Raw genomic sequence first — 288,358 nt, 5'->3', positions numbered from 1 at the left:
GTATTGAGATTCTCTGCCAGATCTCAATACCGGAATCAACAACGCAATTGTGAAAGAAGCCTAAGCTGTGTGGTACTGTGCAGTCTAAGGCCTCTTTCACATGACCGTGTGTCCCCCGTGGCCATATTGCGGCGGGTCCGCAATACAAGGGGCACCGGCCATGTGCATTCCGCATCACGGATGCAGACCCATTAACTTGAATGGGTCCGCAAATCCGGTGCTGCAGTGCGGAACGGAACCACGGAACGGAAGCACTACGGAGTGCTTCTGTGGGGTTCTGTTCCGTAAAAAGATAGATCTTGTTCTACCTTTTTTCGGAACAGACAGATAACGGAACCCATTCAAGTGAATGGGGTCGCGATCCGCATGCTGCTGGCCCACGGTCGGTGCCCGTGCATTGCGGACCGGGGGACACACGGTCGTGTAAAAGAGGTCTAAGGAAGATACCTAAAAACTACAAGCTGACTTGAATACTAAGTGATTGGCCATCAACTTGGCAAATGAGGTTTAATGTGGATAAAGTTATGCATCAGGGAAGTAATAATCTCCATGCATCATATGTCCAAAGGCAGGCATGCCCAACCTGTGGCCCTTCAGCTGTTGCAAAACTACAACTCCCAGCATGCCAGGACAGCTTACAGTTATCAGCCTACAGCAGGGCATGGTGGGAGTTGTAGTTTTACAACAGCTGAAGGACCACAGGTTGAGCATTCCTGTCCTAGGGGAGAGTCACTTGTAGAGAAGGATTTGTGTGTCCTTGTAGATCATAGAATAACAACAGTCAATCTGCTGCTTCTAAGGCTACCAGAATATTGTCATGTATTAACCCCTTAAGGACCGGGCTCATTTTCACCTTAAGGACCAGGCCATTTTTTGGAAATCTGACCAGTGTCACTTTAAGTGCTCATAACTTTAAAACGCTTTGACTTACCCAGGCCGTTCTGAGATTGTTTTTTCGTCACATATTGTACTTCATGTCACTGCTAAAATTGGGTCAAAAAATTTAATTTTTTTGCATAAAAAAATACAATTTTTACCAAAATTTTTGAAAAATTAGCAAATTTCAAACTTTCAGTTTCTCTACTTCTGTAATACATAGTAATACCCCCAAAAATTGTGATGATTTTACATTCCCCATATGTCTACTTCATGTTTGTAGCATTTTGGGAATGATATTTTATTTTTTGGGGATGTTACAAGGCTTAGAAGTTTAGAAGCAAATTTTGAAATTTTCAGAAATCTTCAAAATCCCACTTTTTATGGACCAGTTCAGGTTTGAAGTCACTTTGTGAGGCTTAGATAATAGAAACCTCCCAAAAATGACCCCATTCTAGAAACTACACCCCTCAAGGTATTCAAAACTGTTTTTTCAAACTTTATTAACCCTTTAGGTCTTCCACAAGAGTTAATGGCAGATGGAGAAACAATTTTGAAATTTCTATTTTTTGGAAAATTTTCCAATATAATCAATTTTTTCCAGGAGTAAAACAAGGGTTAACTGCCAAACAACACTCAAAATGGGTTGCCCTGATTCTGTAGTTTGCAAAAACACCCTATATGTGGTCGTAAACTACTGTTTGGCCGAACGGTAGCACATAGAAGGAGGGGAACACCATATGGGTTTTGGAAGGCAGATTTGGCAGGACTGGTTTTGTTTATACCATGTCCCATTTGAAGCCCCCTGTTGCACCCCTAGAATAGAAATTTCAAAAAAGTGACTCCATCTAAGAAAGTACACCCCTCAAGGTATTCAAAACTGGGTTTACAAACTTTGTTAACCCTTTAGGTGTTCCACAAGAGTTAATGGCAGATGGAGAAACAATTTTGAAATTTCTATTTTTTGGAAAAGTTTCCAATATAATACATTTTTTCCAGGAGTAAAACAAGGGTTAACTGCCAAACAACACTCAAAATGGGTTGCCCTGATTCTGTAGTTTGCAAAAACACCCCATATGTGGTCGTAAACTACTGTTTGGCCGAACGGTAGCACATAGAAGGAGGGGAACGCCATATGGGTTTTGGAAGGCAGATTTGGCAGGACTGGTTTTGTTTATACCATGTCCCATTTGAAGCCCCCTGTTGCACCCCTAGAATAGAAATTTCAAAAAAGTGACTCCATCTAAGAAAGTACACCCCTCAAGGTATTCAAAACTGGGTTTACAAACTTTGTTAACCCTTTAGGTGTTCCACAAGAGTTAATGGCAGATGGAGAAACAATTTTGAAATTTCTATTTTTTGGAAAAGTTTCCAATATAATACATTTTTTCCAGGAGTAAAACAAGGGTTAACTGCCAAACAACACTCAAAATGGGTTGCCCTGATTCTGTAGTTTGCAAAAACACCCCATATGTGGTCGTAAACTACTGTTTGGCCGAACGGTAGCACATAGAAGGAGGGGAACGCCATATGGGTTTTGGAAGGCAGATTTGGCAGGACTGGTTTTGTTTATACCATGTCCCATTTGAAGCCCCCTGTTGCACCCCTAGAATAGAAATTTCAAAAAAGTGACTCCATCTAAGAAAGTACACCCCTCAAGGTATTCAAAACTGGGTTTACAAACTTTGTTAACCCTTTAGGTGTTCCACAAGAGTTAATGGCAGATGGAGAAACAATTTTGAAATTTCTATTTTTTGGAAAAGTTTCCAATATAATCAATTTTTTCCAGGAGTAAAACAAGGGTTAACTGCCAAACAACACTCAAAATGGGTTGCCCTGATTCTGTAGTTTGCAAAAACACCCCATATGTGGTCGTAAACTACTGTTTGGCTAAACGGCAGGACATAGAAGAAGGGGAATGTCATATGGTTTTTGGAAGGCAGATTTTGCTGGACTGGTTTATTGACACCATGTACCCTTTCAAGCCCCCTGATGCACCCCTAGAGTAGAAACTCCATAAAAGTGACCCCATCTAGGAAACTACGGGATAAGGTGGTTGTTGTTTTGGGACTATTTTAGGGGTAAATTAGATTTTTGGTTGCTCTATTTTACTCTTTTTGAGGCAATGTAACAAAAAAATTAAATTCTAAAATTGTTTCTACATTCGCTATTTAGTTTTGTGGAACACCTAAAGGGTTAACATAGTTTGTAAAGTAACTTTTGAATACCTTGAGGGGTGTAGTTTCTTAGATGGGGTCACTTTTTTGGAGTTTCTAGTCTAGGCTACATCAGGGGGGGCTTCTAATGGGACATGGTGTCAAAAAAAAAACTGTCCATCAAAATCTGCCTTCCAGAAACCATATGGAGTTCCCTTCGTTCTATGCCCTGCCGTGCGGCTATATAGCCATTTACGACCACATATGGGGTGTTTCTGCAAACTACAGAATCAGGGCCATAAATATTGAGTTTTGTTTGGCTGTTAACCCTAGCTTTATTACCGGCAAAAAGGATTCAAATGGAAATTTTGCCCAAAAATGGGTGTTTTGGCACCGTTTTTATTTTATATTTTTAACACCGTTCATCCGAGGCGTTTGGGCAAAAGTTATTTTTATAGCGACGACTTTTACGCACGCGACGATGCCCAATATGTATGGCCCTCAGACTTTGGAGACACTAAGCAGGCATCCTAAAAACTGCGGCCCTCCAGATGTTGTAAAACTACAATTCCCACCATGCCCTGCTGATGGCTGTAGGTTGTCTGGGCATGCTGGGAGTTATAGTTTTACAACATCTGGAGGGCCGCAGTTTGAGGATGCCTGCACTAAAACTAATATTTTTTGGGGAAAAAAAAAATGTTTCCGTGTCTCCAAAGTCTGAGAGCCATAGTTTTTTATGTTCTCTAGTGGACTGTTGGGGATTATAAAAATTTAGTACTCTATGGAAGTGTGATACTCCCTGAAGCAATCGATAATGCAGAGGCCCGGATGATCGGGGCACGTGTCACACTGAGTGGTGGTGTCCTTCCGTATCCCCCTCTTGTGACACACTCTGCACTTTTTTTGGGTTCGTCCCTTCTTTCCAGTATGGGGGACCACACCTGGAAAGTGTTGGCCAGGGACGATCCGGGCGCCTCCAATTCCCGAGGTACTCCGGCCTGCTCTTTCCCGGTCCGAAAAGATCAGGGCCTTGAGGACTGCCTCATAGAATTGGAGGAATGTCCCTGTGCTGCCAGCGCTTCGGGATAGTACAAAAGAGTTGTACATGGCAACCTGCACCAAGTAGACCGCAACTTTTTTGTACCATGCCCGGGTTTTGCGCATGGCGTTATATGGCTTGAGGACTTGATCAGAGAGATCAACTCCTCCCATATACCGATTGTAGTCGACGATACAATCGGGCTTGAGGACCGTTGCCGCGGTACCTCGCACAGGGACTGGGGTGGTGCTGTTACTGTGGATTGTGGACAGCATAAGGACATCCCTCTTGTCCTTATACCTGACCAGCAACAGGTTTCCACTGGTAAGGGCACAGGTCTCACCCCTGGGGATAGGTACCTGGAGGGGGTAGGCAGGGAGGCCGCGTTGATTTTTCCGCACGGTCCCACAAGCGAACGTGGATCTGGCGGCAAGGGACCTGAACAAGGGGATACTGGTATAAAAGTTGTCCACGTACAAGTGGTAACCGTTATCCAGCAGTGGGTACATAAGGTCCCACACGAGTTTCCCGGTAACACCCAGAGTGGGGGGACATTCTGGGGGTTGAATACGGGAATCTCGCCCCTCGTACACACGAAATTTGTAAGTGTACCCTGAGGTACTCTCACAAATTTTGTATAGCTTCACGCCATACCTCGCCCGCTTTGTGGGAATGTATTGGCGGAAACTGAGTCTCCCCTTGAACGCAACGAGAGACTCATCAACCGCGACCTCCCTTCCAGGTACGTAGGCCTCCATGAATTTGGCCCCAAAGTGATCGATGACCGGCCGTATCTTATACAGCCGGTCATAGGCAGGATCACCTCGGGGTGGACATGCTGCATTATCGGAATAATGCAGACATTTCCGGACGGCCTCAAACCGGGAGCGTGTCATGACCATACTGTACAGTGGGGTCTGGTATAGGACGTCCCCACTCCAGTATTGCCTGACACTGGGTTTTTGGACTAGACCCATATGCAGCACGAGGCCCCAAAATGTCCTCATCTCGGCTGCACTGACCGGCGTCCAGCCACCGGGTCTAGCCAAAAATGAGCCTGGGTTTTGAGCGACGAACTGTTGGGCATACAGATTCGTCTGCTCCACCATCAGATTCACCAGTGGGTTACTGAAAAAAAAACTAAAATAGTCAATTTCAGTAAACCCCACTGTGGGAATCTGGATTCCAGGATTGCCAGCAAAATCCGGAATCTCAGGCTCAAAGTCCACTGGGGGACACCAACTAAGTTCATCGGCAGGGGGCTCCGGTGGACTTATTTGGTGGGCCGGGAAACCAGTACGAACCCCAGGGCGGCTCGTACTAGGGTGGGCCACAGGATCCCTAGCATGTGGGGCCCCTGGCTCCGCCTGGCGGCGTCTCCGCCGCCTTGGTGGCTCATCGTCATCCGATGATGATGAGGAGGATGCGGATGACAAAAGGAACGTGGGGTCATCCTCATCCTCACTGGGGCTCTCAGAGTCGGAGGCAATCTGGGCGTATGCCTCCTCGGCCGAGAACATCCGGCGGGCCATGGGTGTGTGTGCGTGTATGTGTGCGTGTGTGGAAACCTTTATTATATGTGCGTGTGTGTGGGGGCAACGGGTGTTCACGTACTAAAAAAGGCAAAAAAAGAAAGGGCAAGTGTTAGGAAAAAAAAAGTTCAAATTTGCTGATCAGCGGTACAACGCTGATCAGCGGTCGGTGGGGTGGTGCGGTGGTGGGGTGGGCGATGCGCTAACAGTGGACGGACGCTAAAAAGTGCCGGCCAGTCAGCGCACGCAGAAAAAAAAAAAAGAAAAAAGTGGTGGTGAGGGGAAGGGGGGCTGGTGGGGGGTGGGGGGAAGGGGGGCTGGTGGGGGAAGGGGGGCTGGTGGGGGGTGGGGCTGGTGGGGGTGGGGGGGGTGCGGGGCTGGTGGGGGGGCACAAGTGGCAGGGGGGGGGTCTGGGGTCTGATGGATCAAAAAAAGTTTTGAAATAAAAGAACTTTTTTTTTTTTCTAACTTTTCCCTTCTTTCCCTGCCTAACGGTGCCTCTCCCTCACTGACCCTAACCTACCTGGGTGGCGATGGGTGCAGGAGGGTGATGGATGGCGATTAGGGGGACGCAGGAGCTGGTGCCGAACGGTGCTGCACGGTCAGGGTGCTGGACAGGAAGAGGAGGGGAGAGAGGAGCGCAGGAAGTTTGAATCTCGCGCCTCTCTCCCCTGCTCCAATCAGCACCCTGGACAGCGGCGTTCAGCACCAGGGCCAGCAACGCCTCTCCAAATCCTCGGACTGCGATAGGTGGTGTATAATTACGCCACCGATCGCAGTCTTTTTCCGGTTCATCGGGTCACAGGACACCCGAATGGACCGGAAACGCAGAAAACCGCAGGTCTGAATTGACCTGCGGTTTTCTGCGATCGTCGATACGGGGGGGTCAAATGACCCCCCCCTGCATTGTTACGGGATGCCGGCTGAATGATTTCAGCCGGCATCCCGTTCCGATTAACCCCCGCGGCGCCAGAATGCTGATTTTAAGTCAGGACGTACCGGTACGTCCTGTGTCCTTAAGGACTCGGGAAATAGGGCGTACCGGTACGTCCTATGTCCTTAAGGGGTTAAGCGAGGCATGGACTCACAGGACATGGATTTAATATTACCACTCTACAAAGCTTTGGTGCAGCCTCATCTGGAAAGGATGCTCTGGAGCTGGAAAGAGTACAAAGAAGAGCGACTCAACTGATAAGCGGCATGGAGGGTCTTAGTTATGAGGAAAGATTAAAAGAAATACATTTATTTAGTCTTGAGAAGAGACATCTAATAGGGGACATGATTAACCTATATAAATGGGCCATACAAAAAATACAGTGAAAAACAGTTTCATGTAAAATACTCTGAAAAGACAAAGGCGCACTGCCTCCAACTGGAGAAGAAAAAGTTTAGTCTCCAGAAGCGTCAAAGCTTCTTTACTGAAAGAACTGTGAATCTGTGGAATAGACTTCCTCAGGACGTGGTCACAGCAGGAACAGTGGACAGTTTTAAAAAGGGTTTAGATGAATTCTTAAAAGTAAACAACATTAATGCTTATGAAAATGTGTAGAAATCTGAGTCTCACTTCCTTCTGGGATTCACGTCCCCACCTATCCCTTTGTTGAACTTGATGGACTTATGTATTTTTTCAACCGTATTAACTATGTAACTACGTAACTAATAGGGTCGAGAACTATTAGGGTGAATGGCATTCTGACACGCTCCCTAAACGCGGCATCTGAGAGTTGAATGATAGGGTTTTGCAGCCAGGTGCCTACTATGTTATACAGCCAGCAACCGCTGTATGGAGCGGGCTCACAGAGGCAGCCCGTTCTATTCAATTCCTGGCATATACAGTTGCAAGAAAAAGTATATGAACCCTTTGGAATGATATGGAATTCTGCACAAATTGGTCATAAAATGTGATCTGATCTTCATCTAAGTCACAACAATAGACAATCACAGTCTGCTTAAACTAATAACACACAAAGAATTAAATGTTACCATGTTTTTATTGAACACATCATGTAAACATTCACAGTGCAGGTGGAAAATGTATGTGAACCCTTGGATTTACTAACTGGTTGAACCTCCTTTGGCAGCAATAACTTCAACCAAACGTTTCCTGTAGTTGCAGATCAGACGTGCACAACGGTCAGGAGTAATTCTTGACCATTCTTCTTTACAGAACTGTTTCAGTTCAGCAATATTCTTGGGATGTCTGGTGTGAATCGCTTTCTTGAGGTCATGCCACAGCATCTCAATCGGGTTGAGGTCAGGACTCTGACTGGGCCACTCAGAAGGTGTATTTTCTTCTGTTTAAGCCATTCTGTTGTTGATTTACTTCTATGCTTTGGGTCGTTGTCCTGATGCAACACCCATCTTCTGTTGAGCTTCAGCTGGTGGACAGATGGCCTTAAGTTCTCCTGCAAAATGTGTTTATAAACTTGGGAATTCATTTTTCCCTCGATGATAGCAATCCGTCCAGGCCCTGACGCAGCAAAGCAGCCCCAAACCATGATGCCCCCACCACCACACTTCACAGTTGGGATGAAGTTTTGATGTTGGTGTGCTGTGCCTGTTTTTCTCCACACATAGTGTTGTGTGTTTCTTCCAAACAACTCAACTTTGGTTTCATCTGTCCACAGAATATTTTGCCAGTACTGCTGTGGAACATCCAGGTGCTCTTGTGCAAACTGTAAACATGCAGCAATGTTTTTTTGGGACAACAGTGGCTTCCTCTGTGGTATCCTCCAATGAAATCCATTCTTGTTTAGTGTTTTACGTATCGTAGATTCGCTAACAGGGATGTTAGCATATGCCAGAGACTTTTGTAAGTCTTTAGCTGACACTCTAGGATTCTTCTTCACCTCATTGAGCAGTCTGCACTGTGCTCTTGCAGTTATCTTTACAGGACGGCCACTCCTAGGTAGAGTAGCAGCAGTACAGAACTTTCTCCATTTATAGACAATTTGTCTTACCTTGGATTGATGAACAGCAAGGCGTTTGGAGATACTTTTATAACCCTTTCCAGCTTTATGCAAGTCAACAATTCTTAATTGTAGGTCTTCTGAGAGCTCTTTTGTGCGAGGCATCATTCACATCAGGCAATTCTTTTTGTGAAAAGCAAACCCAGAAGTGGTGTGTGTTTTTTATAGTGCAGGGCAGCTGTAACCAACACCTCCAATCTTATCTCATTGATTGGACTCCAGTTGGCTGATACCTCACTCCAATTAGCTCTTGGAGATGTCATTAGTCTAAGGGTTCACATACTTTTTCCACCTGCACTGTGAATGTTTACATGGTGTGTTCAATAAAAACATGGTAACATTTAATTATTTGTGTGTTATTAGTTTAAGCAGACTGTGATTGTCCATTGTTGTGACTTAGATGAAGATCAGATCACATTTTATGACCAATTTGTGCAGAAATCCATATCATTCCAAAGGGTTCATATACTTTTTCGTGCAACTGTAATGCCATACAAGTACGCCATTATACATTAAGGGGCATGTAATTTGTTGCACAATTTCTTCTGAGTACTGAAAAACTCCACAGAAGGGAAGGAGTACCAAATATATTTTAGAACATAGAATTTGCTGAAATATTTGTAAGAGCTAAAACTTTTTTATGTTTTGTTGACTGAGCTGTGTGAGCTTTTTTTTTTTAGCAGGATTAGCTGTAGTTTTTATTGGTACCATTTTGGGGTACCTTTTGCAGGATCTGATAGCCTTCCTTACAGAGCAGACCAGGAGCATACCATAGCAACTATCGGGACCCTGAAATCGGATTCGCCTTGTGGGGGGCGGATGGGGTACAGAGTGAGTCAGCTCTCTATAAACTCCTGATGCTGTGGTCACTACTGACTGTGGCATCTAAGAGGCTAAAAGGCCAGGATCAGCTCCTAAGCAGGTGGAATCTCTATACATACATTATTAAACAAGGTAAGGACAATACAGGCCCTCTGCGCAAACCTCTTATGGAGATAGCAAAATTCTGATGACCAGCTAGGCGGACAGGACTGGCCTGGCCAGCTAGTCAGATGTCCCTTTTCTCTATTACAGATAGTGAAGCTCCATGTCTCCAGACACATCAAGCATGGCGCTGCAAACGGCCTTGTGCCCGTCTGTTATGGAAACTTCTATGGACTCTTTTTGTCTATGTCATAGACTTAGGTACCTATGACATCAGGACAGTTGCCATAGTTACTACAGGGCTTTACTACAGATGCATTCCTCATTCATTTTCACTGTGAAGTCATCTACAGTGTTCCCAAGTATTAACCCTTTAATGACTGGCATTGTGTTTTTCTACGGAAGCCGCTAAAATGCATTTCTCACTAGACAGGCCCTTTATCATTATGTTATTTAAAAGATGCCCTAACAAAAGGAAGTTAGTCTATCTACAGATTTGAGGTGTAAGATTAATGTTCTCAAGCCTTATTTAAAGGGAGTCTGTCATCAACATTTCACCTTTGTAACCCTTCCCATAGGTTTCTAGCATCCTTACAGTTAATAAAAACGTTACCTTTAGCATCAATCCTGGACTTATAAAACTGGCAAAAAACATCTTTGTAGCATATGCAAATGAGGGCTTGCAAGTGCCCAGGGGCGGCGTTACCCTCGTAGGTGCCCTGCTAGCTCAGCCTTTTCTTCGCTTCCCCCCGCCCCTTCCATCCCTCCGCCCATCCTTTCCCTCTGACCGCCTATCAACTAACTTGTTTCGTCGAGATCCCGCGCCTGCGCACTCAGTCCGTCGGCCGGCGCATGCGCACTGCGATGCCTATTCCTTGTACGGCATCACAGTAATTAATGCGCATGCGCCGGCTTCGCGCCGTTAGCCGGCGCATGCATTACTGTGATGCCGTACAAGGAATGTGTGAGAGTTAAAGAGAGAAACGGATGGGATAAAGAATAGATTTGGGGCGATAGAAACTGAAAAGAATCTATTGCAGGCAAGAGTTACTGAAATGGAGGATAGACCTCGTAGAGCGAATATACGCCTGGTTGGGTTCCCTGAAGGGTCCAAAAAAAAGACCCGACAGGGTTTATCCAGCAATGGTTATTAGAAATGTTTGGAGAAAGGCTGTCTGTGGGGTTTCTGGTGGAGAGGGCTTATCGGATACCAACTAAACAGCTACCCGTAGGGAGCCCTCCAAGGCCAATTCTGGCTAAAATGATAAATACCCGGGTCAGGGACATCATTATGAAAAATAAAAGATTGTTACCTCCCCTGGAGTATAACGGGAGGGAAATAGAAATATACTTGGATTATTCGAGGGCTACACAGGTAAAAAGGCGTGAATTTAGAGAGGTTAAAAAGAGAATAGCGGCAGCGAAGAATAAATATTCCCTTTTCTATCCTACGAAAATGCGAGTGATATATCAGGATCAAGCTCATTTCTTTAACCAACCAGACGAAGTATGGGACTGGTTGGACGGTAGGGGGATAGGCTCTTGATTTTTTATTTTTTTTCTCGACACTTAATGGAGACAGGATGGGGGGGTCGGACAGGTGGGGGGAGGGCTGTAGTGTAAGAGGTTAGCAAACCGTTTGGTTTGTCTGACCAAGTGGGGGGGGGGTGGAATGGGGTTGGGGGAGGAAAATGGGTGTTGGTTGGGTGGGCAGATGGGGTCCCGGTGGTCGCCACAGTGTGCTCTCTCTCTTTTCCCCTCCCTTTACCCGCCTCCGTGGGGGGTCCTGAAGGCGACATCATTATATAAGAAAGATCATGAATAGAATATTGACATGGAACATACGTGGAATGGCCGAGAGGGCTAAGCGGGTGGTCATGTTTGATGTAGTCGCGAGACATCTTCCCGCAATAGTATGTCTTCTAGAAACACATCTTACAGAACATCAACTATGCGAAAAGGAAATGGGCAAAATATTAATACCACGCTTGCTGCTTGGCGTATTCCCGGGGTGTTAGTGTTTATGTCCATAGAAATATGGATTATACTCCAATCACCCAAAGAATTGATAGAGAGGGTAGATTTGTTTTCCTTCATTGTTATTTAAATGGCACCACCTGTATATTGCCATTTGTTTATGTCCCTCCTCCCTATTCTATGTCATACCTGGCGGACTTTATTAGCTCGATTGCAAGATGTCCGGTTTTGGTAATTGGAGATTTTAACGATGTTATGGATTTAAGGATCATCCCTATAAATTATATGGGGATCAATTAACATCATTAAGAAGGGTCTTCCGGGAAATGGCATTGACAGACATCTGGCGATACCTATATGGGGAAAAAAAAGTATTCTCTTGTCTTAGTCGGGCGAACACCATTAAGTCCAGAATAGATTTAGCTTTGGCTAACCCCGACCTCTTAGACTGCGTAACTAAAATAAAGTATGAAATACATACGATATCTGACCACTCCCCAATGGTAGTCACGATAAAAATGGGGAATGTCAAAAAGAAAACAAGGAGCTTCAAACTAAATCCCCACTGGATTAAGTTAGTTAACGATCAGGAAAATATAACAAGGGAGATCCGGGAATTCTGGCTACTGAACGTTCCGTCTGCCTCTATGCACATAGTATGGAATTCCTTTAAAGCGTTCTTACGCGGAGTGTACATAGTCAAAATAAACTGGAAAAAGAAAGAATATGCAGCAAAAGAACTGGCTCTTAAAAAAAGGGTGCAGGATTTACAGGGACAGTTAGTTAATAATAATACTACTGTACTATCACAGTTTGAGGAAGCTAGACTGGAGTATAAAAAAAAATATTTGAAAATGCTCAGCATAGGGTCTTTTTTACAGGAGCTAAATATTTCTCTTAAGCAGGGAAACCGGGAAACCTCTTGTCACTTTTGATCCAAAACCAAAAGAATATTAACAGAATAAAAAATATTAGATTGGGAAATGGAGAGATATCCACGCGTCCGGAGGAGATTGAGCGAGAATTTGTTAAGTACTATAACACCTTATATACAAGCAATAAAAACCAGCAGGACAGAGACGTCAAAAAGTTCCTGGAGAACATTAATCTCCCTAAATTAACAGAGCAGGAGTGTAAAATATTAAATCGACCTATAGAACTAAAGGAATTATATGAGGCTGTTAGGACCATTTGAAATCTATCGCCAACATGGGGACGAAATCCTGCCAATGCTATTACAGGTGCTAAATAATACCTATCAGACAGGTCAGCTGCCTGCATCTCTATCTGAAGCAGTGATCACACTTATTTAATAAAAGGGTAAGGATGAGAGAGAGATCGGTGAATACCGCCCGATTTCTCTCCTAAATACAGACTATAAAATCTGTGCAAAAATATTTGCTAACAGATTAAAGGAAGTTATCGATAGGTTAATCCACCCTGACCAGACCGGATTTACAGGGAGTGCAGAATTATTAGGCAAGTTGTATTTTTGAGGATTAATTTTATTATTGAACAACAACCATGTTCTCAATGAACCCAAAAAACTCATTAATATCAAAGCTGAATATTTTTGGAAGTAGTTTTTAGTTTGTTTTTAGTTTTAGCTATTTTAGGGGGATATCTGTGTGTGCAGGTGACTATTACTGTGCATAATTATTAGGCAACTTAACAAAAAACAAATATATACCCATTTCATTTATTTATTTTTACCAGTGAAACCAATATAACATCTCAACATTCACAAATATACATTTCTGACATTCAAAAACAAAACAAAAACAAATCAGTGACCAATATAGCCACCTTTCTTTGCAAGGACACTCAAAAGCCTGCCATCCATGGATTCTGTCAGTGTTTTGATCTGTTCACCATCAACATTGCGTGCAGCAGCAACCACAGCCTCCCAGACACTGTTCAGAGACGTGTACTGTTTTCCCTCCTTGTAAATCTCACATTTGATGATGGACCACAGGTTCTCAATGGGGTTCAGATCAGGTGAACAAGGAGGCCATGTCATTAGATTTTCTTCTTTTATACCTTTTCTTGCCAGCCACGCTGTGGAGTACTTGGACGCGTGTGATGGAGCATTGTCCTGCATGAAAATCATGTTTTTCTTGAAGGATGCAGACTTCCTGTACCACTGCTTGAAGAAGGTGTCTTCCAGAAACTGGCAGTAGGATTGGGAGTTGAGCTTGACTCCATCCTCAACCCGAAAAGGCCCCACAAGCTCATCTTTGATGATACCAGCCCAAACCAGTACTCCACCTCCACCTTGCTGGCGTCTGAGTCGGACTGGAGCTCTCTGCCCTTTACCAATCCAGCCACGGGCCCATCCATCTGGCCCATCAAGACTCACTCTCATTTCATCAGTCCATAAAACCTTAGAAAAATCAGTCTTGAGATATTTCTTGGCCCAGTCTTGACGTTTCAGCTTGTGTGTCTTGTTCAGTGGTGGTCGTCTTTCAGCCTTTCTTACCTTGGCCATGTCTCTGAGTATTGCACAGCTTGTGCTTTTGGGCACTCCAGTGATGTTGCAGCTCTGAAATATGGCCAAACTGGTGGCAAGTGGCATCTTGGCAGCTGCACGCTTGACTTTTCTCAGTTCATGGGCAGTTATTTTGCGCCTTGGTTTTTCCACACGCTTCTTGCGACCCTGTTGACTATTTTGAATGAAACGCTTAATTTTTCGATGATCACGCTTCAGAAGCTTTGCAATTTTAAGAGTGCTGCATCCCTCCTTTACTTTTCTGAGCCTGTCAAGTCCTTCTTTTGACCCATTTTTCCAAAGGAAAGGAAGTTGCCTAATAATTATGCACACCTAATATAGGGTATTGATGTCATTAGACCACACCCCTTCTCATTACAGAGATGCACATCACCTAATATACTTAATTGGTAGTAGGCTTTCGAGCCTATACAGCTTGGAGTAAGACAACATGCATAAAGAGGATGATGTGGTCAAAATACTCATTTGCCTAATAATTCTGCACGCAGTGTATGCCCAAAAGATTGGCACAAACTAGTATACGAAGAACTTTTCTAAATATGCAGGTTGAGCAGGGGGGTGGTTCCCGCTCCATCCTGTCATTAGACGCCGAGAAGGCGTTTGACAGGGTGGAGTGGGAATATCTCTGGAAAGTAATGTATAAGATGAATATGGGCAAATATTTTATTAAATGGGTTCAGATCCTATACAATCATCCCAAGGCTAAAATTAACATTAACGGAGTATGGTCGGAGCAAATGGAGCTGCACAAAGGAACTAGACAGGGATGTCCCCTCTCTCCCTTGTTGTTTGCTTTATTTAGAGAACCACTGGCAGCTAAAATAAGAGCGGATGAGGGGATTTCTGGTTTTGGTATGAAGGGGACCTCTGATAAGATAAGTATGCATGCAGACAACAGTCTGATCTTCTTGGAGAACCTAATACTGCAGCTGCCATATCTCATGAAACGAATAAATAAGTTTAGCGATATTTCGGGATATAAAGTCAACTGGACAAAATCAGTATTGTTACCACTCGATCAGGAAAACCCACCGAATTCCCTAGGAATTAGGGTATTAAAAACTCCGGAATCAATGGAATATCTGGGTATAAAGTTAAGTGCAAGCATATTAGATTTCCTGAGATTGAATGTCACCCCCCCTGTTGACTAGATGTAAAAGCAAAATTGGGGTTTGGCAGAAGTTACCTCATAGACAGGCGGACAGAATCGCATTAATAAAAATGATTTAGCTTCCCCAGATTCTGTAGATATTGGCGGCCTGTCCAGTTTAGATAGAGGATTGTTTCTTCAACCATTTGGAACGACTGCTGAATGACTTAATCTGGGGGAGAAAAAGGGTAAAACTTAAGCAAAAATATCTCTGGTTAGCGGAGGAAGACGGAGGACTATCGGTCCCTTTTTTTCAGGGATATTATCTGGCCTCTCAAGTCCAGTGGATAAATTCAGGGGGAATAATATAAAATAATTTTTGGAACAGGGTTTTAACGGCCCAAAATACGATATATTCAGCATATTGGAGACGGGATTTATTAAAAACAAAGGGAAAAAATGCCCAATATTTTGAATGGTGGACTTGTCTTGGGGAAAGATAAAAAAAAAAAAGGGAATTTTGAACACTTCAAATTTCTCACCTTTGTGGGGTAAAAGTAATATTGCAGAATTTCAGTTAATTATTGATTATAAATATTGGGTAAATTATGGTATTATTTATGTATCACAGTTAGTAAAGAATGGGAGACTAAGAGCACTAAAAGAACTATGTCCTGGAATAAATATAGATTTAATGAGCCACTACCGGTATCACCAATTGAAACATGCATTTGAAGCCATTTAAATAGGGAATATTTTACTACAACAAAACACGAATTTATAGATTTTTGTCACAATCACATGACATCAAGGGTGACCATTTCTCAGGTGTATAGGATAATAAGGAAGAGAATGGGGAAAATACTAAAGTTCAACAGCGAGGAAAAATGGGCAAGGGATATAGGATCAAATACAATTGAATGGGGTAACATATATAAAAATATAAAAAAGACAACGATATCTAGCAATTTTAGGATCATATATTTTAATATTATCCATAGAATATATCTGACTCCAATGTTGCTTAGCAAGATCTATAAAGAACGAGAAAAAAAATGTTGGAAATGTAGAGAAGAGTCCGCTGACTACATCCATATGATATGGACCTGCCCAAGAATGCAATCTTATTGGCGAGAGGTCTTTGATTTCCTAAGTGTAGAGTCCCTAATATCCCTTCCATATAAATTGGAAGTGGCCGTGTTAGGCTGTTTTCATCACTAATTAGGTAAAATGAGAAAAAAAAGGGTCTGGACAAGAGGTCTTAGGCCCCTTTCACACGAGCGAGTTTTCCGTGCGGGTGCAATGCGTGACGTGAACGCATAGCACCCGCACTGAATCCTGACCCATTCATTTCAATGGGTCTGTGTACATGAGCGTTTTTTTTTCACGCATCAGTTCTGCATTGCGTGAAAATCGCAGCATGTTCTATATTCTGCGTTTTTCCCTCAGCCCTGGCCCCATAGAAGTGAATGGGGCTGCGTGAAAAACGCATTGCATCCGCAAGCAAGTGCGGGTGCGATGCGTTTTTCACTGATGGTTGCTATGAGATATTGTTTGTAAAACTTCAGTTTTTTTATCACGCGCGTGAAAAACGCATCAAAACGCATTGCACCCGCGCGGAAAAAACTGAACAACTGAACGCAATCGCAGACAAAACTGACTGTACTTGCTTGCAAAATAGTGCGAGTTTCACTGAACGCATCCGGACCTAATCTGTCACGCTCGTGTGAAAGGGGCCTTAAGGCCTCTTTCACACAGGCGTTGCGGGAAAATGTGCGGGTGCGTTGCGGGAACACCCGCGATTTTTCCGCGCGAGTGCAAAACATTGTAATGCGTTTTGCACTCGCGTGAGAAAAATCGCACATGTTTGGTACCCAAACCCGAACTTCTTCACAGAAGTTCGGGCTTGGGATCGGTGTTATGTAGATTGTATTATTTTCCCTTATAACATGGTTATAAGGGAAAATAATAGCATTCTGAATACAGAATGCATAGTAAAACAGCGCTGGAGGGGTTAAAAAAAAATTCAAAATCATTTAACTCACCTTAATCCACTTGATCGCGTAGCCCGGCATCTCCGTCTGTCTCTTTTACTGAATAGGACCTGAGGTGAGCATTAATTATAGTTCAAGGACCTGTGATGACGTCACTCCGGTCATCACATGGTACGTCACATGATCTTTTACCATGGTGAATCACCATGGTAAAAGATCATGTGACGTACCATGTGATGACCGGAGTGACGTCATCACAGGTCCTTGAACTATAATTAATGCTCACCACAGGTCCTATTCAGTAAAAGAGACAGACGGAGATGCCGGGCTACGCGATCAAGTGGATTAAGGTGAGTTAAATGATTTTTTTTTTTTTTAACCCCTCCAGCGCTGTTTTACTATGCATTCTGTATTCAGAATGCTATTATTTTCCCTTATAACCATGTTATAAGGGAAAATAATAATGATCGGGTCTCCATCCCGATCGTCTCTAGCAACCTTGCGTGAAAATCGCACCGCATCCGCACTTGCTTGCGGATGCTTGCGATTTTCACGCAACCCCATTCATTTCTATGGGGCCTGCGTTACGTGAAAAACGCACAAAGAGGAGCATGCTGCGATTTTCACGCAACGCAAAAGTGATGCGTGAAAATCACCGCTCGTGTGCACAGCCCCATAGAAATGAATGGGTCGGTATTCAGTGCGGGTGCAATGCATTCACCTCCCGCATCACATCCGCGCGGAATACTCGCTCGTGTGAAAGGGGCCTAAGGGCTGTTTCACACGAGCGGATGCCGTGCGTGACATCCGCTCCGTGAATGACAGCCAAGACCCGATGCAGACTGCAGAAGCACGGAGCATTAACATGATTGATAATGCTCCGTGCCTCTCTGTGATCTCTTTACTACGAAATCACAGTGAGATAAAGTTGTCACTGTGATTTCGTAGTAAAGAGATCACAGAGAGGCACGGAGCATTATCAATCATGTTAATGCTCCGTGCTTCTGCAGTCTGCATCGGGTCTTGGCTGTCAATAACGGAGCGGATGTCACGCACGGCATCCGTTCGTGTGAAACAGCCCTATGGCGGCAAAAGTTATTATCGCAAGAGAGTGGGGAGCAAAAAGAGCACCTAGCATTAGGGAATGGAAAAACCTTCTGGCAAGGATTGAGAGATAGGAAAGCATTTGCGGCGGGCGCTAAATGAGTGCCGTTGCTGCCTGGATCGGGGGCGGGGCGAGGGGGGGAGAGAGATTGGAGCGACCATTGGCAACGTCCACTGGGATGACCATCAAGGGGGGGCTATGGGGGACCATCAAGGGGGGGGCTACGGGGGGGCTACTGTGGGAGATCTGAGTTTAATGTAATATGGAATGTATGAACTTTCTACAGCTTATGATTATGTATTAGATCTACATTTTACTTTCTGTTCAATGTGATATATAAATTATTATGTCTGCAATGTTGCCAGAACTTGTATAGATGCACTCAGATTCAGTACTGCCAAATTGTTTTTTTTAACTCTGTGTTATAAAGGAAAAAATTGAATAAATAAACTTAGAAAAAAAAATAATAATAAAAGAACATGGCTTTTGTTAGCCATTCAATCTACAAAAATACAGGACCTGCAGTGGCCATGAAATCTGGCCTGTGCGCAGAGCTCCACTCAAATTTCAGTGAAATGTTCAGCCACGGGGAGGAAAATTAAGCAGTGAAATGTTCAGCCATGGGGAGGAAGATTAAGCAGTCTGCCCAGCATAGCTGGCCTCTACTGAATTGGAACTACCGCCTTCTCTGCCCTTTCACAACCTCCAGACCATGAGATCCAGGCACAGAGTAAATGTCCCATTGGTACCTAGGCCATGGAACTGGTATGGCACCAGAGGAGGTAGTATTTAGTGTAGGTTTCTGTCCTAAAGAGATCGCATTGTTGTTGGCGGACAGGCACAAATAATTTTGTACAAAATGTATTTGGCAAGAATTTTTACATTTACTTTATAACACAGCATTAGCATTAGTACATTTTCTATAGTGAGTATGGCACTATTGTATTTACTTTATTATTTGCAGTGCTGTTGCATTGTGTTTGTCTTTGCTTCTGTGCTTTCAGCCATGGTGACGTGCACCTGCGCATTGGGATGTGCAGACTAACCCCCATTTTCTTCTTTACTGTAGCTTCCATATCCTTACCACTTACTGTTTTTTTGGACTATAACACGCACTAGACTACGCACCTAGGACTTGGAGGAGAAAAATAAGAAAAATATATATTTTCCATCAGATCTCAGAGCAGACCTCCAAATCAGACCGTCATTATTCATCAGACCGTATATCAGATCCTCAATCCTCATTAGACCCCCGCCAAATCAGACCTCAGATCAGACCCCAAAATCAGGCCCCCAATCTCCATCAGCCTCAGATCAGACCCCACCAAGCTCCATCAGCGTCCCATCAGACCCCCCAGCCTCTGTCAGCCTCAGATCAGACCCCCCAGCCTCAGATCAGCCTCCCATCAGACCCCCCCAGCCTCATATCAGACCCTCTAGCCTCCATCAGCCTCAGATAAGACCCCCCAGCCTCCATCAGCCTCAGATCAGATCCCCAGCCTCTATCAGCCTCAGATGAGACCCCCCAGTCTCCATCAGCCTCAAATCAGACCCTCCAGCCTCCATCAGCCTCAGATCAAACCCCCCAGCCTCCATCAGCCTCAGATCAGACCGCCCAGCCTTCATCAGCCTCAGATCAGACTCCCTAGTCTCCATCAGCCTCAGATGAGACCCCCATCACACCCCCCAGCCCCCATCAGCCTCAGATCGGACCTCATCAGACAAAAAAAATAAACTTACCTTGTGGAAATGTTGAAAAATGTTCTTGACAATTGTGAAGCCTCACAGAAGACAGCTCTACATACTATAAAGTAGTTTTATCAAGACTGGTGCAAAAGAAAAACTGACTTAGTTGCCCATAGCAACCAGATTCTACCTTTTATCTTTCAGAGCTCCTTTGGAAATTGAAAGGATCAATTTTGATTGGTCGTTATTGGAAACTAAGCCAGTTCTCCTTTGGACTAGTTTTGATAAATCTCCCCCTATGTATATATTCAGTATCTGTAAATATCTGTACATTTACTTAAATGAATTTTACATATCCAATCTCCTTTTTATGCTGCTTTCAATACCATCTCCTAATAGAAGCACACTGTAAAATGCAAACACCTACGTGGTACTTTATATATGTTAGTGCTGCCTCTGCACTGAAAGTGAAATAAAGATTTAGCGATGTGGTAAGTGTATATGATCATGTCGTCTATGTAAGCGCTCATTTCCAGGAAGAATAGCATTAAATCAATCAGTAGTTTGGCTATAAAGCCTCAATCAGTAGATGACTCTGAAGTTTTCTGTGGACATTTTTATCGAAGCCCTGATTAAAAGTAACACTAAATGTCATTGCCTGGAGTTAACCTTTTTCTGCATAATGTTCTGGAGAATAGGATGTGATATAATCTATCTGTGCCAGCACTCGGGCTTTATTACTGCTCAAGGAATATGCTGGCCTATCAAACTAAATAAGTAACCAGGTAACAAATAAGAACAATGGATCAGAATAAGCAAACAATGGTATGTGTGTATGTGATATTAATGAGCACCTGTCAGCAGGTGCATCGAAGGGTAGACCCCGCTGATTAAAATAATACATGTCTTGTGGAAATTGGTTTTACTGTTCACAAGAAAAAAACACTTTTATTTTTCTCGGGAACACTGCAACCAATTTTCCCAGACAGGTACTATTTCAATTATCAGGATTAGATTTCATATTTTGAAATTCGTTTGAGGTTCGTTTTGTGGTATTTAGTGAATTGCGTTATGGATTCCGTTACCATAACGCAATGCCATGATGGAATGCATAACAGAATTACTTTAGAGGCATTCCGTTATTTGCAACGCACCCACAGGGCCGCGTCTGGGGTATCCCTCGCCCCTTAGGAGGTTTCTACGAAATATGTTCCTCTTATAGAGCAAGTAAACATGATGCCAGCTGCGGTTAAGCAGCGGAAGCTCAAGTCTCCCTTTGTAGATGGTAATGTTGGTACCCAAAAGTAGGATTGCCAGAGTGGTTCAGGGTGGCCTACAGTCTCTGTAGATGTTATATACACGTGCCACGGTGTTCCTACCTGGATATCCGTGGATCCCAGACGTGATGTGGTATGAAGCAGTGCAAAAGGAGTAGTTGAACTTGGATGATGAACAAGTGAAATAAATAGAGTCCAAACTTGTAGTAATGTTGAACAGTTGCTTTTACTTGGCATAAATTGGTAATCCAAACAATATATTGGTCATCAGCAGGTATTGGCTTAACTTTGGCAGGCAAATACTTCTCTGCAACACTTTCAGCTCTGCTATGTGGTAGCTCTCTCAGCTCTGCTATGCTTGGCTGGATAAGTAGAAAACTCTTCCTCTTCTGCTGGAACTTAAGTTAGCTGTAGTCGGTCTCTTACTTATAATCCTAGGAACTTCTTGTACTGGCTTTAGAGTACCTCAAGCTTTGGCTCAGCTTGGAAGGAGGCAATGCAAGCCCAGGAGGGGACAAGCAACCATGTAGACTTCACAGTCAGGGCCTCTGGGCCTAGCAGAGCAGGTAGTGCCCTGCTAAACCAGCACACAACCTCTCCCTAAGGAGGGTGGACTCTACAGGCTCGTCCAGGAGGGACAAGAGCCTGCTGTTTCCCTTTACAGGGGCTAAGCTAGACTGACTCACTCACCAACTAAACTCCTCCCTCTAGCTACAGAGGGCTGGAAGGAAGCAAAAGGTTCCTGTCCAGGGAAGCTAATACTGCCAATGTTGCCGCCATCTGCTGGTGGACCAGGTTATTACACGTGAACATAACAGCTTTAAGAATAAATATGCACATTATTAAGCAATGACATAAAATACATTATATATTATATATTAGCACATAGGAAATGGTAGCAAAGTGTCAAAAGAAGTGGTAATGGCACTCCGGGTCATTACATTCCCCCTTACTTAAAAGGCTTGTGCCCTCGACTTGTGCTCCTGGTAGAGGTAAACATATATATACAGTGGATATAAAAAGTCTACACACCCCTGTTAAAATGTCATGTTTCTGTGATGTAAAAAAATGAGACAAAGATAAATAATTTCAGAACTTTTTCCACTTTTAATGTGACCTATAAACTGTACAACTCAATTGAAAAACAAACTAAAATCTTTTAGGTAGAGGGAATAAAAAATATAATAATAAAATAATATGGTTGCATAAGTGTGCACACCCTTAAACTAATACTTTGTTGAAGCACCTTTTGATTTTATTACAGCACTCAGTCTTTTTGGGTATGAGTCTATCAGCATGGCATATTTTGACTTGGCAAGATTTGCCCACTCTTCTTTGCAAAAACACTCCAAATCTGCCAGATTGCGAGGGCATCTCCTGTGCACAGCCCTCTTCAGATCAACCCACAGATTTTCAATCGGATTCAGGTCTGGGCTCTGGCTAGGCTTCTTCTGGTGAAGCCATTCCTTTGTTGATTTGAATTTATGCTTTGGGTCGTTGTCATGTTGAAAGATGAAGTTCCTCCTCATGTTCAGCTTTCTAGCAGAAGCCTGAAGGTTTTGTGCCAATATTGACTGGTATATGGAACTGTTCATAATTCCCTCTAGCTTAACTAAGGCCCCAGTTCCAGCTGAAGAAAAACAGCCCCAAAGCATGATGCTGCCACCACCATGCTTCACTGTGGGTATGGTGTTCTTTTGGTGATGTGCAGTGTTGTTTTTGGGCCAAACATATCTTTTGGAATTATGGCCAAAAAGTTCAACCTTGGTTTCATCAGACCATAACACCTTTTCCCACATGCTTTTGGGAGACTTCAGATGTGTTTTTGCAAAATATAGCCTGACTTGGATGTTTTTCTTCGTAAGAAAAGGCTTTCGTCTTGCCACTCTACACCATAGCCCAGACATATGAAGAATACAGGAGATTGTTGTCACATGTACCACACAGCCAGTACTTGCCAGATATTCCTGCAGCTCCTTTAATGTTGCTGTAGGCCTCCTGGTAGCCTCCCAGACCAGTTTTCTTCTAGTCTTTTCATCCATTTTGGAGGGGCGTCCAGTTCTTGGTAATATCACTGTTGTGCCACATTTTCTCTACTTGATGATGACTGTCTTCACTGTGTTCCATGGTATATCTAATGCCTTGGAAATTCTTTTGTACCCTTCTCCTGACTGATACCTTTTAACAATGAGATCCCTCTGATGCTTTGGAAGCTCTCTGTGGACCATGGCTTTTGCTGTGGGATGCGACTTAGGCCTCCTGCACACGAACGTATTTTTTTGCGGTCCGCAAAAAAGGGTCCCGTTTTTCCGTGATCCGTGACCGTTTTTTCGTCCGTGGGTCTTCCTTGATTTTTGGAGGATCCACGGACATGAAAAAAAAGTCGTTTTGGTGTCCGCCTGGCCGTGCGGAGCCAAACGGATCCGTCCTGAATTACAATGCAAGTCAATGGGGACAGATCTGTTTGACGTTGACACAATATGGTGCCATTTCAAACGGATCCGTCCCCATTGACTTTCAATGTAAAGTCTGGAGTCCCTTTTATACCATCGGATCGGAGTTTTCTCCAATCCGATGGTATATTTTAACTTGAAGCGTCCCCATCACCATAGGAACGCCTCTATGTTAGAATATACTGTCGGATATGAGTTAGATCGTGAAACCTCATTTCCGACAGTATATTCTAACACAGAGGCGTTCCCATGGTGATGGGGACGCTTCTAGTTAGAATATACTACAAACTGTGTACATGACTGCCCCCTGCTTCCTAGCAGCATCCGATCTCTTACAGGGGGCTGTGATCAGCACAATTAACCCCTCAGGTGCCGCACCTGAAGGGGTTAATTGTACTATCATATCCCCCTGTAAGAGATCAGGGCTGCCAGGCAGCAGGGGGCAGACCCCCCCCCCCCTCCCCAGTTTGAATATCATTGGTGGCCAGTGTGTCTCCCCCCCCCCCTTCTCCCTCTATTGTAATAATTCGGTGGTGGCACAGTGTGCGCCCCCCATTGGCCCCCCCTCCCTCTATAGCATTAACAACATTGGTGGCCAGTGTGCGGCCTCTCATCTCCCCCCCCCTCTCCCCCCCCCCCCGATCATTGGTGGCAGCGGGTTACTAGCAATAGTACAATAGTAAAAGATTCATACTTACCTGGGAGCTGCGATGTTAGTGTCCGGCCGGGAGCTCCTCCTACTGGGAAGTGACAGTTCATTTAGCAATGCGCCGCATAGACCTGTCACTTACCAGTAGGTGGAGCTCCCGGCCGGACACGAACAGCGCAGCAGCCGGTAAGTATGAATCTTCTACTATTGTACTATTGCTAAGTAACCATGGCAACCAGGACTGTAGTAGCGTCCTCGTTGCCATGGTTACCGATCGGAGCCCCAGCGATTAAACTGGGACTCCGATCGGAACTCCGCTGCCACCAATGATGGGGGGGGGGAGATGGGAGGCCGCACACTGACCACCAATGTTGTTAATGCTATAGAGGGAGGGGGGGCCGATGGGGGGCGCACACTGTGCCACCAACGAATTATTACAATAGAGGGAGGGAGTGGGGGGGGGGCGCACACTGTGCCACCAACGAATTTTTACAATAGAGGGAGGGGGGAGGGCGCACTGGCCACCAACCTATTATTACAATAGAGGGGGGGGGCGCACTGGCCACCAATGATATTCAAACTGGGGAGGGGGGGGGGAGGGTCTGCCCCCTGCTGCCTGGCAGCCCTGATCTCTTACAGGGGGCCGTGATCAGCACAATTAACCCCTTCAGGTGCCGCACCTAAAGGGGTTAATTGTGCTGATCACGGCCCCCTGTAAGAGATCAGAGCTGCCAGGCAGCAGGGGGCAGTCTTGTACACAGTTTGTAGTGTATTCTAACTAGAAGCGTCCCCATCACCATGGGAACGCTTCTGTGTTAGAATATACTGTCGGTTCTGAGTTTTCACGAAGTGAAAACTCAGCTTTGAAAAAGCTTTTATGCAGACGGATCTTCGGATCCGTCTGTATAAAAACTAACCTACGGCCAGGGATCACGGACACGGATGCCAATCTTGTGTGCATCCGTGTTCTTTCACGGACCCATTGACTTGAATGGGTCCGTGAACCGTTGGCCGTGAAAAAAATAGGACAGGTCATATTTTTTTCACGGCCAGGAAACACGGATCACGGATGCGGCTGCAAAACGGTGCATTTTCAGTTTTTTCCACGGACCCATTGAAAGTCAATGGGTCCGCGAAAAAAAACGGAAAACGGCACAACGGCCACGGGTGCACACAACGGTCGTGTGCAGGAGGCCTAAGGAAATTTCAGGAAAGACCAACTAGAGCAGCTGAACTTTATTTGGGGTTAATCAGAGGCACTTTAAATGATGGCAGGTGTATGCTTAGTCCTATTTAACATGATTTTGAATGTGATTGCTTAATTATGAACACAGCTACCGTACATCCCCAGTAATAAGAGGGTGTGCACATTTATGCAACCACATTATTTTAGTTTTGTGTTTTTTTCTTCCCTCCACCTAAAAGATTTCAGTTTGCTTTTCAATTGAGTGGTACAGTTTATAGGTCACATTAAACGTGGAAAAAGTTCTGAAATGATTTATCTTTGTCTCATTTTTTTTACATCACAGAAACCTGACATTTTAACAGGGGTGTGTAGATTTTTTAGATCCACTGTATGCTCTAAGGATATCAATAACATGCTGCATAGAAATGACATACAGTTTAGCAACAGTTACCAACAAGTCTCTCTGCCTGAATGAGTAGGGTGTCCGGTAACAGTTTCCCTCTCAGGTATAACCAGTGCACTAAGCGAACATTACAGACTAAGGCCTCATGCACACGGCCCTTGTTTGGGTCCGCATCCGAGCCGCCGTTTTGGCGGCTCGGATGCCGACCCATTCACTTCAATGGGGCCGCAAAAGATGCGGACAGCACTCCGTGTGCTGTCCGCATCCGTTGCTCCGTTCCGCGGCCCTGCAAAAAAAATATAACATGTCCTATTCTTGTCCGCAAAACGGACAAGAATAGGCAGTTATATCAATGGCCGCCCATTCCGTTCCGCAAATTGTGGAAGGCACACGGGCGGCTTCCGTTTTTTGCAGACCGCAAAAACGGCACGGTCGTGTGCATGTAGCCTAACTTTGTAACATTCTGGCCATGAATACCAAAGGAAGCACAGGGGTGACTTCACTCAATCAACCCACCACTATGCAATGAAAACGCCTGCAGATAGAAGGGTGGCATTATCCCGGGTCCCTTCTGGCAACAAGGTCTAATTATGCTTTATGCTATGTCACCTTAATGATTAAAACAGGTACAAATTTTATTTTTCCTAAGCCTAGTGCACTAGGCCTTAGGACTAGGAGGATGAGGCAACGCACTCCAATCTCTCCAATGAAGACTTTTTTTTAGGAGGAGGAACATTTTCTCCTACAACTCCAGAGATAATAGCAGCTGATCACCCATAATGGTGTTAAGTTTGCTTGGTCTAAAACCATTAGTTCTACATGTACTAGCTTAACCCCTTCACGACTGCAATCCGTTTATATACGTGCTATTTGCACATGCTCCGTGCAGCTAGCACGTGTATAAACGTCAAGCCAGCTCTTTAATCCAAGCGCTGCAAAACGCTTGGATTAAAGCTTCTGCCCTGCACTGGGGCTGTCACGGACAGCATACAGTGCAGTAATGCCGGCAAGGGACCAATCTGTGCAGACTAACCAATCGGATCGCGGCAGTGTTAAAATGCCGGTTTCAGGCTCTGATCTGCACTCTGATCAGAGCCTGAAATCAGGTAGTGTCCTGAAGCCCCCCAATCTGTGCCCCCTTCCTGTGCGCCTACAACCCCCCACTACCACCGTGAGCCCTGTCGCTGCCTGCCCCTGATGCGGTCTCCGCCCCCCCCCCCATCCATGTATGGTGCCCCTGATGCGGTCCACCCCCTCCCCACCCAATACATTCATCCTGCCCCCATCTGTACCCCCTCCATGCTGGCCGTACCCCCCGTTTCCAGCCCTGCCCCATTTGTGCCCCCTGCCCCCGATGCGGTCCCCCTGCTGTGTTTGATGGCAGCGGCTCCATTCCTGAGCCGCCACCATCAGCAGCGAGTGTCAGCTCTATGCTGACACTCTGCTGTAATCCCTTAGATGCCGCGGCAGCGGCATCAATAGGGTTAATAGAGGGAGAGGGCTCCCTCTCTCCACCATCGGGGCTGCTGCGCTGTGATTGCAGCGCTCGATGGTTGCCATGGCAACCGGACGCTTTACAAAGGCGTCCTGTGTTGCCACCTACAGGAAATCTGGTAGTATTATACTTTGCAATGCAAGAGCATTTCAAAGTATAGTACAGCCATCAGCCCCACTGGATCTTCAAGACTTGATAAAAAAAATGTGAAAATAATAAAAGTATAAATAAATAAAAATGCAAATTAAAAATAATTTTGCCTTTTCTTATAAATACAAACTGAAAAGAATGGTGTGGCATTAAACAAGCCGGAAGTGCTCAAACCCACATGCAGCTGTGCATATATATAGGGGAGCAAATCCTGCACTATAAAAAATAATAATAATAAAACACACATATTAGGTATCACCGCATCCGTAACGACCGTCTCTATAAATATATCACATGATCGACCCCGTCCAATGAACACCATAAAATATTTTTAAAACTGTGTAAAAAAAAGCCATTTTTGTCATCTTACATCACAAAAAGTGCAACACCAAGCGATCAAAAAGGCGTATACACCCCAAAATAGTACCAATCAAACCTTCACCTCATCCCGCAAAAAGTGATACCCTATTTAAGACAATCGCCCAAAAAATATAAAAGCTATGGCTCTTAGACTATGGAGACACTAAAACATAATTTTATTGAATTCAGAAATGCTATTATTGTGTAAAATTTAAATAAATAAGAAAAAGTATACATATTGGGTATTGCCATGTCCGTAACGATCTGCTCTATAAAACTGTCACATGACCTAACCCCTCAGATGAACACTGTAAAAATAAATAAATAAAAACATCATATGTACCCAAAAATGGTACCAATAAAAACCTCAACTCTTTCTGCAAAAAACGAGCCCCTGCACAAGACGATCGTCAGAAAAATAAAAAAACATATGGCGTTCAGAAAATGGACACACAAAAACATAATTTATTTTTCAAAAATGCTTTATTATGTAAAACTGAAACAAACAAACAAAGTAGACATATTTTATATCACTGCGTCCGTAACAACCTGCTCTATAAAAATAGCACATGATCTACCCTGTCAGATGAATGTTGTAAAAAATTAAAATTAATAAAACGGTGCCAAAACAGCCATTTATTTGTTACCTTGCCTCACAAAAAACGTAATATAGAGCAATTAAAAATCATATGTACCCCAAAATAGTACCAATAAAACTGACACCTTATCCCCTAGTTTTCAAAAGGGGGTCACTTTTTGGGAGTTTCTACTGTAAGGGTGCATCAGGGGGGCTTTAAATGAGACATGGCATCTAAAAACCAGTCCAGCAAAATCTGCCTTCCAAAAACCATGCTGCAGTCCTTTTCTTCCGTCGCCCTGCCGTGTGCCATTACATCAGTTTACGACCAGATGTGGGGTGTTTATGTAAACCGCAAAATCAGGGTAATAAATATTGAGTTTTGTTTGGCTGTTTACCCTCAATGTGTAAAGAAAAAAATTGATTAAAATGGAAAATCTGCCAAAAAAATGAAATTCTGAAATTGAATTTCCATTTTCCTTTAATTCTTGTGAAACACCTAAAGGGTTAACAAAGTTTGTAAAATCAGTTTTGAGTAACTTGAGGGGTGTAGTTTCTACAATGGGGTCATTTATGAAGGGGGGGTATCCACTATGTAAGCCCCACAAAGTGACTTCAGACCTGAACTGGTCCTTAAAAAGTGGGTTTTGGAAATTTCCTTTAAAATTTTAAGAATTGCTTCAAAACTTCTAAGTCTTGTAACGTTCTAAAAAAAATAAAATGACATTTCCAAAATGATGCAAACATAAAGTAGATTTATGGGGAATGTTAAGTAATAAATATTTTATGAGGTATCACTTTCTGTTTTAGAAGCAGAGAAATTGAAATGTAGAAAATTGGGGTAAATTTGGGATTTTTTCATACATAAAGGTGAAATATATTGACTCAAATTTATGACTGTCATGAAGGACAATGTGTCACAAGAAAACAATCTCAGAATGGCTTTGATAAATGTTGAGGAAGGGTTGAGACGTATGCATATATACCCATACATGCATGCAATCACGTGCGGCCATGTATGGTATATATGCATACATGTACTACCGCATCCTGGGATGATGTGCACAGATGTGCCCAGCATCTGTGCGCGTTTGCCCATTGGTGCCCACAGGGACTCATGGTGGCCCCTGTGGGAAATATATGCCCCCTTAGCATATATACTGTGGCCCCTTTTCTATATATATGTATATGTATTTCTATAATCCCCCTTTATAATATGTATAGGGCAGTGGCCCCTTGTATACATGTGTATACATATTAGGATATGTATACATGTATATAACTGGGCCCCTTATGCCCCCTGATGTGTGTGTATTTGTCCCCTATGTTGGTGTATACATGTGTATGGATGTGCCCCATGCATCCATACACATATATAGATATATATTATATGATATTCCCCCCCCCCCCCCTCCATACATCTGAAACCAGATGCATCGGTGTGAATGTCCCCCAAGCATTCACACAGATGCAATCTGGTTGATTGTATCAGAATGACCAGACTAAAATCCGGTCATCCTGATAACTTCAAAGGACTCAGATTCCACAGAATCTGAGCCCTTTGATATAATTGTCACCAGCGCCGCTGGAGACAATTATTCATGATAGAAGGAGAGGAGGCTTCTCCCCTTCTTCTATTATGCGCATTCCGGCAGCGAAATTAACATCTCGCTGGCCGGAATGCTGAATGCCACAGGCGGGAGATCAAAGGCTTCCCCCGCCTGTTGGCATGAAAGCGCGGCCCCGATGCGCTCGTTCAGTAGACGCACGGGCTGGCGCAGTGACATCATCTCACTGCGCCAGCCCACGTGTCTCCAATGGTGGTGTGCGCGCGTGCGCGCGCGCGCGCCACCCTGTGGGCGGTGCGGCAGTGCGGGCCGTGGGATATAAATATCCCACGGACCCAGCACTGGGGAAGAAGAGCCGTGCCGCCCCCCCGCCGCTGAAGGAGATCCCCCTTAGACGAACGAGCGACCCCTGGACAATGAGCATTAATCCTAAGTATCATTATATCTATATACCCTCCGGACCCCCCCTGCATTATCTGTATACCCTCCGGACCCCCCTGCAATATACCCCACTACTCTCTCTCCCTATATACCCCCTACCACTCTCACCACTCACTATATACCCCACTACTATATACGCCACTACTATATACGCCACTACTATATACCCCACTACTATATACCCCACTACTATATACCCCACTACTATATACCCCACTACTATATACCCCACTACTATATACCCCACTCTGATATACTCCCCTGGTAACCCTATACTCTCCTGGTAACCCTATACTCTCCTGGTAACCCTATACTCCCCTGGTAACCCTATACTCCCCTGGTAACCCTATACACCCCTAATAACCCTTTAATGCTTTGAGGTCGGCTTACACCCTTGTAAGACCACCGTCAACCTTCGTCTACCCCATAGGGATAATTTATAGTACTAGGTGGGTGGGCTGTTAATATTGAATGTGTGTATCGTATAGTTAGTTTATGGGTGGAATTGGGAACGTGTAGTGTAGTTGAGTACTGTATAATTAGTGCTGTATTGTTAGTGTATTGCGCAGTGTATTGTTAATAAATACTGTTATATTTGTCTATCTGTGTAACGTGTAGTTATTGGCGATGGTTAGTAAGGCGCATGCAGCTAGTGTAGCGATCAGTGTAAGGCATAGTGAAAATATTGTTATTGTTATATAAAGGCATAAATAGGCGGAGTTATCAATAGTTGACTCCTCCTATTTATGAATATTAATTACCAATATTTGCATAAATAAATTAATAAATTCCCCCTTTACAATAAATAAAAGTGTTCCAAAGCTATTATCACATAAAGTGACGCATGGGGCATCAATGACCTTTGGTCATGAAAGGGTTAACTTACCACAATATCACTTGGTTTAGAACCATTAGCTCAAATTGTACTCAGAGGCAAACATTATTGAGCAATAATAGATATAGGACGTGCTTGGAATGTACCAGACCCACTCAGAGGCAGTCCATTGTGAGCAATGAAGTAAGGTGCTGACCACATGGCTAATGATGGTAAGATGCATAAAGTTGTGTAATAAGCGCATAATAAAACATATTGCGGCACCTGTAAAGAATGCATACAATAGGCACATTTCTTAAACGTTGCTGAAAAGGTAAAACGGTTAGTGCAAATTATAAAAGACACATTTTTAATAATGCAATAAGGCAATAAAGGAATAGTGCAAATAAATCACTTTAAAGTCTCTTTCTTCTGTTCTTGAAGACAAAGTGCATTACACTGTCATTTTAAGTGCAATAAAAAGTCTTTGTAATCCAAGGGAAATAATTGTAATCCATGGGAACAATGTCATTAGTTGGAATCCACAAGGTACATACACTGCGTGCAGAATTATTAGGCAAATGAGTATTTTGACCACATCATCCTCTTTATGCATGTTGTCTTACTCCAAGCTGTATAGGCTCGAAAGCCTACTACCAATTAAGCATATTAGGTGATGTGCATCTCTGTAATGAGAAGGGGTGTGGTCTAATGACATCAACACCCTATATTAGGTGTGCATAATTATTAGGCAACTTCCTTTCCTTTGGCAAAATGGGTCAAAAGAAGGACTTGACAGGCTCAGAAAAGTCTAAAATAGTGAGATATCTTGCAGAGGGATGCAGCACTCTTAAAATTGCAAAGCTTCTGAAGCGTGATCATCGAACAATCAAGCGTTTCATTCAAAATAGTCAACAGGGTCGCAAGAAGCGTGTGGAAAAACCAAGGCGCAAAATAACTGCCCATGAACTGAGAAAAGTCAAGCAAGCAGCTGCCAAGATGCCACTTGCCACCAGTTTAGCCATATTTCAGAGCTGCAACATCACTGGAGTGCCCAAAAGCACAAGGTGTGCAATACTCAGAGACATGGCCAAGGTAAGAAAGGCTGAAAAACGACCACCACTGAACAAGACACACAAGCTGAAACGTCAAGACTGATTTTTCTAAGGTTTTTTGGACCGATGAAATGAGAGTGAGTCTTGATGGGCCAGATGGATGGGCCCGTGGCTGGATGGGTAAAGGGCAGAGAGCTCCAGTCCGACTCAGACGCCAGCAAGGTGGAGGTGGAGTACTGGTTTGGGCTGGTATCATCAAAGATGAGCTTGTGGGGCCTTTTCGGGTTGAGGATGGAGTCAAGCTCAACTCCCAGTCCTACTGCCAGTTTCTGGAAGACACCTTCTTCAAGCAGTGGTACAGGAAGAAGTCTGTATCCTTCAAGAAAAACATGATTTTCATGCAGGACAATGCTCCATCACACGCGTCCAAGTACTCCACAGCGTGGCTGGCAAGAAAGGGTATAAAAGAAGAAAATCTAATGACATGGCCTCCTTGTTCACCTGATCTGAACCCCATTGAGAACCTGTGGTCCATCATCAAATGTGAGATTTACAAGGAGGGAAAACAGTACACCTCTCTGAACAGTGTCTGGGAGGCTGTGGTTGCTGCTGAACGCAATGTTGATGGTGAACAGATCAAAACACTGACAGAATCCATGGATGGCAGGCTTTTGAGTGTCCTTGCAAAGAAAGGTGGCTATATTGGTCACTGATTTGTTTTTGTTTTGTTTTTGAATGTCAGAAATGTATATTTGTGAATGTTGAGATGTTATATTGGTTTCACTGGTAAAAATAAATAATTGAAATGGGTATATATTTGTTTTTTGTTAAGTTGCCTAATAATTATGCACAGTAATAGTCACCTGCACACACAGATATCCCCCTAAAATAGCTAAAACTAAAAACAAACTAAAAACTACTTCCAAAAATATTCAGCTTTGATATTAATGAGTTTTTTGGGTTCATTGAGAAGATGGTTGTTGTTCAATAATAAAATTAATCCTCAAAAATACAACTTGCCTAATAATTCTGCACTCCCTGTAGTCATTTGTAATCCACATGGGTAGTAGAGTCATTTGTAATCCACATGGGTAGTAGAGTCATTTGTAATCCTCATGGGTAGTAACGTCACTTGTAATCCACATGGCTAGTAATGTAGCAGCACAGGTCATGAGAACCACTAGCAACAGGCTCCCAAATAACCTGAAATGGGGGGGGAAAAGGAAATAAAGGTAGGTGGCGCTATTGATCGCAACTTGGAGGTATTTGTAGCTAGGGGGACTCCTTACTGCATGTGGTCAGATGATGAGGGCGAAACAGGGCAACCTGAGAGATAAAAACACATAAAACATGCCAACTGGCCCTCACCTCTCAAATGCAGTCCACACCGTGGCTCCCAAAGTCAGTTTTCTTTTGAATTGATGAGATGGTCCAGCTCTTTAATTATAGGGATCGGGCAATAATTGTACGTCCGTATCCAGGGGCTTCCCGACTCCCACTTGTCGGAAGACACCGACAAGCCAGCTGGTCTTCCTATCACCGTGACCGGTTTCTGAGTGCTGGGTTCCTCTTTACCAGTGGAGATCTTTAATTTCTCCAGCTGTCTTTGGACAGCCTTGCAGCCCTATACCTCCATTTTGGCCTCCCAGGCCTTGAATCCTGGCGTTAGGGTCAGCCACTTCATCCACGGGCATGACCCGTCCTGAGGCAATACCCCGCTAGAGACCATAGTGGGCTGCCAGACAACCACAGGTTCCTGGAAATGGGTGGTGGACTGGTGTTCTACCTGCAACACGGGGGCCGACAGTCTGTGGTCACCTCTTCTCCAAGCCGGAGGTCTGGTAGGAGTAGCTCTTCCAGCCTTGAGCTTCGGGACCTGCTCTCGGCTCTCTGAGGGCGGTGCCACACAGTTGGTAAAGTGGTGTGCAACAACAGTGCCAATCTGCTGAGCACGCTGAAACAGGGCAAAATTACACACGTGCTTAACTTAGTCGTGCAGCGATTCGTTGCCAAATACCCCAGGGTCCAGGATGTCTTGCGATAGGCCATGGCTGGCCATTTTAGAAGATCTTACAAGGCCATGGCTTGCCTTGCTGACGTTCAGTGGCGACACCACTTGCCCATGAGACTTCTGATTTGTGACTGCCCGACGTGCTGGAACTCCACCTTGTGCCATAAACGACTACCTGTACGAACCCTGTGGCAGGACAGGTTCTGGGGACCTTGGTTTATTTTCACCGCACCAGTGGATGCTCATGTGCGATGCATGCAGACTTCTGTGGCCATTTGATGAGATCACCAAACTGGTCAGTCGCAGCCAGGGCGTCATCAGTGACATCGTACCTTATGCTTTCTTTCTAGGGGCGTGCATTGCGTTGTGTCATTGATCAAGCCGTCGAGGAGCAGGAGCTGGAAGAAGGAAGTCTCAATGCTAAATGAATTCCCAGGGGGGGCTACTCCATCTGAGAGAAGTTAGCAGGAGTCTGAAGAGGAGTCAGAGGAGGATGGTGGCTGGGGGGAGGAGGTGGAGGTGCAAGAAGAACAGGCTTTAAACTTTTCGGGGATCCCTGGTGTTGTCCGGGGCTGGGGGGAGGAGGCCGAGGATGACATTCTCCTGGGCGATGAGCAGGAGCCAGGGCGCTCCACCGCTTCCAATTTAGTGAAAATGGGGGCCTTCATGCTCCAGTGTTTGAAGAAGGACCTCGTATAAAAAGCATAAAGGTCAAGGACCTGTGCTGGGTGGCAACGTACTTAGACCCCCGGTATAAACACAAAATGGTGGACATGTTACCAGCATCACAGAGGGATGTCAGAATGCAGAATTTCCAGGCCTTGTTGCGAGAGATGCTGCATTCTGCTGTTGCGGGCACTGGCAGAGAAATTTCCACCCACAGTGAAACAGGTGCGGGTACCAATCCTACCGGGCCTGCAAAAAGAGGGCGGTTTGAAGATGTGTTGGTCACTTCGGATATGAGATCATTCTTGCAGCCAACCCATCGACATCCACCCTCAAAATCCAGCCTCAGGGAACGTCTAGACCGACAGGTGTCCGACTACATCGGGTTACCGGTCGATGTGGACGCTCTGAGAAGCGAGGAAACCCTTGACTACTTGGTGTGCAGGCTTGACCTGTGGCCAGAGCTAGCACAATTTGCCCTGGAACTCTTGGCTTGCCCCTCATCGAGTGTCCTGTTCGAAAGGACGTTCAGCTCAGCAGGGGGATTGTGACCGATAAGCGCACTCGCCTAGCTCACGACAGTGTGGACTACCTCACATTTTTAAAAATGAATGAGGCATGGATCTTGGAGGAATTCAACACCTGTGATGATCACATGTAATTGAATTTCCTCATGCCAGCCCACACATATCCACCACCACCCAGAACAAAGAATGGTCCATGCCTTATGTATATACAGCAGAATAAAAGGCCTTTTCTGTCAGTTACATTTTTATCCTGTGACCGCCTAATATACCTCCAGCCACAGAATCCAAAGTTCTTTGCTGTCAGGTGAATGCCTATTTGCTGATTTTTGGGGCCTGTACTGGCCGGTAGTTACATATTTATCCTGTGATCGCCTAATGTACCTCCAGCCACAGAATCCAAAGTTCTTTGCTGTCAGGTGAATGCCTATAGCCTAATTTCTGTGGCCTTTACTGGCCGACAGTTACATATTTATCCTGTGACCGCCTAATGTACCTCCAGCCACAGAATCCAAAGTTTTCTTTGCTGTCAGGTGAATGCCTATTGCCTAATTTTTGGGGCCTCTACTGGCCGACAGTTACATTTTTTATCTCTAGCCACATAATCACCCCCTGTCTCACTCCTCTGCCTCTCATTATGGTGGTGTATGAACCGCATTCACCATAAGGACCTTCTAATGTCACAGTCATGTGACTGTGTCCCCCATCCCTTACTGTGTCCCCTTATACCATGCATTGTGCCCTCTTACCACACCCTGTGCAGTTCCCCTAGTCATTCCCTGTACTGTGCCCTCTTATACCCTTTTATCCGGTCACGGTATGGCGGTGTTATCCGGTCAATGTATGGTGGTGGTATCCAATAACTGGATGGCCATAACTGTATCCCTTTCCCTGCCCACGCCATCCTTTTTTAGACCTGGCATGAGCGGGAAAAATATGCAGATTGCAGTGCTAAGGACCTTTGCGCCACAATCTGTGTCAGAAATACGCCTAACCTAGATGTATTTCTATATAATAAATGACTGCCTAATTGTATTATTATTCGGGGGTAGGGCTAATATCTTTATATTATACTGTGCCCTGTATTTCCCAGTAGAAAATGATCCTTGGAAAACACAGTCCTCATCCCTGACCACTAGGACCAGGTAGCACTCTGTCAGTACATGGCGGCCTCCCCTCTCAGCCACGCTGCTCCGCTGTGTACTAGTGCCTATTCTGACACTAGAGCTGGGTTCACATCCTATTTTTGCCATCCATTTAATGCATACCAAAAATGTATGAGTTAACAGATGCCTCAGACTGATGCCGTACAGTGGCCGACCGTTCACCATACAGTTTCATGGTAGAAAACTCTGCAGGATATAAAAACGTGGAGTACTGCACATTTGTATACATCAAACTGATAGGAAATAATAGTTTTCTAGGCTCCAGCAGGGCACATTTTTGAGAGTTTCCCTTTAAGACACATAAAAATGGCCCCTGATTAAAATACATATTTTTTTGTGGGAATTTTTGCCAATGATCCCCCTCTGGTTTATCACTGTCCATGTTGTGGGACTATTTGTGTACTTTTAGTAAGAGTTTGCTGGCTGCAAATATGACCTGAAGGTTTTTCAGGTTCACTTGCCATTAAAGTGAATGGGAACCGCCGCGAACCAGCGGTTCGCGAACATTTGAGACTACATGCACAGGACTGTATGTGTTTTGCGGTCCGCAAGTTGCAGATCCTGAAAAAAAAAAACGGGTGACGTCCGTATGGCATCCTTTTTTTTTGCGGATCCATTGTATATGCCTATGCTTGTCCGCAAAACGGGCAAGAATAGGACATGCTCTATTTTTTTTGCTGAATGGAACCACGGACAACAAATGCGGAAAACAAACGGTTGACTATCCGCATTTTTTAACAACTCCATACAAATTAATGGGTCCGCATCCTATCCGCAAAAAAAACTGAACGGACGCGGAAACAAAATACATTCGTGTGCATGTAGCCTTAAAGGGCCACAATGCTAGGAAGAGTGCTGAGACATTTGCATAATTTCCCTGACTTAAGCCTCATGCACACAGCCGTTGTTTTGGTCTGCATCCGAATCGCAGTTTTGGCGGCTCGGATGCGGACCCATTCACCTCCATAGGGCCGCGAAAGATGCGGCCAGCACTCCGTGTGCTGTCAGCATCCGTTGCTCCGTTCCGTGGTCCGCGCTTTGCGGACAAGAATAGGCAGTTATATTAAAGGCTGTCCGTGCCGTTCCGCAAATTGTGGAACGCACACGGACGCCATCCGTGTTTTGCGGACCGCAAAACAGACAACGGTCGTGTGCATAAGGCCTTAGAGACAAACATGGTGTTTGACCTTTATAGTAAGAATCAAGAATACTTCAAATTGCACTTGGAGCAATTTAATTCTCAGACCGAATTAATCTTCTCAGAACAAGGCTACATTCAAACAAATATTTTCAGTCCTATTTTGGTGGATTACACTCGGACCCATTCGTTTCTAAGGGGCATAAAAAATGTGGACATTACACAGATGTCATCCATGTACAGTCTCTATCCGTGTGGCTATTTTATGGACAAGAATTGGCATTTCTTTAATAGGGTCCGAGGAAAGTGCGGCTTGCAGACATCCCACAAAACAGATACGGTCGTGTGAGTATAAGGCTGCATTGACACGACCGTATGCGTTTTGTGGTGCGCAAATTGCAGATCCACAAAAAAAAGAATGACATCCATATGGCATCCATTTTTTTTGCGGATCCAGTGAAACAATGCCTATCCTTTTCCACAGAACAGACTAGAATAGGACATGTTCTATTTTTTTGTGGGGCTACGGAACGGACATACAGGTGCAGATAGCACATGGTGTGCTGTCCGCATTCTTTGCAGACCAATTGGAATGAATGGGTTCTCATCCAATCCGCAAAAAAAAATGAATGGACATGGAAACAAAATACGTTCGTGTGAATGTAGCCTAAATGCTATAACTCCACCACTTTAAGGCCTCTTTCACACGGGCGTTGCGGGAAAAGGTGCAGGTGCATTGCGGGAACATGCACGATTTTTTCGCGCGAGTGCAAAAAATTGTAATGCGTTTTGCACTCGCGTGAGAAAAATCGCGCATGTTTGATACCCAAACCCGAACTTCTTCACAGAAGTTCGGGCTTGGGATCGGTGTTCTGTAGATTGTATTATTTTCCCTTATAACAAGGTTATAAGGGAAAATAATAGCATTCTTAATAAAGAATGCATAGTACAATAGGGGTGGAGGGGTTAAAAAAAAAATAAAAAATATTAAACTCACCTTAATCCACTTGCTCGCGCAGCCCGGCATCTCTTCTGTCTTCTTTTTTGCTATGTGCAGGAAAAGGACCTGTGGTGACGTCACTCCGGTCATCACATGGTCCATCACCATGGTAAAAGATCATGTGACGGACCATGTGATGACCGGAGTGACGTCACCACAGGTCCTTTTACTGCACACACCAAAAAAGAAGACAGAAGAAACATAGAAACATAGAATGTGTCGGCAGATAAGAACCATTTGGCCCATCTAGTCTGCCCAATATACTGAATACTATGGATAGCCCCTGGCCCTATCTTATATGAAGGATGGCCTTATGCCTATCCCATGCATGCTTAAACTCCTTCACTGTATTTTCAGCTACCACTTCTGCAGGAAGGCTATTCCATGCATCCACTACTCTCTCAGTAAAGTAATACTTCCTGATATTACTTTTAAACCTTTGCCCCTCTAATTTAAAACTATGTCCTCTTGTAGAAGTTTTTCTTCTTTTAAATATTCTCTCCTCTTTTACCTTGTTGATTCCGTTTATGTATTTAAAAGTTTCTATCATATTCCCTCTGTCTCGTCTTTCTTCCAAGCTATACATGTTAAGGTCCTTTAATCTTTCCTGGTAAGTTTTATCCTGCAATCCATGTACCAGTTTTGTAGCTCTTCTCTGAACTCTCTCCAAAGTATCAATATCCTTCTGGAGATATGGTCTCCAGTACTGCGCACAATACTCCAAATGAGGTCTCACTAGTGCTCTGTAGAGCGGCATGAGCACCTCCCTCTTTCTACTGGTAATGCCTCTCCCTATACACCCAAGCATTCTGCTAGCATTTCCTGCTGCTCTATGACATTGTCTGCCTACCTTTAAGTCTTCTGAAATAATGATCCCTAAATCACTTTCCTCAGATACTGAGGTTAGGACTGTATCACTGATTTTATATTCTGCTCTTGGGTTTTTACGCCCCAGGTGCATTATCTTGCACTTATCAGATTTGCCAGATTTTTGACCATTCCTCTAGTTTTCCTAAATCCTTTTCCATTTGGTGTATCCCTCCAGGAACATCAACCCTGTTACAAATCTTTGTGTCATCAGCAAAAAGACACACCTTACCATCGAGGCCTTCTGCAATTTCGCTGATAAAGATATTAAACAATATGGGTCCCAGAAAAGATCCCTGAGGTACCCCACTGGTAACAAGACCTTGGTCTGAATATACTCCATTGACTACAACCCTCTGTTGCCTGTCCCTCAGGCACTGCCTAATCCATTCAACAATATAGGAGTCCAAGCCCAAATAGCCCTTACTTTCAAAGTTTTCCCAATTTTTCGGCTGACTGACTGACCTTAATTTCTTAAAGTAATGATGGCCACTCGTTTTTCTTTACTTAGCTGCTTTTTTCTTGCCATAATACAAATTCTAACAGTCTATTCAGTAGGACTATCAGCTGTGTATCCACCTGACTTCTCCTCAACGCCATTGATGGTCCCAACCCCATTTATAAGGCAAGAAATCCCACTTATTAAACCTGACAGGGCACACCTGTGAAGTGAAAACCATTTCAGGGGACTACCTCTTGAAGCTCATCAAGAGAATGCCAAGAGTGTGCCAAGCAGTAATCAAAGCAAAAGGTGGTTACTTTGAAGAACCTAGAATATGACATATTTTCAGTTGTTTCACACTTGTTTGTTATGTATATAATTCCACATGTGTTAATTCATAGTTTTGATGCCTTCAGTGTGAATCTACAATTTTCGTCATGAAAATAAAGAAAACTCTTTGAATGAGAAGCTGTGTCCAAACTTTTGGTCTGTACTGTAAACCCATGCTGTTTTTCATCTTTCAATCCATGGGATTTTAGATTTTCCACAAGCCTCTCCTTAAGTATGGTTTCAATTAATTTCCCCACTATTGATGTCAGGCTTACTGGCCTATAGTTGCCCGATTCCTCCCTACTACCTTTCTTGTGAATGGGCACAACATTTGCTAATTTCCAATCTTCTGGGACGACTCCTGTTGCCAGTGATTGGTTAAATAAATTTGTTAATGGTTTTGCTAGTTCACCGCTGAGCTCTTTTAATAGCTTTGGGTGTATCCCATCAGGCCCCTGTGACTTATTTGTATTAATTTTAGACAGCTGACTTAGGACCTCTTCCTCTGTAAAGACACATGCATCAAAAGATTCATTAGTCTTCTTTCCTAACTGAGGTCCTTTTCCTTCATTTTCCTTTGTGAAAACTGAACAGAAGTATTCATTAAGGCAGTCAGCTAGTTCTTTATCTTCTTCCATATACCTTCCTTCTTTTGTTTTTAATTTGTTAATTCCTTGTTTTAGTTTCCTTTTTTCATTTATGTATCTGAAGAATGCCTGATTGCCTTTTTTTCCCTGACTGAGCTAATTTCTCTTCTGCCTGTGCTTTAGAAGCTCTTATAACTTGTTTGGCCTCTCTCTGCCTAATCTTATAAATTTGCCTGTCATCCTCGTTTTGTTTTTTTTTATAATTCCTAAATGCTATCTTTTTGTTTTTAATGATTTTGGCCACTTCTGCTGAGTACCACAGTGGTTTTTTCCTTTTTTTGCTTTTACTGACAAGCCTAATGCAATTTTCTGTGGCCTTAAATAGTGCCACTTTTAAGTAGTCCCATTTCTCCTGGACTCCAATGAAACTGTTCCAATCTGATAGGGACTTGTATACCACAAATCTAATTTTAGAAAAGTCAGTTTTTCTAAAATCTAAAACTTTTGTTTTTGTGTGGTGTGACTCAGTCACTGTACTTATAGTAAACCACACTGACTGGTGATCACTAGATCCCAAGCTTTCCCCTACAGTAATATCATATACCAAATTCCCATTTGTGAATACTAAATCTAAAATGGCCTCCTTCCGGGTTGGCTCCTCAACTACTTGCTGTAGAGATAATCCCAGTAGGGAATTTAGAATATCTGTACTCCTGGCAGAACTAGCTATTTTGGTTTTCCAGTTTACATCAGGAAGATTGAAGTCTCCCATAATGATAACTTCCCCCTTCAATGTCATTTTAGCTATTTCCTCAACTAGTAGATCATCTAATTCTTTGACTTGGCTAGGTGGTCTATATATCACACCTATACTAGTTACCTTATGATTATCAAGCTGAAAGGTAACCCAAACTGACTCTAAATTGTTCTTGCTAACTTGTATCAAATTAGATTTTATGCTATCTTTCACATACGGGGCCACCCCTCCCCCTTCTTGCCTTCTCTGTCTTTCCTGTATAGAGAGAACCCTGGTATTGATATATCCCACGTCTCAGTAACAGCCACTACATCTATATTCTCAGATGCCATTATAGCCTCAAGTTCATTGATCTTATTCCCTAAACTGCGAGCATTTGCAAATAAGAATCTGAGCTTGTCATTTCTTAACCTTTGTGCTACTGGCATCTTCTGGCATTGTTCCGGGGGGCAGTTGGACTGCTGGATTATCACTCTTTTGCCCCCCTTTCCTAGTTTAAATGCTCCTTAGCAAATACTTGGAACTGTTCACCGAGGACATTCGTTCCCTTGAGAGAAAAATGCAAACCATCTTTCTTGTACAGTTCTTTTCCATTCCAACAAGAGCTTACATGAGACACAAAGCCAAACCCTTGGTTCAAACACCATTCACCAAGCCATACATTGAATTCCTTAATGCGCATGTTCCTGTCATGCTGAAGGTTATGCACAGGCAAAACTGCAGAGAATGAAACAGTTGATGCAACCTCCCGTATATCCTTTCCAAGTGTGTGAAAAGCTTCTTTCACCTTTGAAACCTTATTGCAAGCCAGATCGTTTGTCCCAAGATGGACAATAACATCCACTTCCCTTTCCTGCTTTGCTTGCCTAACAATATTAAGGATCCATCGTCTATCCCTGCTAGCGGTAGCACCACTTATGATGGAATCGCCCACCAACAGCTGCTTACTATCAATCCTCACCTTCTCCTTTTTGTCTTTGGCTGCAGACTTACATACTTTAGGCATGGGAGATGATTGTTTCTTACCCACTGTGCTTGAGCCATCCTCCATGTTGCTCTTGCACTCTGAAAGTGCTGCAAATGAATTATGGAGAGCCACAGACCGTGGGACATGGTATCCACAACTCTCAGTCTACCAGAACCTACAGTAACCCATCTTCCATTTCTAGGGGGCCTCTGTGGCAGTGGCATTGCAATGTTCTCAGCCTGAGTTTGTTTAATGGTTAATTTACAAATCTCATATTTCAAAAAGGTAATTCCTGCTGCATTATGGAGAGCGGTCTACAGATCAGACAGTATCCAAACCTCTGAAGAGTGGAACCTGAAATAAAAGCACAACAATTCCTCCACAGAACTAGGTCTGCCATTGTAAAGAGGGGAAAGATTTTAAACAAACAAATCTTACTTGTTTAGATTGTATCCACCTCCAGATTACCTCCTGAGTATCTCCTGAATATTTCCAATGCACTTGTAGATCAGCAAGCTATAATTAGCAAGCTAATACTATGTTGCTATATATACACACTCCCACAAAGGCTCCTCCCCAACAGCAAATTAACACCTTACTCGCCTATGCTCATTTGCAATCAGACAATAGAGATACCGTGTCTAACAAATTCCCTACCTCTTTTGAAACAGTGTCTGAGTATCCACCAGAAACACCACTGAAGTTCTGCTACAGTGGAAAAACTCTGAGTTAGGCCTCATGCACACAACCGCTGTGTGGATCCGTGGCCTTTGTGCCATTTTCCGTTTTTTTCGCGGACCCATTGACTTTCAATGGGTCCGTGGAAAAATCGGAAAATGCACCGTTTTGCAGCCGCATCCATGCTCAGTGTTTCCTGTCCATCAAAAAAATAAGACCTGTCCTATTTTTTTGACGGACAACGGTTCACGGACCCATTCAAGTCAATGGGTCCGTGAAAGAACACGGATGCACACAAGATTGGCATCCGCGTCCGTGATCCGTGGCCGTAGGTTACTTTCATACAGACGGATCCGAAGATCCGTCTGCATAAAAGCTTTTTCAGAGATGAGTTTTCACTTCGTGAAAACTCACATCCGACAGTATATTCTAACATAGAGGCGTTCCCATAGTGATGGGGACGCTTCTAGTTAGAATATACTACGAACTGTATACATGACTGCCCCCTGCTGCCTGGTAGCACCCGATCTCTTACAGGGGGCTGTGATCCGCACAATTAACCCCTCAGGTGCTGCACCTGAGGGGTTAATTGTGCATATCATAGCCCCCTATAAGAGATCAGGGGCTGCCAGGCAGCAGGGGGCAGACCCCCCTCCCTCCTCAGTTTGAATATCATTGGTGGCCAGTGTGCGCCCCACCCCTATTGTAATATCATTGGTGGCCAGTGTGCGGCCTCCCCCGGACCCCCCCTCCCTCTATTGTAATATCATTGGTGGCCAGTGTGCGGCCCCCCCGCCCCCCTATTGTAATATCATTGGTGGCCAGTGTGCGGCCTCCCCCTGCCACCCCCCCTCCCTCTATTGTAATATCATTGTTGGCCAGTGATGGGGACGCTTCAAGTTAAAATATACCATCGGATTGGAGAAAACTCTGATCCTATGGTATATTAACTCCTGACTTTACATTGAAAGTCAATGGGGGACGGATCCGTTTGAAATTGCACCATATTGTGTCAACGTCAAACGGATCCGTCCCTATTGACTTGCATTGTAAATCAGGACGGATCCGTTTGGCTCCGCACGGCCAGGCGGACACCAAAACGACTTTTTTTTCATGTCCGTGGATCCTCTAAAAATCAAGGAAGACCCACGGACGAAAAAACGGTCACGGACCACGGAAAAACGGAACCCGTTTTTGCGGACAGCAAAAAAAACGGTCGTGTGCATGAGGCCTTAGACTAAGTTAGTCTCCTGAATATCTCCAATGCACTTGTAGATCAGCACTTGGAATAGCAGCCTTGGAAAAGCAGCAAGCTATAATTGAGAAGCCGGGCTGCGTGAGCAAGTGGATTAAGGTGAGTTTAATTATTTTTTCTTTTTTTTGTAACCCCTCCAGCCCTATTTTACTATGCATTCTGTATTAAGAATGCTATTATTTTCCCTTATAACCATGTTATAAGGGAAAATAATAATGATCGGGTCCCCATCCCGATTGTCACCTAGCAACCGTGCGTGAAAATCGCACCGCATCCGCACTTGCTTGCGATTTTCACGCAACCCCATTCATTTCTATGGGGCCTGCGTTATGTGAAAAACGCACAAAGAGGAGCATGCTGTGATTTTCACTCAACGCACAAGTGATGCGTGAAAATCACCGCTCGTGTGCACAGCCCCATAGAAATGAATGGGTCAGGATTCAGTGCGGGTGCAATGCGTTCAACTCACGCATCGCATCCGCGCAGAATACTCGCCCGTGTGAAAGGGGCCTAACCATTACAGTTGTAAAAGGTAACATTTTGACCTTAATGGAGGGAGTGTGTGTGCAGCTAAATCTGGCCATGGGTCAGGTGGTCATCTTCACAAGGTCATGTTAGCTCCACAGACAAAGATACTTTGGAAATGTCTGAATCATTGAGGATGCGCAAAAAAAGCCCATCAAAGAACAAAGTAGATATCCTGCCAGGTATGGAAAATAAAAAAGGAGTAGAGAATTTTGGACAAATTCAGCATAAAATAAAGTTTACAAATGCAGTACCCCAGACCAGACCTGGGGTTAGAGTAAAGTTTGGTTTGTTATGTAATGTTTGCAATGCTAATTTAATTTAATGAACACTCAGTTGTTACAGCATAAGCCAGCTATGTCAAGAGATAACCATCCTGGGCCATCCCTCTCTAGAACTTAGGGCGTGGGCTGGCACCACCCCTACTTCAGAAGATTATAGTTCGTTTTTTTGTATTCTAGTTGGACTTTAGTTCTGCATTTAATACAGTTATTCCATCTAGACTTTCTGATAAACTTGGTGAGCTGGAGTTTGGGGCATCACTCTGTAATTGGATTCAGGATTTCTTAAGGGGTGATTAGGATAGGTAACTCTGTTTCAGCATCTATCACTATAAATGTTGGGTTCTGCAGGGTTTTCGTATTGAGTCCACTCCTGTACTCCCTGTATACCCATGATTGTGATGAGATGTGTGATCAGAATACTGTCATTAAGGGCTCATACACACGACCAAATATATATTTTGCTGTCTGCAAAACACAGACCTGCAAAAAATATGGATGATGTCTGCGTGCATTCCGCATTTTGCGGAACGGAACAGCTGGCCCCTAATAGAACAGTCCTATCCTTGTCCATTATGCAGACAAAAATAGGACATGTTCTATTTTTTTGCGGAACAGACATGCGGACATACCGAAATGGAATACCGGAATAACAGAGTAACGTCCGTTTTTTGCAGACCCATTGAAATGAATGGTTCCGCAAAAAAAAAAAAAACGGAGTGGACATGGAAAGAAAATATGTTCGTGTGCATGAGTCCTAAGTTTGCAAATGACACCACAGTAGTAGTATTGGGCTCCCTAGGATACAGTGAAGTCACGAACAAGGAAAACGACTGACACCAGCTCTTGTAGAACAGACTTTTTTTTACTGTTACGGGATATCAAACACACTCCCAAATGCAGTGAACATAAAATCAGATTACATACACTCAGCCCAGAGGCTGAGACCCCTGTGTCGCACAGCGCGGTGCCCTACGATGGTAGCCGGAAAACACTTGCGCAATTTACCTACTGCGAGCAGAGCTAACTCTGCCTCTCCATTCCTGGTATTACCCTGAAGAACAGGAACAATCGTGTGTGTGTGAGAGATACAAGCTAGCCCGCGGTGCGACATAGCAGCTTACAATCTTACCAGACTATAGAGTAGTATCCCCCTCTCTTTTCCCAAACTGTAATGTGGCACGTGCCTAATATATATCACTCCCGATAAACACGCTGGGGTAACTGGAGATTATGGTGAAGTCCTCTCTGTTCTCAGGAGCGAACCAGAACTTTAACTGATAAGTCCTTGTGATAAACAAGCAGCAATTCTTGATAGCCTGCCACTTAGCAACACTAACTAACTAACTACTGGCAGGTTTGATCTCAGTCTCTAGTATTTAGGCGCTAATCTTATATTGAGGTGTGTGCACGCTCTGTCTTACCGACCCGGGTCTGCTCGGTCTCCACCGATGACTGCGAACTGAAGAAAGGCTGATCCAACACACATGCGGTACTGCAGGGTCCATTGCTTTGCTCTTTAGCTTTCATCAGCGATACTGGCAGCTGTACTCCCTGGACAGGATCCGGGTCCTTGACACGATCAGCTTCACTTGGCTGCAGTCCTGGTCGCAAAAGGGTGATTCCACGCTTGGATGTTAATGGATTTCTTCTCTCACACACTTTTCCAATCTGCAACTAAGATGGACGCCAGCTTCCTTCCTCTAGACACACAGCTAAACCTCCTATGAATATTTAAATCTGAGCAGTATGTTTAGCTGTGTGGGGAAACAACGGCCTCTTGTGGCCAAACAGCAAAATAATCATGCAATAAGAGCTGTTTCACAATCTCACAAAAGGGTGTCCAGTTTTAAGTTTCTAGACATGCACATAGCAGAACATCTTAAGTGGCCGATTAATTGTTCGTCCATATTTAGGAAGGCACAGCAGAGGTTTTATTTTTTGAGATCTTTGAAGAATGTTTAATTATGTAGTGAATTGGTATTTGTAATTGGTACGGGAATTGTTCTGTGTCTGACTGCAAAGCCCTTAAGGTTGCTAAATCTGCACAGCAGATTATTGGCATGCAATTGCCTTCATATGAAAACATCTATTTCTCACGTTGTTTCAGCAGGGTGAGAAGAATCTTGGAAGATTATTCTCACCTGGGTCACGTTTTACTTCCTACTTCCATTGTGAAGACAATATAGGAATATGTGTTGCCGTACCACAAGGTTGAGGAAAAGTTTTTTCCAGAATCAGTGGTGATGAATTTTTTTTATGTAATTAGCATTTGTATTTATTTATATATTTATTTGCATACATAATATATTGTATGTTGGTGTAATTGACGCTGTGTTTCATTGGCATTGTACTTGCTCAATGACAAAAAAGTTGAATCTAATCTAAAGAGATGTTTGTATGCTGACTTCACCACTTTTCAAAATGGAGAAATGGTGAGGGTGGGGCCAAAGGGCCCACCATATTTATCTTCATTTACACTGAATTTCTGATGTAAAAGAAGACAGAAATATACAGCAGTTCCAAGCTGCCTTAGATTTCTGTCTAGGCACATGGACTGCCAAAGGATGTGCCTAATTTATGACAAGGCTTGTGTAAAATGCTGACCTTTGATAAATCCCCCTCCCCTTCACCCCCTTACCTCAACTTTGTTCCGCACAAAAGAGAACTGTTATGGAATTGAGGTGGAATCAGTCTGTAATCATAAGAATGACCAATAAAGACAGTAAAAGTGTGCTGTTACAGAGGTATATATGTAGTACAGTCGATATGAAGCACGTGAAGTTTCACCAAATATCCAGTCTGCAGGTTTGCAATAGGGTCATACCAATATACAGGAACTGCAGCAATGAGCATTTGTTAAATATAGTTCCATATATTCATAAGCTGTTAACAGAGAGTCAGGACATGCTAAATAAACCTCTTCAAATGTGCTATTAGATAACTGAGGAAAGTTTTAACAGACAGAGTCTTTACAGTGGACTCTTCCAGAAAGCCCCCTGTGTATTCTGCTACTTGGTTTGGTCTCCTCAGTGCAGACATTTACTGTGAAGGAGGTAGGATCTCTGTCTAAGTTCTCTAAAGCTAAAGTTCATTTATCTATTGTAAAAAGTTAGGATATATACCCATAATAGTTCTGTAGAATGTAAAGAGGTGACTGTATGTTTTTTTTAGCAGCCTTGAAGCCCCGCAGCACCTGCTAGGCTGAGTAGATGATGTAGAGTTAGAGAGCCATGTGCTCTTCCTAAAATGGCTGTAAGACATGCTGTATTCCAGGTCACCCTGCTGCAATATCTTTGTAAATGATTTTCTCTTGTTCATTTTTCTGTATGCTTTGTTATATCCTGTATGTGGGAATGTAATATAATGACTGCCTGTTATGATATAGGTGGGCTGGTGACCTGGCTGTATACCAAATAGTGGAAGTGTTTCCCTGTTGTATTACAGGTATGTTGCTGTTATCTTCATATACTTGTTCAATGTAAAATCCACTATACGATCACTGTTTCATAATATATTTAGAGTGCAGACATTTACTGTGAAGGAGGTGGGCTGGTGACCTGGCTGTATACCAAATAGTGGCAGTGTTTCCCTGTTGTATTACAGGCATTTACTGTGAAGGAGGCTCCAGCCAAGTGCACTCCACCTCAATAAAGCTTTAAACCAGAGAAGACCTGAGTGTCGTCCCTTAGAGTCCACTTAGAGTTTATGCCTGGAGGAGCTGGTGACCGAGTGAGTGTGAAAGCTGGAGGTGTTGCAGATGGTGCAAGGAAAAGAGGGTTACATTTATTTTACCCCTCCTGAATTTCACCAAATATATAACACTAAATAGTACAATATAACGTGATAGAGAACTCCAATGAGAACAAAATTGTATACTTCAGTTTGGACATTCTAAGGTATGTGAGCATATGTCTATACAGGATAACTGTTTCTTGGACTCTCTTTTGAAGGACCACTTAAGGACTACTTGGAGGGTTTGCGCTCCCCTCACGTAGTAAGTAGTACAAAGTGCCTCTCTACACAATGCTTAATGCAAGAAATATTACAGAATCCCCTTTGTTAAGACATACAACTTTGTGCTCCTCAACTCAGCACCTACATACTGCAAAACATGTTTTGTTTTTCTGTGATATCTACCTTAAATGTCTACATTTATATATTTAATTATAAGGAACTACAGTACTACTACTTCTAGTAACTCTCCTTCTTCTAGGCACCTAGATATCCTGGTATTCACTGAGCAGATCAGTCTGTTTACTGGTCTAACAGTTCTTCCAACTCTCGTTTGAGTTCCCCTGTTTGAATCAGACTGGCCTAGATTGGTCTGCCTCTTCTCAGATGATGGTTTAGAACTCCAAGTTTGAGCAGTTTGACCCTCTGACAAAGATAATGTCTTGAATAAGTCACCTTTATGACTGGTTTGTAAGTCTTGCTTATCATGGCAAGGATCAAAGTCTGATGGACCATCTCTTAGAATGTCCTCTGGTAGGGATATCCCAGTGTCTTTGGCATTTTGCAAAAGCTCTTCATCAGAACCAAATAATACTGAACTACATTCTTCGGTTCCTGATATCTGATCAAGAATTCTCTCTGTATTTCTATTGTGATTATAACTGAAGGAATCTACTTGTTCTTCATCAATCTGTTCTTCCACCTCATAATCCGATAAAGCGGAAGCCACCTCAGACAATTCTTCTTCTCCCAAATCAGCGGGTAAAAAGTTAACTGGTAAGATCAAGTTTCGATGAACTACTCAGACTTCTCCAGTCTTTAAGTTATGTATCTGGAAGATATGCTTCTTTGGGTTGGTGTTAACAACTCTGTAAACAGTTGACTCCCAAATATCAGCAAGTTTACGTTTTCCTCTCTTTCTTTCTTATTCACAAGAAGACCGTGGTCTCCAATACTGATTGGTAAACCCTTGATCCTTTGGTTATATCCTCTGGTCTGTTTGTTTTGCTCTTTGCTAGAATGTTTCTGTGCTATTTCAATTGCTTCCTTCAAGTCTTTTCCTAGAGCAGCAGCAAATTCATCATAGTCCTTGACCGTTTCATCTCTTAACACATTCCTGAACATTATGTCAACAGGCAGTCTAGGAGTTCTTCCAAACATGAGGAAAAAAGGTGGATAACCCGTGGTTTCATGTACAGTACAGTTATATGCAAAGGTTAGCATTTGAATCATCTGTGGCCACTTATTCTTTGATCTTGGCGGTAGAGATCGCAGCATGCTTCCTAGTGTACGGTTGAAACGCTCTACTTGACCATTTCCCATAGGATGGTATGGTGTTGTGTGAGATTTCTCAATACCAGCAATCTGTAAAAGTTCACTAATTAGTTCACTTTCAAAGTTAGCTCCTCTATCAGAATGCAATCTTTCTGGAAATCCATAGATGCAGAAGAAATTGTCCCAAAGTTTCCGTGCATCTTGCTTTGCAGTTTGGTTCTGACATTGGAATGCATGAGATAATTTTGCAAAGTGGTCTGTAACCACTAACACATCAACACTTTCATTTCTGCTGTTCTCTGCGGAACAAAAATCAATGCATACAAGTTCTAATGGATGATTTGTAACTATGGATTCAAGAGGGGCTCTTCCTTCTGGCTCTGGAGTCTTGCTCACTACGCATCTCTTGCACTGTCTCACATAGTTTTTGATGTCTGCTTCCATGTGAATCCCAAAAAATCGTTCTCGGGCCAAAGAGATCGTTCTGTCCTGACCTTGATGTCCAGCGTCATCATGAATACCCTTTAGAACATTACTCCTAAGTGAATGAGGGACAACAAATTGATAAATTTTGCTTCCTGATCTAGGTTTTGAAATCCTATAAAGAATTCCATTATTTAACTTCAATTTATCCCATGTCACAGTCGTTACCTCTGGCTGTGACCTTCCGTCCTTGCTCGTTCGGCGCTCCTCGCTGAAGGTTCGTTTCTGTGTTATTTGTGGTTCTGTATGGGTTAACTCCCCTGTGTTCCTATTAGGAGTTAATCCTCTCTGTCTGCTCCATGGGTGTGGCTTCTCTGCTGCACCCATGGAACCTGTATATAAGGCTGAGGTTTCCTCAGTTTTGTGTCAGCTCGCCTGGTGTGTGTTGTCTTGTCCTGCTCCTGTTTGTACTCACTCTCCCATGCTGTTGACCCATGGGATCCGTGTCTGTCTGTCTGTGCTCTGTGGGTTTCCTACTTGTTCATTCCCGTCCTCTTTCCCGTCCTCTTTGATGTCCTCTTTCCTGTCTTTCTGTTATCTGTTCTGCCAGTTATGTTTTAGTTACTTTGTGTTTATTCATATGTCTGTGTTCTGCAAGCCCTTGCTGCACCTTTCTTTGCAGCAGAGTGGCATGCGCAAGGCCACGCAGTATACCACTGGTGGAGCAAGTCTTTCTCTGCTCATTGTCACTCCTGTTTCCTTGCTATGTATTTCTGCTTGTGTTATTAGTTGCCCTGTTTTGTATTTGCCTGTCTGTTATGTTTGCCTATGTGCCGTCGGTACCTTCTGGTACCTGTTGTCCATTCGTTCCTGCTGTCACTGTCTAGTTCACGCTCCAGAGTGGACCCTGGCAACTTCCTGCGGCAAAGTCTAACCCTACCATCTAGGGCTCTAGTGAATACCAGGAGTTGCTTAGTCACGCCCCTCTGGAGTATTACTAGACAGTGGCGCAGTGGGGGTTTCCTCCCACTGTGCTGACGGTACATAGAGGTCTTGTTTTGTCTGTGCTGCCTTCACTGGTTTTGGTTTGTGCAATAAACTCTCGTGTGTCTGTACCTGATTTCTGTTTGTTTATTGCTTGACGACGCGGTGGTCTCTCCTGGGACCTCCAACTCGTGACATCCCAGTGCTTCAACAACCGCAAAGTGTTTTGAGATTCAAAACGGCGTTCTCTTCTGGATGGTCTTCTTCTCCTTTGAACAAAACATATGGCCCTTGCCAGTTCATCATCTTCATTTTGTTTCCTCTGAAGGTCTCCCAACGAAAATTTGGGGAGTGGGACAATTCCCTTCTGCAGCACAGCATTCACATGTTGTCCTAGCAGGACTGTATATGGTTTGGTATCATCTCCTGGTCGCAAATGATTTTCAAACATAGCTTTAACTTCATTGTTCGTAATTGAAACTCCCTGGTGGTTCACTGATAGCTTAAATGACTCCTGAATAGAGTCCTTCTCAACAGTTGTACACAACTTCAGTAAATCTTGGTATGTTTCGCTTCCTTTCTTGCTGTTGATACTTTGTCTGACAAATGGCTCTCGACTCAGAAGATCAGCTGGAATATTCTGTGTTCCTGGCACATATTTTAAATCAAAGTTGTAAGGTGCGAACTTGGCAACCCATCTTTGTTCACAAGCATCCAACTTTGGCTTGGTCATAATGTAGGTTAGAGGATTGTTGTCTGTCCATGCTGTGAATCTGTGTCCTTTTAACCAGTGGCTAAATTTGTCACAAACTGCCCATTTTAAAGCTAAAAATTCCAATCGATGAGCTGGATATCTTGACTGAGATTTTGTTAAAGTTTTACTGGCAAAAGAGATAGGCTGTACTTTCTTCCCACATTCAGATAGTTGACTGAGTACTGCTCCAAGTCCACCCATAGAGGCATCAGTAGCCAAAATAAAGGGCTTGTTAAAGTCTGGATGCTTCAATGTCACTGTCTTAAGAAAAACATCCTTCAAATTCTTAAACGCATTCTGACATTCTTCATTCCAACTTTCCGGACTCAGCCTTCTGGTCATTGCCTGCTTTCGCTTGAAACTTTTTGACTTCCCTTTTCCTTGTGTTAGATCTGATGTTAGGTTGTACAGTGGTTTTGCTATTCTTGAAAATCCTGGTATGAAGTGAGAATAATAATTTGCCAATCCCAGAAATGATCTGATCTTCTTTACCGATGGTGTTTTGCCATCTTCTTCCATCAGGTCATTTGCAGCAACGCTTGTTATCGCTGATACCTTATCTGGATCTGTGGCAATCCCTTCTGGTCTTATGATAGGGCCCAAAAACTTCACAGTGCTTCTTAAAAATTTGCATTTCTTTGGTGCTAACTTTAAATTGTATTCACGTAATCGGCTGAAGACCATCTGGATTCTCTCAAGAGCTTCTTGTTCATTTATGCCGAACACCAGCAAATCATCTAGATAGCATAACAATCCCAGATAGTTTTGGTCACCAAAAATTTACATCATCATTCGAGCAAAAGTTGCAGGACTGTTGCATAACCCTTGTGCCATACGGTTGTACTCAAATAGCCCAACAGGTGTGATACAAGCTGTGTTCTTTTTATCATCCTCATGGATTGGAATGTTGTAAAAAACCGATGTTAAATCCATTGTACTGAACCAACAGTTTCCACTAAGGGATGCCAGAGCATCAGCCTGATTTGGTAAAGGATAGGCATCCTTAATTGTTCTTGCATTCAGCCATCGTAAATCTGTACAGATTCTGGGTTCTCCTGATGGTTTCCATGCCAACACAAGTGGTGATGCCCATTCACTGCTAGACTTACGAATAATTTGCTTTTCTTCCATTTCATTCAAAACTTCACGCATTTTCTGAAAGTGTGCCGGAGGGACTCTTCTATAAGGGAGACGAAAGGGTCTGTCGCAAGTTAGACGTATTCGATGACAAAAGCCCTCGGCTTCTCCACAATCCAGCCTTCCTCTAGAAAAGATCTGTTCATTAGAAACAATCAGCTCCTAACTTTTGCTTCCAGTATTCTGACACTTCACATGAGTCTATATTCACTTCCTCTAATCCAAGATTTTTCAGCATTGTTCTTATATTTTTACATTCAGAATCATCTAATGTAGAACGCTTATCTTTCCTTTTAGTGCTATTAAGAGTATCTTCTTGTGATGAGCATTGCTGGGATAGCAGTACTTCTTCTTTGCCACCAAGATCAAGATCTTCTAAAGCTATACAAGGGTGTACATCAGCTATTTTTGCGTTTCTTCTAATTGTGATTTGCTTGTTGGTTGTATTAATCAATTTTACAGGGATCCATCTGTCGCCCCATAGTGGTGTGACTGTACGCCCTATCAGGACATTTCTTGGACATGTCTTGGATGTAGTGGGTTCCACAATAACTGTACTACCAACTGATAACGTTGCCTTCTTTTCAAGTTTTCCCCACACTAAATGCTCTTGAAATGGTTGCATAGTAATGCAGGAATTAAGCTTTACAGTGCCCACTTTCTCTGGGATCCTATCAGCTCTCCATCGGGTCACATTGGCTAGTAAATTCATGAAAGAGCTCGGCCTGGCTTCACTGCCCTCCTCAGGAGTAGCTAACATTGCCCAAAAACTCTCATCTTTCTTAAACTGGTGAGTAATATGCCTAATCACATTTGTTCTAATAATTATATCATCTACTTGTCCTGGTACTACTAGCATTGGAACAATCATTTTACAGTCAAACATTTCTAGGTGTATGTCATAAACGGACTTTGGCTTTACTTTAATACCACCACAACCCACAAGTACAATATCATTTAGTATGGCAAAGCATGGTTTCAGCAATTTGGACTGTATAAGTTGCTGCTCAGTTTGCTCACTGATGCTACACACCATTGAGCCACTGTCAATCATAGCAGTTAACTTACACTTTTCTTGAACCGTAACAGTAGTATGGAACAAGTTGTCATAGGGTGCAATTTTCTGCAAGTGTTGAAATATCACCTGTGTTCCTTTTGGCCTTTCCTGAACACACTGATTATATAACACTTCCATATCTCCAGATTCATCAGTAGATGGGGTCTGGGAACATGGGCCTACACCATACCCCTCTAAGTGCAGGCTTTTTAGTTTAACTGTTGCGACCTTTTCATTGGACATGCCTGCCTCTGGTGGCCAGGTTGCCAGCAGAGGAAGCACAGGTTGTTCATCATACAATGCGCCTTGGTAGAGTGGTTACTGTTTTTACAGATGTGACAAGCAGCAGGCCTTTTTCCAGGAACTGAAAAACCTGCTGCTGGTGCCCCAGGATGTTGGCAAGTATATTGAACTGGTACAACCTTTTCAAGCAATGCAATTAATTTGTTAATATTCAAATCTTCTTCCCCCTTACTGCATAAGGGGACTATGTTCTTTACCTTAGGTTCTGTAGGGGTTAAGTCTTCAGAAATTTCACATTTTTTTGTTACAAGACTCTGGGTCATCTTATTCTCACCCCTCAACCTTTTGTCTCTGTGGTAACTATCCATCATTTCCTGTACCTCACTGGCTGTCCATCTCTCAGCAGGTTTACACCTAAGCATGCTTTGCAATTCTGATTCTGGACAGTGTCGGATAAACATCATTGCTACCTCATGCCCTGGGTCCTCCACACACTTTCCCCGCCCTTTTAGACATTCATTAGCAAGATCAATGACACGGTTTAAATGAATCCAGTAATCTAGGCTACTCTCACCAGGTTTAGGCAGTGTGGAATAAAAGTCTGCCAAGGGAGTCACGGTGGAGATAACTTCCCCAAAATGTTGTTTCAGTATATTGTAAATAGCACTTGGGTCCTTCTTTATATCAATAGTTGGATTATTCCTCACCCCAATTTTCACTAGTTCTTTTGCACGGCCCATCAATTTATCCATTATCTCTTTACCACGTTTAACAGTTTGGTAACCTTTCTTATCAAGAAAAGACTGCATCATCTCCTCCCACTCATACACACTACACTTATCACTCTCATCTCCCCGGAATATTGGCGGTTCTTTTACATTTGCTTTTAGTACAAAATTTAATTTAGCCCAATCCTGAGTTTGCTGGTAACTCTCTGGTGTGAGGAATCCTGTTTGCTATTATGAGCTGACAGACCTTCTATTATAGAGTGGCTAATCTGCTGCCCAACCTCCCTTATTACATCTGACAGAACCTGCGAATTCTGAATTGCGTTCTGCATATCGCTGGATGTTCGTCTATCATGGGAGTCAGTAACATGGCTAATGTGTTCTGCATATGTCCTGTTCTGGTCTGACACTCCTGATACACCAGAATCATTAGATGCAAATAACTTAGACCTTGTAAATAAGCTCCCAGTCTGGTCTACCGTTGTGGAAAAACCTGCATTAACATCATGGCTATCAGATGCATTCATATTCTGTGACTGTTTATACCATGGAGAACCCCTCCCTAGTACCAAGGGGGTGGAGTAGTAATGTCCTGGGGGAGGTCTGCGGTGTTCTGATATATTTTTAATTTTAGAAAGTTCCAGAAGAACGCAGTCTCTTAGTCAAACCTTTCAGATGCAGTCCGCTTATTACAGGTGTCCACTTGTCTGGATCGCTGCTGATGACTTTAGGTATCTTCACTGGTCACTTTGAGCAGAATGATGAATCCGAGTCACGGCACCAAATGTAACCCTCTTTTCCTTGCACCATCTGCGACAACTCCAGCTTTCACACTCACTCGGTCACCAGCTCCTCAAGGCATAAACTCTAAGTGGACTCTAAGGGACGACACTCAGGTCTTCTGTGGTTTAAAGCTTTATTGAGGTGGAGTGCACTTGGCTGGAGCCTCCTTCACAGTAAATGCCTGTAATACAACAGGGAAACATTGCCACTATTTGGTATACAGCCAGGTCACCAGCCCACCTCCTTCACAGTAAATGTCTGCACTCTAAATATATTATAAAACAGTGATCGTATAGTGGATTTTACATTGAACAAGTATATGAAGATAACAGCAACATACCTGTAATACAACAGGGAAACACTGCCACTATCTGGTATACAGCCAGGTCACCAGCCCACCTCCTCCACAGTAAATGTCTGCACTCTAAATATATTATAAAACAGTGATCGTATAGTGGATTTTACATTGAACAAGTATATGAAGATAACAGCAACATACCTGTAATACAACAGGGAAACACTGCCACTATCTGGTATACAGCCAGGTCACCAGCCCACCTATATCATAACAGGCAGTCATTATATTACATTCCCACATACGTGTTACAGGATATAACAAAGCATACAGAAAAATGAACAAGAGAAAATCATTTACAAAGATATTGCAGCAGGGTGACCTGGAATACAGCATGTCTTACAGCCATTTTAGGAAGAGCACATGGTTCTCTAACTCTACATCATCTACTCAGCCTAGCAGGTGCTGCGGGGCTTCAAGGCTGCTAAAAAAGCATACAGTCACCTCTTTACATTCTACAGAACTATTATGGGTATATATCATAACTTTTTACAACAGATAAATGAACTTTAGCTTTAGAGAACTTAGACAGAGATCCTACCTCCTTCACAGTAAATGTCTGCACTGAGGAGACCAAACCAAGTAGCAGAATACACAGGGGGCTTTCTGGAAGAGTCCACTGTAAAGACTCTGTCTGTTAAAACTTTCCTCAGTTATCTAATAGCACATTTGAAGAGGTTTATTTAGCATGTCCTGACTCTCTGTTAACAGCTTATGAATATATGGAACTATATTTAACAAGTGCTCATTGCTGCAGCTCCTGTATCTTGGTATGACCCTATTGCAAACCTGCAGACTGGATATTTGGTGAAACTTCATGTGCTTCATATCGACTGTACTACATATAGACGACTTCCATCTCATCCCACAATTCCCTACCATAATATTTTGGAGGAATTAGTATTTAAACAGGTAATTTTGGGCATTATCTGTCAGAAACAAGTCAATACACTAAAGGTAGAGCAACCTATAGCTCCTATTTTTCACAAATTATGAAATATTCAAGAGGATGTTATTCACCTGCAAAATCATTTGTCCATTAGCAACCAGATGCGTTTTAGGCTTTGGCTGTGCATACACACACACACACCATAATGTGTGTCTCTCCTTTAATCAGAGTTTCCATCCCTCTCTGCCCAATTATATCTGGAACTGGATCATTAAATGAATGATTATGTGAATGCTGGAGAATCTAACAGCAATTGATTACTTGTATACCTGGACACCCTAAAGACAATAAACATGTATTCAATGGTATTAAAGGAAAAATGGCTTAGTTGCTGATAACAACCAGATTCCACCTTTAATTTTCTAAAGGATCTCTGAAAAACAAAAGGTGGAATCTGATCAAGGAGCACTTATGGTGCCAAATTCTTACCATGATTTGCTAATCAGTAGATGGTGCAATTGAGAGAAAGCTTTATTTATTTTTTTACTTCTAATCCAGCATACACTGGTACGAGTGCTACATGGACGACACTCGTCATCTAGATTGGTGATGTAGTGTCCATGGCAATGTTTTTGTTGCACATTAATACCAATGACAATAATCTTAACAGCCAGTCTAAGCAAGCCAAGGATAGGCTTGTGTCCAATAAATGCCACAAGTGAACTCTTGTAACCATGGTATAAAAAATAAAAAAAAGACAGCTACTCCTGAAGGACAGAAGCCATAAAATAATAAAGTATATATTATGTACCTGATAAATCCCCCACCAGTGCAGCATCACAATGGTCCTCTCTGCTCTATGTTTACTGTGCTGAAAGTCTACTGAAGTGACTGCTGTGGCCAATCATTGGCATCAGCTGTTACATGGGTAGACACAAGCATATTATCACAGAGTGGTATGGTCCTCCAAAGTGGTGGCAATGGAATGGTGAGCGATTTATCAGGTGAGTAATGGGTATTTTATGGCTCTCGAGTGGACAGTGAACACCAACTGGAGGACTTTATACAGTAACAGATATCCCAACACCGCTTTTTGTGGTAAACAATATCTTTACTTGCAGCTTTCCAATAAGGAAGCACAAACTTGAAATGTTACAGACTTCACAAGGGAAGTGCATACATCAAACATCGCTTGAAATGCATAGACAGCCTTTAATGTACTGTGTTGGGTTTCCCTCATCTGTCTCAGTCCTACTCATCTGTACACAATGCAACCTCATCATTTTGACTCTCCATCCGGATTAGCAGACCAACCAACATCAGGAACACCTGTCTTAGCTGCCTCTCAGCTCTCACTGGACTCCAGGCTTAGCTTGCTCCTTCTGGGCTTTCCACTACCAGCATTTCTTAAGCTCCTCAGTTCACCATCTCTGTGATTCCCTAGAGTCTCTATTTCAGCTGTGTCACGCATCTCCAACCCAGTCAGCAACAGGGAAACTCTCTCTCAAGTTCCACGTCCAACAACTTCTGGCGCCCAAAACTGTCCCCTATTAAAGGGTACTAATCCTGCCCATAGTATGCAAAAGCATGGTGTCCCCCAGAATCACAAGACAGACAAGGTTCTAGAAGGCCCTTGCCTCCGATGACATGGCATTCAGAGTCAATTCTCCCCACTCCACAAACATGGAGGAGTAACATGAGATTCATTCAACCAAATTGACCACCATGAGGAACAGCTACCACATTTTATCCACATCTATATTGTTCACAGTGTACAAAATGCCATAAACTAAATATAAGGCTCAGTACACAATTTTGGCATTTTAACTTGCTATAAATTTCCCAGACACCACATAAGTTAAAATGTTTATATTTCTATTAAAACAGCCCTGGCAAAATAATGACAGATGCAATACAAATCATAAAAAAGGAAGATAATCCTAGTATAATGCATTGCTCTATATGACTTGCATTTATATTGTTCTCACTCTAGTTAGAAATTCCTTAATACAAAACTAAAATGAAAGAGATGGCTCAAAGAGTTCCTGGTTAAAAAATATTTCCCTTCTCCACTCACTGACACTGGTATTGCTAAATTATCTTTATTTGTATTTGGCGAGATTTTCTATATCTGTAATATTCTCTAGTAGCAGTGCATTATAATAAAAACTAGCTCCGTAATGTGCTATCACATTGCAGTGTATTAGACAGCCCGGAAAGCTTTAGGAAATCACTGGCTACAGAAATGTCAAATCTATTACTTTACAGGCTAGAAGAAGGGAGATGAGCACCGTCTGTACACAGCCAAGCAGTGAAGTATTCCTAGATGACGAATAAAATAACAATACGCTTTAATAGAAGATGCATACAGATGCTGAAATCAAACAGTTTGACCAGCATTATATTACTGACATCTATAATCTTCAGATATGTTCTTACGGTATCTTATTTTAAAAAAAATATTTTATTTACCATTTTTTACTTACTTTACATTGAGAAGTAACACGCCTATCCATTCAATATATTAAATATATCATAATATTCTTATATCTCAGCAGACATTACCCTATTAATTTTTATTACCTTTTCTGGTTTGAAGTATGGGACATTATATCAAAATTCACTTATTTTATTTTTAATAAGAATGGCTAAGGCTGGCCATACACACTAGATAGCTGTCTCTCCCTAACATCCCATATACACTGCTCAAAAAAATAAAGGGAACACTTAAACAACACAATGTAACTCCAAGTCAATCACACTTCTGTGAAATCAAACTGTCCACTTAGGAAGCAACACTGAGTGACAATCAATTTCACATGCTGTTGTGCAAATGGGATAGACAACAGGTGGAAATTATAGGCAATTAGCAAGACACCCCCAATAAAGGAGTGGTTCTGCAGGTGGTGACCACAGATCACTTCTCAGTTCCTATGCTTCCTGGCTGATGTTTTGGTCACTTTTGAATGCTGGCGGTGCTTTCACTCTAGTGGTAGCATGAGACGGAGTCTACAACCCACACAAGTGGCTCAGGTAGTGCAGCTTATCCAGGATGGCACATCAATGCGAGCTGTGGCAAGAAGGTTTGCTGTGTCTGTCAGCGTAGTGTCCAGAGCATGGAGGCGCTACCAGGAGACGTGGAGGAGGCCGTAGGAGGGCAACAACCCAGCAGCAGGACCGCTACCTCTGCCTTTGTGCAAGGAGGAACAGGAGGAACACTGCCAGAGCCCTGCAAAATGACCTCCAGCAGGCCACAAATGTGCATGTGTCTGCTCAAACAGTCAGAAACAGACTCCATGAGGGTGATATGAGGGCCCGACGTCCACAGGTGGGGGTTGTGCTTACAGCCCAACACCGTGCAGGACGTTTGGCATTTGCCAGAGAACACCAAGATTGGCAAATTTGCCACTGGCGCCCTGTGCTCTTCACAGATGAAAGCAGGTTCACACTGAGCACATGTGACAGACGTGACAGAGTCTTGAGACGCCGTGGAGAACGTTCTGCTGCCTGCAACATCCTCCAGCATGACCGGTTTGGCATTGGGTCAGTAATGGTGTGGGGTGGCATTTCTTTGGAGGGCCGCACAGCCCTCCATGTGCTCGCCAGAGGTAGCCTGACTGCCATTAGGTACCGAGATGAGATCCTCAGACCCCTTGTGAGACCATATGCTGGTGCGGTTGGCCCTGGGTTCCTCCTAATGCAAGATAATGCTAGACCTCATGTGGCTGGAGTGTGTCAGCAGTTCCTGCAAGACAAAGGCATTGATGCTATGGACTGGCCCGCCCTTTCCCCAGACCTGAATCCAATTGAGCCCATCTGGGACATCATGTCTCGCTCTATCCACCAACGTCACGTTGCACCACAGACTGTCCAGGAGTTGGCAGATGCTTTAGTCCAGGTCTGGGAGGAGATCCCTCAGGAGACCGTCCGCCACCTCATCAGGAGCATGCAGAGGCGTTGTAGGGAGGTCATACAGGCACGTGGAGGCCACACACACTACTGAGCCTCATTTTCACTTGTTTTAAGGACATTACATCAAAGTTGGATCAGCCTGTAGTGTGTTTTTCCACTTTAATTTTGAGTGTGACTCCAAATCCAGACCTCCATGGGTTACAAAATTTGATTTCCATTTTTTTATTTTTGTGTGAATTTGTTGTCAGCACATTCAACTATGTAAAGAACAAAGTATTTCAGAAAAATATTTAATTAATTCAGATCTAGGATGTGTTATTTTTGTGTTCCCTTTATTTTTTTGAGCAGTGTATATTGCATGCTTGGCATGCATAGCTAGCGAATAGGGAGAGGGAATAAAGCCATTGTCAGATTCCTCTAAGCTTTGCAATGCATGGGTTGTATCCCAAGCGCTGCAAGGTCATAAACAGGAAGAGCTCAGAGCATCTTGTGGTCAGTTAGTTAGTACCGAGTGTATCACACAGTGCAGCTGAGAGAAATAGAGTCCCTGAGATCTAACAGAATGGTTACAGACCACCGCCTACACTGTGGACCTGCTCTGAACTGATGTCACTGACTGGGTCGCTAAAGTGGGCATTTGCTATCAGAGAGGAGACAGCTCTGGATAACACAAGTGGTTCCAGCCTGGAGTCTGTAACATGGGTAGGCCTGAGTTTAAAGGTGTTGTGCAGTGCTACATATAGATAAGATTAATAAGATTAACTATCTGTATGGCACTGGGAGGGTCTTTAAACATGGCGCATGCAGCAGGCGCCATAGCCGGCGGGTCTCTGCTGTTTGAAAAATCAGAGCCGCGTGGCTCATGTCTGTGACCAGCAATAATGATGATCGCAGGCATTTAAGCCTTTAGATGCTGTGGTGAAGCACAACCACGGCATCTAAATGGTAAAAAAAAAAAAAAAAAAACTGGAAGGGTGGCGATCAGGGAAGCCAGTCATTAATTCTAATACACCGAGTCTCTCTGAAGAGTCACAGCTTATAAGAGGTGCAGTGGCAGGCCAACATAGCATCAATTGGATCTTATACTATAGTTCTATGAAAAGAAAGTATAAGCTGTAAGAAATCCGAATACTGCATATTGTAGTCTCCTAGAGGGGCTACAAAAAAAAGGTAAAAAAAAAAAAAGGTAAATATAAAACTATATAAAAATTTCAATCATAGCCGTGTCCAAAAACACCTGTACTGTTAAAATACACAAGTATTTATCCCATACGGCGAATGGCATAACGGAAAAAAATATATCATTTATTTAAAAAATAAATCTTTTCTTAACGTCGTGATCAAAAAGTCACACACACTCCAAAATAGAATCAATAAAAACGACAGATTGTCCAGGAAAAAATTAGCCCCCACACAGCTCAGTAGAGATAACTATAAAAAAAAAGTTATGAGCGGGTGGGGGGTCAGAATATGGCAAATGTAAATTTATATACACTGCTCAAAAAAATAAAGGGAACACAAAAATAACACATCCTAGATCGGAGTTAATTAAAAATTCTTCTGAAATACTTTGTTCTTTACATAGTTGAATGTGCTGACAACAAAATCACACAAAATTAAAAAAATGGAAATCAAATTTTTAACCTATGGATGTCTGGATTTGGAGTCACACTTAAAATTAAAGTGGAAAAACACACTACAGGCTGATCCAACTTTGATGTAATGTCCTTAAAACAAGTGAAAATGAGGCTCAGTAGTGTGTGTGGCCTCCACGTGCCTGTATGACCTCCCTACAACGCCTGTGCATGCTCCTGATGAGGTGGCGGACGGTCTCCTGAGGGATCTCCTCCCAGACCTGGACTAAAGCATCTGCCAACTCCTGGACAGTCTGTGGTGCAACGTGACGTTGGTGGATAGAGCGAGACATGATGTCCCAGATGTGCTCAATTGGATTCAGGTCTGGGGAACGGGCGGGCCAGTCCATAGCATCAATGCCTTCGTCTTGCAGGAACTGCTGACACACTCCAGCCACATGAGGTCTAGCATTGTCTTGCATTAGGAGGAACCCAGGGCCAACCGCACCAGCATATGGTCTCACAAGGGGTCTGAGGATCTCATCTCGGTACCTAATGGCAGTCAGGCTACCTCTGGCGAGCACATGGAGGGCTGTGCGGCCCTCCAAAGAAATGCCACCCCACACCATTACTGACCCAATGCCAAACCGGTCATGCTGGAGGATGTTGCAGGCAGCAGAACGTTCTCCACGGCGTCTCCAGACTCTGTCACATCTGTCACATGTGCTCAGTGTGAACCTGCTTTCATCTGTGAAGAGCACAGGGCGCCAGTGGCGAATTTGCCAATCTTGGTGTTCTCTGGCAAATGCCAAACGTCCTGCACGGTGTTGGGCTGTATGCACAACCCCCACCTGTGGACGTCGGGCCCTCATATCACCCTCATGGAGTCTGTTTCTGACCGTTTGAGCAGACACATGCACATTTGTGGCCTGCTGGAGGTCATTTTGCAGGGCTCTGGCAGTGCTCCTCCTGTTCCTCCTTGCACAAAGGCGGAGGTAGCGGTCCTGCTGCTGGGTTGTTGCCCTCCTACGGCCTCCTCCACGTCTCCTGGTAGCGCCTCCATGCTCTGGACACTACGCTGACAGACACAGCAAACCTTCTTGCCACAGCTCGCATTGATGTGCGATCCTGGATAAGCTGCACTACCTGAGCCACTTGTGTGGGTTGTAGACTCCGTCTCATGCTACCACTAGAGTGAAAGCACCACCAGCATTCAAAAGTGACCAAAACATCAGCCAGGAAGCATAGGAACTGAGAAGTGGTCTGTGGTTACCACCTGCGGAACCACTCCTTTATTGGGGGTGTCTTGCTAATTGCCTATAATTTCCACCTGTTGTCTATCCCATTTGCACAACAGCATGTGAAATTGATTGTCACTCAGTGTTGCTTCCTAAGTGGACAGTTTGATTTCACAGAAGTGTGATTGACTTGGAGTTACATTGTGTTGTTTAAGTGTTCCCTTTATTTTTTTGAGCAGTGTATTTTTTTCAGTATTAACCCCTTAAGGACCAGGCTAATTTTCACCTTAAAGAGATTCTGTCACCTGGATTTTTCCTATAGAGCTGCGGACATGCGCTGCTAGATCTCCGCTAGCACGTATGCAATATACATTCCCCATAGCTCTCAATGCTTTTATTGTGTCAAAAAAATTATTTTATATATATATGTAAATGAGGCAAATAAGGTATCCAAGTGGCTGTTACTAACGTTTCTGGCACCCAGCCATGCCCACTGTGAAGGAGCCCAGAACCTCCCACATCCTCCGAATCTCCTCCTTGCTCCACAACGTCACAAAGTTAGAGCGCCGTAATCTCTCATCTAGCGCATGCGCAGTTCATTCCCTGAGGCCGATACCAGCACAGGGAAGGAACACTATGCCGACACTGACATGTGGAGTACTCGCGTATGCGCGTGATTAACAAGCTCTAACTTTGTGATGTCGGGGAGCAAGGAGGCGATTCGGAGGATGGGGGCGGTGCTGGGCTCCTTCACAGTGGGCGTGGCTGGGCACCAGAAATGTTAGTAACAGCCCCTTGGGCACCTTATTTGCCTCATTTACATATATAAAATCTTTTTTTGACACAATAAAAGCACTGAGAGCTATGGGGAATGTATACTGCGGACGTGCTAGCGGAGATCTAGCAGCGCATGTCCGCAGCTCTATAGGCAAAATCCAGGTGACAGAATCCCTTAAGGACCAGGCCATTTTTTGCAAATCTTACCAGTGTCACTTTATGTGTGAATAACTTTAAAACTCTTTTACTTATCCAGGCCATTCTGAGAGTATTTTTTCGTCACATATTGTACTTCATGATACTGGTAAAATGGAGTCCAAAAAATTAATTTTTATTTATAAAAAAATAACAAATTTACCAAAAATTTGGAAATATTTGCAAATTTCCAAGTTTCAATTTCTCTACTTCTATAATACATAGTAATAGGTCCAAAAATAGTTATTAATTTACATTCCCCATATGTCTACTTCATGTTTGGATAATTTTGGGAATGCCATTTTATTTTTTGGGGACGTTACAAGGCTTAGAAGTTTAGAAGCAAATCGTGAAATTTTTCTGAAATTTTCCAAAACCCACTTTTTAAGGACCAGTTCAGGTCTGAAGTCACTTTGTGAGGCTTACATAATAGAAACCACCCAGAAATGACCCCTCAAGGTATTTAAAACAGATTTTACAAACTTTGTTAACCCTTTAGGTTTACCACAAGAATTAATGGCAAATGGAGATAAAATTTCAGAATTTAAATTTTTTGGCAAATTTTCAATTTTTATCCATTTTTTCCAGTAACAAAGCAAGGGTTAACAGCCAAACAAAACTCAATATTTATTGCCCTGATTCTGTAGTTTGCAGAAACACCCCATATGTGGTCGTAAACTGCTGTACGGGCACACAGCAGGGCACAGAAGGAAGGGAAAGCCATATGGTTTTTGGAAGGCAAATTTTGCTTGACTGGTTTATTTACACCATGTCCCATTTGAAGCCCCCCTGATGCACCCCTACAGTATAAACTCCAAAAAAAAGTGACCCCAGTTTGCGGGATGAGATGTCTGTTTGATTGGCACTATCTTGGGGTGCATATGACATTTTGGTCGCTTGCTATTACACTTTTTGTGATGTAAGGTGACAAAAATGGCTTTTGACACCGTATTTATATATATTTTTGCTGTGTTCAGCTGAGGGGTTAGGTCATGTTATTTTTATAGAGCAGGTTTTTAAGGACGCGGTGATACCTAATATGTATACTTTTTTTTAATTTATTTAAGTTTAACACAATAATATTATAGAAACATAGAGAGCCATATTTTTTTGGGCGATTGTCCTATGTAGGGGTTCATTTTTTGCGAGATGAGATGGCGGTTTGATTGGTACTATTTTAGGGGGCATATCATATTTTGATCGCTTGCTTTTACACTTTTTGTGATGTGAGGTGACAAAAAAGGCTTTTTTGACAGAGTTTATATTAAAAAAATTTTACGGTATTTACCTGAGGGGTTAGGTAATGTGATAGTTTTATAGAGCAGGTTCTTACGGACGCGTCGATATCTAATATGAGGAAGGAGCGGCCGAGCGAGCATCCTCCTCTCAGTGCGCCTGCGCCGACTGAAGACAGGTACGGCGCAGGCGACAGATTTTGAATGCAAACAGGGCCAGCAGAGAAATATCCCGTCCGCTGGCCCTGTCAATCAACATGCGGAGGGGGAGTCTTTAGTGGGGTGACAGAAGCCCTTTAACACAATAACAGCATTTTAGAAAAAAAAAATAATCATGTTTTAGTTTCTCCATAGTCTGAGAGGCTTTTTTTGACAGAGTTTATATATTTTTTTTTTTACGGTATTTACCTGAGGGGTTAGGTAATGTGATATTTTTATAGAGCAGGTTCTTACGGACGCGTCGATATCTAATATGTATAGTTTTTATTTATTTATTTTACTTTAAAGGGCTTCTGTTACCCCACTAAACAGTTTTTTTTTTTGTTACTTCTAATCCCTATACTGCGATTTATGCATACATACTGTAATTAATCATTTTGGTTCAGCAGATTCTGTTAAAAACATACTTTTAAAATATGCAAATTACCTTGCTACCAGCAAGTAGGGCGGCTACTTGCTGGTAGCAGCTGCATCCTCCTATCCTAAAGACGCCCCCTCCGCATGTTGATTGACAGAGCCAGCGGACAGGTTCTTTCTCTGCTGGCTCTGTTTGCTATTAAGATCTTGCGCCTGCGCCGTAACGGTATTCAGTCGGCGCAGGCGCACTGAGAGCCGGACGCTCGCTCGGCCGCTCCATCCTCAATGCGCCTGCGCCGATGACGTCACATCTACACCCGGCGCAGGCGCATTGAGGAAGGAGCGGCCGAGCTTCTGTCACCCCGCGAAAGTCATTATTTTTTTTTTGGGATAGTTACATTCCTTATAGCGCGATATAGGAGAATATAATGGTATTACTTACTTTCATGCGGCCGTTTCTTTAGAAAACGAAGTTTTATAATATGTAAATCCGGTCTCTACCAGCAAGTAGGGCGTCTACTTGCTGGTAGCCGCAGCAGAAAACCGCCCCCTCGCCGTGTTGATTGACAGGGCCAGCCGCGATCTCCTCCTCCGGCCGGCCCTGTCAGTATTTCAAAAATCGCGCGCCTCTGTTCATTCGGCGCAGGCGCTCTGAGATGAGGAGGCTCGTCTCCTCAGAACCCCCTCAGTGCGCCTGCGCTGATGACGTCTTCTCTTTCGGTGATGTCATCGGCGCAGGCGCACTGAGGGAGTTCTGAGGAGACGAGCCTTCTCATCTCAGAGCGCCTGCGCCGATTGAACAGAGGCGCGCGATTTTTTAAATACTGACAGGGCCGGCCGGAGGAGGAGATCACGGCTGGCCCTGTCAATCAACACGGCGAGGGGGCGGTTTTCTGCTGCGGCTACCAGCAAGTAGACGCCCTACTTGCTGGTAGAGACCGGATTTACATATTATAAAACTTCGTTTTCTAAAGAAACGGCCGCATGAAAGTAAGTAATACCATTATATTCTCCTATATCGCGCTATAAGGAATGTAACTATCCAAAAAAAAAATATGACTTTTGCGGGGTGACAGAAGCCCTTTAAGTACAACTTGTCCTGCAAAAAACAAGCCCTCATACAGCTATGTGAATGGCAAAGTAAAAAGGTTATGACTCCAAAAAGACAGGGAAGAAAAATGAAAACGCAAATACGAAAAAAACCTCCGGTATCCAAGGGGTTAAAAGAATTAAATGTATTTAATCTTGAGAAGGGGGGACATGATTAGCTTATATAATGTAGGGATCGGTGTACTTGTGGTGAGGGTCAGCAGTGACAGACTTTCAGACTTCGGGGGTTAAAAGTCCATGGTGCTTTATTTTTCATCCAGCAGAACACATGGCATCCAAGGTGACTGTCACTTGAGTAAAGCCACAGCACAAAAAGCATAACACAACAGCAAAAAATATGAAACAAATACCTACCCATCTGGCTGCTGACTATACAGAGATCTTTTCTCTCTCACCTATGCCTGCAGCATGTCAGGGGGGCCTGGCTTTGCACAGCCACATGATCAAACAGCCCCCATGCTCTGAACCTGAGTGAGGCTATGTATTCCCCAGTAATGATCCCAGTAGCCACACCTGGGATCTTCTCAGGCAAGGGGGAATAGCTGTTCTGGAGTAAGGGTGTGGTCTGGTAGATCCTTCTACCAAACCTACCAGTTCGAAAAAGTCGGAACAAAGCAGCTCCAGCAAAGCACACTTTGCTGAAGCAAATATAGTCTTCTGGATTCTTTTTATCTCACCCAGCTGAGGACTCTGGGTGAAATATACATCCCTTTGAGCACTTTTCCACACTTTGTTACAATAAATATATAAATACAAAAAAATATGGTGGAAAGCTGTTCCATGTAAAACACATCAAAAGACAAAGGAGCGCTGCCTCCATTCGGAAAAGAAAAAGTTTAGTCTCCAGAGCCTTCAATGCATTTTTACCGTAAAAACTGTAAATTTGCGGAATAGACTACCTAAGGACATGGTCACCGCAGGAACAGTGGACAGTTTAAAAAAAAAAAAAAAAAAGAGGCTTAGGTGAATTCTTAAAATTAAATAACATTTTATTAAAACAGGTAGAAGTCTGGTTCTCACTCGCCTTTCTTAAAACTCCCCACCTATCTCTTGGTTGAACTTGATAGACTTATGTATTTTTTCAACCGTATTAGATAACAATTAAACTGTAAGAGGAAGCTCACCAAGATTGCTCAACGAATGGTCTGACCAAAAGTCCAATCTACCCTTACACCACCTGTGTCAAAATATTGTAATAAAACAGGACACGCTCTTTAGGTCCTACCATAAATGGGTATACTTCTATAATAAAACTATATATCACCATATAACTACTGTATATATCCAAATTTATCCCAATTTTATTACAAGTTCATATAACAAATACAATAAATAGTTAGAAAAATCAATACACAAGCCTGGTAGCGCTATAATAGACAAGTGGCCAATTCTACAATAAACCAACCCACCGAAATTAAAAATGATAATAATTAAAAGCCGATTTAAATGTCATTTTCTGATTACACAATGCCTTTAAGAAAACATGCATTTCTTGAATAGTTCCTAAAAATACTGCCTTTGCTGACTGTAGCTTGCTTTTAATGACAGTTGCTAACTGTGGAGCTTCAGCCATAAATAACACAAACAAATGCACATTATAACCCATCGCAGCATTGTAAACGGGTAGAGAATATTTTGCTATTCTATCATAAATAATAGATGGTACATTTCCAAAGCATCTGTTCACCATGTAGTAGCAGAGATTAATTTCTTCATCACACATTCCCTTTAAAGTGGCTGTTATTCAATGCCATTCAGGAACAGTGGTGTAATTCCCAATTTCAAGGCCTCAAATAACTTTTTTTTTTCTGCTCCACAAATGCAAACTAATTGAATCCCCTGGAGAAACAGTTAGGAATATCTACTTTTTTCATCTAAAGAAGTGTTTTGTTGAGAAGTTTTCCTGCTTTCTGTAGCTTCTGTCCTTTCAGGTCTCATTCCTTTTTCCCTTCAGAATAAACAGTTTTGTTTCATACGATAGAGCGTAACTTTCCGTTTATGATCTAGTCTGGTGTCTGCTGTTCTAGTGTAGACTGACCAAATTGAAGCCAGTTAGAAGACAGGTTTATAAAAACATAAAACAGCTACTAGCTTGAAGGAGAAGGATGAAAACGAAGAGACTTTCAAAAGGCACGCTTCATCAGTCTGTTGGGACAGTACCGCCGTCCGCAAGACCCTCAGAAGAAAGCGGCAAGGACATTAGCACCACGGATGGATGGCAGCATGGAAAACAAAGGCTTAGCTTCAAATGAATGAGGTGCCCCTCTGCTGCGACTATCTTGTAGCAAGGAGATCATGCACATCATTCGTCTTAGTTGGCAGAAGCAAATGCTTTTTAGAAGTGCGGTATGACTGGTGGCGGTTTATATCAATATACCTACAAGGGGCTGACCCTTACTTGGACCGAGTCTTTGTGAATGAACAGGACTGCTGAGAATAACACACAATACTACAACGTGTAGCTGTTAATCGCTGCTTAATTTGTATAACTCAGCACTGATCATTGATTGGCATTGACTTGTTTCCTGACTCCACATCAACACTCTATGCCATATTGCAAGTGTCCCAGTAAGTGGGAAACGGTATGTAGGCAGCATTAGCCAGCAGATACTTGCGCTCTGTATTACGGATTTAATTAGAGATCACACAGAGTGCAACGAATACAATACATATGGTAGCTGTAACGGAGCAAAGGAAAAGTGACATGTAACTGTAAATGATGAGATCTACAACCCAGTGTGCTGGTGGTGTGCACTGAATATTGCTATCGACTTAGGTTTGGCCTCCCACCAGGCTGGTGAATATTTGCCAATATGAACAATATTAGAACCCACGGTTCTCAGCTGGACCTCTGCGCTACACTACATTATAATATTTGACAGACTTTGTAAATCAAAGAATTACTGAATACAAGCAAATACAAACCATTTGTACTGAGGCAAAATGCAAAGCTAGGAATATGAATGGAATGAACTGAAACAGCTAAAATATAGAGAACAAAGAAAACTGAAAATCATCAATAAAAAAATAATAGCGACTACAACGCAATTATATAACTTCACTAACTACTGTTGTGTGAGCTTTGCCTGCTGCATGCATTCAGACTACCGTAAGTACTGTACCATGAAAGCATATTATTTAAAACAACCATCCTGCAAGGGAAATGCAGTATGACAAAGTGAACTCCCCATGAAATGCCACCTGGCCTAAGGGAATTAAGTAATGTGATAGACCCGAATTTCTAATATTTAAGAACTCTAAAATGACAGGGTCTGTTCTATGGAACTTCGGCATAGCAAATTCATGCCAATATTTTAAAAATATGTTAAAACATGGTTAAAAATTGAGACTGGAAACTATAAGCCGGGAACTTGTTTGAAGGCTTTCTAAGAAACGCTATCTTGGAGTTTCTCAATTGAAAAAAAAAAACAAAAAAAAAAAACACACGACATGAGTTTATGAGGGTTTGGTCCTTTCAAACCTACCTACAGTTGTGTTCAAAATAATAGCAGTGTGCTTAAAAAAGTGAATAAAGCTCAAAATCCTTCTAATAGCTTCTATTTCCATACACACAAATGCATTGGGAACACTACACATTCTATTCCAAATCAAAACATGAAGAAAAATATCAAATTTGTGTTGTTCCTCTAAAAAAACAAAAATCAAAGAAAAGTGAATATTAGACTTTAAAAAAAAATTGTGTTTGTATTCTTCTTTACAAACTCAAACATTCACTATATAAACTGAAAAATGTTTGAAGATTTTGCTTTCCTTTGAATAACTTAAAGGGAACCTGTCACCAGTTTTATGGTGTCCTAACTAAGGGCAACATAAATAAGTGACTGATTCTCTTACCAAAATGCTGGGTCACTTTCTTTAATTGACCCAGTCAATCTGCCAACATCTTGTATTGAAAAGCTCCAGCTCATAATGATGAGTCCTGAATATTCATGAGCTCCTGATTCTCCCCGCCTACCTGCTGCTGATTGACAGTTCTTTTCCATATGAATCAGCAGCAGGTGGGCAGGGGAGTGGCTATAGCTCTGAATTAAATATACGCTGGACTCAATGACATCACGCCGGACTCAAATCTTTGTGTGTATATTATGAGGTAACCATCCGTCACACCAGTAAGTGAATACATCTAAGGTACGTTTTAGTAGTTAATGTGTATATAATTAGTTAGATTATAATCAAATATCCATATGACAGGTTCCCTTTAACTAATATTTAGTTGTATAACCACTGTTTCTGAGAACTGCTGTACATCTGTGTTGCATGGAACACACACGGACGCCATCCGTGCTTTGCGGACCGCAAAACACACAACGGTCATGTCCATGAGGCCTAAAGGGGTATTACTGAATGCCAATGTATAAAGTGATGTATATCACTAGGATATGCAGTCATTTTATGATCAGTCAGAGTTTTCCCAGGATTATGGGGAGTCCTTTAGGTAGAAGGGTAGTTTAATTTTCCATGCACAGTAGCACTCCTGGAAAAACCCAGCTGTGCAGAGAACTGCAGCCTGGCTCCATTCACTCCTTTACCATGTATGAGAGAGGCATCTGAGCATTTCCTTGCTCTGATGCCCCCCTAGCCTTTATCACGCAGGGCAAGGTTTCTTTGTTGTGAGTCGGTGACGTACCAGGCTTCACAGGAGTATGCTAGGCGCAGACTTCCGCCTAGCGGGGAGCCTGGTGACATCACATGCACAAATGGGCGGTGTATAGCACTGTCCTGGGCAGGTTTAGACAGGTATCCCTAGTACCGGCCTCTAAAACCGCCCAGAATAGTGCTATACACCACCCATTTGTGCTGGTCACATCACCGGGCTCCTACTCATGTGAAGCACAATGCAGCTCAAGGCAGGGGGAGCATCAGAGCAAGGAAATGCTCCAATGCTCCACTCATACATGGTAAGGTAGTGAAGGGGAGCTTATACCCGGGTTCAGTCCTGAACCTGGACAACCCCTTTAAGCCCAGTAACCATCTTTTCTCCTCACTGGTTGACTTTAGAAATGAGAAAAGTAGATTTCCAGCAATCTGCTAATAACAAATAAAGTATCAGAGTTCCATGCATAATCCATTACAAAACATTAAAGAAATGAAACATGCTGTCTACATAATCTATCAAGCGGCAGGACCTCCAGCAATGCAGTTATCACTATCAATCCAAATGTGCACAGATTTTTTTGTTTTGATCATATGCAAATATTACAGGGCCAGGAACGAGCGTTTGTATGAAGCAGTGTTATCAGTGAAGCATACAGCTCGCTGTTCACGATGGGTCGATGGAAAGAGATGGCATTTAATTATACAATTTCTTGTTACACTTTGCTAAAATGTCTGGTTCTAAAGTTTGCATTAAGTGGAAGATGGTAAGACGTGTGAAATCCTCTAACATTCCATTTTCTAATTAGCAATCACTGCCGATTTTACTGACACACCAACTGCAAGACACAAGTTCAGAAAACAGACATTTTGAGAATCAATTATCCTTGTTTTTACATTCCCTCCCAGATAAACTGTAACGCACAGTGACAAACCTTGTCAGAGCACACAGTAATAGCGAGGAGACGTAGCTTCATACAACTCGTCTAGTGCTCTCACAAATTACAAAAGACTTTTCACACTTTATTTTTTTTAATTAACATGGATTTTTCTCTCAGAATCTATAACCTACAGTCGAAAAACATAGAAACATAATATTTGACTTGGGCCTCATGCACACTACAAAAATCGGTTGCGAGTTCCGCAAACAGCGGATCCACAAAATACAGATACAGACTGTGTGCCATCCATATTATTTTGCAGACCCATTGACTTCAATGGGACCTCAGACTGCATTTTGCAGACCAGAACATGTTCCATAACCAGGTTGCAGGTTCAGTACAACCCTTCACTTCAAACAGTGAACCTGCAACCTGGATCTGACGAAGTGGAGCGAAAGCTTGGTCGGGCTACTTTGAAGTGAAGTTTTATATGGTGATGTGAAATCTGGTATCGGGCTGCTTTAAAGTGGAGTTTTTATACGTGGTTTTGTGAATAAATGGCTATTTGGGGCAATCCATGTTAGTGGACCTTCACTATTAGTGCTACAATTTTGTATTAGGACCTCGACACTGAGGATAAGCATCTCCGTTGGCTTGTATTCCGGAGGAGAAAGTGATGGATGGTGTGAAGTAAGGCGCTAACTAGAACTAAAGCGACAATCCGAATTGAGAATACTTTCCTCATGTTAGACATTTTGGTTGTTCCAGCAGTGCGGATCCGGCATTATCATCACATTTTGACAGCGGGAATACAGACCTATTCCCTTTTGTGGATCCAGCAGCAAGATGATAAGGATGGAACCTTTATTATTTTATTTTTTATCCTCAGTATAGTTAATCAATATCAGATCCAACTGCCAGCACCCTCCGCCGATCAGCTGTATGAAGAGAATGCAGTGCTCATACAAGCGCTGAGATCTCTTCACTTTTTACCTACCAGTTGACATTGCAGGGGTGAAGCTGTTGTTACACCTGCTCGCTGCTACAATGTCGACATCAAGTAGGTAAACAGTGAAGAGAACACAGCGCTCGTATGAGCACTGCATTCTCTTCATCTTACCATGTCATACAAAAAAAAAAAAAGCTCTTCAACATGTAGTTTTGAGACAGCTGGAGAGCAACAACTCCCATAATGTACTGACAGTCTACTGCCAACAGAGCACAAGCGTTGTCGTTTTGAACAGCTGGAGAGCCACAGTTTAAAGATCAAAAACTTTTTAAACCATATTAAAAATATTTCACTCCGAGAAGATCATTGCTTACAAACAGAACAGGGGCAAAATCAGAAGTTATAGGACTAATAGCAAGATGTGAGGGTGGTGGACGGGATAGGGACTGAGTGCTGTTAAATGTAGTACTTTGTTTTTAGCCAATGTCTACTGTTATTTTATTAAAGGGGTATTCCGACTATATTAGATTATCCCCTAGCCACAGGATAGGTGATGACGCTTAGATTGGTGGGGTATTACTGCTGGGACAGTGTACTGCATGGAGACCCTCGAAATGAACAGAGCAGCCAGTTGGACATGCGCGTGGCCACTCCACTAATTTCAATGGGAGTTCTGGAGATAGCCGAGTACAGAGTTTGGCTCTCTGGAACGCCCATAGAAATGAATCGTGCATGCCCAGCTGCCATGTGCATGCCCAGCTGCCTTCCCCGTTCATTTCAGGGGGTTCCATGGGGTACAGGGCCGCTGTTCTCTTGATCACCAACAATCATCTCCTTTCCTGTGGATACGGAATAACCTCATAACTGGAATAACCCTTTAATATATTATTATAGGGGTCAGAGCTCTAGGTGTTCACACAACTCCAAACCTCCAGCTTCTCTTCACAAGCTTATAAAATTTGATGACAAAACTGGCTGCCTAAAGCCACCCCTAGAGGGAGCTCATTGCACCTGGATTTATACAGCTATGTTGAACTCTGAAAAATCTCTAGGCAGTGGTGAGCTCTTCCCAAGTCAGGAAGCAGCAGTTTAGAGCCTTGCCTCTCACCATGGGGTCCCATAGCAACTGCATGGTCAGCCTCAAGGGAAAGTACACCCCTGAAACACATCGCAACATTGTGCAATTCACATTCTGCTCAAAACCCCTTTAAAAAGGAAAACATACGACAAGTCAGTCAGTTGAGCAATTTATTTATATACAAGTTACTGTTGCTGTGAACACAAACCGTTTTAAAAGAAAGCGACTTGCTTATTTTTTTTATACATTAGATTGTTATAGGACCTGATGAGCAGCTGATATCTGATATACCAAATTGTCCTATCCTAAAACAATATGATAGTAGTGTTAGCACACAACCAGAGACCACAATTTCCCTGCATGAAAAAATGGACTACAAATAAATACATGTGGCTGGTTAAAACAAAATCAAAAGGCCTTCCATATTGTCTTAACCCTTCATCTTTAAATATTAAAGTAACACAAATGAATCCATCGCGCTTTCTAGGTACTGCAGGTGTCTCTGGTTACACTAGGAACTGTGATTTGCAAATGATTGACACACATTCTCTAAAGAAAAAACACTTAAAAAAAAGACTATAGCCAACAAAAGAGTGGGGGAAAATATTCTATTTGCTGCAGATATTTGGAAGAATTCCTACATAAAAACAGCTCCTCAGTACATTCATTGGAGAACATATCCTGAGAAAAAAACCAATTGTATGTAGTGTCTTAAACCTGACATTTCTTTGGTACAGGGACAGCGTTTAAAAATGTCATCTCTTCCATTTCAAGACCCCAGCATGTCCACATTGTACACAGACCGGTGTGAAAGTTAAGAGATGTCATATACCTTCCCTACGTCACATGAACGGTCCCCCAGTTGCAGCATTCCTGCTCAGGACACCTGAGAAGACCTGCTTATAGCATTTACAGAGGACCGGACACTGCAAAATGCAGCATGTTATATAGAGCAGGAGGCGCTTACATGACATTTGCCTGCAATACATATATCTTCCAGTAGGTAATCATCCTGTAGAAACTGTGGAATGTTATATACAAAACTCGACCATCACAATATCCTCATGATATATAAACTCATCTAAACAGAGATGAAGATGAGCCATCGCAATGTAGATACATGACTTACTAGTAGTTCTGGCCACACAAACATTTATAATGCACAGACACTATGACAAGCACTGTCCAGCTTTGCCATTTACACAAATCAAGCCTTTGCCTTGCACTTGGGTAGAGCACATTATTTGAAATATTTCAAAATCACGTCTTTGTCTTCATTTGAAGTGCTACTGTGAAGTACCATATGGGAAGGAACAGTCTTTAAGAACAGCCAGCTGCTTTCGTCTGTTATACCAATACAGATAGTTTTCATTCCTCAGATGAGATGAGTTGTCGAACGACTGAAGGTATGGTACTTCCTTTCAAACAGGTTCACCATGGAAGGAGAATGGACATGCTGCAAGGGCAAAGAAAATACTTAGGATCAGCACAAAACAAGCACCACAATATGCCAAGAAGAAGTGCACCGACAGGGATAATGAAGTCGTTCTAAAGAAAGACCAGTGAAACCAGACAGAGATCCAATCTGTGCAGATGTGACCGTGGTGGGGATTTAGCTTTCTTTCCAAGTTTTTATTCAAATGATTTGCTTTTCTCCAAAACAAATTTTAATCCGGTACCTGTCCTGACTCCGGATCTAAATCTTAGAACAAGATGTCTTATGTCATGAAGGGGTTAGAAAAGTAATAAAAATTTAAAAGTTTTGAGGGCATATGAAGTCACCACTTTGCTGTGAGAGCCCTAAATAAGGTCTGGTCCAATCAAAGTCACATAATTAGTTGAATAAGGTATGCAAAGTGTCACATGATCTGAGTAGAAATGCACTGGGGGTGGATTTGGAGTTAAACATTTTATTTGTTCAATATTTCTAAACTTTATATTTTTTTTTACTTTACAATTCTTTTTATCCCCACAGGAGGACTGAATGTGTGATCAATAGAACGGCTACCTCGTTCTTGGCGAGGGGAGCCGTTCAGGCCCAGGGAGCGCAGTGCTCCCAGGAAAAGAACTCGGGACACCATGGGATTAGAAGTAGTTAGCACGTATAAGTACCTGGGAGTAGACTTGGATGACCAATTGTACTGGAGTACTAATACCAGTGCTGTGTTCAAGAAAGGTCAGAAGCGGTTGTACTACTTGAGAAAACAGATGTTTGTAAGGTCTACAAAACTCCTCTGGACATGCTATTGGTCTGACTAGTGTTATTTTTGACACTGCGGTATGCTGGGGCAATAGCATCAACATGAGTGCACTCCACAAACTGATAAAGAAGGCTGTCTCAGTGGTCGGAGTCAAACTGGAGGTCATGGCAGAAAAAGAGACACTTAATAAGCTGCTGGCCATTACGGATAATACCTCACACCCTGTGTACACTACTGTAGACAAACAAGCACATTTATTGGAAGTCTGTTACAACTTCCATGTACTAAAGAGTGTCATGCAAGGTTGCTTCGTAGAAGGGATTCAGACTCCTTACTGGTAGCTGTAAGAAATCCCTTAGCTGTGTTATCAGAGCAGGAAAAAAATCTCATTCTGGAGATCAGGACAAAAAGAGATGTGTTATTGTGTTTCGCTCAAACGATTTCCCAATTGTGTGAAAGTAGGACTAGGTTGGGACAGGTTTCCCGTTTATGAACGTAACAAGGTTCCCATTCACTAACAAAGGAAGAAAATAGTTTTAGAAAGTGAAACACAAGACATGCCAGTCTAGAATTGTAAGGCCACAAGTAGACTATAATGACTGATGTACACAAGTGTGCTTGGTCCAGGAAACACAGTCCATGTGTCGGTCGCATCTCTTGAACCAACCAAGGCTCCCCTGACCCAAACTGAACGCATCATAGTGTTATATGATACAGTTAGTCCCCAACAAATTGTGGGTCCATTGTAATGTACATGACGCGAGTACAATACAAAAGAACTGCAATCAGATCGGAACTGATTACATCAAACACTATGATGCAGTCAGTTTAGGTCAGTCGCAGTCGGTCCCAGAAATGCGGCAGACACACGGGCCATGTTTTCTACAGCCCTAAGCAAGGTGCAGCAAAGTAGCAGTAGAACATATTCAACTAAAAGTTTTTAAAATCCTTGGAAAGAAAGACTAAAAACAAAATTGTGTCTTAAAGTGTCTTCAATCCCCAATGATGGACAGGTTATCCCCAGTTCTCAGATGAAGTGACAATAGTGACAGTTGTGACACATACAATCTATGGAGCTCACATGGGTGGTTCACAGCGTGGGCCCCAAATGAATTATCCTAGACTTCTTGCTGCACAAAGACTCTGTGCCCTGGTTATTCTGTTCGTTATATTCTGTAGTAACAATTTTGGGAACATTTCTTTCACTCAGCTGACTAGTAGGATATAAGTGAGGGGTAGACTGGCTTTCTTCTCCTTTCAAAGAGCGAGATATAGAACCCAATATACCACAAGACCTGGGACTCCCATCAAGGGAATTAGATCGATGAACAGTAGTGTGTTTATCTGGTCCATTTAAGTTGAATGTGGAGGAGGAACGTGTAATCTATAAACAGGAATGAATCAAGCATTAAGACAGGAGGGAGGATACTGGCTATTCAAACATATAACCCTACCAAAAAGCCCAGTGGAGAGGGAAAAAACACCCTAAAAAATCTACAAGGGATGGATGAAACATAATGGGATTTGGAAGTCCCTCAGACCATTCCAGTGACCTAGCTTTTTAAATGGCAATAGAAAACTACCCAAAACATTAGGCACCGATAGATTTCCAAGTACAATGGCTAATCAGCCTCTGGGATTTCATCTTCCTCTGGATCAACAAGAATTACTATTTTTTTTTTTTATGTGAAAATCTATTGCTAGAACATGCCTTTACTTGATGGGTGGTGATCTGACTGCCAGAACCACAAATGACACGTTTTTTCATTCCAGGCAGCGTTCCTGGCCACAAGCAGTGCAGGGATACAGTAGTTGTTGGCTTTGTGAGGGGTTGCAGCCTTCAGATCCCCACCGATCTTGATGTTATGACATATCCTGGCATACACCGAGGATAGAACACCCCTTTACTTAAAGGGGCTTTCCAAGTTCTTAATGCGGATGACCCATCTTCAGGATAGGTCATCAGTATCTGATCAGTGGAAGTTCCGACAAGCGGAACCCCCGATGATCAGCACTCAGTAAGGTCATCAGTATAACAATACTGGAAAAACCCTTTTAACTGTACATATCTAATCTGGATTAAAATATATATATATATATATATATATATATATATATATATATATATATATATATATATATATATATATATATAATCTGCCTCTACATCGTTCTACTTGGCAGTGTTAATACTGCATACTGATGTGCAATACTGCAAATTTTAGAAAGAATAAATTAAATTAGGGAGGAGCACACTACATTTCCAGGGCATTACCAACACCTTCATATAATGTCAGCAAGAAGGTATTTGTACATTTATAAGCAATAGATATGTTTTGTCATCTTGGTGCTAGCTCCTAAGGGCTTACGAAGCAAGACACAATTACCTGCAATGCCGTTCATACTGAAAACCATGTCGAATTATAAAGCTGCTGAACCAGTGGAGGAGCTTATGAAGTGATCACTACTAAAAAGGACTGGTATAATGACAGCTGTAAGGAGGAACCACAGAAGGGGAATATGCTTTACGTACTGCTAGAGAGGTGGTACTTGGCATGCGACTGCTTGCAAATCCCTCCGTGCTTGGACCAGGGCTCCTTGCATCAGGAGTATTATGTGCCATCAGCGCCCTCTGCAGGGCTCTCCTGGGTGTTTTCGAGAAAGAAAATGCTCTTGTAACCTAGAAATTAGATACATAAAAAGATCACTAGAAACGTTAAAAAAAAAAAAAAGACAAAAATTGTAAAATGGACACTACAAGAAAATGCTTATACAAGTACATCGTTTCCACAATGAAGGGTGTAAAAGGTGCTTCGTTAAATCAAAGTCAAGATTTTAAGCTGGACAATTTTTAAAAAAAATCTGAACACATGAACAATGAGATTACAATTCGTGAGGAGCAAGGAAATAAATTTACTTACTTTCTTGGAAGTTTTCTTTATAGCTCGGGATGCTCTGCTCAATGTACTATCCACATCTTTTGTGTTCACTTCTAATGAATCGGGATCAGTAGTATAAATCAAATTTTCCTGTAAAAAAAAAAAAAATCATGCAAATACAGAAATTGTGATTGGAAAAAGAAGTGTCAGAAACAAAAGTCAATTTTACAAGCGCCACTGATAAAAGATAGTGAATAACATTAAACGTTATTCTCAAATCTATACTGCCATCATGTGGAAGTCTAGAAAACTGCAGAAGAAAACCACAGGCAGGATCAACAAACAGATTCATTTCTTTCACAGTAAGGCTGCATTCACACGTCCGCAAAATGGGTCCGCATCCGTTCCGCATGCGGACCCATTCATTCTCTATGGGGACGGAATGGATGCGGACAGCACACAGTGTGCTGTCCGCATTTGCGGTGCACGGCCCTGATCTTTGGGTCCGCAGCTCCGCAAAAAGATAGAGCATGTCCCAGCTGCGGACAAGAATAGGTATTTCTATAGGGGTGCCGGGTGGGTCTGTTGCGGATCTGCAATTTGTGGGTCAGCAACACAGCACGGACGTGCGAATGCAGCCTAAGAAGGTCTTCAGTATGCTTTCCGCCTGAGATGAACATGTCCTATTCTTGACGCAAATGCGGTCCACAGAGCCACTGAAGTCAACTGGTCCGCAAAATACGGACGGTATCCATATTTTGAGGAAGGCAAACTACATATGGTTTGAATGCAACCATAGATTTGGTGCACACAAGGAGTTTACATTTCGGCCTATTTTTATTTTTCCCAAGTAGATTTCACATCAGTTTTCAAAGCTTTCAAAGAGCTGGCAAAGATTTCACTAACATTTATGCCAGTTTTCTGGAGAAAAAACACAAAAAAGTTGCACGTTTTGGTGCAAAGTGCTGTTTGAGCAAACATTTGTGACTTGTATGCCAGAAAACTGATGTACACAAAAAGTAAAAAAATACTCCCATTAGAATGGCTCTGTATTTTATTTCAGTCTGTAAACAAAAATGAGGACTTGTCCCTCTGGGGGACATTCACTTTTTTAAAACTGCAGAATACCAAAAAGGATTAGAAACTGTAATTGGGGCATCCATAGAAGGTCCAGTTTTGACCGCCCCACAACAGCTCTGCAGGTTACTAAACCCTGGCAGATCCGCCATGCCAGGGTTGACTTGGCAACAACATAATTGCCATGTCCAATAGAGGCAGCTCTGTTCTGTAAGCTACAATAGAGGAGACAGAAGTGGTTAAAACAGCTGTCACTCCTCAGGGTCTGAGCGGTAAGAGATTGAGCCCTGCACTGGACATATATTACAATACACTTCATATTTGTATCAGGATTAAAGAGGTTATCCCATCTCAAGATGGCTTCTTTAACCCTTGGCGATCAGCACCATGCGGCTGCTCGTTTACCCCGCATCTGCTGGGTTCATGTAGTATTACACGGTGTCTATTCAGGTCTAAAGATGCTCTTTGCAACAGCTTTCCACTATGGCTCAGAGCGAGGCCTTGAACATGGGACCCCTTGAAATGTAATAGGTCATATTAACCAGATAGGACAACCCCTTTATTGAATTTTTCCCCCGCACAGTAACTTATGTGCACATTCTGTATATTCCAAAGAGGTCATAGCAAGTCTGTGCCCACATCTATGCATGTGGAAGAAGTTATATTTACCGATTTTTACCTATATTACCACCCAAGCAATGCAATACCAGAGATCAGTGCTCTGCGACCTGAAGATTTACAGCTGTAGTAAAACTACTCAATACAACAAACCATGACAGGAATGCTGGTATTTCTAGTCTTACATCGGCTGGAGAACCAAAGCTGGTATCTTAGGCCTCTTTCACACTTGCGTTGTCCGGATCCGTCGTGCACTCCATTTGCCGGAGGTGCCCGCCGGATCCGGAAAAACGTAAGTGAACTGAAAGCATTTGAAGACGGATCCGTCTTCAAAATGCGTTCAGTGTTACTATGGCACCCAGGACGCTATTAAAGTCCTGGTTGCCATAGTAGTAGTGGGGAGCGGAGGAGCGGTATACTTACTGTCCGTGCGGCTCCCGGGGCGCTCCAGAATGACGTCAGAGCGCCCCATGCGCATGGATGACGTGTCCATGCGATCACGTCACCCATGCGCGTGGGGCGCCCTGACGTCACTCTGGAGCGCCCGGGGAGCCGCACGGACGGTAAGTATACTGCTCCTCCGCTCCCCACTACACTTTACCATGGCTGCCAGGACTTTAGCGTCTTGGCAGCCATGGTAACCATTCAGAAAAAGCTAAACGTCGGATCCGGTAATGCGCCGAAACGACGTTTAGCTTAAGGCCGGATCCGGATTAATGCCTTTCAATGGGCATTAATTCCGGATCCGGCCTTGCGGCAAGTGTTCAGGATTTTTGGCCGGAGCAAAAAGCGCAGCATGCTGCAGTATTTTTTCCGGTCAAAAAACGTTCCGGTCCGGAACTGAAGACATCCTGATGCATCCTGAACGGATTTCTCTCCATTCAGAATGCATTAGGATAAAACTGATCAGGATTCTTCCGGCATAGAGCCCCGACGACGGAACTCTATGCCGGAAGAAAAGAACGCAAGTGTGAAAGAGCCTTAAACCAGGTATTCCACAACTGTGCACTTCAGAAAGCCGACTATAGCGGCTTTTCACTGTAAAGATCTGCAACACAACAACGCATCAAAAGCGGTTTTCAGAGATTTTTATACTGATTGGTGGGGAGTCCGCCACCTCTGCCGATCAGCTGTTTGAGAAAGCACTCGCAGCCTTCTCTCTGCTTTTCCTAGGCCAAGTGACGACACATTCATGCATCACGTGGCCCAGGAGCAGCTCAGTCTCATTCAAGTAAATGGGGCTGAGCACAATACCAAACAGCTGCTATACAGTGTAAAGCGCCAATGCCTTTTCAAAACAGCCGATTGGTGGAGCCTGGGTGTTGGTTCCCCATCGAGCAGTATAAAAAAAACTTGAAAAACCCTTTTAAAAGGGGTTGAGTATATGAGATAGATATATATACATACATACACACTGCAGCGGTGAGCAGGTGTAATTACATCCTGTTCACTTGAATGGGACTGCTCTGTAGTATTCACTTGCAGTGAATGGGACAGCTCAGGCGTAATGACACTGCTCACCACTGTGATTGCGACAGTGGGCAGGCAAACCATGGAGAAGGCTCGTACAGCCGCTGATTGGTGGGGCTGCTGGGAGTCAGCCCCACAGAGACCTGATATTCATGACCTATCCCGAGTATAGGTCATCAATATAAATAAAGAACACCCTTTTAAGTTCGTCCTTAATCGTGTAAAATCTATAAAATACTCAAATTTTAACTGCAGCACAACCACGCCATACAGGTAATAGGCTTGAAGCTATGGTCAGTTAGAGCGACATCTCTCTGTTCACTATGCACTGTACACAGAATCTGTTGTGAGTGAGTATGTCCTTTGATTCTCTGCTCTTACTAGACTTTATCCATGTTTCCTTTTTCTAATCTTTACCATTTTCAACCTGGTGTTAAAAAAAAAAAAAAAAAAAAAAAAAAAAAAAAAGCGCATCACGTCCAGCAGTATCACAGTTATTACATTTCATAAACCGGACAGACACTTATGGGTGGCTTTCAAAAGAAATGCTGCTGCCCCTCTAGCATAGATTGTTCCTTCCCTAGGTGGGTCAGCTGTGTACATTCAAAATGACTTACTACCCATCCACACCTCGGGGCACTGTGGGCAATACTGCATAATGAAAATTGATCTCCGTTTTTGTGCCAGCTTCCACTAGTACGTGCAAGATTTAGAAGTTAAAAGGCCAACCTACTGTTTCAGGAAACTCTTACAAATCGAGGCTAAAAGTCTGAAAGCACAATTTCTAGTCACAGCTGGTGCAGAATATGTATAACTCTAAGGACCGAATACAATGTATGCAGAGCAGATTTCTATTACAGAACATACCAATGTTATATTGTTGGAATATTGACGTTCTAGCACACTCACACAGATGTACTTGAGTTTGGTGTTAATGTCAATGAGCCCATAAAGTTCATGTACTGGTGCCTATTAAAGCTCAGTACAACCTCGGAGGTGAACACAGCAATAATACTGTGCCTACAGGCGTGTACGGTGCCCCAAAGTAATTGCTTATGACTCCAACTTCCTACAAAGGCTTTTTACTGTATTCGGAATTATTGCAACGTGAAACCTACTGTCAGCAAGAAGGGAAGTGCAAGGGGCGCTGTGCTCACTCATTAGGAGTCAGGTAGGCAAGTGGAATTTTCTGGTTTTGCTTTTCCATTTTTCACTCCAAGCCTTCCCAGAGCCATAACTTATTTTTCCATTCACATAGCTGTATGATAGCTTGTTTATTTAGGGACAAGTTGTATTTTCTAATGGCTCCATTTAATGCTTGTTCAACAGGCAATCGGCAGCAGTATTACACTGCCAGATCGTTAACTAGCGTTAGCTAGGGAACGCTCGTTAGCAATTGTCTGCCAAAAATTAATAAAAATCGAGCAGTGTAATACAGACTTAAAGGGGTTCTGCAGTTTGTTTAAACTGATGATCTATCCTCTGGATAGATCATCAGCTTCTGATCAACAGGGATCCGACACCCGGACCCCCGTCGATCAGATGTTTGAGAAGGCAGCGCCGCGGCCTTCTCGCCGTTTACCGCTGGCTCAGTGACGTCACGACTAGTATCAACTTGCCAGGGCGGGGATAAGCTCCATTCAAGTGAACAGAGATTAGCCGCGCCCAGGCAAGTTGATACTAGTGGTGACGTCACTGGGCCAGCGGTAAACAGTGAGAAGGCCGTGGTGCCTTCTCAAACAGCTGATCGGCAGGGGTTCCGGGTGTCGGAGCCTCGTCGATCAGATGCTGATGATCTATCCAGAGGATAGATCATCAGTTTAAACAAACTGCAAAACCCCGTTAAGAAGCAATCATTAAAATTGCTTCTCTATAGATTGCAATGAATTGGTAAAGCAATTCAGTGCTCTATTGCCATGTTCTTATGGAGCCCTGCCACTTACAGGGCATCATAGGAACTACAACTCCGAATGCACTGGTTTTTTCAGGAAGACCAGGGCTTTCAATTTCAGCCAACTGCTCCACTGACTGCTGCATGGAGAAGCTGATCAAGCCTCAGGAGAGTGTGCTCCCGGGATTTTCACCCGATGTCGTGGTCACATTTGAACACGAGATATGAGGGGTTAAGGTCAGCAATCAGCGCCATCGCCGGTGACATTAAGTGGACCCAAACAGAAAAAAAAAGTGTGACAGCCATCCAAGATTTATTACAAGTTTTAATACTCTATGGAGACAATTACAGCTAATTCTCAAAAAGCATTGACAAGTTCTGAAAACTGATAGAGATTTGAGAGGACAGATTTCTAAAGAGCCTCTAATCACTTGGAAGAGATCTAGAAATCTGAGGGATATTGTGACAAGGAGCCACTATGTGGCTCCCGGAAATGGTGGTCTTTTGCGTGACAAGGGCACGAAATGGGGCTCCTTTCCATGTGGCGGTTGTTCTGCTTGCTGCTATAGGATTAGATCTGAGACCTTTTTGAAGTCACACAGAGGGATAGAGAACTTCATATAGTGCATTACATCTCCTGTAGCACAGAGGCAGTTGTTTACTACGTAGAATGCCCATGTGGCCTCATCTATATAGGGATGACAACTAGAACCCTAAAGATTAGAGTCTTGGAACATATACGGGATATCAAAGCGGAAGGGAGAATTCCCAATCTTGACAAATTGAAAAAACTGAAGCCTATTATCAAACACTTCAGGGAGGCCCACAATAGCAACCTAAAGGGGATCTTCTTTAGAGGGATTGACCGGGTGAGACTGGGGATAAGAGGAGGAGACACTAAGTGCCTCCTCCAAAATGAAACAAACAAGGTGGATGGTATTGCTCAATACAGTGGCACCTCAAGGGCTAAATGAAGCTCTCAGCTTCAAATCTTTTTTTTTTTAAGCGTTTTTTTCATGTGTTATATTTTATATTATATTGTATTTTTATTTTAGTTTTATCCTTTTGGAATTTTGATATATTTTGCCTAGTGAAACTTTCTTTTTGAGGCCGAAATATCTGGACATCTGGAACTCCAGTATACTAATATGTACATCTATTTAGTATCCACTTAATTAAAACCTCAGAGTAAAAGAATTATTTGGATCAACAAAAACAGTGGAGGTCTTTTAGAACATCAGTCTGGATTTGGAGCAGTTAAATGACACTAACCATATAGATTTTTGTGTGTTTCTTAGGACTGATATGAATTTATATTTTTCATGATATTTAATCATTTTATTATATTGAATCACGTTTATTGATTTGTATTTTTGCACTTACTTCAAGGATTACACTATATACCTAATTGTAATGGATATTGCACTACCACTTTAATTGCATATTTAACTGTAATTAATTTTGTACTGTCACTTAAATAGTTATTAGGATTTGCACACTTTTGTATTAGTATTCAGATTGGGGATGTAGGTTATCAGGTCCACCACGTATATACGGTGGCGATATTGTGGTTTCTCATTTGACATCCTTGAGGCATCTTGCTACTGCCAAACATTATATACTTCTGCTAGTACCAAATATAAATACTAATACAAGTAAGAAGGACCCAGCTTCGCACAGGAATATTTCATCTATTTCATTTAATGTTTGTGTTTTGTTAAAAGATTTTGACAATATCCCCCATAACAGCACCCCGTCCTTTTAACAGTCAACTCCACAGTCTCCCATCCCTTAACACTGACCCCGCCACTTTAAAATGGGACCTCCACAGCAGCCCATCCCTTTAACTTTGACCTTCACAGCAACCGGCCCCTTTAACAGCGAGTTTCAAAGCACCCGACTCCCTTGACAGTGGACCTCCTCAGGGGCCCGCCCCCTTAACAGTAACCTCCACAGTACCCCCGCCCCTTAACAGTGACCTCACAGTACCCTGCTGCCTTAACAGTGACCTCCACAGCAGTTGCCCCTTTAATAGTGGCCCTTGCCCCTTAACAGTAACATCCACAGTGAACGCCCCTTTAACAGTGACCTCCACAGGGCCCTGTCCCTTTAATGCTAGGGCTACACGACGACATGTATCGCGCAACATTTTGTCTAAATTTTTATATTGATAGTCTATGGTGTTGCACTGCAACATGTGACATGCTGCGACACGACAGTTGCAAAAAATCCATCCTAGATGGATTTTTCTGAGACTGTTGCATCGCAGTCACAGCATGTCACACGTCGCAGTGCAACACCATAGACTATCATTACAAAAATTATTGCGTGACATCAATGTCACGCGACACATGTAGCAGTGTAGTTGTGTCCTGTGTGTCGTGCCCCTTATTGTCGCACCACACATGTCGTCATGTAGCCCTAGCCTAAAGCGGACCTACAGCAGTGAAGAAAAATGGCTGGGTTGTTGTGGAAACCTGGAGTAAAGCTGTGTGTATGTGGAGACTAAGGGTCTGTGAGCTTCTATTGGCTGATAAGGGACATCTCAGGAACGGTACATCCTAGAGAGCTGAGGTCTAAAACTTTCCCGGACACCTGATGTACCCATGTTCCAAATTTGGTGAAGTTTGGTCGCGCATAAAGAATAGACAGACAAACTCATTGTGTACCGACATGTTACCTCCACAGTATTCTTTACCAGATAGTAAGTGATATGTATACCAAGTTTAGTAGAAATTGATCGATGAGTTTTTGAGTTAGGGCTCATTCAGACGGCCGTATGCTGTCCGCAAAAATACTGAATGCTATCCTTTTTTTGCGGATCCGCAAAAAAACGGATCTGCAAAAAAACGGATAGCATTCAGTATTTTTGCGGACCCATAGACTTCAATGGGGCCATGTCCTGATTTTCACGGACAAGTATAGGACATGTTTCATTTTTTTTGCGGAACTGTGGAATAGAAAAGGGCCCCATAGAAGTGAATGGGTCAGCATCTAATCCGCAAAAAAACGGATCCGCATTTTTGCGGATAGCATACGGCCGTCTGAATGAGCCCTTAGAGCAATATGTGTGTAGCAAAAACAGTTGGAGCATACAAACTCCATGCAGCTGCTGACCTGTTGGATGATCGGGGGAGTTTCTATTTAGATTTGATATGGCCTCGGTTTGTTTTAGTTTTATTGTGTTTCCAGGCAACTGAACGTGGTATATGCAGGCTGGTGAGGTTGGCGGTCCTGCGGTGACGTGACGTGCATTACCCGGTGGTATGTGCCATATAGTTACCACCTGTTTTTTCTAATCATCTTTGGCGCCTAATGGTGTTTAAATGGTGGAATGCATGTTAGCCTTCTGACGAAGCAAAACTTGCATTGAGGTGTTCCTTGGCCACTCTGGTCCCTCTACCCCTGATCATATCTAGAGTTGGGCCTTTTGGGATGGGAATTTTTTGTTAAAGGGGTTCTGCACTTTCATTTAACTGATGATCTATCCTCTGGATAGATCAGCTTTTGATAGATCAGCTTGGCGTTTTGTGATTTACGGTGACAAAAATGGCCAAGCCGGTCCCCTGCAGCTGATTGGGCGGGGGCAGCTGCTGCACCGGCCCGATAAGAGGGCCGTAATAGTTTGGCGCTGGTCAGGAAGGGGTTAATGTCCCTACTGTCGACATATGTAGTTGTGCGGTGATTGGGAAAAGGTTAAAAGAGATCCCAGGAAGCGGATAGAAACGTTGCGGGTCTGGTGAATAAAGTTTTTCTACTATTTTACGCCCTGGATGTGCCGTGGAATTTCTTCAGCCTATTGTTTGGAGGGGGATCGCCTCCACAGCCACTGGCACTCCGCCTGTACCGGTGATACAGCTGTGCTGCCCAACTGTGTGTGTGTGTGTGTGTGTGTGTGTGTGTGTGTGTGTGTGTGTGTGTGTGTGTATGTGTATGTGTATGTGTATGTGTATGTGTATATGTGTATATCTATCTATCTATCTATCACATGTGTGTGTGTATAGATAGATATACACACACACACACACACACACACACACACACACACAAAAAGGTAGCTAAAAAAGGGAAAAAACTCACATTTAACATAGTTTGATGACAGGCAACACATTATAGAGCAGGAGGAGCTGAGCATATTACCGGGATTCTTATCAAAGGGATTCTGCATAAATGATGATTACTTTACTGTTTGGTCATTCTAGGCTTAGAGTCCTGTAGGTCGTCCTCCTCACTACCCAACATCTCGGTGTACAGCGTTCCTTTTGTAAGTGTACAAACGCTGATAAGACAGCCCAATGAACTGACAGTGAACAGGAACGTAAATTTACCGCATTTTCGCCCTATAAGACGCACCTAAGTTTTAGATGAGGACAATAAGAAAAAACTAGATTTTGGTATAACTTGCCAGTAAAATCGCTTTCTCGCTCTTCCTTGGGGGACACAGGAGACCTTGGGACGTCCGAGAGCAGTCCAAGAGGGGAGGGACCACAGCTCCAAGGCGAAGCACCCGTATGCATCAAGGAACCGCCGCCTGCAAAAACCAGGCGGCCCAAGGCAGCATCCGCCGATGCATGAGTATGCATCCTGTAGAACTTGGTAAAGGCATACAAGAAAGACCAGTGGCCGCCGGGCACAAATGTCCGGCCGAAGCCCGATGTCTCTGGGCCCTAGAGGCACCGACCACTCTGGTGGAATGAGCGGCGACACCGAAAGGCAGAACCTTGCCCCTGGTGCGGTAACCTCAGCAATAGCCAATTGATGAAGCGGGCGAAAGTCACCTTGAGGCCAGCAACCCTATGCACAGACTTTCCGTTACCACAAAAAGAGTCCGAGCGCCGAAAGGAGCCGGTGGTCTCCAAGTAAATCTTCAAGGCCCGAACAACGTCCAAGCAGCGCAGTGTCCGTTCCCAGGGGTGGGAAGAGGAGGGGAGGACGATGGCCTCGTCGAGAAGAAAGGCAGATACCACCGTCAGAAGAAAGGAAGGGACAGGATGGAGAACAGCCTTGTCGTGGGGAAGGACAGAAAGGCTCGGAACAAGAAAAAGAGCCGCTAATTCAGACACCCGTCTGAGAGACATGATGGCCACAAGGAACAGGACCTACAGGACAGAAGGCGTAGAGAGATCTTCTGTAATGGCTCGAAGGGGGGAGATTGGAGCGCCGAGAGCACAATATTTTGTTCCCAGGGCGGTACCGGGGGACGGTACAGAGAAACCAATGACAGGTCCGAGAGGGAGGATGGATAGCGCCGACACTTGACCCTTCAAGGAACAGAGTCCCAGTCCCGACTAGAGAAAGGACCGAACCGTGGGGAGAGAAAGGCAGAGTGGGGGAACGCCCCGCTTTCCACAGAACCGCAGGTAAGATCTCCAAGTCCGATAATAGATCCTGGACGAAGCACGGCCGAGAGCGAAAACCAGCGTGCCCGCTGGAAATCGCCTAGGCAAGCGAGAAAAAAAACAATGTGATCAGGCGCAGACCAGTAGCACGGGCGGAAGAGTCCGGCAAAGCTGGTCCATCGGCCATGAGCAACTGCGTCCCGTAGCCACCCGGAGTGGGGTAGCAGAAGAGCAGACAAAAGGAACCGAAGGGGTCCGTCCAGTAGCCGTCAGATGCCAGGACAAGACAGGCTAAAGTCCATGTCGATGGTGCCACCGGAGGAAGGGGTTCTTCCATTCCTGTGAGGGAGATTTAAGGACAATTATTGACTGAAGAGTAGTCCTCAAGCAGGGACAACAGCAGGAAGGGATGAAGATGGCCTTGCTGTAGAACGCAATGCGGCTACCCCCAGTACAACAGGAAGATAGTAGTCGTGGAACAAAAAACAGCAGGTAAGGCAGAGACAACTAACCTCGAGACTGATAAGGTAAAATTGAGGGCACTATCACTACCTCAGAACCGAGCGAACGGAATTACCATTACAGGGAGTGAGAGACTATGGCCTACCAGTTAAGGGCCAATATGGCAAGGAATAGAAGGTAAGTGCCGGAAGCGCTACTGTTACCACTGTAGAGACCCAGATTCAAGCCTGGGGGTCAACTTACCGAGAAGGTAAGTTTAAAGCAGGACCCCCGCCTAGAACGGAAAAACGCAATCTGTCACCTAAGCGTGAGGACAGAACGCGGTAGGCACGGTAAGTGGGCACACGGCCAGTACAGCTAGCGTGAGCGAGGGAGACGGTCCGAGGTCACAACAGGAACTCCGGAACCATCCAAGTCAACAACCATACTCTCCCGAGGAGAGGGCTGTAAAGGAAACAGCCTCTGAAGCCTGACCAGGGCAGAAGCCACATCGGAGGGATATGCCCTGAGCAGGAGATAAAACAGAGTCGGCGAGAAGAAGCAGTCAAGGCAGACGCCGGCATAACCCCCTCCAATCGAAAGGAGGAGTGGGTAACAGGGTAGTCAGAGTAGGACAGCTCAAAGGCAGAACACCCGATACTCTATGTCACCTGACTCACCGCCTCGCAGAAGGAAAACACCCTGAAGAACCCAAAGTGGAGGTCTCCCGGACCTGGCATAAGAGCGGCACTAAAGTGCAGAGGGCGCCCATAGGAAGGACTCATACCACACCACATCCGAAGAGGAGGGAATGGTAGTAGGTGAGAGAACCGTAGTCCCGCCAGAGCCAACGTAGAATTCGAAGGGCGCTGCAGACAGCCCTCTCGTCCATAAGACGCTTGCGCAGGGAAGCAAAGCAGCAGTAGGACGAAATGGGTATGCATCCAGGAGCCATGAACACTCCACGGGTGGAAGGGCCAACGAGCATGGTGGATACTGCAACAAGCGGAACCGCAAAAAGGAGACTTTTGTATTACTTACCAGTAAAGTCTCTTTCTCGCTCTTCCTTGGGGGACACAGGAAACCATGGGTATAGCTCTGCTCCCTAGGAGGCGTGACACTAAGTGAAAGCTGTAAGCCCCTCCTCCATCAGCTATACCCTTCAGCCTGGAGAAGAGACTGCCAGTTGCGTGTCCAAGTAGTGAAAGATAACCACCAACCGGAAAAAAGAACTGTCGAGCCCCAACGGGGGCAACCAAGCCGGAACCACAACTGTAACCCAAATGAAGGGCGGGTGCTGTGTCCCCCAAGGAAGAGCGAGAAAGAGACTTTACTGGTAAGTAATACAAAAGTCTCCTTTTCTCGCCCATATTCCTTGGGGGACACAGGAAACCATGGGACGTTCCAGAGCAGTCCCAGAAGGGAGGGACCAGAACAAACTAGACCAACACCAGAGGCATCAATCAACTGCTGCCTGCAACACCAGACGGCCTAAAGCAGCGTCAGCCGACGCATGAGTATGCACCCTGTAGAACTTGGTGAAGGTGTGCAAGGAGGACCAAGTGGCCGCCTTGCAAATCTGCTCCGTAGAAGCCCGATTCCTCTGAGCCCAGGAAGCCCCGACCGCTCTAGTGGAGTGAGCGGTAACACCGAGGGGCGGAACCTTGCCCATGGCGAGATAAGCCTCAGTAACAGCCATCTTGACAAAACGGGCGATAGCAACTTTGGATGCCGCCATCCCTCTGCGCGACCCCTCCGGAACCACAAAGAGCGAGTCAGTACGCCTGAAAGAGCTGGTTACCTCCAGGTAAACCTTGAGCGCCCTGACAACGTCCAGGCGATGAAGCTTCCTCTCCCGCGGGTGGGAAGGGGAAGGACACAAAGAGGGGAGAACGATGTCCTCGTTCAGATGAAAGGCGGAGACCACCTTAGGAAGGAAGGAAGGGACCGGACGAAGAACTACCTTGTCCTGGTGGAACACTAGGAAAGGTTCCAGATAGGAGAGTGCAGCCAATTCGGACACCCTCCGAAGAGAGGTGACGGCTACAAGGAAAATAACCTTGCAGGACAGAAGTCGCAAGGAAACCGTCCGCAGAGGCTCGAAAGGAGAAGCCTGGAGCGCTGAGAGAACCAGGTTCAGGTCCCAGGGCGGTACCGGAGGGCGGTACGGGGGAACCGCGTGAGCCACGCCCTGAAGGAAGGTCTTGACAGGACCAAGGGGGGCCAGTGGGCGCTGAAACAAAATGGACAGCGCAGACACCTGACCCTTCAAAGAACTAAGGCCCAGACCTTGGGCAAGTCCGCTCTGCAGGAAGGACAAAACGGTGGGGAGAGAAAAGCGGAGCGGAGGAATCCCCAGATCGGCACAGAACCCCAAATAGGTCCTCCAGGTCCTATAATAGATCCTAGAAGAGGACGGCTTACGGGCGCGGATCATGGTGCGGACGACGTCCGCAGAAAAACCCCTACGTGTCAGGACGGTGGTCTCAACAACCACGCCGTCAAACGTAGGGACCTTAAACGCGGGTGGAAGATTGGTCCCTGAGAGAGAAGATCTTCCCTGGCGGGCAGCGGCCGGGGCGCGTCTGCCAGGAGCAGCATGAGGTCGGCATACCAAGACCGGCGGGGCCAGTCCGGAGCGACCAGAATCACCGAGACGCCTTCCGCCGCGATCTTCCGAAGGACCTTGGGCAGGAGTGGGATGGGAGGGAATATGTATGGACGCGCGAAGCCTTGCCAAGGAAGAACGAGGGCGTCGGCTCCGCAGGCTCCCGGATCCCTGGCCCTGGACAGATAGGCGGGGACCTTGTGATTGAATTTGGAGGCCATGAGGTCCACGTCCGGTATGCCCCAACGAAGGCAAATGGCCTCGAACACCTCTGGGTGAAGAGACCACTCGCCGGGGTCGACGGTGGTGCGACTGAGGAAGTCCGCCGCCCAATTGTCCACCCCTGGAATAAAAATTGCAGATAGGGCCGGGACGTGGGCTTCCGCCCAACGGAGAATGCTGGTGACCTCCCGCATTGCTGCAACGCTGCGAGTGCCCCCCTGGTGGTTTATGTACGCCACGGCCGTGGTGTTGTCCGATTGCACACGAACTGGATGACCCTTCAGCAGATGAGTCCAGTGTCGCAGAGACAGAAGGGCCGCTCTCAGCTCCAGGACATTGATCGAGAGTTTGGACTCCGATGGAGACCAAATGCCCTGGATGGATCGGGGAGGAAACACGCCTCCCCAGCCCAAGAGACTGGCATCGGTTGTAACCACCAACCAGTTGAGCGGCAGAAAAGACCTGCCCAGAAGAGGGGACTGCAACCACCAGCGGAGAGATGACCGCACCGGAGGCGAAAGATGGAAGGGATGATCCAGAGACTCCGGCGATTTGTCCCAGGAGGAGAGGATCGCCGGTTGGAGAGGGCGGGAGTGAAACTGCGCAAATGGGATCGCCTCGAAGCAGGCAACCATCTGCCCCAAGACCCGCATGCAGAAGCGGAAGGACGGTCGACGGTGGAGAAGGAGACCCCGAATCGCCCGACGGAGGATCAGTCGTTTTTCCGAGGGAAGACGTACCTCCGCCGCTTCCGTGTCTAAAAGCATTCCCAGGAAGACCAGTTGTCTGGCGGGAGGAAGGGAGGACTTGGGGAAGTTGATGACCCAACCGAATCTCGCCAGAGTCTCTAGAGTGAGATCCACGCTGGCAACCGCTTGGGAAAGGGACGGAGCCTTGATGAGGATATCGTCCAAGTACGGTAGCAGAAAAACACCCCTGGAACGGAGTAAGGCCAAAACCGGGGCCAGGACCTTGGTGAACACCCGGGGGGCTGTTGCCAGTCCAAAGGGAAGGGCGACAAACTGGAAGTGGAGGTCCCCCATGGCGAATCGGAGGAAGCGATGGTGACACCGGGCTACCGGAACATGGAGGTAGGAATCCTGTATATCGATGGAAGACATGAAATCTCCCTGCTCCAGGGAAGCCACCGCGGAACGGAGGGACTCCATCCGAAACCGTCGAAGGAGGAGAAAACGGTTGAGCTTTTTGAGGTCCAAAATGGGCCGCACCGAACCTCCCTTCTTGGGAACTACAAAGAGGTTCGAATAGAACCCTTGGAACCTTTCCTCTGGAGGAACGGGGGTAATCACCCCCCTGTCCAGTAAGGCTTGAACAGCCGCGGAGAACGCAGCAGCAACAATTTCGAGAGCCCAGGTGTCGGAGACGTGAGCCATCCAGATGTCCCTGAAAAGGAGGAGCCGGCCCCCCACCCGGGTGGGTGGGGGCGCGCCTTCAGGCAGAGGACTGCTTTGCTGCGGGTGTGCGGGCAGCCTGCGGCCTGCGCCAGGAGGGCTGCGCCCGAAAAAACGGCTTCCTACGCTTATCCTGGGGAGGGGCCGAAGTGGCAGCTGCGGGGGGAGCCCCAGAGGTCCTGCGGGAGGACCGAAAACGAGACGCACCAGGGCGTCCGCGGGGGGCGCCCCTGGCTTGGGGTTGAGGAAGATGGGTGCTTTTACCACCCGTGGCCTCCGAAATAAGCTCGTCTAGGCGGACCCCGAAAAGGCGGGAACCCGCAAACGGTAGCCCCGCCAAGGAACGTTTGGAGGCCGCGTCCGCTTTCCAAACCTTCAGCCAGAGCTCCCTCCTGACGGAAACCGCCAGGGCGGAGGAGCGTGCAATAAGGGCTCCCGCATCAAGGGAGGCCTCACAAACAAAATTCCCGGCCAGAATAATAAGCTGGGCCAAGGAACGTAGGTCCTGGATGGGGACGTCCGAGTCCAACTCCTGTTCCAGCTGCGCACCCCAAGCAGAGATTGCTTTACCTGCCCAAGCAGAGGCAAAAACCGGTCTGAGGGCAGAACCGGAGGCAGCAAAAATGCCCTTGGAAAGGGTCTTCATGCGACGGTCCTCCGCGGCAAAATGATTTTAACCCCCGAGGTGGATGAGTGCCGGCCAGATGAAATGGCGCCGTTCGCGCCAAGAAACGGCCCCCGCCGCGCCTGATGTGGCAGACTGCCTCCTGCCTACAGCCGTCCCCTGAAGGCAGAGTTCGTGCCCTGCCGCTAAATAAAGGATTTTGCCCAGATAAAGTCCCCCCCCCAAATGATACCCGGTACGGTTGCCAGTACGATATGCCCATGGGGGGGGGGGGGGTCGGGGTGGATGTAGCAGCGGTGGGAGGAAAGGAAGGGGAGGCTGGAGCAGCCACTCTCACCATATGCTGTCTTCGCCCTCAATCCATCCAGCAGGGTCGCCCCTTCAGCTACTGGCACCGCAGTGGCAGGAAGCCGGGGGAGGGACTTGGCGTGCGGGCGACCCTTGAGCTGGCGGGACGCAGGGGAGCGAGGCTGCCCTGGTCCACCTTGTCTTCTGTGGGGGAGGCGGCAGTGCGGAATTACCGGCACTGGCGCAACTCAACCCCGGGAGAAACAGAGGGGTCTAATGCGCCTCTGTTGTCCCTGTAAGTAGAAAAAAATCGAATTAAAACAACAAAAAACGCAAAAATAAAAATTATAGGAAAACAACCCTGCATAAGCAGGGGGTGTCTTGCCTCCTTGGACACTAAGCAAAAAACTGGCAGTCTCTTCTCCAGGCTGAAGGGTATAGCTGATGGAGGAGGGGCTTACAGCTTTCAATTAGTGTCACGCCTCCTAGGGAGCAGAGCTATACCCATGGTTTCCCGTTTCCCCCAAGGAATATGGGCGAGAAATACTGTCCAACCTGAGAATGAGCACCGCCTAGCTCGGTGCAGGCAGAGAGCAAGTAGACCATGTCCGGACCAGGTGGAAGCAGAATGATCTCTTCGGAGAGGAGTGTAAGGCGTGCGGCTAGCATCGTATCCCAAGAGAAACACGTATGTCGTGGGAGGAAGGGGGACATACGTACGGTCAGCCCTGTAAGCAGTGAATGCCAACCCAAGGCATATACGGCCCATACAATGCACAGAGCGCGCATGAATGTTCACCCACTGTAAACTAACTCTGGGAAGGGGGCCATCGACAGAGCCCGACAGTATCTACAGAAGTGCAATATGCCGCCTGGAAGGGAGTCATGTACAAGACTAGTACAGTATGCGATGGAACGCAAGCAGTCGACCTAGAAAAGGGGGATATGCACCTGGCAAATACTGCATTCAGCAACAGTGTAAAGGCCCGCCTAAGAAGGGGGTGATGCCCAAAACCAGTACCGACTTCAGAGAAGTAGGGCATACCATATTCCCCCAGAAGGGAGTCAGGCACATGGCCGCACTGAATCCAGTAGGAAAACAGGAAGTCTGCCTAGGGAAAGGGGACATGCACATGATACCTTCGCATTAAGTGATAGTGTAATAATCCACCTAACACCGTATGACAGGCAAATTTATAAGATTAGGCAGAGAGAGGCCAAACAAGTTATAAGAGCTTCTAAAGCACAGGCAGAAGAGAAATTAGCTCAGTCAGGGGAAAAAGGCGATAAGGCATTCTTCAGATACATAAAATTAAAAAAGGAAACTAAAACAAGGAATTACCAAATTAAAAACAAAAGGAGGAAGGTATATGGAAGAAGATAAAGGAAAATGAAGGGAAAGGACCTCAGTTAGGAAAGAAGACTAATGAATCTTTTGATGCATGTGTCTTTACAGAGGAAGAGGTTCTAAGTTAGCTGTCTAAAATTAATACAAATAAGTCACAGGGGCCTGATGGGATACACCCAAAGCTATTAAAAGAGCTCAGAGGTGAACTAGCAAAACCATTAACAGATTTATTTAACCAATCACTGGCAACAGGAGTCGTCCCAGAAGATTGGAAATTAGCAAATGTTGTGCCCATTCACAAAAAAGGTAGTAGGGAGGAATCGGGCAACTATAGGCCAGTAAGCCTGACCTCAATAGTGGGGAAATGAATGGAAACCATACTTAACCCTTTCATGACCAAGGGTCATTGATGCCCCAGAGTCCAGGTCAAAATTTACAAATCTGACATGCGTCACTTTATGTGGTAATTGCTTTGGAACACTTATTTATCTAAGCCATTTTGATATTGTTTCCTCGTGACATATTGTACTTCATAAATTTGAGTCAATATATTTCACCTTTATTTATGAAAAAATCCCAAATTTATAAAAAGAATTGAAAAATTCTCAATTTTCAAAATTTATATTTCTCTGATTCTAAAACAGAAAGTCATACCTAATAAAATATTTACTACTTAACAATTCCCATATGTCTACTTTATGTTGGCATTGTTTTGGAAATGTCATTTTATTTTTTTAGGACGTTAGAAGGCTTAGAAGTTTAGAAGCAATTCTTCAAAATTTAAGAAAATTTCCAAAAACCACTTTATGGATCAGGTTCAGGTCTGAAGTCACTTTGTGGGGCTTACATAGTGGAAACCCCCCATAAATGACCCCATTGTAGAAACTACACCCCTCAAGTTACTCAAAACTGATTTTACAAACTGTTAACCCTTTAGGTGTTCCACAAGAATTAAAGGAAAATGGAGATGAAATTTCAAAATTTCACTTTTTTGGCAGATTTTCCATTTTATAAAAAAAAAAAAAATCTTTAACACATTGAGGGTTAACAGACAAACAAAACTCAACATTTATTACCCTGATTCTGCGGTTTACAGAAACACCCCACATGTGGTCGTAAACTGATGTAAGGGCGCATGGCAGGGGGCGCAGAAGGAAAGGAACGCCGTATGGTTTTTGGAAGGAAGATTTTGCTAAACTGGTTTTAGATGCCATGTCCCATTTAACCACCTCCGGACCGCCTAACGCAGGATTGCGTTCCGGAGGTGGCAGCGCTGCGCAGAGTCACGCATATACGCGTCATCTCGCGAGACGTGAGATTTCGCTCAAAGCCAGACCGCGCATGCGCATCGCGGGCCGGCAAAATTAAAAGAAGTATTTCGTCACCAGCCTGCCAGCAACGATCATTGGCTGGCAGGCTGGCGATTTTCAAAAAATCCAATCCAAAGTCATATAACAGATCATATTAGTAAATATGATCTGTTATATGGCTTGTCTGCTCCTGTGCTGGTCCTTTTCGTCGGTTGGATCCAGCACAGGAGCAGACTGAACTGTGAGTACACCAACACTACACCTTAGCCCCAGATCACCCACCTGCACCCCAATTAACCCTTTGATCACCCCTTTGATCGCCCCTGTCAATCACTAGTGAAAGGAAAAAAAGTGATCAGTGTAAACTGTCACTTTTTTTTTTTCACTGGTATTGGCTGTTAGGTTTTAGGGATAGTTTAGGCCCCTTGGTTAGGTAGTTAGCGTCAGTTAGCGCCCACCCCACCGCACCGCAGTCACTTTTATTCACTGTTTAGCGTATCGCTAATCAGCATTTGTACTTTTATAGTATCTGTAAGTGATCAAAACTGATCACGGTCAGATCTATAATAGTATTAGTGTCACCTTAGCTCGCCCTCCACCCAAAACACAGTGTTTGCCCGATCAGGCCTGATCGGTCGCCCACACGTGCGTTCACCCACGCCCGTCCCACCGCAGTGACAAAAAATATATATTTTTTGATCACTGCACATTCATTTTACACGCACTGCAGCGATAAAAAAATCAGTTTTGATATTTTTTATCAACCGCAGCGGCCTCCGGTACTTCGCTAGCCTCCCCTTTGTAAGACAGGTTTGCTTTTTTTCTTGGGTAGTCTCAGGGAATACCCCTAAATTTAGTAGTCCAAAATGTCAAACAGGGGGTATTCTTCTGAAGAGGCCTACAGGATTCTGACCCAGTCGGATGAGGAGTGGGAACCCTCATCTGACGAATCTAGCGGGTCAGAATATGAACCTGTGGAAAGCAGTGGCTCTCTGACCCAAAGTTCGGACGAGGAGGTGGAGGTCCCTGGCAGCACCAGGCGTACCCGGCCCCATGTCGCTAGACCACAGGTTACGCAGGATCCGCTTCAAGAGCAGCAGAGTGGGGCTGTCGCTGCCGGATCACGTGGTGAGGCATACACCAGCAGCGCAGCCCTTCCTGGACCTAGTACCAGCACTGCCGTACAACCTGGTGAAGTAGCGAGCACCAGAAGGGCAGTTGAAGCTGGTACGGTGGCACGTGCACTAGTTACCCCGTCGCAGCCACCGCACAGACAGGCCCGTAGAGCCCCTAGAGTCCCTGAGGTGCTGGCAAATCCTGATTGGCAGTCACCAACTTCAGCCGCACCAGTAGTTCCCCCTTTCACCGCCCAGTCTGGAGTTCGGGTTGAGACGGCTCAAATCGGTTCGGCCCTGGGATTTTTTGAGCTGTTCTTGAACTGCGAAGCTCTTGGACTTAGTCGTGGCAGAGACCAACCAGTATGCCACACAATTTATAACCGCAAACCCGGGAAGCTATTATGCCCAGCCTTTCCGGTGGAAACCAGGCCAAGTTTCCGAACTTAAAATTTTTTTGGGCCTTCTCCTCAACATGGGCCTGACAAAAAAGCATGAATTGCGGTCATATTGGTCAACGCACCCAATTCATCACATGCCCATGTTCTCTGCTGCTATGTCCAGGACACGATTTGAGACCATCCTCCGTTTTCTGCATTTTAGCGACAACACCACCTCCCGTCCCAGAGGCCACCCAGCTTTTGACCGGCTCCACAAAATTCGGCCCCTCATAGACCATTTCAACCTGAAATTTGCAGATTTGTATACCCCTGAGCAAAACATCTGCGTAGACGAGTCCCTAATACATTTTACCGGGCGCCTTGGCTTCAAACAATACATCCCAAGCAAGCGTGCCCGGTATGGGGTCAAATTGTATAAGCTCTGTGAAAGGGCCACAGGCTATACCCACAAATTTCGGATCTATGAGGGAAAAGATCAGACCCTGGAGCCGGTCGGTTGCCCAGACTACCTGGGGAGCAGTGGGACGACAGTTTGGGACTTGGTGTCACCCTTATTCGGCAAGGGGTACCATCTTTAGGGGGACAATTTCTACACAAGTGTGGCCCTCTTTAGGCATTTGTTTCTAGAACGGATTTGCGCCTGTGGCACCGCGCGAACTAGTCGCGTGGGCTTCCCCCAACGGCTTGTAACCACCCGTCTTGCAAGGGGGCAGAGGGCTGCCTTGTGTAACGAAGAACTGCTCGCGGTGAAATGGAGAGACAAGCGTGACGTTTACATGCTCTCCTCCATTCACGCAGACACGACAATCCAAATTGAGCGAGCAACCCGTGTCATTGAAAAGCCCCTCTGTGTCCACGACTATAATGCGCTCATGGGAGGGGTGGACTTCAATGACCAGATGTTGTCTCCGTATTTAGTTTCCCGCAGAACCAGACGCTGGTATAAGAAGGTGTCTGTATATTTGATTCAATTGGCGCTGTACAATAGTTTTGTTCTCTACAGTAAGGCTGGGAGAACAGGATCCTTCCTCAAATTCCAGGAAGAGATCATCGAGAACCTCCTTTACCCAGGAGGTTCCGTGGCCCCATCCACCAGAGTAGTTAGCCGTCTACACGAGCGACATTTCCCCAGTGTCGTTCCTGGTACCTCAACCCAACCGTCACCCCGAAAAAGATGTCGTGTCTGTAGCAGGAGTGGAATAAGGCGTGACACCCGCTATTTCTGTCCTGACTGTGCTGACCACCCTGCCCTATGCTATGGAGAGTGTTTCCGGAAGTACCACACACAGGTACACCTAGCATAGGGATCACATCTCACCAGGACAGGCACACAGGGCTATTAGGGCCCATTCACTCACAGCTGCTGCAAACCTCTCCTTTCACCTGGGATAAAGTGCATAACGTACTTCGCCACATCTTTGGGCGATTTGCGCTTTGCACATTGTCCCATGGGGAAGGAGAGGTTTGTTCTATAAAGGTAAAAAAAACTAAACAAAAAAAAAAATACCGGTAAGTAAAAAAGTTAAACGTTCAGTTAAAAAAGTTTAAAAAAAGTTTCTATGTTCTGTTCAACAGTTAATAAAGTTATTGCTTTGCGGCCTGGTTTTTTCTTTTTTGTTTTGTTTTTTTTACCTTTCAGGTGGACCAACCGATCGACTAGCTGCAGCACTGATGTGCATTCGGACAGAAGCATTGCGCTGCTGTCAGATTACACGCAAGTCGGTGTATGCGGCGCTGCAAGACGAGATTTCTCCTCTGCAGTAAAAGATACGTTTGCCGAGGCATATGAGCTGAGGAGGTGGCGGTGTTCATATACTTTGGCAAACACTTTGTATATATAAAAAAAAAAATCCCGGCAATGATTTATTCATCCACATCGATTGATGTGAATGGAGAAATCTGGTTTGCCAGGGCATACGAGCTGAAGTGGGTATGGATGTTGGGCGGAGCTCCTATGTCCTGGCAGACGCCTTTCCCCTCCTTTTTCTTTTTTTGGCAGAGATTTTTTCATCCACATTGATCGATGTGAATGAAGAAATCTGTGCCGTTCATTTTTTTCTTTCAGCCCAGAGGCTGAACGGAAAAAAAAAATCTCATTACCCGTATGCTCAATATAAGGAGAATAGCAGAAACTCCTAATGCTGGGCATACATGTAATGATTGCGGAGACCCTCAAATGCCAGGGCAGTACAAACACCCCACAAATAACACCATTTTGGAAAGAAGACACCCCAAGGTATTCGCTGAGGGGCATATTGAGTCCATGAAAGATTGAAATTTTTGTCCCAAGTTAGCGGAAAGGGAGACTTTGTGAGAACAAAATCAAAAAAATCAATTTCCGCTAACTTGTGCCAAAAATTTTTTTTTTCAATGAACTCGCCATGCCCCTCATTGAATACCTTGGGGTGTCTTCTTTCCAAAATGGGGTCACATGTGGGGTATTTATACTGCCCTGGCATTTTAGGGGCCCCAAAGCGTGAGAAGAAGTCTGGTATCCAAATGTCTAAAAATGCCCTCCTAAAAGGAATTTGGGCCCCTTTGCCCACCTAGGCTGCAAAAAAGTGTCACACATCTGGTATCTCCGTACTCAGGAGAAGTTGAGGAATGTGTTTTGGGGTGTCTTTTTACATATACCCATGCTGGGTGAGATAAATATCTTGGTCAAATGCCAACTTTGTATAAAAAAAAAATGGGAAAAGTTGTCTTTTGCCAAGATATTTCTCTCACCCAGCATGGGTATATGTAAAATGACACCACAAAACACATTCCCCACCTTCTCCTGAGTACAGAGATACCAGATTTGTGACACTTTTTTGCAGCCTAGGTGGGCAAAGGGGCCCACATTCCAAAGAGCACCTTTCGGATTTCACAGGTCATTTTTTACTGAATTTGATTTCAAACTCCTTACCACACATTTGGGCCCCTAGAATGCCAGGGCAGTATAACTACCCCACAAGTGACCCCATTTTGGAAAGAAGAGACCCCAAGGTATTCGCTGATGGGCATAGTGAGTTCATGGAAGTTTTTATTTTTTGTCACAAGTTAGTGGAATATGAGACTTTGTATGGAAAAAAAAAAAAAAAAAAAAAAAAATCATCATTTTCCACTAACTTGTGACAAAAAATTCTAGGAACTCGCCATGCCCCTCACGGAATACCTTGGGGTGTCTTCTTTCCAAAATGGGGTCACTTGTGGGGTAGTTATACTGCCCTGGCATTCTAGGGGCCCAAATATGTAGTAAGGAGTTTGAAATCAAATTCTGTAAAAAATGACCTGTGAAATCCGAAAGGTGCTCTTTGGAATATGGGCCCCTTTGCCCACCTAGGCTGCAAAAAAGTGTCACACATCTGGTATCTCCGTACTCAGGAGAAGGTGGGGAATGTGTTTTGGGGTGTCATTTTACATATACCCATGCTGGGTGAGAGAAATATCTTGGCAAAAGACAACTTTTCCCATTTTTTTTATACAAAGTTGGCATTTGACCAAGATATTTATCTCACCCAGCATGGGTATATGTAAAAAGACACCCCAAAACACATTCCTCAACTTCTCCTGAGTACGGAGATACCAGATGTGTGACACTTTATTGTCTTAAATAGGGTATCATTTTTAGCGGGATGGGGTAACTGTTTGATTGGCACTATTTTGGGGGTCATAAGCCTTTTTGATCGCTTGCGGTTGCACTTTTTGTGATGTAAGGTGAGGGTGACAAAAATTGCTTTTTTTTTACACCATTTTTTTATTTTTTTATGGTGTTTATCGGACAGGGTCCATCATGTGATATATTTATAGAGACGGTCTTACGGACGCGGTGATACCCAATATGTGTGGTTTTAATTTATTTTTTCATTTTTTATAGAAAAAAGCTATTTCTTTTTTTAATTTTACATTTTTATTTATTTCTTACTTTTATTATTTTCACTTTTGTTTTTTATCAAGTCCCTCTTGGATCTTGAAGATCCAGTGGGGCTGATGGCTGTACTATACTTTGCAATGCTCTTGCATTGCAAAGTATAATACAATCAGATGCCCTGTAGGTGGCAACAGCGGACGCCCCGACGGTGGAGAGAGGGAGCCCCTTCCCTCTATTAACCCCACAGATCGGGGAGGTGGGGGGGGGGGGGGGCACGAGGACACATTACCTGATTTCAGGCTCTGATCTGCAGAGCGCAGATCAGAGCCTGAAACCGGCATTTTTTCACTGCCGCGATCCGATTGGATCAATTGTCGGCAAGGGGCCATTCTGGTCACTTGCCGGCATTAATGAACTGTATGCGGTCTGTGACAGCAGCAGGACAGGGGCAGAAGCTTTAATCCAAACGCTTTGCAGCGCAAGGATTAAAGAGCTGCCATGACATCTATATACGTGGTAGCTGCACGGGGTATGTGCAGCTATCACGTATATATACAGATTGCGGAACATCTAAAATCCCATGGATTGAAAGATGAAAAACAGCATGGGTTTAACCATCAGGGAGATCATGTCAAACTAATCTTATAGATTTTTTTGATTGGGTGACTAAAATAGTAGATGGAGGAGGTGCAGTAGACATCGCTTAGCTAGACTTTAGTAAGGCTTTTGATACTGTCCCACATAGAAGGGCTTATCAATAAATTGCAGTCTTTGGGCTTGGACTCCCATATTGTTGAATGGATTAGGCAGTGGCTGACGGACAGGCAACAGAGGGTCGTAGTCAATGCAGGGCTCCAGATGGCGACCAAAATGGTCGCCAATGCGACTTGGAATTTACAAATGGCGACAAGACTTTTTAGTCTTGTCGCCATTTGCGACTAGACCCGCCGCCGCAGCTCTGCTCAATACAGCGGCGGCACAGGAGATAATCGTTCTCAACAGCGCAGGAGGAGTCTCTCCCTCCCCCCTGTGCTGCTGCTGCCGCCGCCTCCACCAATAAGAAGAGACGGGAGGAGGAGGGGAGGGGCTGTGGCCACTGCGCCACCAATGAAGATAACTGACCTGTAATACAAATACAGGAGGCGGGTGCCGGTATCAAATAGCCGACACCCGACCTCTATGACAGGGAGCTGCGATCAGCTGCAGTTGAGTTAACCCTTCAGGAGCGGTACCTGAGGGGTTAATTGTAGGTGATCGCAGCCCCCTGTCACAAAGGTCGGGTGCCGGTTATTTGATACCGGCACCCGCCTCCTGTATTTGAATAAGAAACGTTGGTGGCACAGTGCGCCCCCCCAGTATAAGAAACGTTGGTGGCACAGTGCGCCCCCCCCCCCTTCCCCAGTATAAGAAATGTTGGTGGCACAGTGCGGCCCCCCCCCCCTCCCCCAGTATAATAAACATTGGTGGCTCAGTGGGAAGTGCCAATAAGGGTTAAAAAAAAATAAAAAAATTTACTCACCTCCTCCAGTTGATCCGTAGCTGCCGGTCACCTGTACTTACTTCTTTCTTCAGGACCTGTGGTGACGTCACTGAGCTCATCACATGGCCCATTACCATGGTGATGGATCATGTGATGAGCACAGTGATGTCACCACAGGTCCTGAAGAAAGAAGTAAGTACAGGAGACCGGCAGCTACGGATCAACTGGAGGAGGTGAGTAAATTATTTTTTTATTTTTTAACCCTTATTGGCACTTCCCACTGCGCCACCAATGTTTATTATACTGGGGGGGGGGGGGCACACTGCGCCACCAATGTTTATTATATTGGGGGGGGGGGGCGCACTGCGCCACCAATGTTTATTATACTGGAGTGTTGGGGGGGCACACTGCGCCACCAATGTTTATTATATGGGGGGGGCGCACTGCGCCACCAATGTTTATTATACTGGGGTGTTGGGGGGCGCACTGCGCCACCAATGTTTATTATACTGGGGTGTTGGGGGGCGCACTGCGCCACCAATGTTTATTATACTGGGGTGTTGGGGGGCGCACTGCGCCACCAATGTTTATTATACTGGGGTGTTGGGGGGCGCACTGCGCCACCAATGTTTATTATACTGGAGTGTTGGGGGGGGCACTGCGCCACCAATGTTTATTATACTGGAGTGTTGGGGGGGCACACTGCGCCACCAATGTTTATTATATTGGGGTGTTGGGGGGGCGCACTGCGCCACCAATGTTTATTATATTGACCTTCTACTTAGCAGTCTGTATTCAGAATGCTATTATTTCCCCTTATAACCATGTTATAAGGGAAAATAATAATCATCGGGTCTCCATCCCAATCATCTCCTAGCAACCGTGCGCGAAAATCGCACCGCATCCGCACTTGCTTGCGATTTTCACGCAGCCCCATTAACTTCTATGAGGCCTGCGTTGCGTGAAAAACGCAGAATATAGAGCATGCTGCGATTCTCACGCAACGCACAAGTGATGTGTGAAAATCACCGCTCATGTGCACAGCCCCATAGAAGTGAATGGGTCCGGATTTAGTGCGGGTGCATTCCGGTATTCTGAATGCCGGATCCGGCACTAATACATTCCTATGGGGAAAAATGCTGGATCCGGCATTCAGGCAAGTCTTCAGTTTTTTTCGCCGGAGATAAAACCGTAGCATGCTGTGGTTTTATCTTTTGCCTGATCAGTCAAAATGACTGAACTGAACTGAAGACGTCCTGATGCATCCTGAACGGATTACTCTCCATTCAGAATGCATGGGGATATGCCCGATCAGTTCTTTTCCGGTATAGAGCCCCTAGGACGGAACTCAGTGCCGGAAAAGAAAAACGCTAGTGTGAAAGTACCCTAAAATATTAAGTTTAAATCCCCCCTTTCCCAATTTTACATATAAAATATATAAACATTAAATAAACATATTACATAGCGCTGCGTCCGAAAAGTCCAAACTATTAAATTATTAAAAAGTATCTCCTATGCGGTGAGCATTCGCCATTTTTTAGTCACCTTGTCACCCCAAAAAATAGCATAGGACTGTTCTATTATGGGCTGAACGTTTCATAAAATGCTAAATGCACGCGGCTTTTTTTGGTGTTTTTTTTTTTGCGCGGTATTGAGTATCGCAATACTTTTTTATGGTGACGAAAGCGAATCAAAATTTTGGTTTCAAAACAACCCTACGCCGATCTGATCAGCGTAGCGTTGTCACGATAGCAAAATTTTGATTCAGTTTCGATTTGGCGACTAAAAATTTGATTTGGCTCCTAAATTTTTCAGTTCAGGAGCCAATGGCTACTAGGTATTTTTTTTAGTCTGGAGCACTGCAATGGAGTATTCAGACCATGGTCTTGTTACCAGTGGGGTACCTCAGGGATCTGTTCCGGGACCCATATTGTTTAATATCTTTATCAGCGAAATTGCAGAAGGCCTCGATGGTAAGGTGTGTCTTTTTGCTGATGACACAAAGATTTGTAACAGGGTTGATGTTCCTGGAGGGATACACCAGATGGAAAAGGATTTAGGAAAACTAGAGGAATGGTCAAAAATCTGGCAACTAAAATTTAATGTGGATAAGTGCAAAATAATGCACCTGGGGCGTAAAAACCCAAGAGCAGAATATACAATCAGTGATACAGTCCTAACCTCAGTATCTGAGGAAAGGGATTTAGGGGTCATTATTTCAGAAGACTTAAAGGTAGGCAGACAATGTCATAGAGCAGAAGGAAGTTCTAGCAGAATGCTTGGGTGTATAGGGAGAGGAATTACCAGTAGAAAGAGGAGGTGCTCATGCCGCTTTACAGAGCACTAGTCAGACCTCATTTGGAGTATTGCGCTCAGTACTGGAGACCATATCTCCAGAAGGATATTGATACTTTGGAGAGAGTTCAGAGAAGAGCTACTAAACTGGTACATGGATTGCAGGATAAAACTTACCAGGAAAGATTAAAGGACCCTAAAGGCTACTTTCACACTAGCGTCGGGGCTCCGCTTGTGAGCTCCGTTTGAAGAGTCTCACAAGCGGCCTCGAACGCATCCGTCCAGCTACCAATGCATTCGGAGTGGATGCGGATCCGCTCAGAATGCATCAGTCTAGCAGCGTTCGGGTGTTCGCCTGGCTGTGCGGAGGCAAACGGATCCGTCCAGACTTACAATGTAAGTCAATGGGGACGGATCCGTTTGAAGTTGACACAATATGGCTCAATTTTCAAACGGATCTGTCCCCCATTGACTTTCAATGTAAAGTCTGGACGGATCCGTCTGAACCACTTTCACACTTAGAATTTTTTTTAAACTATAATGCAGACGGATCCGTTCTAAACGGATCCAAACGTCTGCATTATAGGAGCGGATCCGTCTGTGAAGACATCAGACGGACCTGCTCTGAACTCAAGTGTGAAAGTAGCCTTACATGTATAGCTTGGAAGAAAGACGAGACAGAGGGGATATGATAGAAACTTTTAAATACATAAAGGGAATCAACAAGGTAAAAGAGGAGAGAATATTTAAAAGAAGAAAAACTGCTACAAGAGGACATAGTTTTAAATTAGAGGGGCAAAGGTTTAAAAGTAATATCAGGAAGTATTACTTTACTGAGAGAGTAGTGGATGCATGGAATAGCCTTCCTGCAGAAGTGGTAGCTGCAAATACAGTGAAGGAGTTTAAGCATGCATGGGATAGGCATAAGGCCATCCTTCATATAAGATAGGGCCGGGGGCTATTCATAGTATTCAGTATATTGGGCAGACTAGATGGGCCAAATGGTTCTTATCTACCGACACATTCTATGTTTCTATGTATCCCGTGAGAGTGCAACTACCCCGCCAATGAAGGGGGACATGCACGAGGCCAGCACAGCATTTACAAGGTCAGCCTCGAGTCCCGTGAGTGTGCAAAATTCCACCTATGGAATGAGGGGCGGTCATGCACATGGCCAGCACCGCATCCAGTGGGAGTGCAAGTATTCCACCCAGGGAAGGGGGTCATGCACATGGCCAGCAACGTATCCGGTGAGAGTGCAGTATTCCACCTAAGGAAGGGGGTCATGCACGTGGCCAGCACCGCATCCAGTGAGAGTGTGAGAGTGCGAGAGTGCAAGCACCCTGCCGATGGAAGGGGGTCATGCACATGCCCAGCAACGTACCGGCGAGAGAACAACCACAGGCAGTGAGAGCGCATGCACATGTCCGGAAGCGAATCCAGTGAGAGTGCATAATTCCGCCTATGGAAGGAGGTTGTGCACGTGGCCAGCACCTCCAGTGAGAGTACAGTATTCCGCCTATGGAAGGGGGGCATGAACATGGCCGGCAGCGGATCCAGTGAGAGTGCAGCATTGGAGGTCATGCACATGGCCGGCAGCGGATCCCGTGAGTGCCGAATTCCACCTGAGGAAGGAGGTCGGGTACATGGCCAGCACCGTAGTCTGTGAAAGTGCAGTATTCCGCCTATGGAAGGGGGTCATGCACATGGCCAGTCCGCAGCCAGGGAAAGTGCAGTAGTCTGCCTAGGAAGGGGGGGGGGGGGGGGTCATGCACAAGGCCAGTACCGTAACCGGTGAGAGAGTGCGGAATTCCGCCTATAGAAAGGGGACATGCACCCAGTCGACACTGTACTCGGGAGCGGGGTGCAAGATTCATCCCAGGGAAGGGGTTACTTTTGGCCAGCGCCGTGTCCGGGGAGCGCAACATGCCGCCTATGAAAGGGGGGCATGCACATGGCCAGCTCTACCGAGATCAGGCTGCAGTGTCCAGCGCAGCCAACAAGAATTCCATAGCATACAAACTTGATACGGATTTTTTTTTTTTTTTAACTGACACAGCCTCCCTGAGAGGTAGGAAGGGGCCACCATACAGGCCCATGAGGAAGGCCCGGATCTCAGAGGGCCTCCTCTATACAGGAGCCGGCCCATGGAGATGGCCGGTACCTAAAGGGTTAACTGGGATCCGGCCTGGGGGCGGCGCAGCGATCCCCTGGGGGAGGAGGAACCTCCAGGCGGGAAGAAATCGCGCCTGGAAGAAGTTCCCTCCCCCTGCAATTAAGGCCGAAATCGCGGCCTAGTAGGCCGCAAAGCCGAGGCCTAAATTTGTGGCGCCTGCTCCTGGACGCCACTGATCCTTCTCCTCAAGCGAGATACTCTTCATCCTGTCGTCGGCTGTGCTGTGAACTGGCGCGCACAGCGTGAGGTCACAGAGCGCCCTCACGCTGTGCACAGCTGACAGCCGAGGACCAGGAAGCGGTGAGTACAGAGCCTTCACTGCTTCCTGGTCCTCCAGTACTAATGAGCGCTTCAACAATGGAAGCGCTCATTAGTATTTGCCCCTTATACGGCATCTTTTTCCATAAAACTATATCAATCTGCTCAGCTCCTCCTGCTGTATAATATTGTACCCAAGGATCAGACTGCATGTTTAATGTGATACACTCACTTTAAATGGCAGAGAAAGCTCCATATTCATAACTACCAGCAATTCTTGAATGCACTTGTATGGCGACAGAGGGGAAAAAAAGAAGGAGAAAAAAAAAAAAAAAAAAACTACTTACAGCATCTGCCTTACAAATCGTGTTGGCTATGTGCCGGCATACCATCCTCAGCCAATCCACCTTCAGAGGCTCCTCCGTTGTCAGCTGGAAGCTAAATAACTGGTTTGTCTGTTCTGTTGGAGGTCGCACTACCAATGCAAACGCGTTATGGCATTCTGCAAATCCAAACAAACACAGTCAGTTTTATGATGCTGATGCCGTACATTGTTACTCAAACACACACACCATGGGGGAGATTTATCAAAACTAGATACCAAGGGAGCTCTGAAAAATGAAAGTGACTGGTTGTTAGGGGCAACCAAGCAGATTTTCGTTTACACGAATTTTGATAAATCTCCCCCCATGTTTTTGACATGTATGGACTTCTGTGTTTTATCTCCTCCTTCTGAAATAAAACACAGAGAAACAATTTACAGCTTATTAAGGCACAGTAGCACGCCGCGGCGGACAGCACAGAGACAGCACTCAAGCGTGAACAATTCTGCACAGTCTGGAAACTCAGATTTAGAATGTACTCTTAGCTGGGTAACCATGCAGCAGTATATAACTACTCTGGGTCTTGCTGTTAATTCACCGCAGTTCTCATAATGGCAGATGGGCACACTACGCTGACATGCTGTGCCCAGAGAAACTGCTTTATCACTAGATATTTGCTTCAATAGTAAAACCTAAGAGCTTCATATAGCTTATTACTAGACGCCCATATTCACAGAATTTCTGTAGTCTAGAGAATTTCACAACTTATCTTTTACCATTTCCAATAAAATATTGAGTGGGCATAAGACTAGGGCTTATCAAGAAATTTGCTGAAGAGTCACACTTTATAGGTTTCTGTAAGTTTTACTAGAAACATTTGTGGGGTTTCAAAGAAAACAGTTAAAACGATAAACACTTTAAGAAGTGTCCAAGGGTGCTTCTCCTCCAGCTTATTCCTGCGCTGCCCAATCGACAAGTCTCTCCCTATACGTAAAGTAGGGAAGGACTGTCGAGCTGAACCCAACCAGGACAAGGCGCTACACTTTCCCTCAAATACAGCTCTTTAAAAAGGTCTCCCTCTCAATTGCCGCCATGTTTAAAAAGAATTGGGTTTTACTTAAAGGGCTTCTGTCACCCCACTAAACTCTTTTTTTGTGTGTACTTATAATCCCTATCCTGCGATATTGCTATACATTATGTTATTAATAATTTTCATTCAGTAGATTTGGCAAAAAACATACTTTTATGATATGCTAATTACCTGTCTACCAGCAAGTAGGGAGTCTACTTGCTGGTAGCAGCCGCAGAAAACCGCCCCCTCCTCTTGTTGATTGACAGGGCCAGCCGCGATCTCCTCCTCCAGCCGGCCCTGTCAGCATTTCAAAAATCGTGCGCCTGTGTTGATTCGGCGCAGGCGCTCTGAGATAAGGAGGCTCGCCTCCTCAGCACTCCCTCAGTGCGCCTGCGCCAATGACGTCTTCTCTTTCGGTGACGTCATCGGCGCACTGAGGGAGTGCTGAGGAGGCGAGCCTCCTTCTCTCAGAGCGCCTGCGCTCTGCCTTAAGCTGTAAATCAACACAGGCGCGCGATTTTTGAAATGCTGACAGGGCCGGCCAGAGGAGGAGGAGATCGCGGCTGGCCCTGTCAATCAACAAGTGGAGGGGGCGGTTTTCTGCGGCTGCTACCAGCAAGTAGACGCTCTACTTGCTGGTAGAATGGTAATTAGCATATCATAAAAGTAAGTTTATTGCCAAATCTACTGAACGAAAATTAATAACATAATGTATAGCAATATCGCAGGATAGGGATTATAAGTACACAAAAAAAAAAAAAATATATATGAGTTTAGTGGGGTGACAGAAGCCCTTTAATGTGAGACCCTGACAGTATTTCATACCGCTCCTTGGTTATAGCACTATGAAAAGCTACCTACAGTCTGATTTAAAGGGACACTTCCATCAAAAAAAATGTTTTATCACATTAAGTCCTCGTGCACAGGACAGTGAAAAATAGCTGTGTGAGAGCTGTTTAAGTAACTGCCATCACACAGGCATTTTTAGCACCAGTGAATGTCTATGAAGCTATTCACATGGCCATTCTTTTAACAGTCAGTGAATAGCGTACGTCCAAAAATAGGAGATGTCCTATTTTAGGCGGTTTGAAATCAATGGGACCTTTTTTAATAGCATTAATAACGGGTACACATCAACTAAATGGCCATTAAGGGGTTAAAAAACAAAAACCAACTTCAATGAGCAGGACCTGCCGAAAAACCTTCAATATGCGTGATGACGTAGCCATGTGGGAGAGTGTGGTAACATCGCGCACATTGCAGGTCCTGTTCTCTGAAGAGAGAAGAGACTGCAGCAGCGCCATCAAGTGGATGAGGTGAGTTTTTTTTTTTTTTTGTCAAATCAACAGCTGGGGACCACTATGGGGGCATTATTTACACAATGGGGAAAATTATTTAAGCTGGGGGCCTACATTGGGGACATTAAAATTAAAATGGCTACACTATGAGGGCCATTATTTTACCCAGTGGCCTACATGGAAAACATTATTAAAGCTGGGGCAGTAAAAAAATCCTACACTATAGGGGAAATTATTTTAGCTGGGGGCCTACCATCCAGTGGGTTTTCTCAGAAGGGTGGGTCTAGAAATAACTGCCAAATTAATCAGTTTTTAAATGGACATAAAAAAAAAAAAGGGATGCAAAACGGACACAACCATAAAATGGATGCACACACGGATACAAAATGGCCGTGAAAAACTGACAGTGAGTCCGTTTTTAACTGGCATTTTTATTCACCGTCGTGTGCATGTAGCCTAACAGCCCATATGTGAATAGCCTATGTATTTTTTTTTTTTCATTTTTAAAACGAGAGGTTTTCTGTGTAATTTTTTTTAAATCATTCTATGTATTCCGTATACTTCAATAGTTTTTTTGCACTTTATACTTAATGTTCAACAGGAGGCATAGATAGCTACTTCTATTCTATGGTTCAGTACAATTACAGCGGTAGCAAATATGTATAGTTTAATTTGTTTTTGTTACTACTTTTGAATAATAGAACATCTCCTGCAAAAAAAAAAAAAAAAAAAAAAAAGGTGTGCGCATCATCGGATGTGGACCAAAAATATGGTCATGTGATTGGGGCCGCATGCTAGACTGCCAATATTTAAATTCCTCCTACCCTTGAGGCTTACAAGGGATCAGGCACTAATTTTGGCAATCAGTTGTCAGACCCCCACGTGATCTAGCATTTATCACCTATCCAATGGATAGGCAATAAATGTTTCGGGCTGGAATGCCCATTTTTACATACAAAATTCTGGCAAGTGATATTACTTATTAAACATTAAAAGTATCACAGACCTTCAGTTTCCCGGATGTCAAGAACTTTCTTTATCTGTGACAACGGCATCAAGCTGATATGCTTAAGAGATGCTGGGGGTCTTGTGTGTCCATGAGGACTCTTGAAAGTCCCAATGACTTTATGCCGCTTTCTTGCAATCTGAAAATACAAATTAACTGTTAATGTACATGGGAGAATCTACAAAATATTGGTTTGGTTGCTGAAATATTGTACATTCACATGATTGCTAGAAAAAATAAATCCTAATACATGTTTAAAGTGGTTATTCAACAAAAAGTATTACCATGCAATTGATAGGGTATTTCAAAAGGAGTATTACTGCTATATACACACACACACTACAAAAATATTCCTTGTGTGTACATTATATTTTTCTCTCTGGTAGAGATCCCTACAGTAACTCCAGTGGCTAGAATTCTGGTCCACCTTCTCCCACATTCGGTGGTGGACTGACATGCTCAGAAGCTTATCTGCTGCTTTTCCCTCACCCTCAGTGCTGATCTCAGTGTAGACGGTGAAGAGGTCCAGTTACCCTTGATTCATCCATCCATCCCTAATTCAGAGATATAGCTATAGCTCTCTATAGACCGTAAAGGAGGATAATGGAGGATGACACTGCATACTACAGTGCTATTACTGGAATTAGGGACAGTTTTTGAGGTGCTATTTATGTAGGGGAGGGATACAGGAGGAAGAATTCACAATGCACTCCTGGGGGGGATGTAGGCTCTTGCCTGTTTCATGTTACAAGAGTTTAACTGCAAAGCCATTGAGAAAGTATGAAAACTGCTGTAACTGCCATATTATTCTACACCCAGATGGAAAACTGCTACCACCCCCAACAAAGGCGTCCTCGAGGGTAGGTAATATCTGGAGTCTAATGTTTAAAAAGAAAGATCATGATTCTAGATATGTGGGGGGGGGGGGGGGGGGGGGGGGGCGAACTTTCATTCATTAATGATCAGTAATGGACAGCTTTCATTGGACAACCTCATACATCGAAAGGGGTCTGTTTATGAATCTGTGGGGGACACTGGAGATGGAGGACCTGTTGCCACAAACTGCAATGAAATCTGCAGGTAGCATGTTATAGGGCAGGAGGGGCTGAGCAGACTGATAACGAGATTTTTGTATAACTTACCAGTAAAATCTCTTTCTCGCTCTTCCTTGGGGGACACAGGAAACCTTGGGTATAGCTCATCTCCATAGGAGGCGTGACACTAAGTGAAAGACTGTTAAGCCCCTCCTCCAGCAGCTATACCCTCAGCCTGGAGCGAGCGACTACCAGTTATGTGCCCAAGTAGTTAAAACAAAGGCAAGGATCAACCAATTAACACCAACAAGTCAAAACTCCCGTCAGGGCAACCAAAACAATGGGTGGGTGCTGTGTCCCCCAAGGAAGAGCGAGAAAGAGATTTTACTGGTAAGTTATACAAAAATCTCGTTTTCTCGCCCAATTCCTTGGGGGACACAGGAAACCTTGGGACGTTCAAAAGCAGTCCACAAATAGGGAGGGACCACAACCCAAAGTGAATTAAAGCACCATAGGCATTAAGGCACCGCCGCCTGCAAGACCAGGCGGCCCAAAGCAGCATCCGCCGATGCATAAGTGTTCACCTTGTAGAACTTGGTGAAAGTGTGCAAAGAAGACCAGGTGGCCGCCTTACACAATTGTTCAGCCGAAGCTCGATTTCGCTGAGCCCAGGAAGCCCCGACCGCTCTGGTAGAATGAGCGGTAACACCAAAAGGCGGTTCCCTGCCCTTAGCACTGTAAGCCTCAGCAATAGCCATCTTGATGAAGCGGGCAATAACCACTTTAGATGCCGCCAGCCCCCTGCGCGGACCCTCCGGAACCACAAATAGAGAATCCGAGCGCCGAAAGGGTCTAGTTACATCCAAGTAGATCCTCAGAGCCCTAACAACATCCAGACGGTGAAGATCCCGTTCCCGAGGATGAGACGGGGACGGGCACAGAGAAGGAAGGATAATATCTTCATTCAGGTGAAAAGCGGACACCACCTTCGGAAGGAAATCCGGAACCGGGCGGAGAACCACCTTGTCCTGGTGAAAAACCAAGAGGGGTTCTACGCAAGAAAGTGCCGCCAATTCAGACACACGCCGAAGAGACGTGATGGCTACGAGGAAAAAAACTTTGCAAGACAACAAGCGAAGGGAAACCCTGCGCAAAGGCTCGAAAGGAGAAGATTGGAGAGCCGTCAGCACAACATTAAGATCCCAAGATGGAACGGGAGCGCGATACGGGGGAGCATAGAGAGCAACCCCCTGCAGAAAAGTCTTAACTGGACCGAGCGGAGCCAGAGGTCGCTGAAAAAGGATCGAAAGCGCTGAGATCTGACCCTTTAGGGTACTGAGACCCAAACCCAAGTCCAGACCAGACTGCAAGAAGGATAAAATCGTGGGGAGAGAAAACCGAAGGGGATGAACATCTAAGGTCTCGCAGAAGTTCAAATAGGCCCGCCAGGTTCGGTAATAAATCCTGGACGATGCCGGTTTACGCGCACGAATCATGGTACGGACCACGTCAGCAGAAAACCCCCGCCGCGTTAGGACCGCGGTCTCAATAGCCACGCCGCTAAACGTAGCGACCCTAAATGCTGGTGGAAGATCGGCCCTTGAGAGAGGAGGTCTTCTCTTAGAGGCAGAGGCAAGGGGGCGTCTGCCAGGAGCAACATAAGGTCGGCGTACCAAGGACGACGAGGCCAATCCGGGGCTATTAGGATCGCAGGCGTGCCCTCCGCCGCGATCTTCCGAAGGACTCGTGGAAGAAGAGGCAGGGGCGGAAAAACGTAGAGGAGAGAGAACTCCGTCCAGGGAAGGACGAGCGCGTCCGCGCCGTAAGCGTCCGGATCCTTGGTTCTGGCCATGAAGGTGGGGAGCTTGTGGTTGAATCTGGAGGCCATGAGATCCACGTCCGGACGACCCCAACGGAGGCAAAGAGACTCGAAGACGTCGGGGTGCAGAGACCACTCGCCCGGGTCGATCGTCGTCCGGCTGAGGAAATCCGCCGCCCAATTGTCCACCCCCGGGATGTAAATGGCCGAAATGGCTGGAACATGAACTTCCGCCCAGCGAAGGATTAGAGACACCTCCCTCATTGCTGCCGCGCTGCGAGTGCCCCCTTGATGATTTATGTATGCCACAGCCGTGGCATTGTCTGATTGGACACGAACAGGGTGACCCTGAAGCAGCGAAGTCCAATGCCGGAGTGAGAGGAGAATCGCCCTCAGCTCCAGAACGTTGATCGGCAGTTTGGACTCCGATGGAGACCAAGTGCCTTGTACGGACCGAGGAGGAAACACCCCCCCCCAACCCCGCAGACTGGCATCGGTGGTAATCACCAACCAAGTTATCGGTAGGAAGGACTTCCCTTGGAGAGGGGTCCGTAACCACCAGAGTAGAGAGGAGCGAACCTGGGGGGGAAGGGGAAAGTGCTGATCCAGACTTTCCTGGGACTTGTCCCATGCGGACAGAATGGCAGTCTGAAAGGTGCGGGAGTGATACTGCGCGTAGGGGATTGCTTCGAAACAGGATACCATCTGTCCCAAGACCCGCATGCTGAACCGGAAGGAAGGACGGCGGTGGTTCAGAAGGCTCTGAACCGACCGATGAAGGAGCTGGCGCTTCTCTGACGGAAGCCGAACCTCCGCTGCATCTGTATCCAGCAGCATCCCTAGAAAGATCAGTTGCCTGGATGGAACAAGAGCGGATTTGGGAAGATTGATAATCCAACCGAACCGGCGTAAGGTTTGTAGTGAGAGGTCCACACTGGCAGATGTCAGTGACAGAGAGGGTGCCTTGATAAGGAGATCGTCCAAATATGGAAGAAGAAAAACTCCCCTGGAACGAAGTAAGGCGAGGACAGGGGCTAGGACCTTTGTGAAAACGCGAGGGGCTGTCGCCAGCCCGAAGGGGAGGGCAACGAACTGGTAGTGGTCGGACCCCACTGCAAAGCGCAGAAAGCACTGATGGCACTGAGCGATTGGAATATGAAGGTAGGCGTCCTGGATGTCGATAGAGGCCAGGAACTCCCCTTTTTCCAGAGAGGCCACCACCGACCTGAGAGACTCCATCCGGAACCGCTGAAGACGAAGGAAACGGTTTAACCGTTTTAAATCCAGAATGGGACGAACCGAGCCTTCCTTTTTGGGGACCACAAAAAGGTTCGAATAGAACCCTTTGAATCTTTCCTCCATAGGAACCGGAGCAATGACCCCCTTGTCCAGAAGGGTACGAGTGGCAGTAAAGAAATCGGCCGCCCTTTGGGGATCTCGAGGAACCCGGGAGCGAAAGAACCGAACTGGGGGGAGGGACGCAAACTCGAGTTTGTACCCGGAAGACACCACCTCGAGAGCCCAGGCGTCGGAGACGTGCGTCTGCCAGAAGTCCCTGAACAGGAGGAGACGTCCCCCCACCCGGGTGGGTGGGGGCGCACCTTCAGGTAGTGTTCTGCTTGGTCGCGGGAGGACGAGCAGGCTGTGACTTGCGCCAGGAGGGCTGGGTCCGAAAAAAAGGCTTCTTACGTCTGTCTTGGACAGGGTTAGAGGATGGACCTGAAGTGGTGCGAGGTGTGGGAGCTCTGCGGGAAGACCTGAAGCGAGAAAAGGTGGGACGGCCTCGAGTGGTGCTCCTAGTCCTGGATTGGGGAAGATGTGTACTCTTCCCTCCCGTGGCTTCAGAGATGATTTCATCCAAGCGGGCCCCGAACAATCGAGAACCAGTGAAGGGAAGGCCAGTAAGAGACCGCTTTGACGTGGCGTCCGCCGTCCAAACCTTTAACCAAAGCTCCCTTCTAGCCGAAACGGCCAGGGCAGATGAACGGGCTATAAGAGCCCCCGCATACAGGGATGCCTCACAGACAAATTTTCCGGCCTGAACGATAAGTTGGGCCAGAGCCCGGAGGTCCTGAATAGGGACGTCGGATTCAAGCTCCTGATCCAGCTGAGACGCCCATTCTGAAACCGCTTTTCCAGCCCAAGCGGAGGCAAAGACCGGCCTGAGGGCGGAACCGGAGGCTGCAAAGATACCCTTTGTAATGGCCTCTATCCGGCGATCTTCCGTGGATTGTAAGGAAGAACCATCTGCAACGGGAATAGCCGTGCTTTTGGACAAACGGGCCACAGGGGGGTCGACTTTAGGTGGTGACGCCCAGTTTGTAATGCAATCCGCCGGGAATGGATAACAGATATCCAACTTCTTAGGCGGGGTAAAACGGGCATCAGGACGGGCCCAGGCCTTAGAAACCACCGACGAGAAGTCAGCGTGGAGGGGAAAAACCGCAGACGCCTGTTTTTGGCGAAAAAAGGAAACACTGGCCTTTTCAGAATTAGGAGGGTCATCGTGAATCTTAAAGGTATCACGGATATTGTTAATAAGATGGCCCACAGCAGAAGCCAGCTTTGAAGGCAAGGCCGAGTCCATATCCCAATCAGAATCGGCTAGTTCCCCTTCAGAGGGCATATCCTGTAATGAGGAAGGACCCGACTGAGGGCGCACCCTTGGGGGTGATACCGAAGCATCCGAGGATGATAGGTGCTCCGCCCTGGACCGCTTCTGGAGTTGACGGACTCTGGAGGTGTCGCCTGGAGAGAGAGACTCAGACGGGTCAGCTAAGGCAGCGGACCCGGAGGGCCCAGCAGAGGAATTATCCAGCTGCGGTAAGGGCAATGTATCTGCAAGGCGGCCCACAACATTAGTGAGACTGACCACAGCCTGGGAAAGGGATCTAGCCCAGTCAGGGGGATCCAAGAGGCCAGGGGGTGACACAGCAGATGGCGGACCCTGTAATGGGGCTTTGCAAGCCGAGCAATGCGGGTCAGGCTGCCCTTGAGGAAGGGGTGCCTTACATGCGGTGCAGGTATGATACCAAGGACCAGCAGGCACTGAGGGGTCAGACATGTTGGCTGGAAGTAATATACAAAAACGTCCAGGCCAGAGGGCTGCAGTGCTGGAAGGGGTCAACAGTCCTACCAGGTCACAGTGGGAGCAGACGGCACAGCAGCGGCAACAGCAGCGGCAACAGCAGCGGTCCTCAGAGCCCTGAGGTAATCTGAGAGCAGGCAGGCACGAAGAGGAGGCGGGGCTAGTGAGGAGCGGGAAGAAGACGTCCGCCCCTTGACTGAAGCCTAACATGTACAGTGGAACGGAACGAAGCTCCGCCCACCGATAAAACTTCGCGCGCGCGCGTGATTCAAAATATTACATGCCGCCGAAACCCCACAGAATAATGTCCCCCGTTCACTTCCATATAAGCGGAGGCGAACGCACACCAGTGGCCGGACAAGAGTTGAACACAGCCGCAGTTGAACACAGCCGCAGCTGATAACGAAAGGCGGCCCACGGCCGCCGCACCTGAGGTAAAACTGCGCTGTAACCCTCCCCCACGAGCATCGCTCCGCTTTTGCCCACAAACACAAAGGAGCCGCAGGACTCACAGCTAAGAGAGCTGTAACTTGTAACTGACATGAAGGTCAGGCAGAGGGGACAGCAGCATCAGGCCCTAACGGGGGGGGGGGGGGGGGGGTAGAACGGCTGCACAGCCACCTCACCATCGACGTTTTCACCCTCTGTCCATCCAGCAGGGACGCCCCTTCAGCCACTGGCACCGAAGTGGCAGGGAGCTGGAGAGGGGCTTGCAGGTGGGCGACCCTTGTGCTGGCGGGATGCAGGGGAGCTGGGCTGCCCTGGTCCTCCTTTTCTTCTGTGGGGGAGGCAGCAGTGCGGATAACCGGCACTGGCGCAGCTCAACCCCGGGAAAACAGAGAGGTCTAATGCGACTCTGTTGTCCCTGTTGAAAAAAGGAAAAAAAAAGTTGAAAATAATAAAAGAGAAAAAATAAAATCTTTAGCAAAGACAGCTCTGCAGTGCAGAGAGTGTCTTGCCTCCTTGACACTAAGCAAAAAACTGGTAGTCGCTCGCTCCAGGCTGAGGGTATAGCTGCTGGAGGAGGGGCTTAACAGTCTTTCACTTAGTGTCACGCCTCCTATGGAGATGAGCTATACCCAAGGTTTCCTGTGTCCCCCAAGGAATTGGGCGAGAAAGATAGTTTTGCGGGAAAACATTCAGTAAAACCTGTAATTTATGTATTTCAATCTGCTATTTCTGACTTCAGTTGTACACAGGGGAGGTGTTATCACTGATTGATGGCCTTCCCCTACGTGTATACACCGATAGCTGTCAGTCACTGATAGTTGTGAACAGAGGTGGTCTTAAAAATTTTGAAAGATCAGAGATTTAAATGCATAAATTACACATTTTGATGACTGATATATAGTTTTGTTGGTAAACAATTAGCAAAACATGTAATGTATTCATTATAAATCTCTGATCTTTCTAAACTTAAGACCACCTCTGTACACAACTATCAGTGACTGACAGCTATCTCTATATACATGCAGGGGAAGGCTAAACTGTGATAACACCTCCCCTGTGTACAACTGAAGTCAGAAATAGCAGATTTAGGCTACATGCACACGAACGTTGTTTGTTTTAGTGACCGTTCCGTTTTTTTGGCGGATAGGATGCGGACCCATTTATTTCAATGGGTCCGCAAAAAATGCGGACAGCACACCGTGTGCTATCCGTATGTCCGTTCCAAAGCCCCGCAAAAGAAAATAACAACATGTCCTATTCTTGTCAGTTTTAGGCATTGCTACAATGGATCCGCCAAAAAAACAAAAACAAAAAAACGGATGTCTTTCGGTTGATGTTTTTTTGCGGATCCGCAATTTGCGGACCGCAAAACACATATGGTCGTTTGCATAGCCTTAAATGCATAAATTACAAGTTTTACTGAATGTTTTCACACAAAACTATATAGAAACCTGCTCAGATCCTCCTGCACTACATTTTGTAGTGACAGGCTTTAATACAATAATTACAAGTAAAAAAATAATTGCTGTATAATGCTGTAAGGTTATTTAGCAATTTGCTCTATAAAACAAAGACAGGACAGCATGTCCCAGGCAAAGGGGGTCATTCATTATCATTTTCTACGCCTGTTTTAAGCGTAGAAAATGGTCTAAATGTATGCCTTCCATTTAGACTTCCACTGGATGCGCCAAAGTTATATAGAGGCTGGCACCTCTTCATAACTTCAGCGGATCCACCGCCAGATATAGGGGTTATTAAGACTGGCATTTTAGATGCGCCCACCACCACCATAGTGATTACAGTCCTAAAAGAAACACACACTTTCACAATACTATTAATAATCAATGATTTGACAAAATGCTGCATAAGAAATCAGATACTCCTTCATGAAATCGGCTTATCTGTCCTCTTCTATTATTCATAAACTACTTGGAAAAACCTCTATAACACAGACAATGATTTAATGTGGTACGGTGCTTCTGAAAGGTGAATGCGCCCTGGTTTATAATACAAGCTGTAAGTCAGGATCAGCATGACGAGCAAAGGTAAGTAAAAGATAGGTAAATGTAATGTATGTAGTCATTCGACATTTTATGCGCGTCTGTATACAACCTGAAATGATGTTCAAATGTGAACCAGAAATGAAAGATTCAGAGTCAGAAAAGATTAAAAAGTGTAATAATTCAGTCATAACAGTAAAATATTTTACTGAAGCGCAACATGAAGAATTTCCACACATTTTCTATTTATTTTAGCCTGATACAGTTAAAATTTTCTAACAACTTTCTTCTAGTGAACATCTCCTGCCAGACCTCCCTACATTACTTCGGGTGTTAACATCGAATATGGCCTCACCTCAAGGCAATCATTAAATAGAAAGAGTGTGACTTGTTCTCCTCGGTCACAGAGATCTTCCCCCAGAGCTATAGTTTCCACTCTTTGCACCAGCATCCTATGGGAAGATAACAGATTTGCCTACGACAGAGAACAGCAACAGACAAAGTTTCGTTAGTTTGGGGACAGTAAATGAATAATGAATGAGAAAAAAAAAATAAAAAGATGCCCCTAAAAGCACCATCAAATTGACTAAATGTGTCACTGATGATCTGCATCCCTTGTAATTTGTCGCTGGACACTGAATACTTACAGGGCATCCATCCACTTCATAGACCACATCAAAGATTTGTCGTTGGGCTTCAGTTTTTCTTTTATCTTCATTGATGTGACTGCCAAATTGAAGAAAAGGGGTAGAGGTTTACGCCCCGTAAAACGCCACATATTCCTCTCTAATATTGCAATGCAGATTTTTGCCGGAAATTCATAATAAAAATTAAAAAAAAAAGGGGGGGGGGGGGGGCTGGTTTTTCTGAGAGACTTAAAAGCTTTGTCTGGCTGAAAGGAACAGAAGTAATTACATATCAATGTGAAGTTGCTTGTTTATCTGGTTGCTCCTCGGAATACACAATGCGGAGAATGTCACGAAGGGAAAATATTTAGTCAAGTGGAAGATGAAGCACTATAAATATTTTCCAGAGAAATTTATTTTGAAGAGCCTGTCAAAACCCCAGAAGGGCCCGCTATTAGTGGACTGGAGGTTGATTGAAGGTTACAGACTCATTTACAAGAACGCTGGGACATCTTAAAATGCCACCACTGATAAGCAGACGTTACACTGATGCTCAGAGATAAAACCTTCCATGATCAAAAAGTAATTGTCACGGCATATTACACTGTTCTTTAGATGTCAGATAGAAATTGATGCTATAGTTGTAGCTAGCAGTGATGGCATTATTTTTTCCTTTTCTTCATTTGGACACATTATTAGCAAAAGCATTTGGCCATTAGTTTGTCCAGAAGAAACTCTAAGTGATGGGCTTAAAGGGGTTGTGTCACTTCAGCAAGCGGCATTCATTATGCAGAGAACGTTAATACAAGGCACTTACTAATGTATTGAGATTATCCATATTGCTTCCTTTGCTGGCTGGATTCATTTTTCCCATCACATTATACACTGCTCGTTTCCAGGGGTTACGACCAGCCTGCAGTCCATCAATGGTGGTCATGCTTGCACACTATAGGAAAAAGCCCTAGACTCTCTGGTGGCCAAGACTGTGGGAGTGCACATAGGTTGGTACTTTTTCCTATAGTGTGCAAGCACGACCACCCCTGCTGGATTGCAGGGTGGACATAACCATGGAAACAGTGTATGATGTGATGGAAAAATGAATCCAGCCAGCAAAGGAGGCAATATGGACAATCACATTACATTAGTGTCTTGTATTAGCATTTATTATGTAGAGAAGGTTATTTGCTGAAGTGACAAAACCCCTTTAAAGCAAACCAGCCACTATGACAAATCTATAAAAATTACATAGTATGATATCCGATTATACTAGTGGGTACAAGAGGACCTGAAAATTAAAGCACTTCCTGTTCATGAGGGATCTGAATACCATCATACCATCTAACCGCCTCCTGTAATGGACCCTGTCACCAAATAAGCATCTAGCTTCCACTGAGTATTCATGTGACCTAAAAAGGTAGTCGATAATCTTCCAGAGAATAAATGGATGACTGATTAACATATGGCTCGATAGAGATAACTACCGTACATTAGATGAGTCTCAGGCTTTCAGTTAACATCTGCAGTTGGCAGTTTTTTTTTTGTTTGTTTTTTGATTGTGTGTGAACCTATTTTTCAGGAAGACTCATGATAAAAAGCTAAAGTCATGGACTACTTGGCAAGAGAATAGAATGTATCTACACTTTTTCACTAATTTATATTAAATACTGAAAAAATTTGATTTTTTGTACTCACCGTAAAATCCTTTTCTCGTAGTAGGCATTGGGGGACACAGCACCATGGGTATATGTCCAACTACCACTAGGAGGCGACACTAGACATAAAAAAGTGTTGGCTCCTCCCCGTTGGGCTATACCCTCTCCACAGACACTAGGCAGCTCAGTTTGTACCAAAAGCAGTAGGAGAGAGAAGAAAGGCAAGGAACCAACAACTCCCGTACCGGGAAAGATCAAGAGACCAGCCCGGAGAAGCGGAAGTAAAACAATATAGGGTGGGATCTGTGTCCCCCAATGCCTACTACGAGAAAAGGATTTTACGGTGAGTACAAAAAATCCAATTTTCTCGTGCATGGCATTGGGGGACACAGCACCATGGGACGTCCCAAAGCAGTCCCCGAGGGTGGGAAAAGGACAGCCATGCCACCGGTTGGTCCTACAGGTGCGGGAGAACCACGTGACCCAACAGGGGGAAAGCACAGAATAGGCAAGAAGCCTCATAATAAGGTAGAAACCCCAATGAAGCAACAGCGAAGATTGCCCGCACTCCAGGACAAATGCCTGGGAGAAGGACCGAAATGCAAGAAGGCGGCAAAAGGGAAACACCGAGCTCCACCAAAGGCTGGAGAGAGAAAGTAGGACAGCACCACGTAGTGGAGCTACCCAACATTCTGATTGACTCAGGCAAAAGCACAAACACCCTGAAGTCAAACCCTGACAGGCCAGGGGAACAAGGGAACATGGACTCATTGAAGGCCATACGAGTGAGGGAAGCCATAGCAAGGCTCACATGAGAAGGGAGCAGGCCTCCCCTCAGCGCAAAACAGGTGATGAAGATAAGCGCCCTATTGAAAGGAAAAAACCCCAAAGACGATAACGGAAACCGACAACCCTTGTAAAGGGAAGGGGTTGTAAGTAAATGCCAGGAAAACAGAAAAGATGAGGCCGGCATCACAAAATCAGGAGACGAGGAACGAGCCCCTGAAAACAAAATATCGCTGAGAAGCGCAAGACCGGAGAAACTCTGGCCAAAAGAAGTATCAGGGAAAAAAGGGGACCAGATGCAGGCCCCGGAAATCTCAGCAGGGACACCCTGGAGTGAGAGAAGCCATAGCAAGGCTCACAATGAAGTGAGCAGGACTCCCCCACCGCAAGGCAGGTGATGAAGTTAAGCGCCCTATTGAAAGGTTGAAACCCCAAAGGCGCCAAGGGAAACCGCCAACCCTTGGAAAGGGAGGGGGTTGCAAGTAAAGGCCAGGAAAAAAGATAAGATAAGACCTGCATCCCACAACCAGGAGACGAGGAACGAGCCTCTGAAAACAAAATATCGCTGAAAAGCGCAAGACCGGAGAAACTCCGGCCAAATGGAGTATCAGGGAGATGCAGGCCCAGGAAATCTCAGCAGGGACACACTGGACTGAGAGGCATGGGAGGAGAAGGAGAGTACTCCCAACAATCTAAGGAGGAAGATTCTACAAACAACGATTATCATACAGAATCTGCGTGGTCCATGAACGGGGACAGGGACTCCAGAAAAGGAGTACCCGGTATGGGCTCACAAGGAACCAGGAACTGAACCACCAGAGGCCAACGAAAGGTAGAATAACCAAGAAAAAATTAAGAGAACCGCTACATGGGAAGGGATTGGTCATGGACAACTAACCATTCTAAGAATAGTGGCTAGCAATCTATATACATTGTCCCGGAGAGGACAAGTACAGCGGCTTGGGTTGTACCACAAAATCGACAAACACCCATACGCATAAGGAATGGCGAAGTAGTTATAAAGAAACTGGGAGTGACTACACGAAATGTAGAAACCAGCTGCGACAGACACACAGAAGACTCCCAGGGGGAGAAAGTACCAGACAGGCGCAGACAATAGCAAGGTCCAAGGGAACTGCCCTCTGTCATATAGTACAACTAAGCAGAGAATATAAGGGAACACCCGGACCCAGAAGGAACTACGGAACCCTGTCCGATGCCAGAGCAATCAGCAGAAAATTCACCTACCAGGCAGGTGTATGGCGCTCAGTGTTTCCGTCCCTACCATTAGGAAAGACGTCCAACGAGGAAAAAATGGTGACCCCAGAAGGATTCCGTGTGGCGGAGGACATCCAGTGATGGCCGAAAACCGCTGCAGCGGCCGGAGCTCACCAAGCTCGTACCCCAACAAGGTAGAAGATCCAGTGGAGATGACTGTACTCCACCAGGAGTGGTCCGCCCTGTAACAGAAAACAACGCGGGTACTCCTTATGATATGGGGTAACGCGGAGTGCCGCGGACAGAAGTACTTTATAGGGATGGCAAGAGCAACCTTAGCACGAAAGCCAACAACCACCTGGCCATGGTGTAGGGAGCGTGGTTGTATGTGGACCACCCACCAGATCAGAACAGATCAGCCATATACTGGGTACACCAGAAGTAGCAGTAGACCGACAAGGTGGCGGTGGGGGTTGGGCTGGCCCACCCCTGCCAGATATGGTTACCGTGCACATGCTGAACCAGGATGGCCTGTTGTAGACAGTGCCTTGAGAAAACACAAGAAGACCATAGAGCACGACAGTAGATGTCTGGAGTATAGAATAGAGTCCAGGGAAGGAAGCACCCCGTAATACAGAAACTGTATGGGCCACAGATTGCACCCTAGGGCCCAGCACGTGGGCTAAAAATACACGCCTAAAACCGAGCTAAAGTGGCAGCATGTTGCACACTAAGGAGAGTGGAAACAAAGCCACAGCATCCGGAAATGCAACCGCATTTGGAGGGTACAGGTCTACAACCTGGTAAAGTAGCAATACGGCTGTGTAGTGCAGAGATACAACCAGACAGGTGCAATGGGTACAGCATCTGGAGATGGTAGAAGTACTAGATTTAAGATTAGAGAAATGTGGCCGCATGGTGCCCCATAGGACCAGAGAAGTCCAGCGGCTACCGCGTTAGCAATGCTACCTATATTCCGCTCGGGAGGAGGAAAATAGGGCCACACGGTACCACAAAGAACGACAGGTGCACACCACAATTAAGTAAGTGCAATGGCAACTGAAGGAGGCCCTCTATTTCACCAGAGGGAAACAGGGCCGCAAAGTACTCCATAGAGCCAGACAGGTGTAACGGTTGCAGAAATCTACCTAAGAAGAGAGTAAGATGGCTGTTTGGTGAACACTATGATGAGGTAGGTGCAATGGCCACGGCAATTGGGGGAGGCCTCAATATCTCGTCCGGTAAGGGAGAGAAAATGCCACATGGTAAACCATAAAGCCAGACAGGAGTAACGGCTACAGCATCAGGAAATGGTGCAGGTACTCTACCTATGAAGGGATCAAGGTGGCAACTTGGTGCCCACTAGACACAGAGAGGGGCAATTCTGTGGCAATTGAAAGTGGCCTCTACATCTCGCCCGTAGGGAGAAATGTTGCCGCATGGAACACAATAGAGCCCGCCAGGGGTATTGGCTACAGCATCAGGAGATGGTGTAGGAACTCTACCTATGAAGGGAGCAAGGTGGCTGGAAACAGACAGGGGCAATTGCAACGGCAATTGAAGGCGGCCTGTATATCTCACCCGGCAGGGGGAAATAGTGTCACGTGGAACACCATAGAGCCAACCAGGGGTAATGGCTACAGCATCTGGAGTAAGTGTAGGAACTAATCGCCACGGCAACAAAAACAGGCCTGTATTCACTGATACAGGCTACTACAAAAGAACCTTTAGAGGCCGAGGAGGGTTACCAACCCTACAAGAGGCGCTTGCCTGAATTATCAGCTTGCCTGGAACATAGCCCCTGGTGAGGGGAACCAGGAAGGTCTGTCGTGTACAGCCTACGAGGGCGCACGTACCAGAGACACCATGTAGGTGTCCCAGTTGCTAAGCACGGAGACGGCTGGCTTACCAGTGCGGTAATTACCTGTGCAGGTAGGAGAGCGCCATCCGAAAGTCCACTAGAGGGACACCGAAACCTGGGTAGGGTAGGTTCCTCCGTGCACGTTTGTCTTGACCTCACAGAGGGCTTCTGTATGGTGGAAGACCGCCTGATGCTCTGTTCCGAGAGAATCGGTGCAGAGGTGTCCCCAGAGGCAACTGACAGAGAAGGCTTCGTCACCAGCCTCAGGCCTGTCCTGGGAGGACCCAAGGATGCCGAGGAGGGGTGGAAGCTAGTTAAGACCACCAGAGGTTGGTCCGTGGGCTACTCCTTGCGTGACCCTGTATCGACGTGAGCCTAGGGGGGAGAGGAGACCGCAATTCGTGGGTAGCGCTCCAGCGACTCCGCCGGGGATTGGGCGAGTCAGGCCAGGTTCCCATGGTTCGACAAGGAGGGAGCCCATTCAGGGGGGACCTACACAAAAGGGTGGAAAAGGGGGGGGACGACGACAAGGCGACCACATGGAAACCTCAGTAAGACAACGGACGCACGTGAAATACGTGGCGATCCGATGGGGAGGCTGGGAGAGGAGGCCCTCATAGAGCAGCAGGGCTGACCTAACTGTCCCCGGAGCCACTGTTCCAAGAGGTGCAGCAGCAGCAATAGATCAGGTGGCAGGGCTGCAGGAGAATGCAGCCATTGAGAGGAAGGAGAGGGGGGGGGGGGGGAGCCTGCAGAGCAAATTAGCCAGAGGCTGCCTACCCGACCCCAGGAGCTGTGTCAGCGCGCCCCATGCAGGAGAAGATGGACCCGGTGAAGAGAAAGAAGCCGGCAGCCGGAGGAAGAACCGCCCCTCTGACAGAGCAGGGCAGCTGGAGCTGGATTGGGTAAGGAGCAGAGGCCCCTCCCACGGAGGGAGGGAGAATGAGAGAGCCCGGGAAGCCAGGAGTGGGCGGAGAGAAGGCTCCGCCCCACGTGACGCTGGATTGGTCAAGGAGCAGAGGCCCCTCCCAGGCTCCTCCCACGGAGGGAGGGAGAATGAGAGAGCCCGGGAAACCAGGAGTGGGCGGAGAGAAGGCTCCGCCCCATGTGACCTGCGGCCTAGTCGGCCGAAAAGCCGGGGCCTAGATTAGGGAAGTGCAGCCGGAAACGGACGCTTGCGATCGCGGGGGCGTCCTGAAGCCGGGAGGAACACAGGGCCGAGGGGAATTGAGGAAGCCCTCAGGAAAAACACCCGAAAATGACCCCCATTAATGCTGCGGCTTCTGTGAAAGTGCCGGACCCAGAAGAGACATGGGCCTCTCTGCAGGTATTTTGGCCCCCAAATAACCCCCCCTTCATGGGGATAGGGGAGATAAGTGGGTGGACCAGCCAGCAAAAGTGCCCCAGACCCTAAGAGGCCATGGGAGGGAGTTGGGGAAGGAGGGAGGGAGAAGGGGACTACAGGGCCCCCACAATGGATCCGGATCTCTACTTACCTTCCGATGTCTTCAGGCGCAGCAATGACCACCCCCTCGGCGGACTCAACACGGGAGCCGTGGGTCTACCGGAATTCCACTGCGGAAGCAGTTACAAGTGGGGACTGGGTGGCTGCCAGGTACCTGAGTACGCGCCCGCAGGGGGGCAACTAAAGTGGAACACGATGGAGCCACCCCTGCCGCAGGCCGAAACCTGCAGAGAAAGAAAAAATGATTGAAGAAAAAATAAAATAAAAAAGTAGCAGGATGACCTGCACAAAAAAGCAGGTCAGGTCTGCCTCCTATGGACACTAGAACAAGACTGAGCTGCCTAGTGTCTGTGGAGAGGGTATAGCCCAACGGGGAGGAGCCAACACTTTTTTATGTCTAGTGTCGCCTCCTAGTGGTAGTTGGACATATACCCATGGTGCTGTGTCCCCCAATGCCATGCACGAGAAAATATTTATTTCTGATTATTAATTTTAATTTATTCTATTTTCTTTATATGGTTCTTGAGCAGCCATCATGCCTTATCAGCTAAGAAATATGTTTTAGGGCCCATTCACACGTCCATAGTGCCGCCATGCCCGTGTTGCAGACTGCAAACCTTCGGGTCTGCCATCGGCAAGATACGGCAATCTTTTGCAGAGCGGAGGCATCGACCCAGAAGCCCACGGAAGGGCTTCCGGGTCTGTGCCACTGCACCGCAAAAGATAGGACATGTCCTACCTTTCACCGGATCGCGGACCCATTGAAGAGATTTAAACACAGGCACGGAGTCAGTATAGTCCTGTGAATGGGCCCTTACAATGGTCAAATGGACATAAGAACCTGTTTTACTTGTAAAATCTCCTTCTTGCCAAGTTCAATGGTATATTCTGGTAACTGGCTAATAGCATTGTTCTAAAAATGACAGCCAGAGAAACCATGAGATTTCAAGATAGTGGTTGCAATAGCCACGCCATCAAATGTAGTGACCCACAATGCTGGTGGGTTACTTTTTTCCTGAGAAAAGGCTAAGCATTAGATGCCAGGGTACCCGATACCAGGATTGTTGGCATGCTCTCTGCTTTGATACACCTGTTCCTAGGGAGACAAGGAAGGAAGTTGTACAGGCTGAATAAGTTCCAGGGGTCATCCACTACAAGTGCCAGAGAGTTCCAGGTCCAACTCACAAACTGAGGAAGCACAAGGTTGACTCTAGAAGCGTTCAAGCCTTTATCTGGGGATCCTCATTGGGTGGGAGGACATTCTGGTGAAGAGATCACTTTACTGGGTATAAACATCCTCTGCTGAGAATGTCCACTATCAAATTGTTCATCCCTGGCATGTGATCTGGAGAAAGAGCTAGGACATGGCACTCCAGTCACAGCAAGATGCTGGCCATCTCCACCATCACTGCTGAGCGGTGGGACCTGCCTTTATGGTACAGGTAGATGACTGCCGCAGTCTTGTCTGATTGAATGACCTTTCAGGAGAGGAATCCAAAGAAGGAGGGACAGGTAGATTGCCAGAATATCTAGAATTATTAGGAGGATGGAGGCTGACACTGTATTGAATTCCATGACCAGGAAGGTAATCTACATGCATGGAGAGAGGCAGGACTTCTAAAAATGTATAATCCATTTGAGCTAGGGGTCCAGGTTTTTGGATTCAGCAGAGGTCTTCACTGGGATGTCACTCAGGTTGGGCATACCAGATATTGCTCAGCACAGAAGAGCTGCCTTTGACCATGGCGACTACCTTCGTGAAAACACATGGAGCAGTTGCCTGGGCCACAGGAAGAGCTGCAAACTGGTAAGTTACTGGAAAGTAAACCTGGGGAAGTGCTGATGAACCATGCAGGCTGCGATGAGGAGGTTGGAATCTTTGACCAAAGAGAAAAACTTGACTAGTTTCTGCATGTTAACATTATTGTTCGGCACTGATAGTTGAATAATGCTTATTACCAGCTGCATGCATATATTGTTCACGTGCAGCTGGTAATAGATACTAGCCAACTCCTTTGTACTTAGAATTTTATTTTATTTTTATTTTACATTTTCCATGTCCGTATCTATATTTAATAATAAGCCTAAAATCATGCATTTCTCACACTGGCCACTTGCCTATATGGCAAAACAAAATGGAATGGAGGGGACCTTGGGACCTCATTGTCTAGGGGAGAGTTTTCTAGGCAATCTCTGTGACCTGTATAGAGATCAGGAGGGAGTAGACAAGCTGTGATCTCACCTACTTCAAATGGAGGATCATGTGTCATCTTTACAGAGGTGATTGTATTTCTGCCTGTGATGAGAATGCAATACCTGAAAGGTTACCTGTACAGAATACAAGGACTGAACATATCTGTGCACTAAGTAAAAATCTGATTTTAAAATGGCTACTGTTTCAATGATGTTTCCACGATCAATCACAAGTTACAAGGTGGTTTGCCAATCCATTCTGCACATATAGAACTACTTACGTCATTACTTCTTTTAGTGATTCAATAGCTTTCTCAAGCATCATCTTATCTGGATTGTCCTCAGAAGTATGTTTCTTAAGATCTAAAAAAAAAAAATTATATATATATATATATATATATATTCAAAACAATGGGTTTATCCAAAATATACCAGGTTTTGCATGAGCCAGAAGACTAGTGTGCAGCACTGAAGGGAACCTGTCGGGTTTAACATAGTGTCTCACCTTGTATTTCATTTATTTAAAGGGGGTGTCTGGGATAATTAAAAATGGAAGTAATTCCATCAAATGCTGCAAAGATAAAAGAATACATACTCTACTCTCTCTCCGTGTCTGGTCGTACTCTTGCTATCTATATGCAACGTGCTGTGAAACGTCACCATTGCAGTCTGCAAACAGACAGAGGGAGAAAACCTAGATAGGCAGAGATCATCACAGGAGAAAGGTCTACGTATTATTATTTTTTGTTTCAGAGCCTTCAGGGGCTACCATTAGTACCATTTTTTATCTCGATCAACCCCTTAAAACCTCTGGTCCTTCCATGCCTAGGAATACATTGGGCGTTTCTACTCGGTGACTGAGAACCTTCCCTATATAAATGTACATTCAGAGCTATCCATCAGTAACGACATATGACAGCCCACTGGACCATGAAGCATAGAATGAGCAGGAATTTAAATGAATAATACAGAAGTTGAAGAGGACCTTTCACCGATTCTTACCCTATGAACTAACTATACAGATATGTAGAGCGGCGCCCGGGGATCTCACTGCACTTACTATTATCCCCGGGCGCCGCTCCGTTCTGCCGCTATGCCCTCCGGTATCTCCGCTCACTAAGTTATAGTAGGCGGAGATACCAGTCCCTAAGTTATGGTAGGCGGAGTCTGCCCTAGCGCTGGCCAATCGCAGCGCTGAGCTCACAGCCTGGGAGGTTATTTTCTCCCAGGCTGTGAGCTCTGCAATGCGATTGGCCAGCGCTAGGGCAGACTCCGCCTACCATAACTTAGGGAACGGAGATACCGGAGGGCATAGCAGGAGAACGGAGCGGTGCCCGGGGATAATAGTAAGTGCAGAGAGATCCCCGGGCGCCGCTCCACATGTCTGTATACTTAGTTCATAGGGTAAGAATCGGTGAAAGGTCCTCTTTAAGCCTCATGCACACCGCAGCATCCATTTTGACAACTGCAAATCAGAGATCCGGAAAATCCGGATACCGGCCATGTGTCTTCTGCCATTTTCTCACACTCATCAGAAGAAATGCCTATTCCTGTATGCAAAATAGACGACAATGGGGCATGTTCTATAAATGGTTAAATAGAAAAATTATTATATTTGCCTCACTGACTCCCTGTCGCTGCTGTTCTGATGGTGCCCGTCCCCACTGCAATCCACTTCCTGCTCTTTGGCGACACGGCAGGAAATGGCTGAGAAAACTGCTACTGCCATTGACTAGATGGCCATTATGCCAAACCTTCTCCTGCCATGCTAAGAACATGTGGCTGAAACACAGCAGGAAGCCAGTGTACCGTTGGAACTGCAATGGCAGGAAATCGGCAAGGTGAGAATAAGCACCCCCCCTCTTCTTTTTATCCTTTGGCAGGTCATGGCCAAGCTTTTTTATAGTCTTAGAATACTAATCTTAGTGTACCCATGGCAATTGATTGCTGCATTTATACTTGTTTTACTACCCAATAAAAACTTTAACCCCTTCCCGACATGATAGTATGTCACATGTCTGTCTTTAAAGATGGAGCCCGCTCCCGAGGCCCCATAGCAACCGGGTGACTACTGTTACTTCAAGCAGACACCGGCGGCTAATGCATTACCGCTGGTTGGCGACATTTAACCCCTCAGATGCCGTGGTCGGGTGTAATCTGAGAGAGCTGAAAACTGAAAGCGTGCGCTCCCGTTTGTGGTCCGGCTCCCCCGTGCGGCAGCCCCTGTCATAGTCTATGACAGGAGGCTGCTGTATAGTCTTGCCTGTAGCAGAGCTCCATAGGAAAGCAGTAAAATCATCATAGACTAATGCTAGTGCATTGGAGTCTATGATAATAGCAATCAAAAGGATTGTTATACCGTGTTTCTCCGAAAATAAGACAGGGTCTTATATATTATGTTTTTCTCCGAAAAAAGGGTTAGGGCTTATTATCGGGGTAGGGCTTATTTTGGGTCCATGAACAACAATCACACATTAATACTTGGACAAAAAAAAGAAAATATCTAGATTTATTCAAATACAGTGTAATCACAGTGGGTGGCACAGTACTACGGTATGATACCGGTACAGTAGTACTCTAGCAGGCAATGCCACACTTCTGGTACCGTGAGCCCCTAGGCAGCAATGTGTACGGTACGTTACCAGGGAGATCAAGCACGAGAGATGGCAGGGTGCTGATTTGTGGAGGTGGGGGAGGGAGCAGGTAGCGCTCACCACCAATCAGCACCTCCAGACAGCAGAGAGGAGGACGACTTCCTCCTGCTGCCTTATTCAGCTACGGTAGGGGTAAGTTAGAACGTGCGGGCTGCCGGCAGTACAGGGTAGAGAAGCCGTCCAGCGATGTACCCGTTCGGTACCGTAGATGGAAGTGCGGCTGCCAGCATAATTTTGCAATGAGTGAAGCCGCGAGCAAGAGCAGAAGCTCCTGGGTCACGGATGAGTATTGGAGAGAGTAGCGCTGCCACCCATAACCAAACATATAAAAGTAACAGCACACTTAAAAGGCGGCCTTGCAGACCTGAGAAGCAGAGGCTAAATGCCAGACCGCCCACGATTCCCCGACCGCCCTTGTGGAGTGAGCGGTCAACCGGAAGGGGGGCTCACGACCCTTCACCACACAGGCTTCCTTAATGGCCGACCTAATCCAACTGGAGATGGTAGCTTTGGAAGCTTGTAAACCCTTACGTGAGCCCTCAGGGACAACAAAGAGTAAGATCGACAGAAGGACTCAGTTAGCTGGAGATACAGCTGAAGTGACCGAACCACACCCAGACGATGGAAAGACCGCTCTCTGGGATGAGAGGGGTTGGGATAGAAAGAAGGTAGAACAATCTCCTCATTAATGTGGAAGGGAAAAAAACACCTTGGGAAGAAAGGGCACAGGACAACCTTGTCCTGGTGAAAAACTAAAAAGGGGGACCAACACGAGAGCGCCGCTAGCTCAGAGACTGTGCAATGCAACTAAAAACGCAACTTTAAAGGAGACATAAGAAAGGGAGACCTCCTTCAAGGGCTCGAAGGGAGAGGACTGAAGGGCATCTAGGACCAAAATTCAAATCCCAGGGTTCCACTGGAGAACGGAAGGGATGGACCTGATGCGCCACCCCCTGAAGGAAAGTCTTAACCTGGGACCGAGAAGCCAAAGGACCTTTGGAAAAGGACAGACAAGGCAGAGACCTGACCTTTGAGGGAGGCCAGGCTGAGACCCTTCTCAAGGCCGGCCTGAACGAAAGAATCCTAGGGATGGAAAAAAGGAGAGGGTGAACCTCGCCAGATTCACACCAGGCAAAGTAAGCCTTCCAGGTAGGATGGTAAATCCTGGCTGACTGGGGTTTACGTGCATGAAGCATAGTCTGGATGACTGACTGAGAGACCGCAGAACCTTAGGACCGCGGCTTCAACAGCCATGCCGTTAAATGAAGCAGAGGTAAACTAGGGTGGAACAGCGGACCTTGCAAAAGGAGGTCAGGACGCAGAGGTAATTGCCACGGGGCGTCGGCGAGCAGGAAGACGAGATCTGCATACCGCGCCCTGTGGGGCCAGTCCGGAACCACCAATAACGCCGGTTCCCGATCCATTTTGAGATGTTTGAGTACCCGAGGAAGAAGTGGAAGAGAAGGGAAGAGATATAGGAGACTGAATTGGGATCACGGGAGAACCAAGGCGTCAACCGCCAGAGACTGAGGATCCCGAGACCTGGCGACGTAAAGCGGAAGTTTGTGGTTCAGATGGGAGGCGAAAAGATCTACGTCTGGGATTCCCCAGCGCTGACAGAGTTGTTGAAACACCTCTGGATGGAGAGACCACTCACCCGGATCGAGACGCTGGCGACTGAGGAAGTCAGCCGCCCAATTGTCGACTCCGGGGATGTAGACCGCGGAGAGAGCGGAAACATGTCCCTCCGCCCACCGCAGAATGCGAGGGACTTCCTTCAGGACCGCCACGCTTCTCATGCCCCCCTGGTGGTTTAAGTAAGCCACCGCAGTGCAGTTGTCAGTCTGAATCCGGACAGAATGACCGCAAAGGAGGTGAGTCCAACAGGACAGAGCTAGGTAAATGGCCCTGAGGTCCAGGATATTGATCTGTAGGGAGCTCTCCTGCATCGACCACTGACCCTGGGCCGAGAGAGACCCAAAGGTTGGCATCTGTGGAGATCACCTGCCAATGGAGGGGAAGAAAGGATCTGCTGAGGGAGACGGTTAGCGGGTTAGCCACCAGCGCAAGTCCCGACGGACCTGAGAGGACAGACGGATCGGGTGATCGAGGCCTGACGGAGACTTGTTCCACCTGGCAAGAATTGAGACCTGAAGGGCTTGGGTGTGGAATTGAGAATAAGGAATTGCCTCGAAGGCGGCAACCATCCGGCCCAGAACACGCATGCACACCCTGATGGGCAGAGGAGACGGCTCGCGAAGGGAAGACACCCCTGACTGGAGAGCCACTACCTTGTCCTGAGGGAGGAACACTCAGCCAAGGCGAGTGTCGAGGACCATGCCTAGGAATTCCATCCTCTGACTGGGAACCAGGGAGGACTTGGTGTGATTGACCACCCAGCTGAACTGGGACAACACGGACCAGGTGATGTGGAGACTGGACAGGTTGTCCTCCCTGGACGGAGCCTTCACCAGAAGATCGTCCAAGTAGGGTATTACCCCCTAGCACGGAGCAGTGCGACCATAGGAGCCAACACCTTGGTAAAGACCCTCAGGGCAGATGCCAGGCCAAAGGGCAATGCCACGAACTGAAAATGCAGAGAACCAACCGCAAAGCGAAGGTACCTCTGATGAGACTGATAGGCGTCTCAGATGTCGATGGACGACAGAAACTCGCCCACCTCGAGGGAAGCAATCACAGACCTGAGGGACTCCATACGAAAGTGGTGGACTCGGACGAAATAATTGAGCGCCTTCAGATCCAAAATGTTAAGAGTTAGCAGCCGCCCTACCAGAGCGGCGTGCCGATTCCAGGGAAGCATCACAAAAGGTACCTGGAGGCCTGGAGAAGAGGGGCAAGGAGATGGAGCTCCCCCTGAGCAGAATCCGTGGGTAAGGACCAAACAAGATGTTTGGCCAGACCATACAGGCCTTAGCCACCCAAGATGCGGCAAAGGCAGGGCAGATAGCGGAACCTGCTGCAACGAATACAGAATTAGACAAGGAGTCTATCTTCTTGTCTAATGGATCAGACAAGGAAGCAGTGTCAGCCAAAGGAAGGGTAGTGGCCTTAGCAAGTCGGGACACTTGTGGATCTACCCGAGGAGGGACAGACCACCTAGTAATGGACTCCTCGGAAAAGGGAAAGAGGATGTCCGAACCCTTGGCGGGCTAAAGACGCCTATCCAGGTGAAGCCACTCCTTGGCCAGGGGTGCGTCCAGATCCGCATGGTTAGTGAAAACCAAAGCAGGATGCCTGGAATGGCAGAATGATATGGATTCCTGAGCCGAGGAGGGGTCTTCCTGCACATGGAGAGCGTCCCTAACTGCCCTGTTGAGATCCTGCATGGCCGCAGACAGGGCAGAGCTCTGTTCTGATCCAGAATCAGAGTTAGAGGAGTCCCCTAAGGCAGCGGATGGTGCGGCATGGGAGGATTCGACGCCAGCCTCAGACCTGTCCTGGGAATGCCAAGGAGGAGCGGGACATGGTTGTGACAACCAGAGGTCTCTTGCGGGACCTGGTGTCCGAACGTAAGCGTGCCCCGTCCACGGAGGAGTCCCTGGGAGGGGCAGAGGCAGCTGCAATTTTGGCAGGCAAGCGGTCCAGCGACTCAACCATGGATTGGGAGAGTCAGGCCAGGTTCCCTATGGCTTGGGACAGGGAAGAAGCCCATTCAGGAGGAACCGACACATAAGGTATGGTCAGGGTGTCCTGAGAGGGTCTGGCGGCAAGGCACTGCGCACAAACTGGCTCAGGCTGACCGCAAGGCAACTTTACATTACGTGACGACCCCGCAGGGAGGCTGGAAGTCTTCTCTGGAAGAGGACATGAGGGCTGAGTGAGAGCCTGAAAAAAAAATGAAAAATCAGCCAGCCAGAGGCTGTCCTACCGAACCCCAGGTGCTGTGTCCTCGAAGAAGTGCTGCAGCAGTCGCAGGAGAGTGCCAGGAAGGTTTCAGGAGATTGGAGAGCGTCCATCAGGAGTGCTGGCAAGATGGAGGTTCCACAGGAAGAACTAGCCAAAAGGCAAACTTCACCCTAAACTGGGATAGGAGGGGAAGGAGACCCCTCCCAGGAGCCAAGAGAAGCGGGGAGGGGCCAAGAAAAAAGACCGGAAGCGAGGGGAGAGGACTAGAAGGATCCGGCCTAGGATAGGTAAAAGCTGGGGCCTCGATTAATGGAGCGGCAGGGGAAGGAGCGCCGTCGGTGGAACGGAACCACGGGAGACCGGGGGTCCTCCAGAAGGAAAAGAACAGGAGAGGGGGACTCCTGAAGAAAACCAGGGGAAACGGAGCACCAGGTGCCTGAGGACAGGGCAGTGAAGTTGCAGCCCAGTCCCAGGCAGGAGCCGGGGACTAAAGTAAAAGGCAGGCCAGGGAGAAGCATAGGTGGTTGGAGGCCCAGCTAACCAAGAGGGCTGGTGTGGGGGACTCCGTAGAGGTGGGCCCCCACAAAGTGAAAAATTGACACCCCCCCCCCCCCTCTCAGGTTAAGTTAAGTGCTGGGTCAGGATCCAGGAACTTCTGGATTGCACGCAAACACTTTAACCTGGGGAGCAACAGGCCGGCTAAAAGCAGGGGGAAAACAAGGGGAAAGGGAAACCTCTCGGGCCCCCAGATATGAGGTGCTCCTACCCCCTGGGAAAGAGGGAAACTAATCCTAGACCCATGGGACAGGGACACAGGGTGAATACTCACCGTCCGACGTCTTCAGCCACCGCAAGGGTCACCCCTTCGGCAAACTCGCACATATGTTGGATTACTGGCAGCCACTGCGGATGCAGTAATAGTGGACTTAGTGACCGGCGAGGTAATAAGAGTACGCGCCCGCAGAGGGTGCAACTAAAGTGGATATCCAAGATTAAGCCCCATCCTGCAGCAGCAGGTCAAGACCTGCAGGAGAAGGAAAAATAAAAAAGCAGCAAGACCTGCAAAAAAACAGAGCAGGTCATGTCTGCCTCCTACGGACACTAGACTAAAACTGGTTGGTTTAGTGTCTGAGCAGAGGGTATAGCCCATCTGCGTGGAGCCAACACCTTTCTTTTCTAGTGTCAGCCTCCTAGTGGCAGCTGGGCATATACCCATGGTGCCATGTCCCCCAATGCCATTCACAAGAAAGTAATGGAGAATATTCTTCTAAATCACTTCTTTGAGAAACTTTCATATGGGATAATAAAAATAAATATGAATGTGCTCTGCAATTGGGGTCCATTCACACTTTCAAATGCGAATCCGCAATTCCATTCCTGAAAAAAATAGACCATGTCCTATTCTTGTCTGCAATTGCGGACCAGAAAAGGCATTTTCTATTATAGTGTCTGTGATGTGCGATCCGCAAATTACGGATCACACATTGCAGGTGTCCGCGTTTTGGGATCCGCAAAACACTTACGGACGTGTGAATGGACCCTTAGATGGAAATCTTTCTGCAGTAACCTACCATTTAAAAGAAGAGCAACACTAGGTAGTCTTTGAACTGGACGGATCATCAATTCAGCTAATGTCTGTCTCCCGCATTCTGGCTTTGCTTGATTAATCTGAAATAGAAAATTACAGTACAGACTAACATGTTTCTCCAAAGCAAATGAATAATCAGATTCCAAAAGATAAAGCTAGGACCCCATCCATCAGAAGTCGCCATTGCTCAGGGAAAGCCTGGTCTTGCAGAATAATCATGAATAATTCTGGCCGATCAGAGGGAGAACTATGCAGCCAACAGCTGCTAACTCCTCATGATCATCCTCCCACAATCAGCGCAGGGAGCAAACAGGACCCTGGAGGGATGAGTAGCCACTGGGGGCCTGGTACACTAACCATTTCACTGCCCACCAGGAATCTTAAAGGGAACCTGTCACCGGGATTTTGGGTATACAGCCGAGGACATGGGTTGCTAGATGGCCGCTAGCACATCCGCAATACCCAGTCCCCATAGCTCTGTGTGCTTTTATGGTGTATAAAAACAGATTTGATACATATGCAAATTAACCTGAGATAAGTCAGAGCTTGAAAATATGACTCTTCTCCGGTCACACAAGTAAGATATGACTTATGTTAAATTGCATAAAAGGCAGGAAGTATAAAAATGCATAATACTTATAGAATTAGTCTGCAAATGAAATTAAAAGTGTAATTTATATGTTTAGGGTAACACAATGAACATTTAGAAAAGCTCAGCGAGGGTAGCATAGTAGAGGTGACAGGTTCCCTTTAAGAAAACGAGTCACCAAAAATTGTATCTGCTTGTTAAAGGGGATGTTTCACTTCAACAAATGGCATTTATCATGTAGAGAAAGTTAATACAAGGCACTTGCTAATGTATTGTTATCGTCCATATTGCTTCCTTTTCTGGCTCGATTCATTTTTCCATCACATACACTGCTCGTTTCTATGGTTACGACCACCTTGCAAATCCAGCATCGGTGGCTGTGCTTGCACACTATAGGAATTGTCCGCATTACGGACAAGGATACTACTGTTCCTAAAGGGCCACCTGTTCAGTTCCGCAAAATAAGGAATGCATACGGACGTCATTCATATTTTTTGCCTAGTGAAAAAGCTGCAGGATTTTATGGTTTTTGTTTAAATATAGATATTGACGTAGGAAATTAAAAATATCAAAAATTCTTTAAAATATATTAAACATGATTTTACCAGGTAGTTTTCTAATGACACATTTTCGTTAAATGTAACTACCCTAGACCAACAAGGATTCTTAAAAATTACCCTTTCGTTGCACTAGACCACAAGGGATTCTGACAGTTGCCCCTTTAGGCCTCTTACACACGAACGTTGTGTGCCCTTGGCTGTACTGCGGCCCGCATACGGCTGGTCCGCAATACACGGGCATCACAGAGTGCACGGAACGGATGCACAACGTTCGTGTGCAAGAGGCCTTATTGCCTTAGACTAGCAGGGATACAGACAATAGCCCATTTGCTGCACAAGTCCACTAGAGATAATGGAATTTAACCCCCCCCCCTTCCCCCCAACTGTCCTAGACAACCAGGCCCTTACACTACAATATACCAACAGTAATATTGGAATAGTTTTATACAGACCTGTATCGCCCTGCTTGGAGGGAGTAGTATCCAGGTCCCAAAATGCCCTGTTTACTAGTTAGAAAGGCTTTGAGGGAACAATGGTCCCATAAACATTTATCTAACCTCTAAGCTCCACCAAAGACCGCACCATGCCACTTCTTCTACCGACTGCTTTTTTGGCTTTCTTCAAAAGGCCACATGGTTGGGGAATACTTTTATATTTCCATTATATGTATATATAAACTGTAAAATCTGTACAAGATCTGGTCCTACAGAAGGCATGTGGAGGGATTCCCCAGTGAGACCTTGTCTATGGGCAGGTGCCTTGTGTAACATGGAAGGACATTTTTTTAAATGGCTTGCCATGCATTACTATATTCAACTTGCTTATTGTCTGTAACTCTAAAAAGCCTTCTGAGATCATTGGGCTTCTGTCATCATACTATAATTTCAGATTTTTGTACACCTTTTCACATACTGTAATATATTCATCTTATTTTTTACTTTGCAGCATACCTTTAGAAATGCATGGAACCTTGGTTTCTGCTTCTCACAATTTATAATAGTTTCTTTACTCATTTCAAAGAAATTTACAAATGGCGGATATATTTTCACCAAATCTTTTGACTGAAAATAGAGATGTTTGAGTTAATTTTAAATGTTTCATATAACAGAACATAAATACTATTAAAAGGGGTATGCCCGTTGTTTGAAGTGGTCCACTATCCACATGATAGGGGATAACTATTAGATCGGTGGGGGGTCCTACCGCTGGGACCCCCACTGAAATGAGCAGAGCAGCTGGTCACACATGCGCGTGGCCACACCATTCATTTCTATGGCAGTTCCAGAGATAGGCGAGTACAGCGCTCGGCTATCTCCGGAACTCCAAAAGAAATTAATGGCGAGTTCGCATGCAAGCCCTACTGGCCACTGAAGGGGGTACAGGGACCCAGTGGTAGGACCCCCACAGATCTAATCGTTATCCCCTATCCTATGGATAGAGGATAACTTCCAACAACTGGAACACCCCTTTAATACTTTGTTATGACAGTTATGACCTATTAATTCCATTGGTGAATGATCCCACTGATCACTACAACAGTGGCCCTTATCCTCAGAAAGGAGTGGCAGTCACATACGTTGAAAGGCTATTGGACTGATGGACAGTTCTGAGTCCCATATACTTTGAATGAATTTGCAAGGTGCATTCTCAAATGTTGCTCCATTTAAACTCTTCCAGTGAAGAACAGAAGGGCTCAATACCCCATTTTACTAAATTAGTAGGGCTCCCAGCAATTAGACACTTTTCAGCAATTCTGTGTTTAACTGATGTAGTTTGCAGAAAAAAAATAAAAAATCCTTAAAAGGGGTTGTCCGGATTCAGAGCTAAACCCAGGCAGCCCCCCTGAGGCTAGGGTCAGAGCATCTTAGTGTAAGGGCTCTTTTGTTCACAACAACACACTGCCGGGCGGAGGCTAAAGCCTGCCCATCAGTGCCAGTGATGTCACCAGGCTTCCTGGCAGCCCTATGGAGAGCCCCGGTACATCACAGGAACTCCTAAAAATGTCTTTGCCCTGCGCGATTTAGTGCAGGGCAAAGGAGAGCATCGGAGCACGAACTGAAAATGGATAGATGTATTACCCACCATTATTACTCGCATAGGTCACAGCCTGACCATGGGTTTGAAAGGGTTTTTCAGGGCTATATTGATGACTTAACCATAGGATAGGTCATCAATATCAGGTCAGTGGGGGTCTGAAAACCTACACCCCACCATTCACCTGTTTGCAGCAGACACATGTTTTGGACAAACAATGTAGGTAGCCAGCCGTATGATGTCTAGTGGATGTTCTTGGCTAGTGCTGCTTAGCTCTCGTTTGCTTGATTATAAGCATCTGCTTCAGTACCCTGCAAGACCAGGCGGCCCAAAAGCAGCATCCGCCGATGCATGAGTGTGCACCTTGTAAAACTTGATAAAGGTGTGCAAGGAAGACCAAGTGGCCGCCTTGCACAATTGTTCAGCCGAAGCCCGATGTCTCTGTGCCCAAGAGGCACCGACCGCTCTGGTGGAATGAGCGGTGACACCGAAAGGAGGAACCCTGTCCTTGGCGTGGTAAGCCTCAGCAATAGCCAATTTGATGAACCGGGGCGATAGCCACCTTGGAGGCCACCAACACCTTTGCCCGGACCCTCCGGAACTACAAAAAGAGTCCGTGCGCCGAAAGGGGCGGGTGATCTCCAAGTAAATCTTCAAGGCCCTAACAACGTCCAGTCGGTGTAGTTCCAGTTCCCGAGGGTGGAAAGGGGATGGGCACAGAGAGGGGAGGACAATATCCTCATTGAGATGAAAGGCGGAGACCCCCTTCTGAAGGAAGGAAGGGACGGGACGGAGAACAGCCTGATTTTGGTGAAAGACCAGAAAAGGCTCGGAACAAGAAAGGTCCGCCAATTCGGACACCCGTCAGAGACGGGATGGCCACAAGGAACACGACCTTACAGGATAACAGCCGTAGAGAGATTTTTCATAACGGCTCGAAGGGGGAACCTTGTAGTGCCAAGAGCACAGGGCGGAATGGGGGAACGGTATGGAGGAACCGAGTGAGCCACTCCTTGGATGAAAGTCTCAACAGGTCTGAGAGGAGCCAAGGGACGCTGGAAGAGGCTGGACGGAGCAGATACCTGACCCTTCAAGGAACTGAGACCCAACCCCAGGTCCAGTCCGGACTGGAGGGAGAAAGGACAGAACCATGGGGATAGAGAAACGGAGAGGGGGAACACCCCGAGTTTTACAGAATCCCAAATAAGACCGCCAAGTTCGATAATAGATCTTGGACGAGGTAGGCTTCCGTGCGTGGATCATGGTGTGAACCACGTCCGCGGAAAACCCCCGTTGCGTCAAGACTGCGGTCTCAACGGCCACACCGTCAAAAGTAGCTACCTGAAATGCTGATGGAAGAACGGCCCTTGGGAAAGGAGATCTTCTCTGAGAGGTAACGGCCACGGCGCGTCTCCCAGAAGCAGCATCAGATCGGCGTACCAAGACCGGCGAGGCCAATCCGGAGCGACCAGGATCGTGGGAATGCCCTCTGCAGCGATCTTCCGGAGAACCCGAGGCAGTAGGGGAATGGGAGGAAACACATACAGGAGAGAATATTCTTGCCAAGGAAGAACGAGGGCGTCGGCGCTGTATGCCCTGGGGTCCCTCGCCCTGGCCAGGAAGGTGGGAAGCTTGTGATTGAACCTGGAGGCCATGAGGTCCACGTCCGGACGGCCCTAACGAAGGCAAAAACACTTGAACACGTCCAGGTGTAGCGACCACTCGCCCGGGTCGATGGTGGTCCGGCTGAAGAAGTCCGTCGACCAGTACACCCCAGGAATAAAAATCGCTGACAGGGCCGGAACATGAGCTTCCGCCCAGAGGAGAATGCGGGTAGCCTCTCACATTGCCGTGGCGCTGCGAGTGCCCCCTGGTGGTTTATGTATGCCACGGCCGTGGCATTATCCGATTGGCCGTGGACAGGACAGCCTTTTAGCAGGGAAGTCCAGTGTCGGAGTGACAAGAAGATCGCCCTCAATTCCAGGGCGTTGATCTGAAGCTTGGACTCCAATGGAGACCAAGTGCCCTGGACGGACCGGGGGGGAAACCCCAACCCCCCCTCCCAAACTCTGCAGACTGGAGTCGGTGGTAACCACCTGCCATGTCATTGGAAAGAAGGATTTGCCCTGGAGAGGGGTCTGCAGCCACCAGCGGAGGGAGGCCCGAATTTGGGGAGTTAGAAGGAAGAGCTGGTCCAGACTCTCCAGAGACTTGTCCCAGGCAGAGAGGATCACCCTCTGAAAGGTGCGTGAATGAAACAGTGCGAACAGAATCGCCTCGAAGCAGGCAACCATTTGTCCCAGCACCCGCATGCTGGATCGGAAGGAGGGGCGGCGGTGGAGAAGAAGATTGCGAACCGACCGGTGGAGGGCCAGGCGCTTGTCCGTTGGAAGACGGACCTCCGCCGCATCCAGCAGCATCCCTAGGAAGATCAATCGTCTGGAGGGGATCAGGGAAGATTTGGGAAGGTTGAGATGCCAACCAAACTGCCTCAGGGTCTCCAGAGTGAGGTCCACGCTGTCGGACGTCTGAGAAAAGGAGGGCGCCTTGATAAGGACGTTGTCCAAGTAAGGCAGCAGAAAAAGACCCCTGGAGCGGAGCAAGGCCAGGACAGGACAGGACAGGAGCCAAGACCTTGGTGAACACCTGAGGAGCCGTCGCCAGGCCGAAGGGAAGGGCGACAAACTTATAGTGATCGTTCCCCACTGCAAAACTAAGGAAACGATGGTGACACCGAGCGACTGGAATGTGGAGGTAGGCATCCTGAATGTCAATTGAGGACATAAAGTCACCCTTCTCCAGGGAAACCACCGCGGATCGGAGTGACTCCATCCTGAACCTCCGAAGGCGGAGAAAACTGTTCAGCCGTACCGAGCCTTCTCTTTTGGGGACCACGAAAAGGTTCGAGTAGAAACCCTTGAAATCTGTCCACAGGAGGTACGAGAACGATGACTCCCTTGTCTAGTAAGGTGCGAACGGCTGCGGAAAAGGCGGCCGCACACTCTGGGTCCTGCGGAGAACGGGACCGAAAGAAACGATCCGGAGGGAGAGAAGCGAACTCTATTTTGTATCCAGAGGATACAATTTCGAGTGCCCAGGCATTGGACATATGAGCCCACCAGACGTCCCTGAAGAGAAGGCGGCCCCCCCACCCGGGTAGGTGGGGGCGCACCTTCAGGCGGAGGGTTGCTTGGTTAAGGATGAAAAAAAAAAAAAAAACATGAAAAAAAAAAAAACAGTCACAAGCCTGTGCAATGTACAAAAAAATGCTGCATTTTTCAGAAGATCAATATCGATGCCCTATCTTAAGGATAGGTCCTCAAATTGTAATCGGTGGTGCTCCTATACCTGGCATCCCTACCAACCAGCCTTTTGAAGAGGCAGTGGCGTTCAGCTGCAACTTCCTCACAGCCTACTAAGCATAGCCCTGTACATTGTATAGTGGTTGTGTTTGGTATTGCAGACCAAGCCCATTCACTTGGACGGGACTGCTGCAAATAGGACATGTGGGCAATGAACATGATGTCAAGAGTCCGCAGTGCTTACTGGAGTGCCACAGACTCTTCGAATAGCGTATTGACGGGGGTGCTGGGATTCAGTCCCCCACTAAAGATAGATCATTAATACTGAACTCCCGGAAAACTCCTTTTAGAAGTTGCATCCATCCATCTTTAGCCTTCATGACCATATTTTTTCAGGTGACCTGCCCCTCTGCATTCAGGCACACACAACTTTTATTTTGTATTAAATTCTTACCCTTCTAAAACCTCAACAGCTTTAAGTTAAACCAATCAAGAAAAAATACTTACATAACAAAGAATTACTTCTCCAATACTTTTTGTTTCTGCCCAGTCCATCATCATTTTTTCTAGGTCATCCTAAAAAGGTAGAAATAAAAAATGTCAAGTATAGGATACGGTCAAATTGAAGGCAGGCTGCAGAAACGTGACAGCAATATACTTTTTGTTAATATAATGTGGCTGCAATTCCACCAACACCATGCTGTACCTTTATATTTGTGTGAACATCCAAAATATCTTGAATACTTCCAAAAATGGTCTTGATTTCTTCTGGAGCAAGAATCGGTCCTCCTAGCTGTCCCTCTTTTTCTAGGGGAACTTGAAAAAGCTATTTAGAAGATTAAAGAAAAAAAATAAAAGAAAAAAAGACTGAAATAAATATACTGCACTAAACATGCACTACTTGGCTGTAGAACACAATGTACATTACCCGTAACATGAAGTAGGTAGAATGAAGTTACCTGTACTACGGTAGTAAGAATGTCAACATAGTTGCTCTCTGTTTGATACAGCTCCATTGCAACCTGCCATCTCGCTGACTGCTTATGGGGTACAGGTGTGGAAATCTTGGATGGTTTAGAAGAAAATTTGGGGGTGTCTGGTAAAATGAAAATATAATAGGTGTTCTGTGTTAAAATATAAATGACATGCATTACAGTTCTAGGATTTACATGTACCCCAGTATCAATATGGCATGATTGCTTAGGAGACATCTAAATGTTTAAATGCTTGAATGGTCAGTACAGAAATCTTTGCCATGGTCTTTTTAAACCAAGACCTGAAGCTATGACAAGAAAATATCCTACATCTAGAGGAAAGAAGGTTTCTACACCAACATAGAAGGGGATTCTGTACTGTAAGAGCAGTGAGGTGATGGAACTTTGCCAGAGGCGTTTGTGATGGTTAAAGTATTCGCGTGAACTGTAAGGCCCCTTTCACACGAGCACGGGTGCAATGCGTGACGTGAACGCATAGCACCCGCACTGAATCCTGACCCATTCACTTCAATGGCGCTGTATACATGAGCGTTGTTTTTCACACATCACTTGTGTGTTGAGTGAACATCGCAGCATCTTCTATATAATGCGTTTTTCACGCAGCCCTGGCCTCATAGAAGTGAATGGGGCTGCGTGAAAAACGCATTGCATCCGCAAGCAAGTGCGGGTGCAATGCGTTATTCACTGATGGCTGCTAAGAGATGTGGTTTGTTAACCTTCAGTTTTTTATTACGCGCCTGAAAAACGCATCAAAACGCATTGCACCCGCGTGTAAAAAAACTGAATAACTGAACGCAATCGCAGACAAAACTGACTAAACTTGCTTGCAAAATGGTGCGAGTTTCCCTGAACGCATCCGGACCTAATCTGTCACGCTCGTATGAAAGTTTTCATTTAGTGGTTCTTTCCCTTTAATTATTACTTGTACAGGACGCTATACCAGGACTGGTAACTGGTACTAACCCGCATCCTTAAGCGCTGAGGTCACTGTACATGCATAGTGCACACCTTTTAGGAGGGTCCACTGGGCTAGAAGGTATAAAGTTCTATGCAGGTAACAGAGAATTAAGCTCCAATGAAGATATCTGTGAGAACACTACCTATCTCTTTCCACTCCACTATCTTGGGCGCCAGCCGACAAGGAGCTTCCTGGGAATTGATTGCAGGTTAAGTGATTGTTTCTGTATATTACACTGTATGCAATTCTGTATATGTCTATCACTGCTTTGTAAGATTGTAATTCAGCTGTTTAAGCCTATTTATTCCCGTACATAAGAATCCACCATAAAACATCAAGTTATTAAATGTTACCCCCTATCTAAACTGGGCTCTATTCATTTCTATGGGAGTTCTGGAGGAGACCGTCAAGTACAGCACCCTACTATTTCCTGACCTCCCATAGAGAAGAATGGAGCAGCACACTCAAATGGGTGCTGTTCATTTCAGGGCTCTCCAAGGGGTACAGGTTACCTGTTCTTGTGATCGGTTGGGGTACCAGCAGTAGGACCCCCACCGATCTGTTATCCCACAATATGAGGCCACTGACAAGTGTGTCTCAGGGGTATTTCTTTCTTGCAGTGAGTGAACATTGTAGGATTATAGGCAGAAAATCAATGGACTCAGAATGCAACTTTCACATTATACAGTCAGGTCCATTAATATTGGGACATCGACACAATTCTAACATTTTTGGCTCTATACACCACCAAATGTAAATGAAACAAATATGTGCTTTAACTGCAGACTGTCAGCTTTAATCTGAGGGTATTTACATTCAAATCAGGTGAACGGTGTAGGAATTACAACAGTTTGCATATGTGCCTCCCACTTGTTAAGGGACCAAAAGTAATGGGACAATAGGCTTCTCAGCTGTTCCATGGCCAGGTGTGTTTTATTCCCTCATTATCCCAATTACAATGAGCAGATAAAAGGTCCAGAGTTCATTTCAAGTGTGCTATTTGCATTTGGAATCTGTTGCTGTAAACTCTCAAGATGAGATCCAAAGAGCTGTCACTATCAGTGAAGCAAGCCATCATTAGGCTGAAAAATCTAAACAAACCCATCAGAGAGATAGCAAAAACATTAGGCGTGGCCAAAACACCATTCTTAAAAAGAAGGAACGCACCGGTGAGCTCCGCAACTCCAAAAGACCCGGAAGACCACGGAAAACAACTGTGGTGGATGACCGAAGAATTATTTCCCTGGTAAAGAAAACACCCTTCACAACAGTTGGCCAGATCAAGAACACTCTCCAGGGAGGTAGGTGTATGTGTGTCAAAGTCAACAATCAAGAGAAGACTTCACCAGAGTGAATACAGAGGGTTCACCACAAGATGTAAACCATTGGTGAGCCTCAAAAACAGGAAGGCCAGATTAGAGTTTGCCAAACGACATCTAAAAAAAGCCTTCACAGTTCTGGAACAACATCCTATGGACAGATGAGACCAAGATCAACTTGTACCAAAGTGATGAGAAGAGTATGGAGAAGGAAAGGAACTGCTCATGATCCTAAGCATACCACCTCATCAGTGAAGCATGGTGTGGTAGTGTCATGGCGTGGGCATGTATGGCTGCCAATGGAACTGGTTCTCTTGTATTTATTGATGATGTGACTGCTGACAAAAGCAGCAGGATGAATTATGAAGTGTTTCGGGCAATATTATCTGCTCATATTCAGCCAAATGTTTCAGAACTCATTGGACGGCACTTCACAGTGCAGATGGACAATGACCCAAAGCATACTGCAAAAGCAACCAAAGAGTTTCTTAAGGGAAAGAAGTGTAATGTTATGCAATGGCCAAGTCAATCACATGACCTGAATTCGATTGAGCATGCATTTCACTTGCTGCAGACAAAACTGAAGGGAAAATGCCCCAAGAACAAGCAGGAACTGAAGACAGTTGCAGTAGAGGCCTGGCAGAGCATTACCAGGGATGAAACCCAGCGTCTGGTGATGTCTATGCGTTCCAGACTTCAGGCTGTAATTGACTGCATAGGATTTGCAACCAAGTATTAAAAAATGAAAGTTTGATTTATGATTATTATTCTGTCCCATTACTTTTGGTCCCTTAACAAGTGGGAGGCACATATGCAAACTGTTGTAATTCCTGCACCGTTCATCTGATTTGGATGTAAATACCCTCAAATTAAAGCGGACAGTCTGCAGTTAAAGCACATCTTGTTCGTTTCATTTCAAATCCATTGTGGTGGTGTATAGAGCCAAAAAATTTAGAATTGTGTCGATGTCCCAATATTTATGGACCTGGCTGTCTGGAATATTCAATGGGAGGAATTCATCAAGCCCTACACTCCATAAGGCTACTTTCACACTTGCGGCAGAGTGATCCGGCAAGCAGTTCCGTCGCCAACTGATGGCATTTGTAAGACTGATCAGGATCCTGGCTCTGGCTTCAAAAAGTCAGAAAATACTCTGTACTTTTACACATCTCACTCCAGTTTTGAGAAGTGTGCATGGATTTGTAAGTTAATTACCGTAGGTTCACTCCAGATTTATCATTAAAAAAGTCAAACTCACTCCTGTAAAGCAGTGGCATAAAAAACTGGAGTAGCATTTCTAGACAAAAGTCTTAGGATTTAAGGATGTGCCAAATTTACCCTCATGATAAATCTTCCCCAAAATTGTTGCTTATTCCTTTGCAGCCCAGGCCTTTAAAAAAAAAAAAAAGTAACACATTTACCTCCTAAAAGAGATTTTCCAGACTCTGGAGTGTTTGAGATGTCAAGCAATGATCCCATAGACAAGGAATGTTCTGCTGAAGGACGTTTTCGAGGTGGAAATGGTGAAATGTCCGTTTCTCTGGTTATCTGTGCCAATGTATCTTTCAATCTGCGTTTCTTGCGGTTACTACTTGGTGTATTCAATGAAAGCATCGATACAGACTTTTTGAGAGCTGGGCTTTCATGCTACAAACACAAAAAGATATATTCTGAGGCAGTCCTATATTATTGCAATTATAAATCAGTCAAATTAATCAATGATCCCTTAGACCACTTTCACACAGCAGAAAATTGGTCATCAGTAAAAAATAAAAAAAAATAAATAAAAAAATAAAAAAAATCTGGGAAAAGCCCTTTAAATTGTTAATTAGGCTATATCATCAGGTATTTAAAAAGGTAGGATGATCTGATCACACGTAAAACACAACTTATATAATACATGTGGCAAGATGGTCACAGAGGGAGAGAAAAGGAGAGAGACAGAAAGAGAGAACACTGTAAATTACCTTTTCGAAGAGATACATGGTTTCTCCAGCTCTGGCATCCATCTGTATACTTCCCCAAAACCACTGAGGAGAAAAACACAATTTAATAAAAACAGCAGACTACAGTCTTGCAGCTGTTATTACGAGGCCACAGCGTATCCTACTCACCTCTTGCTTCACAACATATAATTTTTTTGGAGGCTCAAAAGGCAACTCTTTGACAGAATTTTCTTCAACAACTAGATGAGTGCATGTTTCATCCCCAACTGGTAAAAACTGTCCCCCTAAAGTAAAAGGGAAAATATTACACAATTGAATATAAACATTGGGTTTATTTAAACAATCCACTTCTAACTTTAGGTCTGCAAAAAATAAATCCCTGAAAAACGGACTGCTTCCGTGTGCACTGCGTTTTATTCCCAGTCCCATCAATAGAAAGGGCCACTCTCATACACAGAAAAGGACATGGTGTAAATAGCCCTAATGGGTAGACTGAAGAAAAATACGGTTGACTGTATGAAAACCTTGGGAGTGGTTTTTCATACAGCAGCCACATAATGAAGGAGCAGCGGCCAAACACAGCTAGGCCATGCAGGCAAGTAGGGAGTTAAGTGTCCTTACCGTACGTTAACGGTCGTGCATTCTTCCAGCAAACTGCTAGGAGTTACCACTTTTGTCAATAATAGTCATCTGTGTAGCCCTGCTTCTCAGGGGCTAGCACTTTGCGGTGTGTGAAAACAGTCTCACTAGCTTTTAAAATAAATCTAAAGAACACAGGCTCTATCTAAATAAACTGAAAACAAGTGCTGCTTATATCAGTCTATTATAAAGCAAGATCTTGTTTCAAATGGATACTAATCACATACATAAATTCAATTTCTACGTACCTTGCATTACTGTCATTTCTTCCATGCTGACCCGGTCCTCATCTGAAAATCCGAGAAAACTTAATACGCAGTCCTGAAATGGCGAGACCTTGAACTCACTTTTGAACTCCTCTTCTGTTGCACTGAACTCTCTGAAGAAATTCAAGTCACAACCATTAGAAATTTGTAAAGGGACAAAACCATATCCTGATTTTTCAAAATGGTCTACAAACCATCTAAAGCTGACCGACTCTGCCGCTTGGATTCTGTCATTGTTCTGCATGCCAGAAATCACAGGAAAGGCTCAGCCAACCACTGGCCTTAGAGGGGTTTATAGCATTTGGCTGAGCGGGCTTTTCTGGTAACTTCTAGCATGTCCAACAGAGATAGGAATTGGAGAGCGGCAGAAGAGGATCGGCGACAGCAAGGATCCGTTTTAGGTTTTCAAGATCCTCTGAAACCAATGCCAAACCTAGTAATGCTTTATACAACAGCACCTGGAAGTAAAAAGAATTGCTCTCTTCGGAGCGCATAGCTGAACCCTTCCGCTCCCTCATTTCAGCAACTCTTGGGACCCACTGATAAAAACTTCACGTCCCTATGGTATATATGAAGTTTGTGAAAATGATTGCCCTTTTAATGTCAGTGGAGAATAAATAATGCTTGTGCTTTTAAGTCTGCTAGTGATAGTAAGCAATCAAATCCAGTGACAAAACACTGGGCAGTACACACACCTTTATAAATTAAAAAGAAAAAGTTCTAATTAGATAAAATCTGGAATGTGGATTGTTCTAATACTTTAGAAGTAAAAATACCCTCATGATCTGCAGAACATAAACCGGATAAATTAAGGCTTATCCAGGATTTTTACACTGGTGGACCATCTACTGTTCTGAAGCTCCAGTGCCAGGACTACAAAGCTTCCTCCACTCTGTAGAGGACAGAATAATTATTGCAGAGCTGTTCCTACTGAATTCAATGGGCGCAGGGCAGCAGTTATTTCCAGTGCTGGAACTACTGCCAGGAATCCAAACAAATACTCAGGGCTCCAGATGGCGACCAAAATGGTCGCCAATGCGACTTAGAATTGCTAAATGGCGACAAGGCTTTGTAGTCTTGTCGCCATTTGCACCTAGACCCTCCGCTGCTCTGCCTCTTACACACGAGGAACTGACATGGCACACGCTGCTGTCAGCGCGTGCCATGTTCTTCTCAACAGCACAGGGTAGAAGGAGGCAGTTCCTCCCCCCTGTACCGCTGCTGCCACCAATGGGCTGATAGAAGCGAGGAGGAGGGGAGGGACTGTGGCCACTGCACCACCAATGAATATAGTTTATGCCTGAACACTAACGCAGGCTGCGCTGCAGGTGCCGGCCATATCCCATACCCGGCACCCAGCCTCTATGACTGCGCGCTGGGTATGGGATATGGCCGGCACCCGCAGCGCAGCCTGCGTTTGTATTTAGGCATAAACTATATTCATAGTAGAACCGCAACCCCCCCCCCCCCCCCCCCGTATTATAAAGTAGAAGCATTGGTGGCGCAGTGCGCCCCCCCCCCCCCCAGTATTATAACTATTATAATTATTGGTGGCAGTAGCCACAGGGTCCCCTCCCCCCATTCTCAAGTTCAGGTTATCTAAGAATGCTGTTATGGATTCAGCTACCACAGACCATCAGTTATGGTCCGTGGTAGCGGAACCCATAACGGAATTCTTAGATAACCTGAACCTTCTACGCCGAACATGAAACACAAGTTGTCTCATCCCTACTGATGACCTATCCTAAGGATACGATATCAGTATCCTGGAGAACCCCTATAAAAAAAAGGATTGTCAAGTGACCTGTACCATCTATGCGGACGTCTACTGCAAGTCCTAAAATAGCTTTGAGAAACCACATGGGTAAAGATGCAAACAGCCAAAGAGGCTAGTTCACATTCAATTTGCCCAAGTAGGCAAAGTAACAGGTTCCCACATTGTGTAGTCAGATTGCACATTTAAAAGGGGTTGTCACATTTCACAGTGAGATGGGACTAAGCGGTGGTCGGGATGGCCGGAGTTACACAAATGGCTGATGCTCCACTGTTTCTAAGACTCCCATAGCAGCGAATGGGAGCTTCGTAAACAGCAAAGTCTGCTGTGCTACGCTGTTTGCATAGTTCCCATGCATTGCTATGGGAGTCACAGCAAAACTGTTTCCGTAACACAATCTCCTCTGGCCAGCACCTAGTCCGATCTTGGCCATGGAAAGTGCGTGATGAGAAGAGCTCTACAATAATGCAATAAATGCATTCATAAACATTTATTCTGGCACTACATACAGTTCTGACGTTCATGTCAAATGCACTAAAAATGAATAAAAAATAATGAAGATTATTTGCACTACTCCAATACTCACAAATCATTCCTTTTTTCCCATGCTTTTAATATCCAGTCGGCCTTCATGATGGGAGTCCCAAGGCTGACTGCAACCTGTGGGAAAATGTATACATATCCATGATCTGCTCATATACAAATTACATTAAAATCAAACTGATATATACAATATCACAAACCACTGGTAGATGGATGTGCATATACTTGGCCAGTTCGTATTGAAATATAATATAGGTCTTGAAACTCCAAATTACCTCATCACAGTCACTTCAATGTATTAATTCCACTGACAATATATTTATATTGAATTGGATGTCTTTAGTCTCTTTTGTAAAACTTTATTTTTTTTGTAATTTTTAATAAATTGTTAGAGGACTCATTTGATGAAGACATTGATAATTATTTGTAGTTAATATCTGTAGCCATCAATTCATTTATAGTTAATATAACAAATATAACATAATGTTTAAAATCTCTGCTAATTTAATTGAAAATGAAAAACTAAAAAGACCCTTTACTGAGGACTTAGATGAAGCACCTTTAGCAGCCTGCAGTCTTCTTGGGTATAATGCCACATGGTTTGCATTCCTGCATTTGGGAATTTTCTGCCATTCTTCTCTGCAGATCCTCTCAAGAGCCGTCAGGTTGGATGGGGACCTTTGGTGGACAGCCATTTTCAGGTCTCTCTAGAGATATTAGATTGGGCTCAAGTAACCGTTCTTGGCTGGGAAACTCAAGGACATTCACATAGTTGTCCTTATGCCACTCCTATATTGTCTTGGCTGTGTGCTTACGGTCTTTATCTTGTTGGAAGGTGAACCTTTGGCCCAGTCTGAGGTCCTGAGCAATCTGGATCAGGTTTTCATAAAGAGCATCTGTACTTTGCGCCTTTCAGCTTCCAATCAACCCTAACCGGTTTCCCTATCCAGCCACTGAAAAACAACCCCACAGGACGATGCTGCCACCACCACCATGTTTCTCTGTAGGGATGGTATTGGGCAGGCTCCCCCCAGACACTATGCTTAGAACTGAGGCCAAAAAGTTAAATCTTGGGTTCTTGAGACAGTTGTCGCAAAGTCACTCCTGTGTGGTCTTTGTTGTGCGCTTGGAATCATTGCCTTGTTGCAGCCTAGGCTTTAATTAAAGGGGTTGTCAGCTTTTTACTATTGTTCACCTATACTTGCCGCAGAAATGGCAGTGGTGAGCAGTGTTATTACAACTATGGCGTTCCCATTCACCTCTATGGGATTGCTCCATCTGTTCAAGTGAGTAGGACAGAGCCCTCCTATAGAAGACAATCGGAACACCATAATTGTAATTACACTGTTCACCACTGCAATTGCTGCGGCAAGGAGATAAACAGAGCAGAGAAGGCAGCGCTCGTAAGATCGCTGCCTTCTCTTCAAACAGCTGATCGTCGGGAGCGCTGGTAGTCAGACCCCCATGATCTGATAGTGATGAACTATCCTGAATATAGGTTATCAATAGTAAAAAAAACGGACAACCCCCTTAAAGGGGTATTCCCATCTTAGACAATGGGGGCATATCGCTAGGATATACCCCCATTGTCTGATAGGTGGCTGGAGGACCCCAGATTTCCCAGGGTCCGCCCACCACCAAGCGCTAATCCCTGCCTCTCCCATAGAAGTGAATAGGATTGTGCCGCGCATGCGCGGCCCATGCTCCCATTCATTTCTATGGGGCAGATGGCAATAGCAGAGCCAGCGCTCTGCTATTTTTGGCAGCCCCATAGAAATGAATGGAGGGCAGCTGCGCATGCGCCCTCCTTCACTTTCGGGGCTCCGTTCTCGATATAGGTGCGGGTCCCAGCAGTAGGACCCGCACCTATAAGACAATGGGGGCATATCCTAGCGATATGCCCCCATTGTCTGAGATGAGAAAACCCCTTTAAGAATATATCTCTGTACTTTGCTCCATTCAGCTTTTCCTCAAACCTGACCGGTTTCCCCATCCAGTCACTGAAAAACATCACCACAGCATGATGCCACCAAGCTTTACTGTAGAGATGGCATTTGGCAGTGCCTGGTTTCCTCCAGACATGACACTTAGAATTGAGGCCAAAAAGATTAACCTTGGTTTCATCAGGCCAGAGTCCTTTTGGGATGCTTTTCTGCAAACTTTAGGTGGGCTTTCATGCATCTTTTACTGAGGGAAGGGTTTTTTCTGACCAGTGACCACTGTCATAAAGCTCTGATTGGTGGAGTGCTGCAATGATTGTTGACCTTCCATACAGGTGAAATTAAAATATTGTGCAAAGTTGATTTATTTCAGTAATGCAACTTAAAAGGTGAAACTAATATATGAGACTCATTACATGCAAAGCGAGATATTTCAAGCCTTTGTTATAATTTGGATGATTATGGCTTACAGCTTATGAAACCCCAAAGTCACAATCTCAGGTACCCTTTGCTCAGGGGGTATGGATTGATTAGCTGACTAGAGGGTGACACTGAGCCTTTTCACAATATTCAAATTTTAAGTTGCATTAATGCAGATCCTTTTATGTCACATTACTGAAATAAATGAACTTTTGCACGATATTCACATTTTTCGAGTTTCACCTGTATGCATACAGGATCTCTGGAGCTCAGCTAGGGTGACCATTGGGCTCTGTGTCCATTCTCTTACTCAGACTCTTCAACCCCGATTATTTAGTTTGGCGAGGCAGCCAGCTGTAGGTTGTTCCAAACTTATTCCATTTACAAAATAAATGGGAACTTTCAAAGCAGCTGAAACTTCTTTGTACCCTTCTCCAGATCTGTGCCTCCACACAATCCTGTTTCTGAGCTCTACAGACAGTTCTATTCTCCTCATGGCTTGGTTTTTACTTTGATATACATAGCTAGCTGTGAAACCTTATCATATAGACAGAACTGTATTCTTTACAAATTATGTCCAAATCAACTGAATTTACCACAGGTGGACTCCAGTCAAAGTGTAGAAACATCTCAAAGATGATTAAGAGAAATTTCTAGTGTCATAGCGAGTGGTCTAAATACTTATTTCCATGCATAATTTAACTTTTACCTTTTAAATAAATCTGCACAAATTTCAAAAATTCTGTTTTCACTTTGTCATTATGGGGTTATGAGAGCAGATTGGTGGGGAAAACTTGATTTTTTCTTTATCTTAGCACAAGGGTGATGTGAAGCCCAGAGAGTCTCATGCACAAGTCCTATGATTAGAATGGGGCCTGTACACGCCTGTTTGTGTGTCTCTGCCTCGGCAAATATACTGCCCTTGTTACGGCAACATAAAAAAATTGTGAAGGAGAAAATAATTGTGACATTTTACAGTCAGTAAGCATCAAAAAGGAATACAGTAAATGTAATTTCAAATAAAAACAGGGCATCGCCAACCAAAAATGAGAAGAGACTTTTGGTAAAAAAGAAGGATCAGGAGAAATCACCACCCGATCTTCCAGGATTACCAAGTAGGGAGGGTCAACAGAGAGAGCAACGATCTCACTCACCCTCCTTGCCGAGGTAATGGCCAGAAGGAACGCAAGTTTAAAAGGGAGAGCATCTTTGGGGAGATCAATAGGCTCAAAAGGATCTGAAGTAAGAGCTGAGAGTACCACATTTAAATCCCAAAGAGGAACTCTACTTTTACAGACCGGGGACAACTTGAATACTGCTGTCACAAACCTCTTAACCTAAGGATGTTCGGCTAACCTAAACTTAAAGCGCTTAAAGCTGAAACCTGGACCTTTGAAGTGCTAGGCCCAAGCTTTTTCTTTCATCCCTCTCGTAAAAAATCTAATACAAGCGGAATGTCAGGAAAAGCTAACACTTCCACAGGTCTATTGGAGAATCTGTAAATGGCCTTCCAAACTCCAAGATAGATATCAGAAGTGACCTTTTTTTCGACTGGCCAACAGCGTTAACCACATCCTCAGAGAGACCTCTTTTCTTTAAAATCTCCCTTTCAACAACCAGGTAGTCAGGTGCAGATTCCTCACCTCTGGGTGAAAGATAGGAGCTTCTGTCTCAGGGTCCTAAGACTCCAGAAGCACCCAGGGGTTCGCTATCGACATCTTGCAGAGCCAGGAAAACCAAAATTCTTCTCAGCCAAAAGGGGGCTATAACTATCACTGTGGCTCCCTCTTCTCTGATTTGAGAACCCTTGGTATCAAGTTTAGGAGGGGAAAGGCATAAAAGAAGGTCCTGTCGCCAGGATTGGGCCAAAGAGTCCACTGCTCTCAGATGCTCCCCTGGAGATAGAGAAAAGAAGGTCTCTACCTTTCTGTTTGACCTGGTGGCAAAAAGATCTATTTTCGGAATCCCCCATAATGCTGTGTTTAGATGATGACTGCTGATTAAGTCCGCTTTCACATTGTCTGAACCTCTTCTTAGATGTACCACAAAAAGAGATAATAGAAAAGCTTCTGCTAGACTGAAAATTTGATGAGTGAGACCCATGAGGCCCAGAGCCCTTGTACCTCCCTGCAGATTGATATAGGCCACCGCTGTTGTATTGCCCGAGTAAACTCTCACATTTCTGCCTTTGATAACCGGGAGACTCCGTGCTAAGGCTATCCTGATCGCATTCAATTCCATGAAATTGTGTGACTGGGCTAGAGAATTGCTGTCCCAGACCCCCTGCAACAGAAGGGACCCCACATGGGCTCCCCAACCAGATGGGCTTGCATCTGTGGTCAAAGTGAGAACAGCCTTCCTGAGCCGTTAGCTGGCGCAAGCGTATTAATTAACTGTGATGCCGTACCAGGCATGGACATCGCAGTGCGCATGCGCCGGATCTCGGCGAGAGAAGTAGTAAGAAGATGGGCTGGCAAAGGGAAAGACTGGGCTGGGCACTTGCGAGCCTTCATTTGCATATCCTACTAAGATGATTTTTGACAGTTTTATAAGTCCACGATTGCTTATAAAGGTAACGTTTTTATCAACTGTAATGCTGCTAGAAAGCTATGGGAAGGGTTAAAAAGTTGAAACTGATGACAGACTCCCTTAATTATCATTATCGTTATCGTCTGAATATTTTTGATATCGGCCAACCCTAGATAACACCCACTCTCCTACTTCCAAACCAGAAAGTATATCACCATCACTGGAGGGAGAATCTTTAGCTGCAGAAGTACTGGGGCGGCTTTCAATCAAACCGCTAACTGACTGACATCTTCACGGATCATCTGCTTAATGCTGCCTATCAGAGACTGAGCCATCTCCTCCATTAACTTGCTGATACACACTTGGCATAGGGGTTTTGCCCAGGCAGAAGGTAGCTTCTTTTTACACACAGCACATCCCCTTTCTTTTGCTCTGGAGGTCTTCCTGGAAGACTCCTTTGACACTGTTGTGCTTTTTCATAAGTGTAAACAGTTATATCTACTTATTTTAGTTATAATGGGTATTCATTGCCTTTAAGAGCAATGTTGATTTATATTCACTGTTTTGTATGGATTTTCATGTAGGCCAAAGTAAGTCCATGAGAAGATTACTGTGCTGTTCAAGAGCTAGTGTTATAGTAACAATATATTATACATTTAGAAAGTTAGAAGATACACCGCACCTGCAGATTCTGAGGCTTCATTGTTTTTCATATCTGAACATGAATTTCACAGTGTGAGAATTGTCTAGATGTTCCTCAAAGTATACATTCATGTATCAAAGTTTGTTCCTCGGCCCTGAGACAAGGCCTCTAGACGTCAGAGGTGTAGTAGTGAAAATATCAGGCATGTACGAGTTAACCCTTAATGGTACGATGCCTATTGCTTATACAACAGTGCCACCTAGATATGAGCAGTTAATACTACATCAGTAGCAAAAGTGCATTCTGGGTAGTATTATGACGTCATGCTCCTTATCAATGCCCACGCCCACCCAACAATGATTGGAAGTTCCAAACTCGGAGGGCGTGTTCATCTGATAAGTTTTGGGTTAAGAAACCAGTTACCAAAAAAAAGGAGGAAAGAAAAAAAACAAAGAAACATTTGGATTATAGATCTCTGGAGAATCATTTGGATTATCGGGAAAAACTCTTGAGAGCTGGCTGCCCCAAGACTCTGCACATCACTTGACCCTTGGGTAATGTATATTTTTGTTTTATGTAGTATTGATCTAAATTAATTGGCTTGATACTTAGTCAGATACCCGCTCATTTGCGGACGTGTAAAGTTAGTTGCCACATCAGTATTTTCTCTGATTTCAGTTACAATGCATATAACTGAATAAAGGGGATAATATTGGAGAAACTCTGTTGGGAATCTTCGTATTCCCTAGTTTGACATCCAGCCAATAATTTATAAGTTTTGTTGCAATACTACCATTATCTGAGTTTGGTCATCAATTTTGGTGGAGCAAGGGCTCGTATCTGTCATCTTCTTGATTGAGTTTTCCGCATAATCCATTGATTGTATATCTCTATCACAAATTTAAAGCTGTATTGCATAATATTCTTGTGTTGGTTGAGTATTGTTTTGTTGGCATCATATAGTGGTGAATTCTGGGTACTGCATATCATTGTATATTATTGAAATTTACGTTGATCAATTTTTGATTGTATATTAAACTATTGTATAATAAACCATTTATATTTTTGCATAGACGCTTGTACCCTGTTTTACTGATTGCACAAAATAATCAGGTTCTTGATCGAACTCGTTTGGAGATGATTATGTCCATCTCCCGGATCAATATCGTTTGCATAATTTTTCTTTTGATCCGCTAAATTTTATTTTTATTTTTTTTAAATCTTTATATAAAGCATTTGCTTTATATACCCGACAACACCTAAGCACAAAACATGACCCCATGAGCACATACCATGAAAAAAAACATGCAGGGGTATAACCCCTCTCACCCCACAGTGGTACCGGTGTATCATTGGTGGTTTCAGCGTGCTGAGCCTGCTCCATGCTCCTACAACAAACACAAGCCAGAATGGAGGAACTGCCATGTTTTCCCCACTCGGCATGGCAGTGAGCCGGCTGGGCTTTTCTTGGCGCGCGCAAGCCGGCTCCCTCCCCTCCCAGTCCGCAGTGTCAGCTTCCTCCCACCGCCGCAACCTGAAAGTAAAGGAATCCAGAACGCGGGCCGGCCGAACATGCGAACACAGCCGCAGAGGTTTGCAGGAGCCCAGGAAGGCCGAAACCCCCCAGGACCTGGGAAGGAGAACGGAAGGGGTAGGGAGAGAGAAGGGAGCCCAGACTTCTGCAGCAGCTCCCAAAGGAGTCTTATGCCGCACGGGGTAACCCTCCTCACACTAAGACATAGCCAAGGCCCCCGCAGCTCCTTATTAAACTCTATCCAGCGGATCTGATTCCCACCTGCCCCTTAGGACAGGAAACAGAACTGGAAGTAGAGGGGATGATCCCTCTTTTAAAAGGCAGTTCTAGTTTCTGTGTCCTGTCCTGAGGAGGTGGAGGCGGTCTCTCCAGGGGTGCTGTCAAACGCGAAAGAAAAAAAGTGTCGGTCTATGTGCAGTTCCGCGATCCTGGCCACCAAAGAGGCAAGTGGTTTTTTTCCTGTAGTGTGCAAGCACAACCACCTCTACTAGATTGCAGGGTTGTCGTAATCATGGAAATGAGAAGTGGATACTGAAATGGAAAAATAAATAAAGCCAAAAGAGGGAATATGAACAATTCTCTGACACCTTAGAAAGCTACTTGATGTAAATCATAGTGAAGGTCATCTTCTTACCAGTGACTATTTGTCACCGATTCTGATCCTCAGCTCATGTGACTGAAACTGACTCTCCAACTGAGGGACATTTATCAAGACTAGCATTCCCATACATCAGTCTTGATCCCTCTGTGTCGGAGTGAGATGCACCGAATTTAGGGGTATGCCTCTTAACAAATCAGGTCCATCTCTGCCCTGGGGTGTGCCAGATACTAAAGTCTACGCCAGACTTCAGCTATAATTTTCGCCACTTTCTACCAAAATTTATAGTAAAAGCGGGGGCAGCGCAAAGTCCCACCACCATTCTCAGCACCTCAGAAAAGTGCAGAGAAGCTTAAAAATTTGAAAATTATGGTCCACATATTACATGTGCCATAAATTGTGACTTTTTTACGCCATGCCGTAGTGCGTTTGATAAATGTCCCTTACTGTGTCAGTTGGAGAGTCAGCGACAGTCACATGACACAGCTGAGGATCAGGAATGATAACTCAAATTGTCGCCAGCAAGAAGATTGCGGTTACTATTTACAACAGCAGTTTTAATCCGGCGATCCTCTGACTATTTGCTGGGTTGCGGCTGGATCTCTGCTGGTCCCCATAACAGTTAATGAGGGAGATAGGCATTCAGGCAGCGTCCGGCAATACCAGATCCAGAGAGCTCCAGCAGGCTGTTCCCAGTACCCTTTGAATACTAGTATGAAACTAGCCTAATAGATTAGATAAAAAGGGGAGCTTTCATATGAAATTCATAGGAATAAAAAGAGAAACTGACTTCCTGTCCACCGTGGCAGTCAAAGTGTCAGTGACACAGCTGAGGACCAGAACAATGTGGGTAACTCAGAAATGTATATTACCAAATGATCCACTAACCCAGAAGTTAATTCAATTTGTTCCAATAGCCTGCTGGCTATAATTCCCGTTTCTGGTCCTATTAAAAAATAACTTTTATTTGTCTTTTAATAACTATATTCCAACACAGAAAAAACACACACTTTTAAAAGATATATGGAGGACCTGGACCTGTGGGCTCCGTATCTATATCCTCCAAGAGGATTATTATATTGTTCAAGGACTTGCTCTTTCCCACATATGTATCGCACGTAGGCTACTAATGTCCAGCCCATGTAATTGCGCTTGGGTATCTATAGGTGTCGCCTATTGCCAGGTCATTGACCCGTAATACCGCACTTGCTGATTATTATTTTTTGGGGTTAACCTATATGATATGTCCTATACTGCCTATTTACAGGCTACTTGTCATATTTGTACTCTGGCCCTCAGGGGGATGCGGCGTCTGCAGATCGCCTTTCCCTATCCATTCTCAGCCCTACCAATTAGTTAAAATTGCTAAAGACACAGCTCCCCACAGGGGCCATTAATTATGTTTTTTTTTTTTGTTTTTTGTTTTTTTTTTTACACACACTTTTGTCGCAGATTTGGTCGCAAAGGAGATTCGCAGCCGAATCTGCGACTTCTCTACTCACGCCACTTTTCTAAGGTGGTGGAAAAAGGGGCGGGCCCATCTCATTTATCATTTTCTACATCTGTTTTTGGCATAGAAAATTACTTAAATCTACGAGAGCAAGGTTGCTGGTGTAGATTTAAGCAAGGCGCCTCTACATGACATAGGAGCATTAAGTGCCAGCAGACATGGACTAAGAAAGTCGTTGAAATCGCCGGTCTTAGTAAGTGTCCCCCTAAGGGTACTTCTACACTTGCGTTTTTCTTTTCCGGCAGGGAGTTCCGTCCTAGCATGCCATGGTTTTATCTCCGGCCCAAAAAACTGAAGACTTGCTTGAATGCCGGATCCGGCATTTCTTTTCCATAGGAATGTATTAGTCCTTCCTTCCGGTCTGTGCATCTGGATCTGTTTTGATGTATTTCAATACATTTTTCAGACTGATCAGGATCCTGATCAGTCTTACAAATGCCATCAGTTAGCATACGTTTGGCCGGATCCGGCAGGCAGTTCCGGCGACAGAACAGCTTGCCGGATCACTCTGCCGCAAGTGTAAAAGTAGCCTAAGTATCCTTCATCAAAATACAACCATTCAACAGGATAGGTAAAAATAAACATACCCTAAATTTATCTCCATGAGTAGAACTGGCAATAAGATGTGTCACTTTAGAGCTGAAGTCTTTTCGTATGGTTCCTCCCATGTGGTGGACTAACGTCACTAGTTTCACCTAAACCCAAAAACAATGCAGATTATAACACCTACATGATTTTTTTTTTTTAGGTCACACCACATAGACCGTCCCCCAATAAAGACAAAACTAAATTAGGGTCATGAAACCAACCACTTTAAAGGGGTATTCCCATTACAGACAATGAGTGCATATCGCTAAGATATGCCCTCATTGTCCGATAGATGCGTGTCCCACCTCTGGGACCCGCACTTACAAAGAGGACGGAGAGGGGAAAAGAAACGGACGGCGCACTGCGCATGCGCAGCCGCCCTCCATTCATTTCTATGGGGCTGCTGAAAATAGCCGAGCGCTGGCTCGGCCATTTCCATCTGCCCCATAGAAATGAATGGGAGCAGGGGCTGCGCGTGCGCGGTGTGCTCCCATTCACTTCTATGGGAGCAGCGCTTAGTGGTGCCACAGCTCTCCCCGCTCCGTTCTCATAGGTGTGGGTCTCAGAGGTGGGATCCGCACCCATTAGACAATGGGGGTATATCCTAGCGATTTGCCCCCATTGTCTGTGATGGGAATACCAGTTTAACTTTCTAATGTACTTTATATACCTGCAATGTTTGTATTGCAAAACCAAAACTCTGGTCGCATGTCCACTGTGCCACATAGGTCTTCTGCCAACGTTACATCCATCGCCAAGCTCATCTCTCTTCCGAGTGCGGGAGAGAATCTGAGCGCATTACCACCTAACTTATTTGGATGGGCCACCTAACTGAATCCTGCCCACAGCCCTGGCGCATACACACAAAGGATCTGTGGCACTGTATGCACCAGCACTGGGGGGCTGGAGTCTGAAATGGAAGAGAGCTCCGAGACTGACGTGATGTTGGAGGAAGTGCTATGGGGAAAACTCCTTTAAAGGAAAATAACCTTAAGACGGTTTTTCTTACATCATGCAAAAATGACATTTCTAGTTCATCTAAGCACACAATGTTAGACAATTCTTACCAGTTCTTCCTTTTTTCTGAACCCAGTAAAGCACAGGACTAGATTCAACATGCTTGCACAGTACAGAGGTCGGGACGTGAATGGCAATGGCTAAATGAAGAAAAGAAATTCTAAGATAACAGTTCATACCACAAGATTATAACCGGCAGATACGGCTTATGTTGGTAGTAAGTTATGGTTCAGCAGTCTAAAATCTCTGATCTCCGTAACAGCTGTACTCTGCAGAAAATACATTGCCATGTCAATCCTACAGCTCAACAGGAAAAAAACACTACATACAAAAGAATCATGGGGCTTAGTATATCGCACTGTATTAAACTGTACCTCTCCTTTTTGTGCACAGTACAAGATGATCGGCGGGCCCAGCACTCTGCAGTCAGCTTTATACAGGTATCGAAAGGAGGGGTGCTGGAAATCTGATATAACAAATACGTTCTCGAACTCCGGTGCATCTGCTTCTGCATATTCTTCCACAGACTCAGTTGTGACGTAAGGATGCTTGATTTCCTGTTTTATGTCCATGAGAGATGGGAGTTAAAACAGTTACACAAATATTTAAAATACAATGGGGATCTGGATCAAAGGAAAAGTAGAACAGTTGCCCAATAATAACCAATTCTGATTCCATCAGATTTACATCTTATACCCCAGTCTTGATCTTGTGTGCACTGGAGTGAGGTGCGCCCATTTCATTTAGCAGTGCAGGCCTCTTGATACATTTGATGCATCTATGGCCCTCCATGTGCCAGAACGTTAAATCTATGCCAGCTATGCGCTAGGCATAAAACTTTGAGCTCAAATTTGCACCAGATCGTAGTGCAAGTTAGTGAATCTGCCGGGCTGCAAGAGGCCATGCCCCCTACTGCCAAGCCCAGCTCATTTACAAGAAGAGAGCCAAGTGCAAAGAAAGTCACAATTGCACAAAAATGCTGTTTTCCAACGTTCACAACACTGCTCACACAAAAATGGTGACAATGGTTTGATAAATTCCCTTCAATTTGTGCCACTGCCAAAAAAGATATTTGCTGCATTTGTTTAATAAAAAAAATAAAAAAAAGTAGTATTATTTTTATTATATAATAATAATTTAAAAAAAAAAAAAAAAAAAAAAAAAAAAAAACACACCCCAACGAGACCAAAATGTTAAATAAATCCTGTTTACACACAGGTCCCTGACATGCGTACCGGCACTGTGCTGGGAACATGGCCGCTGTTGGAGCGATTCCATGCATCAGACTCCTCTATTCACCAACACTGGAGACAGACAAGGAAACTAGCGCATGCACAGTCTGTCCCCAGTGTAAGTGAATGGAAGCCGCTGATAGACTGAATCCTCCAACAGCGCCCGGCACGCAGGTCAGGGGACCTGTGTGTACACATGATTTATTCATATCACACTATCGGACATCAGTACTGAGAGTTTAATAAAGCTTATTACTAGCTGCAGCCATGTGCAGATATAAAATATAAACCGGCCAACCTTTTAATGTAAATTCCTCCATCTTGGCAATCTTGACTCCCCGAGATTTAACATCGGGCTTACTTCATGTTAGGCTAGGTTCACATCACGTTTTTGCCATCTGTTTAACGTATACGTTAACGGATGCCTCAGACATAGTGGCCTCCGTTCCCCATAGAGTTCCATATATGTTCTTTTTACCTGGCTCAGCAGGATAGAAAAGTGTGGTGTGCCAAGCTTTTGTATCCCCCCCCAAGCGTATACGTTAAACGGATGGCAAAAATGTGACGTGAACCTACCCTTACACTACCTATCTGGTCAATGCAGCTAAACTCCTGAAGGTTGAACAGACCTCCGATTAAAGCATTTGCTACTCAATGATTTCTTCCATTTTTGCCAATTTGGCACATTTAAAGGTTTCCTATCATCCAAATTAGTATAACTTAAGATAAACAATACAGCTCTTAAAGGGTACATGTCATGAGCAATCTCACGATGCAGGACTGGCTCAACCTAATGTAACCATACTTGTTATTCAGAGATCCAATGCTGCATTACTGGCAAGTTTAAGTGCACTGAGGGCAGGTTAGTGCACCTTAGCTCTGCCGCTTTCCTTAGGCAGCTCCTCCCTTTTCTTGACAGGACCAGACTCCTGTATCAACATTGAGCCTGGCCTGTCAAACAAGGAGAGGGAGGGGCTGCCAGAAGAAAGCTGCAGGGCTCGTGTTCACCAAAAGGCTTGGGCCTGCCTTTGGTGCATTACAATTCTGCTATATTGATGACCTATCCTGAGGATAGGTCAATATCAGATCGGTGGCGGCCCCCCGGTCAGCTGTTTGAAGAGAATGCACCGCTCGTGTCAGCTGTTTACCCGCTAGTCATCTACATTGCAGCGGCGAGCAGGTGAGATTACTGCTCCGACATCCCATTCAGTTTGATAGGAGGAGTGGAGTAGTAATTACATCTCACCGCTGCAATGTCAACAACAAGCGGTTAGCAGAGAAGAGAACACCGCATTGATGCAGGAGGTCATCAGTATAGCAGAAGAGGAGAACCCCTTTAACAGCTCATTTACAGGATGGCTACATTAGGCTGAGCCAGCCAGATTTCTGATGATAGATGCCCTTTAAATGATCATTCCATTTATTGAAGATAAAGATTTTTTCATAACATATTAGCCGCATTAAAAAGTAATTTCCCCGCTAAACATAATAACTGGCAGTGTCACCCTTGGCAGCAACAACCGCAATCAAACATCTGTGATAACTTGTGATGAGTCTGACATCGCGGTGGAGGAATTTGGCAGCGTCTTCATTGCAGAACTGTATTAATTCTGCTACATTGGGGGTTGAAGCAAGAACTGCCTGTTTAAGGTCTAACCACAGCATCTGAATGTATTTTGAGCTATTCAGACCTGGACTTGCTGGTGTGCTTTGGATCATTGTTCTGCTGCTTAACCCAACTACACTTGAGTTTTAGGTCACAAACTGACAGGCGGACATTTCTCTTCATGATTTTCTGATAAGAGAGCACAATTCATGGTTTCATCAGTTATATCAAGTTGTCCAGGTCCTCCAGCCCATCACACTACCATCAGGTTTGATTATTGGTATGATGTTCTTATACTAGAACGTGATGTTAGAGTTATGCTTTCTTCCAAAAAACTCCGCCTTTGACTCATCAGTCCAAAGATTACCCCAAATGTCCTGGGAGTCATCTAGATGGGTGTTCTTTTTAGTTAGCTGTGGTTCGCGCCTTGCAAGTCATGGTTGCCATTTTTCTTAGTGTCCACTGACTGAAACAAGCAAGGCCTGCAGTTCTTGTAGCCTGCTTCACATTGCTAGACTGGTTCTATTTAAGGTGATGCTTAGACTCAACAGGTCTGGCTGCAAGAACTGCTAAGTGTGGCTTGGAACTGAATCATATTGTCAATAGAGTTTAATGGTATTTTCAAGAGTTAATCCACTTGTTACATGCAGTCGGGATCAATAGCAAATCGGTGAGGGTCTAACACCCGGCACCATTGATCAACTGTTCCCAGTAGCCACTGGCACTTTGAATGCAGTCGGAAGCACAGCTCCATTCAAAGTGTAGTGGCCATGCTGGGTAACTGCAGATCAGCTCCCGCTACCCACTGAGCCGATATTTATGACCTATCCGAGTCTAGGTTATCAAGACCATTAACCTGGAAAACCACTTTAAAAAGGGGTTGTCCAGGCTTTTTACTATTGATGACCTGTCCTCAGAATAGGTCATCAATATAATATTGGCGGAGTCCGACACCCAGCACGCTCGCCGATCAGCTGTTTGAGGAGATGGCTTGTTCAGTGCGCACGTGCCATCTCCTTTCTCCCTTCCTGCTCACCGCTGTAGGTCTATAGCAAAGCTGCAGCAGAGCAGGGAGAGAGAAGGGAGACGGCACATGTGCCTTGCACGAGCCATCTCCTCAAACAGCTGATCGGCGGGGGTGCTGGGTGTCGGACTCAGTCAATCTTATATTGATGACCTAGCCTGAGGACAGGTCATCAATAGTAAAAAGCAAACAACACCTTTAAATGGCAAATACTTTTCACAGGAGTATATCGTTGGTGCTTTTGCCACTGGATTAACCCTTCAGATGCCCCCATTGAAAGATAATCTACTAAATTAAATAAAAATAAGACAAAGTCTTAATATGACCATGGGAAATTATACACATAAATCCAGATAGTGACGACAACATGACAACTCTGACTTAAAGGGGTACTCTGGTCAGATTAAGTTATCCCCTATCCACAGGATAGTACAGCTGAGGGGAGATCTAATTACTATGTATAAATATATCAGGGGTCAGTACAGAGATCTCTCCCATCATCTATTTATCTCCCGGACTGACTGACGAGGGGACATCCTCTGCGTCTGGAGGAAAGAAGGTTTGTACACAAACGTAGAAGAGGATTCTTTACGGTAAGAGCAGTGAGACTATGGAACTCTCTCTTGGGAATAATTTAGCAGTAATACTGAAGTAGTGGAAGGTGTGTCCCCCATTTCCCCTGAAGATCTGAGGCTTCACTTAGTGCAAGCAATAAGTTACATGTACGTAGAGTTCAGATTACTGTGGTTAATATGGGAAAGGAAATATAGTATAGTAAAAAATATAAAAGGCCCAGGTTTTTGAGAAATATTTTAAAACAATTTGTGCTAAAGGGGTTGCCCAGTATTTGAGATTGACAGTCTCTCCTCAAGATGGGCCATCTGTATCAAGTTGAAAGGGGTCCAAAACCATGCACCACCAGCAGTCCACTGTTCAGAAGTAGCTACGATCAAGGGGCGATTTGTGTTGGACAGTGTGATCACATATTGATGGGCTATCCTACAGATAGGCCATCCAAATAAAAATACTGGGCAACCCCTTTAAAAAAAGGAGACTTTTGTATTACTTACCAGTAAAGTCTCTTTCTCGCTCTTCCTTGGGGGACACAGGAAACCATGGGTATAGCTCTGCTCCCTAGGAGGCGTGACACTAAGTGAAAGCTGTAAGCCCCTCCTCCATCAGCTATACCCTTCAGCCTGGAGAAGAGACTGCCAGTTGCGTGTCCAAGTAGTGAAAGATAACCACCAACCGGAAAAAAGAACTGTCGAGCCCCAACGGGGGCAACCAAGCCGGAACCACAACTGTAACCCAAATGAAGGGCGGGTGCTGTGTCCCCCAAGGAAGAGCGAGAAAGAGACTTTACTGGTAAGTAATACAAAAGTCTCCTTTTCTCGCCCATATTCCTTGGGGGACACAGGAAACCATGGGACGTTCCAGAGCAGTCCCAGAAGGGAGGGACCAGAACAAACTAGACCAACACCAGAGGCCTCAATCAACTGCCGCCTGCAACACCAGACGGCCTAAAGCAGCGTCAGCCGACGCATGAGTATGCACCCTGTAGAACTTGGTGAAGGTGTGCAAGGAGGACCAAGTGGCCGCCTTGCAAATCTGCTCCGTAGAAGCCCGATTCCTCTGAGCCCAGGAAGCCCCAACCGCTCTAGTGGAGTGAGCGGTAACACCGAGGGGCGGAACCTTGCCCTTGGCGAGATAAGCCTCAGTAACAGCCATCTTGACAAAACGGGCGATAGCAACTTTGGATGCCGCCATCCCTCTGCGCGACCCCTCCGGAACCACAAAGAGCGAGTCAGTACGCCTGAAAGAGCTGGTTACCTCCAGGTAAACCTTGAGCGCCCTGACAACGTCCAGGCGATGAAGCTTCCTCTCCCGCGGGTGGGAAGGGGAAGGACACAAAGAGGGGAGAACGATGTCCTCGTTCAGATGAAAGGCGGAGACCACCTTAGGAAGGAAGGAAGGGACCGGACGAAGAACTACCTTGTCCTGGTGGAACACTAGGAAAGGTTCCAGATAGGAGAGTGCAGCCAATTCGGACACCCTCCGAAGAGAGGTGACGGCTACCAGGAAAATAACCTTGCAGGACAGAAGTCGCAAGGAAACCGTCCGCAGAGGCTCGAAAGGAGAAGCCTGGAGCGCTGAGAGAACCAGGTTCAGGTCCCAGGGCGGTACGGGGGAACCGCGTGAGCCACGCCCTGAAGGAAGGTCTTGACAGGACCAAGGGGGGCCAGTGAGCGCTGAAACAAAATGGACAGCGCAGACACCTGACCCTTCAAAGAACTAAGGCCCAGACCTTGGGCAAGTCCGCTCTGCAGGAAGGACAAAAAGGTGGGGAGGGAAAAGCGGAGCGGAGGAATCCCCAGATCGGCACAGAACCCCAAATAGGTCCTCCAGGTCCTATAATAGATCCTAGAAGAGGACGGCTTACGGGCGCGGATCATGGTGCGGACGACGTCCGCAGAAAAACCCCTACGTGTCAGGACGGTGGTCTCAACAACCACGCCGTCAAACGTAGGGACCTTAAACGCGGGTGGAAGATTGGTCCCTGAGAGAGAAGATCTTCCCTGGCGGGCAGCGGCCAGGGCGCGTCTGCCAGGAGCAGCATGAGGTCGGCATACCAAGACCGGCGGGGCCAGTCCGGAGCGATCAGAATCACCGAGACGCCTTCCGCTGCGATCTTCCGAAGGACCTTGGGCAGGAGTGGGATGGGAGGGAATATGTATGGACGCGCGAAGCCTCGCCAAGGAAGAACGAGGGCGTCGGCTCCGCAGGCTCCCGGATCCCTGGCCCTGGACAGATAGGCGGGGACCTTGTGATTGAATTTGGAGGCCATGAGGTCCACGTCCGGTATGCCCCAACGAAGGCAAATGGCCTCGAACACCTCCGGGTGAAGAGACCACTCGCCGGGGTCGACGGTGGTGCGACTGAGGAAGTCCGCCGCCCAATTGTCCACCCCTGGAATAAAAATTGCAGATAGGGCCGGGACGTGGGCTTCCGCCCAACGGAGAATGCTGGTGACCTCCTGCATTGCTGCGAGTGCCCCCCTGGTGGTTTATGTACGCCACGGCCGTGGCGTTGTCCGATTGCACACGAACTGGATGACCCTTCAGCAGATGAGTCCAGTGTCGCAGAGACAGAAGGGCCGCTCTCAGCTCCAGGACATTGATCGAGAGTTTGGACTCCGATGGAGACCAAATGCCCTGGACGGATCGGGGAGGAAACACGCCTCCCCAGCCCAAGAGACTGGCATCGGTTGTAACCACCAACCAGTTGAGCGGCAGAAAGGACCTGCCCAGAAGAGGGGACTGCAACCACCAGCGGAGAGATGACCGCACCGGAGGCGATAGATGGAAGGGATGATCCAGAGACTCCGGCGATTTGTCCCAGGAGGAGAGGATCGCCCGTTGGAGAGGGCGGGAGTGAAACTGCGCAAATGGGATCGCCTCGAAGCAGGCAACCATCTGCCCCAAGACCCGCATGCAGAAGCGGAAGGACGGTCGACGGTGGAGAAGGAGACCCCGAATCGCCCGACGGAGGGTCAGTCGTTTTTCCGAGGGAAGACGTACCTCCGCCGCTTCCGTGTCTAAAAGCATTCCCAGGAAGACCAGTTGTCTGGCGGGAGGAAGGGAGGACTTGGGGAAGTTGATGACCCAACCGAATCTCGCCAGAGTCTCTAGAGTGAGATCCACGCTGGCAACCGCTTGGGAAAGGGACGGAGCCTTGATGAGGATATCGTCCAAGTACGGTAGCAGAAAAACACCCCTGGAACGGAGTAAGGCCAAAACCGGGGCCAGGACCTTGGTGAACACCCGGGGGGCTGTTGCCAGCCCAAAGGGAAGGGCGACAAACTGGAAGTGGAGGTCCCCCACGGCGAATCGGAGGAAGCGATGGTGACACCGGGCTACCGGAACATGGAGGTAGGCATCCTGTATATCGATGGAAGACATGAAATCTCCCTGCTCCAGGGAAGCCACCGCGGAACGGAGGGACTCCATCCGAAACCGTCGAAGGAGGAGAAAACGGTTGAGCTTTTTGAGGTCCAAAATGGGCCGCACCGAACCTCCCTTCTTGGGAACTACAAAGAGGTTCGAATAGAACCCTTGGAACCTTTCCTCTAGAGGAACGGGGGTAATCACCCCCCTGTCCAGTAAGGCTTGAACAGCCGCGGAGAACGCAGCCGCGCTTTTCGGGTCCCGCGGGGGGCGGGAGCGAAAGAACCGATCTGGAGGGAAGGACGCAAATTCGATTTTGTATCCTGAGGACACAATTTCGAGAGCCCAGGCGTCGGAGACGTGAGCCATCCAGATGTCCCTGAAAAGGAGGAGCCGGCCCCCCACCCGGGTGGGTGGGGGCGCGCCTTCAGGCAGAGGACTGCTTTGCTGCGGGTGTGCGGGCAGCCTGCGGCCTGCGCCAGGAGGGCTGCGCCCGAAAAAACGGCTTCCTACGCTTATCCTGGGGAGGGGCCGAAGCGGCAGCTGCGGGGGGAGCCCCAGAGGTCCTGCGGGAGGACCGAAAACGAGACGCACCGGGGCGTCCGCGGGGGGCGCCCCTGGCTTGGGGTTGAGGAAGATGGGTGCTTTTACCACCCGTGGCCTCCGAAATAAGCTCGTCTAGGCGGACCCCGAAAAGGCGGGAACCCGCAAACGGTAGCCCCGCCAAGGAACGTTTGGAGGCAGCGTCTGCTTTCCAAACCTTCAGCCAGAGCTCCCTCCTGACGGAAACCGCCAGGGCGGAGGAGCGTGCAATAAGGGCTCCCGCATCAAGGGAGGCCTCACAAACAAAATTCCCGGCCCGAATAATAAGCTGGGCCAAGGAACGTAGGTCCTGGATGGGGACGTCCGAGTCCAACTCCTGTTCCAGCTGCGCACCCCAAGCAGAGATTGCTTTACCTGCCCAAGCAGAGGCAAAAACCGGTCTGAGAGCAGAACCGGAGGCAGCAAAAATGCCCTTGGAAAGGGTCTCCATGCGACGGTCCTCCGCTGACTGAAGAGAGGACCCGTCGGGAACAGGGATGGCCGTGTTCTTTGACAGACGGGCCACAGGGGGGGTCCACCTTGGGTGGGGACGACCAGGTGGCCACGACATCGGCTGGAAAAGGATAGCAAATGTCCAGCTTCTTGGGATTGACAAAACGGGCGTCCGGGCGAGCCCAAGCCTTAGACACCACGGAGGAGAAATCAGAGTGGATTGGAAAGACTTTTGAGGCCTGCCTGGGTCTGATAAAGGAGACGCTAGCTGCGTCAGAGCTAGGGGGGTCATCTTGCACCTTAAAGGTGTCACGAATATCCGAGATGAGTTGACCCATCGCTGAGGCTAGCTTGGACGGCAGGGCCGAGTCCATTTCCAAATCTGAAACCGCCAATTCACCTTCAGAGAGCGAATCCTTTGGAGAGGAGAGGCTCGTCTGAGTGCGCACGCGTGGCGGGGAGAGGGAGGCATCCGAGGAGGAGGCTCGCTCTACTCTAATACGCTTCTGAGAGTGCCTAGCTCGGGAGGGGTCACTAAGAAGGGGTGAACCCGCTGCAGCGGCAGAAGCGGTGGACCCGGAGGGCGCGACAGTAAGAGTGGCATCCTGCGGGGTAGGCGGCCTGTCTATTAGGCGGCCCACGACATGAGTGAGGCTTTCCACGGCCTGGGACAGGGATCTAGCCCAGTCAGGCGGGTCAGAGGAAGCAGGGAGCGACACAGCGGGCGACTGAGGCTGCGGTGGAACTCGGCATGCAGGACAGTGCGGATCAGACTGCCCCCGGGGAAAGGGTTCCCTACAAGCAGTACAGGCATGGTACCAAGGCTTGGCGGGTGCAGAAGGGTCTGACATGGTGGAAAAAATGTTGCCTTAAAGTGGGAGACCCCAGGGCAAAAGGAACGGGGATTACACCCAACAACAGTACTGGTGGCACGGAGGGGGTTAACAGTCCTACCAGACCCAGATGATGCAAGCGGCAGCAGCAAGGGGAGCAGACTGAAGGAGGCTGTGGAGGAGAGGCAGCAGGCACGGGGATGAATAGCTTCAGGATCGGACGCAGAGAGGATTCCACGCAGCACTATGCGATGTGGAGCCCGACGAAACCGGAAGTAGCGGAGCGCTGTGAAGCTCCGCCCACCCCTTGCCGCGCTGAAAGAGACGCAGAGCCGCGCGCGGCAAAATGATTTTAACCCCCGAGGTGGATGAGTGCCGGCCAGATGAAATGGCGCCGTTCGCGCCAAGAAAACGGCCCCCGCCGCGCCTGATGTGGCAGACGGCCTCCTGCATACAGCCGTCCCCTGAAGGCAGAGTTCGTGCCCTGCCGCTAAATAAAGGATTTTGCCCAGATAAAGTCCCCCCCAAATGATACCCGGTAAGGTTGCCGGTACGATATGCCCATGGGGGGGGGGGGGGGGGCTGGATGTAGCAGCGGTGGGAGGAAGGGGAGGCTGGAGCAGCCACTCTCACCATACGCTGTCTTCGCCCTCAATCCATCCAGCAGGGTCGCCCCTTCAGCTACTGGCACCGCAGTGGCAGGAAGCCGGGGGAGGGACTTGGCGTGCGGGCGACCCTTGAGCTGGCGGGACGCAGGGGAGCAAGGCTGCCCTGGTCCACCTTGTCTTCTGTGGGGGAGGCGGCAGTGCGGAATTACCGGCACTGGCGCAACTCAACCCCGGGAGAAACAGAGGGGTCTAATGCGCCTCTGTTGTCCCTGTAAGTAGAAAAAAATCGAATTAAAACAAAAAACGCAAAAATAAAAATTATAGGAAAACAACCCTGCATAAGCAGGGGGTGTCTTGCCTCCTTGGACACTAAGCAAAAACTGGCAGTCTCTTCTCCAGGCTGAAGGGTATAGCTGATGGAGGAGGGGCTTACAGCTTTCACTTAGTGTCACACCTCCTAGGGAGCAGAGCTATACCCATGGTTTCCTGTGTCCCCCAAGGAATATGGGCGAGAAAAAAGGAGTCCACAGGAATCCTGCAAAATTTATAGAACTAGAATACCTCAGGAGGCATGTAACATTTCTCTTACACACACACTAATTATATTTCTATATATTTATATATTCCAGAAAAATGAATAGCACTCCAATAGGTCATAAGAAAATAACTCCTTTAATCACCCGTGGCGTGTGGATCGTGTGCCTCATCCCTTGGGTATGTTAGCATCTTCGGTCTTTTCGCTCCTCCCCTTACACTTTATTTTGGTTTTACATTTGTCATGGTCAACACTGGAGATGGTGTTTATTATTACGGATCATAGGTTTTGACATATGGACATCAGATTATAACTTATATCACAATGATTGTACGACCATGGCTTCACTATGTAATTTTTAGTTTGCAATGTATATTTGATGTATTTTTTTCTCATTGTTATGTATGCTAATTTTGTCAACACCCACTGATTTGATTGGGTCACATGATGATTATGTGTGCTGTTTTACACACATACATATATATATATATATATATATATATATATTACACACACACACACACACACATACATATATACACACACACACACACACACCACATGTATATGTTCTCTTGAAAAAGGCTCTAGCATTGAGCCGAAACGTTGCACCGCACGGGTGATTAAAGGAGTTATTTTCTTATGACCTATTGGAGTGCCGTTCATTTTTCTGGACTATAATTGGGGTAAGAAGCCTATTCCCTCAAGGACGTGCACCCAGACTCGCTTATTAGCCTGTGCCGCCATTTTTTGTTGATATACACTGCTCAAAAAAATAAAGGGAACACAAAAATAACACATCCTAGATCTGAATTAATTAAATATTCTTCTGAAATACTATGTTCTTTACATAGTTGAATGTGCTGACAACAAAATCACACAAAAATTTAAAAATGGAAATCAAATTTTTAACCCATGGAGGTCTGGATTTGGAGTCACACTTAAAATTAAAGTGGAAAAACACACTACAGGCTGATCCAACTTTGATGTAATGTCCTTAAAACAAGTCAAAATGAGGCTCAGTAGTGTGTGTGGCCTCCACGTGCCTGTATGACCTCCCTACAACACCTGTGCATGCTCCTGATGAGGTGGCGGACGGTCTCCTGAGGGATCTTCTCCTAGACCTGGACTAAAGCATCTGCCAACTCCTGGACAGTCTGTGGTGCAACGTGACGTTGGTGGATAGAGCGAGACATGATGTCCCAGATGTGCTCAATTGGATTCAGGTCTGGGGAACAGGCGGGCCAGTCCATAGCATCAATGCCTTCGTCTTGCAGGAACTGCTGACACACTCCAGCCACATGAGGTCTAGCATTGTCTTGCATTAGGAGGAACCCAGGGCCAACCGCACCAGCATATGGTCTCACAAGGGGTCTGAGGATCTCATCTCGGTACCTAATGGCAGTCAGGCTACCTCTGGCGAGCACATGGAGGGCTGTGCGGCCCTCCAAAGAAATGCCACCCCACACCATTACTGACCCAATGCCAAAACGGTCATGCTGGAGGATGTTGCAGGCAGCAGAATGTTCTCCACGGCGTCTCCAGACTCTGTCACGTCTGTCACATGTGCTCAGTGTGAACCTGCTTTCATCTGTGAAGAGCACAGGGCGCCAATTTGCCAATCTTGGTGTTCTCTGGCAAATGCCAAACGTCCTGCATGGTGTTGGGCTGTAAGCACAACCCCCACCTGTGGACGTCGGGCCCTCATATCACCCTCATGGAGTCTGTTTCTGACCGTTTGAGCAGACACATGCACATTTGTGGCCTGCTGGAGGTCATTTTGCAGGGCTCTGGCAGTGCTCCTTCTGTTCCTCCTCGCACAAAGGCGGAGGTAGCGGTCCTGCTGCTGGGTTGTTGCCCTCCTACAGCCACCTCCACGTCTCCTGATGTACTGGCCTGTCTCCTGGTAGCGCCTCCATGCTCTGGACACTACGTTCACAGACACAGCAAACCTTCTTGCCACAGTTCGCATTGATGTGCCATCCTGGATAAGCTGCACTACCTGAGCCACTTGTGTGGGTTGTAGACTCCGTCTCATGCTACCACTAGAGTGAAAGCACCGCCAGCATTCAAAAGTGACCAAAACATCAGCCAGGAAGCATAGGAACTGAGAAGTGGTCTGTGGTTACCACCTGCAGAACCACTCCTTTATTGGGGGTGTCTTGCTAATTGCCTATAATTTCCACCTGTTGTCTATCCCATTTGCACAACAGCATGTGAAATTGATTGTCACTCAGTGTTGCTTCCTAAGTGGACAGTTTGATTTCACAGAAGTGTGATTGACTTGGAGTTACATTGTGTTGTTTAAGTGTTCCCTTTATCTTTTTGAGCAGTATATATATATATATATATATATATATATATATATATATATATATATATATACACACACACACACACACACGCATATACCTATATTTTGCTTCACAAAATGACACAGCTTCAAAAAAGCCAGCACATTTTACAATTAGGCTGGGTTCAGACGAGCGGATGCCGTGCGTGGCATCCGCGCCGTGAAAGAGTGCCAAGACCCGATGCAGACTGCAGAGGCACGGAGCATTAACATGACTGATAATGCTCCGTGCCTCTCTGTGACCTCTTTACTACGAAATCACAATGACAACTTTATCTCACTGTGATTTCGTAGTAAAGAGGTCACAGAGAGGCACGGAGCATTATCAGTCATGTTAATGCTCCGTGCCTTTGCAGTCTGCATCGGGTCTTGGCACTCTTTCACGGAGCGGATGCCACGCACGGCATCCGCTCGTGTGAACCCAGCCTTACTTAGCCACAACACTTTACAAAACTTGTCTTGGATGTCAGAAGCATATAAAAACACAACTAGCACAAACCACGCACTCCATTTCCTATATAGGACAGGATTCTGGTACGTTTTCCTGAATAAATATCCCCCATTGAGTCTCATTTATTAAAACTCTAACATACAAACGACTTTTTGCAAGTAGTAATCAAATCTCAGCTTTTCTGCTCTTGAAAAATAAAAGCTGTGATTGGAGGCTATTGGCCATAATTGAAGGCAAAATCTGTACCAGATCCTTCACTTACCATACGCAGATTATAATACCATCACCTTTGGGCCATCTTTCAGGGTACGTTCAAGCAACGGATTTTGTCAGTGCTAAAATTCACTGCATATCCCAGAACAGAAACTGCTGCAGTTTCTGCCATGGTTTTTCATTTTGGATGGTGCGGTCCCACTCGCGGAGTAGCTTCATTGGATGGAGCTAAACCACAGTCAGGATCCCACTGCGGCTACTGCTCCAAAAATGGACATGTAAAAACCACACGTGAAAAGCCCTCGGCCGCATGATCTGCAATGCGGCTTCCGATTGAAAACAATGGGAGCTGGTTTCAGAGCAGATTCGGCACAGTTTTCAGCGTGAATACACACTGAAACCAGTGCCAAAAATCTGTTGTGTGAACTCACCCTTAGGCCCCAAATACAACTACCTCTGCACCCCCAACACAACCAGCTTTGATAAATGAAGCCCAATGGATTTTGGTCTAATTCCTAATAACTGAGCAATAGAAATACATATCTGTACCAAACAAGATAAAAAAAAATAAAACCAATCAACCAATCTAAGGGTGAAGAAAAAAAAAATGAGAAAAAAAAAAAAAAAAAAAAAAAAGATCTCTCACCACGTGTAAGAACCTAGATTAATTAACCCAATTAATGGAGAAGCCCAGAAGCAAAATCTCGGCCACGTGTTAAAGATTGAAGTGATAAAGCAAACAGACGTCTTCAAAGTGACATGTTAGTGGTGCACTTTAAGAGCCAGTGGTGAGGGGCTGCATGCAAGACCAGCTGGTATGAATAGATAACCATACCATATTCACAATACTTTTTATAAATGATTCTCTGGATTTCTCACGACAGTATTCCCTTATCTTTATAACAGGAACTTCCATTAGTTTAACTGTCTGTGGAAAGGAAGGTTCAGAGAATATTACAAATGCAACATATATGAATTTCCAAACAAGAATGGGAGTGAATGGATTACCCGACATACCTCGAGAGCTTTTACTAAAGCGTCATTTCTTCCCGCATCCTGAACTAGAACCACTCTGGTCTCTACCTGCGGCATGTCTTCTGCAAGCAGGAAGAAATAACGTGTGAGTAAAATACAAGTATACTCGGCCAAGTTCTTGTCTCGGCAATACCGCCCCATTATTAAGGGGTTTTCAAGGACTTGCGTGTCCGCAGAATAAGGCCTCATGCACACAACCTTATCAGTTTTGTAGTCCGCAAATCACGGATCCAGTCCATGTGCCATCTGCATTTTTCTGGGGGGACCCGTTGACTTGAGGGTCAGCAGTTCACATTTTGTGGACATATTCTATCTTTTAAACAAAGGACATATGGATGTGGAAAGCACACAGATTATCCATGTGCTTTCCACATCTGTATATCAATTCCAGAAAAAGATATAATATGTCTTATACTTGGCCACACAACGCGGAGCATGCACGCATTAAGTACATGTAAAGTGCAGTGCTAACCGTGCCAATACAGTGCGTCTCTGCAAGCTCATAAGCAATGGAGCTAGCTGCTAGACCTGGCTAAGGTATGTCCAGGTCTGCTATATACTGGTAGGAGATTTATAGACAAATATAGGTTTTAGACCGGGTCTCGGCTCTCTAGGACGTACCGTTTCCCCACAAATGCAAATATGACACCATCACATGACCTACGTTAGCCAATAGAAGCCTGCAGGTCTTTCTCCTCATAACCCAACTGTCATACACACTGTCACATGACCCTTATCAGCCAATAGAAGCTCGCAGGTCCTTAGTCTCCACATACACACAGTTTTACTCCAGGTTTCTATAACAACCCAGCCATTTTTCTTCACTACTGTAGGTCAGCATTAAAAGGGCCAGGGCGCTGTGGAGGTCACAGTTGAGGGGACGATTGCTATAGAGGCCACTGTTAAGGGGGCAGGGTGTTGTGAAAATCACTCTTAAAGAGATGGGGTACTGTGGAGGTTAAAGGGCCAATGCAGGCAAAGGGTCACTGTGTTGACAGAGACAAGAGGCGCACCATAGGGTGAAAACATCCCAAAAAAATAATGTTACACCGAGAAAATGGAGGCTCACTTTATATGGTTCTGCTAGAATAGGCACAAAACTATTGTAGGCTTTTTTAAATGCAAAAAACAGTTGTCCGATATGCTGCCAAGGTGGATTGAGGCAGAGGTGCCCAAACTCCCAAAAGCACAAGTACAGCTTCAGGTTTGTTCACTTTTTCTGGTGCAAGAAACCATAAACAACCGGCATAGGAAAGGATCTTTTATTTTCTTAATTAAAAATAAAATGAAAAGAAATGCAAATAAAAAAAACAGCGTTTCGGGGATCTGCAGGTCCCCTTCATTAGGTTAGGATTGCAATCCTAACCTGATGCAGAGGACCTGCTAATCCCCGAAACGCTGTTTTTTTATTTGCATTTCTTTTCATTTTATTTTAAACTAAGAAAATAAAAGAAGATCCTTTCCTATGCCGGTTGTTTATGGTTTCTTGCACCAGAAAAGGTAAAAAAAAAAAAAAACTAATGAAGGGGCGGCTGCTGTGGAGGTCACTGTTAAGGGGGTGGGATGCTGTGGAGGTCAGTGTTAAAGGGGTAGATTGATGTAGAGGCCACTGTTAGGCCCCTTTCACACGGGCGAGTATTCCGCGCGGATGCGATGCGTGAGGTGAACGCATTGCACCCGCACTGAATACAGACCCATTCATTTCTATGGGGGGGGCTGTTCAGATGAGCGGTGATTTTCACCCATCACTTATGCGTTGCGTGAAAATCGCAGCATGCTCTATATTCTGCGTTTTTCACGCAACGCAGGCCCCATAGAGGTGAATGGGGTTGCGTGAAAATCGCAAGCAAGTACGGATGCGGTGCGATTTTCACACACGGTTGCTAGGAGACCCGATCATTATTATTTTCCCTTATAACATGGTTATAAGGGAAAATAATAGCATTCTGAATACAGAATGCAAAGTAAAATAGGGCTGGAGGGGTTAAAAAAAATATATAATTTAACTCACCTTAGTCCACTTGATCACGATGACGACATCTCCTTCTGTCTCCTTTGTTGAATAGGACCTGTGGTGAGCATTAAATACAGTTACAGGACCTTTGATGATGTCACTCTGGTCATCACATGGTACGTCACATGATCTTTTACCATGGTGATGGATCATGTGATGACCAGAGTGACGTCATCAAAGGTCCTGTAACTGTATTTAATGCTCACCACAGGTCCTGTTCAACAAAGGAGACAGAAGGAGATGCGGGGCCGCGATCAAGTGGAGTAAGGGGAGTTAAATTATTATTATTATTTTTTTAACCCCTTCAGCGATGTTTTACTTTGCATTCTGTATTCCAAATGCTATTATTTTCCCTTATAACCATGTTATAAAGGGAAAATAATACAATCTACAGAACACCGATCCCAAGCCCGAACTTCTGTGAAGAAGTTCGGGTTTGGGTACCAAACATGCACAATTTTTCTCACATGAGTGCAAAACGCATTACAATGTTTTGCACTCGCGCGGAAAAATCGCGGGTGTTCCCGCAACGCACCCGCACATTTTCTCGCAAAGGGGCGGGATGCTGTGGAGGTCACAGTTAAGTGGGCGAGTTATTGTGGAAATCACTGTTAATGAGACGGGGTACTGTGGAGGTCACCAATAAAGGGACAGCCACTGTGGAGGTGACTGTTAAGGGAGCAGCGGTCTGTTGAGGCAACTATTAAAAGGGGCAGCGAGGTACAGTGGAGGTCACTGTTGAGAGCGGAGTACTGTAGCAGTCACTGTTAAAAAGAGCAGTAGCTGTGGAGGTCTCTGTTAAGGGGGCCAGGAATGGTGGAGGTCACAGTTAAAGGGCTTCTGTCACCCCACTAAAGTCTTTTTTTTTGCCTACTTATAATCCCTATACTGCGATATATCAATACATAATGTTATTAATCATTTTGGTTCAGTAGATAATTCAAAAAACTGACTTATCATATGCAAATTACTTATCTACCAGCAAGTAGGGCGGCTACTTGCTGGAAACAGCCGCATCCTCCTCTCATAAATACGCCCCCTCCTAATGTTGATTGACAGGGCCAGCGAACGCACTCGTTCTCTGGCTGGCCCTATCTGCATTCAAATACCTGTCTTCAGTCGGCGCAGGCGCACTGAGGGGAGGACACTCGCTCGGCCGCTCCATCCTCAATGCGCCTGCGCCGGGTGAAGATTTGACGTCATCGGCGCAGGCGCATTGAGGATGGAGCGGCCGAGCGAGCTTCCTCCCCTCAGTGCGCCTGCGCCGACTGAAGACAGGTACGGCGCAGGTGCCAGAATTTGAATGCAGACAGGGCCAGCCAGAGAACGAGCGCGTTCGCTGGCCCTGTCAATCAACATGAGGAGGGGGCGTATTTATGAGAGGAGGATGCGGCTGCTACCAGCAAGTAGCCGCCCTACTTGCTGGTAGACAGGTAATTTGCATATGATAAGTCAGTTTTTTTAATTATCTACTGAACCAAAATGATTAATAACATTATGTATTGATATATCGCAGTATAGGGATTATAAGTAGGCAAAAAAAAAAAAAAAAATGACTTTAGTGGGGTGACAGAAGCCCTTTAAGGGGACTGTAACCTATGGTCACTGTTAGGGGGGCGGGCCCCTGTGGAGGTCACTGTCAAGGGGGTGGGGTGCTGTGGAACTCACTGTTAAAGGGGCAGGCTGCTGTGCGATTTTTAGGAGGCGGGGCTATTGGGGTGGGGGCTGTGGATGTTTCTGTTAAGGGGGCGCGGTACTGTAGATGTCACTGTTACGGGGGATACTGTCGATATCATTTAACGACACACACACAAACATTAAATGAAATAGATGAAATATACCCATGTGAAGCCAGGTCCTTCTGCTAATTTTAAAGAGGACCTTTCACTAGAATAAAACATCTAAACTAACTATACAGACATGGAGAGCGGCGCCCGGTATAGGCTCCGGCAGCGCTCAGCTCATAGCCTGAGAGGCTTTTTTTTTTCTCTCAGGCTATGAGCTGAGCGCTGCGATTGCCCAGCACTACAGCATAAGAGAAGGAGACGCCGGCAGGTTCCCCTCGTGGAGCCTAACTATGAAGATACCGGAGCCTATACCGGGCGAACGGAGCGGAGCCCAGGTATAACAGTAAGTGCAGGGGGATCCCTGGGCGCCGCTCTACATGTCTGTATAGTTTAGATGTTTTATTCTGGTGAAAGGTCCTCTTTAAGTTAAAAAAAAAAAAAAAAAAAAAAGAAGGATAGGCATATTTATTGTAGTACTTTACCATCAACGTCTGCCGAGCCTGTAAAGAGATTTTCTTTTGAAGTCTCTGCAATTCTGGATTCGAAAACAGAAGAGTCGGCGAGTAGACTCCTGCCACCGGCAGGTACCAGGACACTGCTGTCAGTCATGATGGTAAATCAGCAACCTATGAAGTAAGAGACAAGTAACCTGAGTGCACTCAATTCACAAGGAATCTGTGAATAGGTTTATATTGGGGCAGCATAGAGTAGTAAGACACCCTGATTCCAGTGCTGGGTCATTTAATGGATGTCTTGAGAAGGCCAGAGTTCTCTCCATGGAGTTCTCTCGCTTCGAGTCCTTGATATTCATGAGCAGCGGAGCCTCCCCACTCTCCTGCCACTGACTGACAGCTATATCCCCTACACCAGAGATCAGGAATCTTCAGCACTCCAGCTGCTGTGAAACTATCACTCCCAGCATGCAAACATGCTCAGCTGTTCTTCCCATAGAAGTGAACTGAGCCCTCTGGGAGTTGTAGTTTCAAAACACCTGGAGTGTCGGAGGTTGCTGATCCCTGCCTTACGCTGAGCATAGCCAAAATGCTCCCAATGAATGGTGGGTGGGCTGGCAGCTCATGAACATTGAGGTCTCCAGTGCTAGGCTCGGCTGCAGCTGATAATAGCACGATATACCCAGAAACTACAGCAAAGCACCAAGTTAGCGACCCTTCTTTGTCCTCAGTTTAAGAGTCATTCTGCTGTAACCTTAAAGGGGTTTTCTGGGATTTTAATATTGATGGCCTATCCTCAGGATAGGTCATCAATATCAGATCGACAGGGGTCCGACATCGCAGCGGTGAGCAGTGTAATTACAAGCCGTCCTAGTCACTTCAATGGGACGGCTCCATCCTATACCCTAGAATACTACAGAGCCATCCCACTGAAGTGAATGTGACGGCTTGTAATTACACTGCTCACCGCTGCAAGGTCGATGGCGAGCAGGTAAACAATGAAGGGAAGGCATCGTGAGGGTGTCGGACCCCCTCCCATCTGATATTAATGACCTATCCTGAGGACAGGTGATCAATATTAAAATCCCAGAAAACCCTCTTTAAGACATAAGATACTCATGATCATATATAAAGAAACAAGAGAAAAAAAGACATCTGAAAACTTACACTAAATATTGGAGTCCGTTCCCGTCAGTAACTCAGTACTTTAAACCAGCTAGTTCTCTTGAAAGCGCATTTTATGGGTTATTCCTAATAGAAAAGAGTCACATTGTAAATATTTGTATAGAATGTGCAGTGACCCTTACGAATCAAAATTTAAAAGGGTTTTCCAAGACTTTAGAACGGATGACGTATCCTCTGTATAGGTCCATGATACACACTTGCTTGGCGGTTCTCAGAACTCCACAGAAATGAACGGAGTATGCTGAGAGTCGTAGTTTTACCACAGCTGGAGTGCCGGAGGTTAGTCATCACTGGTATAGGTTATTCATATCTGATCATGGGGGTCCGACACTAATCAGCTGCACACCAAACACAGCACTGTACATAGTATAGCGGCTGTGCTTGGCATCGCGCTTAGGCCCAATCACATGAATGCGGCTGAGCTGCGCCTAGGCCATCCGACACACGAATACGTCACTACTCAGCCTAGGAAAAGCAGAGAGAAGGCAGCGGCGCTCACAGGTCTTCTCAAACAGCTGATTGGCGGGGGACTCAAGAGTTACCCCCCACTGATCAGATACTATTGACCTATCCTGAGGATTATTCATCAGTTCTAAAGTCTCCGAAAACTCCTTTAAAAAGAGGAGCCGTTGCGCTCTGGTTCACAGAGTAGCGGTGATCGCATTAATTTCTATGGGACTGTCGCTGCTTTGTGATCCTGGCCTGACCAGTGTCGCCGTGTACCCATACTCTTAGGCTCAGTTCAGACCTGAGCGTTTTACAGCGCGTTCCTACGCGCTGTAAAACGCTCAACAAGGAGAAACCAATGCTTCCCTATGGGAATGGTTCTCACTTGGGCGTTTTACAGCGCGTACGATCGCGCTGTAAAACGCCCGACGCTCAAACAAGTACAGGAGCGTTTTTTTGAGCGCTTGTCGCGCGTTCCCGTACATAGACTTTCGGGAACGCGCGACACTGTGTGTACGCTTGTCTCTGTATGCGCGATTGTAAACGCCCGTACAATCGCGCATACAGAGCGCTCCTTTCAGAACGCTCAGGTCTGAACTGAGCCTTAAGGTAAGTTCACAAGAGACTTTAGGCTGCATTTCTGCAGCATGAAACAACAAATCGGCAAGTATTGCATGCGGTTGTTATTCCGGAAAAGCCAGCAGATTTCACCCTCTCCATTGGAAAGGGTGAAATCTGCAAGAGAAATCAGCTGTATAAATGGACATGCTGCAAATATCAAATCCGCAATACCGGCGCTTTTCTGCTGCTTTTTTTTTTTTTTTTTACGCAGAATGCGGACAAGAATTCTGAAATTCTAATCCACTTTGCTGGTACTGTACAACGCGTAAATCCGCCACTATTCAGTCACAAATGACCCTGGTCTCTGCTCTAGTGGTCATGATCCTACATACAGCTGATAAGATATCCCTCTCTGTGTGCAGCAACGGCTGGTAGTGTGCCAGAAATGCTCACTAGCAACATCCCCCAGCCGGCCGCCCTCTCTGCACTTTGACTTCACCTTCTTCCTACAGCCGTTCTAGAGAAATCGTTGTTTTCATCCATATGTAAATTAGGGCTTAAAGGGGTTGTCCGAACTTTTACTATTGATGACCCATCCCCCGATCGGAGTGCGCACATGCAGTCTCCTGTATCTATTCCTGTTCACCGCTGCTGTCTATGGCAAAGACCAGGAAGAGAGAAGGGAGAGGGCATGTGCGTGCAGTCTCCTCGTACAGCCGATTGGCGGACTCCCACCAATCTGATATTGATGACCTATCCTGAGGACAGGTCATTAATAGTAAAAGCCCTGGACAACCTCTTTAAAGAAGTCCTCCGCTTTTTCTATAGTTATGACCTATCCTCAGACAGGGGCCTGAATGCTGCCACCCCCACTGATTAGATGTGTTCACTTCTGTTTAGCAGCTCGCCATTGACATTGCTGCAGGGAGCAGGTGTAATTCCAGCTCCTCCATCCCATTTGCTTCATTAGGAAGGCTCCCTCCCACTCAAAGTGAATGGCATGCTGGAGATGTAATTACACCTGCTCGTGGATGCAATGTTGATGGCGAGCTGCTAAACACAAGAGCACACTCAGTGGGGGTGGCAGCAGTCGAGTCCCCGCCAATCTTCCTGGTCAGTTCATCAATACAGCAAAAGCGCAGAACCCCTTTAAAGAGGACCTTTCATGGGTTTGTAGTGAGTGAGATAAATATCTGTACCTGCTGATGCTGCCACCCTGCCCCGTTATAGCCCCCCCGCAAATTTCACGCTCAGTATATTAATACTGAGTATTCTCCCCTGGCTGTAGCGCTGTCCAATCATAGTGCAGAGCGTCACAGCCAGGGAGCTGGAGGTTTTTTCTACAGCCAGGGGAGAAGGAGACGCCCACAGAGAAAGTGCGTCTCCTCCCCATTGCTCCAATGCTCAGTATTAGTATACTGAGCGCAAAATTTGCGGGTGGCCATAATGGGGCTCAGGAGCGCTATTTTAAAAAACCAGGCAGGGTGGCAGCATCAGATATTTCTCTCACTTACTACAAACTAGGCCTGCACAATATATCGCCAAAGCAATCGCAATTAATCGCCATATCGCAATCGCCAATTGGCCGACCCAAAAATGCTGCAATTGTACTACCATATTTTTTGCTTTATAAGACTAACTTTTTTTCCCCCCCAAAAGTGGGGGGGGGGGGGGGGGAATGGCAGTGCGTCTTATAAAGCGATGGTTGACACTGATGTATCGCCGGCCGCTTCTGTTGCACAGTGCGCGGAGGGAGGAGGGGCAGGAGGCAAGTCGTTATTTTAATGAACAAATGTTCTTCTATTTATTCTGTTTATCTGTTCTGTGCAGTGCTATTAAGAAAATGGCAAGTTTTGTATTTTGCTGTAATGCAAATATATTATTTAATTTAGTAAAAGATGTTTTATTTTGAAAAACACTGGGCATTTCAGTTCTTGAGTTACGCATAACTACATGTCAGCATTATCAGCAATTTCTGTGTGCTTTTGCCTTGAAAAACCAAGCAAACAGACCTCTAGCACAATTCCCTTAAAATATCGCATCGCACATAGTTATCGCAATTTTTAGGGCCCTAATTGCAATCGCACAAAATTCCCATATCGTGCAGCCCTACTACAAACCCATGAAAGGTCCTCTTTCAGTGCACCAAAGGCAGGCCCAAGGCACTAGGAGCACTTTAGTCATTTTGTCTGATCCTTCCCATCCCCCAACCTTTTGTTCTCTCGGGAGATAAGCTGCCGCCAGTGGCTTTCCACCTTCTTCCACCTGCTCACACCGAGCTGAACATGTACGTGTACGGGGGAGCCGGGAGAGATAGCCGCCAGTCTAAATGTCTATGGCCACCCCTAGGGCATATCATTTCTAGATGGGTTTCTTCAGCACTTGCGTTGAGGTTTATGATGCAATTTACCACATAAAGAGTAATAGTATCCCAGTATTATCTCCGACCCCGCCTGTTGGACAAGAAGCCACCGCAGAGAAACTGCCGCATTCACATTCAAGTTTATAACGCTGCACGTGCATTTAATAAGGAAAAAACAGCATCTCAGGATTATGGAGGAGGGAGCAATGGCTGATCTCCTCGGACAGAAGAATTCTTTCCATATTTCTCACAGTTTGGACAGGAGCGGAGCTGGTTAAGGGCTTGCTGATCTCTGCTGTATTCTTCATTACTGTGGAGGAAGGTCCGGGTAATGGGTGTTAGGTTTCTAAGCTCCTGATGCTGTATGTGACATGGTCAGCGCCCGCCGGGCACTGACTACACTGATATTATCCGACGTCTTCTCATGCAGCTACTCCACACTTTACCTATGAAATCAGCAAGCACGGGTAAATCCTTTTGGGTTTTGCAAAGTTGCGGCAAAAACACTGCGACGACTGAAGAAAAAAAAAAAAATAAAAAAAAAAAAAAAAATCACAGCAAAAATGTTCATGTGTAATCCCCTCATTCTCACCAAGATGACAGACGTTGTCACACCTGCATGCCAAGACAATGGCACATTGTACTGTAATTACATGCCAATGGTGTTAGAGCAGCGCTGTCTCTAGGGTTACACAGAAAACAACAGTCAACGCGCCCGACTCCCACATAGCCGGGGGCTAAGCAGCCAACAAACCACTGCACGCTTTCCAGGAAAACCGTAAAGGGAGGGTGTTAAAGGGGTTGTCCAGTCATTTAAAAGGCATTGGGGGTCATTTACTAAGACCAGCTGTTGTACACCTTCTTAGATTTCCCCCTGCGCTGCCATAAGAGTCAGCCAATTTATGTCGTGCATCTGGAGAGGAAAACCAGTCCAATGCGAGGGGAGTTGTTTTTCACCAACATTTAAATTAAAAGGGGTTGTCTAACTTTGGCAAATGGTATCACGCATTACAGCCATGCTCAACCTGCGGCCCTCCAGCTGTTGCAAAACTACAACTCCCAGCATGCCTGAACAGCCTACAGCTATCAGCCTACAGCAGGGCATTGTGGGAGTTGTAGTTTTACAACAGCTGGAGGGCCGCAGGTTGAGCATGCCTGACGTAGATAAAGCTAATACAGGCCACTTACTAATGTATAGTGATTGTCTATATTGGTTCCTTTGCTGGCTGGATTCATTTTTCTATCACATTATACACAGTTTCCATGGTTACGGCCACCCTGCAATCCAGCATCCTTGCACAATATAGGAAAAAACACCAGCCTATGTGAACTCCCTCGGTCCCGGCCACCAGAGTCTAGGGCTTTTTCCTACTGTGTGTAAGCACGACCACCGCTGATGGATTACAGGCTGGTCGAAACAATGGAAACGAGCAGTGTAAAATGTGATGAAAAATGAATGAAGCCATCAAAGGAGACAATACGGACAATAACAATACATTAGTAAGTGCCTTGTATTAAAGGGGTTGTGCACTTTAATTTAACTGATGATCTATCCTCTGGATAGATCAGCTTCTGATCGGCGGGGGTCCGGCACCCGGGACTCCCGCCGATCAGCTGTTTGACAAGGCATGGCGCTCCAGCAGCGCCGCGGCCTTCTCACTGTTTACCGCCGGCCCACTGACATCACGACTAGTATCAACTAGCGTGGGCACGGCTAAGCTCCATTCAAGTGAACAGAGCTTAGCCCCATCCACGCTACTAGTCGTGACGTCAGTGGGCCGGCGGTAAACAGTGAGAAGGTCTCGGCGCTGCTGGAGCGCCGCTGCCTTTTCTAACAGCTGATCAGCGGGGGTCCTGGGTGTCAGACCCCTCGCCAATCAGAAGCTGATGATCTATCCAGAGGATAGATCATCAGTTAAATGAAAGTGCAGAACCCCTTTAACTTCCTCTACATGATAAATGCTATTTTCTGAAATGAGACAATCCCTTTTAAAGGGGTTGTCTCATCATGGACAATGGGTGCATATGTCTTATGCGCTGGGACCCGCACCTATATCGAGAATGGAGCCCCGCAAGGTGGTGGCTGAAGGACTCCGCTCTGGCCACCACCAAGCCAGCTCCCCATAAAAGTGCATGGGAGCATACCGCGCATGCACGGCCCCATTCTTCTATGGGGCCGACGGAAATAGCAGAGCCAGCACTTGGCTATTTTTGTCTGCCCCATGGAAAATTAATGGAGGGCGGCTGTGCATGCGCCCTACTTCACTTGCGGGGCTCCGTTCTCGATATTGGTGCGGGTCCAAGCGGTGGGAGCCGCACCTATAAGACAATGGGGCCATATCCTAGCGATATGCCCCCATTGTCCATGATGAGACAACCCCTTTAAGCATAGATATTAGTACATTTGCCCCTGCCACTACCAGGTGGCAAACAGCGCAAAAACGCCCGTGTGACAAAATATTGTTGCATAGGTGCTCAAACACCCCAAAAAAGGGGTTTAGCGGTTTTTGTTTTTTTTATGCCTAAAAACAGGTGTAGGGCACTTTGTAAATGACCCCTGCGGTCTGATAGTGACAACCAATCTCCAGGTGGCCAGGCACAGCACATGACTTGTGGTCAACATGCATGTCACCGCTGTGGGCCAACCAATGGCCTTAGAGATCACTTGCCATTTCTGACATATTACCCATTATCATGGACTTGCCCTCTGCGGTGACTGGGGGTGCTGATGGGACGTCACAACTGCAGTCCAGCACCCATCATAAAATAAGAAAATCTCATTTATTTATTTTTCCTGTTGCTTAATGTGTATGGCACAAAATATTCCACAGCGCTTGCCAGGTTTGAGTCCTTTTTATCAATGAATGGAAACATTGTTTGCTAGAGTTGTATCTAATCCTCTGAGCACAGACTACATCCACAGCGCAGCCCATCTCCTATTATTCATTTGCTATGAAACAATCTAAGTAAATGCATCAGCATTGTATGGGCTGCCTACCACACGGCAAACTCACCTGGGAAGTATATTTATTAAAAGAGTTGTCCAAGTTATTTTTGCTGATGACCTCTCCTCAGGATAGGTCATCAATATCAGATGGGCAGGGGTCCGAATAGCTGCACCCCCGCCGATCAGCTGGTGGAAGAGTAGATCGTGCTCCATGCGAGCGCTGCCTTCCCTTCATGGTTTACCTGCTCGCCGTCGACATCGCAGCTATCGACTATTTTTGTATTCGAGTATTCTATAGATTAATCCAACGATTAAAGGGAACCTGTCATCACCTTTATGCTGTCCATACTAACGGCAGAATAAAGTATAAGTTAAAAGCAAGTGGTTGCGGAGAACCAACATCACAATCATTGCAGACTGGGCCTGGAAAAGAGTCCCGGCCTCCTGAGAAGAGTCCTGGTTATTCATGACTTCCTGCTCTCCCGCCCACCTGCTGATGACTGACCGTCTTCTACCTAGTTTTCTCCCTTTCTCTCTAGGAGAGAACTGCCAATCATCAGCAGATGGGCGAGAGAGCAGGAGATTATGGATAACCAGGACTCTTCTCAGGTAGATGTGACTCTTTCCAAGGCCCAGTCTGTAATGATTATGATGCTGGTTCTCAGTAACCACTTACTATTAGCTCATGAGTGACACACCGCTGACATCAGCATTTCTGTTACTATTTTATGCTGCCCTCAGTGAGGTCAGAATAAAGCTGATGACAGGTTCCCTTTAATCGAGTGCTCTAATAACAAAAAAATAATTAATTAAAAGAACGTTTTTCTTTATAAAAACTCATCAGCACCCCCCCCCCCCCCCCCTAGTGCCATCAGGTTCCCCCCTCGTGCCACCAACCTGCCCCCTCCTAGCCATGTCCCCAGCAGCACTTACCTTTCCTGTTGGGGCGCCGCTCCACAGCTCTTCCATCTTCTTCTCCGCACGCTGCACTTTCGTCCTGACGTCACACAGCGGTGGGTCACAGTGCACGGAAGCGCGCACTATGACCTGCCGATGTGTCAGGATACAGTACAGCGCGGTGCGGCTGGCGGGTGACCATGGAGTGGCGAGTAATAGCAAGCGCTTCACTCCCGCTGCGTGGTCACATGACACAAACGAATCCTCGATGCCAAAAAAAATCTGCATTAAGAATTTTTTTGTCGAATTACTCGATTCAATCAAGTACTCATTTCAGCCCTAACCACAGCGGTGCAATTACAGGAAGCCGTCTCTTTCGCTTCTATGAGATGGCAGTGCTCAAATGCAGCACGTCTTTCTCTTCAACCAGCTGAGCGGCGGGGGTGCCAGGTGTCAGACCCCCACCCATCTACTATACATGACCTATCCCTCTGCACAGGTCATCAACCAAAATAGCTTGGACAACCCCATCATTCTCGGTCCCTGGCCTCCACACAGCACACTTCCCCATCTCGGGCCAATGTGCTATGAGGCAATTCATCGGTCTGCATATTATTAGGGAACGGTCACACCGTCAGGTTTCCTGATGCCGTTTTGGAAGCCAAAACCAGAAGTGAATTTCTCTCTGTTTATGACCCACTCCTGATTTTGGCTTTGAAGACTTCATGCAGAAACCTGACCGTGAAGCCGCACCCTTATACGACCAATTAGCTGCGGGGCTGCGTGCCATAAATTAGTAGCGTTGTACAATACCAGCAAAGAGGATGAGAATTTCTGAATCAATTTTTGCGGCAGAAACGCAGCAAAAAAAAAAAAAAACGCGGATTTTTCTATGTTTGAACCCAGCCTCAGAGTGTGGGGAATAAAACAACGCACTTCAAAGGAAACTCACACAAACCCAGCGCAAGATGTCAAACCCAGGACCCCAGAGCTGCACAGACAGCGCTAACCAAGGGGCCGCCAAAGTCACGTCACTAGGACGCTGCTGCAGATCACGAGAAGGAAGAGAATGGGGTCCTTTCACCATCTTTCCCGCAGAGGAGCGCTCCAGTTAAAGGAATTATCCAGGGTTTTATACTGATAAGTATGTGATCAGTGGGGGTCCGACATTCCCGGGCAATCAGCTGCTTACAAGATGGCGCCATCCACTGGATAGTGGCGGTACTTGGCATCACAGCTCAGCCCTATTCACATGACATCACTGGGCTAGGAAGAGGTGCTCACTGGTGCTCCGCTTCATCTTCAAACAGCCAATCAGCAGGGGTGCCGGTGGTCGGACCACCAGCGATCTTATATAGCCATGAGTATAAAACACTGGGAATGAGGGTGCTGTGATTCACTGCACAGTGATGCCTCTGTGACCACCAGATCAGGGGCCCCCAAGATGAGGAAGCCATGACTTAGAGATATGCCATCATTTCCTATAGTATATATTTAAAAAAAATAATAATAATTTTCATTGAGCTTAGATTTTCAGCCTCCTACCTAGAGAAAAAAAAAATCACCACACATTTAAAGCAAGCAGAGGTCTTAGAAAAAAAAAAAAAAAAAAAAAAAGTGTGACCTAGCGACAGCAGAGTTGATAAGCCTTTCCCATGCACTGCCAGTAGCAGTGGAGGAGACTGACAGGTGTGTGACAAGTGCGGGCAGCCCGAGGACACAGTGCCGCGCACACGGCTAGACCCTGCAGGGACCAGTACTCACCCACTGCTCCTAGTACCAGCGAGTCAGAAAGCCACCCGCAATATGCTGACACGTAAATCGTTACCCGTCAGAGGTGTGCGGCCCCGGGAGCACACTACGGCCGGCAGGTGCCACTTATCCACCAGCGGCCATCAACCGTATTCAAAACTCGAGCCAAACCATAAGCCCTCCTCTGATTGGCGGCAGGAATGCAAGTTGTTAGCTTGTCTCTCATTGGGTAAAACAGGACGTGACAGAGGCATACGCGTTGTATGATTGGCTGCGACGTTGCCTCCTGGCGTCAGGGGGTTAACGTCATTCAGATTCTGATTGGTCAGTCATAGGTTTGAACGATTGGATGATAACGGACTCGGTGAAAGAATACGTTCTCTGAAGGGCGGGGCCTGTCTGGTGACGTAATGAATAAAGCGCCCAATGATTGGCGGACACTGTTTACATTCTCCTACAGTCTGGAGTGATTTCTGTCTGTCCGGAAGGGAGCATGCCCTGATAGGCTGGGGGTTGTAGTGCCGCAGCAGCTGTAGGGTAGACAGCGGGTGAAGACAGCAGTGTTGCCTCCCTGTAGGAGACTAATAAGGGTACTTTCACACTTGCGTTTTTCTTTTCCGGCATAGATTTCTGTCCTAGGAGCTCTATACCGGAAAAGAACTGATCAGGCATATCCCCATGCATTCTGAATGGAGAGTAAGGGCTCTTTCTCACTTGCGGCAGGACGGATCCGACAGGCTGTTCACCATGTCGGATCCGTCCTGCATGTCCAACTTTTTAGTCCGGCGGCTTTCGCCGTGCTGCGCCCATTATAGTCAATGGGGACGGAGCGGCAGCACAGCGAAATAGCGGAAGGACGGATCCGACATGGTGAACAGCTTGTCGGATCCGTCCTGCCGCAAGTGTGAAAGAGCCCTAATCCGTTCAGGATGTCTTAAGTTCAGTTGTTTTGACTGATCAGGCAAAAGAGAAAACCGCAGCATGCTACGGTTTTATCTCTCGCGAAAAAAACTGAAGACTTGCCTGAATGCCTGATCCGGCATTTTTCCCCATAGGAATGTATTAGTGCCGGATCCGTCTGTCAGCATGACAAGCGGAGAGACGGATCCGTTCTTGCAATGCATTTGTGAGACGGACCCGGATCCGTCTCACAAATGCTTTCAGTCAGCGGGCAGTTCCGACGATGGAACTGCCCGTCAGATCACACTGCCGCAAGTGTGAAAGTAGCCTTGCGTTTTTCTTTTCCGGCACTGAGTTCCGTCCTAGGGGCTCTATACCGGAAAAGAACTGATCTGGCATATCCCTATGTATTCTGAATGGAGAGTAATCCGTTCAGGATGTCTTCAGTTCAGTCTTTTTGACTGATCAGGATGAAGATAATACCGCAGCATGCTACGGTTTTATCTTCGGCCAAAAAAAACGAACACTTGCCTGAATGCCGAATCCGGCATTTTTTTCCATAGGAATGTATTAGTGCCGGATCTGTCCTTACTGTCTGCACATGTGCAGACCGAAAAAAATCGAAACGGATCAGTTTGTCCATATGACAGACAGATCCATTCTTGCTATGCATTTGTGAGACGGATCCGTCTACAAATGCTTTCCGTTTGCATGCAGATTGCTGGATCCGGCAGGCAGTTCCGGCGATGCAACTGCCTCCCGGATCACTCTGCCGCAAGTGTGAAAGTAGCCTTACTTTCCTTCTGTATCACTGGGGTCTATTTCTATAGTGAGTCTGGATCTCATCTAAACCAGGGATTTGAGACAATTCGGGCAAAATTTAGTTTTAGTATAAAGCAAATAAAACCTTTGCTGTAAATGAAAACATTGAGGTTTCTGTACCCTAAAAAGACAGCAGTAATGTAAAGAAAAGTGACAGGGCAGGCCCACCGGCATGTTCTGTCCGGGAAGGCGAGGATCGTAAGGCCGGCGTTGCTTGACTGCCCTGAACCCATGGCGTTATGTGCGTACAGTAAATCACTACAATGTGGTCAGTTCTGCTCAGCAGATCCGCGCAGTGTGTAGACAGCCGTCGCCGGTATTCAATGGAGCTAAGGCGCGAACAGGTCCGTGGCGTCCAAAGTAAACAACCACAGCAGGAACCGCTGCGAACCAGCCCTTATGGGTTTGAGTTCTTTCTCCTCTCCGATCCTGTGTTCCCCAGAGGTGTATGATGGGCAGTAACTTATCTCAATCTCTCGACTGAGACAGTCTCGTGGGTTTCAGCTACAGATCTCCCCATGCCAGTCCTACACATTGGTATCCTCCTCCCTGCACCATCAAAGTCCCAGAAAACCCTTTTAATGCCTCATTCACACATCAGTGTTCGGTCAGTGATTTTGAGCCAAAACCAGGTGCGGCTCTAAATACAGAACAGGAGCAGATCTTTCCCTTATACCTTATGTCTGTGGAGGCTCCAGTCCTGGTTTTGGGGTCACAATCACTGGTGGAAATCACTGACCAAACACTGATGTGTGAATGAGGCTTAAAGCACCGGAAGAAAGACTTTTACTATGAATCATAGTGATCTGAGCGGATGAAATACAAATAGGTTCCACGGAAGTTTGAGAATGTCAGATTTCTACATCCAGATGATGCTGATGTACTTACAAACGTTTGTGTTTATCAATAATCCCACCCTCATGTATGCCCCAAATATGCCTGGAATGCCATTTATGGGTGGGGTTTACATAAGCCCCACCCATTTTGGGACAGGGCTAACGTTTTGCCTGGAGTGCATCAATCCTGGCAAATCCAGGACTGCTGGCAACTATGGGGGTCATTTACGAACAGATATACGCCACGTTTTGGCATATATCTGTTGCAGATTACGGTGCAAAGGTTATTTGCGCCACAATCGACGACTTTGTCCCCTTTTCCACAGCTCACACTAGGTCTTAAAATGGGGCATGTGGCGTGGGCCGGGGAAAGAGCGGCCCGCAGGCCTCTCTCATTTATCATTTTCTACACCTGTTTTAGGCGTAGAAAATGGTCTAAATCTACACCAGCAAGGGAGCTGCCGTACATTTAGACAAGTGTCTAAAGGTGCCTCTACATAACATAGGCGGATGAACCGCCAGCGCAGGAGGGACGTACACCGGGATCTAAATCGCCAGTCTTCATAAATCTCCCCCTATGTCTTTACAGGACCACAAGCCTTTCTTTCCCCATGGGCAGACTGGCCATAGACCCTACAGGGAAATTTCCCCCCGATGGGCCGATGCCTAGAGGGCCACCCAAGCCTTCCTCTTGGCCGCCATCCTGGTACATAAAGATCTGATGCTCTCAGCATTAAAGGGGTCTGAACCCGGACATATCCCCTTCTTCTCCCAGACAGCCCCTCTGAGATGAGCAGCTCCGACGTACTCCCTTGCCCTGAGCTGGATCGCGCAGGGAAAGGCTTTTTTGTTTACAATGGCACACTGCCAGGCGGAGGCTTCTGCCCAGCAGCGTCCCCGATGATGTCACCGGCTCTGATGGGTGGGCTTTAGCACATTTCCTCTCTTTGTGCAGTTTATGTCACAATCTGCAACGGACTGGCCATAGACCATACAGGGAAATTTACCTGGGGGACATCCGAGCCCTCCTCACAGTACATAATGATCTGATATGTGGCTGACAACTTAACGGGACGTTCTGTGTGGATGTTATAACTGTGCTGTCTCTTCTTTTTGGTCTTCAATACAATGGTCATTGTAACCAGGGGCGGACTGGGAATTTATAGTGGCTCTGGAAAAAAATAAATAAAAGTGGCCCCAATGTTGTAGGCGGATCCAAACTGACAGAAGGTGGGGCGACACAAATAGAATCTGCATTAGTAGGCAGGGCCAGCAATGCCATAGTGCAGCACAGAATAACGCCTCAGCAGAACCATATACCACAGTGCAGCCCAAAATACGGTTGCCCTTGCCACGGTATTAACCCCTTAGGGACTTAGGACGTACCGATACGCCATGTTTGCCGAGTCCTTAAAGACTCAGGAAGTTTAAAAGTAGATTGCGGCAGGGGTTAATAGGAACAGGATGCCCGCTTAAATCATTCAGTGGGCATCCTGTCACAACGCCGGGGGGGCAACGCCGCAAACCACAGGTCAATTCAGACCTGCGGTTTGCGACTTTTACCTGCGGTTGCGGCGACGGGCGGTGCCATCGGGTCCCCATGCGGCTGTGGGGGGGACCCGAGGGCATGGAAGGCAGCGCGATGTCTAAGGAAGGCATCGCGCTGCCTTCCGGTGACGAGCCTGTGAGATCCAGCCCCCTGGATCTCACAGGCCGGAAGCTGTATGAGTAATACACACAGTATTACTCATACAGCCAATGCATTCCAATACAGAAGTATTAGAATGCATTGTAAAGGATTAGATCCCCAAAACTTGAAGTCCCAAAGTGGGACAAAAAATAAAGGGAAAAATAAAGTTTACAAAATAAAGTTTTCCCCCAAAAAAATTTAAAGTTTCAAGTAAAAATAAACAAAAACGTGATTTTCCCCAAATAAAGTGAAAAAAAATAGGGGAAAAAAAATAAGTATACATATTTGGTATCGCTGCGTCCGTATCGACCGGCTCTATAAAAATATCACATGACCTAACCCCTCAGATGAACACCGTAAAAAATAAAAACTGTGCTAAATAAACAATTTTTTTGTCACCTTACATCACAAAAAGTGTAATAGCAAGCGATCAAAAAGTCACATGCACCCCAAAATAGTGCCAATAAAACCGTCATCTCATCCCGCAAAAATCATACCCTACCCAAGGTAATCGCCCAAAAACTGAAAAAATTATGGCTCTCAGACTATGGAAACACTAAAACTTTTGCTTCAAAAAAGAAATCATTGTGTAAAACTTACATAAATAAAAAAAAGTATACATATTAGGTATCACCGCATCCGTGACAACCTGGTCTATAAAAATATCACATGATCTAACCTGTCAGATGAATATTGTAAATAACAAAAAATAAAAACGGTGCCAAAACAGCTATTTCTTGTCATTTGCCTCACAAAAAGTGTAATATAGAGCAACCAAAAATCATATATATCCTAAACTAGTACCAACAATACTGCCACCTTATCCCGTAGTTTCTAAAATGGGGCGACTTTTTTGCAGTTTCTACTCTAGGGGTGCATCAGGGGGATTTGTAAAATCAGTTTTGAATACCTTGATGGGTGTAGTTTCTTAGATGGGGTCACTTTTATGGAGTTTCTACTCTAGGGTTGCATCAGGGGGGCTTCAAATGGGACATGGTGTCAAAAAAAAACAGTCCAGCAAAATCTGCCTTCCAAAAACCGTATGGCATTCCTTTCCTTCTGCGCCCTGCCGTGTGCCTGTACAGTAGTTTACGACCACATATGGGGTGTTTCTGTAAACTACAGAATCAGGGCCATAAATATTGAGTTTGGTTTGGCTGTTAACCCTTGCTTTGTAACTGGAAAAAAATTATTAAAATGGAAAATCTGCCAAAAAAGTGAAATTTTTAAATTGTATCTCTATTTTCCATTAATTCTTGTGGAACACCTAAGGGGTTAACGACGTTTGTAAAATCACTTTTGAATACCTTGAGGGGGGTAGTTTATAGAATGGGGTCATTTTTGGGCGGTTTCTACAGGGAGTGCAGAATTATTAGGCAAGTTGTATTTTTGAGGATTAATTTTATTATTGAACAACAACCATGTTCTCAATGAACCCAAAAAACTCATTAATATCAAAGCTGAATATTTTTGGAAGTAGTTTTCAGTTTGTTTTTAGCTTTAGCTATTTTAGGGGGATATCTGTGTGTGCAGGTGACTATTACTGTGCATAATTATTAGGCAACTTAACAAAAAACAAATATATACCCATTTCAATTATTTATTTTTACCAGTGAAACCAATATAACATCTCAACATTCACAAATATACATTTCTGACATTCAAAAACAAAACAAAAACAAATCAGTGACCAATATAGCCACCTTTCTTTGCAAGGACACTCAAAAGCCTGCCATCCATGGATTCTGTCAGTGTTTTGATCTGTTCACCATCAACATTGCGTGCAGCAGCAACCACAGCCTCCCAGACACTGTTCAGAGAGGTGTATTGTTTTCCCTCCTTGTAAATCTCACATTTGATGATGGACCACAGGTTCTCAATGGGGTTCAGATCAGGTGAACAAGGAGGCCATGTCATTAGATTTTCTTCTTTTATACCCTTTCTTGCCAGCCACGCTGTGGAGTACTTGGACGCGTGTGATGGAGCATTGTCCTGCATGAAAATCATGTTTTTCTTGAAGGATGCAGACTTCTTCCTGTACCACTGCTTGAAGAAGGTGTCTTCCAGAAACTGGCAGTAGGACTGGGAGTTGAGCTTGACTCCATCCTCAACCCGAAAAGGCCCCACAAGCTCATCTTTGATGATACCAGCCCAAACCAGTACTCCACCTCCACCTTGCTGGAGTCTGAGTCGGACTGGAGCTCTCTGCCCTTTACCAATCCAGCCACGGGCCCATCCATCTGGCCCATCAAGACTCACTCTCATTTCATCAGTCCATAAAACCTTAGAAAAATCAGTCTTGAGATATTTCTTGGCCCAGTCTTGACGTTTCAGCTTGTGTGTCTTGTTCAGTGGTGGTCATCTTTCAGCCTTTCTTACCTTGGCCATGTCTCTGAGTATTGCACACCTTGTGCTTTTGGGCACTCCAGTGATGTTGCAGCTCTGAAATATGGCCAAACTGGTGGCAAGTGGCATCTTGGCAGCTGCACGCTTGACTTTTCTCAGTTCATGGGCAGTTATTTTGCGCCTTGGTTTTTCCACACGCTTCTTGCGACCCTGTTGACTATTTTGAATGAAACGCTTGATTGTTCGATGATCACGCTTCAGAAGCTTTGCAATTTTAAGAGTGCTGCATCCCTCTGCAAGATATCTCACTATTTTTGACTTTTCTGAGCCTGTCAAGTCCTTCTTTTGACCCATTTTGCCAAAGGAAAGGAAGTTGCCTAATAATTATGCACACCTAATATAGGGTGTTGATGTCATTAGACCACACCCCTTCTCATTACAGAGATGCACATCACCTAATATGCTTAATTGGTAGTAGGCTTTCGAGCCTATACAGCTTGGAGTAAGACAACATGCATAAAGAGGATGATGTGGCCAAAATACTCATTTGCCTAATAATTCTGCACGCAGTGTATTATGTAAGCCTAGTAAAGTGACTTCAAGATTTGCTTCTAAACTTCTAAGCCTTGTAACATCCCCAAAAAGTAAAATATCATTCCCAAAATGATCCAAACATGAAGTAGACATATGGGGAATGTAAAGTAATAACTATTTTTGGAGGTATTACTATGTATTATAGAAGTAGAGAAATTGAAAAATTTGCAATTCTTTACACATTATTGGTAAATTTGGTATTTGTTTTATAAATAAAAATGATTTTTTTTTAACTTCATTTTACCAGTGTCATGAAGTACAATATGTGGCGGAAAAAACAATCTCAGAATGGCCTGGATAAGTCAAAGCGTTTTAAAGTTATCAGCACTTAAAGTGACACTGGTCAGATTTGCAAAAAATGGTCAAGTCCGTAAGGTGAAATAGGGTCGAGTCCTTAAGGGGTTAAGCTGCATCACCATCCTGAGAATGGCAATACCGTTGAATTCAGGAGGGCACCTGTACAGAAGTACCTGATGCTCCTACATTAAAGAGGCTCTGTCACCTGTTTCCAGTATACCGTGCTAGATGTATAGTGAGGTGGGGCTCCAAACGCTGATCACAAACAGACCTTTATTTCCCTTATTTCAGGTCCGATCAAACTGCAAAACCCACTTTTACGAATATGCTAATGAGCAACCGGAGCACTGGGAGGCGTGCTTATTGCTTCTGAGCACCGCATCTCCGACGCCCTCCTATATGTGATAAGAACGCCCCCCATTCATTTGATTGACAGCACTAGACTCACTGATCTAGTGCTGAGATCCCGCGCGTGCGCACTCCAACGCTGTCAATCAAATGAATGGGGGGCGTTCTTATCACATACAGGAGGGCGTCGGCGGTGCGGTGCTCAGAAGCATGCCACCCAGTGCTACGGTTGCTCATTAGCATATTTTTACAAGTGGATTTTAGGCTCCATTCACACGTCCGTGGTGTGTTGCGGACCAGCAAATTGCGGGTCTGCAACACACCCGCCCGTCACCCCCATTGAAATGCCTATTCTTGTCCGCAAGCTGCGGACAAGAATAGGACATGCTCTATCTTTTTGCGGAGCTGCGGACCCAAAGATCGGGGCCGCATCCATTCAGTCCCCATAGAGAATGAATGGGTCCGCACCCTTTCTGCAAAATTGCGGAAAGGATGCGGACCCATTTTGCTGACGTGTGAATGGAGCCTTACAGTGTGATCGGACCTGAAATAAGGGACATAAAGGTCTGTTTGTGATCAGCGTTTGGAGCCCCACCTCACTATATACAGTTGCAAGAAAAAGTATGTGAACCCTTTGGAATGATATGGATTTCTGCACAAATTGGTCATAAAATGTGATCTGATCTTCATCTAAGTCACAACAATAGACAATCACAGTCTGCTTAAACTAATAACACACAAAGAATTAAATGTTACCATGTTTTTATTGAACACACCATGTAAACATTCACAGTGCAGGTGGAAAAAGTATGTGAACCCTTGGATTTAATAACTGGTTGAACCTCCTTTGGCAGCAATAACTTCAACCAAACGTTTCCTGTAGTTGCAGATCAGACGTGCACAATGGTCAGGAGCAGTGCTTTAAGTGGGCCAAAAGAGGTGCCGGTACTCTATTAGGCGCCGGTGCTCCCCCCCCCTGCACATCAGACCCCCCCATCACACACATATATATTAGTTCCTCTATGTACCAGTACAGTACCCCCCCCACCACCGCACATTCGTTCCTCTCTGTACCAGTACCCCCCTGCACATCAGACCCCCCCCCCACTCATCACACACACACACATTAATTCCTCTCTGTACCAGTACCCCCCCAGGGGGGTAGGGGGGTACTGGTACAGAGAGGAATTAATGTGTGTGTGTGTGTGATGAGGGGGGGGTCTGATGTGCAGGGGGGTACTGGTTCAGAGAGGAACGAATGTGCGGTGGTGGGGGGGGGGGGGGGTACTGGTACATAGAGGAACTAATATATATGTGTGTGATGGGGGGTCTGATGTGCAGAGGGGTACTGGTACAGAGAGGCACTAATGTGTGGTGGTGGTGGGGGGGGGGGGGACTGGTAAAGAGAGGAACTAATGTGTGTGATGAGGGGGGGGGGGGTCTGATGTGCAGGGGGGTACTGGTACAGAGAGGAACGAATGTGCGGTGGTGGGGGGGGGGTCCTGGTACATAGAGGAACTAATATATATGTGTGTGATGGGGGAAGTCTGATGTGCAGGGGCCCCCTACACATCAGACCCACCCATCAGACACATATATATTAGTTCCTCTATGTACCAGTACCCCCCCCCCCCCCCCACCACCGCACATTCGTTCCTCTCTGTACCAGTACCCCCCTGCACATCAGACCCCCCCCCCCCTCATCACACACATTAATTCCTCTCTGTACCAGTCCCCCCCTGCCAGGGGGGGGGGGGGTACTGGTACAGAGAGGAACTAATGTGTGTGGGGGGAGGGGGGGTGCCTGTCACTCACCAGTACTCTTCAGAAGTTGGATTCCAAAGCAAAGTCGATGTTCTTTGCTGCACCGTCCGACTCCTGACTCCAAGGAGGACCAGTCACTGGTCGCCGCACTGATCGCTCCTCAGTCACAGGCGCGCGGGAAGGAGTTGACGTCACCTAACGTGAGGTCAACTCCCTGCCTGCGCCAGCCTGAGCCGTACTCTGCAACGACCCGCCCCCCTCCACTAGCTGCCCAGCCAACGACATTAGGGAGGAGATACTGCCAGCTCTCCGCTGCGCTCCGGTACCGGAAACCCACGTACTGGGCGCACGGAGAGGTGCTGGTACTCTCCAGGGCAATTTTTGGAAGTGGCGGTACTGAGTACCGCCGCGTTCCGGCCCACTTCAAGCACTGGTCAGGAGTAATTCTTTAAACAAAATCGAATCTTTTTCTTCTGCAACCTGTATATAAGGCTACTTTCACACTGGCGCTTTGGCTTTCCGTTTGTGATATCCGTTCAGGGCTCTCACAATCGGTCCAAAACGGATCAGTTTTGCCCTAATGCATTCTGAATGGAAAAGGATCCGCTCAGAATGCATCAGTTTGACTCCGTTCAGTCTCCATTTCGCTCTGGAGGCGGACACCAAAACGCCTGACGATGCGGAGGCCATTGACACACAATGTAAGTCAATGGGGACGGATCCGTTTTCTCTGATACAATCTGGCACAATAGAAAACGGATCCGACCTCCATTGACTTTCAATGGAGTTTATGACGGATCCGTCTTGGCTATTATACAGATAATACAAACGGATCCGTTCTGAACGGACGCATGTGGTTCTATTATCTGAACGGATCCGTCTGTGCAGATCCATGACGGATCCGCACCAATCGCGAGTGTGAAAGTCGCCTAATTGTACCTGAAGCTGCTCAATTAATAATCTTCTGTCACACAAGAGGGCCAAAAATGACCATTTCCTAGAGAATAAACGCGTGAGAAAGCAGTATACAGTGCAAAGTGAAGAATATTCCCTGGAGAACCCTTATGGAAATTCTTTCAAGAGAATTGTATCTATCTGGTGGAAATGGCTGCATGGCTGTGGTGAGGCTATAGCTGTAGGTTGCTGTGGCTGCGTCTTCTTCCCTGTAGTGTACACAGCGTCCTGTCCTGTCACGGCTTCTCCCAGACGTCATGGGCGGAGCCCCGTCCTCCGGACCACGCCCCAGTACTAAGCGGATCAGCCACGGGGTGGCGCTGCGGAGCACTTCTGTCACAAGGACGTGACACGGGGCTGTGTGACTTGCTGTTTGCGGCCTCTGATTGGTTCCTGGTGTCCTCAATGAAACCAACACAAAGTTGTGCAGTGAGAGCTCCCCGCCGGCAGGATGAGGACCGTGCCCGTCCTGCTCGCCGCACTGACCGCGCTCACTGCCTACTATGTGTACACCCCGCTGCCCAGCACCCTGGCCGAGCCCTGGAAGCTCATGCTGCTCGATGCCACCTTCAGACTGGCGCAGGACCTGGTGAGTACGTTGCATTGTCTGCGTCCTATAGGGAGCAGCTGGAACTGGCAGGGTCCTCCATGGCTGCCAGGAATTAGGTCACATTGCAGGGCTGGGATGAGTGTCCAGCACTAGACAAAGGCACCCGGCTGTCACTGGTGGTGCCTGTGTGCCCAGTCCATGTGCCAGGCAGGAAGTGCTTGTCCAGGGGCCACTCAGCTTTTCTGGTGCAGTTTTGGAAGCCAAAATCAGGATCAGAAAAGGAGAGAAAGTGAAAGGGCGGATAGGGCTGCTTTTTAAATTCACTCCTGAGTTTAGCGTTAAAGTTTTCCGGTAATGAGATCCGTCATAGGGTCTCAATACCAGAAAAAAAAACGCTTCCGTTTTGTCCCCGTTCATTGTCAATGGGGACAAAACTGAACTGAACGGAACGCTCCAAAATGCATTCCGTTACGTTCCCAGACCGGAGAGCAAACCGCAACATGTGGTATTTTGCTTTCTGTCCTGGGATGCGGAGCAAGACTGACCCGGCATGACCTCCAATGCAAGTCAATGGGGACGGATCTGTTTTCTCTGCCACAATATAAAACGAATCCGTCCCCCATTGACTTTCAATGGAGTTCATGACGGATCCGTCTTGGGTATATTAAAGATAATACAACCGGATCCGTTCATAATGGATGCAGATGGTTGTATTATCAGTAACGGAAGGGTTTTTGCTGAACTCTGCTGGATCCAGTAAAAACGCTGGTGTGAAAGTAGCCTTACTAATGCTTGTGAAGAACCCGTGGCAGGGCTTTCAGGAGCTTTTTTCAGCTTTTTTTTGTTCTATTTCTCCCAGGCTTTCCATGGTGTTTTTGCAGCGCTGACTGTTCACCCATTAGCCTGACTGCCAGTAAACTCTGCACACAGCAGTTTCTTCATCTTCTAGAACGTCTACATTGTGTAGGGTTATGCAATCCCCCAGAAGGGATCCCTGCTAATTCCGACACCTATGTCCCACTTGCAGCAGCCTTTGTGATCCATCCTGAAATATAAGCTGATCTTCTTTACCTCTTTATGTGATAGACCGGCTTCTCATAACTAGTGGGAATTCCTTCTGACCCTTGTGTCCTCACGCCGCACAAGAATGCCAGACTTCGTGTACATGTGACCTTTCCCCTACTTCTTGCACACTCACCAAATATCTTACACTTGGAGTTCTCCAACTGCTGAAAGTGGTCACAGGACATTAGGACATGCAGCGTGCCCTGAGCTAAAATAGCCTGGCACTCTTATTGTATGTCAAGATGCCTGTATGAGTACCAACCAGAATGCCCTCACAGTGCTCCAGACTAAAAAAAATACCTAGTAGCCATTGGCTCCTGAACTGAAAAATTTAGGAGCCAAATTCAATTTTTAGTCGCTAAATCGAAACCGAATCAAAATTTTGATATCGTGACAACACTACGGCGATCAGATCGGGGTAGGGTTGTTTCAATACCAAAATTTTGATTCGCTTTCGTCACCATAAAAAAGTAGTGCGATACTCAATACTGCGCAAAAAAAAAAGCTGTGTGCATTTCGCATTTTATGAAACGTTCGGCCCATAATAGAACAGTCCTATCCTATTTTTTGGGGTGACAAGGTGACTAAAAAATGGCAAATGCTCACCGCATAGGAGATATTTTTTAATAATTTAATAGTTTGGACTTTTCGGACGCAGCGCTATGTAATATGTTTATTTATTTATTGTTTATATATTTTATATGTCAAATTGGGAAAGGGGGGATTTAAACTAGGGGTGCACCGAAATGAAAATTCTGGTCCGAAACCGAAAATTCTGGATGCCCTTGACCGAAAACCGAAACCAAAACTGCCTTTTTGCCCAAATACTTTTAAAATACTTTTTTTTAAATGATTTTATTAATAATTCTTTTTCATGAATTTAATAAATCATATTATATATGGAGAGGGGGATCTGTGGGTGGCTCTGTTATGGAGAGGGGGATCTGTGGGTGGCGCTGTTATGGAGAGGGGGATCTGTGGGTGGCTCTGTTATGGAGGGGGGATCTGTGGGTGGCTCTGTTATGGAGAGGGGGATCTGTGGGTGGCGCTGTTATGGAGAGGGGGATCTGTGGGTGGAGCTGTTATGGAGAGGGGGATCTGTGGGTGGCTCTGTTATGGAGAGGGGGATCTGTGGGTGGCGCTGTTATGGAGGGGGGGATCTGTGGGTGGCGCTGTTATGGAGAGGGGGATCTGTGGGTGGCGCTGTTATGGAGGGGGGGATCTGTGGGTGGCTCTGTTATGGAGGGGGGATCTGTGGGTGGCTCTGTTATGGAGAGGGGGATCTGTGGGTGGCTCTTTTATGGAGAGGGGGATCTGTGGGTGGCTCTGTTATGGAGGGGGGATCTGTGGGTGGCTCTGTTATGGAGAGGGGGATCTGTGGGTGGCGCTGTTATGGAGAGGGGGATCTGTGGGTGGCTCTGTTATGGAGGGGGGATCTGTGGGTGGCTCTGTTATGGAGAGGGGGATCTGTGGGTGGAGCTGTTATGGAGAGGGGGATCTGTGGGTGGCTCTGTTATGGAGAGGGGGATCTGTGGGTGGAGCTGTTATGGAGAGGGGGATCTGTGGGTGGCTCTGTTATGGAGAGGGGGATCTGTGGGTGGCGCTGTTATGGAGGGGGGGATCTGTGGGTGGCGCTGTTATGGAGAGGGGGATCTGTGGGTGGCTCTGTTATGGAGGGGGGATCTGTGGGTGGAGCTGTTATGGAGAGGGGGATCTGTGGGTGGCTCTGTTATGGAGAGGGGGATCTGTGGGTGGCGCTGTTATGGAGGGGGGGATCTGTGGGTGGCTCTGTTATGGAGGGGGGGATCTGTGGGTGGCGCTGTTATGGAGAGGGGGATCTGTGGGTGGCGCTGTTATGGAGGGGGGGATCTGTGGGTGGCTCTGTTATGGAGGGGGGATCTGTGGGTGGCTCTGTTATGGAGAGGGGGATCTGTGGGTGGCTCTGTTATGGAGAGGGGGATCTGTGGGTGGCTCTGTTATGGAGGGGGGATCTGTGGGTGGCTCTGTTATGGAGAGGGGGATCTGTGGGTGGCGCTGTTATGGAGAGGGGGATCTGTGGGTGGCTCTGTTATGGAGGGGGGATCTGTGGGTGGCTCTGTTATGGAGAGGGGGATCTGTGGGTGGCTCTGTTATGGAGGGGGGATCTGTGGGTGGCTCTGTTATGGAGAGGGGGATCTGTGGGTGGCGCTGTTATGGAGAGGGGGATCTGTGGGTGGCTCTGTTATGGAGAGGGGGATCTGTGGGTGGCGCTGTTATGGAGGGGGGGATCTGTGGGTGGCTCTGTTATGGAGAGGGGGATCTGTGGGTGGCGCTGTTATGGAGAGGGGGATCTGTGGGTGGCTCTGTTATGGAGGGGGGATCTGTGGGTGGCTCTGTTATGGAGAGGGGGATCTGTGGGTGGCTCTGTTATGGAGGGGGGATCTGTGGGTGGCTCTGTTATGGAGAGGGGGATCTGTGGGTGGCGCTGTTATGGAGAGGGGGATCTGTGGGTGGCTCTGTTATGGAGAGGGGGATCTGTGGGTGGCGCTGTTATGGAGGGGGGGATCTGTGGGTGGCTCTGTTATGGAGAGGGGGATCTGTGGGTGGCTCTGTTATGGAGAGGGGGATCTGTGGGTGGCGCTGTTATGGAGGGGGTGATCTGTGGGTGGCTCTGTTATGGAGAGGGGGATCTGTGGGTGGCGCTGTTATGGAGGGGGATCTGTGGGTGGCTCTGTTATGGAGAGGGGGATCTGTGGGTGGCTCTGTTATGGAGAGGGGGATCTGTGGGTGGCGCTGTTATGGAGAGGGGGATCTGTGGGTGGCGCTGTTATGGAGGAGGGGATATGTGCACTGTTATGGGCATAACAGTGCACAGATCCCCCCTCCCCATAGCAGTGCCATAGACCGATCCCCCTACCCATAACAGCCCCGGCCCTGCTGCTCACAGCAGACTAATCACTCACTGCATCTTTATTTTACCTTACAATCGTGACGCTCCAGTAACAACAACTCTGCAGGCAGAGCGGAGGGCGGCATAACGTCACTTACTCACGTGACGCACCTGCTCCGCCCATTTTATGAATGAAGGAGGCGGAGCAGGCGCGTCACGTGAGTAAGTGACGTTACGCCGCCCTCCGCTCTGCCTGCAGAGATGTTACTGGAGCGTCACGATTGTAAGGTAAAATAAAGATGCAGTGACTTAAAGTAAACCGCCCGCCCGCAGATGGTGAGCTACTTGGTGGGTGACAAATCCCACACCCCATATTTTCGGCCGATATGTAACAATATCGGCCGAAATGGATTAGGTACATTTTCGACCGATATTTTCGGCTGCCGGAATTTCGGTGCACCCCTAATTTAAACTTAATATTTTAGGGTACTTTCACACTAGCGTCACAGGGGCTCTATACCGGAAAAGAAAATGATAAAAAGATACAAGACGGATCCGTCTGTCCGCATGACAAGCGGAAAGATGGATTCGTTCTTGCAATGCATTTGTGATCAAATGCTTTCAGTCACATCCAGATCGGCGGATCCGGCAGGCAGTTCTGACGACGGAACTGCCCGCCGGATCACACTGCCGCAAGTGTGAAAGTAGCTTTAGTGTTTGTGTGGTGTTTTTTTTGTTTGTTTTTTACTTACTATTAGCCCCCTTAGGGGCTGGAACCCTTGTCCTATTCACCCTTAGGCCCCTTTCACATGGGCGAGATTTCCGCGCGGATGCAATGCGTGAGGTGAACGCATTGCACCCGCACTGAATCCGGACCCATTCACTTCTATGGGGCTGTGCACATGAGCGGTGATTTTCACGCATCACTTGTGCGTTGCGTGAAAATCGCAGCATACTCTATGTTGTTTCTTTTTTCATGCAACGCAGGCCCCATAGAAGTTAATTAATTCGCCTCCTCCAATTGATCGCGTAGCAGCCGGTCTCCTGTTCTTTCTTCAGGACCTGTCAAAGGACCTGTGGTGACATCACTGTGCTCATCACATGGTACATTACATGATCCATCACCATGGTAATAGACCATGTGATGAGCTCAGTGACATCACCACAGGTCCTGAAGAAAGAACAGGAGATCGGCAGCTACGCGATCAATTGGAGGAGGTGAGTTAATTTAAAAAAAAAAAAATTTTTAACCCTCATTGGCACTGCCCACTGCGCCACCAATGTTTATTATACTGGGGTGTTGGGGGAGGGGCGCACTGCGCCACCGATGAAGATAACTGACCTGTTAATACAAATACAGGAGGCGGGTGCCGGAATCAAATAGCCAAATAAATAGAAAATCCACAGCACTCCTCAGTTTTGATGAAAAAGCCGGTTACTTTATTGGTAACAGCAGCATAGGGATAGCAACGTTTCAACCATCTCTGGTCTTTCTCAAGCTATGAAATCATATCGTGAAAGGCACCTTTCACTATATGAATTTTTTAAAAAAATAAGGGGTGCAGAACCCCTTTAAGTTGAAGGTACCTTCTTGGAAGTTGGGTTCAAGGTTTATTGGTCCATATAAGATCTCTGCCATTATTAACTTCTTTAAAAATTCATAATGTTTTCCACAAATCATTGCTAAAGAGATATGTCGAACCTGCTGAACTGTCCTCCTTGCCTCCCTCTCCACTCCTGGTGAACGGTAATCTTTAATTTCTGATCGCCAGGATAGTGGACTCACAAATTCCCTATAGATCCCTTCAGTACCTCGTTCACTGGAACGGTACGGTCCAGACGAGAGTATGTGGGTTCCAGCGGCCAACTTTAATGCTAGTCGCCTTGTGAAAGCCTTTCACAGGGCCCATCCGGATAAGGTCGGTCCTGGGTGTCCGGAGGTCACCCTTAGAAGGGCGGGGGCGGGTACTGTCACAGTCACTCCAGTGACAGAGGTTAGAAGATCTGAGAGACTGGCTGCAAGTTAGGTTATCTGTCAGCCTATCTGTTTTCACTTGTTGCAGTGTTGTTGTTGGTAATGACCACACCTCTTGTCTCAGGTGTAGCTTGTGGTCATTACTGCTCCTCTATTTAGTCTGGACTCACACTTCATACCTTGCGATTGATATTCTCTGCCTGGAGTTGGAAGAGCTGGTGTGTGGTCCTCATCTGAGTTCCTGCTCATTCATTTTCTATTGACGAGAAGTGTACTTCTCTTGGTATTTTGTTGCTCCCATTTGCTCGTTATTTACTAGGCCTCAGGGAGAAGCTGGCTCGTTTATTTGGGAAGGAACCAGTAGTCTCAGACCCTGTCACTAATCCTAGGGCTTTTCAGGGTTACTATGGCCTAGGTTTATGGTGTATGAATATTCCCACCTTCAGGGTCTATTCATACTGACAGGAGTCAGGGCTAGGTTTAGGGTTTCCTTAGGTGGTCACCATGTCCCTTTCCCTAGTCTTCAGGCCAAGTTCCTGGTAATTTCCCTTCTGTTTTCATTCTGGTGTTCCTCCCCTCCCTCTACACTGTGACACCCAGCTCAACATGTCGAAAAATGGTAGTAAAGGCCCGCTCCGCCAGTCACTGGCCGCAGTGGTGAGCAGCCTGAGCCAGTGATTGGCCGAGCAGACGTTTCCTGACATGAGCCAGGAGGTGGAAGTGGAGAGCAGCGGGGATCGCTACACCATTAAGGTGGTGTATGGCTTATTTATGTTTCACGTTTTGTGTTCTTTTTTATGCATATTGCAGATCCACAAAATATGGATGCGGTCACATTGAAAAAATGTCTAATTTGCTGTAATTTGCTGCTCAGCGGCACAGATGTCATCTCTGCTGTCTGCATTTTTGTGACCACGTAGAAATGAATGAGTCCAAAAATACAGTCATGTGAATGCACCGTTAAAAGAATTGTGCAATCTGTTCTGTTACTTCAACCAATGAGACATTTTGTAAGCCTTTTTTTTTTTTGTTTAGCTCATTTGAGTCATCTTGACATTTTACATTTCCATTTACTTTTTATTTTACTGTGAAACTCTTAAAAATATATTTCATAAAAATTTTGATAATTTCTCAATGTTGCTACTATCAGTATAGTACATGTGGGTTGAGTCCGGGTATTAGTGGTTCATTGTGGGTTCTTCTAATTTTGTGGTATTCTTTATTTACTGAACTTTATGTCTAAAGGTCCCTTTAGATGGGACAATTCAGCAGTCAGGTGTCAGGAAGGAAGTGTTCCTTCCCTGCAATCACCTGCTCCTCAGTGGAGGAGACTGCTGCAGTTACATGCAGTGATCACCCCCACAGTATGGGGAGGAGCGATCACTAATGCCATCACTCGTCCCCTTACATACTAGTTGTTTGTGGTGTTTAGATGGCAGGATCTGCGGCAGGCAAACAATGATTTAGGTGTCATCACAAATGATTCCAATACCCGACCAACAAGTGTTTTGCTCGTTTATCGGGTAATTGCCAGCACTTTTACAGCGGCAGATAATCGCTAGCAAGTGTTGTTATTAGGGGTGCACCGAAATTCCGGCAGCCGAAAATATCGGCCGAAAATGTACCTAATCCATTTCGGCCGATATTGTTACATATCGGCCGAAAATATGGGGTGTGGGATTTGTCGCTCACCATCTGCGGGCGGGCGGTTTACTTTGAGTCACGCATCTTTATTTTACCTTACAATCGTGACGCTCCAGTAACAACTCTGCAGGCAGAGCGGAGGGCGGCGTAACGTCACTTACTCACGTGACGCGCCTGCTCCGCCTCCTTTATTTATAAAGTGGGCGGAGCAGGTGCGTCACGTGAGTAAGTGACGTTACGCCGCCCTCCGCTCTGCCTGCACAGTTGTTACTGGAGCGTCACGATTGTAAGGTAAAATAAAGATGCAGTGAGTGATACTGTGAGTAGCAGGGCCGGGGCTGTTATGGGTAGGGGGATCGGTCTATGGCACTGCTATGGGGAGGGGGGATCTGTGCACATATCCCCCCTCCATAACAGCGCCACCCACAGATCCCCCTCTCCATAACAGCGCCACCCACAGATCCCCCTCTCCATAACAGCGCCACCCACAGATCCCCCTCTCCATAACAGCGCCACCCACCGATCCCCCTCTCCATAACAGAGCCACCCACAGATCCCCCCCTCCATAACAGAGCCACCCACAGATCCCCCCCTCCATAACAGCGCCACCCACAGATCCCCCCCTCCATAACAGCGCCACCCACAGATCCCCCCCTCCATAACAGCGCCACCCACAGATCCCTCTCTCCATAACAGCGCCACCCACAGATCCCCCTCTCCATAACAGAGCCACCCACAGATCCCCCTCTCCATAACAGTGCCACCCACAGATCCCCCTCTCCATAACAGAGCCACCCACAGATCCCCCCCTCCATAACAGAGCCACCCACAGATCCCCCCCTCCATAACAGAGCCACCCACAGATCCCCCTCTCCATAACAGCGCCACCCACAGATCCCCCTCTCCATAACAGCGCCACCCACAGATCCTCCTCTCCATATATAATATGATTTATTAAATTCATGAAAAAGAATTATTAATAAAATCATTAAAAAAAAAGTATTTTAAAAGTATTTGGGCAAAAAGGCAGTTTCGGTTTTCGGTCAAGGGCATCCAGAATTTTCGGTTTCGGTTTCGGACCAGAATTTTCATTTCGGTGCACCCCTAGTTGTTATGAACGCTCATTAGCGATTATCTGGTGGATTCTCGGCCTGTGTAAAGGGCCCTTAAGAATAATGAATAAAATGACATATCACCAAACCTGCAATAATCAGGGCTGTGAAGTCAAAGTCATGGAGTCAGAGTCCGTTCTGGGTGAAGTTGGTGTTGGACTGTCGGTAGATATGTGTGGACTCCATCTCTGGCTTCAAAATAAATTAAATTAAATGGCACAGTCATGCTTATAACCATCATAGAACTATACAAATGTGTCCATATACAATAAACTATTGTTGTAAACCTTTGTATCATTTATTGTCTTTATTTTTGCAGTGCAACTTTGCCCATTATGTGGGTCTCGGTCACCACTTGCGAGTCCTAAATTTTGTGTCCGGCTACTTTGACAAGTTGGATCCAGCATCATCTCCCCAATTACAAGTCACAGACACTGTTTTTGATGGCGTGGAGGTCAGAATATTTGAACCCAAGAAGAAGCTGCCTGGTTCATTACAGCGGAGCGTCATCTATGTTCATGGTGGAGGATGGGCTCTTGGAAGTGCAAGTATGTTTTTATCCTGAAGATAGAGGACTTTGTCAGGGCCTGTTCGTAAGACAGGCCATCACTACCACCAATCGGCTGTGTCGCAGTAGCTCCAGCGCTGGGACCACACAACTCCAGGGCCCTGATTTATCATACATTCACACCAGAATTCTGGCTTTAAAAAGTTGCAAAATATGGCTTTTGCGACTTTTTTGCACTCGCTTGCGCAAAATTTAAGTGATTGCTTAAAAATTTGCAACTTTTTTTCACTACTCACTACAGTTTTGTAATATGGGTGGAAAAGTGTGTGTGGTGAGCTATGTTAAAGAATGTCACTCCAGATTTATCATTGCGACTTTTTTAAAAGTCGCAATCTCACTCCAGGAGGAGGGTGGAGTAGGAAAACTGGAGGAGCTTCTCTAGACAGAAGTGTTAGGTTTAAGGACAAGCCACATTTATCAAACAACATCCAGGATTATAACAAATTACAGAAGGCGCATCAAGGGTAACATGCAGATATGGGGAGTCTCCAAGTTTGCATATTGGAACACATTAGGGTGTATTCATATGACCATAGTTTTGGTCCGCATCTGATCTGTATTTTTTGCGGATAGGATGTGGACCCATTCATTTCAAGGGGTCCGGAAAAAAAAAAACGCGGACAGCACACCGTGTGCTGTCCACATCCGTATGTCTGTTGCATAGCCCCACAAAAAGGATAGATATTAGATCATGTCCTATTCTTGTCCGTATTAAGGTCAAGTTTAGGCATTGTTACAATGGATCCGCAAAAAAAAACAGGCCACATGGAGGTCATCCGTATGTATTTTGCGGTCGGCAAAAAATGGATCCGCAAAAAATACGGATGACGTCCGTGTGCATTCCGTATTTTGCAGAACGGAACAGTTGGCCCCTAATAGAACAGTCCTATCCGTGTCCGTAATGCAGACAATAATAGGACATGTTCTATTTTTTTGTTGAACGGAAATACGGAAACGGAATGCACACGGAGTAACTTCCTTTTTTTTTTGCGGACCCATTGAAATTAATGGTTCTGTAAACGGTCCGCAAAAAAACGGAACGGACACGGAAAGAAAACACGTTCGTGTGCATGAGCCCTTAATAAAATATATTAGGGTGCATTCACATGACCATATGTATTTTGCATCCAGCCCCCAAGGAATGCCTTTACCCACTTCACAGATAATGTGACCACTGATGAAGGTCCAACTTGTCCGGTCAGAAATATTCTGTTATTGATATCTACCACTGGGCAAATGGATGATGCAGATTATGTAAAATAAAGCTATACAGTGCCTCAATACTTCATCACTCATATGTATTTTGCAGTCCCCAATGCATGGAACGGGCGGCACGCATTCGTGTGCATGAGCCTTAAAACGAATATTCGTAATGTGTCAGGTGTTTCAAAACATTTTAGTGAATTTCACGGAGGTAAAATAACTTCCTTAAAAATTTTTGGCATAGAAAGGGTAAAACCCTTATGCTGAATTCATGCTTTCTCACAGGACTCCGTTTCCGTAGAGATGTCTTAACGTTTTATTAGAGGGGTTGTCTCATCATAGACAATAGGGGCATATTGCTAGCATATGCCCTCATTGTCTTATAGGTGTGGGACCGCTGAGACCCGCACCTATATAGAGAACGGGTCCCCGAAAGTGAAGGTGGGCGCACTGCACATGCGCAGCCGCCCTCTATTCATTTTCTATGGGACCAGCGAAAATAGCCGAGCGCTGGCTCAGCTATTTCCGTCGAGCCCATAGAAGTGAATGGGAGCGGTGGCCTTTCATGCGCAGTGCGCTCCCATTCACTTCTATGGGGAGCCGGCTTGGTGGTGGCCGGACCGTCCATTCCAGCGGTGGGATCCGCACCTATAAGACAATGGGGGCATATCCTAGCGATATGCCCCCATTGTCTATGATGAAACAACCCCTTTAAGTATGGCATATATGCATTAAAGATAAGAGGGAGGAAGGGAAAAAGGAAAGAAAAAAATATATTTTTATCTCATAACACCATATAATATTCATAGATGTATTCAGTTTTATTTCAGCTTTCTCCCTGTTACTGCCTATTATTCAAAGTGAATGCCACTCCTCATGTCTGCATGTTACCATGTGATTATGGATTATTGGTGATCACTTGCCTATATATTCCATGCCTGGATTATATTAATTTATGTCTATCAGTAAGACCATTGCTATGGTTGAAACGCGTCAGCCCAGATCATGATTTGTATCTTTTAAAGTGAACAGTTGTCAATAAAGAAGATATGATTTTCCTTGCTGGATCCACCACCTTCTCTTCCAAGTGTAAACAACATCAATCTGGCCCTGTCAAAGTGCAGAGGGCGCAGCAGTTGCAGAAGAGAGCAGAGCCTCTAGGTGTAACGGCCACGCCCCCGTTGCTCCTTGAGGCTCATTTGCATATATTAAAACATAATTTTTCTCAGCAATGTGCGCACATATGAACATGGGACCAACACAGATGTCTTCAGCTGCCAAGCGCACAGTTTTATAGATACAAATTTGCTGTCAGATGCCCTTTAAGACAAAAAAGAAAACTGAGCTGTCAATCACATGTGTATTGTATGCCATCTGTATCCATCTCAACCAACTTTCCAAATCCCCCATACAGGTGCTGTGAGCCTAAGGCCCCTTGCAGACGAGCGTGTCCGGATGCGTCCTGGTGCATTGCGGCAAACCCGCGCGAGTAGGTACGCAATTGCAGTCAGTTTTGACTGTGATTGCGTTCCGTTGTACAGTTGTTATCGCGCGGGTGCAATGCGTTTTGCACGCGCGTGATAAAAAACTGAATGTGGTACCCAGACCCGAACTTCTTCACAGAAGTTCAGGTTTGGGTTCAAGGTTGTGTAGATTGTATTATTTTCCCTTATAACATGGTTATAAGGGAAAATAATAGCATTCTGAATACAGAATGCATAGTACAATAGGGCTGGAGGGGTTAAAAAATTTTTTTTTTTAACTCACCTTAATCCTCTTGTTCGCGCAGCCGGCATCTCTTCTGTCTTCTTTTGTGAGGAATAGGCCCTTTGATGACATCACTGCGCTCATCACATCGTCCGTCACATGATCTTTTACCATGGTGATGGATCATGTGACGGACCATGTGATGAGCGTAGTGACGTCATCAAAGGTCCTATTCCTCACAAAAGAAGACAGAAGAGATGATGGCTGCGCGAACAAGAGGATTAAGGTGAGTTAAATTATTATTATTATTATTTTTTTAACCCCTCCAGCCCTATTGTGCTATGCATTCTGTATTCAGAATGCTATTATTTTCCCTTATAGATTTCCTTATTTCCATATTGATTATATTACTTATTATATATGTTTTAGAAGCAAGATCCTACGACAGCCTGTGCCGAAGAATTGCCGAAGATGTGAATGCAGTTGTTGTTTCTATTGAGTAAGTTTAACCCATGACCTTCTGGTTTCATTCTTCAGGATGGAGCACCTTTAGGGCTGTTTCCCATGGCCAAGTCCATTGCAGGATGTGTGAGCGTGATCCTCCGTTCTAGACTTGTAGGAGCACATGGCATTATCATGATTTATAATGCTGTGTGCCACTGCTTCAACTTACTTCTACGGGATCATACTGGCAGCTTTAGGTCACTATAATTCTGTAAAAGTAAAGACATGCAGAGGTACAGAGCATTATAAACCATGATAATGCCGTGCGTTCCTGCAAATCCAGAACGGAGGATCACGCTCACACACGGATCCTGCAATGGACTCGTCCATGGGAAATCAGTGGCCTAATGAATGCATTTCTGCTCCCACACCTACTATTGAAATGTGGTCCGCCCTGTTAGATTTCATCTCAAGTGTGAAATCAATGTTTGGTTAGTGAACTGTGACAAATTGAAGGAAGATCTGTAATATGAGCTTGATGTTTGTTTTCTTTAGATTTATCCAAAGGTCTTTATTTTTGTTGTAGATGAAGCTGGATTTAGATGTAGATTGTGCATTCTTTGCACCCATGGGGGGCAGTTATCAAAGACTGGCATTTTACATGTTTTTTTTTAAAGGGTTTCTGTCATGAGAAATAACGTTATGTAGCTGACTGACATCAGCGATGTGCTAATGTCAGCAGTACATAACTGTGTGCTTTATAACTGCCTGCCTGCCGCCGTTCCATCAAAATAAAGACTTTTATAATATGCTAATGAGCCTCTAGGTGCTAGTGGGGCGTGGCTGCAGCACCTAGAGGCTCCGTCTTCTCACCCTTTGGCACGCCCATGTACAGTTGATTGGCGTCCTAGTTCTCCTCTGTGCCCGTAAAATCCAGCGCCTGCGCTGTCCCGTTTAGTATTCGGCGCAGTGAGTGAAGGATGCTCTTCTGCTGCCGGCTTCTTCACTGCGCCAACGCCGAATACTAAACGGGACAGCGCCAGATTTTACGGGCACAGAGGAGAACTAGGACGTCAATCAACTGGACATGGGCATGCCAAAGGGTGAGAAGACTGAGCCTCTAGGTGCTGCAGCAACGCCCCACTAGCACCTAGAGGCTCATTAGCATATTATTAAAAAAGTCTTTATTTTGAGGGAACGGCGGCAGGCAGGCAGTTATTAGTCACACAGTTATGTTCTGCTGACATTAGCACACCGCTAATGTCAGCCAGCTACATAACGATTTTTCTGATGACAGAAACCCTTTAAATCTCCAGCGCTGACAGAGGATGCGACTATAGCGCTGCTGTATGTTTCTCTGTCTACATTTGTCCCTAAAAACAGGTGCAAATGAAGATAAAGGCGGCTGACCAGCGAGCACCACCCACTCCCTAGCCTCGACACCCCCCATTTTCAGAAACTCATGAGTGCAGCGCAGAAACACAAAACTTGTCACTAGTGTCGTTCAAAAAGTTACAAACACACATTTTGTGACTTTCTCCACCACTTATCTGCCGCAGGCAGATTATAACTCTCCCCCATAGTCCTTAATCTGTGGTGCTCAAGTACATAAAGGGGTTATCCGAGAGTATAAACTGCCCCCCATATGCCAGGCCCCTCACACTGAATATACTTACCTGGCTCCCCGCTACCTGTGCCGCTCCTGGTTCCCGCACCGCTGCTGGTTCTCCCGGTGGACGGATGAAAACTTCGGGGGGGGGGGGGGGGGGGAAGCATCTGAAGTCAATTCGCATAATACTTCGTTTGAATACTGTACATAGCATGCGCTCCGTACAGTATTAGAATGTATTGGCTACTATGAGCCGAAGTTATTACTTTGCAAAGTCTCCTGAGACTTTGCATAATAACTTCATAAATCAACTTCTACTGTAAAAAAAAAACATTTTTCCAAACTCTGTTCGGTTCCAAGGTACCAGTTTTAGGTGACTTCTGCTTCCCTTCATACGGTAAGATCAGGATATCCTAGAGTGGGTGCAGCTGAGCTGATTATATTGGTTTTTATGATACAGAGCAGGATTTCCAAATAGATAGAAGAGTAAATCCTGACAGGACTCCTAGTGAGAGTCATGATTACCCCACCCACACACAGGGTGATAGAAAGGTTTTCCTGCATCAGTCTGTGTACACAGAAGGCTGTCAGTCACCCTGTGTGAGCGAGATATTTAGGACTCTCACCGTCTCCTAGGAGTCCAAGATTTACTCTGCTGTTTATTAGGAAAAACCGCTCCAAATCATAAGAACAGCAGAGTAAATCCTGACAGGACTCCTAGGAGGGACAGTGAGAGTCCTAAATATCTCGCTCACACACAGTGATTGACAGCTTTCTGTGTACACACCCTGATTCAGGGAATCTGACAATCATCCTGTGTGGGTAGCATAATCTGGACTCTCACTGTGTCTTCTAGGAGTCCTGTCCTAAAAAATTCTTCACCATGTGTTTATATCACAGAGCTAAGCAGGAAAAATCACCTCAGAGGTTCCCTTTAAAACAGCTGCGTTTTTCTAAGAATGTACAATTCCTTTAACAGTACAGGTGAGGTAATCACATAACTGCTGCATGTTAATGGGCTGTATAGCAGTATGTGCCAAAATTACAAAATGTCTCTGACATAACTTCCTGCTATGAAGCTTTTGGCTAAAACTGCACCTCACAGACTTCCTTCTGCTGTCTGATCTGTAGACAGCTCTCCGTAATGCAGCAGGAAATAGCATTTTTGAAATCTGAGATTTGTAAATTAGCTGTTAAACAAACTCAGGCTGGGAATGTTGCAATGCCACTGCCACAGAGGCCCCCTAGAAATGGAAGATGGGTTACTGTAGGTTCTGGTAGACTGAGAGTTGTTGATAGAAGACATGTCCCACAGTCTGTGGCTCTCCATAATTCATTTGCAGCACTTTCAGAGCGCAAGAGCCACATGGAGGATGGCTCAGGCACAGTGGGTGAGGAACAATCATCTCCTATGCCTAAGGTATGCAAGACTGCAGCCAAAGACAAAAAGGATAAGGTGAGGACTGATAGTAAGCAGCTGTTGGTGGGCGATTCTATCATAAGAGGTGTGAAGTTTGAGGAGACTGGTGTTGTGAGATGTCTCCCTGGTGCTACCGCTAGCAGGGATAGACGACGGATCCTTAATATTGTTAAGCAAGCAGGAAAGGGAGGTGGATGTTATTGTCCATCTTGGGACAATGATCTGGCTTGCAATGAGGTTTCAAAGGTGAGGGAAGCGTTTCACACACTTGGTAATGATATACGGGAGGTTGCATCGACTGTTTCATTCTCTGCAGTTTTGCCTGTACATAACCTTCAGCATGACAGGCAGATGCGCATTAAGGAATTCAATGTATGGCTTGGTGAATGATGTCTGAACCAAGGGTTTGGCTTTATGTCTCATGTTAGCTCTAGTTGGAACAGAAAAGAGCTGTACAAGAAAGATGGTTTGCATCTTTCTCTAAAGGGAACGAATGTCCTCAGTGAACAATTCAAAGTATTTGTTAAGGAGCATTTAAGCTAGGAAAGGGGGGCAAAAGAGTGATAATCCAGCAGTCCGACTGCCCCCCGGAACAATGCCAGAAGATGCCAGTAGCACATAGGTTAAAAAATGACAAGCTCAGAGTCTTGTGTACAAATGTTCGCAGTTTAGGGAATAAGATCAATGAACTTGAGTCTATAATGGCATCTGATAATATAGATTGAGTGGCTGTTACTGAGACATGGTTCAATGAGAGTAATGACTGGGATATAACAATACCAGGGTTCTCTCTATATAGGAAAGACAGAGAAGGCAAAAAGGGGGAGGGGTGGCCCTGTGTGTGAAAGATAGCATAACATCTAATCTAATACAAGTTAGCGAGACCAATTTAGAGTCAGTTTGGGTTACATTGCAGCTTGATAATCATAAGGTAACTCGTGTTGGTGTGATATATAGACCACCTGGCCAAGTCAAAGAATTAGATGATCTACTACTTGAAGAAATTGCTAAAATGACATTGAAAGGGGAAGTTATCATTATGGGAGACTTTAATCTTCCTGATGTAAAATGGAAAACCAAAATAGCTAGTTCTGCCAGGAGTACAGATATTCTAAATTCCCTACTGGGATTATCTCTACAGCAAGTAGTTGAGGAGCCAACCCGGAAGGAGGCCATTTTAGATTTAGTATTCACAAATGGGAATTTGGTATATGATATTACTGTAGGGGAAATCTTGGGATCTAGTGATCACCAGTCAGTGTTGTTTACTATAAGTACAGTGACTGAGTTACCTCACACAAAAACAAAAGTTTTAGATTTTAGAACAACTGACTTTTCTAAAATTAGATTAGTGGTATACGAGTCCCTATCAGACTGGAACAGTTTCAATGGAGTCCAGGAGAAATGGGACTACTTAAAAGTGGCACTATTGAAGGCAACAGATAATTGCATTAGGCTTGTCAGTAAAAGCAAATAAAAGGAAGAGACCACTGTGGTACTCGGCAGAAGTAGACAAAATGATTAAAAACAAAAAGATAGCATTTAGTAATTATATAAAAATAAAAAAAAACGAGGATGACAGGGAAATTTATAATATTAGGCAGAAAGAGGCAAAACAAGTTATAAGAGCTTCTAAAGCATAGGCAGAAGAGAAATTAGCTCAGTCAGTGAAAAAAGGTGATAAGACATTCTTCAGATACATAAATTAAAAAAGGAAATTAAAACAAGGAATTACCAAATTAAAAACAAAAGAAGGAAGGTATATGGAAGAAGATAAAGAACTAACTGACTGCCTCAATGAATACTTCTGTTCAGTTTTTACAAAAGAAAATGAAGGAAAAGGACCTCAGTTAGGGAGGAAGACTAATGAATCTTTTGATGCATGTGTCTTTACAGAGGAAGAGGTTCTTAGGGTACTTTCACACTTGCGGCAGGACGGATCCGACAGGCTGTTCACCATGCCGGATCCGTCCTTCCGCTATTTCGCCGGACCGCCGCTCCGTCCCCATTGACTATAATGGGGGCGGAGCTCCGGCGCAGCAGGACGAGAGCCGCCGGACTAAAAAGTCGGACATGCAGGACTTTTATAGTCAATGGGGACGGAGCGGCCATTTGGCCCATCTAGTCTGCTCAATATACTGAATACTATGAATAGCCCCTGGCCCTATCTTATATGAAGGATGGCCTTATGCCTATCCCATGCATGCTTAAACTCCTTCACTGTATTTGCAGCTACCACTTCTGCAGGAAGGCTATTCCATGCATCCACTACTCTCTCAGTAAAGTAATACTTCCTGATATTACTTTTAAACCTTTGCCCCTCTAATTTAAAAGATGCACCACAAAACCAGACAAAGTGACCTCAATGCCTCACTAGGTGACCACATAGACAGGGCACATGGAATATCCCCAGGTCAGGTGCATAGCTCTTGCACCCAATAAGCTGGAGACAGACTGGCCCCCCCAAACCCACAGCTCACAGGTGTATAAAGAGCAGGATAACAAGGTCATCTGACACCTAACAGACACACGCAGACCATTAACCCCACCAGAACGGAGACAACAGGGAGGGAAAGTTCACACCCAGACTGCCGCAACTACGCGTAGGTCATGGCAACTAGCCTACACGGAATCCACCGTAGCCAGTATGCCAGCGCTACAAATGTGAGCAACACGGCAACCCGTGCCAGTGAACCACACTGACATTCACATTAAGTAATTTTAACATCATGTGTTAAGGATTAAAACTCCTGTAATTGTTTTGGTGATTGCATGTGGCAAATGAAGAAATAATTTGCTTGGCTTATCCTCTTATTAAAACAATTGATGTTCACAGAAATGTGTCCGGAAGGCACTGACATGGGATTATACATAATTTTGGGTTCTGAAACGTCATCAACATTGAAGGTAGAAAACTGTTTTCACATTATATTGAATGAGTTTTCAATATCTGACATGATAGGCTATTCTTAAAAAGGTTGTCTAGAGTGAATGAAAAATACTTTTAAACCAGCTCACAATGGGGTACAAAAATAATAATTAAAAAATATAACTTTCCTCAATGATTCGCAGCTGCCCCTGTTTCGGACATTCCCAGGTCCCTGCTGCTGTATGCTTCCTAAACTCTTCTAACATACGGAAAATACCCACTCAGCTAATCAGTGGCAGAGGCTAAGGTCAGAGGTCACTGAGAGGCCTTTTCTGTGTCAGCAAGGGGCTGCAAGCAGTGTCCGAGCGGGGAAGACAGGGGATCGGTGAGGGAAGTATACTTTTTCATTATTATTATTTTTGTATCTCATTGGGAGCTGGTTTAAAGGTACATTTTATTTGCAGGACAACTCTATTAATAAATAAACTTTTATTCTTTGTATAAATGAGCATTAATCACTGCGAAAGCTGCACCACAATGATCTGCAACTGACAACACTGGCTAATCCCTCAGGCTGATGTTAAGAACTGAGACTTTAGCCAATGAATTCCAGTCAGGAACACATCGGAGCCCTTTTGCACCACCGTCAAGGTATCTCAGCGTGGCATGGGTTCCTACCACTAGACCACCTACGGAGTGTGAACACGGTCTGAGAGGTGCTAAGATACAACTTACAGCCAAGCTCCCACCTACCTCCATAGTGAGATCACTCAGGCAGTGGGAGAGATGATAAGGCTGTAAGCCCCCCTATAACAGGCCATGTGACACAGGCTACCAGGTGCAACAGAAGGCTACCAGCAGTACGCAATGGCACATTCTAAGCATATCAAGAAAAATAACTGAAATAAAGTGGCCTAAATGGGAGGAAATGCTCAAAAACCCCAAACACTGTGGCGTGTTTATAACCGGGGGAGCAATTCCTCCGCATGTGATCCGTTGCTAACGGCCATCCCCAGCAAAAATGCATACAATGGAGGATGTCGGCAGCGGACCACATGTACCACAATGGCATCCTACACAAGATGGGATAACGTGTGGATGCAAATATAAAAATACACAAATCACAGTGTTGTCAGTTACATATCATTGTGGTGCACCTTTCGCAGTGATTTATGTATTTTTATATTTGCATTCCTGTGACAGGACTCTAATGGCGGCGCTCAAACTGACACAGCACACCATAATAACGGCGCGCTGCTGTAGGCGGTCTGAGCGGCGTGTGGTGCACCCTGTATTTATTGGCCGCCGCAATTGTGGGCAGTACCGGCGGAGTGTAGGACAGCGCTGTAGCTGTGGGCTGTTCAGGAGGCCTGAGGTGCGATGTGTTTTTATTGGCTGCCGGCGCGCTAATGTGGGCGGTACCTGCGGCGTGTGGGGCGGCTTTGATGTTACCGCGCTGTTGCTGTGGGCGGTTCAGGAGCCCTGAGGTGCGTCGTGTTTCTATTGGCCGGCAGCACGCTGATGTGGGAAGTCCGGACGGCTGTGTGGTGCTCTGCGATTCCATTGGCCGGCGCATGCGCAATTAACTTGGCGCATGCGCAATTAACTTGGCGCATCGCGCATTCGCATTTAACTCAACACATCACGCATGCGCACTTAACTTCGGCACACATGCACAGACACAGCGTAGGCACAGAGGGATTTTAATATGTAGGATTCCTGTCTAATACCATATTTAAACAGTGTGAACTCAGGCCAGATTTCTCACAGTGGCTGATGCTGGAGCACCTTTAGACTGCCTAGTCTCTTTTTATACCACCTATCCCTTACATTACACTTTTATGCCAAAATTTTGGCACGATTTTAGCGCACATTGTTGCCTCCTAAGACACACTCCTTCAATCAAGCCTTCTGCCAATTTCTTCCCTTTGTCTGGACAAGGCATGTGCGCCAGTTTTTGCTACAAATTCCTTCAGAATTCTAGCGTATTTTGGTAAATGTGCCCCCCTATTGAGAGTTAAAGGGTTTTTCCTATTACAGGAATACAATGATAAGTGTTCTGCTTTACTTATGGCCTATACTTCTGTCTGTTTTATTTGTAGGTACAGGCTGGTACCAAATGTTCATTTTCCAGAGCAAATAAATGATGTGTATGCAGCCACCAAATACTTTACGCAACCAGAGGTTCTCGCCAAGTATTCCGTTGATCCAGAAAGGATTGCAATTTCTGGAGACAGTGCTGGAGGAAACCTAGTAGCTGCGGTGTGTCAACAGGTAACACATGCATACTTGGGTAGCTTCCCTTATTGCATACTTTGTTAAAGGGGTTGTCTGGGAATTCAGCAGTGCTGACCCATCCTCGAGAGTATATAGAAAGATGTTGAGGACAGCAGGTTTTCCATAAAAATTGTCTTTTAAGGGCTCATGCACACGACTGTATGCCCTCCGAGACATACGGTCCGTGAGCGGGCCATATGTCCCAGAGCGGCATACATTGTGCGCACGGGGGCGCACAGCATCATAGGTTACTTTGATGCTGTGCGCATCGGGCCGCCCGCCGGGCTATTGTCCCGCACTCATAATATCATATGTAGTCCCGCAGGCGGCCCGATGCGCACAGCATCAAAGTAACCTATGATGCTGTGCGCACGATGTATGCCGCACCGAGACATATGGCTCGGAGGGCATACGGTCTTGTGCATGAGCCCTTATTCTGAAAACACCATATAGCATACTTGCAATATCTGGGCTCTCGTGTACGGCCTTTGTCAAGCAACGAAGCATAAGTAACTCATGTAATATACACACACAATAAGGGAACACATGATGGCATAATAAGTAAAGCTTTCAGAATGCAAACATCTGTGATGGATCCACTCTCATCATCCTCCTTGACTTTCTAAAGCCGAATTAACACGGAGAAATTGTCGGGCTGATTATCGTGAACAAACATTAGTACAAACGCTTGTTCCAGATTATTGACTCGTGTAAATATGCCGCAGATCACCTGATGAATGAGCGAAACGCAGGAAAAGTCATGGTTATTCATGAGTTCCTCTTCTCCCCGACCGCCAGTTCTGTCTTCCGTAAAAGACTGCCATTCATCAGCAGGTAGGCGAGGAGAGCAGAAGCTCATGAATAAGGGCTCATGCATACGACCATATGTAATTTGCAATCCACAAAACACAAAAAAACGGATGACATCTATGTGACATCTGCGTTGCATCAGGTTTTTTTTTGCGGATCCATTGTAACAATGCATGTCCTTGTCCACAAAACGGACAAGAATAAGACATGTTCTGTTTTTTGGCGGAACGGACATATGGACACGGAATGCACATATAGTCATTTCCGTTTTTTTCCAGCCCCATTGAAGTGAATGGTTCGGAAGAGGCTCATTTGCATATAGCAGAACATCATTTTTCTCAGCAATGCAGACACAGATGAACATGGGAACAACACAGATGACTTCAGCTGCTAAGTGGACATGTAACAGGTCAGGCCGGGTTCACTGTTTATTTTTCCGTTCTTTGGATCTGCAGGACTTTTTTTTCCATCTAAAATAACGGAAATGTCTAAACGGATGCCAAATGTGCATAACTGAGCATAATGGTGCCTAAAATACACAGTCCGTTAATTTCTTTATTTTGCTGTTTTTTTTACGGATCAGAAAAATAAACTGTGATGGAAACCCAGCCTAAGGCCTCCTGCACACGACCGTATGGCTTTTTCAGTATTTAACGGTCCATTTTTCACTGATCCGTTGTTCCGTTTTTTTAGTGTTTCCGCTTTCGTTCCGTTTTGCTGTTCCGTTTTTCTGTTTGGTTTCCGTTTTTTGATCCATTTTTTGCAGATCGCCAACGGAAACGGAAGCATACAATAATGTTTAAACAGTAAGTACATAAAAAAAATTGGGCTGGGCAAAATATTTTTAATGGATGGTTCCACAAAAACAGAACGGATACGGATGCGGATGCGTTTTTTTTGCAGACCCATTGACATGGAGCCACGGATCGTTATTTGCGGGCAATAATAGGACATGTTCTATGTTTGAACGGAAATACGGAAGGCATACAGAGTACCTTCCATTTTTTTTGCAGATCCATTGAAATGAATGGTTCCGTATACGGAACGCAAAAAACGGAACGTAAACGTGTGCGGAAGGCCTAAGCCAGTTTCATAGGTACAAATCTGCTGACAGATGGCCTTTAAAGGGTTTCTATCACTTGGTATGACATAATTAGCTGTCAGACACTAGCGATCCGCTAGTGTCTGTTCTGGCCAACCATCCTACTATAATCACTTGTGGGCAGCGGTTTTGCTAAAAAACTAACTTTTATAAATATGCTAATGAGCCTCTAGGTGCTATGTGGGCGTCATTAGCACCTAGAGGCTCCGTCTACCTTCATACACAGCGGCCGCCCAGCGCGTCCCTCCAGCCCGCCCATGTCCTCCTCCGTGTGACGCAGCGGCCGAATTCTCGCGCATGCGCCGTGCGCGGCTGTATTCGGCGCATTTGAGATGTCTGAGCTCGGAGCGGTCAGACATTCAATGCGCATGCGCGGATGTATTCGGCGCATGCGCATTGAATGTCTGAACGCTCCGAGCTCACATCTCAAATGCGCCGAATACAGCCGTGCACGGCGCATGCGCGAGAATTCGGCCGCTGCGTCACACGGAGGAGGACATGGGCGGGCTGGAGGGACGCGCTGGGCGGCGGCTGTGTATGAAGGTAGACGGAGCCTCTAGGTGCTAATGACGCCCACATAGCACCTAGAGGCTCATTAGCATATTTATAAAAGTTAGTTTTTTAGCAAAACCGCTGCCCCACAAGTGATTATAGTAGGATGGTTGGCCAGAGCAGACACTAGCGGATCGCTAGTGTCTGACAGCTAATTATGTCATACCAAGTGATAGAAACCCTTTAAGTCTTTCTGCAGGAAAGGAAACATGGGGGGAGATCTTTCACCTGCGTTGCACCAGAAAAGTGGTTTAACAAGTCGCAAGTTGTTTGCGACTTTTTAAATGCGTATATATATTTTTTTAAAAGTCACAAGTGCCTGTTTTTTCACCACTTTTCCAAAAAAGGGGCATGGTAAAGGCAGAAAAGGGGTGTGGAGAACGACGGAGAAGAATTTATCTTCATATACGACAGCTTTATGGTGCAAATGAAGTCAGGAATCTACTGCTGCTCTGAGCGGTCGTAGATTTCTGTGTAGGATGCGCCTAATTTACGATGAGGCCTGTGCCTTGTCATAAATGTGGTGCTTCCTCCAGCAGCACAGGGGATATCAAGACAAGCGGAGAAAGCGCCTGGCTTGATAAATGTCCCTCATACTGCCTTATATTGACATGTATGGCTGAGGTACAGCTAAGGCTGGATCCGCTCAGATAATACAACCGTCTGCATCCGTTCAGAACGGATCCGTTTGTATTATCTGTATAATAGCCAAGACGGATCCGTCATGAACACCATTGAAAGTCAATGGAGGACGGATCCGTTTTCTATTGTGCCAGAGAAAACGGATCTGTCCCCATTGACTTACATTGACTGCTATGAAATTATTTTTCTAAGCCCCCAAAAGCAGGCATAGATTAGTGGGTTAAAGCATCACCAGCGTGTCCGCCATGAGGAGGCACAGTGGTCAAGCGTAAAGCAGCTCCATGTCACTCAGTAGGAAGTATGGAAATAGCTAAAGTATATATGTACTTTTGCCATATTTCTGTCATGGATAATTTTGGTGGATGTTCACAAATATTTGCCCTTTTTTCTGTTACACCAGAGTAACAGATTTTTGACTGATGTTCATCCCACCTCTGGCCACTAAGGGGCGCTGTTGGATTAGCACACGGTGCTCATGGAAATGTGCCTTTTTACACAAGTGCCCAGAAGGATTCTAAAAACAGTGACAAACAAAATCCTTATGATATGGACCAAGTCTCTGCAGGGCTTAAAGGGGCTCTCCTATTTGGACATTTATGGCACATTGATTCCTCTGGGAGCAAGGGGCCTGCCGCCCTGCTGTGAATGGAGAGGACACTGTGCATGTGAGTCTTTGTCCATTCACTGCTGTGGGACTTCTGAAAATAGCTGGCTGTGCTCATTCCTCTATTTTTACAAGCTCCATAGCAGTGAATGGAGAAGTCCTCTCCATTTGTGGTAGGGCCCCTTTCTTGAGATAGGAGTGGGAACCACACCAATTGGACATATGTGGCACATCTCAACGATTGTGCCATAAATGTCCAGATGTGAAAACCCCTTTTAAGAAAAATATTTTTAGTAATTTTTGAATAATTCTAGTTGAGTTTGCTTCTCATTAATTTCGTATGCACATAAACCACTTTAACCTGATATAGACTTGAGTGTGCTTATGTTATTTTTAATGAATATCTTATTATGCAGTATATGTATTAAAGTTTCTGGGTAAACTTGCTTTTCTGCTTCAGAGTACAATGGGGGAGATTTATCAAACTGGTGTAAACTGAAGTAAGGAGCTGTGAAAAATGAAAGGTGGAATCTGATTGGTTGCTACGGGCAACTAAGCCAGTTTTACTTTACACCAGTTTCATACACTTCCCTAATGTCTAAAATATCTTTCACACAGGACCTGAAATCTTTCTTGACATGTCTGATTTAGTAAAAACAGTTCTGGGGCATCATTTGGTACTCAGCATTGTGATATTCCTCTGTTATTCCTCTTGTGAATGTTGGCAATGGGCATCACTATTGTCCTTGACAACAGGGTCTGATGCTGTCTATGCTGATTGGACCATGTCAGACTGTGTAGGGCAGGGGTACATGCAGCCTACAGTGCCATTCTGTATGGTGCCCCAACCATAAGGCTGACACTACAAGGCCTCATGCACACGACCGTTGTGTGCATCCGTGGCCGTTGTGCCGTTTTCCGTTTTTTTTTCGCGGACCCATTGACTTTCAACGGGTCCGTGGAAAAATCGGAAAATGCACCGTTTTGCAGCCGCATCCGTGATCCGTGTTGTCCGTCAAAAAAATATGACCTGTCCTTTTTTTTTGACGGACAACGGTTCACGGACCCATTCAAGTCAATGGGTCCGTGAAAGAACACGAATGCACACAAGATTGGCATCCGCGTCCTTGATCTGTGGCCGTAGGTTACTTCTGAAGATCCGTCTGTATGAAAGCTTTTTCAGAGCTGAGTTTTCACTTCGTGAAAACTCAAATCCGACAGTATATTCTAACACAGAGGCGTTCCCATAGTGATGGGGACGCTTCTAGTTAGAATATACTGAGAACTGTGAACATGACTGCTGCCTGGCAGCACCCGATCTCTTACAGGGGCTGTGATCCGCACAATGAACCCCTCAGGTGCTGCACCTGAAGGGGTTAATTGTGCATATCATAGCCCCCTATAAGAGATCAGGGGCTGCCAGGCAGCAGGGGGCAGACCCCCCTCCCTCCCTCCCCAGTTTTAATTTCATTGGTGGCCAGTGCGGCCCCCCCCCCTCCCTCTATTGTATTATTTTCATTGGTGGCACAGTGTGCGCCCCCGCCCCCTATTGTATTATTTTCATTGGTGGCACAGTGTGCGCCCCCCCTCCCTCACTCCCTCTATTGTATTATCATTGGTGGCCAGTGTGCGCCCCCCCCCCCGGCCCCCCCTCTATTGTATTAATATCATTGGTGGCCAGTGTGCGGTCAATGGGGGACGGATCCGTTTGAAATTGCACCATATTGTGTCAACGTCAAACGGATCCGTCCCCATTGACTTACATTGTAATTCAGGACAGATCCGTTTGGCTCCGCACGGCCAGGCGGACACCAAAATGACTTTTTTTTTTTCATGTCCATGGATCCTCCAAAAATCAAGGAAGACCCACGGACGAAAAAACGGTCACGGATCACGGAAAAACGGAACCCCATTTTGCGGACCGTGAAAAAATACTGTCGTGTGCATAAGGCCTTATGGGAGTGTACTATACGTTTAAAGGGAATATGTCATCAGAAAATAACCTACAATATCTCACAAAACTGAGTACACCCCTGACATTTTTGTAAATATTTTATTATATCTTTTCATCTGACAACACTGAAGATATGACACTGATACAATGTAAAGTAGTCAGTGTACAACTTGTATAACAGTGTACATTTGGTGTGTCCTCAAAGTAACTCAGCACACAGCCATTAATGTCTAAACTGCTGGCAACAAAAGTGACTACACCCCTAAGTGAAAATGGGCAAATTGTGCCCAATTACCCGGTTTCCTTCCCTGGTGTCATGTGACTCGTTAGTGTTACAAGGTCTCAGTTGTGAATGGGGAGCAGGTGTGTTAAATTTGGTATTATCGCTCTCACACTCTCTCATACTGGTCACTGGAAGTTCAACATGGCTCCTCATGGCAAAGAACTCTCTGCGGATCTGAAAAAAAATTGCTGCTCTACGTAAAGATGGCCTAGGCTATAAGAAGATTGCCAAAACCCTGAAACTGAGCTGCAGCATGGTGGCCAAGACCATACAGTGGTTTAACAAGAAAGGTTCCACTCAGAACAGGCCTCGCCATGGTCGAGCAAAGAAGTTGAGTGCACGTGCTCAGCGTCATATCCAGAGGTTGTCTTTTCAAAATAGACATATGAAAAGGCTGTAGACTTTAAAGGGGTCGATGGTCAGCCTGTCAGTGCTCAAACCATACGCCGCACACTGCATCAAATTGGTCTGCATGGCTGTCGTCCCGGAAGGAAGCCTCCTCTAAAGATGATGCACAAGAAAGCCTACAAACAGTTTGCTGAAGACAAGAAGACTAAGGACATGGATTACTGGAACCATGTCCTGTGGTCTGATGAGACCAAGATAAACTTATTTGGTTTAGATGGTATCAAGCGTGTGTGGTGGAAACAAGGTGAGGAGTACAAAGACAAGTGTGCCTTGCCTACAGTCAAGCATGGTGGTGAGAGTGCTATGATTTGGGGCTGCATGAGTGTTGCTGGGGAGCTACAGTTCATTGAGGGAACCATGAATACCAACATGTACTGTGACATACTGAAGCAGAGCATGATCCCCTCCCTTTGGAAACTAGGCCGCAGGGCAGTATTCCAACATGATACAAACCCCTAACACACCTCCAAGATGACCAATGCCTTGCTAAAGAAACTGAGGGTAAAGGTGCTGGACTGGCCAAGCATGTCTCCAGACCTAAACCCTGTTGAGCATCTGTGGGGCATCCTCAAACTAAAGTGGAGGAGCACAAAGTCTCTAAAATCCACCAGCTCCGTGTTGTCATCATGGAGGAGTGGAAGAGGATTCCAGTGGCAACCTGTGAAGCTCTAGTGAACTCCATGCCCAAGAGAATTAAGGCAGTGCTGGAAAATAATGGTGGCCACACAAAATACTTTGGACACAATTTGGCCATTTTTTCACTTAGGGGTGTAGTCACTTTTGTTGCCAGCGGTTTAGACATGATTGGCTGTGTGCTGAGTTATTTTGAGGGCACACCAAATTTATACTGTTATTCAAGCTGTATACTGACTACTAAAAAGGGGTGTACTCACTTTTGTGAAATACTGTGTATTGTTTAAATCATGTTTTATATTAAACATATTTTGAAAGAATTTTTGATGATATTGTTAATTTTCCATGTCAATATTTATATAACCATAAAATCCTGCAGTAATCGCACTGGCCACTAAGCCTCATAATAGGCACCACTTCTTGGTCTGTACATTCAGTTATCTGCTTATCATTACAGGCAGGATAAGGGCTTATGCACACGAACGTATTTTATTTCTGTGTCCGTTCCGTTTTTTTTTTTGCGGCCCATATGCAGAACCATTCACTTCAATGGGGCCATAAAAAAATGGAAATTACTCTATGTCCGTATGTCTACATGGCCGTTCCGCAAAAAATAGAACGTGTCCTATTATTGTCTGTATTACGGATAAGGACAGGACTGTTCTATTAGGGGCCGGTACTTCTGTTCTGCAAAATGCACTCGGGCGGTATCTGTGTTTTGTGGATCCGTAATTTGCTTATCAGCTCCCTCTTGACCTCTGCACATGTCTCATAGAAGTCAGTGAGTCTCCTCCAGACTATTGTGTTTATGACCCATGGTGGCTGCTGTAAAGCATATCTCTAAGGCCTCTTTCACACGAGCGTGTCCGGATAAGGTCCGGATGCGTTGCGGCAAACCCGCGCGAGTAGGTACCCAATTGCAGTCAGTTGTGACTGCGATTGCGTTCCGTTGTTCAGTTTTTATCGCGCGGGTGCAATGCGTTTTGCACGCGCGTGATAAAAAACTGACTGTGGTACCCATGGTTATAAGGGAAAATAATAGCATTCTGAATACAGAATTCTAAGTAAAATAGGGCTGGAGGGGTTAAAAATAAAAATAAAAATTAACTCACCTTAATCCACTTGTTCGCGCAGCCGGCATCTCTTCTGTCTTCATCTGTGAGGAATAGGACCTTTGATGACGTCACTGCGCTCATCACATCATCCGTCACATGATCTTTTACCATGGTGATGGATCATGTGATGAGCGTAGTGACGTCATCAAAAGTCCTATTCCTCACAGATGAAGACAGAAGAGATGCTGGCTGCACGAACAAGTGGATTAAGGTGAGTTACATTTTTTATTTTATTTTTTTAACCCCTCTAGCCCTATTGTAGTATGCATTCTGTATTCAGAATGCTATTATTTTCCCTTATAAAGAAAATAATAATCGTCTCCTAGCAACCGTGCGTGAAAATCGCACCACATCCGCACGTGAAAATGCGCCCTGTTATAGCCTCCCGCAAATTTCGCGCTCAGTATATTAATACTGAGCATCGGAGCACTGGGGAGGAGACGCACTTTCTCTGTGGGCGTCTCCTTCTCCCCTGGATGTAGCACTTCCTAATCGCAGCGCAGAGCGTCACAGCCAGGAAGGTTTTTTCTCTCTGGCTGTGACGCTCTGTGCTGCGATTGGACAGCGCTACAGCCAGGGGTGAAGGAGACGCCCACAGAGAAAGACTGCATCTCCTCCCCATTGCGGGGGGGCTATAACGGGGCGCAGGAGCGCTATTTTAACAAAACAGGCAGGGTGGAAGCATCAGCGGGGGATACCCCGCAGGTACAGATATTTATCTCACTTACTACAAACCCATGAAAGGTCCTCTTTTTAAGTGAGGTCCAGGATATCAATACCACATGATACTTATGTTATTCTTCCTTTCTGTTTGCTTTTTATATAGTTTACAGAAGACAAGACGCTAACAACAAAATTGAAACTACAAGCTCTGATTTATCCTGTGCTCCAGATGTTGGATTTCAACACACCCTCCTACCAGCAAAATATGAACATGCCAATAGTTTCTCGTTATGTCATGATAAAGTTCTGGCTAGACTACTTAAATGGGAGCCATTCCTTTGCCCATGCCATAATGGTTAATAATCACACGTCTTTAGATGTAAGTGAAGCAGTTGCACTTCGACAGCTTTTGAAGTGGGATGCATTGTTGCCTTCGTCCTTCAAAAAGAACTACAAGCCTCTAATCCAAAATACAGGTAACCCCCATATTGTTCAGGAGGTACCTGCTTTATTTGACACCAGGGCATCTCCATTGATTGCACAGAAGGAGACCCTTCAGAAGCTTCCAAAGACCTATATCTTAACCTGTGAACATGATGTCTTGAGGGATGACGGAACCCTGTACGCAAAGCGACTGGAGGAAGCAGGTGTTGACGTCACTCATGACCATTATGAAGATGGCTTTCACGGCTGCATGATCTTTGCTACCTGGCCAACGTATTTTACAGCTGGTGCCAGGACAAGAGATGGCTATGTCAAATGGCTTAAAGAGAACCTTTAATTCAAATTTTAATCAGATTTACAAAGACTACTAAGCCAGGTCAGAAAAAAATCTAAGATTTTATAACGCTTTCCTTACAGTTCTGAAGTACTTTCCTCCGACAACTAAAAGGTAGAATGCTTCTCTGTATTTAAAGTACCTTATACACTTCAATTTAGGGTACTTTCACACTTGCGGCAGAGAGATCCGGCAACTGCCTGCCGGATACGGCAAAACGTATGCCAACTGATGGCATTAGTAAGACTGATCAGGATCCTTATCAGTCTTAAAAATGCCTGATCAGTCTAAAAAAAGCATTGAAATGCTGGATCCGTCTTTCCGGTGTCATCCGGCAAAACGGATCCGGCATTTATTTTTTTTCACCTTTTTTTCAGTCTGCGCATGCGCAGACCGGAAGGGCGGGTCCGGCATTCCGGTATTCTGAATGCCGGATTCGGCACTAATACATTCCTATGGGAAAAAATGCCGGATCCGTCATTCAGGCAAGTCTTCAGTTTTTTCGCGGGAGATAAAACCGTAGCATGCTACGGTTTTCTCTTTTGCCTGATCAGTCAAAATGACTGAACTGAAGACATCCTGATGCATCGTGAACGGATTACTCTCAATTCAGAATGCATGGGGATAAAACTGTTCAGTTCTTTTCCGGTATAGAGCCCCTAGGACGGAACTCAATGCCGGAAAAGAAAAACGCTAGTGTGAAAGTACCCTTATTACAGCAGAACTGGAATTTTACTATAACCGCTTTAGTCACCACTGTTTTACTAGTTTAGAGGCCTTTCTCATGTCCGCAGTGTTTTGCGGATCCGCAAAACACCGGGCCGGCACCCCAATAAAGATGCCTATTCTTGTCCACAGCTGCGGACTGTGTGCTGTCCGCATCTTTTCTGTCCCTATTGGAAATGAATGGGTCCGCACCAATTATGCGGAATGGATCCGGACCCAAAGTGGAACCTAATCTTGATAATATCTTGAAATCTTTTATGTTGGCCTTAGGCCTCATTCACAATGGCATGTGTTGACTATGCACTGCCCATATTGAGTAGTTGCGTGCTATGGAGCCCCTGCTGTTCTATGGAGGTGGTTACAGGTCTGGTCTTCCCACACATACATTGTAATACACTGTGTGTTATATGGCATGCAGTAGAAGCTGTTTCCTCAGCATCTTGGAGGGAACATGGTGCATTATACAGCATGCCTATAAAACTGAAATATGCACAGTTCCATATCCCAGATTTGGTTTTGTGAACCAAAATTCACACAAAAGTGTTAATGAGTCCTTAAGGTGGTCATGTCTGTAAGAGTAAGGTCATCTTCAACATCCGCCTGTTTAGTTCTCAAGGGAGATAAACCGCCACCACCAGAGTTGTCAGGCAGTGACTTAAAGGTGTTTTCTGAGATTTTTATACTGATGACCTATGCTCTGGATAGGTCACCAGTACCTGATCCGTGGGGGTCCAACACCAGATACCCCTGCCGATCAGCTGTTTGAGAAGGCAGTGGTGCTCACAGTAGTGACATGTTCATGTGTGATGGGACCTAAGCGCAGTTCAGCTCATTTGAAGTGAATGGGGCTGAGCTGTGATACCAAGCACAGCCGCTATACAATATACGGCGCTGTACTTGGTGAACATGGAGAAGGAGCACCAGTGCCTTATCAAACAGCTGATCGGCGGGGGTTCTGGGTGTCAGTCCTTTGTACGGATTTCACTTTTTCAATGCAAGGGTGAAATGTGCCGGAAATCTGCACCAAATATTTGTGCGGAATTTCTGCAAGACGGCCTGCAGGTAGTCTCGTGGTGCTTTCAAGATTGAATTGTTTTGTCTGCAAGCACATGGATTTCTGTGAGTACCGTTCAGATGAATGGAACTGATTTTGAGTTGCAGAAATTTCCCTCGTGTGGAGACTAGACTTGAGCAAATTTTAATTTAAAATAGGAATCCGAAGTGGGCTTTGGTACTGGCTGGTATCTCGGTACCAAAGCCCACTTTGGATTACGTTTTTTTTTAAAATGTTTTTAAAGACGCACATATGAATACCATAGTAATTCACCGAAGTCTTGTGCAATTTCGGGCGATATGAAGTTTGGCTCCACGAAGCCAATACATTTTTTGATGCTGTATGGAAACATAATTAATAAAAACAAAAGTTTTTCAACGAATCGACTTTGGTTCTATAATCCGAAGCTCAATTTGCTCAAACCTAGTGGAGCCACCCTTAGGCCCCTTTCACACGGGCAAATATTCCGCGCGGATGCGATGCGTGAGTTGAACACATTGCACCCGCACTGAATACCGACCCATTCATTTCTATGGGGCTGTTCAGATGAGCGGTGATTTTCACGCATCACTTGTGCGTTGCGTGAAAATCGCAGCATGCTCTATATTCTGCATTTTTCACACAACGCATGCCCCATAGAAGTAAATGGGGTTGCGTGAAAATCGCAAGCATCCGCAAGTAAGTGCGGATGCGGTGCGATTTTCACACACGGTTGCTAGGAGACGATCGGGATGGAGACCCGATCATTATTATTTTCCCTTATAACATGGTTATAAGGGAAAATAATAGCATTCTGAATACAGAATGCATAGTAAAATAGCGCTGGAGGGGTTAAAAAAAAATTAAAAAAAATTTAACTCACCTTAATCCACTTGCTCGCGCTGCCGGCATCTCGTCTGTCTCCTTCTTTGCTGAACAGGACCTGTGGTGAGCATTAAGTACAGGACCTGTGGTGACGTCACTCCGGTCATCACATGATCCATCACATGATCTTTTACCATGGTGATGGGTCATGTGATGGATCATGTGATGACCGGAGTTATAAGGGAAAATAATACAATCTACAGAACACCGATCCCAAGCCCGAACTTCTGTGAAGAAGTTCGCGTTTGGGTACCAAACATGCGCGATTTTTCTCACGCGAGTGCAAAACGCATTACAATGTTTTGCACTCGCGCTGAAAAATCGCTGGTGTTCCCGTAACGCACCCGCACATTTTCCTGCAACGCCCGTGTGAAAGAGGCTTTAGGCTAACTGCACACATTGTAGATTTGTATGCAGAAAATCCAGACTAAAACCGCATAAAAACTGCCCAGAAATCCAGATTTTCTGTTGACAACCCCATTGAGGTCTATGGGGAAAACCACTATATATAAGGGGCAGAATCACACAAACAATTGACGTAGCTGTGGATTTTAAAATCTGCATAGAAAGTATATAATGTACGTAAAATTTGTCTAATCTCATTTAATTTGCTGGTACTGTATCACGCAGGGTTTTTTCCTTGTATGATCTGCAAAGTGTGCTGGAAGCCTTTGGCCCCTTTCATACAAGCAAGCTTTTCGCGCAGGTGCGATGCGTGAAGTGAACGCATAGCACCCGCACTGAATCCTGACCCATACTTTTCAACGGGTATGTGTACATGAGCGTTTTTTTTCACGCATTATTTCTGCATTGAGTGAAAATCGCAGCATGTTCTATATTCAGCGTTTTTTCACACAGCCCTGGCCCCATAGAAGTGAATAGGGCTTCAGTGAAAACGGATTGCACCCGCGCGGAAAAAAACTGAACAACTGGACGCAATCGCAGACAAAACTGACTGAATTTTCTTGCAAAATGGTGCAAGCTTCACAGAACGCATCCTGAGCCAATCCGTATGGTTCATGTGAAAGAGGCCAAAGGGCAGTAGAAGGGATAATACATGATTTATCATCATATACTTTTTCACTGTCTAAGGGCTTATGCACAGGAACGTGTGCGGCCCGTGCCCTTATGGCAGCCCTTTCGTTTGAATGGGTCTGCAAGATATGGAGCGGAAGCAGTACGGATTGCTTCCGTGGGGTTTCTCTAGGTAGAACCTTTTCTATATTTTTGTGGTTCAGACTGAATCTTGCAGATTGCAGACCCATTCCAGTGAATGGTTTCCGTGCATTGCGGACTGCAGTATGGGATGCATGAACCCTACGTGAGTTTTAGTCCATCCCATGGCAGTCGGACTGTACTTTCTGCAGTTTTTTTGCTCTTAATCTGCAACTATAGAAATAATAGCCGCTGTACTGATTTTGTGGATTCTTTGCACTAACCTCTACTGACCCTTATTGTTTTAAAAGTGAAAGGAAACTGTGTCTCTGGCCCTTGTCCAGGAGCTTGTGTACTCTCACTTCAGAGGTTTGAGATCTCTGTAAGCTACAGTATATGCAAATGTTGTTACCTCTTGCAAACGAAATCAATGCACTTCTCTGCTATGTTTCACAATAGGACAGTGTTGGTAGAAACACCACGTAGTATTTAGGGGTAGATACGTATGTGTGCTGTGTGTGGGTTTATAGAATATTTCTTTATGTTATGCTGCATTATAGTAACATCAGAGCCAAAGGGATCTGTCGAAATCTGGGTTTAGTAGTGGGCATGCTTTATTTGTTATTTTCATCATTGATTGTGACATGTACGATTTATGTGCTATTATTTACTTGCAGTATCAATTGAAGAAATAACAATATAATGCACAGTTGCTTTTTTGCGTCAAAGTGAAGCTCTATGGGGTCACGCACTGACAAAGATTAGCCGCATCTTCCGGCAGCAATGTCGGCTTTAAAAATAAACTAAAAAGACTGTCAAAAAATGACCCCTTAGTTTGGTGCTAGGGCACATGGATGGCATGGAGTCTGCGAGCCGAGAAAAGCAGCGGCTCCCGCTCTGACCTATATATTCATTATATACGCGGCCATTTACCTAATAACTCACGATTTAAGGGTACCTACAGTATATATTGTGGTTTTTGATGCGGCGTTTTTATGCAGTTTTTTGCTGTTTAGCCCCATTGAAGTCTATGAGGAAAACCACTCTACAGAAGGTGAGGAATCGCACAAACAATTGACGTGCTGTGGATTTTAAACTCCACACAACAGATCAATTATTGCACCTAAGAAAAAATGCAAAGTGTACATGAGATTTATCAGATCATTCACTTTAGGGCTCGTTCACACGACCGTAGTGTTTTGCGAATCCGCAAAATACGGATACCGGCCCGTGTGTTTCGCAATTTGCGGACCGCACATGGCCACCACTATTATAGAAAATGCCAATTCTTGTCTGCAATTGCGGACAAGAATAGGACGTGCCCTATATTTTTTGTGGGGCCGCAGAACGGAACTACGGATGCGGACATGAAGGGTCCACACCCGTTCCACGAAATTGCGGAACGGATGAGGGCTCATTCATACGGTCGTGTGAATGAGCCCTTACACTGCAGTTTTTCCTGCACGAAATGCACTCAGAAAAAAACCCACATGATCCGCATCGTGGGCAGCCACCTGCCCACATTGTGGAATTCACGCGGTTTCCTGTGTGGAAAGACAGCAGCATAGTACAGTACCAACGAAGTGTATGATATTATATTAAACAAATCTCATGTGCACTTTGCGGATTGTTTCCATTTGGAAATACTCAGCATGTCAATTATGTTTGTCGTTTTAGCTGCAGATTTCATCTTTTGAATTAGAAATTGTGGATTTTGCGGATATACTGCAGAAACGCACATAAATCGGCACTACAAATCATATATTCGTTCAGCGGCACTAGTGTGCAGGCGGCCTAACACTGCATTCCCTTGCAGTGCACGCTGACTGACCAACTCCCATATTATTAGGTCATCAGTATCTGACCGTGGGGTTCCGACCCCTGCCAATCAGCCTTTTGCAGTAGTGCCGCGGCCTTCTCCTTGCTCACCAAGCACAGCACCGTACCGTGTACAGCGGCTGTGCTCCTTTTACTTCAATGGGGCTTAGCTGCGCCATGTGACCAATGAACGTGACATCACGTGTCCTAGGAAAAGCTGTGAGAAGGCCGCAGTGCTACATCAAGCGCCGCTACCAACTCAAACAGCTTATCGGTGGGGATCCTGGATTTCGGACCCTCACGGATCAGATAATAATGACCTATCCAGAGGGTAAAAAGATCTCGAAAAACCTATTTAACCACACTCCCCTCAGTCACCCACACAAACTTTTCAGAAGTGGCAAGCACGGCAGGTGGCGTGCGCCATAACTTTTAACTTGCTTTTTACCAAAATTTGAATAGCCTTCTTCCTGTTGTTTTGAAGCTTCTCACTTGCTTCATGATCTCTGCTGATTGTCAGAAAAACATTCTTGTTTGCATTCAGAGTGAAAAGCTGTACAGACCTGATACCGCAGCTGGGCGTTTGCCACTGTTGTATCCGATCTAGGCAATCTTCCATGAGCTGTACAGCATGCATTCCAGGACAGGAGAGAAAGTATATAACTTGCATCAGATTACTCAGATTGATATACTGAACCATCTGCTGGGAAATAGTAGGTGTATGCGTCATTTTCAGTCACGTTTTTTCTTAATGGCTACCATTTTGTATTTGGGCCCAAAATTCGGTTAAAATCACGATCAGCGTCAGCGTTAATAATTCTGTTATACTGTTCCGTCATAACAGGATTATGACGGAATATAACGGAATGCAAAACGGAACCGTTATTTGTGCCCATAGAAATGTATTAGAACGTAGAAAAACTGAATTCCTCCTAAAGCGTTCCGTTTTGCATTCCGTCCTAAAATTCAGTTGTAACCCTGTTATAACTAAACACTTTTATCATTCTGACTCTATACAACCACTAGAGGGCACTGGATTTTGTGAAAGAACTATATGGGTGCTGTCACAATGTTTTTGTTGGTGTTTTTTGGCTTCTGAAAATGGTTTGAAATTAGTGTTTTTGTTTTTTGGGTGAGTTTTAAAGCTACACAACATTTATTTCAGGCTTTTTTTGTTTCCTTATAGTCTTTGGGAAAAATGCCACACCCAGAACCAGCTGCAATAAAAAAAATAATAGCTAGGAAATAGTTGTATAATGCTACTACAAAAAAACTGTTTGTGGCGCATTTTTATAATTTTTGTTTGCTCCAAAGAAAAATGCCACAAGAAAATGCGAGGTTTTTAAAAAAAAGACAAAGTGTGAAATCACCCTCAATGTGAATATTCTTAAATTAACCCTTAAAGATAACTTCAGTCTATAAGGGTTGTCCATGACTTATTTTATTTGTTTTAAATTACAAGGACCCACTCAGCGGGACCTGTGAAGGGAGTTATACTTACCTGCTACCTGCCGCTCTGTTCTGGCTCTGCGGGTCTCAGTCTTCCCTACACATCCAGTCCACGTGTAAATTTCCTGCTCAGATCAAGTCACGTGTTCCCCTTGCATCCAATGACTGGCCTCAGCAGTGACGTGTCTCTAAGTGGCACGCCATTGCTGGGTCACATACTGCTTCGGGACACATCAATGCTGAGGCCAGTCATCGGCTGCTGTGGCTAATGTTGCACCATCCGTGCAAGAAGTTTACAAACGTGTATTGGAAATGAAGTATAGACACACCAATACCCACAGAGCCGGAACCAAGCAGTAGGTAGCCTGTTCCCTTCACAGGTCCACTGGAAGTGTGGGGAATAAAAAAAATATATATGTGCAATTTTGGAGTAGCTCTTGTTTGATTTATGTAAAAAATGTAATTATTGAATTAAGGGACACGAAGAGGTAGATTTACATGCTGCACATTTGGGGAGGAAATCTGCACCAAATCTAGAATAAATTTAAAGGGGTTGTCCCGTTCAGAGCTAAACCTGGACATATCCCCATTTTTACCCAGGAAGCCTCCCTGATATGAGCATCGGAGTATTTCATGCTTCGATGCTCTCCCTGGCCCTGCACTGGATCGTGCAGGGCAAAGGCTGTTTGTTTATATTTGTACACTGTTAGGCGAAGGCTTACACCTAGTTGTGTTCCTGGTTACGTCACTGGCTCTGATCGGCGGGCTTTAGCGCTGTCCTAGCTGTTTTACAGAGCAAAGGAGAGCATCGAATGCTCCAATGCTCATGTCAGAGGGGCTGCCTGGATGAAAACAGTGCTTTCTGGGGTTCCGTGCTTCCGCACCGCAAAAAGATGGAACTTGCTCTATCTTTTTGCGGAATGGAAGGATCGCGGACCCATTCAAGTGAATGGGTGTGCAATCCCCATGCGCCTGCCCCACTGACCGTGCCCGTGCATTGCGGACCGCAATTTGCGGTCCACAGCACTGGCTTCAAAAGTTCGTGTGAACGAGCCCTAAGGATGTGGTTTTCTCTGTATTTGATAGCATGCGACAAACAAAAAATAATTGCATTATGTTGTACTCCATTTGGATTTCACCCTTTATATTAAAGGGCTACTCTAGGACTAATATATTGATGAACTATGGTCATCAGTATGAGATTGGCAAGGTCCCAACTCCCTGCCGATCAGCTGTTTTCAGGAGCTCTGGCTCCTGAACGACATAGCTCCATACTGTGTAGAGCCCGTGGCTGGTTACTACAGTACTACTCCCAATCTGTGGCATGTGAACCTAACTTTCCTCTCTTTTTTTTTTTTATTTTTTTTTAATAAACCCATCTAATCTTCCTTTCATACCCTTGTCCTGTAGCATCATTATTTTATTACACAGAAGACTATTTGTGCGCCTTGACAAACGAATGGATGGTATTTTATGGCCTATACAGTGTATGAAAGCCTTCTCTCAATTTGCTATGAACGTGTGAGACCACTGAATACAATGATGCCACTAGTTCATAGTGATAACCTGGCTCATTCTCACAATGCTGTTCTCTCATGTGTAGGCGACATCATAAACCACTCCTTCCAGTAGGAAACTAGGAACATGACTTCCACCATATAGTACTATGTATGGCAGTTAAAGTGTAACTCCAGCTAAAATGAGGTGGCAAATGCGCTGTTTCTCCTCGCTAGTCGGGTTCATAGAAAATCTCTGGGCCCCATGTAGCAAAACTATCTGATTTAAAAGACTCTCTCTGTTGCCCTTAGCAACTAGTCTGTCCGCTTAAATTTTTCTAGAGCAATTTAAGAAATGAAAGCTGAGCTCTGGTTGCTATTGGCAACAAAGGCAGCCATACTATCAGATTGTCCTGATAACTGAGGCCTTATGAGCCTGTGTCTTTAGCTAGAGAAGAGAGACCATGTTTGGCCAAGCACTTCGGCCACCCTGCGTCAGCCATCGTTGGGGGTCTCATTAGCCAGACCCCACCGATCAAAACCTCTATAAGATCAAAATGTCACTATAAGATGTTAAAATGTTTTTTTTTAATGACCATTACATTTTAATACTGTACGTAAATTAGTGTTATATTCTTGTTTGTGTCATGATTCACGCCTAATGTTCTACTGGTCATGAATATCATACTTCATAAAAATTGCCTTATTGTACTTTCCACCAACCTATCAATGTCGGCATACAATTAATGAATATTTCAGATTGTAAACCAAAAATAAACAATACATTGAATGTGAGACAATTTCATGGACTCTTTCTATCATTTGCATGCCATTTTATGATCTATGTATTAAAATTGACATTTGGGACTGACCCAAGGGTAGATGTGGGGAGAGGAGGCCATTGCTGCTCTTTGATACGACCAGTGTTATCCACATTCAGATTTCCAGTCCAGCAGGTTTCAGCCAGTGAGGTTGTCTACACAAATATGGCCGATACCCATTCCGGTTGGTAGCTTGAGAATGCACAATATATCAGCTATCAAGTCACAGTTGTTTCCTTTACAAGGTTTCAGAGCTGTAAGGAATTCAGATTGTCTGCTGCTGTCCTTCAAATGTTCCAAAGTGAAAACTGTTATGTCTGCTCATGGGCCGCTACTTTATCAGATTACTCAGTTGTAAAGTGGGTGAGACGACATTGGGTATAAACAGTATGAGGCCTCATACCAATGGCAAATGGCAGATCCATTTATACAGGGAAATTTACTCGAAAGAGACCACGAAGATTCAGTTGCAACTTCATTATGATACAGCAAGGTGAAGCAAAAAAATACTACATACCTTGACGTATGTGTCATTTATTGCACTATATGCTATACTGGAAGTGATCTTTTTCTACCAGACGCCTTTTGACGCAGTGCTCCATGTTCCTGAATTTCACTTAAACTCTTCCACAGTGCTAGGCTTGTTCCCATAGACTTTTCCTTTGAGCATATCCCAAAGAATGAAGTCTGGTGGTGTCAGATCCGGTCACTGTAGTAGCCATACCCCTTTGAAATTACCCTTTTGCTGAAAAGGACTCCATTTCTGCCATGCTCCTTGCTGATGTGTGACATGTTGCTCCATCTTAGCCTTCCGCTAATTCACAACCATGATTCTAGAACTGTTCAAAAATGTTCAAGTACATATCTGTGTTCACGGTGGAGTCAAAGAATACTGTACACCACCACCCTGATGAGAAGTCTGGTGACTGAGGGAATAGGTACGGGGGTAAACACACAGAAGCTGCAATCTTGCGACGGCTGTCTGGCGCCTACCTCATCATTCCAGCTTGTTCAGGTTGCTTCGTCCTAGCTAGAGTTATTACAGAATATTTGAGGCCTCTTTTGAGTGAATCTGCCTGGACGTCGCTGAAACACTGTCATATGGTGCTATTCCCTAGAACAGAGTTCCTCAACTCCAGTCCTCAGGGCCCACCTACCGGTCATGTTTTCAAGATTTCCTTAGTATTGAGCAAGTGATATAATTCTTGTCAGTGCATCAGGACTTACCACAGGTATTCATTCTGTGGGATATTCTCAAATCATGACCGGTAGGTGGTCCCTGAGGACCGGAGTTGAGGAACACTGCCCTAGAAGCTGCTTCTACAGAGCATACCTAGTGTGGCATCTGACGTAAGATGGCACAATTCTCTGAAAACAGAGGAATACAGCAATACAGTGTGGTCCCAGAGACTTTTCGGGGACAGCATATTACAGCTGTGTCCAAGAGAGTTGTTCGTGCTAAAGCATCGGGTTCTTTGCTCCAATTTAAGAAAAACTTTAAAAAGCTTTAGCATGCTCTTTAACATTCACTGAAATGCCACATCTGGGAAAATGTGCTGCATGAAAAAAATCTTGTATCTTACAATATGGAGAATCATTTTTATGATATATTTACTGTACTTCTAACTTCAAAAGCATTAAAGTGGCTGTCCATCTTCGGGAGTCATGGAAGCAGCGTAGCTTGTTCTGCTATGATATTTGTGTAGCTCCCATTCACTACAATGGGAGTTATGGAAACAGCAGCCCGCTCAGCCTGGCCACCTACGGCCGACGCATAGTTCCCTCCCGCCTTGTAAACTTCAAGTTGGGCAACTGCTTTAATGCATTAAAAAATTTCACAGTACTGTACACACTATCTTTGTGCGAGTTTCACGCTTGCCTATACTTTCACCGCAGAAAGAGGGAGAGGTGCTTTTTATATGGGTTTTTTTTTCTAGGTGTAATACTGTTCTCTGCCAGAAGATGGCAGCTGTTCAGTTGGTGGACAGTTTACACTTGTCAGTATTTTGAACAATGTCATAAGTCGTTGTTTTTTTTTTTTTTTCTTGTTTTTTTAGCTCCTGTTTTGTCTGACACTGAAATAATGAGATTATTGGTTATCACTAACCTTACATGACCTATATTTAGTATGTTATTTTCATGTCTTCTTATATGCTACAATACAATGAGTCATGGAACCTCATGAGGACACGTGGAACTATACCTTAAGTAAGTCACATTGTCCTAATAATTCCTTGTGTTAAAAAGTAATTCCAAGTCTGGGCTATCACATAAGACAGTTGTGGCACAAGGATGCCATCACTAATAGAAAAGACTGGGAATATGGGGGAAATTTACCAAGACTGGCATTTTCTTCGCCAGTTTATATATCCCATGTACCGCCAGAAAAGGCACCTTAAATGCTGGCATAGATTTCAGTCATCTCCAATCAAAACTGGTGTAAAAGATAAATCTGCTGGGTCCACTACCCCTTTTAAGAAAATGCAAAGGCATAGAAGTGGCACTTACACAAAAAGTTTTGTGCGTTTGCTGGCTTTTTTTTTTGCGCAATTTTTTTAGGCATATGGTGAAGATACGGTAAATCTTTTTTATGCTATAAATGGAGACGTTTTAAAAGGGTTAAAGCCTTACTTTAAGCATATTTGCAAATGGTCCCATGGACCGATAATTGTCTCTTGATTTACACTTGTGGATGTTAAGGCTACTTTCACACTTGCGTTCGGAGCGGATCCGTCTGGTGTCTGCACAGACGGATCCGCTCCTATAATGCAAACGATGGTGTCCATTCAGAACGGATCCGTCTGCATTATATTTCATAAAAAAATCTAAGTGTGAAAGTTGGTCAGACGGATCCGTCCAGACTTTGCATTGAAAGTCAATGGGGGACGGATACGTTTGAAATTGCACCATATTGTGTCAACTTCAAACGGATCCGTCCCCATTGACTTACATTCTAAGTCTGGACGGATCCGTTTGCCTCCGCACGGCCAGGCGGACACCCGGACGCTGCAAGCTGCGTTCAGGTGTCCGCCTGCTGAGCGGAACGGAGGCCAGACTGAGGCATTCTGAGCGGATCCGCGTCCACTCAGAATGCATTGGGGCTCTACGGATCCGTTCGGGGCCGCTTGTGAGCCCCTTCAAACGGAACTCACAAGCGGAACCCCGAACGCAAGTGTGAAAGTAGCCTAACCTGTATAAAACAGAACGTCTATTATCTTTAATAAAATGTTGCTACTCAAGACTAACGTTTAAAATTCTCAGCTGTGTCTGTGAACTTGTTGCTACAGTTGGGATCACTGGTAATAACACTACAGGGTTGGCTAGAGGCTCTCATATGTTCCCTACCTAACTGTCTCCTCTCCTTTTTCCCATGGTTAGTACCGTTGAATTGTGCTGACACTGTTTCTCTCGCAGTGTGCTTGAACTGGCAGTCTCGGGAGCACACACTCTTATCAGGCCTCCCTGTCTGAAGTACACTGCATAATAGTCGCTGGTTGCTGACCACAGACACACGCTGTCTAAAATACACACTCTATCACACTCTGCCCCCCGACATGTTTCGCCAAACACTTGGCGTCCTCAGGGGTTCGGGCATTCTGCTAGTGAACCTCCCTCTGGTGGCCTCATCTTCTGATTGGATACATATGAGAGCCTCTAGCCAACCCTGTAGTGTTATTACGAGTGATCACAACTGTAGCAACAAGTTCACAGACACAGCTGAGATTTTAAACGTTAGTCTTGAGTAGCAACATTTTATTATTAAAGATAATAAACGTTATGTTTTATACAGGTTAACATCCACGAGACAATTATTGGTCCATGTGACCATTTGTCTCAACACGTAGTGATGGGTCAGCTTTGAACATTAATAAAAGCCTTACTTTATACCCCTCATTCTGTTAGTTAGAAGGCATTCTTCCAGGAATTCGAAAATGGGATATGACTAGATAGTATGACACAAAGTCTGTCCATTATAGCCTTATGTGAACCCAGCCTAGTTCCTCCTGGTTCAGTGTCGAAATCTCCACCTCATATCTAGAGCTGTAGTGCATTGTCAGCAATTCCTTAATATGTTATTATTGTGTATATTGGTACCTTCACAAGCAGGAGCAAAACTGACAGCAAGCCAGGGGTGGTGGAGGAAGTGTGTTCCAAGATGTATTAGTCACAAATGATGAATTTGCCAAACCTAATTCTTGATAAAAAAAATGCATCAACAGTGAGATCAAAGATCTTCCCAACTACCCCCTTAAAGGGGTTGTCCACTTTTTTATAATGATGACCTATCCACAGGATAGGTCATCAGTATCAGATCAGCGTGGGCCCAACTGCCGGCACCCCCATGATCAGCTGTTTGAAGAGAATGCAGCGCTCGTATAAGCGCCATGTTATCTTCCCTGTCGACATTTCAGCGGCGAGCAGGTGTAATAACAACTCGGCTGTCCCCATTCACTTCAATGGAACAACTCCTTCCTATACAAGTATGAGTGCTGCGTTCTCTTCTAACAGATGATCAGCAGGGGTGTCCGCAGCCAGCCCCCCGCTGATCCGATATTGATGGATATATTGAGGATAGGTCATCAATATAAAAAAAGCAGACAACCCCTTTAAGGCTTGTTTCACAAACCTTTTTTATGTAAAATACCATGTTTTTCATGGTGTTTTGAACAGCATTTTAGTTTTTCATTATTTAGGTCCAGTGAGGTGTTACTGTGAAATCTATACTGCAATGTAAAAGGTACTACATACCATGGGGGAAATGTAATAATCAAAATGCACCAGTATTTTGGCGTAATTTGTGCATAAATCTGGCACACATACCATACACCACATTTATTAAAGGGATTGTCCCATCATGCCGTTCCCATGGTAAGATGGGACTAAGCGCCTGCCCTAGATGGACTTGCTTACAGAAACTGAGCAGGTCGACGTTCCGCTGTTTCCGTAACTCCCATTGTAGTGAATGGGACTTGTTCTGCTACACTGTTTTCATACCTCCCATTCACTACAATGGGAATTACGGAAACAGCGGAAGGGCGGCCCACTCAGCTTTTTCTCTAAGCCTAGACATCTTTTTCACCTCGTCTGACAAGGGAGTTTTGCTTAGAAAGAAAGCCACACAGACAGGGGCCATGGCTCAAGATGTGACTGTGTGCCAATTTTTTTATTTTTTTATTCAAGCACAATGTAAGCCAACTCGTAGGTGGTATAAATTTACACTAGACAGCTTTGTCATCCAGCATCCGTTGCTGTGATAAATCTGGCATATCTTTCAACGGTCTAGTCTAGGTTACAGTCTAAATTTAAAGGAAGTGTGTCACCAAAAATCTTTATCTGCCAGTTAAAACCAAATAAAGCATACCTTTTTTTTTTTTCTAATCTTGCCTGAGCTGTTCTTAGCATTTAGAAAGTATTAAAGGGGTTGTGCAGCCTGTTTGTATTGATGACCTATCCTCAGACACAATAGTAACGAGGGGGCCTGATTGATTTTTATGGGAGAATTTTCTAGACCTGCTCTGTGACCTGTGCAAAGGTCATTGTACAAGGAAAGAATAGATAAGCTCTGACAATCACCTATTGTGAATGGTGGATCCTATCTTATCTATACACAGAGGTGATAGCACTACAGGCAGAATTAGAATGACAGATAAGTAGGTAACAGCAGTAAAGTGATCTCTACAGAGCAAGAAAAGGGGACAATTATTAGACTTCCGTTTTTTTTGCGTTCCGTATACGGAACCGATCATTTCAATGGGTCTGCAAAAAAAACGGAATGTACTCCGTATGCATTCCGTTTCCGTATTTCCTTTTTTTCTTTCCGTTCAAAGATAGAACATGTCCTATTATTGCCCGCAAATCACGTTCCATGGCTCCATTCAAGTCAATGGGGCCGTAAAAAAACGGAACGGATAAGGAATGCATCCGTATGTCTTCCGTATCCGTTCCGTTTTTGCGGAACCGTCTATTGAAAATGTTATGCCCAGCCCAATTTTTCTATGTAATTACTGTATATGCCATGTTTCCGTTTGCGATCCGCAAACAACGGATCACAAACAGAAAAACCGAACGGCAAAACGGAAACTCTACTGAAACAAAAAATGGAAAAACGAATCAGTTTAAAACAGACCGCAAAATACAGAAAAAGCCATACGGTCGTGTGCAAGAGGCCTTAGTGCGAAATTATTAGCCAGTGCAAAAACTGCAGGATTTTATGATTTTTGTGTATATATACAGTAGATATTGACATGGAAACAATAAAAATAATATGAAAAATTATTTTAAAAATGTTACACATAAAAAACTGGATTTAAACAATAGGTTATTTTCTGATTGCACATTCTCTTTAGGACAGAGTTCGTAAATCTGCATTTTTTTTTTTTTTTTTAAAGCAACATGCTATGGGTATGGTTTTTGCTACCTTTACTTTAGAACTTGAAAAATGCTGTACAAAACAAGTACAAAATGATGCACAATAAACCATGCCACTAAGGCTTCGTTCACATAAGCGTTCAGCCTTTCCATTCTCCTACTCCGTTATAGGAGCAGGAAAAACGGAAAGGACAGATTCGACACATAACTGAGCCGAACTGAGCCTACGGACCCCGAAAATGATTATATATAAAACATGTTCTATTTTTTGGCGGTGCGGAGGCACGGAGAAAAATCCCACAGAAGCGCTTCGAAGTGTTTACGTGGGCTTCCGCTCCGTATCTTGTGGAATGTGGACCCATTCAAGTGATACGGAGCACACACTTCCGTTGCCCGTATATTGCAGACTCGCTGTTTGCAGGCCACAATACGGGCACGGGCCGCACACATTCGTGTGCATGAGCCCTTCTCAAGAGAAATCCTGGGATGGAAGTGCTGATCATACTTGCTTTGCACAAAAATCCACATCTACTGGATGTCCTCAAATCCACATGGGTTTTTCCCCGGATGTGCATGCAGTTTGGTGAAATCCTGTTCTAATGCACCAAATTGCAACTAATCCGCAGGAAATCCGCGGGCTTTAGAACATCTTCTAAGGGCTCTTTCACACTTGCGTTATTGTCTTCCGGCATAGAGTTCCGTCGTCGGGGCTCTATGCCGGAAGAATCCTGATCAGGATTATCCTAATGCATTCTGAATGGAGAGTAATCCGTTCAGGATGCATCAGGATGTCTTCAGTTCCGGTACGGAACGTTTTTTGGCCGGAGAAAATACCGCAGCATGCTGCGCTTTTTGCTCCGGCCAAAAATCCTGAAGACTTGCCGCAAGGCCGGATCCGGGATCAATGCCCATTGAAAGGCATTGATCCGGATCCGGCCTTAAGCTAAACGTCGTTTCGGCGCATTGCCGCATCCGACATTTAGCTTTTTCTGAATAGTTACCATGGCTGCCGGGACGCTAAAGTCCTGGCAGCCATGGTAAAGTGTAGTGGGGAGCGGGGAGCAGTGTACTTACCGTCCGTGCGGGTCCCCGGGCGCTCCAGAGTGACGTCAGGGCGCCCCAAGCGCATGGATCACGTGATCACATGGATCACGTCATCCATGCGCATGGGGCGCTCTGACGTCATTCTGGAGCGCCCGGGGAGCCGCACGGACTGTAAGTATACCGCTCCCCCGCTCCCCGCTCCTACTATGGCAACCAGGACTTTAATAGCGTCCTGGGTGCCATAGTAACACTGAAAGCATTTGGAAGACGGTTCCGTCTTCAAATGCTTTCAGTACACTTGCGTTGTTACGGATCCGGCAGGCACCTCCGGCAACGGAAGTGCATGCCGGATCCCAACAACGCAAGTGTGAAAGAGGCCTAATAGATCAAAAATTAAGTGAAAACATATTCTCAGCTGCTGTCCTGTAGACACCATCAGCCTAGTACACTGGTGGCGAACCTATGGCACTCTCTGTGGGCACCACTACCCTGGAAAAAGTCTATGGTGTACCAATAGGCCCTAAACTTTTCCTGCCATTCATCAGCGCAGGGCGCACTATGAACAGCACAGACAGCGCATTGACTGTAGGCAGGTATTATAGCTAAATGATAAAGTACATGGAAGATATACTGTGTGGACTCTCATTGCAGTCCTTGGTGACCATGTGGCGCCAGGGGTGGTGTGGAGTGGGCCCGGCGTGCATGCTGGTAACTGCTTTCCCTGGATATAATGGAGGCCATTTTGGCACCGAAAATGACGGAAATTCAGGCGGATACAGCATGTAAGTGGAACCTACACTTTCTGAATTTTATGATAGCCGCTATGGCACATAACAGGTATATTTAGTGTTAGGAACCCGTCTAACTAGAGATTGCCTTGACGTTCGGCAGACGGGCTCAAATAATTTTGTACAAAATGATTTGCCAAGTATCTCTAACTTATTAGTTCAACATTTGATATTATGATGCAATTTTGTACCTTATTTGGTTTGCAGTGAGCTGTTGCATTGCATGTTTTGTTTTACAGTGTTGTTCTCAGCCATAGCAACGTGCCCCTGCGCTTTGGGATGTGCTGACTGACCCCCTTTTTCTTTGCAGTTAGTACGTGGAAGATATACTGTATTGGACTGTTAAATTGCCGTGTTGGCACTTTGCGATAAATAAGTGGGTTTTGGGTTGCAGTTTGGGCACTCGGTCTGTGAAAACTTCGCCATCACTGGCCTAGCACATGCAGCAGGTTATTGAATAGAGTAAGTATAGCCAAAGTGGCTGTCAGCATATTCCATCAGTCTCTTTGTTCACTCCGGTTACATAATTTTTTCCTATAGATAAGAGATGTGTGTGTGTGTGTGTGTGTGTGTGTATATATATATATATATATATATATATATATATATAGCAAATGACGAGGCAGCACTTCCAGCTTTTGGTGACAGGGTGACGACCCCAAAACTTTATTCCCAGCAACGTTTCGGCCTACTCAGTGAGGCCTTTGTCAAGCTATACAACAGTGCTTACTATTGGGTATATATACCCACAAATCATTACACACTCAGTGCAATCAGTGAAAACACATGTTAACAATAGGGTCACATGATCATCCATAACAGCATCATCACATGACATTCAGTGTCTAATACATGTTAGTGTCAAAACAATATTAACCATATACACGATCTATAAAACAAATCAACAGTGATCATTGTACAGTCTGTATTCAATTCATGTATACATTACTATACAACAAAAGTGTCCCTCAGGTACAACATCCAATGTCATAAGTGAAGTGCAGACGTGCTCTGTGCATTAAGGGTTAAAATTCCTTATTAGTTATGCAGCTGCATCATATCAAAAGTTAAAATTTAGTGGAGCTTACCGCCCATGGACCCCCCGAGTCAGCCATCGCTGGCGTCCCCCCATCTGCAATGCGCATGCGCCGGGCCAGACGTCTCTCACCCACCTCCCCACGCAGCCACGTCACCACGCACACTCCCTGGAATGCACCGTCACCCAGTGGAGCGCACCGCAGGCGCAGCAGCGGAGGGAGGAGGGCAAGGACATGTGACACGGCCGCACTAGCACCGCATCAAGGGGGCGTGTCAGTGGCCATGGTAACACAGGGTAAATATCCCAGTGCGGCGTACGGCGGGGGCATCCAGACGAACACATCGTGCACACTAGTTATATCAGTCTTCATCTCAGTGTGTAGGGGGGCCAAGGGACGGCGACATACAGCACCCGGTTCCCTGACCAGACATGCCCATTGCGCCCGCTTCAGCCATCCCCCACACTAAGATACAAACTAGTGCTGCTCCAATGGGACAAACCCTTCCCATCTACATGCACTTAACAGTGGTGTGCCAAAACAGTGCCATCTGGCATCCAGGTTCAAGGCCAGTACCATGGCATCCAATACCACCTTCGTGATAGTGCAGATCAGGACAAAGTATCATAGTATGCACCATGTGACTCGTCCAAAAGCACACCCGCCATATCCGCCAGTTCTTCATACGATGGTCACTGCTTCGCTAGCGTACTCAGGGGGTCCACACGCGGCTTCATCCAAAAAAATAGACAAAGGGTCATTAAGCTTGTCCAAAGAATCTCTGAAACAAACGAAAGATGTGTGAAAATACGGAACATACAATAGGTTCAAAATTAGCACTGTTGTATATCCTCCTCACCAGACAAGACAATTCAGACCCCCCACGTTCGATAAGCCAATTACACACTCTCTATCCACATAATTCCCATCTACATTCTGCAGTAAGGCCGTTAGGCTTAAGTGAGCGTAACTTATGGATCCACATAATCTCACGCTGCTTCAACAATCGTTCCCTGTTACCTCCCCTTTTAAGTGGAAGAATGTGATCTATCACCCTAAACTTAAGGTCCTTTTCTCTGTGCCCAGCTTCTACAAAGTGCTTAGGCACAGGGAGATCCCTCCGTTTTTGACGAATAGAATATCTATGGTAGTTCATTATCGTCTTCACGTCACAAGTAGTTTCCCCAACGTAAAAAAAGGTTGCAGGGGCAAGACAGAAGATAGACGACAAATGAACTATCACATGTTAGGAAGTGTCGTATTTCAAACTGCGTGTTTGATACTGGGTGCGTGAATTTCTCCCCTTTCAGCATATAACTACAATTCACACAGTTCAAGCACGGATAGCATCCATACTTTCTGCGACCTAAATAGGTCTGGACAGAGGCCCTGTCTCCAGCTACCTCTGCTCTGACCAGTTTGTCTCTCAGGCTGTCAGTTCTCCTATATGACATTAAGGGGGGTACAGCAAATTCTTTCACATTGCCAAAGTTACTATTCAGTATAGGCCAATATTTCTTGATGACACCTGCTATCTGGTAGCTACCCTCAGTATAGGTAGAAATAAACGGTACTCTAACTTGGTTGTTGACTCTCTTGGGGCCCTTAGGCTCCAGATCGTCCAAATGTCTCTGGACCAATTTTTTGGGGTACCCTCTATTTGTGAATTTGTCAGCCGTCTCTGATAATCTCTTACTCCGTAATTGTGGATCTTTCACAATCCGCTGTACTCGGAGAAACTGACTCCGTGGCAGTGATTTCACCATGGACCGCGGATGGCAGCTCTCAAACCTCAGTAGTTTGTTGCAGTCTGTCGGCTTAGTGAACAGGTCAGTCACTAGTCCGGTATCCTGCTTCTTAACCATAGTGTCCAAAAATTTAACCTGCTCGGTGGAGTGCGTCAGAGTAAATTGGATCTCAGGATCCATTGTGTTCAAAAATTCATGGAACCTCGCCAACTCATTCTCAGTGCCGTCCCAGATGACAAAAACATCATCTATGTATCTCCACCACCCCAGCACATGGCTGAAGTGGTGGGACACATAGACGCGTTCAGCCTCCAGGCCCGACATGAAAATGTTGGCGTAGGTCGGCGCCATATTCGAACCCATTGCGGTTCCTCGCAATTGAAGGTAGTAGCCATCTTGAAAAGCAAAATAATTGTATCTGAGCACTACACCGAGCAGGTCAATTATGAACTCTTTACATTCATTAGTGTACTGTGTTGGAACCAGACACTTTCTAACTGCCTCCACACCCCTATCATGATTGATAGAGGTGTAGAGGCTAACCACATCAAAAGATGCTAGTATAGTACTCGACGTCACTTCCACGAGTGCAATTCTGTCCAGGAAATCACTTGTGTCCCGTATATATGATTTAGCTGAAACAGCAAACTGCCGGAGGATCTTATCTAAAAAGATCGCTAAATTGGAGAACACAGACTCCCTCCCGGAGACAATAGGTCTCCCCGGGGGGTTCTGTATACTCTTGTGGATTTTCAGTAACACGTATATCAATGGTGTCTTAGGGTGGGCAACCAGTAAAAAATTATACAGAGACTCATCAATCAGACCTCCTATCTTAGCTCTGTCTAATACCCTGGTGATGATTTTGATCACCTCAAATTTGGGGTCATGATTAAGCCGTCTATATATTAGAGCGTCCCCCAGTTGTCTCTGAATCTCAGAGATGTACCATTTGGTGTCCATTACAACAACGGCTCCCCCCTTATCGGCGGGCTTCACTGTGAGGGACCCGTTGCTGCATAGTTCACCCAAGGCCTGTATCTCTGCAGACGTCATATTTGGATGTCTGAGACCACTAGTTTGCAAAGAACCCTTTAAACCTTCAATGTCTGTCCTCACTGCATTGATATACGTGTCTATAGCTGGACATTTTATCTGTGGCGTGAAGTTGCTCTTAGCATGTAATCCAGCACTGCGAAGAGAGAGTTCACAACCATGTACATTATCACTACTAGTCGACTGTTTATTAGCTTCAGAGAACCACACCTTCAATTTGATGTTTCTAAAAAACTTCTGTAGGTCAACTTCAAGTTGAAACCAGTCTATACCAACTGAGGGGCAATAAGATAGACCTTTGGACAGGAGATCAGTCTGTGCAACTGTCAGTACATTGGAAGATATATTTACCACCACTGATTTCTTTTCCTCGTGGGCCGGCTCCTTGCTGTACGTTGATCTTTTTCTCCATCTGTACTGTCTTTGTCCCCATCGTCTGGTCCTTTTGGATCCAGGGTTGGGCCTAAAAAACGATCATCTCGCTGTTGCTCGACTTGCGTGAATCCCACTTCCGCAGCTGGTGCCATTCTATTCGTGAAATTGTTGCTGTTTTTCTTGGTGTTGTTAGTATTACCATAGAAAGGTTGACGTAGTCAATGGAGTATATTCAGACCAAGGTCTTGTTACCAGTGGGGTACCTCAGGGATCTGTTCTGGGACCCATATTGTTTAATATCTTTATCAGCGAAATTGCAGAAGGCCTCGATGGTAAGGTGTGTCTTTTTGCTGATGACACAAAGATTTGTAACAGGGTTGATGTTCCTGGAGGGATACACCAAATGGAAAAGGATTTAGGAAAACTAGAGGAATGGTCAAAAATCTGGCAACTAAAATTTAATGTGGATAAGTGCAAAATAATGCACCTGGGGCGTAAAAACCCAAGAGCAGAATATAAAATCAGTGATACAGTCCTAACCTCAGTATCTGAGGAAAGGGATTTAGGGGTCATTATTTCAGAAGACTTAAAGGTAGGCAGACAATGTCATAGAGCAGCAGGAAATGCTAGCAGAATGCTTGGGTGTATAGGGAGAGGCATTACTAGTAGAAAGAGGGAGGTGCTCATGCCGCTCTACAGAGCACTAGTGAGACCTCATTTGGAGTATTGTGCTCAGTACTGGACACCATATCTCCAGAAGGATATTGATACTTTGGAGAGAGTTCAGAGAAGAGCTACTACACTAGTACATGGATTGCAGGATAAAACTTACCAGGAAAGATTAAAGGACCTTAACATGTATAGCTTGGAAGAAAGACGAGACAGAGGGGATATGATAGAAACTTTTAAATAAATAAAGGGAATCAACAAGGTAAAAGAGGAGAGAATATTTAAAAGAAGAAAAACTGCTACAAGAGGACATAGTTTTAAATTAGAGGGGCAAAGGTTTAAAAGTAATATCAGGAAGTATTACTTTACTGAGAGAGTAGTGGATGCATGGAATAGCCTTCCTGCAGAAGTGGTAGCTGCAAATAAAGTGAAGGAGTTTAAGCATGCATGGGATAGGCATAAAGCCATCCTTCATATAAGATAGGGCCAGGGGCTATCCATAGTACTCAGTATATTGGGCAGACTAGATGGGCCAAATGGTTCTTATCTGCCGACACATTCTATGTTTCTATGTTTCTAGTGGTCTCAGACATCCAAATATGACGTCTGCAGAGATACAGGCCTTGGGTTAACTATGCAGCAACGGGTCCCTCACGGTGAAGCCCGCCGATAAGGGGGGAGCCGTTGTTGTAATGGACACCAAATGGTACATCTCTGAGATTCAGAGACAACTGGGGGACGCTCTAATATATAGACGGCTTAATCATGACCCCAAATTTGAGGTGATCAAAATCATCACCAGGGTATTAGACAGAGCTAAGATAGGAGGTCTGATTGATGAGTCTCTGTATAATTTTTTACTGGTTGCCCACCCTAAGACACCATTGATATACGTGTTACCGAAAATCCACAAGAGTATACAGAACCCCCCGGGGAGACCTATTGTCTCCGGGAGGGAGTCTGTGTTCTCCAATTTAGCGATCTTTTTAGATAAGATCCTCCGGCAGTTTGCTGTTTCAGCTAAATCATATATACGGGACACAAGTGATTTCCTGGACAGAATTGCACTCGTGGAAGTGACGTCGAGTACTATACTAGCATCTTTTGATGTGGTTAGCCTCTACACCTCTATCAATCATGATAGGGGTGTGGAGGCAGTTAGAAAGTGTCTGGTTCCAACACAGTACACTAATGAATGTAAAGAGTTCATAATTGACCTGTTCGGTGTAGTGCTCAGATACAATTATTTTGCTTTTCAAGATGGCTACTACCTTCAATTGCGAGGAACCCCAATGGGTTCGAATATGGCGCCGACCTACTCCAACATTTTCATGTCGGGCCTGGAGGCTGAACGCGTCTATGTGTCCCACCACTTCAGAGGTAGCTGGAGACAGGGCCTCTGTCCAGACCTATATAGGTCACAGAAAGTATGGATGCTATCCGTGCTTGAACTGCGTGAATTGTAGTTATATGCTGAAAGGGGAGAAATTCACGCACCCAGTATCAAACACGCAGTTTGAAATACGACACTTCCTAACATGTGATAGTTCATTTGTCGTCTATCTTCTGTCTTGCCCCTGCAACCTTTTTTTACGTTGGGGAAACTACTTGTGACGTGAAGACGATAATGAACTACCATAGATATTCTATTCGTCAAAAACGGAGGGATCTCACTGTGCCTAAGCATTTTGTTGAAGCTGGGCACAGAGAAAAGGACCTTAAGTTTAGGGTGATTGATCACATTCCTCCACTTAAAAGGGGAGGTAACAGGGAAAGATTGTTGAAGCAGCGTGAGATTATGTGGATCCATAAGTTACGCTCACTTAAGCCTAACGGCCTTACTGCAGAATGTAGATGGGAATTATGTGGATAGAGAGTGTGTAGTTGGCTTATCGAACGTGGGGGGTCTGAATTGTCTTGTCTGGTGAGGAGGATATACAACAGTGCTAATTTTGAACCTATTGTATGTTCCGTATTTTTCACACATCTTTCGTTTGTTTCAGAGATTCTTTGGACAAGCTTAATGACCCTTTGTCTATTTTTTTGGATGAAGCCGCGTGTGGACCCCCTGAGTACGCTAGCGAAGCAGTGACCATCGTATGAAGAACTGGCGGATATGGCGGGTGTGCTTTTGGACGAGTCACATGGTGCATACTATGATACTTTGTCCTGATCTGCACTATCACGAAGGTGGTATTGGATGCCATGGTACTGGCCTTGAACCTGGATGCCAGATGGCACTGTTTTGGCACACCACTGTTAAGTGCATGTAGATGGGAAGGGTTTGTCCCATTGGAGCAGCACTAGTTTGTATCTTAGTGTGGGGGATGGCTGAAGCGGGCGCCATGGGCATGTCTGGTCATGGAACCGGGTGCTGTATGTCGCCGTCCCTTGGCCCCCCTACACACTGAGATGAAGACTGATATAACTAGTGTGCACGATGTGTTCGTCTGGATGCCCCCGCCGTACGCCGCACTGGGATATTTACCCTGTGTTACCATGGCCACTGACACGCCCCCTTGATGCGGTGCTAGTGCGGCCGTGTCACATGTCTTTGCCCTCCTCCCTCCGCTGCTGCGCCTGCGGTGCGCTCCACTGGGTGACGGTGCATTCCAGGGAGTGTGCGTGGTGACGTGGCTGCGTGGGGAGGTGGGTGAGAGACGTCTGGCCCGGCGCATGCGCATTGCAGATGGGAGGACGCCAGCGCTGGCTGACTTTGCGGGTCCATGGGCGGTAAGCTCCACTAAATTTTAACTTTTGATATGATGCAGCTGCATCACTAATAAGGAATTTTAACCCTTAATGCACAGAGCACGTCTGCACTTCACTTATGACATTGGATGTTGTACCTGAGGGACACTTTTGTTGTATAGTAAACTGTAATGTATACATGAATTGAATACAGACTGTACAATGATCACTGTTGATTTGTTTTATAGATCGTGTATATGGTTAATATTGTTTTGACACTAACATGTATTAGACACTGAATGTCATGTGATGATGCTGTTATGGATGATCATGTGACCCTATTGTTAACATGTGTTTTCACTGATTGCACTGAGTGTGTAATGATTTGTGGGTATATATACCCAATAGTAAGCACTGTTGTATAGCTTGACAAAGGCCTCATTGAGCAGGCCGAAACGTTGCTGGGAATAAAGTTTTGGGGTCGTCACCCTGTCACCAAAACCTGGAAGTGCTGCCTCGTTATTTGAAAAGTACGTATCGTGGAGGAGAAGCCGACCTCTGTGAGGAATTGCACCCAGTGCACGTGGTCTGACTGTGCTGCTGCGGTATTTGTGATTTTATATATATATATATATATATATATATACATATACACAGTATGTATGTATGTATACAGAATGTATGGAGTTGGGCTGCAATGTAATTTCGTCATGGTTTTTTTTTTGTTTTGTTTTTTCGATGACTTGTCTATCTGGATTCTTGTCAAATGGTATTGTGCTTAGAGGAAGATTGCGCTGAGATTATTTCTTCAAGCAATATCCATGCACTCCTATTTGGCAGCACAGCCAGGGTACTTATTGATTTGGCTTGTTCTGGGCTACAGTGTGCCATGACTTTGCACGTATAAATCTGCAATGCTTTTCTTCTCTTCTTTTTAAGAGCTGTAAATGAAAACGCATACACTGTTGTATTCACAATCCCTGCCTATAAAGCCCAATGTGGCAGCTTTGATGCTGCAAAATCAGTGTCGGTGAATAGGGTATGCCACAGCAAAATTTGCGGCAGGTTTTATGGTATGCTCCAAAACAAACATTTTCACAAAGTGTAGACACAAGGGCTTGGGTGATTAATTGGAAAAAAAAAACGAAACTGAAATGCAGTCTGATCGGCATAGTTTTGCGCCCTTGTCAATTATTCTGCTCTACTGAGTCTCCCCTGATCTTTAGATGTTTGTGTCAGGCTCCTCCAAAGGGGTGCACCCAGCCTTTCTTCTGCCTGAGTTTAAAATTTAAACGGCACCTCCCTCCCCACGCCAAATTCTCAACCTAACCCCTTCCCTCCAGGCCTACAGTTAGAAACATACTGTACTTGCAAAACATTACATACAGCACTACAAAACATACGGTGTAACACAGCACCATATACCTCTTACATTCAATGATCTCTCCTCTGATATACACATTCTCTTTCCTCATTTCCTCCATTCAGACCAGACCGCCATGATGATTTCTTTCAGCCATCTCTTCTTTCTGCAGACTTTTAACACACATCTTTCCATCATCCTCTCAACTTCTGAACACTCCATCCTGCCACCCCCAATTTTGTGCCCACTGTGCTCCCCAATACTATACTGCAGGAACAGATAATTCCCCTGGAAATACTAATACCACACACACATAGTGCCTCCTTAAATAATTATTACCACACAGTGCCCTCAAAAATAACCGCCCAGCAAATAGTGCCCCTGACACTAATAGTGTTCTTAACATAGTGCCAGGGTGCCCCCCACAGTAATAGCGCTCCCCAAAGTACTACCAATAGTTATTATTCTCTGCCAGGGTGCACATGTTGTTAACAGTGCCCCCAATAGTAATAATGTCCCCAGAAATAAAAATGCCCTCAGTAACCATGTTCCCCATAGTCTTCCAGTCAAATCTGCATAACTAATCATATGCTAAATAGTTGCAAGTCTAATTTATGTATGAGATAGCCAAGATGATTGTCTATAAAATGATGGTAGTCTCACATTCAAAGCTCTAGTGCAGGCATGCTCAACCTGCGGCCCTCCAGCTGTTGCAAAACTACAACTCCCATAATTCCCGGACAGCCTACATCTATCAGCCTACAGCAGGGCATGGTGGGAGTTGTAGTTTTACAACAGCTGGAGGGCCACAGGTTGAGCATCCCTGCTCTAGTGGATGGTGAAATATGGAGCCTGAAAGTCAAAAATTCAAAACATACAGTCAGGTCCATAAATATTGGGACATCGACACAATTCTAACATTTTTGGCTCTATACACCACCACAATGGATTTGAAATGAAACGAACAAGATGTGCTTTAACTGCAGACTGTCAGCTTTAATTTGAGTGTATTTATATCCAAATCAGGTGAACGGTGTAGGAATTACAACAGTTTGCATATGTGCCTCCCACTTGTTAAGGGACCAAGAGTAATGGGACAATTGGCTTCATCTCAGCTGTTCCATGGCCAGGTGTGTGTTATTCCCTCATTATCCCAATTACAATGAGTAGATAAAAGGTCCAGAGTTCATTACAAGTGTGCTATTTGCATTTGGAATCTGTTGCTGTCAACTCTCAAGATGAGATCCAAAGAGCTGTCACTATCAGTGAAGCAAGCCATCATTAGGCTGAAAAAAACAAAACAAACCCATCAGAGAGATAGCAAAATCATTAGGCATGGCCAAAACAACTGTTTGGAACATTCTTAAAAAGAAGGAACGCACCGGTGAGCTCAGCAACACAAAAAGACACGGTAGACCACGGAAAACAACTGTGGTGGATGACGAAGAATTCTTTCCCTGGTTAAGAAAACACCCTTCACAACAGTTGGCCAGATCAAGAACACGCTCCAGGAGGTAGGTGTATGTGTGTCAAAGTCAACAATCAAGAGAAGACTTCACCAGAGTGAATACAGAGGGTTCACCACAAGATGTAAACCATTGGTGAGCCTCAAAAACAGGAAGGCCAGATTAGAGTTTGCCAAACGACATCTAAAAAAGCCTTCACAGTTCTGGAACAACATCCTATGGACAGATGAGACCTAGAGTTGAGCGGACACCTGGATGTTCGGGTTCGGCCGAACTTCACAAAAAAGTTAGAGTTTGGGACCCGAACTTGACCCCAAACCTGAACCCCATTGAAGTCAATGGGGACCCGAACTTTGGAGCACTAAAATGGCTGTAAAAATGTCATGGAAAGGGCTAGAGGGCTGCAAATGGCATCAAAATATGGTTAAGAGCATGGCAAGTGCTCTGCAAACAAATGTGGATAGGGAAATGACTTTAAATAACATAAAATACGTAAAAATAAAAAATTATAATCTTGATCTAGGAGGACGGGGTTCATATGGAATAGGAGGTTGAGGAGGCAGTGGATGTGGCGGTGTAGGAAGAGGGGGTAGCCTACACTGCTTTTTGGTTTTAAATTTATTTATATTTTTTTAAATTAGGGTACACCCCAAAACATTGGGAAATATAACCTGTGATAACTCCCTCCAGTCGTGCTAAACACACGTTCAGACAATACACTGGCTGCAGGGCAGGCCAGAACCTCCAAGATGTAAAGGGCAAGCTCAGACCATGTGCCCAATTTGGAGACCCAGAAGTTGCAGGGGGCAGACCCATCAGTCAGTTCGTGTAAGCGTGTGCAAACATACTGCCCCACCATGTTGCACGTCCCTGTGATGTTCAAGATCCAATTGGATATCTGCTATCAACTTTCGATGTTCTTTTCTGCGCCTACCATGTTGATCACGGTTAGCGGCGAATCAGGGTTCCACGCCGGAGAGGGAGCGTGAGAAAGAGAGACCACATCCAAGGGAGGTCAATGGCTGCAATGTGATTGAGCGGAAATGATGGACAAGTTATTAAAGCAGAAAAATTGAAGGAAAGGAGGGGGCGCGCGGCAATTACCCACTCCCGACTCGGGGAGGTAGTGACGATAAATAACAATACAGGACTCTTAAGATGCCCTGTTATTGGAATGATTAATAAAAAATTATAGGGAATGTCACTGGGGTATTTTGGATTTGGAAATGTTAGTCAGGAGAGGCCCTGCTGCCGCTTTGTTGACTCTAGATAACTTCTGCCTGATCGCACGTCCCCGTGAGGTCCACGATCCATTTGGATATCTTCTCTATCAACTTTCGATGTTCTTTTCTGAGCCTACCATGTTGATCATGGTTATCGGCGAATCAGGGTTCCACGCCGGAGAGGGAGCGTGAGAAAGGGATACCACATCCCCAGGACTGTGACTGTGACGAGGGGACATCCTCTGCGTTTGGAGGAAAGAAGGTTTGTACACAAACATAGAAAAGGATTCTTTACGGTAAGAGCAGTGAGACTATGGAACTCTCTGCCTGAGGAGGTGGTGATGGTGAGTACAATAAAGGAGTTCAAGAGGGGCCTGGATGTATTTCTGGAGTGTAATAATATTACAGGATATAGCTACTAGAAAGGGGTCGTTGATCCAGGGAGATATTCTGATTGCCTGATTGGAGTCGGGAAGGAATTTTTTATTCCCCTAAAGTGAGGAAAATTGGCTTCTACCTCACAGTTTTTTTTTTGCCTTCCTCTGGATCAACTTGCAGGATGACAGGCCGAACTGGATGGACAAATGTCTTTTTTCGGCCTTATGTACTATGTTACTATGTTACTATGTTACGACGTACTGTGGGACAGCCATCACCATAAGGCTTTTAAAACTCTCCGTCTCCACCAGACGGAATGACAGCATTTCAAAGGACAGCAATTTTGAAATGCTGGCATTCAGGGCCAGGGATCGCAGGTGGGTAGGGGGGTACTTCCTCTTCCGCTCCAGTTTTTGGGAGATGGAGAGCTGAACGCTTCCGTAGGACATTGTGGAGATGCTTGGTGACCCAGGTGGTGGTGTTGCTGGCAGATTCTCTGTTTGCGGGGTGGCAGGTGCCACTGTCACTCCAGAGGTGGATGAAGAGGCCGAGACTGCAGCAGAAGAGGAAGCAGGAGGAGCCAGAGACCTTTCTTTGTTTTTGAGGTGCCTACTCCACTGCAGCTCGTGCTTTGCACTTAGATGCCTGGTCATGCAGGTTGTGCTCAAGTTGAGAACGTTTATGCCTCGCTTCAGGCTCTGATTGCACAGCGTGCAAACCACTCGTGGCTTGTCGTCAGCACATTGTCTGAAGAACTGCCACGCCAGGGAACTCCTTGGAGCTGGCTTTGGTGTGCTCGGTCCCTTGCTGCGGTGGGCAGTAGCAGATGTACTGTCTAGGGGATGGCTGCTCCGCTTTTGCACCCTGCTCCCTCTTCGGCTGTGCTGGTGGCTCTGTGCGAACACCGCCTCTTCCTCCGTACTACACAGGTCACTCGCATGACCTTGAGTCCATGTGGGGTCGAGGACCTCATCGTTCTCCACATCATCTTCCACCCAATCTTCACCCCTGCCCTCCTTGTCGGTCTGCACACTTTAGAAAAAGCGACAGCAGTTGGCACCTGTGATTTGTCATCATCCGAGACGTGCTGCGATGGTCCTCCCTTGTACTCATCTTGAAACATAAATGGTTGGGCATCGGTGCACTCAATCTCTTCCACTTCTGGGGCAGGGCTAGGTGGATGGCCATCGGAAACCCTGCTAGCAGAGTCATCAAAAGGCAGAAGAGACTGCTGCATGACTTGGGGCTCAGACTGCTTGGCTGATTTGCAAGGGGGTGAGTTGAAAGACTGATGGACATCGGCTGCAGGTGCCAACTTTGATCTTTCAGCAGGAGACTGGGTGGGAGACAATATGAAGGAACTGGAGGCACTGTCAGTAACCCAATCTACTATCGCCTGTACTTGTTCTGGCCTCACCATTCGTAGAGCTGCATTAGGCCCGACCAAATACCGCTGAAGGTTCTGTTGCCTACTCACACCTGAGGAAGGTGTTTAACTTGTGCGTGTAGCTGGCACAGATCGACCACGTCCTCTCCCTGCAACAGGAGCTCCACCAGCAGCACCATGACCGGGGCCACATCCTTTATTTGATGCTCTCATATTTCTCAAATTTAGGATCTTGCCCAAAATTGGTGTTTTTTTTATAACAGAATAGAACAATAGTATCTAATGCGTGTATCTCACATTGACAGATGCAGCAAAGGCTGCAAAATTAAGTTTTTTGCCCTAAATAGGTGTTTTTTTAATAGCAGAATAGAACAACAGTATCTAAAGCGTGTATCTTACACGTACAGATGCAGACAAGGCCGCAAATTAAGTATTTTGCCCAAAATGGGTGTTTATTTAATATCAGAATAGCACAGAAGTATCTAAAGCGTGTATCTCACACTGACAGATGCATTCAAGGCTGCAAATTAATGATTTTGCCCAAAAAGGATGTTTTTTTAATACCAGAATATGACAGCAGTATATAACGCTTGAATTTCACACGTACAGATGCAGACAAGGCCGCAAATTAACGATTTTACCCAAAAAGGATGTTTTTTTAATACCAGAATATGACCAGAATATACCAGAATATGACAGTTTTTTAAAACCCAGAAAATTATTGCTGTATTTCTAGCTTAAATTGCACACTGACTAATGCAGCAGAGGCCCCAGATGGAGGGTATTGCCAAAAATGTTTTTTTTTTTTAAACCCATAAAAGTATTTTAAGCTTGTTTTAACAATAACAGATGCAACAAAGGCTGCAATATTAAGTACTTTGCCCAAAAAGGGTGTTTTTTTAATAACAGTATATGACAGCAGTATTTAACACTTGAATTTCACACGTACAGATGCAGACAAGGCTGCAAATGAAGTATTCTGCCCAAAATGGGTGTTTTTTTTTATACCAGAATAGCAAAGCAGCTTCTAAAGCGTGTATCTCACACTGACAGATGCAGACAAGGCCGCAAATTAAGTACTTTGCCCCAAAATGTTTTTTTTTTAATAACAGAATATGACAGCAGTATATAATGCTTGAATTTCACACGTACAGATGCAGACAAGGCCGCAAATTGAGTATTTTGCCCAAAATGGGTGGGGTTTTTTATACCAGAATAGCAAAGCAGCTTCTAAAGCGTGTATCTCACACTGACAGATGCAGAAAAGGCTGCAAATTAAGTATTTTGCCCAAAATGGGTGTTTTTTTTAAAACCCAGACAATTATAGCTGTATTTCTAGCTTAAATTGCACACTGATAATGCGGCAGAGGCCCATGATGGAGGGTTTTGCCAAAAATGGGTGTTTTTTAAAACCCAGGAAATTATAGAAGTATTTCAAGCTTGTTTTTAACAATCACAGATGCAGTAAAGGCTGCAATATTAAGTACTTTGCCCAAAATGGGTGTTTTTTTTAGTAACAGAATATGACAGTAGTATATACCGCTTGAATTTCACACTGACAGATGCAGCAAGGGCTGTAAAATTTAGTATTTTGCCCAAAAAGGGTGTTTTTTAAAGCCCAGAAAATTATTGCTGTATTTCTAGCTTAAATTGCACACTGACAAATGCTTCAAAGGCACCAGATGTAGGATATTGCCAAAAATGGCAGTTTTTTTTAAACCCAGATTGTTATTGCAGTATTTCAAGCTTGGATTTGAATGTCACAAATCCCTGAGCTTGCATAAAATTGCCGCCGCCGCCCACCTAGCTAACAGACGGATAAAAGTTATTTTTCTGTGTCACTGGGCTCAGGGCAGGGTAAAAAGATTGTGCACTGCACCCACAAAACTAAATCTAGGTAGATCGCTGAGTTAACAAACACTTCTGATTAAAGATTCTTTCCTATTCTCTCCCTCACAGCAGCAGCATCCTCTCCCTACACTAATAACAGCAGAGTGACGTGCAGCGAAACATGACTCCAGCTTATATAGAGGATGGGTCACATGCTGCTCTGGCCAATCACAGCTATGCCATTAGTAGGCATGGCTGTGATGGCTTCTAAGGGCACAAAGTTAAACGCTTGTTGATTGGCTGTTCTTCAGCCTTTCAAAAAGCGCCATAAAATAGCCGAACACCGTACCCGAACCCGAACTTTTACTGAAATGTTCGGGTTCGGGTCTGGGGTCCAAAAATCCTAAAATTCGGTACGAACCCAAACTTTACAGTTCGGGTGCGCTTAACCCTAATGAGACCAAGATCAACTTGTACCAGAGTGATGGGAAGAGAAGAGTATGCAGAAGGAAAGGAACTGCTCATGATCCTAAGCATACCACCTCATCAGTGAAGCATGGTGGTGGTAGTGTCATGGGGTGGTCATGTATGGCTGCCAATGGAACTGGTTCTCTTGTATTTATTGATGATGTGACTGCTGACAAAAGCAGCAGGATGAATTCTGAAGTGTTTTGGGCAATATTATCTGCTCATATTTAGCCAAATGCTTCAGAACTTATTGGACGGCGCTTCACAGTGCAGATGGACAATGACCCAAAGCATACTGCAAAAGCAACCAAAGAGTTTTTTAATGGAAAGAAGTGGAATGTTATGCAATGGCCAAGTCAATCACCTGACCTGAATCCGATTAAGCATGCATTTCACTTGCTGAAGACAAAACTGAAGGGAAAATGCCCCAAGAACAAGCAGGAACTGAAGACAGTTGCAGTAGAGGCCTGGCAGAGCATCACCAGGGATGAAACCCAAGGTCTGGTGATGTCTCTGCGTTCCAGACTTCAGGCTGTAATTGACTGCAAAGGATTTGCAACCAAGTATTAAAAAATGAAAGTTTGATTTATGATTATCATTCTGTCCCATTACTTTTGGCCCCTTAACAGTGGGAGGCACATATGCAAACTGTTGTGATTCCTACACCGTTCACCTGATTTGGATGTAAATACCCTCAAATTAAAGCTGACAGTCTGCAGTTAAAGCACATCTTGTTCGATTCATTTCAAATCATTGTGGTGGTGTAAAGAGCCAAAAATGTTAGAATTGCGTTGATGTCCCAATATTTATGGACCTGACTGTATGTGTGGTGTTTTTATTATTTCCAGTATTTTTAACACTAAATACAGTTAAAAAATCTGTAAAAAAAAAAGTGCTTACATTGTAAAGTTTATGAAGTATAAAAATAAAATACATTTACACGAAACTGACACAGTTATAGAACTCTAAAACTTTGCATAATTTAAAGGGAGTCTCTCACCAAATTTTCACCAGTAATGGCCAGCAGAACATTGCACAATTGCATGCTCGATATACCTTTATATTGTTTCAATCTGTTGTGAATGTCCTGGAAAAGCATTTTTAATCATATGGAAAACAGTTCTAAAGTGCCCAGGGGGACGGTTCAGAAGTTCAGAACACAGCACCCGCACAAGATTTGTGGAGGCATCTCAGAGACGTTAGGGGAGAGGAGGAGGATGCCAGTCACAGCTTATGGGAGGAACAAGCAGCTGGAAGCGCTGTATGAGCATGACTTTGATGGAGAGGGGAGGAAACCTTAGCAGCTTAGGAGAGGTACACAGCGTGGGGATGGGCGATGGGCTTAGTAATCTTGAAAACTAAAGCCTGCTTCCTGGGCACTTTACAGCCATTTTCTGTATGGTTAAAACTAATTTTCCAGGACATTCACTACAGACTGAATCGATATAAAGGTATGCCTAGCATGCTTGGGCAACGTTCTGCTGGCCATTGCTGATAGTTTAAAGAGGTTTTCCCAGATTTTTTTTTTTACTGATGACCTAGGCTCTGGATAGGTTATCAGTATCTGGTGGAATTCCAACACCTGGGATTCCCACTGATCAGCTGTTGGAGAAGGCCGCAGCCTTCTTTCTGCTTTTCCTAGGCCGAGTGACGACACGTTCATCAGTAACATGTCCTAGGCGCAATCAATAAGCTGCGATACCAAGCACAGCCGCTATACAATGTACGGCGCTGTGCTTGGTGAGCTGCGAGAAGGCAGCGGCACTCACGGGAGCGCTGCTGCCTTCTCAAAAAGCTAATTGGCGGGGTACCGGATGTCGAACCTCCACTTATCAGATACCGATTACCTATCCAGAGATCATCAGAAAATAATCTCGGAAAGCCCTTTTAATGGGTGAAACTTTGGTGACAGCAACCCTTTAACTGAAAAGGGTTCTGGATAACACACTGCCTTATCTCGGAGAGTAGGAATGACGATTGACAGGAAGTCATTGAATATTTCATCATTTCCAGTTAAACCTGAACAAGAAGTTTGACCTTACAGTAAGAGGTATGTGTTGGAATGGTTATACAAGCTGTACACTGACTACTTTACAGTGTATTAAAATGCCAAATCTTCAGTGTTGTCCCACAAAAGATATAATAAAATATTTACAAAAATGTGAGGGGTGTACTCACTTTTGTGAGATACTGTAAGAAGCCAGTAACTATAGGACAGTTTGTTTGACATCTGAAGCAGTAAAAATAATGCAACTCCTGAAAGAGAATAATTGTCCACCTAAAAACCAACAACAGTTTGGCTTAACTAAGGACAGATTATGTCAAACTAATCTTATTGACTTCTTTGACGCTGTCACTAAAGTGTTGAATAAAGGTGGATATCACCTACCTGGATTTCAACTAATTCTTTGATTCAGTGTCATATAGATAAGTTATTGAATGGGCAGCATGGTCGCTCAGTGGTTAGCACTGGTGCCTTGCAGCGCTGGGGTCCTAGGTTAGAATCCGACCAAGGAGAACATCTGCATGGAGTTTGTATTTTCTCCCCGTGTTTGCGTGGGTTTCCTCCTGGTTCTCCGGTTTCCTCCCACACTCCAAAGACATACTGATAGGGACCTTAGATTGTGAGCCTCATTGGGGACAGTTGGATGCTAATGTCTGTAAAGCGCTGCGGAATCTAGTGGGGCTATATAAGTGCATAAAATAAATAAATAAAAGCATATGTATTAATCAATGTTTCCAGAACCTGCCAGGTACTAATTATTAATGTGGAAGAGGGTATACTGGCTCTGGATAGCTCATGGATTCTGAGTAGTTTAAAAGTTAGTACCATTGTGTTGTTGATGGTGTGTATTCCGAGTAGACACCAGTTACATACTATGGACCATAAGATTCTGTTCTGGGTCCATGTACTTTCAAATATGGTTGAAAGTGACATAGGAAAAGTTTTACAAAAAAGAGCAGCAGCACTTTATAGGGCAATTGCCAGGGGTACCCTCTTCCTGTGGGTCTGCTCATTACTGTGACTAAATTTTGCATGCAGAAGAAGGTACTCATGAGTCTCACATTCTGTATTGTACGGTATGGTGTATTGTCCTGAATAAAAGGCTGGTATGGTCTTGTAACATATTGATGTTTTAACACTTAATAAGAACCTTTTAGCAATAGACTGGTATCCACTGCAGTTTTTCAGCAAAAAGTGCAGTAAAGAAAGCCTTCATTTTCCCCATGTTCTTCTTCTGCAAAGGTTTGATTGATGCACCTGGGAAGAAGGATCCTTTGAGTATTGTATTTCTGTGGTAGCCAAGATGTCACAGCCAGACAGCTGAGAAGCTCTGACAGGAGCCTTTCAGATCCTCCTCCTTGAATTTCTTTGTTTTGGTTGAGTTCCTCATCTCGTTAGTCTATCTCAGCTGTCATGCAGTTGGACTGATTGCTGCCCTTTAAGTTCCTCCCCAGAATGCAGTAGTGTGCGGCTTATACAACTTCCTGGAGTGTGTGTGCATGCTGTTCCTAGTTCTCAGTCCACAGTCCCCAGTCGTCTGCAAGATAAGTGCTGTTTATGTATTTATGATTTTCTGTTTTCTGGATCCAGGTGACCCTGACTCCCTCCGTGTCTGTGTAGGGAGCCGGTGGTCGTATCCCCCCACTATTGTAGGGTCTTCAGGTGTAAGATAGTCGAGGTACGTGGATATGCGCCCATCCACCTTTGGGGTGGTCGCATAGGCTGAGCAATAAGGGAGAGCGGCAGGTCTCATGCAGGGGTCTCCCTTTTGTTCCTTAGTTGTGGATCCAGTGAGTCATTGTTTATATTGTATTGTCTTGTTTCCTGTACACCATCCGTGACATTATAAGCCGCCAAAACCGTCTCAAGCATGGATCCGGTTTCACTTTTGGCTGAACGCCTCCAGGGTCTTTCATTGGAGGTAGCTGATCTCCGTAGGATTTTTTCTCAGTTTCAAGTGACCGGTTCAGCTTGCGTTCATGGAGTTTGTGCTGAGCCTAAGATCTCGCTCCCGGATACGTTCTCTGGGGGTAGTGAGAATTTTGTGCGTTTTAAAGAGGCTTGCAAACTCCATTTTCGCCTTCTTCCCCATTCCTCTGGTGATGAAGAACGGAGGGTGGGGATCATTGTATCGCTGCTCAGGGGTAACGCTCAGTCTTGGGCCTTTTCGCTACCGGAGGGGGCACGGCCCCTCCGCTCAGTGGATGAATTCTTTTTAGCCCTGGGTCAGATATATGATGATCCGGATCGTATTGCTCTGGCTGAGTCTAAACTACGTCTGTTATTCCAGGGTAAGCAATCCGCAGAGATATACTGCTCAGAATTTCGGAGATGGGCAGCTGATACTGGTTGGAATGATGCTGCACTCCGAAGTCAATTTTGCCAGGGTCTTTCAGAGGAATTGAAAGATGCATTTGCCTTTCATGAGAGGCCAATCTCCCTGGACTCTGCTATGTCTCAGGCCGTTCGTATTGACAGGCGTCTTAGTGAGAGAGGAGAGATCTCTCCTTCCTGTCATACTCAGTCCCGGGACAGTGCAGCGGTCTCATTCTGTGCGCAGGGGTCTCAGTCACTGTCAGCCCCTTCTGAGCAGGAACCCATGCAGCTGGGGTTGATTGCCTCAGACAATAGAAGATTCAGCCCGCATGGGAGGGTTTGTTTTTGTTGTGGAGGTATAAATCATTTGTCCCTCTAGGAGATTCAGGCAGTTTTCTGGGAGTAATAAAGAGACAAAAAGGAAAAAATCTTTTAAAAATGTTCCGTCTGTTACTATTGGCAGGGTTGAGGCGGAAATTGAAGGTTTTCCGTTTGCTTGTAGTTCCCGTTTTGTCCTACCTGCTAGGGTGGCGCTAGAGAGCAAGAGCATTTTTTGTGAGATTTTTGTGGATAGTGGAGCAGCTGTCAATCTCATTGATAATCAATTTGCAATAACTCATGGTTTCCAGGTATGCACTTTGGGAAAGTATATTCCTGTTTTTGCTATTGATTCCGCTCCACTTTCTCAAAAATCATTAAAGGGCATAGTTCACAATATCCGTTTAATTGTGAGTGATGCTCATGTTGAGGATGTGTCATGTTTCGTCCTTAGCGGTTTGCCTACTCCTCTAGTGTTGGGACTACCCTGGCTCACTAAACATAACCCCACCATTGATTGGCAAGCGAGGCAAATAAATGGTTGGAGTGACTTTTGCAGAGAGAATTGCCTCATAACATCTGTTTCTGAGGTTTCTACTAAGACTGTACCACCTTTCCTCTCTGAATTTTCGGATGTCTTCTCTGAGAGTGGAGTTCAGGATTTGCCTCCGCACAGGGAGTATGATTGCCCTATTAATCTCATCCCAGGCGCCAAGCTGCCTAAATCTCGTTTATACAATCTCTCCCAACCTGAGAGGGTCACTATGCGTGCTTATATCTCTGAGAGTCTGAGAAAAGGACACATACGACCCTCAAAGTCACCTGTTGCCGCTGGCTTTTTCTTTGTTAAGAAAAAAGATGGTTCTTTAAGACCTTGTCTGGATTTCAGGGAGCTGAACAGTATCACTATTCGTGACTCTTATCCGCTTCCTCTGATCCCGGACCTGTTTAACCAGGTTGTTGGGGCTAAAGTCTTTTCCAAATTAGACCTAAGAGGGGCATACAACTTGGTCAGGGTCAGAGAAGGAGACGAATGGAAGACGGCTTTCAATACCCCTGAGGGCCATTTTGAGAATTTGGTTATGCCTTTTGGTTTGATGAATGCCCCAGCCGTTTTTCAGCATTTCGTGAACAGCATTTTTATCATTTAATGGGAAAATTTGTATTAGTGTATTTGGATGACATTTTGATTTTTTCTCCTGATTTCAAGACTCATAAGGAACACTTACGTCAGGTCTTGCTCATTCTGCGGGAGAATAAATTATACGCAAAACTGGAAAAATGTGTGTTTGCAGTTCCAGAAATTAAATTTCTGGGGTTTCTTCTCTCCGCTTCTGGTTTTCGCATGGACCCCGAGAAGGTCCGCGCTGTGCTTGAGTGGGAGCTTCCTGAGAATCAGAAGGCGCTGATGCGTTTTTTGGGCTTTGCCAATTATTACAGGAAATTTATTTTGAATTATTCCTCTGTTGTTAAACCACTCACTGATATGACCAGAAAGGGGGTAGATTTTTCTTCCTGGTCGGTAGAGGCGCGTAAGGCCTTTTCTAATATCAAGGAGAGTTTTGCTTCCGCTCCCATCCCGGTACAACCTGATATTTCGTTACCCTTCATAGTTGAGGTTGATGCTTCTGAGGTAGGGGTGGGTGCGGTCTTGTCTCAGGGTTCCTCTCCTGCCAAATGGCAACCGTGTGCCTTTTTCTCAAAGAAACTCTCCTCCGCAGAGAGAAATTATGATGTGGGAGATAGGGAATTGTTGGCCATCAAGTTGGCTTTTGAGGAATGGCGCCATTGGCTAGAGGGAGCCAGACACCCTATTACCGTGTTTACTGACCATAAAAATCTGGCCTACTTGGAGTCAGCCAAGCGTCTGAACCCGAGACAGGCCAGATGGTCTTTGTTCTTTTCAAGGTTTAATTTTGTTGTCACGTTCCGCCCTGGGGTTAAGAATGTGAAGGCAGATGCCCTGTCACGTTGTTTTCCGGGAGGTGGGAATTTTGAAGACCCTGGTCCTATTTTGGCTGAAGGTGTGGTGGTCTCTGCTCTTTTTCCTGAATTGGAGGCAGAGGTGCAGGCAGCCCAGTCAGAAGCTCCTGATCTTTGTCCTCCTGGGAGGTTGTTTGTGCCTCTCGCTTTGAGACACAAGATTTTTAAAGAACACCACGATACGGTCCTTGCTGGGCACCCGGGGGCAAGAGCCACACTGGATCTCATCGCTCGGAGATTCTGGTGGCCTGCGCTTCGTAAGTCGGTTGAGGGTTTTGTGGCAGCTTGCGAGACTTGCGCTCGTGCCAAAGTCCCTCATTCACGGCCATCAGGTCCTCTCCTCCCTTTGCTCATTCCTTCCCGTCCTTGGACACATCTGTCCATGGACTTCATAACGGACTTGCCTCGTTCCTCGGGGAAGACTGTGATTCTGGTGGTGGTGGACCGTTTTAGCAAAATGGTGCATTTTATCCCTTTTCCTGGTTTGCCCAATGCTAAGACGCTGGCGCAGGCATTTATTGACCACATTGTCAAATTGCATCGTATTCCTTCAGACATAGTCTCTGATAGGGGCACGCAGTTTGTTTCCAGATTCTGGAAGGCTTTCTGTTCTCGCTTGGGGGTTCGGTTGTCATTCTCTTCTGCTTTCCACCCGCAGTCGAATGGCCAGACGGAGCGCGTCAATCAGAATCTGGAGACATATCTGCGCTGTTTTGTGGCGGAGAATCAGGAGGATTGGTGTTCTTTTTTGTCCCTTGCTGAGTTTGCTTTAAATAACTGTCGTCAGGAGTCCTCTGATAAGTCACCATTTTTTGGTGCATATGGGTTTCATCCGCAATTTGGGACTTTCTCGGGAGAGGGGTCTTCTGGTTTACCTGATGAGGACAGATTCTCCTCGTCTTTGTCATCTATTTGGCAAAAGATTCAGGATAATCTAAAGAGCATGAGTGAGAGATATAAGCGTGTGGCAGATAAGAGACGTGTGCCTGGTCCGGACCTGAATGTTGGTGATCTGGTGTGGTTGTCTACCAAGAATATCAAATTGAAGGTTCCCTCCTGGAAGTTGGGTCCTAGGTTTATTGGGCCTTACAAGATCCTGTCTGTCATCAATCCTGTTGCCTAGCGTCTTGATCTTCCTCAGACTTGGAAGATCCATAATGTTTTTCATAAGTCCTTATTGAAACCTTATGTTCAACCTATTGTACCCTCGCCTTTGCCTCCTCCTCCGATTATGGTTGATGGAAATCTTGAATTTCAGGTCTCTAGGATTGTGGATTCTCGTCTTGTCCTCGGTTCCCTCCACCTCGTTCATTGGGAGGGTTATGGTCCTGAGGAGAGGATGTGGGTCCCAGTGACGGACATTAAGGCCTCTCGTCTCATCAGGGCTTTCCATAGGTCCCATCCTGAGAAGGTGGGCTCTGAGTGTCCGGAGTCCACTCATAGAGGGAGGGGTACTGTCACAGCCAGACAGCTGAGAAGCTCTGACAGGAGCCTTTCAGATCCTCCTCCTTGAATTTCTTTGTTTTGGTTGAGTTCCTCATCTCGTTAGTCTATCTCAGCTGTCATGCAGTTTGACTGATTGCTGCCCTTTAAGTTCCTCCCCAGAATGCAGTAGTGTGCGGCTTATACAACTTCCTGGAGTGTGTGTGCATGCTGTTCCTAGTTCTCAGTCCACAGTCCCCAGTCGTCTGCAAGATAAGTGCTCTTTATGTATTTATGATTTTCTGTTTTCTGGATCCAGGTGACCCTGACTCCCTCCGTGTCTGTGTAGGGAGCCGGTGGTCGTATCCCCTCACTATTGTAGGGTCTTCAGGTGTAAGATAGTCGAGGTACGTGGATATGCGCCCATCCACCTTTGGGGTGGTCGCATAGGCTGAGCAATAAGGGAGAGCGGCAGGTCTCATGCAGGGGTCTCCCTTTTGTTCCTTAGTTGTGGATCCAGTGAGTCATTGTTTATATTGTATTGTCTTGTTTCCTGTACACCATCCGTGACACAAGACTTCAGAAGAGAAGGATTTATGGTTCTAATGCATGGCAGCTTCAAAGTGAGTCCACACTACGGCCAGACAGTATGGAAAGTAAGACAGATGCTCAGCTGTATAGCTAGAGGTATTACCAATAAAAAGAGGGAGATTGCAATCCCGCTGTATGGAGCTCTAGTGAGACCACATCAGGAGTACTCTTTGGTTCTGGACACCTCAACTACAAAAAGACTTTGACAAAATAGAACCAAAGACTGGCCTCAAAAATGGTGGAAGTTCTAAGTGAAAACTTAGCAAAAGAGGCCTCCAAAAAACACTTTTTGAAGATCCCTTGGTTTGAGCACTCAAGCCCCTGTGTCTCTGTTTCCGGTCCCCAGCGTCCATATTCAAATAACTACTAAGCACACTAGAAGGTCAACATGAGAACAAGGGGCCACAATCTGAAATTAAGGAGGGAAAAGACCAGAAACAAGACTAGATAAACCTTGTGATCTTTTTCTGCCGTTATTCTCCTGTGTTTCTGTGTATGAGGATTTATGACAATGTTATTTTCCAAAAAAAGTATAATACATTATAACACTGTGTATGGTAGATGTGACTCTGTGTATGGTAGAGTACTGAGGTGTGTGTATAATTCACCGAGAAAGCTCAGATGAGTGAGGTAGAAAGAATTAAGGAAAGCTGTATTGTTTCAGCAAAGTGTAGTTTGCTGAGGCATTTTTGTTTAAGTTATTTCATGGGCCTGGATTTTTGTGGAATGGTGGTTAGGTTGGTATACAGTAGGGACCTGCCATTCCCTCCCACTCTAGTACAGCTTTTTCCCCTAGTCTGAGATAAACCCAAGTGTAGCTGCTGGGCTCATTGCTGTGGGGATAAAGACAAGGCTGAAAGCTTCATTCAGAGTCGGAGCCTTGAATCTGGTAGACCTGTCTCCTGTGAAGACCAGGAAAAGTAAAAACTTTACAGGGCAAAAAAGGCAAATGTAAAACAATGTTAATATTTGCCTGCAGACTGAAGAATTGAGGGGTTGGAGTACTGCCATGAACCTTACACAGAGGACAAACACTTTGACTCATGCTGACTGTAGTGGATCTAGACATAAATTAATGTCTGCAACAACTCAATCCACTTCTCCATAATAAAATATTTTTCCCAGGACTAGCACCACATTTATTACGTAGCCATTAACATATAAAAAAATTTTTTTTTCTGATCTTGTAGAATATTCATGTCTACAAGTGTCCATGCACAGAATAATTAATGATAAAGGAGTTTTCCAGGATCAGCATATCAATGGCCTATCTTAGGATAGACTATCAATATCAGATAGGTGGGAGTCCAACTGTATATACTCGCTTGATCAGATGTTAGAAGGGACCATGTCCTTTATTGCTTACCTTTTCCCATTTACCTGCCAATTGACCTGCTGCAGTGCCAATAAGTAGATGGTATACAGGTAGATGGACAGAGAAAAACATTGAAGAGATGCCTGCATGAGAGCGATGGCCCCTTCACACAGCTTTTCCTAAGGATTAATATGTTGTTCCTGGAAAACACCTTAAACAACTTTAAAGCCTACATTAATTTCATGAATATTGGTGTAACTTTCATATATTTGGCATGTGGGTAATGTTGACCAGTTAAAAAAAAATATACTGTACTTATTTTCAGAGGCTGATAGAAACCTGGGCTATGGAATTCCCATCTAACTATCGAATTCCCATCTAGACCATGACCCCAACACTACTAACCAGTACTGCTCATTTCAATATGCCTACCTAGAACGTGTGCAATGTAACAAGGGGTTGTCAGAATGGCTAATACCTTAGAAGTTTCCATATTGTACTTCAGCAGCACAACATAAGGTTTAATCTGCTTCTTTCCCCACTAATACAGAAGAGCAAAACAATTTGTCAATTATGCATACAATTACAGAACTCCAATAATGTCCCACAGACACCGAAAACGGATGTGTTTTTGCCCTTCTTTCCCTAGGAGGAAGGTGGGTTTGATCTCCTTGTGACATACCAGGGGCTTCCCTGGCTTAGCCTGCCTCCTGTTGCTTCTCTGTTGGCAGGTAGGACAGGGCTATCCTGTTTCATTACCAGAATTTTTTTCTAGCCTGCTGCCAGCTCTGTTTTATTGGTGGAATACTTTGGCCTAGCTGCCACAGATCCTGTCTGTCGAAAGCAGCATCCTGTTTCTGCCGCATATCTGCTTCAGCTCTCTGGCTTCCGGGTCAAGTACCATCTTAGTGCTCCTGGGTGCTGCTACCACTACTTTCAGTCTGTCAGGAGTGTGACATAGTTTTGGTTGTCCTGCCTTACTTCTGCTACTTTGCACGGGGTGTTGGGTTCGAATTGCAGCTGAATTGTGTGTCCTTCCCCTGAGTCAGCTTCATCAACTTCATCTGAATTGCAAATCCTATCCAAATGTGAACTAAACTTGGACTCTTCATCTTCTGATGCTGGTCTACCGGATTATTATTTGCTTTATAAATACAAACCTGTGCATCTGATTAACCATTGGCCCCTTTGCAATATTTATTTTTTTACTTACTGGTTACCTGTCCCTGCCCCTGTCATCATCAGTAAAAAAATTTCATAGTGTTTCTGCCCCACTGGTTTATTACAGGGACGCTGCTCCTGAAAATGGTACCTGTGCACTGTTTTGGCAGCTCTGGCTCCTCTAGCTAGATTACATTATAAAAATGTCTCCATTCACAAACCCCATCTTGTCGGCAATGCACTCCCTTCTTGTTTTCTACTGCGCAGACACACATTCAGTGTTTGGTATCTGCGCAGTAGAAACCAGTTGTACCTCCAGTGTGCTCTTCCCGCAGCTGCCTTGATAATCAAGTGTGCATACTAGCATTGTCTGTTCAGGTGGCTGACATTCTCTCTATTTTATTTTTTTATTTTTTTTAAGGCCACATCATGTTTGCCCTTTCAGCTGCTGCTACAGGATTTCATAAAAATTGATTGGGTTAAGTCTGAAAGGCTGATTTTGGTTCCAGGTTTAAGTCAATCTATAACCTGAATCCAAAAGCTTTTTATGAGAGTTTATTCTACAACTTCTTCGATCTGCAGAGCTTCCCTGACTACTGTTCCTGTTGCCAGCCTTGAGAATCTGGCTTTTGCACTTGTCTACAGATCTTCAGGATGGAGTTTACAGAGAGGGGAATCTTAAATGCATTCTTGACATCAGGTTGGCTGCTGACATTTTGGCTGATGCTCCACTGGATTCTCTCAGGCTCAGCTCTAAAATCTGGGCCTTGCAGATGGGCCTTGTGGTTAGAGGAGTGGTCAGGGGACATGTCTTCCTGATCAATTTTCAAAAGTCTCAACTATGTCTGGCTGTTTGGTGCAAGTTTCTGGGGTTCTCAGTAGATTGGGTTTTAATGTTTCTCATTCGGTCCAGCTAGAGAGCTCACAAAGTCATGCCAGAATTCAGTGGCCTCTGCTGTAGCCATTGTGTCTGTATTCAAGCAATGATGAGAGTTCTAGGCCTGAAGAACTTCGTCTCTGTATGAAGTCCCCTGGGCCAGGGCCTACATCAGAAGTCTTCAGATGGAGATTCTCCAGCAGTGGGACAGATTGACAGCCAGTCTTGATCATCATATCTCTCTTTTATGCAAAACAATACAGTATCTAAGTTGGTGGCTGCAAATAGAATCTGCAGAGGGATATTCCTATGTCTGCCTCCCCAAATTCTCTCGATGGCATATGCGCCCAGCATAGGCTGGAGGGCTCACCTAGCAGATCGTTGGATTTAGCAAAAGTGGTCTCCGACAGAGTCCTTCCTGTTGTCCAATCGCTGGGAAATGTGGGCCATTCACTTGGCGCTCCTCCATTTCGAGGACCATTTGCGAGGTCTTGAGTTCTAGTACAGTCAAACAATTTGGTTTCAGTTTTCTACATTAACAAATAGGGCAGGACCAGGTCAACTTTTCTGTCTGTGGAGTGCCGTCTGATCATGGGATGGGTGGAAACTTACCTTCAAGATCTCAAAATCATTCAGGGGTTATACTAATTGGAAGATGGACTGGCTCAATAGGGATTTCCTTATCCAGCTAGAGAGGAGTCTTCATTAGGAAGTTAAGTTTTCCTTCAGGTCTGCAACCGCTTTGGCTTTCTGGAAATAGATGTCATGGTGACGAGGGAAGATGACTAGGTTTGTTCCCTGTACAGGAACGGTCATCCAGACATCCTGGATGGGCTATCCATCTCCTGGAGAGTTTCCATTGATCATGAAAGTACTCAAGAAGATCATAGAAAATCAAGCGGCAGTGATAGCCATCCTGATGTTTTCACCCCGCCAGGCTTGGTTTCTCGCATTAAATCTTTCAAAAGGACTCTTCTAGAAGAATCCTCCTCTGGGAAAATCCTCCTTCCCCAGATTTATTGATCCAGAATTTTCCAGTTTGTTGGCCTGGAAAATGATCAGAGCTCCTTACAGAACATAGGTTTAGATAAATGATGTGGTTCAGAAGACTTCCACCTAACAAAGTCTTTGGTTAGATTATTAGTTATTTTCTGCCTGGTGTAAGCAGCACAACTCTGCTTGACCCACTGTTCCAGAGGTTCTGACATTCCTTAAAGAAGGTTTTTCCAAAGGCATCAACTTTAATACTTTGAAGGTCTATTTTTCAGCCATAAACTTATTTTGTAATGAGAGATTCTGTAATCATTATTTAATTAAAGGGGTTGTTTCACGTCAGCAAATAGCATTTACTATGTTGATAAAGTAAATACAAGCCACTTACCAATGTGTTGTGATTGTCCATATTGCTTCCTTTGCTGGCTTGATTAATTGTTTATTGCATTATACACTGCTTATTTCCATGGTTACGACCACCCTGCCAAATCCAGCAGTGGTGGTCGTGCTTGCACACTATAGCAAAAAGCCTGAGCTTAAGCGTGCTCCCGCAGTCCTGGTCACCAGAAAGGCCAGAGCTTTTTCCTATAATGTGCAAGCATGGCCACCACTGCTGGAGTGCAGTGTAGTCATAACTATGGAAATAAGCAGTGTATAATGCGATGGAAAAATGAATCAAGCCAGCAAAGGAGGCAATAAGGACAATCACAATACATTAGTATTTGCCTTGTGTTAACTTTCTCTACATGATAAATGTCACTTGCTAAAGTGAAACAACCCTTAAAGAGTTTTTTTAGAGCTGTCAAGATCCTGCATCTTCCCATCAAGTCATGTGTTCAATCCTGGAACTTGCCTACTGTTTTAGAGGGACTTTTGCAACCACTGTTCGAGCCACTGGTGGACGTAGTGTTCCCTACTTTAAAGACGCTGTTACTGATGGCTAACCTTCAAATTTCTCAACTCTGCCTTATCAGGCATCCCCCTGGTTTCCCTCCTAAAGTTCCATCTTCTGTGTCTTTAGAGGAAGAGGTTTACCTTCAAAGCTTCTATCTAGATCTGTGGAGGAAGCTTAATTTCGTAGATGTTGAGAGCAGTCCTGATGTATCTGGAAAAGACATAGGGGGGAATTTATCATGAGGGGTGTGAGGAATATGGATTAATATTTACTGTCAGCCATGTCCTCACACCCCCATTTGCTGACAGATAGCAGAGGTAGTGAACTCCACAGTAGGGCCCTGCTTCAAAGCCCCAGCCCTGGCTGTCATTTGATTCACCTTTTGGCCTGTTCATCAGTGTACATGCAAAATAAGTTTCCACCTCCCAGCCATCTGAGTGTCAGCTGGCAAGGAAGAAAGCCCCAGGGGTCCAGGCTTCAAGGAGGCCCCAGGTGGAGAAGGTCACACCTCAGTCAACCAGCTTGGAGCCAAGCTAAATCCTGCAGGAAAACCCCCAGCAGGAGATATCAGCCCTTGCCCAGGATCAATGATATCTCCCAGACATGTTGGCACCTACCTTTCATAAGGAATTATGAATCGCCTGGCCATCGCAGGCGCAAACCGGATACATATTTGTGCCCCGGTGTCCACGAGGTACGTGCACATGGTCTTCGTTTAATGGGGTGAGGTCAGGGAAGAGAGATATCCATATCTCCCCATAGAAACAACATAACAGTACCAGGTTTGGACTCTACTTGTAGCCGGAACCCAGGCAGGTCCGTTGGTCCCAGAACCATCTCCCTGTGACCCTCTGGTCTGGAGCTATGAACCCTAAGGGGTTTTGTGGGTCATTTGCTGCCAGCCCAGAAGAGGGGGAGTGGACCCCTCCCTGAGGCCAGGAGAGGAGGGGTCGGCTACAGGTTAAAAGGCTTCTGCCAGCAAGCGGGCGGGTCTTTCTCTGAAGAAGGGTCACATCTTGTAATGTGTTTAGAGGGACCCAGGAACTAGCTCAGATCAAGGCCCTTCATGTGGACTGCAGCAAAGAACACCTCACCACCAAAAGGAACTTTCATCTACCCGGTAACTGACTTTTACACTGCTTAACCCTGTTATACCCATATAATCTGTATCTGTAACCTCAGACAACTGTATATGCTCTCTGTGTATATTGTGTTAAATCTAGTGTGCCCTTATGGCGATTAAATATATAATTTAATCTCGTGCTATCTTGTATCTCGATCACGAATCCCCACGTCCGTGTTTTGCCCTAGTTATAAGCTACCGCGGGTTGGTTTCTCACCCTATATAATACAGTTAGTGGACCGGGCTTATATCAAACGAGAAGCTGGTGGCAGATTTCCCGGGCTGAGACAGCGCTGTTTTCACTGCGGCAGTGAAAAGGCTCTCTCAGCTTGTTGCCTCTCTGGGCCGGCGTGGACAGGAGGTGTGTGTGTAAACTGTACCAAGCGGATCTTACCTGCTCCTCTGGAGGGCGTAACGTCATGTTTTTGGTAACCAGGGACAATACCGCGTCTCGTGAGCTCGACGTAGTTGACGTCAAGCGGGCACGAGGTGTGGTATTCGTCACAAGGGGAAAATCTGAAGTCAGTTTTGCTTGGGTCTGCATTGAAGTACTTTATGCCACATTTATCAAATGTCTCATGTTACTTGATAAATTTGTCTTATACTTAAACCTAACACTTTTGTCTAGAGACACTACTCCAGTTTTCATACTCCACCCTCCTCCTGGAGTGAGATTGCAACTTTTTTGCGACTTAAAAAGTCTCAATGATAAATCTGGAGTTAAACTCATTAACATAGCTAACCAAACCCCCCATTTTCCACTCACAAAACTGGAGTGGTGTAAAAATGCAAAATGCCGCAAAATTTTGCTCAATCTCTTAAATGTTGCTAAAAGCGATTGCAAAAAGTTACAAAAGCCCTATTTTTGCAACTTTTTGATGTCAGAATTCTGGAGTAAAGGTATGATAAATCAGGGCCTTAAAGTTTTCTTCAAGCGGGTGCTCTGTTCCTCCAGTTCTAATAAGGGTAAGTGCTATCTCTAAGTCCTACACAGTTATGAAATTACCATACTCCACCAGACCTGCTTCAACTTCCTGGGCAGAATTGGCTCATGTTTCCTTTGACCAGATTTGCCAAGTGGCCATGTGGTTTTCTTCCTGCATGTTTGATAGACACTATAGACTTCAGGCTGCAGACAAGTGTTGGAAGTGGCATCTACTTAATTTTGTGCTGCTGAAGGACAAAATTTAAAATTTACTCACCAAAATTTCTTCTTTCCAAGAGTCCTGAAGCAAGACATTTTTCCCACCCATTAAACTTTATTGCTGCATACTTACACATCTGTTTTCTTCGTCTGGGGGACTTTGTGGGAGTTCCTTATTTGTCTAATTATGTATTCATCATTAATTAATTGTTTTGTTCGTCTGTCCTAATAGGGGAAGAAGTGGGTTAACCCTTATGTTGTGTTGCTTCAAGCCTTTTCCCCATCAATACTTTGGTTTAAAATACATATTTCCCTTACGTCCTACCAGCAGCACAGATGGGAGTTAACTGCCCCTGTGGACTGGTAGGACCGGCGGAATTTTTAATGAGCCCAAGAACCAATAAACAATCTTCAGCTCCCTGAAAGGGAGGAGATCGCCCCCCAGCCCACCGTGTTTTTTTCTGTCCTTTGGACAGGTGGACTGGCGTGTCGCTCCCCCTTCAGGGAGCTGAAGAGTGCTGAGGGGGCTCTCTTGTTTTTATCTAAAGAAAAATCGCCCCTTTGTTGCCTTTTGCCTTTATTTTAGGCTTAATCGCGGCTATATTTGAAACAGGGTACCGTCGGGGGGGAGTGGCTTCCCTCCCCTCTTCTTCCGCCTGGATTTCGGCGTCTCAGCGGTGTCCCGTTCTTTTTCTCGCCGCATGTGTGCGGCGCCGTGGCCGCCGCCATCTTCCCGAGGTGACGCGCAGGTGCGCTACGTCACTTCCGTTTTTTTCCTATCTCCGATGCGGTGGGGTTTTTCTTCTCACCGCTCGGTTGTTTTCCTCCTAAGGACATCCTGAACTGTCAGGATAGATTAGGGAGACATATAGGTTTAAACTGAGCCTGGAATAAGGCTCTATTGCTTCTCTGGGCTTTGTTCCCTCGAGGTCCAGCCCAGGGGGCGGGGCTTTCCTTTTTTAATCGCCCAGAGCCGGTCATTCAGTGCTCTGGTTGCATCGCTTTGACAAGTTAGCTCCAGAGTTCCCTGTGCTTGGATATATTGCTTA

At 45.5% G+C, this 288,358-nt stretch overlaps 2 protein-coding genes across 4 annotated transcripts; one reads left to right on the top strand and one right to left on the bottom strand.

The window, feature by feature from the left end:
* Positions 1–77,190: 77,190 nt before the first annotated feature.
* Positions 77,191–196,649, bottom strand: ECT2 (epithelial cell transforming 2). 3 transcript variants are annotated; one of them, XM_040428245.1, is made up of 26 exons: positions 196,561–196,637; positions 187,501–187,584; positions 186,364–186,507; positions 182,063–182,142; positions 181,881–181,973; positions 167,586–167,768; positions 167,262–167,351; positions 166,194–166,301; positions 156,476–156,549; positions 154,098–154,228; positions 153,379–153,494; positions 153,232–153,294; positions 152,686–152,911; positions 148,952–149,088; positions 148,699–148,818; positions 148,500–148,568; positions 143,607–143,717; positions 141,491–141,587; positions 133,680–133,761; positions 124,245–124,323; positions 123,953–124,072; positions 115,207–115,345; positions 111,855–112,009; positions 81,323–81,430; positions 80,935–81,081; positions 77,191–77,656 (listed from the first exon to the last, which is right to left on the bottom strand). In XM_040428245.1, exons 3-26 carry the CDS (start codon positions 186,488–186,490, stop codon positions 77,576–77,578), a joined length of 2,736 nt encoding a protein of 911 aa, XP_040284179.1. In that variant the 5' UTR covers positions 186,491–186,507; positions 187,501–187,584; positions 196,561–196,637; the 3' UTR covers positions 77,191–77,575. The 3 variants fall into 3 exon arrangements, with proteins under 3 accessions (XP_040284179.1, XP_040284180.1, XP_040284182.1); XM_040428246.1 differs by lacking the exon at positions 187,501–187,584 and having other exon boundaries at positions 196,561–196,649; XM_040428248.1 differs by lacking the exon at positions 181,881–181,973.
* A 10,751-nt stretch (positions 196,650–207,400) lies between these two features.
* On the top strand, positions 207,401–238,045 carry NCEH1 (neutral cholesterol ester hydrolase 1). Its single transcript, XM_040428244.1, has 5 exons — positions 207,401–207,624; positions 216,570–216,798; positions 220,158–220,227; positions 228,173–228,344; positions 237,277–238,045. The coding sequence occupies exons 1-5, from the start codon at positions 207,487–207,489 to the stop codon at positions 237,892–237,894; spliced, it is 1,227 nt and encodes a 408-aa protein (XP_040284178.1). The 5' UTR covers positions 207,401–207,486; the 3' UTR covers positions 237,895–238,045.
* The last annotated feature ends 50,313 nt before the right edge of the window (positions 238,046–288,358 follow it).

Source organism: Bufo bufo, chromosome 4, assembly GCF_905171765.1.
Source record: "Bufo bufo chromosome 4, aBufBuf1.1, whole genome shotgun sequence".
Lineage (NCBI taxonomy): Eukaryota > Metazoa > Chordata > Amphibia > Anura > Bufonidae > Bufo > Bufo bufo.
The sequence above is the reverse complement of the archived record's forward strand: the minus strand, read 5'-3'. Positions and strand labels throughout refer to the sequence as shown.

What these genes read in the sequence shown, in the direction of transcription:
- NCEH1 (XM_040428244.1), top strand. Translation starts at nt 207,487, where the DNA reads ATGAGGACCGTGCCCGTCCTGCTCGCCGCACTGACCGCGCTCACTGCC. An exon ending in TCAGACTGGCGCAGGACCTG is followed by an intron (nt 207,625 to 216,569) that starts GTGAGTACGTTG and finishes TTATTTTTGCAG; the next exon opens with TGCAACTTTGCCCATTATGT. An exon ending in TAGCTGCGGTGTGTCAACAG is followed by an intron (nt 228,345 to 237,276) that starts GTAACACATGCA and finishes CTTTTTATATAG; the next exon opens with TTTACAGAAGACAAGACGCT.
- ECT2 (XM_040428246.1), bottom strand. Translation starts at nt 186,490, where the DNA reads ATGACTGACAGCAGTGTCCTGGTACCTGCCGGTGGCAGGAGTCTACTC. An exon ending in GAGAAGTAATTCTTTGTTAT is followed by an intron (nt 143,718 to 148,499) that starts GTAAGTATTTTT and finishes CTCTATTTTCAG; the next exon opens with TCAAAAGATTTGGTGAAAAT. An exon ending in ATGAAGTGGATGGATGCCCT is followed by an intron (nt 124,073 to 124,244) that starts GTAAGTATTCAG and finishes TCTCTGTCGTAG; the next exon opens with GCAAATCTGTTATCTTCCCA.